The 288358-nt window shown below is 42.2% G+C and overlaps 2 protein-coding genes across 3 annotated transcripts in view; both read left to right on the top strand.

Annotated features, from left to right (window-relative positions):
• Positions 1–266, top strand: part of LOC132575523 (anti-apoptotic protein NR13-like) — a 537-nt gene extending 271 nt beyond the window's left edge. Inside the window, exon 1 of the mRNA XM_060244337.1 lies at positions 1–266. This exon is cut by the window's left edge and continues 271 nt beyond it. Coding sequence (XP_060100320.1) covers positions 1–266 — 266 coding nt within the window.
• Positions 267–58269: 58003 nt separating this feature from the next.
• PREX2 (phosphatidylinositol-3,4,5-trisphosphate dependent Rac exchange factor 2) lies at positions 58270–260664 on the top strand. Of its 2 annotated transcripts, none has more exons than XM_060243668.1 (40): positions 58270–58514; positions 98880–98951; positions 99030–99152; positions 102809–102913; positions 106838–106939; positions 110488–110649; positions 121235–121368; positions 121564–121667; positions 124202–124351; positions 129101–129245; positions 132194–132294; positions 138130–138233; positions 140811–140860; positions 142512–142587; positions 143467–143539; positions 153197–153339; positions 154231–154323; positions 157003–157151; positions 157708–157793; positions 165440–165576; positions 174099–174216; positions 176045–176226; positions 189984–190145; positions 200178–200400; positions 201613–201820; positions 209339–209518; positions 211038–211132; positions 213322–213404; positions 215224–215314; positions 216480–216608; positions 220575–220616; positions 224126–224343; positions 227986–228088; positions 229349–229492; positions 231681–231795; positions 246056–246122; positions 247542–247732; positions 250549–250651; positions 257742–257809; positions 260254–260664. In XM_060243668.1, exons 1-40 carry the CDS (start codon positions 58374–58376, stop codon positions 260297–260299), a joined length of 4818 nt encoding a protein of 1605 aa, XP_060099651.1. In that variant the 5' UTR covers positions 58270–58373; the 3' UTR covers positions 260300–260664. The 2 variants fall into 2 exon arrangements, with proteins under 2 accessions (XP_060099651.1, XP_060099650.1); XM_060243667.1 differs by having other exon boundaries at positions 176042–176226; positions 260254–260663.
• The last annotated feature ends 27694 nt before the right edge of the window (positions 260665–288358 follow it).

The following is a 288358-nucleotide window of genomic DNA, read 5'->3' as shown; positions in this document are numbered from 1 at the left end:
TTGTGTTCACCGGCACCTTGGCAACAGCTCTGCTGAGCGGGGGGGCCCACGAGGAGATCGGCGGCCTGACAGAGGCATTGGTCATCTATCTGTCTGTGGAGAAGCGCGAGTGGCTGGAGGCGCATGGTGGCTGGGAAGGGTTCTACCGCTACTTCAACAAACACGGTTCTGATTCAATCAGCCGGTGCGATACCAAAAGCAACACTATCATAGCAACCGCCGGATTTGTCCTAGCAGGATTAGCTTTCCTCATGGCCGTGAGATAAAAGTACATCGTGAACTCGAAACTATGAACAAGCGCTATGAAACTATGAACAAGTACCCGTGATGAGTCCGCTCTATATTTTTACAATTTTAATAACGTTGCTTAAATCGGTGTCTAGGCCTGAATGTTTAAATGAAGCACAACCCACCTTGGCAACGTCAAAAAACCAAACAAATGGAAACAAAGATTGTTCAGGTCCTAAGTTTGTATGTTTTGTTAGTTCCATTCTAGAGAACTGAGGCGTTATGCTAAAATACGTTAGATGACCTTGCGGTGCAACCGGCGTAACGATGTGTGTTTGGATTTTTACGGTGGGAATTCTAAGCTTATTTCAGTCGAGCACACCACGTGTTTCATACCGTCATATCTAATAGAAAAGCATTTTATTAAAGCGAGAATATACAAAGCGTAGCTTTTTTTAATTAACAACAATCTGCATCCCGACCCACGTGTCTACAGTTCCCCGCGAATGAGGCGTCTTCCACTTTGGTGTCGAATAGGAGGGAAGGGGGGATTGCCGGGAAATCCTGCAAGGGGGGGGGCAGGGTAAGAAATACACGGCGTACATCTTTGTCGTGTTGCGATTCACAAGGATTAGACACGTGTGTATGTACAGAAAGTGTAGCAACGATACATCCGCTTTATCAACGTGAGAAAACAAAAACAAGCGTGCTATTTCCCCCACCCTACTGAAAAAATACAGTTCTTACTATCCGCTTCAGGATACGGGTCTTATATACAAACAGACGTGTGTGTTTTCTCATCTACATGTGGTTGGGACATTCTCGATTCTAATCTGTATGTTTTTCCTTCTTTGCAACCTCTTCTTCTTCCTCCATGAGGGAATCAACCTCCTTTGGAGACTCCGGTGTTTGCGCTTCATCAACCGGGGGTTCCCTCGCCTTTTCCACAGCTTCATCCTTCGTGTCTGCTTCAGAATCTCCAGAGGTATCCTCCATGTCCGCTCCGGAATCACCGGCTGTATCGTGCTCGGCATCTGCTAGGGAATCTTCCTCATCTGAATCTTGAAAGTGTGCTAGACCCCCGCAGTATGGGCAGTGACAGGTGTCCGGCCTCCCTGAGTTGACCGCTGCCACATTCTCTACCTAAAAGTTTGAAGAACAACAACAACAAAAAATTAGTATCCGGTCTCATGAGCGTCCCCCCCCACCCCCAATTCCATACACCTCTGTGTTGTTTTTTTAGGCCTTACATTCGGAAAGAGCGCTTTCAAATAGACCGTTTCCTCCACAATCTCCATATTTTCTTGTGCCTTCCCTCCACGTTCTGACTCCTTGATAGAGACGCCATTCTCAGTGAGCTCTGCCTTTTCCCAAGCCTTCTTTGTGGAACTCTCCCTCAAAGGGGATTCATTATTCTCCACCTGTGTTGAGTTCTTGAGATTAGAACCACGCTTTCTTAAAGATTTGAGCAACACCAGGGTTAGCATCCCACACATGATCAAATCCTCTAAATCAGCGACTTTGGTCTCTGATCCCTCCGCCGCCTAATTTAAAAAAAAAGAAAGGGCATAACGCTACATGACCCGCCATCGCAATCCTCCCAGCTTTCCTCTTTTCTCACAACTTACCTGTGCATCTGTTTCTGCTTCCTGGTTCTCCAAACTCTCCTCTTCCATGTTTTCGGGTACAGATTCTAGAGGGGTCTTCTCGGGGGCGGTGTTCTCCGCTTCTATCTCATCACCGTTGCCTTTTCCTGAATGTTTGTGAGGCTTGATGCCTAGGGGTCCCTCCATGTTAGAAAATTTCTCCATGGTGGTACGGAGCCGTCAGAACGGCGCTCGGGTTTCCCGTATTTAAAGAGAATCCTGCGCCGACCCCCCCCCCCCCCGCACCCTCTGGCGCGTTTGAACAACGGCGACTCCCCTATTGGTGACGGGCCGCTGAGCCGAATTCGCAGAAGGGGGCCTATCTCGGGGTTGTCAAAAGTCAGAGTAACAAGGTTGTCTAACGTTATACATCGCGATCGCGTATTATATTTTATTCGATTATATACAACGACCGTCTAAGACACGCGTAATCAAAACATCGAATTGCGCGGATGCTTTAGAAACTACCGCCGAGGGCCCCGATTTGCGTGCCTTTGTATTAAAACCGAAGCGCGCAAAACACGATCAAATAGCAATCTATGACAAAGGAACGGTCGTAACATTTCTCTATCCTCAGTGCCTGCGGAAGTAATAAGGATAACGGCGGAGATGGGAGAGGGAAAAAGGGTGTCGTATAAACTAAAAATACAAAGCTGTAAAATAGAATTGAAAACTGCCGAAGAGTTGAATAATAAATATGATTGTTTCAAACGCAACAAATAAAAAGTTTGGTGGAAAGCGATGTTAAAACTGAAGGAATAAGATGAGAACAAACAGAAATGGGAAAAGTTCTGCTTGGAGACAATGAAAAATTAATTTCAAAAATCTATATGTTACTTTTAAAATGAAGTAGTGACATCTCAAATGATTAAGTGGGCAATTAATGTAAATAAAGAAATATATATGGAAACTTGGGGATATCTGTGGAAGAACTTTATGAAACTCTCAACGTGTCAGAGTATTAAAGAAAATTGTTTTAAGATGATGTACAGGTGGTATATGACTCCTAAGAAATTGGCAAAAGATGAATAATAAGATGCCGGACAGATGTTGGAAATGTAAAAAACATGAAGGTTCTTTCTACCGTATGCGGTGGACTTGTGAAAGAGCGAAAAAGTATTGGCGGATGATTCAACAAGAAATTTCTAGGATCTTGGGATATGAATTTAAGAAAGTCGCAGAGACTTTTCTGTTGGGATTACAAATGGAAAAATTTCCAAAAGAAAATAGAACTATAATTTGGTGCATGCTTTCAGCCGCTAGGACATTATATGCGTAGTTGTGGAAGCATGAAAAAATACCAGAGAAATGGGGTTGGATTGTAAAAGTTATGACATTGTGTGAAATGAACGAGTTAACAAGAATTTTAAGAGGTTATGATTTAGAAGTTTTTAAGATGGAGTGGAAAATAAAAGGACATTGAACAATTTTTGATAATGATGAAGTCTTAGAAAAAAAAGAAGAATGTTAATTTTCATTTTTTATTAGTTAAGGGTACCTTTAAACATTAGTATTTTAAGTAAATAACACCGGCGGGGGTCAAGTAATGGGGGAGGGATGGCTAGAAAGTAATATGTGGGATAGTTAAAAGAAGTTATTAATGATGCAGGACATATAATTTGTTACCAAATAAAATTGTTTTAACCGTGAAACTCAGGTCGTTAGCAGAGGTTAGAACCGCTGTGCTGCGGCTTTACCACTCTGCACCACTGGGGCTCTTATTTCTCTAATTATCCGCATGTAAATGTTTCATGGGAAGCCTGAATATAACCGACTAGCCCAATTTTGTCAGAGCTTGGACGTCAGTAGGGTTAGCCGTGTAACAGTAGCCTCTGCGGTCTCTTACAACTGTCCAGCCTCCACATTTCATTGAAACCATTGTGGTGTAGTGCTTAGTTTTTACATCCTGTTTCCCTCCCTAATCATGATACCAAGCAGCTTATCAATTGTTTTTCTCCTTTTCCATTTTATCTTCGCAACAGCAACCTTGTGAGGTAGGCTAAGGCAAGAGAGCGTGATAGGCTCAAAGTCACCAGCAATCTTGCGTGGCAGAGTCAGGATTTGAACTTGATGGTTCCGGATCCTAGTGTGGTCCTCTAATGCCTATCCTAGTTGAGAACATTGTTCTTACATTTCAGTCTCAGCAAAAAAACAAAAACAAAAAAGGGGGGGCTACAGTAAAGTAAGTAAAATACTCCGCTGGCTCTAGCGGGTTAAGTGCTAAACAAGAACCTAGGAGACTCGTGTTCAAATGCAACTCACTGGGTGATATTGGCAAAGATGAATAATAAGATGCCAGACCGGTGTTGGAAATGTAAAAAAAAAACATGAAGGTTCTTTCTACCGTATGTGGTGGGTTTGTGAAAGGGCAAAAAAAGTATTGGCGGATGATTCAACAAGAAATTTCTAGGATCTCGGGATATGAATTTAAGAAAGTTGCAGAGACTTTCCTGTTGGGATTACAAATGGAAAAAAAAATCCAAAAGAAGATAGAACTATAATTTGATACTTGCTTTCAGCTGCTAGGACATAATATGCGTAGTTGTGGAAGCAAGAAAAAATACCAGAGAAATGGGGTAGGATTGTAAAAGTTATGACACATGGTGAAATGGGCAAGTTAACATGAACCTTAAGAGACTATGATTTAGAAGTAATTAAGATGGAGTGGAAAAAGTTAGGACGTTGTATGCGCGGTTGTGGAAGCAAGAAAAAATACCAGAAAAATGGGATTGGATTTTAAAAGTTATGACACTGGGGTGAAATGGGCAAGTTAACATGAACCTTAAGAGACTATGATTTAGAAGTAATTAAGATGAAGTGGAAAAAGTTCAGAAGATACGTAGAAAAAGAGTGGAAAATAAAAGGACATTGGACAATTTTTGATAATGACTAAGTACAAGAGGGAGGAGGATATTAATTTTGGTTCTTATTAATTAAGGGTACCTTTAATATTAAGATTTTAAGTATATAACACCGGCGGGTGTCAAGTAACGGGGGAGGAGTGGGTAGAAAGTAATATATGGGATAGATAAAAAGTAATTATTAATGATGTAAGAAATTGAAATTTATTGCCATATGTTACTAATAAGACTGTTTGAAACAAAAACATTTTTCCACCCTCAGATCACAATCGTGCCAGGTTTTTTTGTTTTGGTTTTTTTAATCTTAAGAACATAAGAACATAAGAGAAGCCATGTTGGATCAGGCCAACGGCCCATCAAGTCCAACACTCTGTGTCACACAGTGGCAAAAAAATTTATATACACACATACACTGTGGCTAATAGCCACCGATGGACCCGTGCTCCATATTTCTATCTAAACCCCTCTTGAAGGTGGCCATACTTGTGGCCGCCACCACCTCCTGTGGCAGTGAATTCCACCTACTCTTCACCTACATGGCTTCTGCAAAGGGAAGTCCTGCCTCACCAACCTTTTAGAGTTCATTGAGAAAGACTCGCCAGAGATTCCTGAGTAAACTTAGCAGTCATGGGATAAGAGGATGGGTTCTCTTTCTGATTAAAAAACTGGTTCAATGACTGTTAGTAAAGAGTGGGGATCTGTGGACAATTCTCACAATGTAGGGAAGTATGCTACGGGGTCCGATAAGGATTGGTACGGGGGCAAGACTATTTCATTTATTCATAAATGATTAGGAACTAGGGGTGAGGTGCTGGTAAGTGTAAGGTGATGGCATAGTGGGTCAAAAAAAATCCCCACTTCACGTATAAGCTAATAGGGATAGAACTTGCTGTGACTGAGAGGGGGGAAAATCCCAAGTGTGTTGAGGATAGTTTGGTGAAAGTGTCAACCCTGTGTGCTGCAGCGGTGAAAAAGGCAAAGTCTGTGGTAGGTATTCTTGGGAACGGGATTGAGAATAAAACAGCCTATATTGTAATGCCCCCATATAGATCTATATCGCAGCCTTGTTTGGAATAGTGTGTACAATTCTGGTCACCGTATCTCCAAAAGGACATTGCAGAGCTAGAAAAAGTACAGAGAAGGGCAGCAAAGTTGATTGGGAGGGGGTTGGGGGGGGGGAGCACCTTCTCTACGAGGAAAGGCTGATGAGTGACTTTTCAGTTTAGAAAAGAGATGGCTAAGTGGGGGAGGGGGGTCAAGATAGAGGTTTATAAAATTATGCACGGGGTGGAGAGAGTTGACAAACAGAACTTTTTCTCCCTTTCAAAATACTAGAACTCAATACAACGAGGCTGATAGCATATTCAGGGTGGACAAAAGGAAATACTATTTTACACAGAGAGTGATTAAAATGTGGAATTCGCTCCTCTGTCTGCACCCTTGGTTCATCAAGGAGATCAGTTCCTAGGCTGCCCGTGACCCACAACCCCCTCTTCTCCCTAAAGCAGCAACGATAAGCTCTTCTTTTTCTTATAGAATCCTAGGCAACCTCCTACTGCCGGGGCCCTGTTCATTGCTCAAGTAACCCCCCAGACAGCTCCTTGGAGTGCTAACAGGTGGAGGATGCTGACGATGGAAAAAAGTTGTATTGTGTGCCAAGATATTAAGTGAGCTGCATGGCTCAGAACTAAGCCCCAGATCTTCTGATGTTAAGAGTTCCATCAAAAGCAAATGAATGCCTACTTGAATACAATTAAAGGCTCAGATCCTGATCTTGGTGGAACCATATCAAAAATCACCAAAGTTGGCAGTAAATATTTGTGTTGTCAACAATACTTGGGGAACATGGGGTGAATGCACATTTAACAGGGCATGTAGAACTAAAATCATTTAAAACACTGCTTACTGTTGCTTGTTTTTATTTAAAATTTTATTTTATCTACATATTGGACACAGTCAGAGTATATCCACAAAAAAACCAATGGGGCATTCTGTAACCTGTGTGTTTCTATACATGTCAGAAAATCCTATCTTTGTTTATATTTAAAATAACCTAAATTGTATATCTCTGTCCTGCTTTTGCATTTTTCTTAAGTCTACATTTTTCTGCACTTCACAGCCATAAAACCCCTTGACCTCTTAGGACCATTTTTGGGGGTCAAACACTATTCTCACAATTAGCCCATACATAAATTTGATGGAAAAGCTATTTTAAATCACAGACCATAAGAACAGGAAATTTATTGCGTGAGAACCTAATTTCATCTGTTTATTTTGTCCAGGTCTAAACTGTGTCAGCATTAAATAATTTGCTAAGATTCTTGCTCTCTCTCACAGGGTGAATATCCTCCCACGTCTGCGAGATATACATTTCAGCACTTGACCTTTTAAGGTCAAATACTTTTGTCTCACTCTGAGAACAGGCACTGAAGATGATAGAAAAATGTTAGGATTTAATGTGTAAGAAAATGCTATATGTTTACAATTAATGTATTAGAATAGGCATCTAAAATGCTGTTAGGTGGCTAGGTAAATGTTAGGATTTAATGTGTAAGAAAATGCTGGGATGGTTACAATTAATGTATTAGAAGGGGCAGCAAAAAAGTACAATCCCACTACGTCAGGCATTCATTTTTACTGATCAGGAGGTGGGGGCTGGTGTGGGGGAGGGGCAGCTGTTTAATGAGGAAATTGTGGGGGAGGGGCAGCTGTCACTTTTTGATTTCTGTTTGATGAGGAGAGCCATGTACTTTATTCTTCTCCCGTCTTCCCACACTGGTGGCAGACGGTGTCCTGGAATCGGCAGGAGCGGCGCTCGTGGTTTTCCCTACAACTTGCATTCTTTCGAGCTGGTGTGTTTTCAATTGCACGTGGCAGCTGGTGCTTTGTGGCGGCATTCTGGAGCTTGAGAGTGTCGTCTCCCCCTGAGTTGTCCGCTTCTGAGGAGAATGAGGAGCTTGGTGAGCTGCTGCCATCATGCGCTCTCCCCGCGATTTCTCATAGGCGGTAGCTGCTTTGATCACCTTGGGGAGGTCCATCTCATCTTTCCCAAGCAGCTTCCTCCTCAGCGGCTTGTCCCGCAGCCCAAAAATAAACCAGTCCCTCAGTCTTTCCTCCAATTGGTAAAACTTGCAACAGAGTGACAGCTGGCAGAGGGCTGCAATGTAGTCAACAGCAGACTTGTTGGGCTGCCGCCTGCGCTCAGAAAAGTCAAAGTGATGGGTCAGGACTGATGACTGTGGTGTGAAATGGATCATCAGGGCGGTGGTGATGTCCGTGTAGGAGGCATCCTTGAGGAGGGTGGGCACCATTAGCCCCTTGGCTAGCTCCTGGGTGTTCATCCCACATGAGCTGGGGAATAGTGATCTCTTTTTATCCCCCAAAACTCCGTGGTAGTGGATGAAGTTCTCCAGTCGATCCAACCAGGTCTCCCATTGCTCTGGGCTGGTCATATCAAACTCGGGAATCATTCCTGGCGTAGTGGCCATTGTCAGCACTGGTGGTGCATGCGTGGTATGGAACACCCATAGCTGCTGGCCTTGCTTACCAGGATCCCATCCTCATCGCCACTATAATATAGTGGGTTCTATACATTAATGAGGTGAGGTGGTAGTGAACATAGCTCTTTTATTGAATACAGCATATATAGCACTGTCTACAAAGACTGAAAACTAGGGCTGCAGGGCCCCCTATATATACACACCCAAAGTTCCCATGCTGCCTGTGACTGGACCATTCAAACCAGTCAAGGGCTCTTGATTGGAGCAGGGCAGCAGGATTTGGATCCTGCTGCCTATTGTTCCCGAATCCCCCAAGCTCTGTCCTTCAGGCCCCAGTGAGCTAGGCAAGAACTCCAGTTTATAGATACAATTCTAAGCACATATACAACAATTATGCTTGTCACACCCTTGCTCTTGTCTCCACCTCTAATGTCTCCTGGCTCCACCCCATAGTCTCCTGGTTCCACTCCCAGAGTCCCCAGATATTTCTTGAATTCGACCTGGCAATCCTACTAATGATCCAGATCTCCAAAGCAATAAACAATGGGCCAATTCCAGCAAATTCCTCCATATCTTAATGTTTGGACAGGAAGGTTTCTGCCCTTCCCTGATCATGACAAGTACCCAACCATAGTTTTTGTCAACAACACCTAGTCCAATGGATTGTTGGGAGGGGCCTGCAGAACACAGATTTATAAAACCTGGGAATACAAGTCCACACACACAAGTGTTAGTAGCTGCCATCAGCCCCTTTTGACTATCCTAACAGCCAGAAGTCAAGGGGCAAGCTTCTACCCCCTCTGGGACTAAACAAGAAAGTCAGTCTTCCCAGCACAGTAGAATTCAGACACAGTTATTTTCTATTTTGAACTGTGCAATCTAAATTCAGGCCTAACAATTAAAATGGAGCCTGACCCAATGTGTAGAAAAAAGCCAAGAACTGAACAGAGACCCATTTTCTTGGCAGTTCTCACTGAGAGAATGTTTTTGATATGTTTAATGCAAACAGGGAAGACTCCCCTCATTATTGCAAATGAAGAATTTATTTTCAGGCTTGGTCATCTTTGGAAATATTGGATTTTTATGACTTTTGCATTCTGATGTTAATACCGCTACTCCTCCCTCCTGGCAAAAATGTATAAAGAGTTACCACTCAACCCCAATTTTTGTAGCTGGTTTGGAGTCATCCAGTTAATCCAACTTCACAGTTGGCCTCTCTGCCTCTTTGCTCCATGGACTCACTTTGCTGCAGATTCTTCCCCTGCTTGGGCAGTTTCAAGTTCCTGAAGCTGCTTCATTGCTGTCATGGAATCCCTCCCCCTTCTCTCTAAGATCAGGCTCATCAAAGGTGGTAAATTTAAAGCAATATCTTCCTGTTTCACTGCATAGGATGTCAGAAACTAGATGGTTTTCAAGGATTGATGGAGTAAAACCAATTGCACATCATGTGGGTGAAGTAACAAAGGCTTAAAGTAAACTCGAATATCTCAGTCTCACTGCACAGGCTCAAACTGAACTTCTATCCAGAAATACGTGTTAAAATTTGAATTTATTCTAATGACATTCCTGTGGACTGAATTATTTACAATGATCCCCGACTAATCTGGTGATTGAAGCACATAATGCTACGCGATGTTGAAAGGGGTAACATTGAAAGCCTCATTGCTGACATTCAGCAGGTTCGTGATGCAGTCTTGAATGAGGCCAAACTGATAGTATGGAGTCAGAATATTGGTACATAATCTCAGTTTACCTGCAGCCGCAAACTTTGTAATGATTCTGATACTGAGCAGCATTATACAATCAATGTATTCTTTGTTATTATTGATTCAATAATATCAGGTCTTAGAAGGTGGTTTGAGTCACTCGATATAATATGTAACCGGTATTAGTTACTCTGGAAATGTAATGACCTCAGTATTGAAGATCTATGTTCAGCAACAGAAAAATTCCAAAAGAAATATCACTGGATCTGTTTGATGAGATTATTTTCCTCAAGTGAATACATTCTGTAAACTTTAAGCTGCATTTTAAGCCAAATGAATTACTTCAAGAAATACTCCAATTTGGGCTTTCTGTTGTGCTGATTTTTCTGAGTTTACCCGCATCAGTAGCTTTGAGTGAACAGTCGTTCAATGTGCTGAAACAGGTCAAGAATTACTGCTGTTCAACTTTGTTTGAAAGTCCTTGACAAAATCTGTGACACTGCAAGAAAACTAGATTTTTCATGTTTAAGTGGTGAATTTTCACAAGAAAAGCTAGAAAAATCACATGTTAAATAAAAATGTGAACATGTATTACGGTATTACAATGTTCTTTTTCTTATTGTATTAAATGTAAGCATTTAAAATATAATACTACTAGTTTCATATCATTGTTTTCTCACTTCATTTTTTGATTTATTGGGGGGCCTCAAAAATGGAAGTGGCCTGGGCCTCTCTTGACCTCTGTGAGAGCCTGGGTATGATAAATGTGAAGATTATTATATATGAACTGTATATTTTATTAATTCACTTAAGTGGAAAAGCCATCTCTCAAGAATTTATGGAATAATCCAAGATTATAATAAATAAACAATACTAATACACTTTTATTTATACTTTAATTTATATTTTTTGTGAATAGTTTGGGTGCTTAAACTGTGCTTGAGGTTCAAAAATAAGAAGAAAGCCAATATATTGATGATTCAGATGGAAAATATCACAGATCTGAAGCCAAAAATAAAATTTAGGTAGTGATTTTGGTGGAATTTTAAATCTAGAATTTAAATCAGAGCCAACATCACAAAGTAACAATTCCATCCTAAGCAGGTCTGCTCGGAATCCTACTCAAGTCTATTTAGTGGTGCTTGTTCCAAGAAAAATAGTACTGTATAATAGAACTGCAAATTTAGGAAACACAATCTGTTTATGAGGATCTGCAATATAACATAAGTCAGTGAAATATCCTATCTTACAAAGTATCTTTCTATAAAAAGATTATCTATCTATCTATCTATCTATCTATCTATCTATCTATCTATCTATCTATCTATCTATCATCTATCTATCTATCTATCTATCTATCTATCTATCTATCTATCTATCTATCATCTATCATCATCTATCTCTGACTAAATATAAAAGAAAAAAAAACTTCATTACATAAACCATCCATCCCTCTTTTCCAGTACCTCTGCAAAGATGGTATGATAAAAGTTATGCATTATATTTGATAGAAAAAAACCACATTAAAGTAATAAAATGTAATTAAGGTAAACAAACAACTATGAAGACAAAGGGTTGATGAGCTTATCTTGGGGAAATAATTAGTTCTAAACTACCAAGATAACCACAACTCTAGTTCAAGTCCAAAATAATGCAGAATATTAGCCATTACATTTTATCTGGGGAAAATGCTAAATTATTGTCAGAAACATATTGGAAAGAAAATGACACAGATTTCCCAAATGAGTCTCCAGATAACTGAAACATTTCAGTGATATTGCCTAGATGTATTTATGGAGACCAAAGGACTAGAACATATTCTTCAGTAAGGTACTTCTTTTTTCTCCAATTAAGTCCTTTTTGCTTGCTATAAATCTTCTGCTGGTATACTTGTTTTGGAATAAGAATTTGACCACCAACTACTTATTCTTAGGCTAACACAAAGGTTGGTCTTATCCAATGGGCAACAGGGGCAGCTGCACTGGAAGCAACTTGCACTTTTGCCCAGGGTTCTAAAATCACCAAGACTGCCCCTGCTAACTCATTGTAGTTATGTAAGACTTGCATTTGCTTTCTTTTAAACAAAATATATACCAGTAGGAGACAGTCTTGATTAAATATAGATAGATTCAGATGGGTAGTCATGTTGGTCTGAAGCAGCAGAACAAAGTTTCAGTCCAATGGTTAGTTTCTGAGATCTGATGACAATGGGTCTAGTCTGAGCCAAGGGGTAGCCCAGGTCAGGTATTATGATGTATTGGGAGAATGGAAATATTTATTTTATAAATTATAAAAAGACATTGTTGTACACATTTTAGAAAACAATTTTTAAAATATTATACCTGATTATCTCCATCTTTCGCTATCATTTTTGCGTACACATAGTCCAACACGTAATAGAAAAGCATGCCCCTACTATGTCAAAATTACAATAAAAAAGTAAAAGGTATTATTACTTGATGGTAGATATTATTTTGCAGTTACTTAATCTGCCTTGATAGTCAAGCTTCAGAGTTTCCTTGGACAAGTCAATTTCATACCTTGTCAGTGATATATCACAGAAATGCATCACATCAATATATTGCAGAAATGATAAATCACTTGTTTTACCAGAACAGAACATATTACACTAAAGCTTGTTTCAGCCCATGCATGCCAGATTGATTGCTATCAATAGCCAGAATGAGTTTGGAACAAAGATCTCTCTCTCTCTCTCTCCTATTCTCCCTCTTTTTCTTTTCTAGTCTCCCCCCCAGTTAGGCTGTGATAATACAAAGCACTAAGCAATGCCCAGAGGACAGGGAGCATCTCTCCTATATAATAATTCCCTTAGCAGACTGGTCATGAATTCTCCCATTGGCTGAACTGCCTGTTGCTGTTTCAGAGAGGAGAGAAAGCCTTCCCTTGATTGGCTGAAGGAGAGAGGAGGTAGAAAAGAGCCAGCAAAAGCCTTCCCTTAATTGGCTGAGGGAGGAGGTGTAAGCCAAAATGCCCTCAAAACGAGGTTAGGGAATTAGTCAGGTGGGCACCTGGCTCACTCAGGATCTTTTTACCTATGTACACAAGATACATGTCCAGAAAGTAATGCTTAAAATAATAGGGACTCTAATTTAGTAAAATCAATTGTAATTTATTAGGAAAATATAGGCTTCCATACAAGATAAAATACTCATCAAAACACACATTAAGTCCTAGGAAACATAGATAGAGAGATAGGGGAACACATGGGTAGACAAACAGGGTGATATTTACCTATCATAGTCTTCAAGGAAGGTGCCAATGGCGACAAGCGAGGAAGTGGGAGAAGGGACCCGGAACTGATCAGGAATCCGGGATGGATCTATGCAGCAGAAGTTGGGATACTGATAGAAGCACACCTTTGGGTAGCTAGTCCACAGATTATAAGGACTCTCTTGAGCCCTTAGGGGATGGGAGGTACGAGGGAGGAGAAAAGGGAGGCTCTGCAGTGACCATAAGGGCTGGACTACTGCAGTAGCCAATAGAAAGTTCATTGGTGGCACCTAATTGGGTGCCTGTTCTTGACCAATGGACTTGTCTGGATCCTGGATACCTGAGAGAACTTTCAGGTTGAAACGGACCAGGGGGAGGCTCCAAAGTGACAGTTGGAAAGAAGGTGTTGGTCATTACCTTTAAAGCCCTATATGGCCTAGGACCTGTCTACCTTAGGGACCGTCTTTCCCCACACGTTCCCCAGAGAGTACTACGCTCGGGTTCACAAAACCTGTTGGTAGTCCCCGGGCCAAAGGAGGCCCGTCTAAAATCCACCAGGGATCGGGCCTTCTCAATAACGGCACCTTATTGGTGGAACCAGCTGCCGGAGGAGGTGCGGGCCCTGCGGGACCTAGGGCAGTTCCGCAGGGCCTGTAAGACAGCCCTCTTCCGGCAGGCCTATAATACTGACTGACAAGGAAATCTTTTGGATGGAACGAAATGCATCTGTAGACCGCCGGTTTTATCTATCTTGTTTTTATTAATTTATGGTTTTAATTCTACTTGTAAGTGTTTTAAATTGTAGTATTAAATTATTATGTTGTAAGCCGCCCTGAGACACTTCGGTGTGAAGGGCGGGGTATAAATTCCAATATAAATAAATAAATAAATAAATAAATAAATAAATAAGAATGGAAATGACTACTGGGTGGGGACCATTCAAGATTAGGGAACTTATCTGAAAGGGTGACAATAGAGAGTCTAATTGTGGCCTAGGTAACACCCAGCATGTACAAAGGAACTTGGCTCTGGCTGAAGATGGTCTTCCTCTTCTGTCTTCTTCTGGGCACCAGTCTTTGTCTAGAGTTCCATTAAACAAAGAAAGTGGCAGTTGGACAATTAACCACTCCTGGGGTGGGTCAGTTGCTTGTGGGCCAAAGGTGACATCTGGTGTGTATGTGAGCCTTCTGCTGGGATGAACTGGAGTCAAGCCTGGCGGGAAGATGGCTACGTGGTGTTAGCCCTCCACGGTGGATTCCATAGTCAGCGCTCCATAACCATTCGCATGGATAGCTCCTGGCGGCGCAGTCTCTTCCACTCCATGGCTGGTACACGAAACGATGGGAAGACGTTCGTGCTGCTGTTAGGCACTCTTATATCGGTCTAAAGTGCCTTTGTAGCGTTATGGCTGCTTGTACTGCATAAGTCCCTTTTGCCCCTGGATAGGTTTACCCACACTCTCTGGCCAGATGTGTGTGAGTTACTTCTCCAGGTGCCCTGGCAACTGGGCTGGTAACTACAATGTTTGGAAAGGGGGCTTTTCCTCACAAGAGGGAAAGAGCCAGAGAAAGCCTTTCCTTGATTGGCTGAGGGCTCCTCCCTCTCCTCCTTTGGAAGAGAAACAGCCAGAGATGAGGGGGGATGGCATCCCATGGCTGCAAAGCAGATACAAAGAGAGAGAGGGAGGGAGGGAAAGCCAGAGAGAGACACAGAGAGAGAGGATGAACTCCTGTGCTTAAGACCAACAACTTTATTTGAGAGGCAGTGTTGGTCTGAAAAGTATCACAAAAGGCCTTTGAGGGCGAACTCATTGGGCTCAGTCCTGACTACATGAATAAACATGAATAGCCTTTTCTGTGTCAACAAAGCACCATAATTGAAGTTGCTTTTTCTGTCCCCCACTCTGCTTAGCTCTTTAAATATCTAGTTAATTAATACCATTTTATATTTACTTTAGAAGTATTTATAATTATATGAAAGTATTTAAATAATAAGTATTATAATATTTTTAAAAAGCTGCCCATTTAAAGAGGGGGGGGGGAAATTGACTGCTTGGAGGCTTGGACCCAGGACCTTTTAGTTGTTAGACCAATGTGCCACCCACCATGCCACAGAGGCTTTGGTATTCCTTTGTGAATAAATTTGCCTGTGTACTGCAAGTGAACCAGTCTGGTTGCCCCCCTCCCAAGGACTGCATTGTTTTATTGACACTGGGTTGTTATCTGATAACTAGGATTTGTAGAATCTTTCGGGCTCAAGTGCCGTGTTCTACTGGAGAAAGTTTTTCTTCCAGACGTTTCGTTCTCAGCTGCGGAGAACATCCTCAGTGGCGTTGTAGCCGGAGCAGGCGCTCTGACCTTCTTGGCTGCTGTGCATTGAGTGATGCACAGCAGCCAAGAAGGTCAGAGCGCCTGCTCCGGCTGCAACGCCACTGAGGATGTTCTCCGCAGCTGAGAACGAAACGTCTGGAAGGAAAACTTTCTCCAGTAGAACACGGCACTTGAGCCCGAAAGATTCTACAAACCCTAATGATGTTATCAGCCGTGAAAACCTGAAATCTTTGATATCTGATAACTATTTATTTTTCTAAAAAGGGAGTCTTTTATGGCAGCACTTTTTATAGTGAAGGACTGAAGTGGGGGGGATGTAAGCTGTCTGGTGCATCTTCTAGCTTCATAACTTGTGTTTACAATAGCATTCTGCTCTGCTCAAGCAACTTCTTGAAACTTGGAGTTCTAACATCAACATGCATGCATTAAAACTTTTTTTTAGTCATTGGGAAGGACTACTTGCTAGCGCTGGAACTGTGGAACTCAATGTGGAGCAAGACATGGCAAAATAATCTATTGTGGAATTGGTGAATCAGGTTCGACGCTCTTTGAAGCACCAGAAATGAGAGGCAAGTGCCAAGTGCAGAAAGAGCCTTATATTTTCCTCAGTCATCATCTGAAGTTTGGAGGGTGACTGGGAAATATAGGTCTGCAGTAAAATTTGCATTGATTGTAGCCTATGTGTAAAAGAAAGGTCACCTGGAGTCCTGTAGGCCACTCCACTCTTTAATCTCAGTCATTGGATCATGATAGATACAAACAGGGAAGATTTATTCTGTTGTTTTATGTGGCTTGTTGCAGTCTCATTCTAGTTTTAAGTACATAGGTTTGACCTCCTAGTAGATGAAAAGACTTTAGAAGTATGAGTGACCCATTCTTAGGACTATCCCAATATCCTGCCTCATTACACTATTTTTTCTCCACAGTATTTTTTTCTCCACAGTAACTCTACAGTTGTATCTACAATAAATTTGAGTCTTGTGCAGAGTTGACATAATTTTTCTCACCTCCATCTATAAGGCAAATAGTTACTTTGTTTTTGTGTCTGTTGAATGCTTGATATCTTGTGAAATGAATTATGTGCAGACCTTACAGAAGGCCCAGTCCTGAAGAGATTGGATTAGGGGGCGGAGGAAAAAATTGTTAGCAGGGGAATATGATTACTTGAATTCATCTTCAGGTTTGTTGGGGGCATAAGTGATAAGAGTAAGATATGCAATATTCAAGCTGTGTATACGGAGTATGCATGTCCCCTCCCCCCAAAAACATGGCCTGGCTCTAAATATGGCATGAAAACAAAAAGTATCCTTTTTTATGAATCAGATATTAGTGTGAATTTAATGGCACAGTGCTTCTGAGAACAGGTGCAAATGATTACAGAGACTAGTACATAGATCTTAAACTTGCACATCTCTTTTGGGAGACATTTTCCAAAAGCATATCAATGAGCTCTTGTTCTTTGAGTTCTGTTTTGTGAGATGACTCACTGGGTACTTGATCCACTCAAATGTTCCTTTGGAACAGAGACTGTATTTTTAGTCTTGGAACTGCCTGGTGATCACAACAACTTTTTTTTTTAAACTTTCCAAGTCTTCCACACTCTCTGGTGCCACACTGAATGTTTTCTGCTTCAAGGTTTTCTGGGATGACACCTTGCAACCTGGGAATCATTTGAATCTTCTGCTGAGCATAACAATAATTTCATTTTCCAGTGCAAATGGTGTTTGTGAGTCAGCTGCATAGCAAATGGCTAGGAAACAAATAAAGGTTGACAATATGACTCCCTGGAGATACTGTCATATTTATCTATGGTCTGATCCTCGAATGTTGTAGTGCTGCTGAACCCACTCATTGCAGTGGCATTGCTGTCATAGGGCACCTCAAGGATCAGTTTTCAGATGTATACAAATGAACAGGACATTCTGTGAATAGGATATGTTTACAAAATAATCAGCTTCACATACATTGCTGCTGTGAAACTTTTCAACAGTAAACCTCTAAGCATTAGATTGGAGAGCAATACATCGTGGAATGAGTTCAATGAAGCAGTTTAATCCCCCCCCCCCCGGTTTTAAAAAAAGTCCTAAAATGAGCATGCAGTAGGAACTTGTTTTAAGGGGTTTTTTTCCTTCACTGTGAAAACCTTTTAGCTTTCTCTCCACTTTTCCCATTTTTGGATTTGGGGGTGACTCTGGCTGCATTTTGAAGCCTTTATAAATCAGCCTGTGGCTCTGCTCTGAGATTTGTGTTCACATTGGATAGTAGCCACATTCCTTCTTTTTAAAAAACAGAACCCAAAAGCCACCTCAGGAGACTCTGCATTTATGTTAAGAAATGGTAGGAGGAAGGAATCCTTAATCTCTTTTCCTTGCTGTGTTTATACTCTTATTCTTCCCTGCAACATCTTTTTTCAACCATCGGAGAAAGGATACACATAGCTATGTTTTATTTTTTTTCTCTGTGGGAGAAAAGCAGCTGAGAGGAGGGAAGTGATTTTAGTACAAAAACAGCTAGAGAACAACTGTTAAAGTAGTATCTTCCCCATGGGGTATTAAAGTTATACACTTATCTGCCTTTTAATCTAGGATGGTAAACAGCTTCTTTCCAGCCATTTCCCCCCTAATATCTTTAAATATAGAAATGTTGCCTCAACACTGCCTTATTAAGATCACATGGATCAAGACAACTCTGTAGTGAACCATTTTTCTTTTATGTGATCACTAGGCTAATCACCCAAGAAGTGGGCTTTGTAATTGTTGTAATGATGCCTTGTGCTTCCAATTGGTGAACTATGTCCTTCAATTTGTCCTAAATGAGTACAATGCCTTTCTACACCTGCGGACTACAGGAGAAATCACCGTGTCCAGAAAGATGTGGTGAGTGCCAGGAAATAGACCCAAACTTTCAAAAACATCCCAGTAGTGCCCAAGGAGGTTATCTCTTGGTCCAGGTTACTATATGAGGTGTAGTGTATTGAGAGCTTCAAGTGAAGACCCTTTGTTTGCAGCTGCAGTCAGATTGGCCACTCTTGTGGAGTCAGTCAATCAGGTAACCTCTGTGGACTAACGCTCTAGTGAATGAGCTTTCCACAGTGCCTGATGTTCTGTTGGTGGCTTTGTATTCTATTGGTGACTTTGTATTGGTGGGTTGTATTCTGGGGGTGTGTTTTGGTGGCAGGTTATGTGTATATAGTATATAGTTATGGCTTGCCATGTGTGTTTTTTCAGTGGTGTTTTTCACTAATAATACTGAAATCACTCTAGTGTCCGAACCCACTACATTATATGGGGTACCAAGTGGGCTCAGCTGAATAGATCCAGACTAATGCAGGTATCTCTTCCAAGCAATGGAAGATCCTATCAATCACATAAAAAGTCAGCTGGGCTTTACAGGGACCTGCTCTGCAATGAGCCACAATTGTATTTAATGGTTCTACCTCCAAAAGCAATGAGTGTGACTAATGTTTGCATAATGTGCACTTTCCTCATCAAAGCTTTAGCCACTGCAGCAGGGATGGTGTTTGCTTCAGCTCCACTGTCCAGTTTAAAAGTGACTGGGAGACCTATCGCTACTGTGCTGTGCCATGCCTTAGCGTGATCAAGATTAGGCAGAAAGTCCAAGAACAGCATTGTCATGTCCTTTTCTAGTTCATCATGTTCTTCCTTCCTTTTGCATACTTCAGCAAATTTTCCCTTGAGCATTTGTAACATTCAACTCCAAAAGCTGGCCCCTGTTTAGACTTCTCTTTGTTTTCACGTGTATTGCAAATCTTCAGTAGTTCAGCATTTGTGGTGGGAGGTCTACTGGAGGCTTCTACACTTGTTGCAAGGAGCTGGAAAAGTTTTGCTTTTGCTCCACAGCATGCAGTGTTTCTTCCATTGTCATAGCTCTGGCCTGGGCACTTCTAAGATCCTTTGTTCTGCAGATATTGATTGGGATTGTTATGTCCTGCATTCAAATCTCTAGGGACAGCACAGCACACGCTACAGAGGCGACCAGTGGAACCCCACTGGTCCCCGGATATAGCTTGCTAAGACACACCGCCAATCAAGATCTGTGGCGGGAAGTTTAACTGACCAGGATTGGACCTGGCCTGACGGAGGATTGTTCCGGGGCATGTATATAATAGGGACCCGGCCCGCCATTCTCCCTCTTGTGATGTACTTGCTAATAAAGTATGTTGCCTTCAACACGTCTCGTCACTCAGTACATTACAATGGCAACGAAGGTGGGATACTAGCCAGGTAACTTACGCAGCGAACTTCGCTGACCTGGCTGGAGACGAGGAAGGCACGCAGTCCAGGGAGACTGAAGAGCCCGCTGCCGCCACCATGGAGAACCTGAGCGTGACGACGGGCCATCTTGCAGAGTTCGACCTGGCCAACCCCGATAGGTGAGAGACCTACACGGAGCGGGTCGACTGCTACCTTAGAGCGAACCTGATCACGGACGACAGCCGTAAGAGAGACATGCTTCTGAGTGTCTGCGGGGAGGCCACCTTCGAGATTGCCAAGGGTCTCTCGGTTCCCGTGAGGAGATAGTCAGACTCCTGACCGGGCACTTCTTGCCCCAACCATCCCTCATCGCCCGCCGATTTCTCTTCCACAGGAGAAATCAAGGGCCAGGAGAGATGGCCACAGTCTACCTAGCCGCCCTTTGCCAAATCGCGGGAAACTGCAGCTTCGATAAGCTGGACAAAGCATTGAGGGATTGATGTCATAGGTGCTGGGGACCCTGCAGAGGAAGTTGAGCCTGCAGAAGAAACTGTGCCCCTGCCACCTGCACCAGTGCCCCTGCCTCCTGCTGGAGAAGATCCCAGCCCCCCTGCCTCGCCCTCTCGGGTGGCGTGTGTGCGTGACCGCCTCCGTCAGGACCTCAGGGATTGGAGGAGGGCGGCACGCTCACAAGCAAGACGCTCCCTGAGCCCTGAGTTTTGAGAGGATTCTGGCCCTTCTAAGAGCAAGGATGCTTGAGTTGCAACAGGATCCTGGCTGCCTCTCTAAGCCAGCAATTAGCCCAATTGGGCAACAGCCAGCAGAGGGCTATATAGCTGTAGGCTTTGGGAGGAGGCTTTGTGGAGGCAACTAGTTATCTCCCTGACTTTCTAGCATCCACTCCGGCTTGACTTTGGTTGCTGGACTCCCTGACTTTGGCTTGTGACTTCTGGACTCCCTGACCTTGGCTTCTGGACCTCGGACCTGCGATACTTGTACAGTGATTCGGATTTGGCGCCTCGGACCCTCCTGCTTACTGGCTACAGACCTCGGACTGCCCCTGGACTTTGCCTGAGCCGGCCCCAGCCGTGACAATTGGTTTGGGGCCTCCAAGATGAAAGGCTACAGCAAAAGCTTTTTGTGAAAGAGGAGCTCACTCTACAGAGCTCCTTCAACAAAGCCATCGCATTTGAGAGAGCCACCAAAGGCTACAACAACCCGCGAGCAGAAGCCGTCCACCAGGAAGAAACGGCACCGACCAACCCAGAGGAGGAGGAGGCAAGCCAGCTCCGTCACCAACTGGGAACGGGACCAAGGGCGGCCGCGAGACCATGAGCAAAGGAGAGACCAGCCAACACCAAGTGCGCCAGCTGTGGGGATCCACATGAGAGACGGGGCTGCCCCTATTGGAACGTGGACTGCAGGAACTGTGGGAGAGTGGGCCACATAGCGTGAGCTTGCTGTGCCAAAGTGACCCGCAGGCGCCAGTCCACCAACCACAACTCGACGGAAGCATACTTGACTGCATCAACGAGCCTGCAGGTAATGAACTTGTCTCTCACCACCCTCGACAAGGTCAGGGTGTCAGTCTCTATAGAGGGCGCTCCATGCCTAATGGAGCTGGACTCGGGCTCCTCCATCTCCATAATCTCGGAGGAGTCGTTTAGAAAACTTTGCCCCAGGGGTTGTTTCAGGCTGCGGCCAGCCGATTTCATACTGCGGGACTTCCAAAAAAACCCCGTACAGGTTTTGGGTTGGGCCACGGTAAAGGTGGTATATAAGAGCTTCCAGGGCAAGCTGGAAATCCTAGTAGTCAAACACCAGCTCACCACCTTGCTGGGGCTGGCCTGGTTTTGGCATTCACATAGTGGGGGTGCAGAAAATGCGAACGCAGGATTTTGAGCATGTGTGCCGGGAATTCCCAGAAGTGTTTGATGGGTCCCTGGGGTGCTACAAGGGACCTCCCATTACCTTACCCCTCGATCCCCACGTGAGACTGATAAGGCTCAAGGCCAGGCGGGTCCCCCTCGCTCTTAAACCTAAAATTGAAGCGGTGCTGAACCGCCTCACGGCACAAGGGGTGCTTGAACTGGTGTCCTATGCCGCCTGGGAAACACCGATAATCACCCCAGTGAAGCCAAATGGGAATGTGCGCATATGCGCCGATTACAAGTGCACCATAAACAAGGCACTGCAAGAAACCCATACCCCGTCCCTGTGGTCAGCCACGTGCTGGCAGCCCTAGCGGGCTCTAAGATTTTTGGGAAGTTGGACTTGGCTCAGGCATACCAGCAACTTCCGGTAGACGCCGAGACGGCAGAAGCCCAAACCATTGTGACCCACAGGGGAGCTTTTCGGGTGCGGCGATTACAATTCGGGGTAAGCGTGGTTCCGGGGATTTTTCAGAGCATAATGGATTCTCTCCTTAAAGGGATCCCCGGAGTGCAACTGTTTTTTGACGATGTTCTGATCACCGCCCTGGACACTGAGGAGTTCAGCAGCCGTCTGCACGAGGTACTCCACCATTTCCAGGCGGCGGGACTCAAAGTCAAGTGGGAAAAGTGTTCCCTCGGGGTGTTGAGGGTTGAGTTCTTGGGGTTTGCTATAGATGCCGCGGGGATCCACCCGACGGCCGACAAGACTAAGGCAATTGTCCACGCCCTGGCCCCCACGTACAAGGCGGAGCTACAAAGTTTCTCGGGGTTATTGAATTTTTATCATTCATTTTTGCCACACAAAGCAGCCATTGCGGAACCCCTTCATAGGCTCCTGGATAAAAATGCCCCGTGGGTCTGGGGAAAGCAGCAGGCCGCCACTTTTCAGGCAGTCAAGGGCCTCCTAGTTTCTAACAACGTGCTCCACCACTTTGACGAATCCCTTCCAGGGATTCTGGCGTGCGACGCCTCCCCCTACAGGGTGGGCACCGTCCTGGGGCACCAACTCCCAGATGGGAGGGAGGTTCCAGTGGCCTATTACTCAAGGACCCTGACCCCCGCTGAGCGCAGCTACGCCCAGATTGACAAAGAGGCTTAAGCAATCATGGCGGGGGTGCATAAATTTAATGACTACCTGTACAGTAGGCGTTTCACGATCGCCACAGACCACAAGCCGCTCCTGGGCCTCCTCGCCCCAGACCACCAGACGCCGCAAATTCTGTCGCAGCGCGTCCTGTGGTGGAATTAGTTCCTCAATTCATACACATATGCCCTGGTCCACCGCCCGGGTTACGCAGACGCCCTCAGCCGCCTGCCGCTGCCCTCGATGGACCCGGCCCCAACCCCGGCCCACTATGTGATGCTGATTGAGATGCTACTGGAGAGGCCCCTCCACGCCGCTGAGGTGGCTAAAGCCACGGGTCAAGACCACATCCTCGCCCGTGTTTTAGACTGGGTGGAAAGGGGATGGCCTGAGGAGAAACAGGTTGCAGAATTCAGGGCCTTTGCAGTGCGCAGGGAAGAATTGTCCACATACAAGGGGTGCCTTCTCTGGGGAAGCAGGGTGGTGGTTCCCCCCCATTGTGGAAACAAGTGTTGGAAGCCCTACATGAAACACATCCGGGAATAGTGCGGATGAAGGCCCTCACACATAGCTATGTCTGGTGGCCAGGAATGGACAAAGAGATTGAGGGGTGGGTTCGAAGGTGTTCACCCTGCCAAGAGTCCCGGCCTGATCCACCTAGCACCCCTGTCCACCGCTGGGAGTCTAATAGGAGGCCGTGGTCCCGGTTACACCTCGACTTTGCAGGGCCATACCAGGGCCAAATATTCTTTATTCTGGTGGACACATATACCAAGTGGTTGGAAGTTATTCCAGTAGCTTCAACCTCCACAGCGGCAGCGGTCAGAGCCCTGCATAGGGTCTTTTGCACGCATGGTATCCCTGATACCCTAGTCCCAGACAATGGGACCACTTTCACCTCCTGGGAATTCCAGGAGTTCATAAACAGATATCTAATACACCACATCAGGTCCGCCCCCTTCCATCCGGCCACCAATAGCCAAGCAGAGCACATGGTGCACACTACGAAAGAGCTCTGGGGCGCATCGTACAAGGGGATTGGGACCACTGCCTAGCAGCCTTCCTATTCGATAACCGAGTCACCCCCAACCCAGTCACCGGGTTGAGCCCTGCAGAGTTGCTAATGGGAAGGAAGCTAATCACGAGGCTAGACCGGTTGCACCCCGACCAGGCCACAGACCTCCGCAGTTCCCCCGAAACCAGAGAAGCCACTAGGAGGTTCTATCCAGGGGATCCGGTGTATGCTAAAAACTTTGCGAGCAGCCCGGAATGGTTGGCCACCCAGGTGCTGCGGGTGACCGGGTCCCGCTCCTACGAGGTCTCGACAGAGGGGGACAGGTTCTCAGGAAGCATATCGATCAGTTGTGCCGCTACACTTTGCCAGAGGAACCAACTGCCACAGGGGGCGGGAGGAGCGGGGAAGAACTGACAGCAACACCCCCGGAAAATACCCTGCCCATGCCGGCTGCACCGACTGCACGGGTGGAAGAGCACCACAGCGGCGGAAGTGACACCACCAGAGAAGAGACTCCGGACGAGCAACAAGCGACGGCCAGTCAGTGTCCGGTGACACCTCAACAAGGGGAAACCATCGCCCTGCCAGCCGCGACGGCTGCACCAACTCCCCAATCAACCTCGAGGAGGTCAACCCGGGAACACTGGGCACTGGCCTACTTGAAAGACTTTGTGTCCTGAACTAGGGGGGAGGAGTGTTATGTCCTGCATTCAAATCTCTAGGGACAGCACAGCGCACGCTACAGAGGCAACCAGTGGAACCCCACTGGTCCCCGGATGTAGCTTGCTAAGACGCACCAGCAATCAAGATCTGTGGCGGGAAGTTTAACTGACCAGGATTGGACCTGGCCTGACGGAGGATTGTTCCGGGGCATGTATATAATAGGGACCCGGCCCGCCATTCTCCCTCTTGTGATGTACTTGCTAATAAAGTATGTTGCCTTCAACACGTCTCGTCACTCAGTACATTACAGGATGGTGAGATCGAGCTTTACTAGGAGTTTCTCCAGGGAAGTAGCAGACTGTTCTATTATATACATACATGTATATGGGGCTTTTTTTCTGGAGGAACACAGTAGAATGGAGTTCTGGAACTTCTGTGGAAACAAAATTATTTTAACAAGTTTAAAAATTAATGAGGGGCACCAGGGAGCATGATATCACTTGTGTGACATCACAAAAATTAAAATACAATTTTTAAAAGAAGATTTTAACAAGGGGATGCCTGGTAGTGGCTGTGGGTGAGTTTGGAAGCAGCCAGACAGCACAGGGAATTTGTTGGTCTAGCCAAGCGCAAGGCATGGGCTGCAAGACCAGGGAGAGTCTGTCACACTCTCAATACCATATCTATTTCCTCTAGTGAGTGTGAAAGGGGATTTTTCCATATGAAACTGTCACTCCAGAAAGGTCCTTGTCAGTCAAACCATATCTTTATTGTCTATAAAAATTGTAGGACCTCCTTTAAAAGTCTTTGATCCAGAAAAGTATGTTAAAACATGGTCACTTCAAGTTCATCATTTAGCTTTAGGCACAAAAAATAAGACCTGAAAAAAAACCTGAGGAAGTTGGTGATATGTCTAAAATTGGAAACTGCTTTAAAGAAGAGGTAAATCCATAGCACATGGAAATAATATTGTTTCAAAGCAGGGATGGCCAAACTTGCTTAACTTAAGAGCCACGTAGAATAAATGTCAGATGTTTGAGAACTGCAAGACATGAACATCAGATGTTGAGAGCCACAAGGAAGAAATGAAGATAGATGGCAGGAAGGAGGGAGAGGTGGAAAGAAAGCAATTTTAACTCTAAATGCATTCTCCTAGCCAGCTGATGGCGCAGTGGGGGCTTCGAGAAACACACAATACATGTCAAAGAGTCACATGTAGCTCCCGAGCTGCAGTTTGGCCACCCCTGTTTCAAATAATCCCATGTGTTTCACCTTCATTTCCCTCTTGAGAGTTCAGGCACTTTTTTTTCCAGAAAAAAGTCCTGCATGCATACAATAAATATACCACAGTGGGGAATCTATAAGGTCTTGAGGGAGGCACCTCACTTTCCTCTGAATCACTCCCCACATTATTTCCTCTTTCTCTCCTCCTGGCAACTGCCATATTCTCACTCCCTATTTCCTTCTCTCCTTCCTATCAATTTCCCTTTTACCTGCCCCTCAGCTTTCATCTATGTTTATTCTTTACTTCATTTATACCCTTCCTTTCTCCATAATGGAGATCCAAAGCATCTTACATCATCATTCCACCATCAATTTTATCTTCAGAACAATCCTGTGAGGTAGATTAGGCTGATTGCGATTGATCCAAAGTCACCCAGCGAGTGGCAGAACGGGTATTTGAATCCCATGGCAGAAAGGGTATTTGAATCTGGATCTCCCAGACCCTAGTCTGAAACAATAGCTGCTATACCACACTGGGAATTTTTTCAGGTTTGTAGAATCTGTCTTGTCCATTCACAACTTCAGTCTCTAAGTATCCTCAGATTTGGCCAGGCTGAGAATTAGATATACTGATAGTAAAAAATACTACTTGCATTGTTTATTCATAGATCCAGAGGAGTTAGCCATGTTAGTCTGTTGCTGCAAAACAGTAGAGTTTAGTAGCACCTTTAAGACTCTTTTATTGCAACATAAGCTTTTGAGAAACACAGCTCTCTTTCATCATGTCTGCTCCAAAAGCATGTCTAAAAATGTGCCAAGGTACAAGAAAGATTTTTTTTCTATGAGCAGGGGTCATTTTGTAGAAAAATAGGTGGTGGAGCTCATCCAGGAATTGTTATGCATCTGCTCCTACTATTGAATGGACAAGGTGGGAAAGAGGAAGTGGAACTCTCAGAAAGGTTCAGGAACTGAGCTCCTGTGAGCTCCCGCTGAATCTGAGGCCTGCCTATAAGTAATTAGAAACATCAACACAATGAATTGTTAAAGTTATCATAAATCTTGAAAGAATTAAAGTCTCAAGTTAATTATTTTTAAATGGTCATTTAATTTTGTTTTTGTGACATCTGAATACTCTGTGACACTAACCACGGTGGATATATTTACCTGGGGAAAGCACATGATTAAATATTTGCACAGTAAGCTTTGCAACAAAGATAAACTATTGACCTAAAGGTCCAAATAAAAGTGATTTACAATTTAAAGTGGTTGCTGACGAATGTGCTTCATTTATTTTCAATCTGAATGAAATGAAAGCCACATGGCTCTATTATTGAAATCAACATGAAAGCAAATACTGTTCATAGTCTTATAAATCACAAAAGAATTCTATGTGAGACCCATAGTGCAAAGAGGTAATGGCAAAATAACAATGATAACAGTAATAATAACAGTAACAACAACAACAATGTATAGTATAAAACAAGTACATCCCCCCAGACAAAAATGGCTTTAAAAGTTCAGTACTTCATAATGAACGTTTATTTTAATTTATGGGTTATTTTAGCTTAAGATATGAGTGCTTCTTAGCACTCAGTTGAAGGAAAACCTACATGCCTACAATGCTGTTAATTATATTGGATGGCTTGACCTTGTGACTCACAGACATATGTAGTAGGTACTGTTAACAGAGCTAAACTGCTGCCTTGTAGCTTCCATTTGAGATCTCTTTTCTATATGCCACATTTATTTATAGTCCACTTTTTCTACTTGGACTCAAGGTGGATTACACAGAATGAATCAATACAGTTGTTGGATGGGACTTTCAATAAACACTGCAATAGGATTAGGATTGTAAAACCAACCAGAAGGACTTTCAATAAACATTGCAATAGGATTAGGATTGTAGAACCAACCAGAAGTGTAAAAACAGGAGTGAAGCAAAGCATAAATATTAACATGACACATTGTGATGCAAAATTCCATAGCAGAATCCTAGTTTCAACAAGCTGTACACAGTAGTATAGACCATAGTCCCTAATATTTTTTCCAAGTAACTTTGTAAATCATGTAATCAAGCGTGACTTTATTGCCTGGGTAGTAAAGCTCTCTTGGATAATTCAATTTTGCATAGCTTGCAGAAAGCCAGGAGAGTGGGAGCCTTCCTGACCTCCTTAGGCAGGCTGTTCCACGAGGTGAGGGTTGCAATAGAGAAGACACATGTATGAGCACTTGTTGATTTTGCCTATTTGCAGGTTGGCACCTGCAGAATACCCTGCTCCAATGACTGGAGCTGTCATGCTGGAACTTAGGGGGACAGGCAGTCTTTCAGATATGAGGTTCCAAGGACATGAAGGGCTTTGTATGTGATAACTAATCTTAAATTGAGCCTGGTAACTGATGAGCAGCCAGGGAAGTGCTTGCAGAATGGGAGTGATATGCATGCTCCATCCAGCTCTCAATGATAGTCAAGCTGCGGCAATCTGCGCCAACTGGAATTTCTTAATTGATTTTGAGGGGAGAGATTAATGTACAGTGCATAAAGTAGTCTAGTCGTAATGTTACTGTGGCATGCAGGGACGGCCCTGCCACCAGCCCCAGCACTAGAGGTTCTACTGTTCAAGACAGACCCTCCCTCCATGCCACGCCCCCTCCCCCTGCAAGCTCTCTTAAGCAAAATCCTCTCACGTGCATGCAAAATGCACATACAGCACGATAATGTCACTGAAAGTGATGTCATCACACAGGGCGGGGAGAGGGAGCGACGGGCATTGCACAAGAGTGCTGCTGCGCTGCCGCTTTTCCTACAGTGTGCTCTTTGGAGGCTTCTAATACTATACAGTTCATATTTTAAAGTGTCAGTTTTTCCAAGGAAGCCTCCAAAGAGCACACTGTTTTAGTTATGCCCGGCCACTTTCAGGTTGAAAGCAGCCGAGCGGCGCCTTTTGATTTAAGGTAGGGTTTGTTATTGGCTTCCCTCATTCAAATGAAAGGATTTTCCACTGGAGGATCAGGAGGACCTGAGCTTCCCTTAGTCAGTGTGTGGTTCCATTTTCCTTTCAGGCTTTCCTTTTTCTGAGGACTTGTTAGGAGAGAGGCATTAAGTTTGGCTCTGCCTCCTGTGATAGTCATTTTGACTTGGCACTCATGACCTCTTCTCAAAATTCCAGAGGTTCAAAAAGGCTGTGGGTCCCTGATTTGAACACTTTAATTGCATTCTACTGTTCATTTGTGGGTTTTTTTTTAAGTCTCATTCACATCTGCAACTTATCTGAATTTAGGATTTCTTTAAAATTAAAAGGTATAAGTATTTCATACAAGTACATATCATAAGCAGCTTGTTTATAGGAGCATACACTTTCCTTAAAAGAGCTTTCACACATGTTCTTCAAAAGCATTTTGAGTGCTTAATTGAATCTTCCCTAGTATCTGATTTAGGCACAAAAACAAGAGATACAAAAGGAATATTTATGAACACCTGGAGAAACATCAAGAAATTAAAATTATGATGAAGCATACTGTGGTTTAGCTGCTAACAAATGAAAATGTTTTCCAGAGGCAAATAATATTTTTCATAGGCAGTGAAGTTGTTAAATATCTCAAGCATAAAAAAATTGTAGGTAGTCTTAGTTGTAGGTGGCAAAGAGGAAAGTCAGGATAAATATAGACATTAAACTCATTGGAGAAGAGATGCCAATATCTCCAATCACTGGTGTGATTTTGAATGCATCACTGCTGATTACTCCTATTACTACTTCAGCTTCTTAGCATGAAAATAACCGAGAAGTAAGTTCTCACCCCAAAAGTTCCATTGTTGTGCAGCAGACCTTCCCCCAGTATTGAATGTTGACTTATGTAGCTGCATACCCTGAGAACAACCTTAAGAGTACATGAAACCTAGAGCACTTTAGGACTACCCAGTCTCCAGTATCCATTCTGCTGTCAAATTCACATGACCCCCCTAGTGGGAGCTGATCTACCATTTGGGATTCGATTTGTTTCACAAAAATAAGCCTGTGTAAACATATCCACTGCTTTGCAACTTGCTTCCAGAGAAGTTAATATTATTTAAGCTTCTATTATTTTTTTAACTTTTTCTGATAGAGATATAGGTCTGAAAGAATGTGTATCAACTGACTGTGATGGTTTCCAAATGGAAGCAAACTTGTGTGGTGTCCTGATTGCTGGAACAGATGCCAATGTAGTACTTTATTACAGTATGTTATAATTCTGTAATCAAGGTGGACCATCAGTTCTGTCAAAAACTAAAAGCATGTCTCTTTTTCGCATTTATACACTTTAATAAATTCCTTAAATTTGGTTGTTGTGGATGAGAGATGGATGGGCAAGATATGCTATGACAGTTATAGTGAAGAAAGGGTGCATTAGTTGGACATAGTATGGGGAAAATGCACACATTTGAATAGAGATAATTGTTTACCACTTAAAGGGAAAACATATAGGCTTTTTGATGTGTTCGCACTCTTAACTGGAGGGTCCATGTTCCAATGGGCTTGAGCCCTAGGACCTGGCACCCAGATTGGCTAAGGCCCTAGGAATCCATGTGGGGAGGGATCTGAAAAGGGGAGTTGTTCTCTTATTTGTGGGTTTTTTGTGTTCACTGTTGCTGAGGGAAGCATATCCACTCATGCATGCATTGTGATTAGGGATGATAGAGGAGAATAATACTGGGGGATGCTTGAAGATGTATCTGGGTGGACACACCATGCAACCAGCAAAAACCAGATGTTCTAAGGATTGTCAATTGACTAGCCAGTAACTTTTCTTTATTTCACTAGTTGTACTTAGAAGTTGTCCTATCACTATTCCAAGTCTGTGCCTGTCAAGCATCGATATTTCCCAAGAATCAGTCTTTTGTTGTTGAATCAAAAGTTGCTTTATTTAAGAAACTCAGAAGCTTTGCCAAGGACACAAGCCTTGCAAGTAATGACATACATAGAGTTACACAGTTGCTATATAGGATAACTTCAAAGGGTACCATACAGATCCAGCTTGAGACACAGTTTCAAAGGTTACTACATACTATCTCTTTTATTACTAAGGGATTAAGGTTATTAAAAACATCTCCCTTTCTCACACTTCTTTCAGCTCAGATAAGAATGTCTGTGTGAACCTGGGGGAGAGGCAGCATGAGAGCAGTAACAGCCAGGGCTGTTGCGTAAACATCCTTAGGCCAGATGGATTTATTACTTGCCCAAAGGTTGTAAAGGAAGGGGGAGCAGTAAATGAGGGTTGACCTGTTCCCTGTTGAAGGAACCATTATGTTACAGAAATATGCATGCTTGACATACTGCTCCCCCTTAGCCCCTCTCTGGGGTTTTGTAGGGTGTTTAGCATAGAATTGTTTAATCAGCTCTGGCGCTCCTATATTTGAGCTAACTACCCATTTGTCGTGGGCTACAGAAAAATGTTTCTAATTAGAAAATGGAATACACCCCTTTTCAGCTTAGCATCTAAAATCTCTTTTACTTCATGGTGATTCTGTTCCCCCACCAGAATAGGCTTTGGAGCTTGAGGTCGGGGGTGCCAAGACGTGGCTCCAGGATCCCTCCGGAGTAAACTGCAATGAAAGATGGGATGTATCTTACTAAACAATTTAGGTAATTCAAGTTCTATAGTCACTTTATTGATTACATGTTTAATACGTAATGGTCCCAAGAACATGTAGGCCAGTTTTTTAGAAGATTGCGATAGAGGCAAGTTCTTGGTAGACAGGAACGCTGTATCTCCTACCTTAAAATCCCAAGTGGGCGAATGATGCTTATTGTAATGTTTTTTGTAAGTCTCTTTGGCTAATTCCAAATTTTCCTGGATATTAGTCCAAGCCTTTCCCAGCTTTCCCCACCATTGTTCAAAAGTTGAGGGTACTTCTGGCACCACTCCCCCTGGTAGTTGTGGGAAGGGTTTTCCTTCGTACCCATTCACTACCAAGAAGGGGAGTGATTTGGTGGAGCTATGTATGCTGTTATTGTATCCATACTTGGCAAAGGGGAGTAGGTCTACCCAATTTGATTGCTGATAGTTTACAAAGCACCTCAAATGCTGCTCCAAGAGGGCATTCACCCATTCCATCTGTCCATCAGTCTGGGGGTGATATGCCAAACATAGTCCCTGCTCAATTCCAGTTAATTTGCAAAACTTCCGCCAGAAGTTGGCAATGAACTGCACGCCTCGGTCACTAATTAACTTGTTCAGGAGTGCATGTAGTTTGACCACATGTAGAAAAAACAACTGAGCCAGTTTTTTAGCCATGGGCATTTGCAAGCAAGGAATGAAGTGGGCTTGTTTAGAGAAGGTGTCCACTACTACAAGAATTACGGTCTTCCCTTGCGAAGGGGGAAGCTCGACAATAAAAATCCATTGAGACTACTGCCCACGGCCTGGTTGCTGTTTCCAAAGGCTGTAATAACCCTAGGGATTTCCCCCCTCTTCTCTAAGCCATTAGATATATTGGGCACAAGGCAACAAAGTTAGAAATGTCCTTTTTCATAAACGGCCACCAAAATTGCCTATTTACTAAATGCAGGGTTTTCACATAACCAAAGTGACTTGACAGTTTGCTGTTGTGACAAAATTGGAGCACTTCTTTTTGGAGGCTCTCTGGCACATAAAGTTTACTGTCTTTGTACCAGAAGCCCCCTTCAGCTTTCTTTACCCCCTCAGGTATGGCATATCCTTCCTTTTCTACCTCAGCAATCAACCTCTCTCCCCCCCATTTTTCCTCTAATTTTTCTCTTTTAGCTTGTGAGCTCATGGTTACTGCCCCACCCAGTTGACTGGGGGGAATGAGTGAATCGATCACCTCCTCCTTTTGACTATTATGTTGAGGGAGTGAGACAGGGCATCCTGGGATGTGCTTTAACTTGAAATCGAACTTGGCAAAGAATCCCGCCCACCAAATCTGTTTTTGGTCAATTTTCAATGCCCAGTGAGGGCTTCTAGGCTCTTGTGGTCAGTCCATATTTTGAAGGGGACCCTCGCCCCTTCCAACCAAGACCTGCAAGTCTTTAGGGCAAAAGTAACCGCAAACATCTCTTTGTCCCACACCGACCAATTCCTCTGCTCTTGGGAGAATTTCTTTGAGATGTAGGTGCATGGTTTTAGGGCCCCCCCTCGTCTGGTTGCATAAGAATTGCCCCACAGTGACGTCGCTAGCATCACATTGAACCACAAAGGGTTTTAATTCATTGGGATGAATTAATATGTGTTCACTAGTAAACAATCTTTTAAGTTTGTTGAATGCGTTTTGGCAATCCGTTGTCCAATTTAACTTGGCTCCTGGCCGCTTAGCCTCAGGACCTTTCCCTTTCATCTTGAGGAGGTCAGTTAAAGGAAGCATAGTGTGGGTGAACCCCTGTATAAAATTGCATAAGAATTTGTGAACCTGATGGACGATTAGAGTTGTCTACGTGTCCTCAGGGGTTCCCAATCTAGAACGGTTTGTACCTTTGCGGGGTCCATTGCTAATCCCCTCCCAGATACTCGGTAGCCTAGATAGTCCAATTCCATTTGGTGGAACTCACACTTAGATAATTTTGCATACAATTGATTTTCGTAGAGGGTCGTCAACACTTTTCTCACTAACTTCACGTGGGAGGAGAGGTCATTTGAATAAATAATTATATCGTCCAGGTACACCACTACCCCTCGGTACAAGTACTTTCGTAACACCTCGTTGACAAAGTTCATGAAAACGCCCAGGGCCCCCTGTAGGCTGAATGGCATGATTAAATATTCGAATTGTCCCATCAGCATATTAAATGCTGTTTTCCATTCATCCCCCTCCTTTATGCACACCCGGAAGTAAGCATGTCTCAGATCCAGTTTGGTGAAAATTTTTCCCTCTGACATGGTGCTTAATAGAGCCTTTATTAAGGGAATGGGATATGCATTTGATGTTGAAATTGCATTGATCCCCCTAAAATCTATACAAAGTCTAAGCCCCCCGTCTTTCTTCTTTCTAAAAAGTATGGGGGCGGCATGGGGGGCCGTGGCCGGTGTTATGAATCCCCGCTTTAAGTTCTTGTCTAGGAACTTGCATAATTCAGCTTTTTCCGCCCACCCCATGTAGTATAGTTTAGCTCGCAGAAGACTCTGCCCTGGAATCAATTCTATTGCACAGTCAGTATTTCGGTGGGGAGGAGCTCATTAGCTTCCTCTTCACTGAACACTTGTTTTAAGTCTCTATATTCATGGGGGATTGATTTCACCTCTTCTATGATGAGGCATAGCTTTTCATTTAAAGGTGGTGGTTCTGGTTTCCACTCCATGATCCAGTGATGGGGCTTACACCTTTCATCTCTAAAGTCTATAATTTGATCTCCCCATTTGATATTGGGCTCATGTTTTGCCAACCATCCTACTCCCAAAACAATGTCAAATGACGAAAACGGGGCCACCACAAAAATCTCTGTATCCCAGTGATCTTCTATTCCCATTGGCACCCCTTGGGTCTGCTCCGTATATGGCTTCCTTCTCATTACAGTCCCATCCATCTGCTCAAATTGTATGGGGTGTGGTAGCAGACTCGTAGGGAGTCCAAGAGCTTCTACTAGTTTAGGTGTGATTATGTCTCTGGTACACCCAGAATCTAGTAGTGCTCAGGCATGTATGAATCACTTTAGATTGGGGTTCAATTAAAGTCAATGGGATGAAAAACAAAGTCCCAGTAATTCTCACCCTCAGCGGCGCCATTAGTTCCACGACCTGCTGCTCGGCACCTCTCAGTGCAGGTTGCTCTCGTTTCCCACCGGCTCGTCTTCCCAGGCGTCCTCACCCAACTTGTCGAGCACGATAATCTCCTCCTCCCGGGAAGCTGCAGACGCTGCGCTGCCTTTCACTGACTCCATCGCTCGTCCTTCTGCCTTTTTTGCCTTGGGTGCACTGGTCTTCAGGGTAAAGGGGGGCCTTGAGGCCGCTCCAGGCAGTTGGCCGCCATGTGGTTGGGGTAGCCGCACCGAAAGCAACGTCGAGGGGTCGTCATTTTGGCGGTTCCCCCTGCTTGGTTGGCTTTCCGCCCATCTGGTTTTGCCCCTGGCCAAGACTCACGTCCCCCCTTACTCTTGGCCGCCCCTTTTAACTTCGATCCTAAGTAATCCACTCTGCTAAATTCATCAGAGAAAGTGTGCCCCCAGTAGAACATAAAGCTATTGGCTTGTATTAAAAAATACTCCACCTCTTCGGGATCCCCGAAGGTAGCATCCAGTTCCCGACTTTGCCCATAGTCTCGCGGCGGCGGTAACAATGGCTGAGGTTGCCGCGGCAACTGCGGCTGTGGGGGTGTGTGTGGTGGTTGCCCCCCTCTGGGCGCCAGCAGTTGTAGCGCCCGATCCAGTTGCTTTGTCACTTCTTGGGCCATGGCTCGCATTTCTTCCCTTAAGCCCTTGGCCATCTCTGCCATCTCTACTCTCATCGTGTGGAGAAAGTCCCGGGGGTAGGGATTTTGCTCTTCCTACTCCTCCTCATCTGGGCCTGCGTCGAGGCATCGTTCCTCTCACTCCTCTTGACCATCCCCGCCACTCGCCTCCGAGGTGCCCTGGTCACTTTCATCCCCCATCTATGTGCGCATGGAGGGCAGCACCAGGATCGCTTCTCTTCGAGCTGGTGCTTCATCCATTAGGCTGGTAGACCTTCTTGGATTCCAAACTTTTGAGGTTATAAGGAGTCGCTGTATGTGCAGCGGAGATCCTTGCCCTGCCGCTCTCCAAGCGTCGAGTATGTGCCACGGAGGTTGTAGTCGGGCGGCGTCGGGTCCTTGATCCTCACTGAGTGGGGTTTCGAGGGCTTCTCCAGTATCTGGTGCTCTCTCTGCCATGAGGTTAGAAAGTTTCCAGTTTGGTTACGTCCCCGAGTAAGATTACTTTCAAAATGTCAAGCATCTATATTTCCCAAGAATCAGTCTTTTGTTGTCGAATCAAAACTTGCTTTCTTTAAGAAACGCAGAAGCTTTGCCAAGGACACAAGCCTTGCAAGTAATGACATACATAGAGTTACACAGTTGCTATATAGGATAACTTCAAAGGGTACCATACAGATAATAATAATAATAATAATAATAATAATAATAATAATAATAATAATAATAATAATAATAATAATAATAATAATAATAAATTTTATTTCTATCCCGCCCTCCCCACCTCGGCAGGCTCAGGGCGGCTAACAACATTTTATAAAAACATACAATAACAATAAAAGCCTTTAAATTTAACAATATAAACATCAACAGTAACTTAATAACATTAAAAACCAGTTCAATAAATACAATAAATAGATGCAGCTTGAGTCATGGGTTCAAAGGTTACTACATACTATCTCTTTTATTACTAAGGAATTAAGGTTATTAAAGACATCTCCCTTTCTCACACTTCTTTCAACTCACATAAGAATGTCTGTGTGAACCTGGGGGAGAGGCAGCATAAGAGTAGTAACAGCCAGGCTGTAGCATAAACATCCTTGGTCCAGGTGGACTTATTACTTGCCCAAAGATTGTAAACGAAGGGGGAGCAGTAAATGAGGGTTGACCTGTTCCCTGTCGAAGGAACCATTATGTTACAGAAATATGCATGCTTGACAGTGCCTTGTAGTAATAAAGTTGTTTAATGGAAGAGTCACATTTCTTTCTCACTGCCTTGCCACTTGGTGTGGTACCACTGTATTGTCAACCTTGGGTTGACAGTACAGGGAGCAAATTTTTATCCAATGTTGTAGCATACTTCCTGACTGGACTTTGAGCTGGCTGGGGAAGTCTGGGGAGAAAGTATCCTTGTATTGCATTGTTTTATAATTTTGTAATTCATCCTGAGTCTCAACAAGAAAACTGGACAATGAAATAAATAAAAGCATTTCTCCTTTCTAGCATTTTCAAACTTTAATAAACTCCCTAAATCCAGTATATCTGGGGGCCGGCTCTGATGTCACAAGATAGCAGACAAGCCAAGTTTTCACTGTAAATGACTTCTGAAGAGTTGTAGTTCAGAATTTATTTAAGGGTATTCATTGTCATGTGTTCATTTATCAGGCATCAGTAGCACACTTTTGCAAAGTGGCAGTGTTACACCTCAAACAACTTTTTATTGGGGAATATTAATATTTCTTAGCTCAAAATGGTAGGCCTACGAGAGGTGAGGTGTATAGGATCTATGTCTTTGTCTACGGAGATAGACCACTGAAAATCCTTTGGCTAATAATGGATTTTATTATAGCATAGGGTTTCAAATAGTTACATCTCAATCAAACAATTTCAAGCATACAAGAGGAATACAAGAGGTTAACTGAATAAGCAGGATGGGGGAGGGTGATACAATACCTAGATCTTGCAGGGTAGGCTCAGTCAGAGGAAATGCAAGGCTTCTGGAGGGAGATTTCTCTTGAGAGGAAGGGGGGGTGAGGGTAGGAAGGGGGTGGAGGAAGGAGAGGATGAAGGGATTCCCTTTTTCCTTCCTTTTCTTCTTCTGCAACCAGCTTTCCTGAACCCGCTCCTCGCTGCGCTGCCCTGCCCTAAACCTGACAGGTTGGGTTGTCTGTTTTCTAGGGAAAATTACGTCACATCACTCAATTAACCTACCCAATGAGGGGGCAGAGTGTCACACCAATGGAAAGTCGGGGTGTCATATGTGTAATATCCAATCAGAGATCATTTGTATCATAGATCCATACCCCAACATAGGCATTTTAATTACACTGGCCAAATGACTTTATGGCCTTGTTTTTCCCAAAACTGGTTCCTTTGAAGCTCCCCAAAAGTGATAGATTTCTCTTAGTGTCAACCATGGATCAAGTGGTCAGGGGACTGGCTGACTTTGATGGCCTTAGCAATTGATTAAAGAAAAATAGAAACTTTGTTAGATCAGTTTACAGGTTATACAGTTTACAGTTTACAATTTACAATTGTGAGATCAGTTTACAGGTTATAACACACATTCACAACAAGAGGAGTACCTAACCTTTAACCTTCGTGTTTCTGCCATCTTGTCCTGAGGATTACCAGATACAAGCCATTTATTTGTGTTGGAGGTTTCTTGGGTCATTCTTATTTCCTTATGCTTTGATAACAGGACTTCTAAAGGTTGCCAAAAGTGAAGGAATTTTTATGGCACTGCCCACCAGTCTCTCTGAGCCTGAAACTTTTTCATTCCCAGGAGCAGAAAGATGGACGCTTCTCAACCTTTCAGCTGGCATCATGTTGTTCTGGTTTGTGAACCAGAATCACATTACAGACCTGCTTTGGGGTCAAGAAGGAACTGGATTTGTCTCCCTTATGTGCAAGAAAGACCATTCCAATTCAAATGGGCATTGCTGTATCCAATTAATATTCTAGGGTTACATTGCAATATCACATTCCAGGGGTGCATGGCTTGGGAATAAGTACAGGGGTGTCTTCCTGGGTAAGAAAACTGGACAATGAAATAAATAAAAGCATTTCTCCTTTCTAGCATTCTCAAACTTTAATAAACTCCCTAAATCCAGTATATCTGGGGGCCGGCTCTGATGTCACAAGATAGCAGACAAGCCAAGTTTTCACTGTAAATGACTTCTGAAGAGTTGTAGTTCAGAATTTATTTAAGGGTATTCATTGTCATGTGTTCATTTATCAGGCATCAGTAGCACACTTTTGCAAAATGGCTGTATTAGAAGGGCTTTTTATCATGTTATGATGTAATGACATTCTAAAGTGCATATGTAAAAATAAGAATGAAACAAACACATTTTCACAAATACATGCCATCCTTGCCAAAGCTTTATGTCTAGCTCACCTCTCTGATGTGTATATGGTCAGTGGCAAACCTAGTTAGTGAAATATCATGGTTTGTGGATCACTGTGGCTTAAAATTTCCTGTTCATTCTATGAGACAGTGCCACTCTAAAAGCCAGCCTCATTTCTTAGGAAATTTTCTGAACCCACAGCATGACAGTTTATAGTCCCTACCCAGGGAAGCAATAGCATTCACACAACCCTGTTTTTTAGCCAGATGTGATTGGTGAGAGAGAAAGAATTAGAAATGTTTATTCATAACAGAAATGTGGAAGCCCTGTTCACGTTATATTATTATTGTTGTTGTTATATTAATTGCTTCATTCCAACTTGTGCTGGGCTCTGTGTGATGTACAACATACTTTAAAATAATACACAAATTAAAAACAACACAATAAATTAAATTAAAAATTCCAGATGGCACCCTATAGTGAACACATGTACATCATGCATCTGTTTGTAAATACTAAGAAACAGCCAAAATGTATTCACTTTACAACTGAAATCAGGTACCAGTACCTAGATAATATGTGATTTCAATCACATGTTCAGTTAAATGTGTATTGAATGTAATATGAGAATTATTAAATGCATTGGGAAACAAAAGTATTTTAAAGTGGGCTCAGTCAGCTCTTTATCAACAATAACATATTTATTCAGAAGAAATAATCACAAACAAACTGGCACAATGAGTGAATATATACAGTTGGAACAAGAAAAACCATGCTCCCATAGGCAGGCACTCACCAATCCTGTTTTGCTCTCCAGGATCCTTCGTTTGCATTTCCTTGTGAAATGCCTCGCGTCCTGATTGGCTGATCCTAGTAAAATGGCCACTCAGAATGTAGTCATCAGGATCCTGGCCTGCAATGGACACCAGCTTCAAGTCCAGTCATAAATCTCAGTACATGACAAAAAGGGTGGACTGGGACGAAAAAGAGATCTTGTCTTTTTTAGTAGACATCAAAGTAATAATGTTAAGTAATGTTAATGCATTCTTCCCATTTATAAGTAACTTTGAGAACACTTTAAAGTTGAATAGCAACCAATCAATGTATAAAACAGCAAGCATATAATGTTTCTATGAGTTGTGATTGAAGGGGCACAAGGCACATTCCTTCCCTAATATGATGTTTGGTATGATGGAAAACAAATTCGACAGTAAATGTGGAAAGGGTTAATAAATGATAGCTGTTGGTGAAATGCAAGAAAGAAAGACAAATTACAAATTATTTTTTAAAATAACATTTATTTAAATATTTGATTGGAATACATAACTGTTAATAATAATAACTCAATACAATAATGTTGTCCAGTCAGTACAGCTTTGTAAGTACCAGAAATAAACCCTGTCAAGGAAAAAGAATTATAATGTATAAAGAGTGCTCTAACCAGGAAAACTCATTATACAATGATAGAGTTCAGGTCAGAACAGCAATGTAGTGAGTATCAAGGGAGAAAGAAAATGTGCATATTTTACTAGCTCATATTGGACAAATAAATGCACTGATATGATCTTATGCACAAATGTTACAGCCTAAGCAGATCCACAGATCGTTGTAAACAGTCTCAACACCCCAATTCAAGGTTCAAGGGTCACATTTTTAGTCACTATAATAATTCCTGAGGAGACAGCTTGGGCCTAACACCGTCTTCAAGTCTATCACAAACACCCTCCTGATAATCTTTGAACTGTCTGAATCATAAGAGATCGGACTCAGTATTAGCACAGCATTAATCTTGAAATCTACTTTTTAAAAATTGAATTCTTACATCATGTGCACATGTGCAGTTTGGCTGTTCTGGGGAAAGCTGAGGCATTAGTATTCACTCTCATTCATGAAAATGTTCTGCAATGTCTAAAAGCTCACAGCATTCTTACAATTTGTAGTATTTTTTCCCAAATATTTACTTATTTGGAATGTGCCATTATGTGGTATAGGTCAGTTTTCCAGACCTCAAAAGCTAAGCAGGGCCATTACTTGGATGGGAGACTACAATGGCAAACACTGCAAAAGAAGGCAATGGTGAACCACCTCTGCTTCTCACTTGATTTGAAAGCCCCTTGCTGGGAGTTAGCTGCGACTTGATGAGACTTACATAAGTATTTACTAAATGAGGGAAAGTTGCCTAATTCACTACATATTGTAGTGATGCTGTTATATTTAATATGTGATACCTTATTGTCTAGAATAATTTAGATGGTATTGCACAAATAATTTCCAAGAGCCAATACAATCTTATTTTTACTTCAGCTAAAATTCTACACACATCTTTTTATAGATTAATTTACATCCTTTCTAGAGCTTGCCATTTCCAAAGTATTCAGAGAAGCATTTGCAATTTGTGTTAAACCACCATCCTATATCCTTAAAGATTTCATTGAGTTCAATTTTGTCTATTATGAATCATAGTTATTTTAAATAGTAGTATTTTTCATATGGTCCATGAACGAGAGGTCTGTAAGAATACTCCAGAGAGGCCTACAGAACAAAGTTTGAGTCCAGTGGCACCTTTAAGGCCAACAAAGTTTTATTCAGGGTACAAGTTTTCATATGCATGCACACTTCTTCAGCTTTGGCTACCCACCTGAATCTATCCAGAATGGCCTGTGAGTAATTTCTAAGAAAGCCTTTTTGTAGAAAAAGCCCGGCAGGAACTCATTTTCATATTAGGCCACGCCCCCTGACATCACCATTGTTTAACAGAGCTTTTTGCAGAAAAAGCCCAGCAGAAGTCATTTGCATATTAGGCCACACACCCCGATGCCAAGTCAGCTGGAACTGCATTCCTGTGTATTCCTGCCAAAAAAAAAGCCGTGCTCTTCATGCTCATCCAACTAACACAAGCAATGGATTGATCTCCATTTCCTTGGAATGGTAACCCATAAAGCTACTGCCAACTGCATTCACTTAGCTTCCATATAGGGTTACCAGGTTCAAATTAGGAAATATCTGGGGGTGGAGCTAGGAAATGTTGAGTGTGCAGCCAGGAACAAGGTTGTGACAAGTCTCAATTGAACTCCAAATGAAGTCCTGCCCATCACATTTAAAGGGACTGTGTTCCTTTTAAATGGCTTCCCTTCATTGGAAATAATGGAGGATGGAGGCATCTACTTTTGGGGCTCATACAATTGGACCCCTGGTCCAATCTTCTTGGAAATTGGGAGAGGTTTTGAGGAAAGTCACAAACAGCTATGCTGAAAATTTTGTGCCTTTACCTCAAAAAACAGCTCTCTCAGAGCTGCAGATACCCATGGATCAATTCTCCATGATATCCTATGGGGACCAATCTTCATAGGTATAATGGAGTGCCACCCACTGCTTTCTGTTAACCTTGAAGTGGGGGGGAGGGCCTCTAAACCAGGTGATCCCCTGCCCCCAACTGGGGATTGGAAATCCTACTTCCACATAACCTGACAATACTAATCAGAAAACACACTGATTGATCACCAGAAACCAGTAGCTCAGTCTAGGATCTTTAATTGGCTGAGTGGCACCAAGGAGATAGTTCAAATTGATTTCTTTAGATCTGTACACAGCTACTCCAGATCTGCTTAAGGCAACTCGCCTCTAGAACAGTAAAACAGAATTAAGCAAACAACAGTAAAAGGCAATACAAACGAATTATGCCAATAAAAACGCTAATAAAAACTAGCCAATAAACAGTTTGAGTCTACCTGAATCTATCCAATAAACATAATCCACGGCATAAAAGAACATAAAATAACAATGTAGAGCTGCTACAATCTACAATGTAGATAGATACAAGTGGGCAGCCATTTAATAGAATTAAAGTTCTATTAAAGGTCATTAAAGTTAGGTACTTCCGATATAAAACTGAATTGGGTTTCACTCTGTTTTACAATGCAACGGATTTCACCATAGAGATACTATTCTACATTCATATACCAGTATGTTCATATACCAGTTCATATACTCTGTGTTCATAAAAGTTATCCCCAACATGGCACTGATGTATTTCCTGACACTTCCTTATTTTTCTCTCCATAGCAAAAAGCCAGTACTGGCTTTCCTTTTCCTCACTGGAACAGCAAGTGCTCATAAGCCCTCAAGAAGTACCAACTTTGTGTCTGTAAAAGGCACCCATTCAGAAATAGTTGCTTCTGTTTTAGGATGACACTTGGTTTTCCTGAAGTTTTGTAATTGTCCCCTGCTCCCATAGCAGTCACTTTGTGGTGACCACCAATAGGTGTTTTCAAAATCCTCAAGTCCCCATAGACCCTACAAGATAGATGACCTCTGCCATAGACAATGATAGCCAACAGTGGTTTTTAATTAAATATTGAAAGTTCAGGTTCTGTGTCCTTTTTGTAAAAGTTTTTTCATACTCTTTCCTGTCCTATTCATCTGGCTTCTTGTGAGAATTTATTAACTAGTCTTGCTATCTCTGCTGTGAGGAACCTACCTTTTGAGTTGTGGCCTTATCGAATCAATTAACCTCTGAGACCCAGCCCTTGTTTTCATGTATAAATAATACAACTTTTCACTTTAATTTACTTTTAAACTAAGTTTTATTCTAGGTATAAGCTGAGCAGGAATGCACAGGAACACAGTTCCAGCTGACTTGGCATCAGGGGTGTGGTTTAATATACAAAAGAGTTCCTGATGGGCTTTTTCTACAAAAAAAAAGCCCTGTGTGAAACAATGTGATGTCAGGGAGTATGGCCTAATATGCAAATGAAGAAGAAGAAAAAGATATTGGATTTATATCCCGCCCTCCACTCTGAATCTCACAATCTCCTTTATCTTCCTCCCCCACAACAGACGCCCTGTGAGGTGGGTGGGGCTGAGAGGACTTTCACAGCAGCTGCCCTTTCAAGCCCTTTCATAGCTGCCCGAGCTATGGCTGACCCAAGGCCATTCCAGTAGGTGCAAATGGAGGAGTGGGGAATCAAACCCGGTTCTCCCAGATAAGAGTCCGCACACTTAACCGCTACACCAAACTGGCTCTCAAATGAGTTTTTACTGGGCTTTTTCTACCCCAAAAAAGCCCTGTATAAGCGCATAGAGTATAAGCTTAGTTCACTACCTGTCCTGAGTTGCATATAAAGGAAAACTAGAAGGAGATCCTTTGATCAGGCATATACCAAAATCCACTGACAAGATGTTAAACTGGTGTTTGATATATCATTTTGAGAAAGGTATAATTTGATGGTGAAACATCAGCTTTGTATGACCAAAATGCCAGAATAAATCCCTCACATCTTCAGTTAACAGATCTTAAATAGCAGAACAAGCAAAAAAAAATTCTTCCTGAGATCTTGGAGGGCTGACATTAGATGAAAAGGAGATAGTGGGTAAAATAGATGCATTTTTTCATATGTTTGCTTGACTGAGTGGCAGAAGATTAATTGGAGATCTCCCAAGTAGTTAATATAAATTATACAGAATAGGAAGAAATATGTGGATAAAATGCAGCCTGTTAATAAAATGATTATTTTTCTTCAAGGAATTTCTCTGCATTGGTATAATATAATTAATGTTACTTGTCTTTTACGATATCAGACTGAACAGCTGGCAGTTAAACATGACTATAAGGTTATCAGTAGCCTTCATAGTTTCAGTCATTGCTTTACCTACATATGTGTTGACACAATATCTCTTCTAATACAAGCATTTTAACATGCATTTGGGTGGCAGAGTCCTATTGTATAAGCTTCCATTACAAAAAGAGTATAAGATTTGGAATCTTGGCAGGAATTTGTTGCTGAATGCCAATTTCATACACCACTATGGCAATCCCATCTCATTCACTGGCAAATTAGCAATGATCCCCCCATTATTTTCTATCATGACAATTTTACACAGATTTTTTTTAAAAAGACTAACTTCTCACTTTATTTCTGATATTGTCTCATTTCACTACTGCAGTTATGCCTTATATTTGTTAATGAATGTACTCAGAGGAGAAAAAACATCCTTTTCATTAACTTGACAGAGTCTAATATAACTGGGACTTTTCCAATAGCATTCTTTTTTGTTACTATAGTTACTCCTTAGTACTTTATCTTGCCTCTGTGTAGTAATCTGCCAGAATTTCCTTTTACTGGAACATTAAGAAAAAACAACCTATATCCTGCAGAAGGTTCTGATCTCTAGGCACTACTCTATTTAAAATACTTTCTAGGAAGAGAACTTTTGCCATTGTTTAATCTTCTGGGGTTGTTTGGTGTGTTTGAAACTGATTACAGTAATAAAATTAGTATATTTGCTGTAGTTTTGTACTGTACAACTTTGTTCAGTGCTGGAGATGAAATACCTTGTTCAAATACCATCAGCTACTTAAGGATTCTTAAAAATAGAAAAGGAAAGGAAAGTCGTTTCTGACTCTGGGGTGATATTGCTTTCACAACGTTTTCACGGCAGACTTTTTACGGGGTGGTTTGCCATTGCCTCCCCCAGTCTTAAAAATAAGATATATACAAATTAATGAGAACAATCTAAAGAAATTGCATTGTCTATAAATAAAATTGTCATCTTTTTCTTACTTTGTTGTTTGTTTCTTTGTTCCTGGTTTTTGTGGGATACATCTCTGCCATGACCCCAAAGATGGATCTGGTTCTCAGCTAGGGTTGCCAATCCCCAGTTTAGGGCCCCTGGATTGGAGCTCCTCCCTCTGCTGCAGGGCTTTCAAAAAGCAGGGGGGAGATGGCTGCTGGATGCTCCATTATACCCTATGGAGACCAGTCCCCATAAGGTATAATGGAGTATTGATCTGAGGCTATCTGGGGCTCTGGGGGGGGGCTGTTTTTTGAGGTAGAGGCATCCAATTTTCCACATAGCTGTTGGTGCCTCTCCTCAAAAGAACCTCAAAGTTTCAAAAAGATTGGACAAGGGGGTCCAATTCTATGAGCCCCAAAAGAAAGTGTTCCCATCCTCCATTAGAGAGAAAGCATTTAAAAGCAACACAGTCCTTTTAAATGAGATAGCAGCTCACCTGGAATTCGCTCCAGAGTTCCCTCTCCTGCAGCCCTTTTCTCCTCTCCTGGGATCTCCATCTGCTTCACCTGGCTACCCTATAAGGTACACACAGCTTTTCAGTTTTACAAGCACTCTGGGTGACTTTGCATTTGATATGTCTCTTTGTAACATAAGAGCAGAGTGGTAAAGATGCAGTACTGCAGTTGGAGCCCTCTGCTCATGACCTGAGTTCGATTCCAGAGAAAGCTGGTTCAGGTAGCTGACTCGAGGTTGACTCAGCCTTCCATCCTTCCGGGGTCGGTGAAATGAGTACTCAGCTTGCTGGGGGGAAAGGGTAGATGACTGGGGAAGGCAATGGCAAACCACCCCGTAAAAAGTCTGCCATGAAAACGTTGTGAAAGCAACGTCACCCCAGAGTCGAAAACTACTGGTGCTTGCACAGGGGACTGACTACCTTTACCTTTACTTTAAGTACATTCTACTTGATAACTTAGAAGTAAAAAGGGGATATAGAGGGAGAAGCAAAAAGGGGGTATAGAAGGAGACTAGCAGGTGACCTTGGTAATGTGAGAAATCAGGACTGAATCCATCATCCTTCATTCCATTCTTGAAGTTGCCCTGATCAAGGCAAATGTAAAGGAGAAATGGGTGTAGAGTATGCAGATTTCACAATAGCACAAGATTCTAGATATCATTATGTTTTGACTTGCATAATGTATTATTGTGGAGACAAAATAGTTATCAGGCCATGCTTCTGATAGTATGGCATTTTTGTGGCAGAAGAGGAGTTAGTGATTTGTGCCAATTCCCCTCCCCACTACAGACCCCGCCCCCCCAATATTTTCCCCTGTGCAGTTCTTGATTGTCTGATGACACCCTGGAACAAACTTTTGATGACCTAAGTAAGCTGCAGCAGGAGGGTATGAAGCCCCTGATTCCTCCCAAGGGTTAATGCGAATAGCAACTGGGCGTATTCCATTTTGCAGGGATTGCTAATTGGGCTTCTCTGCCTACATGGCCCTTATCATCCTCAAGGCCAGCATTAGGAATATAATAATTAGCTCTTCATGAGCACCTGCATCCCACAGGATGGGAGGGAGAAATCAGGAATTATGAGGTAACTTTCTAGATGTGTCCAGCAAGAATGTGTCGTGATTGGATTGTCATCATCACCTGAGGCTGATTGTCCAAAAAAAACTATAATTGGGCTAAAAGCCTGGAGAGGGAAAACTAGCTTGGATTCTGATGGACTAAAGGCCTGGACTATGATATGCTTATATTGCAATGGACAGCAACATAGAGGACGCTTAAGTCTTTGACTCTGTGACTTTAAGATTGTACCATTTAATACAGGTTTCAAATGTGTTAGATTGTTTAAGATAGGTTTTTTTGCTGTATTATTTCAGTGTAGTGTGTAGCCTAGAGATAAAACTATTTCTGAAAATTATTCAAATAAATTCCATATATTTGTACAAGGATTGTTTTCTTGTGTGCACTAGCTCTGAGAACCTGTTGGGTTCAGGCTTGCTCAGTGACAGAGGGGTAGGCAGGAAAGTCTTGCTCTGAAGATTCTGAAATTGTTGAATACATTTAAGATGCTCCATGATAGATTATGTGCATATTTTGACATTTCCAGTATATAACTTTATTTCTCTAACCCCTGTCTCACAATCATGTGCAAGAATATACTTATTTAATCATGTAATACCACTGTAACACACCAAAATAAATAAATGAATGAGTTCACAGAATACAATTGGATTCTGTTTTAAAATATCATAGTGAAAAAGCAGTGCAAGATACTTTCCTCCTCTATGGAGAAAGTATCTTGCATGACACCTGATTATGACCTCTGTACAACTGAAGTTTAGAGACCAGTTCAAATTGGGGATTAACTGAATGGTATATTGGAAGATTTGTTCTGAATGTACAAGCTGTTAACTTCAGCTTCTAGATAGGTTTCTTCCATGTCCATGCCTTGCAAAGATGGTCACAAAGAATACCATGACTGATGGTATTAAAAGCCTATGAGAGGTCCAAGATAATCAACAGAATTGGATTCTCTCTTTCCATCTCCAGGCACAGGTCACCAGGACAACTAGTCCAGAACTAGTCCAGAAGCCAGATTTAAGAGGATTCAAACAATCTGCTTCATCCAGAAATGCTTGAAGTTGACAATAATTATATTGCCATGCTCTTCCTAATGGGAATCACCATTCTTATGATGTACTGATACATGAGAATGAGGAAAATAGCACCAAACCAGCTTCATCTAAGTGGCCAGATCTTGGGGAAATTGGATAAGATGTCTCAGCAAGTTCAGCAAAACTCATCCCAAATATTCTTTATGGACAAAAGAGATAGAATTTTTACATTATTAATTTTTTGTAAATAATGTTCTTCTTTTATGGGATATTTCCCAGATTTGACATCAGGATTGTTTTAAAAAGATTATGGGTAAGCCCACCAAATTTTGTTTTAGTAACAGCAATGGTAAATCTGTACAGTTAAAAAAAAAAAAAGTTCTGGATATAGCTCTGTTTGACTAAAAAAGTGAGTTATAAAATATACTCTCTATTCAAAATGTGAATCTGTTTTCTCCTTTGTAATTTTATTATTGAATCTAGCATGGGGATATACAGGTTCTAACAGGTCCCTGTGCCGCCAGAACAAAAAGTACTGTTGATCAGATTTCTGCTGCTTCTATAATCATCTCTCTCAATGGCAGGAAGGGGTGATGCATCCTTCAGACCAGCAGGATTAGATGACACAAAGAGCTCATAAACTCTTGGTCATATATTAATCACTGCTGTCAATATCCTGGCTCTTTACTTGGAGTGCCTAGTTGCTCAATGTAAGCCACTACCAGCCTGCTTTAGCCTGCTTTTCAGCCACATTATCAGTATTATGTAAACAGGATCCCATGAATAGGCTCCAGGTTTTTTTTTCCCTGAATGCAAATATTACTTTTAAAGAGAACTGTGGGAAAATTCTGTTTTCCACATATGAACGGACTAACATTGTATGATGCCAGACTATTTAGAATACATGAATAATTTAAGAGCCACATTGCTGTGCTTGGATATCTCTGTTAAAAATCTCTGAACAATTTACAGGAATATAATGTCACACAAAACTATCTTGCCTAAAGTCATGAATTACTGTCAGAACTTAAATCCTTACACAGAATTCTAGAATAGCTCTGAAACTTAAGAAGTCTATATTCCAGATCAATCCACATATTTCCCCGATTTTAATACTGTTTCAGTTTGGAGCTCTTCAAAAATTTCCCTGCTGTTCCACCGTAGCCTTGAAGCAGCACCTGTACAGGAAATAAAAGCTCACGAACACAATTGTGGTAACCAGATGGGAATGATTCCTCATTCTTAGCAAAAGACTCAGGGCTTCCACAGGAAATCCCCATCCTATAGTCTTATAGTTGTACTGTAACATTCCAAAGAGATCTTGATATTCTTTAAAACCATCTGAAACATTGTGTCAGCATATCAATTCAAATATTCAGTATGTTTATTCACACACTTTTCTGCATCAACTGTAATGTTTTATTGCTTTAATATTGTTGGCGAAGAACTGAAACTGTTAAAGATTTTCTATTCCCTGGCTCAATTATCAACCAAAAGGAGATTAAGAAATCAGAAAGAGACTGAGAGGGAAGGGCAGCCATGAAGGACCTAGAAGAGATCCTTAAGTGTAAGCATATGTCACTGGCAGTGTTCCCTCTAAGCTGAGTTAGTGTGAACTAGCTCACAGTTTTTTAGCTTCCAGCTCACACATTTTTGTCTTAGCTCAGGAAAAATGGCCCCAGAGCAAACTAATTAATGTAGTAACTCACATCTTTAATGCCAGGAGCTCACAAAGTAGAATTTTTGCTCACAGGGCTCCATAGCTTAGAGGGAATAATTCATACTATAGTATTTCCCACTACTCTGTATGAGTATGAAAGTTGGTCAATGAGAAAAGCTGAAAGAAAGCTGATTAATTTTGAAGTGTGGTGTTAAAGGAGAGTTTTACAGATACCTTGGACCACCAAAAAGACAAAAATCAAATCAAGTATGATCTCTCTCTAGAAGCTAAAATGACTAAACAAGGGTGTCGTACTATGGTCTTATTATGGGAAGACAATCGTCATTAGAAAATACAGTAATGCTAGGAAAAGTTAAAGGCAGTGGAAAAGAGGAAGACCCGACTGATTCCATCTAGGAAGCCATGGCTCTCAGTTTGTAAGACTTCAGCAAAGCAGTTAACAATAGGATGTTTAGGAGATAATTAATTCATAGGGTCACCTTAAGTCAGAGGGGACTTGACAGTACTTAACACACATTCATATATTGCTTAAGTGCTTCAGAGCAGTCAGTGCATATTTTTCACTAAAATGACATTTAAAAATCAAATCTGTGTGAAAACAGGCAAATTCTGTGTTAAGAAAAGATGAACTCAGTGAACTGTGTAAATTATGAACAGCACTTTTAACTATATAACTCTTTCTTTCTTTCTCCTCTTATTCTGACAGTGATGTACTTCGTCTTAGTTCACTCTGTATGCTATTAAAGGTCTGATTGAGTGAAACAGTAATTAAATATTCATATATTTGTGCAGATTTTTTCTTGGTTCTGATCATGGAAAGAGTCTTGCCCCAGACACTGGTGATAGTTCAGTCCCTACTTCTAGCTTCTGAAATTTCTTTGGCAATTTTCCCAATCCTAAAAACCATTATCTGAGAGTCTTGGGGTAGCAAATTCCAAGCCAATATTGCAAGATCATGTTGATCACTGATAGTTTAGACATCCTGAACCAGAATATTGGCCCAATTCTGACACAGAACAGAATTATACTTTAAAATATAATGATCAATGCTACTCATTTTTGTTCAGCAGAATGCACAGCTTCAAGGTTGCTATTGTCAATGCTGTGGCAGAAACAGATTCTATGGAAATAATATTTTTCTGTTGCAGCTCCTAAGGAATAATAGAATGACACACATACGAAGCACCATGAAAATTGCTCTCTCAGAACATATAAAATTGGATTGTAGCCCCCAAAAACGTGACCCAAGTGGCTACAATTTTGTTTTTTAGCTTTAGGGTTCCCCTTGTATGAATCACATTTCCTGTAAACACATTTTTAATGCTAATGGAAAAATATAGTGTTGTGAGCATGTTTGGGATGGAAAATATTGTTGGTTGTAGGGAAGTGTGCCTTGCTTCAGCATGATGAGCAAAGTTGGTATGTTCTTTGTGCAGTATTAAGATATGAGGCCCTAGGAAACCTAAATGCTTTACCCATAAAGTCCCTGGATGTCCTTGGCAACTCACTCGTTTAGTCTTATATCTCATCAGCAAGAGGGATTAATAAATGACCTGCATTAAAAAGCTGTTGTGAGGACTAAGAAAAGTCATTGTAAAATATTTATTAAAATGTCATATAAATGATTCATAGGAACATAATGTTCACTGTTATGGTATAATGAACAATTATAGTCTGATTTGTTGAATGAATGAATTCAATTTAATGTTTAAACTGGGGATCCTAAGAGACTTCTTTTAAGGAACGTCTTGGAAGGCTAGCTAGGAATCCAACGATGTAATTTCAGTCTTTCTCTTATTATCTAAGTGCATATAATAAACATTTATAGGGAAGAAAGATGGCCAAGGCTAGCCCTATCGGATAATACATGGCTGCTAAACCGGGTCAGACCTAGTTAGTATTTGAATGGGAGGCCACCAAAAAAGTCTAAGATCACTATGCAGAGGCAGTTGATAGCAAACCACCCTGTTAGTCTCTTGCTTTGAAAACCATACAGGGCTGCCATAAATTGGTTGCAACTTGATGGCACTTTCCACCACTGTAAGGAAGAAATGGGCTGTAGTGGCATCGCCCCACTTCTAATCTACTCAATTTACTAGGTTTTGTGTGTGGCTCCTACACACTTATAAATTAGATGTGCAACTAGGAAGTCTACAAAAAGCAAGTTTACCAATTCTCACACAAAGTCATATGTTTATATGTGTGTATGGTTTACACAGTCTTCTGAGTGCTTGTAGATTGGGATAATGGCTTTTAACTGAAATCCTGCTCTAGCCCCATGCAGATTTACTATATGTGCTCAGATAGGGTGTGGTCAGATGGGCAGGCTGCTGTGGCAGGATCTTGGCTTTAAATAAGCCACTTGAATTTGCAGTGGTTTATGGGGCATTGTCTGTCCATCAGACAGTGCCCTGTATGCTGGCATCATAGTGCTACAGACCTGTCATTGGTCATCTATATCGCTAATGCACCACAATCATGGACCCATGGCTAAGTTGTCCCCCCCCCCCCCAAATTGTTGCTGTGCATGCACAGAAGCAAACAAGTGGACACATCCTCTGTGCAGTGTTCTATGTTGGCACTTAAGTACACGTCGGAATGGGGGTGGGGGGGGGGGGAAGGACATGCTGGAAATGGAATGGGGCAATCACACCACTCATGTTGATCAGACATCCAGAAACCCACCTTGGAAGCACTTTGCTGAGGAAGGCACCGGAATTTGCTGGTGACTATTTCATCCATATGTCATTTTAGCATGAGTTAAGGACAAGAGCGTGTGTGATTGTGCCCATTTAATCCAGAAGGGAGGGGTGGCTGTGTCGAGCCAAACTGCTTGTGTGATCACACTCGTAGTCTATAATGAAACTGAGGAATTCACTCTTCTTTCCAGTTTTCTCATTTCTAGCACAGAATAAGAAAATAACTTGTTATTCATCCCTGAATACATTGCTAAATGGAATCTTCCAAGTGTAATGAATATGAAACATGCTGATTACTACTGCAGATGGGCAATTAGCATTGTTGACATCAGTATATAATTTTATCTTACTCCAAAAGCAGAATGATATTGTCAGGAAGACATTATTTACTGAAGTAACAAAAGCATGACACTCCATAAATCGGTGCAAATATTGCTACATTTAATTGAAAAGTTTCATTCACTTCAAAAATATTCTGAAAACTTGATTAGCTTGGCTTTCTGGGCATGAACTGCAGCAAAGAGTTTGCCAATAAAATATAAAGGGCTATTTGTGGATCTTGTGGCTGGTTATATTATGTTGTTATATCCATGAGAATGTGATCTGACTAAAAACAAATGCCTTTAACTGTCAAAGAAGATAATTCCAAAAAAATGTAATCCTTCCCTTGAATTTTCTTTGCATAATGAAGGAGGATTGGAAGATAATTCTGCAGGATCCAGTAGCTTATCTAAGAAGCTGGAAGGTGAAAAACCAAGAGTCACTACAGCAAGATGCTGTAATAATATCTTCATGCTTTGCCCCCCTTCAGCTTTATGCTGCAGTAGGTTCTTGAGCAAACTGCTGGAGTTAGTGGTGCTGGATTTGCTGAAGGTTGTAACAATAGCATAGAATGAGAGACTGTAGTAGGATGATGGAATCTCTTTCTCTCTTGAATTATTTGTTTATTTAATTTATACCCCATGCCCTATCCTCACAGGGTTCTCGAGGCAGTTTACAACATTTAAATTACAATAGATAGAAATATAATACAATTAAATGAAATAAATATAAATTGATAAAACCAAGTAATTAACTGCTCTGCAAACACCTGTGTGTGGAAGAGCTTGCACATAAGTAATATGGGAGGAATGTGTATCTTACCCCTGAAGTTCTAACTCACTGTGCTTCATTTCACACTATTCTCATTGGTCCCTGAAACAGCTTGTGGGGTGGGGGAAGGCTGTAGGGGACTGTAGTGGGAAGGGAAAGGTAACAAATACCCTTCCTGTGATTTCCTCTCTGTCTGCATGTTCTTGAGATCCAAGCAACTGCAATCCAAATCTCATATATGATTATGAGATATGGCAAAGGCCATATTGTTTGAAACTACCTAGGTTGAATTTACTTCCAAGTAAGTGTATCTAGGCTGCAATCCTGAGAACACCTTCCTAGGAGAAAGCTCCAGCAAAAAAAAAAAAAAATGGACTTCAGGATTTACACCCAAGGATATTGCAAACAACTAGAACGTGCATGCATTTTGACTCTCAAGTTGCTATGATAGTCACTTTTAGAAGCTTTTGTCTTGAAGTACCAAGACTCTCACATGGTTCAAATACTACAAAAACATCTCACCATGCCTTTATTCTATGGACCTGAAGAATTAAATCTCTTTTGCAAACACAGTGATCTAGCAAGAGTGGATAAGTATTGCCTAAAGCATTTACTTACCCTTGTAGGTGTACAGACATTAACTGAGTATCTTTCCCTGTTAAATCCTCTTCTCCACAGGAGACAGTAGTTTCTCTGTACTCTAGCTCATGATACAATTTGTGATGGGGCATTCTAAATCATACACATTAAAGGAAGGAAAACAGAGAACCCACTGTTCTTGTTTCACTGTCTATTCCCCCCCCTCCCAATCTTGGTAGCTCTTAATCTGTCTTTGAATAGACCTTCCCTCGCTTGTTATTGAGAAAGGCACTAGTGCTTTGGTTCTCCAGAGTGCCTGAAAGATTATATAACAATTCTGTAAAACAGCCAACTCAAGTACCTCAACATAACACAAATCTAATAGGCAGAGTGTTCCAGGCACTATTAATGGCAAACTCTTATTCTGTATGTTAAATAAAGGCACAGTTAACGGTCTTATGTTTAAAATCCTGTGATTTGATACCATTCAAAGTCCCAAGCCTAACTGTAGATTTGATGGGTTACATAATCAACACATTGAAATAGCGCATTTTCTGGAATTTGACAACTGACATAGAATTCAGAAATTGTACATGCTGTTCCTGTAGACCTCCTGCATAATTTTATCATTGTCAAGCAGCCATACCAGCATCGATGCAGCGTTGCTGGTCACCCATCACTTGTGGCTATGCCAAAACCTCCAGTTTGCAAATGTTCTCAATAGCATTGGTGAAAAGTTTCCTAGTAATGTGTGGGGAAATTACTGTGATATTCTTCCCACACATACCATGCTGAGTTTAAACTGCTCACTTCATCAGGACAGTATTCCATATTTAGGAAATTGGCTATCAACACCAGTGATCTAGTGTGATATGACTTGAAGGCACGTAGTCTTTAATCTCAGGAAAGCTTCTTGCCCATGTTTCTTCATCTTTTTAAGGACACCCTGATTGTAATAGCTATTTGAGCTCTTTCAGCTCTAAAATACCTTGCATCTGCATTTTTGAAGCAAAGTTACACTCTTCTGAGTCCCCTGACATCAAGAACTTTTGTGCTAGACAGTATTGTGTATCTACTTACCTAACACTTTTCTCTGCACTCTTGTAGGATTATATTACTTCCTTTGTTCCCTTTGAGAAGGTAGAGTTAGTACTTTTGAAATACATCAGATTCTAGCCATGTTTATTTATATATATATATATATATATATATATATATATATATATATATATAAAAAAATAAAGAGAAAGAGAGAGTAAACTTCAATGGATTTAGGAGATGTAACTTTAGTATGACATACAGCAGGGGTGTCAAACTCATTTGTTATGAGGGCTGGATTTGAATAAATGAGACCTTGTCAGGCCGAGTCATGTGTATCATAAAATGTAATGCCAGCAGACATATAAACTTTATAAGGGGCACAGACACACAATTAAAGATTTTTTAAAATTTAAAATAAAACATGCTTAAAATACTAGCACGCTTGCAATATTTTGTTTTACAGTCTCTGATAAATGTCACCTCTTGCTATGAATTATTGCATCAAAAACTGCAGACAATGTCTGGGCTGTACCAGTCTTGAATATGTGCTGTTCAGATGTGCACATCTGTAAGTTGCAAACCTACTTTTGATTCATTGACATTCATTGCAGACATCTCATGGTCAATGCTTTGAGCCTAAGACCCAGAGGAACATGAAGCAGCTGGGCATTGTGAGCTTTTGTACAGAAGTTGCTTCACATACTAGTCAAGAACATGTGAAGGCACCATGGCACAGACTGAGGGCTATGTGCTTGTCTACAAAACTATCATTTCCCCCAGAAAAATGACTACAACTAAAAAAAAAAATACAGCTTCTTCCCAAAAAACAACTACAAAAACAGAGAGACAGCCATGTACAGTGGTCAGTGTCAGGCTACGGTCTGGGAAGTCGAAATTCAAGACCCCAAATCAAAGGAAAAATGTGAAAAAAATTAAGGAAAATTTGCTGGGTAAACTTGGGGTGGAACACACTCTCAGCCTAATGCTGATATTTCTCTTCTAAATAGTTCACATGCTTTCCTATTGAGAAAGGCTGGAGGGCATGAGTACAGTGAAAAAGAGGAGGGGAACCCAGTTACAACCATAACAAACCCAACAAAACTATCTCTCTTTCTCTCTCTCTCTGTAGCAAGGCAAAATGTTCATACCTTCTCTAAAACGTTGCTAGTCTTAAAAGCACTCTTTGTAGCTCTCCTGATGGTGGGAACCGGCAAAGGAAGCTCTGGGTCTTTCTTTCCTTCTCCGGGGCATGAGGAGGGGGAGGAGCCTCAGCCATTCCTTAGAAGGAAGAGAGGCTTATCTCAGTAGCTCTGCAGAGTGATTAATTGAGCCTAGCAAACTTAATCATCCAGCAGAGTTATAGAGCCAAGTTCCCTCATTGGCTGGGGCTGTTCCTCCCTCCTTCTCCCTTTGGGAAAAAGGAGGGGGGAGAGGGAAAGGCTGCATTGCTGCTCTGGCTTATCTGGGAAGAAACACAAAATGGTGACTGAAAAAAGCAGGCAAGGGAAAATGAAGCAGACGACAGCCAGTTGCTGGAAGGCCTGATTGGAGCGCCCTGCGGGCCTCATCCGGCCCACGGGCCGTATGTTCGACACACCTGACATGCAGTGTCTTGCAGTCCTGGTGCTGATCCAGATGTTATAATTTCTTTCCTGTAGATTAACTTTTAAATATGTGATATAGTTCTCTTTGTATAATTTTTCCACCCACACACTCAGCTGGTGTTGGTAGTCTTGGGTAGAAATCTCTCTGACAACATGTATGTGATAAAGTGACTTCTAACTCATGATAACTTATGCCACAACAAATAAATATTAAGCTATATTGTGGCATATTGTAATTTATGAAGTCTGTCACAGTTTTTTTCACATTTTGTGTTCATAGACTGGATAGTCAATCAACACTATAATCTTTGTACAAGAAATGATAATGACAATGTATGAAAAGGTCTAATGCTATTGATTCTGATTTGGATAACTCAGGCTAGCTTGATCTTGTCAAATCTTGGAAGTTAAGCAGGGTGACCCCTGGTTGGTATTTCCATGAGAGACCACCTGGGAATACCAGGGTTGTGACACAGAGGCAGGCAATGGTAAACCACCTTGGAATGTCTTTTGCCTAATGGTGGCGACCCCATTAGTCAGCTGTGATTTGACAGTAAAAAACAAAAAGGGAAAACAAACAACAACACACTAGCTTCCTCAAGGCCTGTTTCTAATCTTTCTAGAACGGTCATCTGATGATGTTGGAATAAAGGCATTTATTTATTTTTTATTTATAGTCCACCTTTCTCACAGGGATTCAAGGTTGATTACACAAAGTGAATAAGTACACTCAATAAAACTTTATTATGTATGTTTATATGCCCTCCCAGCCTAGTGTGGAATAATAAAGCTACTGTATAAGAAGAAGAAGATATTGGATTTATATCCAGCCCTCCACTCCGAAGAGTCTCAGAGCGGCTCACAATCTCCTTTACCTTCCTCCCCCACAACAGGCACCCTGTGAGGTGGGTGGGGCTGGAGAGGGCTCTCACAGCAGCTGCCCTTTCAAGGACAACCCCTGCCAGAGCTATGACTGACCCAAGGCCATGCCAGTAGGTGCAAGTGGAGGAGTGGGGAATCAAACCCGGTTCTCCCAGATAAGAGTCCACGCACTTAACCACTACACCAAACTCGCTCTGTATACATAGGGCAGTGTTGGCCCTGCTGCCCCAGCATGCCCATGACCCATGTTTTTGAATGCAGCTGAAGCTACATGGGTACCAGACATGAACAACATGTGTTCAGGTATGTGAGACCTATTCACATGCAACTTTGAACTTTGGGAGATCAGGTACAGTGGCAGGGCCAACCAACATGATCCACAGGCCCTCCACCAGGTGAATACAACTGTTCGCCTGCAGTGGGCTGCTGTCACTCTGACAGATGTGTATGCAACCTTTCTGAGGTTAAATTCTTGTTGTTCTATGGTTTGTCAAATAAGAAATACACCTACATTTTGGTAAGAAAATTGTTAAGAACATTGTATACATGGACAATGATGCATACTTGGTAGATACTAATGCATACACAACCAATTAATAATTGTTTCTCTGAGAGACTCTTGGTACATGTAGAAATCTGTGAGTAGGAGGCTGGACTCAAAGAATAATAAAACCTGGGCCAGAATCCCAGCAGTCTAGCTCGTTTGGGGACATTTTAAAGCCGCAGCCTCTCAACTGGGAGATCTCCAATTAGCCCCGAACAAAGTAAAACCGTACAGGCTTGTGTGTGAAACAAGCAGTTGCTGGCACGCAAGCGTTCCCAAGGTTGTGCTTCCTTTGCTTTTTCCTGAGTTTTTGCGCAGGGGAGGGAAAGGGGTCGGAGTCACATGGGTACAAAGCTTTTGATTAATGGCCAAGTGCTGCTGTTGCTGGAAGCGTCCAAATCCCTCAGTTACACAAAGCGAGCAAGGAGCCGGTGACCACTCATTTCCTTCAGGCTGGGTCTCCCTTCCTTTCTGGAAAAGGACAGTCGGGCGGAAAAAAAATTCACCGCTTTTCTTACTGTTTGAGCGGTGGGAGCTTGAGGGGAGTCAGTCCGTTTAACAGTCTGCGAGTCTCAGAATTGCAACTTCTACTACGGAACTTAGAGGGCTCTTTTGTTGTCCTCCCTGAACTTTTGTATGTGTGCGTGGAGGAAACCCTGAGGCATTTCCCAACCTTTCTCCTGCGTGTCGTCTCACAAACAGGAGGGGAGCTGAGGAAAAGCGAGAAGCTTCTTTCTGGGGACTGGGGTGGGACAATGACGGAAGAAAGCAAAGGTGAAGGAAAAGGAGAAAGCGGGAAGGACCTGGAGAAGCAGCTGCGCCTCAGGGTGTGCGTTTTGAATGAGCTGCTGAAGACAGAACGCGACTATGTGGGCACTCTGGAGTTTTTGGTGTCGGTGAGTTTACCCCCCCCCCCCCCCTTTGCCTCAGATGCCTTTGCTGACTTTGTTGTGCACAAGCAGCCACCCCCGCTACTCTCCGTCCCCTCCCTTGCCAAGTTTGCCAGCAAAGAGGGGGAGGGGAATGCCATGGAGGAACTCAATAAATAGGGACCCGTGGAAGAAACAGCATGAACTCCCCCCCCCCCCCTTCTAAAGAAGTAAGTTGCAGCATCAGGAGAACTTGAAAAGTACTGAGGTAACTTAGAGGATGCCTGGTTTTTCGTGATAGGAGCTTTCCATATGCTGCACAGATGATAAAGCGATCACTTAAGCGGTTTTAAAAATATCTGCCAAGGTGCTTCCCTGAGAACTTCCCACAGGCCAGATAATTTCCCTGGGCATTGAAAAGTGCTGAATGGACTTTGCTTCAGGTACATTTGGATTGAAGAGTGTTTGGGGTATTGTGAAGTTTTGAGTTGCAGCTCCTAAGGCGCCACAGTCTCTATATTTACAGTAATCACTGAAGCACAGTATTCTGGCAGGGGGTTGCAGAGCCTGGAGGGGAGAGGGTCGCCTGATCTATAGCAGCTGTTCAATATTAAAGCCACATGTAGCATTTGCCACTTCCTCCCTTTCTAACCCCTGCATCCTCCAATTCAGAAATCCTCTTTGGGTAATAAGTTGTTTGATAACTGAACCAGTTGCTTATAAAATAATGGCACACCTGGCTCTAAAGCTAATGAAGTGAGTTGAAGCAATGAGTTATCCTGACTATGCATTTTTTTTAATGTCTGAGTTTCCTAGAATTTAGTGGGGTTAGGTAGGAGAAATTTTTTTATTTAGATAAAGCAGTCTTCTGGAAGGCCTGAAGGTGGAACTTCCTGTGAAGCATGATAACACAAACATCACTGCATTACTGTCCTGGCCCATTTTATCTTTTATCGGTAGCATCACTTAAGAAGCATTTGGGATAAACACATCTCAAGTTGTCTGCTTAATTTTGTGGAGTGCCTGTCATAACAGCCTTCACATTTTAGCTCTTCTCCCCCCCCCCCCCCCGCCATCCTGTCTGTGAGGAAAATCTGTCAAGCAGCAAACTTCCTGCTTACTTTTCTGAGATCTGTGAACTTTCTGCTTCTTATCATGCAAGAAAAAAAATTCTCAGCTTGGCTTCTGGTAGGAAGAGGAACTGACGTAAAATATAATTCTGAAAGTAATCTTGTCATCACTTCTATTGAGTTTTATAACCATGGAAAAGTTATAAATGGACCAAATTATTATTTTTAAAAGATTAATTTTAATATGCTGTATTACTTTGTAATTCAACTTCTGTTTCGCACAGAATCTGGTTGCAGAATAAGCTTTCCGCTGCAAATGTGGTATACCTGAAAACCTTTAAATAATGTCAAAAATTGCATAAAACTTTAAGAAAAATGATTTTGCTTAAAGAACATGTGATTTAAGTATTTATGAACTGTGAGATTTAGTGATTACTGATGCATAGTGTTGCAAAGATTGCTTATTGGCTGTGTTTTATGGAAAAGAGTCTGTAATGAAGGAAAGAAAATGTTTAATACCTATTACAATGTTGACTGATTTATTATGTATGTTATAACATTATGTGTTGCAGACTGACATGAGATACATGTCAACAAAGTCTTAAGCTGTTAATTTAAGTAGGATTTGCATGCATGTAAGCATGTTTAGTGTTGGAGCCTGAATGTCAGTAATGTAAAAAAGGTAAAGGCCTGTTCAAGCACCAGTCATTTTCAACTCTGGAGTGATGTTGATTTCACAACATTTTCATGGCAGACTTTTTACGGGGTGGGTTGCCATTGCCTTCCCCAGTCATCTACATTTTGCCCCCAGCAAGCTGGGTAGTCATATTACTGACCTTGGAAGGATGGAAGGCTGAGTCAATCTTGAGCCAGCTGCCTGAACCCAGCTTCCACCGGAATCGAATTCAGGTTGTGAGCAGAGAGCTCGGACTACAGTACTACAGCTTTAGCACTCTGCACCATGGGACTCTTAGGATTGGTTACAAATATGCTAACCTCTTAATAAGAGTATGTGGTTAATCAATCCTTCACTGGTTCTCTTCACTACAGAAAACTACCTTCTTCTGACTGACATTAAAGTCTGTATTGGTTGGAAAGGAAGGTAGTCACCTCCTTTACTGAAATCAAGTGGTAGAACCAATCCATAGTTGAGGCCACTGATTGTTTGAATGCTTGAACTGTCTCCTTGTAAATTGGATTTGTAGGAGCAGTAATTACTTCTGGACCTCATATTCCCACTTGAGGAAAGGCAGGTCCTTGAAACAACCCATGTAGCACTAAGGTGCTGTTGGGTAGTGATGTAGCCTAACTAGGGCTTTTTTTTGGAGAAAAAGCCCAGCAGGAACTGATTTACATATTAGGCCACACCCCCTGATGTCACCAGAAGTGACATCATCCATTCAGTAGGTTACTTTCTACATAGCAACACAGAACAGGACAGTGCCATCAGCTGCATTTCATGGATGTGTGTTCTCACACAGCCCAATGAAAAACCTTGTTTTGCCCCTTCCAAAACATGGCTGGAGAAAGAGAGCCATATGTGGCAGAGCAGGCAGTGGCAGGACCAGCTTCTCCTGGAGGGTGCGCTTGTGGGTAGCTCTGCATCTCTTGTTCTTTTCGCTAGCCTGTTGAAGGCTGGAGGTGGCAGAGAGGATAGAGTGCATAGTCTGGGAGTGTGTGGTTGCTAGTGCCTTCCCTCTGCTGAAGACCGTTTTTTTGGATCCAGAGCCCTGGCCAAGCCAACTGGAACTGTGTTCTTGTGTGTTCATGCTAAAAAAAGCCCTGAGTCTATCAAGGTATTAGGATTCAGCCTGACATGAGGCTGCACTCCACCTAAAGGACCAGGTTTGTAGCCTGGAAGAGATACTAGATTCAGTTATGTAGACATCTGTGGCATGAAACAACTTTGACCAACCAGTTGGCTTTCTAGCTGTGGCCCTTCCAAGAAACACATGATCTGCCCATGCTTTGATCACATCCGGGTTAGATTTACTGTGATATGCTTTGTGTGAGATTGAATCTGAAGAGTGTTTAGAGATTACAATTGATTAAAAATACAGCAGCAGGAGTACGAAAGGAAGAAGGAACACATCTCACTAGTATTTAAAGAGTTTTACTGGCCTGCAGTTTGTTTCCTGACACAAATAAAAGCAATGATTCTTCCCTTTAAAGCCCTAGTATGGGGCCAGGGAATCTGAAGGACTGACTGTTTGCATTAGAACTTTTGGAAGGTTCTGCTCAGTATGGGCAGCTAACAGAGTCAGGTCATTCTAACTCTATTCTAACCTTCTAGGGCATTCAGTTTCTGACCTAAGAGTAGCAGTTGTCTTGCAAAGGAATTCAAAGGGACAGTTAGAAAGAGACTGCTGAATTGCAACTGATAAGGAAGCGCAAGAAAATGCACCCACCTGGATTGAATCTAGAGCTAGGTCTCCTGACTCATTACCAATGATGATTTCTCCATGCCTGCTACCTCTCTGCATATCACACCTAATCCAATCACATTTTCTATTGTCATTTGCCTGCTTATGTCATTTGACTTCTGAAATCACTCCACGTTCCAGTATATAGGACAGATGGATACACATTCTTGTATCTGAACAAGTGAGCAGTGAATCACAAAAACTCATACCCTACCACAAACGTTATTAATCTTTATGGTACTACTGGACTTTTACTCTTTTCTGCTGCTACATAAAAACTAACACAGATACCCATCTTGATCTATTCTGACCACTCATCTATGGAACTCACTCCTTGAACCCTTGAACTCTTGAGATTTAGCCACAAAATGAAATACTTTCCCTCAGTGTCCCCTCCCCACCGTCCTGTTTTATGTGCTGTCTCTGGGCGGGATCACACTGGGGATTTGGCTTGGCAGTATCCTGGCTATGAAAAAGCTGGTGCTCTTTGATGCTTGCTGCGGCAATCACACAGCTTCTGCCCTGCTGTTGGGAGAGGCAGAGGCCGCACATGTGCAAGAGGAGCATTCAGACTGCTCCTACACATGTGGGGCATGTGCATTATGTGCCCCAGCCATTCAAACCCATCCTAAGATAAGATAAGTATGGGCAGGACTTGGGAGCGGGGGAAGATGTGCCTGTGTGATTGCACATTAAATCTGGAGGGGAGTCATGACTAGGTTGGATCAAATCTCTTGTGTGATCGCACCCTCTGTCTATGCATATGTATTTTAATTTTTGGTTTAATCCCCCTCTCCTTTTTATAATGGTCTTGGTAAGCATGATTGCACAGAAAGGCAGGATATCCATTTGGTAAATGAAATAATCAATAACAAAGGTGAGCAGGGCAGCAGCACCCAGTCAGTTCCTGCCTCATCTCAGTTTTTGCAAGGTGAGGAGACAGAAAAGGTTGGAGCAGAAGCAGCAGTGTGTCTCTCAGAACTGAGTAACCACAGTGTGCCACCTTCTATTTCTCTCTCTCCCAGCCCTCCTTACCCCCTTCACTGGCCTTGGCCCAATATGTGGGGGGGGGCATATGCCCCAACATATAATCGAGGCCACTGGTAAAATTTCTCTCAGGATCATCTAGATTTGAACTTGCCAAGAGGTGTGCAAAAAGTTTCATAGTGGTTTAGCAGAGCAGGAGATTAAGATCATGATAGCTGTAGAACAAAAGTTTGAGTCCAGTGGCACTTTTAAGACCTACAAAATTTAATTCTGCGTATAAGCTTTCTTGGGTATAAGCTTTCTGGGTGAGCTTTTGCATGCACAGGAAAGCTTATATCCAAAATTAAACTTTGTGGGTCTTAATGGTGCCACTGGACTCAGACTTTGTTCTGTTGCTTCAGACGAACATGACTACCAACCTGAATCAGCTGTTTATGATAGCTGTTTATGCTTAAAAGGTAAAATTATTTGTGGATATTATTTGGGAATTATTTGCTGGAGCATGTGTAGGTTGTTGAACTGGAACCTTTTTCAGCCATCTGATTTACCTTGTTAAGGATTACAGGATAACAACCTGTTGTTAAGGATAACGATCTTTTCTTTTCTCAGTATAGGAAAATTTATCCATGAAGATGAACATGTTGTCATGACCCCATCCATGAGATATTGTGTGCAAGAAATGGGCAGTGATGTTTGCCATTGCCTTCCTCTGCATGGCAACCCAAGTCTTTCTTGGTGGTCTCCCATCCAAATTCTAACTATGGCCAACCCCACTTAACTTCCAGATTCTAACAAGGTTAGACTAAGCTTGGTCTATTCAGGTTGCTTGTCAAACATGAAGTGGCTACCAAATCGTTCTTGTTTTGGATTGGGAATTGTTCTAAATGCTGAATAGAAATAGGAATTATTCCTTCATATTGTCCATTCCAAGTTTTAGAATACTCACAAGTTAAATCTGGCTTCTTGCCAGAGGAACTATACTCATGACACCTACGTCTTTCCTTGCTTCTATGCATCTGTCTCACCTTTCCCTTCTAGGTTGGCTATGTGTAGGGATGGGCAAGAATTGATGCATGAATTCATGCCTAAAATAGCCAATTCGTGTTTTGTTCCAAATGGGTTCAGGTATTTGCACTATTCATGACTCACAAAACAAAGTTGCTTGATTTTTAGGCAGTTTGTCTGTGTTGTTATGGGCAGGGGGATCCTTCTTGCACCCCATGACATGCCCAGCATGATGTCATCACCTGGAAGTGACGTTATCGTGCCGGGCATGTCACCAGGGGGATGGTCTATCACTTGGGTTAACTCTATGGTTATCATACATGCCTGACATGATAATGGCACGTACAGGTGACATCATCATGCTGGGTACGTAGCAGCACTCTGGTGCTTTCTAGCCCTCTTGAGGGCCGTTCCACACCTTTTCTAACCAAATGTACTAAAAATTATGATTCATGCAGGAAAAAAAATGAAACAAAATAAACCACTGAATCAGGCAAACAAAAGAACCATGAAATGAAACGAGCCACAATTTTCACATTCCGTGCTCATCCCTAGTTACGTCTCTTTCAAGCATCTCTGATTCCTCAGGGTTTTGGGGTTTTTTTTGGCTTCCTACTCCCTTTTCCTTCTTTTTTTGTAGAAGGATATCTAGCTTCAATCTTGACTCAGCTCTGACAAGAAAATAGTGTTTTGGCTACTGTCTTTAATGCTGGCAGACCATGCTGCAAAACTAAAGCCAGGACTGGTGCTAGTACTTCACTGGGTGCAATTAAGGTTTCTCAAAACAAACTCTTATTTACTTTGAAAAAAAAGCACATTAAACCATGAACACATTCCATCTTCTGTTCCTAGTAAACAGGAAATAAAAATGTAAATTTGGGGGAGTCTTAGCCCTAACAGATTAAAATGCTTACTCAGAATTTACAATTATATTTACAATATATATCTATGGGGTAGCCATGTTAGTGTGTTGTAACAAAGAGTTTTGTGATGCTTTAAAGATTGGTTGACTTATCCAGTTGAAGCTTTGTGGATTTAATGCAAATACTACAGCCAAGAGGCCAGCTATTTCATTTCATGGGATATTTGCCCCAGTGTTTACATCTTTGCTCTTTAAAATGCTATATAATTGTTTAAACTGTTGTTAGTGGTTTTGAATAAAAATGTCTTTTTAAAAACATGAGCCACAGAGAAGGAAGACTGCCCTAATTTACTGAAATCAATCGGGGCTTGAAGTGTTAAATACCTTCTTTTCATCCGTGGGAAGGGCGGGATATAAATTCTAAATTAATTAATTAATTAATTAATTAATTAATCTTGGCATCATACTTGTCCCACTTTATTCATTATTTACTATTATTTTGATATTTAGTTATATGTATAGCTCACCCTTCTCCCAAAGGCCTCTAGTTTCTGATAATTTAATGCAAAAATCTTTATTTCTCATTAAGTATTTTTAAAGAAAAATATTCCCTTTAAGGTTTAGATTCTAATTAGCAGCCTTTTGAGGGTGAAGTGAAGATAAGCTATTCCGTTTTGTAGCAGCTCAGTTATCATTAAAACAAGAACTTTCTGCCTTGAACCAAATTACATCTTTCCTGCTGATTCATGCAGAGACAATTCAAATGTTTCTTGGCTGCTATGGTGCGGTTCTCTCACAGAGCTATATCACTCAGACTTTATGTGAAGAGTTGCCTGTCAAAACATACTTATGGGGCATTTTCAATCATGTAATTCCCAGCACATAAACTGAAGTGGCACAGCTTTGTGAGAACTTTCTATCAGTTAATTAAAGCTTGCATGGGCTCTTATCTCCCCAGTTGTAGCTGTAAAATGATTACATGAATATATCGTTGGGGGAAAAACCTCTTACCAAATTCTGTCTACCCACCTGCTTCTCAGTAGTCCCCCCATGAAGCATTATCCTTACTTAGAGGTACTCAGAGTCAGAGAAAAAGATCCGCTTCAAAGAAACTTCTCCATTTTGACTGCTGCCAGTACAAACATCTCAAAGTCTTCTTAGTTCTATTTCTGCTTCTTTGGTCTGAATGTCTGGTTTGGGGAAATAATTCTGCTTCTTTGGTCTGAATGTCTGGTTTGGGGGAATACAATAGGACTATACACACACAAGCTGTGTGTAGTGAACATGCATATGACAGGATTGGGATGGTACCTGCAACTCAGTCCACTATGATGTGTATTACTTCTGAAATAATATAATGCATAGGGGTTGAGTGTTCCCAGGGTTTTTTACAAATTGCTTTGAACACGTATACAGAGGCTGTGGAATGAGCAAGCTTGACCCCCATATCTATATTTACCACAGCAGGAATTCATTTGCATATTAGGCCACACCATGTGATGCAAAGCCAGGCAGAACTGGGTTCCTGTGCATTCCTGCTCAAAAAAGCCATGATTCATTGTCTGTACATATAGCGTGTGTGCAGTCTCTGCTAAGTCATGTGATCAGGCTGGAGATAAGACCAATTTGTGTAGCATTTTTGTTTATTTAAAATATACCTGGCATTTTTGCAAGACTTTTATCCAATGTGGGAGCAGGGCAGTGCTAGGATACCTTTTCTCATGTTGTTGCTTCCTGTCTTCTGTCTTGGATAATATATTTGGCATTCACACCAATATTTCATGATAGCCGTAGAACAAAAGTTTGAGTCCACCAATATTTCTTTAAATTTAAAAATAACAGTATAAAGAATTCTTTAAAAAAAAGATTTACAAAGTCAATTTTTATTTCAATTGGCTTTCAATGGATTTAGTAATGTTCAAGATTCAGTACTAGTTGAACTCCAGTACTTTGATTTGGAAAGCCACCCATTAAACCTTGGAATATTAGCAAATCTCCTTAGAAAAGAGTTATTGAATTTCAAGTATCTTATCCCTAGGGCCAGTGCGTCTGCTAGGCAACCTCAGGCCCTGCTTGTCTCTCCATCCTGAATACCAGAACTTTTTTTTTTTTTTGCTCTGCCCAGGCTCTTTCATTGACCAAACTACTCAAATGCCTGCTTGAAGCAGCATAACAACGAAGCTCCATTGCTCAGAATAGTAGGCCCAGAAACTCTCAGACTTTAAAATAGGCAGAAGATCTACCTATGGTTGCCAACTCCAGATTGGGAAATGTCTGGATATCTGGAAGTGGGGCCTGTAAAAGGCAGGATATGAGGAGGGGAGAAGCATCAATGGAATATAATGCCATAAAATACACTCTCCTATGGAGCCGTTTTCTCCAGGAGAGCTAGGGCTGCCAAGTTCTTAGTGGGGTGAACGATCCTGATCACTGGCCTGCTGCCTGCCTCTGCTGGGTGCAGAAGCGGGAGAAAAGTTTTTTTTCTTGTATACAAGTTTTCTCCTTTGTATACTTGCTGGAAGTTCTTACCGAAAGTGACAAAGGGCAGCTTTAGGAATCACTTGAAACTCTGGGATTTCGTTTCCAGTAGTACTTAGAGTTCCCCTTTGTCACTTCCTTTTAAGAATTTCCAGTAAGTACATTAGGCTGCTTTCAATGCTGTGCAGAGGCTGTGTGTATCTGTGCCAGTAAGCTGGGGACCCCCAAAACAAGGGAAAACCCATCCCCAATGAGAGCTTAGCAGTCCTAAAACCCTGCTCTCCTCAGGCTTCACCCTCAAAATCTCCAGGTACTTCTAGGGTTACCAAGTCTGTGTTGGAAAATTCCTGGAGACTTTGGGGGTGAATCTGGGAGAGGGAGGAGGGAAGGTGCCTCAGCATGGTACAGTGCCATGGTGTCCACCATTCAAAACAACCATTTTCTCCAGGGGAGCTGATCTCTGCCAGAGGGAGATAGTTGTAATAGCTGGAGTTCTTCAGGCCCCACCTGGAGTCTGGCAACCCTAGGTACTTCCCATCTCAGACCTGGCTACCCTACCTGCAGGCTTTTCAAGGCAAGACATTAAAAAGTAGTTTGCCATTGCCTGCCTGTGTGCATCGACCCTGATATTCCCTGAAGGACTCCTCTCTAAGTACTAATCAGGGCTTAGTTTTTGAGATGGGATGAGATTTGGCTGGCCTGGATTATCTAGGACCAGGTAAAGTTCACATAGGGCACAAAAAATCTTGGACCATCTCTGCATGGGTCACCATACCAACAGGGCTGGCGCTGGGTTTTCTGCCGCTGGAGGCAGACCTCAGCTCAGCGCCCCCCACCCCCCTATCTTCTTTTAGGAAAAATCATTTGTGCATGCGCAAAGCACATGGCACAATGACATCACAAAAAGTGTCATCATCAAGCAGCCTCCTCCCCCCTCAGGCTTCCTGATCAGGGTGGGGGGTGAGGGGAGCTGACAGTTGTCCTCCGCTTAGGCTTCCTGCATTTTAGAAAGGCTGATCGGAGGGAGAGGCAGGGAAGTTGGCAGTCACCTCCCGCATGCCTTGCAAGGCGCATGGGATGCAAGCCCCTTCCCCTGCTCATGGGTGGTCGCCTCCTGTGTGCCTTACAAGGTGCACGGGACGCAAGCACCTTCCCCCACCCCTTCTCAGTCTTCCTGCCTTGCAGAAAGGCTGATCCGGGTGGGGGAGCCGATGGGGGAGCTCCGGCCCAGCTCATGGGGGGAGGCTGTTGGAGAAGGGTGGGGAGCCTTGCAGGAAGGCTGATGGGGGGGAGCTGGCGGTCGCCTCCTGTGTGCCTTGCAAGGTGCACAGGATGCAAGCCCCTTCCCCCACTCAACCTTCCTGCCCTGCAGGAAGGCTTATGGGGCGGGGGAGCTGACAGTCGCGTCCTGCGTGCCTTGCCCTGGCCCGGCTCATCTTTGTTTTAAAGTTTACTTCTAAATGAAGGCATTTTCTGCTTATGAAAGGGCTGTGTTTACTCTTTACACTAAAGCATTGTGTGAGACAAGTAATACTAATCCATATAGATTCTTCCATTTGTGCTACAGAATTTATCGGTTATATAAACATATGGACTCTTGTGAAATCAGTCTCTTGTAGAATAAGTTGCAGAATACTGCTACAGCTATTTTTCCTAAGGTCATGATTCTTGAATTTCAACCCAAATGAAAAGCATGAGATTATATGGATTGTATAGTTACCTTGGCCTGGATAGCTTAGGGTTGACCCTGGTCCAGGGTCACTACACAGAGGCAAGCAATGGCAACCATCTCTGTTTGTCTCTTGCCTTGAAAACCCTATGAAATAGCCATACGTCAGCTGTGAGTTGACAGCACTTCCCACCACCATGGTTGTTGTCTCTAGTGTAGAAAAATACTAATTGAAAAACATAATAACCTGTGAGTGACCCACGATAGATAAGAAGGGTTCCTGGGATTTCTTTTTCATTTTGACAGGAGTTATCACAAGATGTTGATTCAAGTGATGTTTACTGTTCTGTGTAATCCTGTTCTGTGTGGTAAATGAAATGGATAGTATTCTTAGAACCATATACAACAAATAGTTACAGTTTCCTATAAACTGTTTGTTTGTGGTATTGGGATATATTGTGAATTGAATGCACTTATCATTTCTGTAACTGTGTTATTAAATATTTTACTTTCTAAGTGTAGGTATACTGTGATCCAGTGATTTTTAGATTGTAGTGTGTCCTGCATTGCGAATGTGTGAAATTTTTGAGAGTTCGATATGAAATACCAGAGTGGTATAGATCGAAGAAAGGGAATCCATGTATCCTCTTCATCATCCACCAGCCATAACCTAAGTAGACTGACTGAGCAATCTAGGGTTGCCAGGTCTGTGCTGGAGGCTGACAACCCTAGAGCAATCCTAAACGAAGTACATCCTTATAACACCATGAAATTCAGGAGACTTGGATGTAATTGTGTTTAGGACTGCACTGTGAATATCCAAAGGCAGTGATTCATATTGAATTAGTCAGAGTATTTGGATGGTTATTTCCCACTATAATGTTATTTGAGTTACTGTCAGGGCTGGATTAACAATTAGGCTAAGTAGGCACTGGCCTATGGGCCCCCACGCCCTTAGGGGTCCTGGCTTGGCTTCCTCTCCCAGTTTTCCTCCAGTTTGTAGCCCTTGGAGCCTGCACATGCAGCCAGCAACTGAGCCACTTTTTGCCTGATTTGCCTGGTGAGACCGCTGCTAGCATCATCACCAAGTGCCTCTCCCCCACAGCTTTGTTAAAGGGGCTTTTGAGAAGGTGCCCTCAGGCTGCAGCAGGGGCAACGAGCGGTGGGGCAGGCACTCCAGCTCTGAGATAATTTGCAAAGGGACCCAAGATTTTGACTGCCTAGGGATCTCCACAGGGTTTAATCCGGCACTGGCTACTGCTTGTTCTGTTGATAAATTTCATTGTAAGTCATTTTCAGAGAAGGTCAGAGAGATCTTGTTTTATTTCCTCTAAAGGCAAGTTTGGGGATTAATATTCAAAGCTGCCTGTCTTTGCATAAAATATGCACATGACTGCATACAAAGGAACTGCATGATCACCTGTGTAACTCATGGCTTGGGCCAGGTTAGTGGAATCTTCTAGGGTTTGCCAACCTTCAGGTGGCATCAAGAGTTCTCTCAGAATTACAACTGATATCCAGATTACGGACATCCATTCCCCTGGAGAGAAAGGTAGCTTTGTAGGGTAGACTCTACCCAGCCCTGCTGAACTCCTTTTTTACCCCAAATTCCATTTCCAAATCTTCATGAATTTCCTAACCCAAAGTTGGCCACCCTAGAATCTCCAGAACTTTAGAAGGAAAGATGCACTTGTTCTAAAAATACTGCAACTATAAGTTTCTCTGTCCCTAAGTAATTAAGCAAGACCAATGTTCCTCTGGGCTTCTGTGCAGCTTTCTTGGAGCTATTAGTTTTTGTTTTTAGCAGAGATGGAGCCCTGAATTGAAGTCTCTCTCTTGGCTTGACTTCGCGAACGAAGATTTAAGAAGGGTGCAGTAGTCCACGTAGGGTTGCCAATCCCCAGGTGGGGGCAGGGGATCCCCCGGTTTGGAGGCCCTCCCCCCGCTTCAGGGTCATCAGAAAGCGGGGGGAGGGGAGGGAAATGTCTGCTGGGAACTCTATTGTTCCCTATGGAGACTTATTCCCATAGAAAATCACAGAGAATTGATCCATAGGTATCTGGGGCTCTGGGGGGGGGGGTGTTTTTTGGGATAGAGGCACCAAATTTTCAGTATAGCATCTAGTGCCTCTCTCCAAAATACCCTCCAAGTTTCAAAATGACTGGACCAGGGGGTCCAATTCTATGAGCCCCCCAAAAAGGTGCCCTTATCCTTCATGATTGCCTATGGAAGGAAGGAATTGAAAAGGTGTGCCGTCCCTTTAAATGTGATGGCCTGAACTCCCTTTGGAGTTCAATGATGCTTGTCACAGCCTTGCTCCTGGCTCCGCCCCAGTGTCTCCTGGCTCCACCCCCAAAGTCTCCTGGCTCCACCCCCAAAGCCCCCAGATATTTCTTGAATTGGACTTGGCAACCCTAAGTCCACGTCTGCTGCAGGCTCGCTGGTGGCTGACAAAACCAATGCGGGACAGGCAGATCCGGCCACAGTGGCTGCAGGGAAAAGTCTGATTTGGGGTTGCTGCTGTAGCAGTGCGATTCTTCCTCAATCTCCTTTTGTCCTCAAGACCAGCTATGCGTGCGTTCTCAAAGGAAGAGACAGCCTGGTGGATGGTGTGCCTCCATGCTTTGCGATCTGAGGCTAGGTCAGACCACTGGTGATGGTTGAGTAATGAAGTAATTGAAGTAATGCAATATGTTTCTTGACCTCTCAATATTTCCCCCTTTATATGCCATCAGAAGACTTGGGACTAAGTTTAGATTTCTTAACGTGTTGGTTTTCTTAGCATCTGTTCCATATCTTAGCACTCCAAATAGCTTGAAATTTATTCATAGGAACAGAATTAATCATCTGCTATAGTAATTTATAACTGAATAATGAGGTGCAAACTTCATGGTATTTTGTAAAATGTTTTAAACAGTAGAGGAAGGACCTCAGATGCCTGTGCTTTCTGATAAGGTGGTGTGATTTCCTTTCCTCTTCCTCTGTAACAGACCAGTTGTATTACTGATACAAAATATAAAGTCAAAAGGAAGTTGAGGTACAATTACCATAGAAAATCAAAATCTCTTTCATTCACTTTGGTATTTTTCATTTATAACTTGTCTGCCGTGTTACAAAGTGAGGAAAAACTTGAATGGTCACTCATTAACTCAGAATTAAATATCAATAGCACCACCTGTGTCCTTTATCAAAGTAGACTGATTTGTTCTCCTCTACATAAAGAAAATCAAATAAACTATCTGCAAGAATAATTTTGTCACGGCAGGCATAAGGCAGAAGCTGAAAAATATCAACATTGGCCAGAATCTTAAGGAAGCTAACGTTTTTTTAAAATTGTCATAATCTAGATTGTCAGAGCAGTAAATCTGTGTTTCCTAAGCAAAAATTAATTGGAACAAGTTCTTTTATCACCCATCTTTAAAGGAAGGATTGATTGACTGTTTTTTTTTAAAATATAGGATCAGACTAAGTTTTTTTTAAATAGTCTGATCTTATATTTTTCTGTACAGATAATTTGGGCTTCATACTGCAGCAGAAGTTTGGCCCTCATCAACTGCCTCATCAACTGCCTGGGGGTCAGGTTGGTGCCAGGCTTGCTGATGCCCCTCCCTCCCAGGTGATTTAAATCACATGGGAGGGTGCTCAGAACCAGCTGCTGCTCTCCTGTGCCTGGGAAAGGTCCTGCCAGTCAGCTTTAAATTGCCAGGAGGCCAGCAACTGCTCCCAGTCCTAGGTGCTCTCCTGATCATGCAGGAGCGCCAGCAGAAACAGCTGGGCCAGCCTCCTCCTCCATTTAAAAAGCCTGCCAACCAGCTGGTCAGCAAGGTCTTTAAATTGCCTGGGAAGGGCAGTGGCTGATCCTGCTGCTCTTCCTGTGTGATTTGAATCACTGGCAGGGGCAGCCTTCAAGCTGCCATGAGGGGCTTGAAGACCATGCCTGCTGGTGATTTTGGAGAAAATAAAACTAAATCCAAAGATATATTTGTGCAAGAATGTATGCAATCATTTGCAGAAGTTCAAGCATAAGAACAGCCATAGACTCTTCCAGTTATTGCACCATGAGAACTTTAGCACAAGCATTGTGGAATGCTAGCTGCTGTTTTCATTGCATTCATTTGGATCCAGTTCATCATGTATGAATAGGGTTTCTTGTCCCAGTGCTGTGGCATACCATGTTCATATCCCTGTTATCCGCCAACTCTGAAAATGAATTTTGTCTGCTGCTGCTGTCTAGAAATCTTAAAACTGCAAATGTTTGCATCAAAGGCAAAGACTTCTATAAACCTGTTAGTTTTTGTTCAAAGTAGTAACAATAAGAGTATTAGAATAATAAAAAGAAAGGGGAATAATACTTGTTTTTAAATGTACTGAATATCCTTAAAAGGAGCTCTGTATTAATTTCCTTTTAATTATTTCTTCACTGTTTATGTTCTTTCATAAGAATAATACCTGGAAATAGGTAATTTCAGTGTATTCTTTCTACAAACTATAATGCTGTCTGAACAGGAAATAGATCTTTTGTTTAACATACAACTGTGACTGTAGTCAGATTAACCCAGAAGCAAGGGGAAGAATTGTGTCTTTTTCATTCTTCAAGTATCCTGCATGTTCAAAGCTACTATGAAGTAGGGTTGCCAAGTCCAATTTAAGAAATATCTGGGGACTTTGGGCGTGGAGCCAGGAGACTTTGGGGGTGGAGCCAGGAGACATTAGGGGTGGATCAAGGCTGTGACAAGCATAATTGAACTCCAAAGGGAGTTCTGGACATCACATTTAAAGGGACGGCACACCTTTTTAATGCCTTGCTTCCATAGGAAATAATGAAGGATAAGGGCACCTTCTTTTGGGACTCGTAGAATTGGACCCCCTGGCCAATCTTTTTGAAACTTGGGGACTATTTTGGAAAGAGGCACTAGATGCTGTATTGAAAATTTGGTTCCTCTACCTCAAAAGACAGCCCCCCCGCAGAGCCCCAGATACCCGCGGATCAATTCTCCATTATTTTCTATGGGAATAAATCTCCCTAGGGAATAATAGAGTTCCCAGCAGACATTTCCCTCCCTTCTCCCCGCTTTTTGACAACCCTGAAGCGGGGGGAAGGCCTCCAAACCGGGGGATCCCCTGCCCCCACCTGGGGATTGGCAACCCTACTATGAAGCTACTTAATTCAAACAGATAATGATAAACAAAGAACAAGGATTTATTTCTTGTTTGTGTTTGTGTGCTGGGAGTTTCTCCTGAAAATACAAAAAGGTTCATCAGTATTTCTTGTTGGTGTTTTTTTGGGCAAGTTATTTATTTACCAAGTTACTGGTATTGTGAGATTTTAAAATAAGGCTATTAATGTAATAGGTTTTTCAGAAATACCATGTGAAACTCACATGATCTCTGTATAGATGGCAAAGAGGGAGAATTCTGCTTACAACAAAAGAAAGTTAGAGTCCAGTGGCATCTTTAAGACCAACAAAGTTTTATTCTGTATTTACTGCCCACCTTCTACATGTAAGATTGTTATTTCTGTTCCCATTTCATTCTGCCTGAGGAAGTGTGTGTGTACATATCAACATATGAAGCTGCCTTATGCTGAATCAGACCTTTGGTCCATCAAAGTCAGTATTGTCTTCTCAGACTGGCAGCGGCTCTCCAGGGTCTCAAGCTGAGGCTTTTCACACCTATTTGCCTGGACCCTTTTTTGGAGATGCCAGGGATTGAACCTGGGACCTTCTGCTTCCCAAGCAGATGCTCTACCACTGAGCCACCGTCCCTCCCTGTGTACAACAACAGGATAAAACTTTGTTGGTCTTAAAGGTGATATTGGACTCTAACTTTGTCCTGTTGCTTCAGACCAACATGGCTACCCACCTAGATCTATCTGCTTTCATCAGTTAAGACTATGGTAATTGTTCTGAAATGCTGTATAGTTTATAGATGAATGCTGTATAAAAATATAAGTTCACAGGTGTCACATTGCCATTAATAAAATGATATCTTGTGCCCCAAAGGTCTGGGAAATAGATATTTGAGTTAATGTATTAGTAGCTAGGCCAGTGCATTTTTCAAACACCAGTGAATAATTAAAACAGTCTGGATCCCAATTCATACTGTGTAGAACTGGGTCCTTGCTCACCTGCAATATAAAAGATTCACACTGACTAACTGCCCTCATCAGAGCCTCCTCCCACTAGCTGAGGAAGGGCTGTATTCTTGTTATACAAACAGAATTGCATTGTATCCCTTCCTGTAGATCACTTTCAGCAGACATCAGATAGCAATCCTTCACTTCCAGCATTGGTCAGGCTGTCTCTTAAAGACAATTGAATTGCACATTGGTTTGCCTCTCCTCTTTATAACAAGTCCAACATGAAAGCGCATAAATATGGTCATAATATGGTCTAGAGGAGACTCTAAAGTGATAATCCTCTGTATAGCTCCTTCTAATATCCTGGTGTCTTGGGGATAAAATACAAAGGATCTTAATTGAAGCAGAAACATAGAAGAAATTTGGGATTCTCTTTACTATCTGACTGGTCAGCAAAATGCTGACCTTATCCTGGACAGGAGTATCACAGCTGTGTATTAGGCCATAAACCAAGACTTTATTATGTCTCTGGGCTTGGAAACATTTTCTTGTAGCCTACTCAGGGAGCACAGCATTAGGCTTCCCAATCCCCAGGTCCCAGCGGGGGATCCCCTGGTTTTACAGGCTTCTCCCCTCCCCCAGCCAGCTGGCCAGCGGGGGAAGCTTCACCCCCACAGCCGTTATGCACCTCCAGGAACGATTCCCATAGGGAATGATGGGGAATTGATCCGCAGGTGTCAGAGGCTCTGGGGGGGGGCTGTTTTTTGAGGTAGAGGTGCCAAATTTTCTGTATAGCATCTAGTGCCTCTCCCCAAAATACCTCCCAAGTTTCAAAAGGTTTGGACCAGGGGGTCCAATTCTATGAGCCCCAAAAGAAGGTGCCCCTATGCTTCATTATTTTCTATGGAAGGAAGGCATTCTAAAAGGTGTGCTGTCCCTTTAAATGTGATGGCCAGAACTCCCTTGGAGTTCAATTATGCTTGTCACACCCTTGCTCCTGGCTCCGCCCCCAAAGTCTCCTGGCTCCACCCCCAAAGTCTCCTGGCTCCACCCCCAAAGTCCCCAGATATTTCTTGAATTGGACTTGGCAACCCTACACAGCATTGAGGTGATTGTATTTAAGACAACTTGAAAAGAGTTTGCCTTTAATAGTGTGGTGCAGTGATTTGAGCACAAATCCCCAACCTTTTTTGAGTCTGCAGGCACATTTTGAATTCTGACACAGGTAGGAATGCCAGCTGGGAGATCCCTCAGAATTACAGTTCATATCCAGAATACAAAGATATTTTCCTCTGGAGAAAATGGATGCTTTGGAGGGAGGACTCTATTGGCATTGTAGCCCACTGAGGTCCCTGTCTGTCCCAGGCTCCACCCCAGATCTCCAGGAGTTTCCTGTTCTGTAGTTGGATATCCTACCCCTTATCCCCTGTGGCCAGGGGGGACCTGGCAACCTAGACACAGGGTACTGGGAACAACCACAAAATGGTTGCTGCAGGAGGTTGAGCCAACCACAAAATCTTAAGGAATGTGGTTATGCATAACTCTAACAGAATCTTCAACATTTTAGCCAGAAGATTGTTTTAATTGCCTGCTTTTAAAATGAACATATATTTCTTTTCTGTTTTGGCTGCACATGGTTTACTTTCAGTCACACATTAAAGATCTTTGCGCTGTTTTGCCTCCAAAAGTGTTTTTCTTTAAAAACATCTGATCTCCAGTGGCAAATCAGAAGCTCTGCCAGCCAAAAGCACCACTTTCTAAAAACACTTACCTGGTGCCATGATACCTCTTGGCACCATGTTGGGGACCCATGGAACACAGTGGCAGACAAGCTGCATGTTCAGTTTCTGACTCAGCCACAAAGCTCACTAGATTAATTTTATGCTGGAGACTCAGGGCGTTTTCGCACTGACCTTAATCGGCAGCGACACCCCTCTTCACCGCGCAGGATCTGCGCGGATTTCGCGCCAATTGCCGCGGAGCACCCGGAGGAGCCGCAAAGTCCCGCGGCTTTTGCGGCGCAAATGGAAACCGCCAAAACCCAGTTTTCATTTGCGCCGCAAAAGTCGCGGGGCTTTGCGGCTCTTCCGGGTGCTCTGCGGCAATTGGTGCGAAATCCGCGCAGATCCTGCGCGGTGAAGAGGGGCGTCGCTGCCGATTAAGGTCAGTGCGAAAACGCCCTCAGTTTCATCTTAACCTACCTCACAGTTTGTTTGTTTGTTCATTTGTTTATTTTTATTGGATTTATATGAGGAAGACAACATAAACTGCCCTGAGCTCCTTAGAAAGAAGATGGGATTACAACATGATAAAACAGATGTATATGACTGCAGTAATATCAAACACAAGTCAAAAATGCAGGTGGTTAAGTTTTCTTCATATAGTCAGTGAAGGAAGGCTGAATTTCAAAGTGGTATAGGAAACAGGTGTTGATGCATCAGTGGAAAACTGGTGCAGGTGATCATGTGAAAGATGCTGAATGCCTTTCTTGTGGATAATGGAGAAAGCTGATTCTTCTGTTAAGCAAAGGAAGCCATAAAAGACCTTAGCAATATCTTGGGAGAGGGGGATGGGATGGGTGCATGCCATTTTATTCACGAACACAAGCATGGCAATCAGCCCAGACTCCTCAAAGAAGTCCCTGTATAACAGTTTTTATGCTGTGATTAAATGCAAAAGTTCTCTTAATTTATTGCAGCCAAATGTTTTAAGCAACCAGAGAACCATAATGTGGAACACAGAAAGCACATCTAACAATGGGGGCAGATTAATTTTTGTTGTTATCATTCTTGAAATATTATTCCCCTGTAGATTGATCATATTCTATTGGTGGTTTGCTATTTGAACTAGATACAGAGCTATAATAAGGATTTGGTATAATCAAAAACTTTTATTTTAGGCTAATTAATGTAATTTCTAATGTGGAGAAGATAAAAAAGAATCGGTTTGGTTATGCAGATTTTTTGCATAGTTTTCTAATTAGAAGCCCATGTTTCTTTCCTTTGTTTTTCTAACTTATTAATGATTGAATGTTTTTTTAAAAATATATGTAATCAAAATTGTTTTCCTTCAGAGTAAAAAGATTTGAGCTGTGAGGGGAATGAAATCCATCTATATTGTGCTCAGCAAACATGTTGCAATTGGTACATTTTTAGAAATCGTACTATACTTTATGCTTATAATGTTAATGTAAGTGACATTTTTAAGCGTTATTGTACCATACAAGTTCTCTGAAGGTCATAGAATCAGGTTTTATGTTTTTTTTAAAATGTATGTGCTAGTTTTTCAAATAGTGACATTGAGTACATGACACAAGGCAGGTGGTAAGTACCAATTAGACCACACACCCCTGATGTAGCCAATCCTTCTGGAGCTTACAGTGGGCCCTGTACTGAGAGCCCTGTAAGCTCTTGGAGGATTGGCTACATCAGGGGTGTGTGGCCTAATATGCAAAGGAGTTCCTGCTACAAAAAAAGCCCTGGAGTGATGCATTACTCAGCAGTACTTAATGAGCCTGCTTTATTTTTATGCCATTAGAATTATTTTGTATTGGTAGAATTTGACCTTAGGATATGTGTGTGTGTTCGTTTGATAATGCTTATCCAAGGAGGAAGTTATACCAGGGACAATTATTGTATAGAATAGAATTGTTTATTCAATGAGAGAACACTATCTGGAGGCAGAAGTGTAAAATGTTCCAGCTCGTGCTACTGTTGATTTCAGGAGAAAGAATGGCAATCCCCCAACACTGTCAGGGATTATTACTACAGTTTAAGTATAGAAACCCCATACAAACTGGTAAGAAATACCATCCAATGATAGAAATAGTGGACAATAGTGTTTGACCGGCAGCAGAACCTGGCCTGGAGTCATGGACTTCCTTTCCTGACAGACAATTGGGCAGAGAAGAAAAGAATAGTTCTTGTCAAAGTCTAAAAAGCGCCATAGAGCCTACTTGTTCTTCATAATAGCACCCCCTTTGAGAATTGATTGACTAGTGAAAGGAGAACTTGTACCTCTACTTTAGTGTAATGTAGGAAGCACAGCACAGTGTTCTTTTAAATCCTGAGCACAGCAATGTGGAGCAATCTGCCAGCATTTTTAGCAATGGTGGTTAAAAACTGAGGCCAAAACATAGGGAGGAGCCCCCCCTCATACATTAACAAAGTAAATATGGTTTCTATTGTAGGCAATTACAGAACATTTTTTAAAAGGAATGGCGTTTGATAAATAAGACTGAATGGAATAAGAATGTGGTCACTGATGGGCAATAGGGTTGCCAAGTCCAATTCAAGAAATATCTGGGGACTTTGGGGGTGGAGCCAGGAGACTTTGGGGGTGGAGCCTGAAGACAGTAGGGGTGGAGCCAAGATCAAGGCTGTGACAAGCATACTTGAACTCCAAAGGGAGTTCTGGCAATCACATTTAAAGGGACAGCACACCTTTTCAATTTCTTCCTTCCATAGGAAATAATGAAGGTTAGGGGCACCTTCTTTTGGGGCTCATAGAATTGGACCCCCTGGTCCAATCTTTTTGAAACTTGGGGGTATTTGGGGAAGAGCACTAGATACTTTACTGAAATTTTGGTTCCTCTACCCCAAAAAACAGCCCCCCGAGAATCTCAGATACCCGTGGATCAATTGTCCATGATTTTCTATGGGAATAAATCTCCATAGGGAATAATAGAGTTCCCAGCAGACATTTTCCTCCCCTCCCCCCGCTTTCTGACAACCCTGAGCGGGGGGAGGGTCTCCAAACTGGGGGATCCCCTGCCCCCAACTGGGGATTGGCAACCCTAATGGGCAAATAATGGATAATTTATTTATTTATTTATTACTTTACATTTATATCCCGCCCTCTCCGCAAGCGGACTCAGGGCGGCTCACAACATCATAAAAACAATCAATTCAATAAAACATATAAAACCATAATTTACTTATCAATTTAAAACTATTAGCGCTGTCTCAGTCCAATCTAGGCGGTGTTGACTTCTTTCTATGCTCGCCAGCATTCTGTGGGATGTCCGGTGTTATTTCCGGTGTAACAAAGTCTTGCATTTAAGAGAGGAATGGTTTTATAAATTATTAGATCATGTACAGATCATCTATATAATATCTCCTATAGAAATTGTAATAGAAATAAAACTTTTTAGAAATAAAGCAAAGTGATACTGAAAATGTACATATTGTTCTACTGTTATTGGCAGTCACCAGTCTTTTAAATAAATTTGTAAAGTTTGGCAAAAACTCAGTATTTAGATGTTATATAGCATGTAAAGGCTGAAATGTAACAATTACATTTGAAGGGGAAAACAATGCAAAGTCAGTATGTGGCTTGCCACCAGTCTTTCCTGACTTGTCCATTCCTGTGCGTTCACATTGTAGCAGCTCATCAGGATGTACAGAGACATTTTATTCAGGTATGGATTTGGTTTGTTAATAATAATGTTTGCATTAATTAATATTGTAAAAACACTTTTTTTTAATAGTTCAGTGGTTCTCAGGACTTCTTTTGAGCCAGAATGCACAGAAACACAGTTCCAGTTGGGTTGGTGGCATGGGTGTGGGTGGCCTAATATGCAAATAAGTTCCTGCTTGGCTTTTTCTACAAAAAGAGCCCTGGTGGTTCTCCAACTTTTTGAAGTGGCATCTACTTCTAACTTAGTGTACTTCTTACTTGCAAAGAAGTTCCATGTTATTTTCTCCATTATTTTGTTGTTACATTTTTAGCAGTCTGTTTTGGAACACAGTGATCAAATGTACAGTTTTTTCCAGTGTGGCCCCACTCTAATCCAGTTTTTTTGGTGAGAGTTTTGATCAGACATTCCCCCTTAACCCACTTCAATGCACTTTCACTCCATAGTTAATTGATCAGATGCAGCAGCCATGAAATGGGGCAATGGGCATTTAAAAAAATCATTTGCCGAGCATGCACATAAGCACTTATGGAAGCAGTGCCTTAAACTCCTGGCAGAATGGCAGCACCTGGTGTCCAATGAGATTGCTGGAGGAAGCTGCTGAGATATGTGGGGGAAGGGTTTTTGAAACTGTGCTTTTGATAAATTCAGTGATTTAAATGTTTCAAAGCTGGGAAGACAGAGTAGATTTTTGAGAAGCTCCAAAGAGCAAGAGAGAGGCACAAAAATATGCATTTGTGTGTATCTTGCTAACTTCCTCTCGTACATAGTTGCCTTAGTTCAGGGAAGGTGCAGGCAAAGTGGTGGATCTGGAAGAAGAAGGGGACTGTCTCTGGTTCAGCTTGGGGAAAAAGGAATGAGTGGAGCAGGTGAGGGGCAGGGGTGATAAAATGCACAAGTAGTGCTTGGAGGGAGAATGGCAGGGAAACAGGAAGTGAGTGATCTGACTTCCCAAAAGGCTTCAACCCACAAGAGAGTGATCACTGTCAGACATCTGCAGAATGATCACTGTCAGAAATCTGTGAAACTGGTAGGATCTGTAACACAGGACTGGACTTCCTGTGGTGTAGTGAAAATTGTAGATGAGCATGGGAGGCTGGTGTCTGCAGAATGGGAGCCAGATGTTGCTGTCTGATCAAGCACTTCAAATCTGTTAGGGGGAAGCAATGACAGTGTATCAAAGTGCTCATCAGATTGTATTATTTCTCGTGATCTCACAGTACAATTCTATCCGTCTTACTTGGAAGCAGGGCTTTTTTTGTAGCAGGAACTCATTGCATATTAGGCTACACTCCCCTGATGTAGCCACTCCAAGAACTTACAGTAGACTCTGTAAGAAAAGCTCTTGGAAGATTGGCTATATCAGAGGGGTGCAGCCTAATATGCAAAGGAGTTCCTGCTACAAACAAAGTCCTGCTTGGAAGTAAATATAATTTCAATTTACTCTTAAGAATGTATAGGAGTATAGTTTTGATAACCTCCCACTGCCCTGTGCTGAATAGTTATGCCATTTGAAAAAAATGTTTAGTGTCTCATTTACTTCTAAAGTTATACTTATCAGTAACCTCCAAAGTGACTATAGTTTAGCAAGGTAAAGTTCCTTAAGGCTCTTTGTTTAGCTACTGTAAATTCACTTAACTAGATGTGAAGTGACCAGTCGTTCTCAAATAACTTAAGATGGGATATCTTAAACTTGAAATTTTTGCATAAAAGGAATTGTTGTCACATCATGTGAATTGTAGATATCTTTATGCTGGCAAAGTCATTGGCATTTCAGTGCACTCTGCTTCAAGAAATTGTTGGCTTTGTAAAGCATTGTTTACATCCAAGTGGGCAGCCGTGTTGGTCTGAAGCAGTAGAACAAAGGAGGAATCAAGTCGCACGAGGGGATCAGATATTGTATACCTGATCCCCTCTTCTGATGAAGTGTGCTTAAGAGAGCTCACAAAAGCTTACGTTCTGAATAAAAATTGGTTGGTCTTAAAGGTGCAACTTGATTCCTCCTTTGTTCTAAAGCATTGTTTTTTCCATTACGACCCAGATTTACATGTTCTTGGGGGGGGGGAATGAAAAAATGATGCTCCCCTATGGGTCCATTCTATCTTATGGGCGCATAGAATAGAATGGACTCCATACCCAATTTGGCGCCCCTCCCACGGTACCTGGGGCAAGTGACCCCTCTGCTGCCCCCTTGATCCGGCCCTGTATTGCATTGTCATTCTTTATTAGATTACAGTATTTTTAACCAAATAAAATAGATATAAATATTTTGAAGTGATGCATTCACTCATCTTTGAATTAGATGTATATTTATGTTATGTGAACAAAACCTAACAGAAATTCAGGATCTAATACAATCAGCTTGATAAAAATATAAGTGGAAACCAAGAATAATTGCCTTATGGCTATAGTTACTATATGTTTAAAAGAATTGCACGAACACCAAGGAATATATCAGAAGAGGACGTATACTTCGCTTGTTACATGCCTAGTAGCTCCATTAGGTTCATTTTGTTCATTTAGCTGTTATAACTGAAACATGGGCTTCCTTCATAATGCTAATTTGAAAGATGCAGGGCACTTGAAAATATGTGTAAGAAGGGGCTGCTTAATCTACCTCTCTTCTCCTAGATCCGTCACACATTTTTTCTCTATGGATCTTAAGTTGATAAAATTATATTTAGGATATACTGGACACTACAGTAACTCTTCAGCAAAGGTTTGAGTACAGTGTCTAGCTGCTGGTCTTGTAAATCACAGGATATGTCCCTTAAACATACGATTTCAGCGTGTCTAGCAATTTAGTATTTTTGGGATGAAGGTATTACTCGTATCAATTTTGTATTAGAATGTTCATTGAGGATGCTCATAAAATTTTAAACTATCTACCAATATCTTGGAAACTAACTGATGATTGACAAAAATGGACCCTCTGTGCCCTAAAACTAAAAGACTCATATTACAACATTGGAGAGATAAATGACCACCTCCAGTAAATCAGTAAACTGAGACCTTAGAATTTCATCAGTATTTGAACTCATGGCATATAGATGACAACTGTATATGCATTTTAGATATTTGGAAACCTTTTATAGAAACTTATGTATAGATCTGCCACTACTGTTGTTGTCTGTCTCTACTGCATATAACTTTTTTTTCTTTCTAAACTTTTAAAAATTTTTTTGAGGATTTTAAAAGTTTTTACCTCCTGTTTCTGTTTTTGTTTTTTTTAAGAAAGAAAAAGTGTTGCCCTAATGTCTGGACGCAGGGTTCTTGGCAAATTGGAGTTTACTTCCCAGAAACCAGGATTCTGAATTGAAATTTAATCCTATGAAAGTGTGAGCACATCAGCAAACTGTGTATGTGCCTAACCTTAGTTTTATCAAGCATGTTGTGAGATCTGAAGTCAGTGTCCCTTCTAAATACCACCTTTCAGCAGAATGTCTTTTTCGGTGAAAGACTTGTAGTTTTATGCTTACATACCCAAGCTGTGTTCTTTTGAAGATATATTTTGGCCTTATTTCTGTATCTCCACATGACACTTCTATATTTTATTTTTCTACTAAGATTGCTATCTCATGGTGATAAAATAAATATTCAGTTCTTACAGGCAGAACACTGTATGCTCTGGTGCTTTATAGCCATTTAAATCTGTCCAATAGGACCAAAGAGTGCAGAGGTCTTTCCTTTGTGCCCAAGGTAAACTCAATTTATTTCTCCAGTGCAAAGGAATTATGTTTGCTTTTGTGGTGGAACAGTCCTGCTCTGACCTACAGGTTCTATTCCACAACTGCTGTCCAAGGTTTTTCCACCTCCTGGAGGACCTTTTCTCTCTCTTTGTTCACCTACCACTGTGACTTGGCTTTTGTGGGAATCTCCCACTGAGAGGACCAGGCCTTCCAGCTTTCATCCCAAGTTCTATGGCCTTGCTACTGTGTCTCCTGCTTTCCAGTATCTGGTTATCACTGGGACAGCTTACTGCTTTGTGCACCACTGAGAGAGTAGCCACTTGCCAGCTGACTCCCCCTTGTCCTTCCTCCTGGTGCTCCTTTTAAAATAGCGTGTCCAAGATGATGGATGTCTTTGTGGTACGGAGAACCACTATCAGTATTAAGAGTTGTAAATTATGTATTAAAAAAATGTTCAAAAGCATAGCACAGCAGCAGACTGAGCAATTCTTCTATTCTTCCTTCTATATGAGCCCTATCAGATACTAAATATAAGGCATGCTCCTTCATTTAGAATGTTACCAGATGTTCTACAGGGTTATCATCAGGGTTTTATTGTTTTGTTTTTTTAGAAGTAGGAACACACAGGAACGCAGTTCCGGCTGGCTTGGCATCAGGGAGTGTGGCCTAATATGCAAATAGGTTCCTGCTGGGCTTTTTCTACCAAAAAAGCCCTGGTAACCATTACTCTGAAGCTTCTTTCAGGCATGCAGGCCAGCACATAGCATTGACTGACTCTCACAGACCTCAAGTAAGAGTTCTGTCTGCCTCAGTGGAATCAGCGCAAAAGAGACCTCTTTCCGTGCTCCCATCAGTTTTATCATTTCTCTTTCTCCTCCCACTGACCAGGTCAGCCAGGTCAAAGAAACTTTTCCTGAAGCCTCCAGGGGTTTCTTCCTGAAGTCCCCCCCCCCCTAGTACTTAATTCCTCCAAGTTTTTGTTCCCTTCTAGATATCACCTGTCTAGCTGGGGGTGGGGAGACTGGACTTTTCCATTGTCTCTAGCTAGACCTATTCACATTGCTAAAAGGGTAGCAGAGGTGAGACAAGAAAGCAATTGAATTGACTTCCCCCCACCCCGCCTCATGCTTGTTCTCCATCCAGAGAGAAAGACTTTAAAAAACTCATTGTGAAAGTTTTGTTCAGTTCAAACCTCCAAAGGAAATATGCATTTATTTACAAGTTCCATTTGTCTGTTCTTTAACAAAGAATAAGAAGCATCTTTACAGTTTGCAGTTAGCAGCTAGCAAGTACAGTGGATAATAGAGTTCTCTTTATAATGTTGGACAAGTCTTGCAGTGTCCTTAAAAAGGATCTACCCAAATAGGCTTCCAATCCCCAGGTCCCAGCGGGGGATCCCCCGGTTTTACAGGCTTCCCTTCGCCCCCAGCCAGCTGGTCGGCAGGGGGAAGCCCCGCCCCACAGTCACCATGTACCTCTAGAGCTCCTGCAGGTTTAGAAACCTGCAAATAGGTCCATTTTTAAAATGTGTGTCTTTAAAGTTGAACAGGAAACAGGAAGCACTTCATGGGGAAGGGTCAACAGCAGTTTTGTCAGAGCACAGACCCTCTGTTTGTTTTGCTTTTTGTAGTGTATCGCAAGGTCGGCATAACGTAATAACATAACAGCGAAAAGACGACACACCGCCTCGCGCGGCCAAGTGCGGTACGGGCAGGGGCTGTCCCTCAGCGGCACCGCAGAGCGCGCGAACGCTCCACCAATCACCTGCTAGGGCGGGAAGCCTGAATAGTCGGGATAGGGCTGGCCTGACTGAGAGGCCGTTCCGGGTGTTGTATATATAGCGGGACCCGGCCCGCGTGTTCTCTCTCTTACCTCTTATAATGTACCTGTAATAAAGCATGTTGCCCTACTACCGTCTCACGTCTTGGTACATTATACTTTTGTTTTCAGAGCAAGTAAAGTTGCGGAGGAACCAAACCCAATAAGTGTGTGTTTGTGTGAGAGAGAGGGATTCCCCAGTTTGGAGGCCTTCCCTCCACTTTAGAAAGCGGTGGGGGGGGGGGGGAAGAAATGTCTACTGGGCATTCTATTATTCCTTGTGGAGAATGATTCCCATAGGGAATAATGGGGAATTGATCTGTGGGTATCTGGGGCTAATCTGTGTGTTTGGCCTTTTTTGACAATGTGACATGTTATCAAATACTGATTTTATGAAAGCATTAACTAGTTAGAAGTATATTTTAAAATATTTCTAAGTATAGCTTCTTTTAATGTATATGTGTGTCCCTTAAATACATTCATGGCTGGCATGTGGTAGTAGGCCAAGTAGGTGGCCACCTAGGCCACCACCTGGCTTATTGTGTGCCACAAGGCACACCCTCTCCCTACACGTGGCAAAAAGCAGGCTCCATGGAGTGCAGATACTGCCTGGCTATTTTCACATTCCCCAGGTCTGTTACAGACTCAAGGAACATGAAAATGGGTGGTGCCTGTGCAGTGCACTCCTCAGAACCTGGCAGGCTCCTCGGACCACACTCCTCGGACCGCCCGGAGGCTTTCGCATTCCCTGGGTCTGTAGCACAGAATGTGAAAGTGGGCAGTGCCTGCACAGTGTGCTCCTTGGAGCCTGGTAGGCTCCTCAGACCGCACTGCAAAGGCGCTGCTCAGCTGCTTTCACATTCCCTGGGTCAGACCCAGGGAAGGCAACCAACCATGCCCAGTCTTCCCAGGCCCTGGGAAGGCTGAGTGGGGTCAGTGGAGCACCTCAGCATTGAGCACACTTGGAGCCCAGCTCTGAGCATGCCCGCTGCTACCCCAACCTGGCACAGTCTTCCTGAGTCTCAGGAAGCCTGGATGAGGTGGGGGGGAGGCATGGCAGCGAGCGTGCTTGAAGCCTGGCTCTGAGTTTGCCTGCTGCTGCCCTGACCTTGTGCAGTCTTCCTTGGCCCTGAGAAGGCTGCATGTGGGGTCTGTGGAGCGCATCAGCACCAAGTGTGCTTGGAGCCAAGCTCTGAGCATGCCACTGCCGCCTTGACCCTGCCCAGTCTTCCTGAGACTCAGGAAGCCTGGTCTAGGTTGGGTACAACTGCCTCACCAGTTGACTTTTTGTGGCACATGGCCATCCAGCATCTTGACAGGGTAGTTGTCCTGTAGCTTGAGTCACTGTATCCAAGAAACATACTAAGTAGGATCTGTAGTTCCTGTCATAGTGGCCTTTTACCTGTTTGCAGAGTGGCACCTTCAGAGCTGTCATAGTGGAACATAGCAGTAGAGGAAGTTCTGCAGGTATGTGAGTCCAATGCCTTTAAGGGTTTTAAGGGCTTTGCAGGTGATAGCTAGAACCTTGAAATGAACCTGATAACTCATTGGTAACCAATTAAGTGTCTGGACACAGTGTCAAGAAATGTGCAAAATTCCTCTAATGTGAACTGGACCCTATTACTAAAAATGATAATATCTGGTATTCCATGTCTTGTAAAGAGCTTTGGTAACAACTTGGGATTTTATTAATGGAACAGGAATCTCTTACAAGTATTTGGCGTACAAGTCAACCACTTTCAGGAAGGCCTATGAAACCATGACCATGGAGTTTTGTTGACTCTTGTGGCATGTGACAAGTTTAGCCTTGACACTCATTGCATCAAAAACAATCCAGACTAGCACTGTAAAATAAGAACAACTTAGCTGGCAAAAAACTAAAAAATATTATATTAACAGAGAAAGCTCAATAAGGATATAAAAATGGAAATGTTTTGTACTAATCCATGAGATCTACTTGGTGAATCTGTATCTCTAGGGGTCCCAATCCTCCCGCCCTAGCGGGGGAACCCAGGTTTTCCAGCCTCTTCCCCCGCTCCCCAAAGAAACGGAAGCGGGGGAAGAAACGGCGCGAAGGAGCGTGGCGAGCCGCCCCTTCTCCGCTTCACCATGGCTGCTCCTCCGAGATGGGCTCAGGCTGGGCCCATCTCGGAGGAGCAGCTGGAATGGGGCGGGGAGGGGGCGGCGGCGGCGCAGCGGCATTGCCCGCTCTGCCTCTGAGTGGAATGGGGGGGGCGCGGGGGGGGCGGCCGCATGCGCAGTGGCTCCGTTCGAGAGCGCGTGCTGTGCAGTTGAGGTGCAGGCTGAGGGAAGGCGGGCCAGCCGGCTCGCGGCTGTCTGGCCTCGGTCATGAACATATGAACATATGAAGCTGCCTTATACTGAATCAGACCCTTGGTCCATCAAAGTCAGTATTGTCTTCTCAGACTGGCAGCAGCTCTCCAGGGTCTCCAGCTGAGGTTTTTAACACCTATTTGCCTGGATCCTTTTTTGGAGATGCCGGGGATTGAACCTGGGACCTTCTGCTTCCCAAGCAGATGCTCTACCACTGAGCCACCGTCTGTGGCGGTGGTGGCGCCCGCAGGACGTTCCAAAGCCCCCGGGGCTATGACCTGCCTCCATGGCTTCCTCAGCAGCGGCTCTCCCTGCGCCGCCCTCCGCTCCCTGTTCAAATCCTCGCGGCGGCGCCAGCAGCATCATCACCATCAATGGCGCTTCACCGCCCGGCGGAGGCGAGGAAGAGAAGCTTAGACGTTAAGGTGAAGCGCTGTTGATGGTGATGATGCTGCTGGCGCCACCGCGAGGATTTGAACAGGGAGCGGAGGGTGGCGCAGAGAGAGCCGCCGCTGAGGAAGCCACGGCACCTCAGTGCGGATGCTTCCTCCGAGCTCCCCTTGAAAGCCGCCGGCAGGGGGCTCTGCCCCTCTCGGGTGGTGGTGGTGGCGGCCAAGAGTTCGAGCAGCAGCGGTACCGCTTCGCCGGCCTCTCGGAGGAGGACCTTAAGCAGCTGGTGAGCGGCATTCCTTGGGTTGAGCCAGTGCAGGGGTGGCCAAACTGTAGCTCAGGAGCCCCATGTGGCTCTTTCACACATATTGTGTGACTCTCGAAGCCCCCACAGCCTCATTAAAACTAAGGTTACTTTCTTTCCACCTCCCTCCCCCTCCATCTATTTGCATCCCTTCCTTGTCTTGCAGCTCTCAGACATCTGACGTTCATGGCTTGCAGCTCCCAAACATCTGATGTTTATTCTATGTGGCTCTTGCATTAAACAAGTTTGGCCACCCCTGACCCAGTGCGTGGGGGTGGTGGTAGAGTCCTCAGGTGCCTTGTGGGGAGGGCTGTACCACCTCAGAGAACAGGTGCATGATAGCAGTTGGGGGATGATAGCCTAGACAAAAAGTGGAGGGGGTTCTTTACACAAAAAAAAATCTGGACTGGAGGGTTTCAGTCTCTTCTCCCTGGGCTGCTGGTATTGTGTTTGCAGAAAGTCCCTTTTTCTATGCAAGGAGGAGGATTCAGAAACAATACCATCTCATTGGACTACTGTGTGGTCCCTTTAATTGTGATGGACAGAACTCCCTTTGGAGTTCAATTGTGCTTGTCACACCCTTGCTCCTAGCTCCACCCCAATGTCTCCTGGCTTCACCCCCAAAGTCTCCTGGCTCCACCCCCAAAGTCCCCAGATATTTCTGAAATTGGACTTGGCAACCCTATGTATCTCAGGGAATTTGAAGAAATGCTGTCGCCACTGAAATAGCATTAAATTAATATTTTGTTTTAACTGTTGAATGTGTAATTTTAATATTTATTGATTTTAATTGTCTGTTGTGATTTGGTGTTGTGAGCTGCCCTGAGCCTGCTTCGGCGGGGAGGGCAGAATATAAAATAAATAAATAAATAAATAAATAAATCTTGGCCCAATCACTATCTCCCAACCTAATTTACTAATGAAATTACTGAGACAAGTGAAAGAAGTCATACATCCTATCTTGAGCTCCTGGAGGGATAAAAATATATGATAATTGTATTCCTGGTTGATGTCTTTCCATTATGGCAAAATAGATTCTGATGAATAATTGTGATCTTGTAATATTTAACATGGAATATTAATATCAATTCAGCTAGCTTTAAATAGGAAGCTATAAAATACTGTTTTATATTGTTTGCCTCCTAAAGTATATTAAAAGGTGAAATGTGGAAGAATACAGAAAAAAACAGAACTCTATCAGTATTCTGCATAATCTGTGAAGAGTGTGATAGAAACTTTAATTAATTACATGCATGTGGTGGAATTACCGCATATATTACAAATGGATGGTAGTTTAAAGATTAATAATAAATTGTACAAACAGGTCATTCACAAATATGGGAAATTTATTTCTAGTGTTCATGTTTTATTTACTCTAGAAACAGATGAGTCATAATGAGCATGTGGTAGTACAGTATTATTAGATGCCAAGCGGATAAACAGCTGAAGCTTCCCATTACAGAGCTTGTTTTGTTCACAGAATACATTGAATGGTAGTTTTGACTGTAGGATTTTCAAAGAGAGAAGTGAGACCAAATCAAGCCTTGGATTGCATGTTACTCAAAGATTTCTCAAATCTTATGTTTTGGCAGTGTCAAGAACACTAATGTTAGGACAATTTTTTTAAAAAAATGTTTAAATGGGAAACCTAATTCCTTTTTACAAACAGTACCTCCTAGGGTTTGTTTTGATTCAGATAACATATTTAATACTACAAGGTGTGCTGATTGAAAGGACAATTTTATCACAGTTTCAATAGCTGCCTCTTATCTAGCAAAACTCCTTGATTGCCATCGTTAATGCGCATCTCTTTTAGAGACAAATCATCAACACAAGCAGACGGCTGAAAATGTATAAACTATTGCAAAGCAATGATCAGATTCAGCAGGCATTTTTACAAAAGACTCTCTCAAAGAATATTAGGCACAGAAGTCTTACCTCTTCCAGAAAGCCTTTTAGCTTTGTGCATTGGAGTTGAGAGGTTACATTGGAGTTGATTATTTATGGAAAGTTTTTATTTTTATGTTGCTTATATCATCTCTGTATTGTTATATTGTTTTGTCCTAAGACTTTATATCGATGAGTGCTTATATTTTCAGCCAGCTTTTTAGAACTTGGTTAACATGTGTCCGGTGCTTTTACTGAGAGTTTTTAAACAGGAATTATTTAATTTATCATTTCTATAGGGCAGGGGTGGCCAATGGTAGCTCTCCAGATGTGTTTTGCCTACAACTCCCATCAGCCCCAGCGATTGACCATGCTGGCTGGGGCTGATGGGAGTTGTAGGCAAAAAACATCTGGAGAACTACTGTTGGCCACCCCTGCTATAGGGCATGTATTTTATGTATATGCTGCCATGGGTACATTTTATAATAGAAGTATATTTTAACAGTTTCTTAAATGAATAAAACTTTCCCTTGACTATGATTTAACAGCAGAACAGGGTGTGACAATTATTTATAATGGTTCATCCAACACTTGAAATCCAGACACGGGACTCACGGTTAAACCTAATCCACTTTGAATTATTTCTACTATAAGTAGGGTTGCCAAGTCTTACCGGGCTCCAGATGGGTGATTATTTTCGTGAGTGCAAAGCAATGACATCACCCGGAAGTGATGGTATTGTGCCAGGCACATTGCGTGTGTGACCGTGTGTGATGCTCTGGCAATTGCATAGTTATTGCCTGATTGCTAAAGCGTCGCAGATATGATGTGCTCCCATGCAATACTGTCACTTCCGGGCATGTTGCGGTGTGCCAGAGTTTTTTGAGACAGAGCTCCTCCCACTGGCCTGTTATGGAGTGGCAGGTTGGAGGCCCCAAAATTAGGAGAAACCTCACCCTGACGGGAATTTTGGAATCCTAACTATAAGGAAAAAAGAGTGGCAAAAGAGCTGTATTTGTAGATGGAATAATGTATCTAGGGATGGAAAGGGCTTAATCAGTATAAATAAAATCAGTATAAATAAAATCAGAATAAAAATGTGGGAGCTTTTTGTGAAGGAAGAATAAGTTTATACGTCTTACTGGATATGTACTTCAGAATTTACACTAATAGGCTAGATTAGAATCTTTACCTTAAAAGTGTTACTGTCCTTGGATAGAGGGTTGTGTGTTCTTTTTTGTATCATCAGTGTTCCAGCCAAGTGGGGGAAACAGGTGGTCATCCAGCTGGTGAATTACAGAATGAAGAGACTTTTTGTTTAGTATCAGAGCAGCAGCATGACTGGATGCCTCTCCCTGTACTGCTGGCAAAGGTTGATGAACAGAAGAGAGCTACAGGAGCTTGGCCACTGCTTCTAAAATGTTGTGGGTAAACAAAATAAGTTTCATTGTAAGGCTAGGGAAAGTACATTTCCTCCTATAAATAATATTGAATTGTTATGCTCTGAATTTAACACAAATCTATTATGCACAAATTGGGACACTATATATGTATTCTGTCTCTAGTATGATATATGCCATTGGGGGCCATCAATGCCAAACAGCCTCATCTCTTAATAGAATAACTTGTTACAAATCAGACCTGTGGCAACTGGTGCCCAATGGGGCTGGTAAGGTAGAGACCAGGGCAGCAAATGGTGGCTTCTTCCACTCTTCCAACTTCTTCCAATCAACACCCAGTCTTCTGACCAGTAGATCATAAATAATAGTAACAGATTATGATTGTTTCATAAATATATTTATTGATATGATGTGCACAGGGGAGGGTGGTCTAAAAACCAATCAATTAATTAAAAAAAATAAGCTTTGTTAATTAACGCCCCGCCCCCCTGCAGACTGCTTACTTAGTTACGAGGTGTCAAACTCATTTGTTAGGAGAGCTGAATCTGACACTAATAGGATTTAGTGTCCAGGCCATGTGTGTCTTAAAATGTAATGTGAGGTACTGGAGATATAAACGACACAGATAAACACAATTAAAGATATTGTGTTTTAACTTAAAATACAAACATGCTTAAAACTCTTGCAGTATTTTGTTTAAAATGGAAAGTTAGGGGAATAGTGGGATTTGGCAATGCAATTTTACAAATAAAACATCAAGAAAAAGCACAAGGATCTCAGCAGAAACTAAAATTATAAAATACTTTGAGCCTGGGAAAACAATGAAACAGCATTGCAAGCTCCCCCTTCCGGGGTCTACTTAGATTGGCAATGACTCACCAGTGTAATATCCCCCTTTGGCTGTGGGTTCCCACATTAGAGTACTCACTAGGTCAGGTCCATTGAGCAGAGACAGGCTGGCTCAAAGCATCAACCCTTTATTTGCAAGGATACAACTCATGGAAGCCTGAGCTTCAGCTGTCTATATAGGAATGCTGAAACTGATATCCACTGAAACACATTGCAGCACAGAAAAAGTTGCAAGGAAAACATGGAATGGATTTTCTGTTAAGGTCTCTGGGCCCTATCTATCTGGGCCCAGAGACCTTAATGGAAATTCCATTCCACATTTTCCTTGCAGCTTTGCTTCCTGCTGCAGCCTGCAGACAAGGCAGGGAACTGAGAGAGTAGGGAACTTTGTCAGCTTCAGAGCTTGGTGAGGACAGGAGGGGGAGGAAGGGGGAGAAAAGAGCCCCATGGACCTGATTAAAGTCCCAGGCAGGCTGCGTGTGACTTGTGGCCCAGACTTTTGACACTGCTGCACTAGTAAGCATGCTTAGTTTTTCTGTCCTACTCAAATGTAAGCATGCTTAGTTTTCGTGTCCTACATCTGGAGAGAAACTAATTCTATAATGGGACACACACAGATTCTTATTTTGCTTAAGTCATCAAAAATCAGAAGTGGTCCACATCCACTCTGAATGAACTTTTACATGTTTGCTCTTTTTGTTTTAATTTGTGTGGTGCAGTGTAGCTTACCCATCATCTTAGGAAAATGGTCTTCCTAGTCTTTGTTTCTTATAATCTCCCTCCCTTCTGCTCTTTGTGGCTTTGGATATCTACATATCTGTGCCAATTCCACCTTAGATCTGTACCAGTCCGGCTTCCGCCCGGGCCACAGGATGGAGACAGTTTTGGTCGCCTTCATGGATGACCTCCTGTGACATCTGGATCGAGGCGGCTCGGTGGTATTGCTGTTGTTATTCCTTTCGGCTGCATTCGATATGGTTGACCATCGGCTGCTGACCCGCTGCCTTGCCGACACAGGAATCCGGGGGCTAGCCTTACAGTGGCTTTCCTCCTTCCTTGAAGGTCGGGACAAAGGGTGGCGATTGAAGAAGAGCTGTCCCAGAGACACCTACTTAATTGTGGGGTGCCTCAGGGGGCAGTTCTCTCCCCAATGTTGTTTAACATCTACATGCGCCCCCTTACCCAGATCGCCCGGAGGCATGGGCTGGGTTGCCACCAGTACGCTGATGACACCCAGCTCTATCTATTGATTGACGGCCGGACTGACGATGTCCCTATAAACCTGGACCGGGCGCTGCAAGCCGTGGCGGGTTGGCTCAAGATGAGCGGGCTGAAGCTGAATCCAGCGAAGACAGAGGTCCTTTGCGTGGGTCGCGGTGGGCCAGGAGGGGAGATCTCCCTACCAACCTTTGACGGTGCGTCGCTGATACCAGTGCGCAGGGTCAAGAGCCTGGGAGTGCTACTGGAGCCTTCCTTGACAATGGAGGCCCAGATAGCTGCCACTGCTAAATCTACCTTTTTTCCTCCTTAGAAGGGCAAGGCAGTTGGCCCCCTTCCTGGAACGTAGCGACCTGGCAACTGTGATCCATGCAACAGTCACCTCGAGGTTGAACTACTGTAATGCCCTCTACATGGGGTTGCCCTTGTACCGAATGCGGAAAATGCAGCTAGTGCAGAATGCAGCAGCCAGGCTGTTAGTGGGACTACCTCGGTGGGAACTTGTACAGCCTAGGCTGCGGGGACTGCACTGGCTGCCAATTGTGTACTGAGTTCGTTACAAGGTGCTGGTTATTACCTTTAAAGCCCTATATGGCCGAGGACCTGCCTATCTCAGGGACCGCCTCTCTCCATATGTTCCTCAGAGAGCACTGAGATCTAGTTCTCAAAATCTTTTAAAAATCCCTGGACCAAGGGAGGCCAGACTAAAAACAACAAGGGAGCAGGCCTTCTTGACAATGGCTCCCCAGTGGTGGAATCAGCTACCAGAGGAGGTGCGAGCCCTTAATCAGTTTCGCAGGGCTTGTAAAACCGTTCTCTTTCAACTTGCTTTTTAAGATGGAACCCTGGTAATGACATCTAGCCACCCTTATATATGTATTGAACTGTAGCACCTTTAATCTATAATGGTTTTATTAGGGTTTGTAGAATCTTTCGGGATCAAGTGCCGTGTTCTACTGGAGAAAGTTTTCCTTCCAGACGTTTCGTTCTCAGCTGTGGAGAACATCCTCAGTAGCGTTGCAGCCGGAGCAGGCGCTCAGACCTTCTTGGCTGCTGTGCATTGAGTGGGGCCAGGGCTGCTGGAGAGCTGCTATTTCTAGGCTGGAGGGGGTGTGATGAAAGGGCAATTGGTTTGTGGATGAGCCCATTGTTTGGTGGGGCTTCCTGGAAGGGTAGTGATAAGGAAACTGGCTGTTGAATGTGACCATTGTTCTGTGTTAATTGCTGGGAGGGTTGGAAGGGGTTTGAAGATAAGGAAGATCTTATCGGCTCACCTACCTACGCCATAGCCAAACACTTGACCGGCCTTCTTCAACCCCTTGTGGGCAACACCACCTCTTACATTAGGGACTCATCACATTTTTGGGAAAAAAATCAAACCCCTAAAACTCCAACCCAGCGATCTTTTAGTAAGCTTCGATGTCGTCTCGTTGTTCACCATGGTTCCCGTTAAAGAAACCCTTGTTCAACTACGACACATCTTTCCTGATGACATCACTGCCCTATTCCACCATGTGCTCACCACTACCTACTTCCAATGGAACAATAACTTTTATGAACAGATCGATGGAGTTGCCATGGGAAGCCCCCTTAGCCCTGTCATCGCTAACTTTGACATGGAAACCTTCGAAGATACAGCACTAAGATCTGCCCTCCTAAAACCACGTTGCTGGCTCCGATATGTGGATGATGTTCTTGCCATCTGGAGTCATGGAGAGGCTGCTTTGAATAACTTTCTCCTTCATCTGAATTCAGTCCATCCTCGTATCCAGTTCACCGTGGAGAAAGAAAACAATGGTCAACTTGCATTTCTTGACGTTCTCATTACCAGGAAAGATGACGGTAAACTCGGCCACACTGTATTCAGGAAACCCACATACACCGATTGCTATCTAAATAAGAATTCCAATCATCATCCTCGTCAAAAACGTACAGTTGTAAAAACCCTCATTCACCGTGCATCACGCATCTGTGAACCAAGCCAACTCCAACAGGAACTACACCACCTCAAACAGTCACTGCAGGCCAATGGATACTCCCAACAAGAAATTAGAAGAGCCCTCCATCCCAGGAGACCATCCACACCAAATCCTGAGCCACACACAAATGTGGGTACAGCCTTCCTGCCCTACATAAAATCTGTCACCGACCGCATTGGCAAAATTCTCAAACGCCATAATGTTGACACAGTCTTCAAGCCCACACAACAGATCCGCCACATGCTGCGCTCGGCCAAAGATATGAGAGATCCACTTTCAACCCCTGGAGTCTACAAAATACCCTGCTCCTGTGGTGCAGTCTACATTGGCACTACCCAACGCAGTATCAACACCCGTCTCACCGAACACAAGAGACACTGTCGCTTGTTTCAGCCAGAAAAATCAGCTGTAGCTGAACATGCATTTCAAGAAGGAGACCATGTCATCCACTTTGAAAGAACTGAAGTCCTTTCTACGGTCTCACATTATCATACCCGCCTGAACAGAGAAGCTATTGAGATTTACAAACACCAGCACAATTTTAACAGAAAGGAAGAAGGCATTTTCAGCCACCAATCTTGGTACCCAGCTCTGCAAAACACCCTACAGACTATAAATTGCAGAAAGTCTCAGAACAACCAGCAAATTCCACAGAACAATCAGCACAGTCAACAACCATCTTCCTTATCTTCAAACCCCTTCCAACCCTCCCAGCAATTAACACAGAACAATGGTCACATTCAACAGCCAGTTTCCTTATCACTACCCTTCCAGGAAGCCCCACCAAACAATGGGCTCATCCACAAACCAATTGCCCTTTCATCACACCCCCTCCAGCCTACAAATGGCAGCTCTTCAGCAGCCCTGGCCCCACTCAATGCACAGCAGCCAAGAAGGCCTGAGCGCCTGCTCCGGCTGCAACGCCACTGAGGATGTTCTCCGCAGCTGAGAACGAAATGTCTGGAAGGAAAACTTTCTCCAGTAGAACACGACACTTGATCCCGAAAGATTCTACAAACCCTAATGATGTTACCAGCCGTGAAAACCTGAAATCTTTTATAATGGTTTTAACTGATTTATTTAATTTAATTTATGAATTGTAATTTAATTGTATTTTAACTGTGTTTTATTGTAGTGTTTTATTGTATTTTAACTGTATTTTATTGTAATCATGGTATATACCATGTCTTGTGAGCCACCCTGAGCCTGCCTTGGCGGGGGAGGGCGGGATATAAAATAAAATTTATTATTTATTGTTATTAATTCGCTGTAATATATCACAGGTATAACAAAGTGAGCTTTGACTCATTAGGGGAGGGCAGGATATAAATTTGATAAAATAAAAAAATATATATATCATAATAGTTTTTTTTAGTCTTTAAACTGCCACAAGACTATTTTTACTGCAGCAGATAAAGATGGATATTCCTAGGCAACTTGATGGATATCCCTAGGCAACTGAAACCTAAATTCTTCAGGAAATATGTTTGTGTGCGTATATATATTTGCATATAATATAAAGTTATATATATATATTTGAGTATAAAGTTGTATTGATTCTTCTAGGTTCTCTGTTTTTAAGGCTTTGGGCTGCTCTTCCCCAGGCGGTGCTCCTGTCTCCTCCCTCATGCTTCCTCCCTCCTCTTTTCCACCACCCATGGGCGGGGCAGGCCTGGCCCTTCTCTGCTGTGCCTTGCCTGACTGGGGATGTGTGTGAGGAAGTAGGCATTGGCTTCATGCTGCAGTGTATGGGTGAGGAAGGTGGGCACAATGCCTCTCTGTGATAACTGACAATCACAAACCCCTTGCTCGCTATACTGAAGCATGGAACGAATGCCATATTGAGGAACTGTGGCATGCTTATAAACCATGCTCAGAAGAGACATGGGTGGCAGCCTGTCAACAAACTTGTCATTCCCAAGCCACTGAACTGCCACGCTATACAAAAATTCCTGCCCCGTTTGTGTTCAGACTACACAGCAGAAAATGAACAATTGCCAGGAAGCCTATGTCTGTATTACACCTTTCTATCATTGGTGTTCGGGGACCATAATAAAACTAGTGTAGTTTCTATAAAGAAGAGCCCCGTGGTGCAGAGTCCTAAGTTCTGAGTTCAATCCCGGTGGAAGCTGGGTTCAGATAGCCGGCTCCAGGTTGACTCAGCCTTCCATCCTTCCGAGGTCGGTAAAATGAGTAGCCAGCTTGCTTGGGGGGGGGGGGAGTGTAGATGACTGGGGAAGGCAATGGCAAACCACCCTGTAAAACGTCTGCCGTGAAAATGTTGTGAAAGCAATGTCACCTCAGAGTCCGAAATGACTGGTGCTTGCATAGGGGAATACCTTTACCTTTTTCTATAAACTATTCCATATTTGTTATGCTGTTAAAGCTGTCTTATTTATTCTGTTCTCTATGTAATTTCTGATACATGGGTGCAGGGCTTGATGAGGTAAATTGCCTGGGTTAACACATCCTATACTTTTGCTGCTATAGGCTTATTGTGAGTATTCATTTGTTTATTTTTATATTATTTTCCAGGCATTTTTTCACAGGATGATGCAGTGGGCTGCTTCAAAAGTTGATAAAAATGTTACAGAGGAAACAGTTAAGGTTAGTACTGATTATTCTTGCTTCCCTTTTATTGTTGTTTGCTTTTGTTTATTTATATTCTGCATTTCTTAATTACAGATGTTGTTCTCAAATATTGAAGATATTCTTGAACTGCACAAGAATTTTCTATCCAGTATTGAAGAATGTCTGCACCCTGAACCTAATGCTCAACAAGAAGTGGGAACCTGCTTTCTTCACTTTGTATGCCAATTTCAATCATTTAAGCTTAGTATTTAATTGATGCTTCTCTCTTCAAGTTTTTACTGGCACAATAGTGCTTTGAGAACAAAAACGGATTTGATTGCATAATTTTAGGTCTTTTAAGGACACTTGGAAGCTGAAATCACTGTTAAAAGGAGAACTTTACAATGCAACCCTAAGCAGAACTACATCCTTCTAATTCTATTGATATCAGTGGGCTTAGAATGGGGTAACTCTCTTCTGGATTGCACTTTATTGTGTAACAGTGTCCATTCTGTAGGCATTGTATTTTTACTAAGGTAGTATTTAGTACGCTTTGCAGGATTGAGTAGTAATGAAATTTGCAAGCTCTACTGAATTGATTTCATATTTTCAGACTGGTGCAGAGAACGTTGATTTTATATTAGTTACATATTTAGCATGGAGGTGTGCAGCAGTGTGTGACCTGTGCTACTTGTGTATACATAAGTATTAACTAGTTATCCCCAAGTACACAATTTTGCAGTGTTAAATTTTGTAACTGCGCTGCAGTAGGTTAAGTGAGACCCCATCATCAGGAATCTTGAGACTGAATACCAGGTTGAATATCAGGATGCTGTTTTAACATGAGACCTTTTATATGCAGGGAATGGAGCTTTCTTGCTTGTGTCATGCTGGATTATTTATTTAAAACATTGGGTCAGACCAATGGTCCATCTAGTCTAGCATCCTATCTCAAACAGTGGCCAACCAGTTCCTCTGGAGGGCTAACAACAGGAATAGAGGCCAGGGCCTTCCCCTGATGTTGCCTCCTGGCTCTAGGATTCAGAGATTTAGTGCCTCTGAATGTGGAGGTGTCGCTCAGTCACCATGGCTAGAAGCCATGGATAGATTTATCCTACATGAATTTATCTAAACTCTTTTAAACTGTTTATTCCTGTGGCCATCACTACATCCCCTAGCAGCGAATTCCACATTTTAATCACTCTGTGTAAAGTAGCATTCCTTATTCTGTCCTGAACCTAGTGCCCATCAACTTCATTGGATGCCCTTTAGTTCTAGTATTATCCACTCCATGTATAATTTTATAAACCTCTATCATGTCCCCCCCTTAGTCATCTTTTTTTCTAAACTGCCTTTCTTTATAGGGAAGGTGCTCCAACCCCCTAATCATCTTAGTCATCCTCCTCCTCTGTATTTTTTCCAGCTCTGCAATGCTCTTTTTGTGATACAGTGACCAGAACTGTACACAGTATTCCAAATGAGGCTGCACCTTTCCTAATAGTCCCTAACTTAAGAGTTTGACTTTTTCACTGCTGTAGTGCACTGGGTTGACACTTTCATTGAGCTATCCACCATGACCCCAAGATTTCTCTCCCTCTCATTCTCAGAAAGTTCATTGGCCTATACTGATAGCTGTCCCAACATGCATCAGCTTACACTTACCAACACTGAACTTCATTTGCTACATTATTATCCACTCACCCAGTTTGTGGAGGTCCTCTTGCAGCTCTTCACAGTCATCCTTGGTTTTCACTATCCTGAATAATTTTGTGTCATCTGCAGACTTGGCCATGACAGTATTCACCCCTAGTTTCAGATCATTTAAAGACATTTATTACCTGCCTTTCTATTTTATGGAACTCAAGGTGGTTACAATAGAAACAACCTCCCCCCCCCAAAAAAAACACCCCCCTATGAGTTAAAATCATAATTTACAGACAAGAAATAGAGGAAACTAGTCAAATGCCATGCTGAATAAAACTGTCTTCAGCTTTCTTTTAAATACTGAAAGTGAGGGGGCTGGTGCACCTCTCTGGGGAGGTTGTTTCTTAACTGTGGGGCTGCCACAAAAAGGGCTCTCATGTGCCCACCAAACAAGCTTCTTGGTTGATGGGACAGTCAGGAGGGCTTCTCCCTGTGATCTTAATTCCTGGGCAGGAACATATGGAGAACATGGTCCTTTAGATACCATGTTTTTCTTATATGGAGATAGACCATAATGGTTTCATAAAGCCATTACTTATAGTGGTGCACACATGTGCCTTTCTAGTGCTAGAATATCTTTTGATTCCTGAAAATTAGGGAGTCTCTCTTGCCAGGATAAAACATTTGGACATATATTGTTGAACTGTAGGAAAGTTTCAAAAGCCTCTGCAAATGTCCCATGTCAGGAGATGGAAATACATCATTATTCCTGTTGCTTTCCCTTTTCCCAGGCTCCTACAATTATGAAAGTTCATCTTGTCTCTGACTATAACAATGTCACACATTCTTCTTTTCTACCTGATACAGCCTTTAAAAAAGAGATTTGTCAGGGGAACCAGTGTGCTAGGAGTTTCATTGACTACAGACTGTAGGGGCCAAACTATTTCAGTTAAGATGGTACTCCAGCTCACCTGAAGAGAATTCTGAGAATGCAGTTGGAAAGACTACACATCACCAGAGGTGCTGGACCTTAGTCCTCTTTTGATGGAGTTGTTTCACATGTGTTAGATTCCCTGTTGAAATACTCTCTTTCAGGGCTTTTTTTGTAGCAGGAATTCCTTTGCATATTAGGCCACACACCCCTGATGTAGCCAATCCCGCAAGAGCTTATGTAGACCCTGTAATAAGAGCTACATAATTGGCTACATCAGGGGTGTGTGGCCAAATATGCAAAGGAGTTCCTGCTCCAACCCCCCCCCCCTGCTCTCTTTAAGCCAATATATTGCCTTAAACAGGGCTGAAGATACAAACATTACAGGCAAGAATGAAAATGATAAAAAATAAATGGTTTTTCTTACGTTATTATTTTTTCTTCTTCATGATGCCTTGGTGGCATGGAAATATAGGGTGGAATGGGGAGGGGATATGATCCTTAATTATAAGATAAACAATGGCATTAGCTGCCTGTTATAAATGGGTTCACTCAGCTTTTTCAAACAAGAACATATTTATTGAGGAACAGTCACACAGCAAACAACAAACTAGCAGTGAACAAATATATACAGTCAGAACATGGAAAACCAGTCCCCTTCAGGCAGGCACTAACTAATCCTGCTGCGCCCTCTAGGATCCTTCATTTGCATTTCCCTCCAAAATACCTCACTTCCTGATTGGCTGATTCTAGCAGAATGGCCAATGAGAATGTGGGCATCAGGATCTTGGCTGCAATGGATGTTTGCTTCAGCATAAGCATTAACTTAGTACATACCACTGCCATTGTATTTAACTGCTGCTCATGTCTGGATTTGGGAAGTTTGAGTGTAGTAAGTTACATAAGAGTAATGGAACACATTTTGGTTTGGTCAGTGGGCACCCAGGGACATTATTGGGGGTCAAAGTGAAAGTGGCAGTGAGAGGGGAAATCAGCTAAAATTGCCTTTTGCAAGCAGAAGTGCCTACTGCAAGCAGAAGAGGGCTTAGAAATTGAGTCGTCATTGTAAGTTTTCAGTTCACTCATGAGTTTCTATTGTACTCATATAGGTCAACTGCTAAAAACTAACAACTGTGGTAGCTGCCTTTCCTTCATATTTCTAAAAAGGCAGTAACTGAGTTCATAATTATCCTCTTTATTTTCATAATTTGCATAATGGTTTTCTTTGGTAGTTTATATTTTGTTATTTGTTTTCAATTTCTAATAGGCTTTAAAATTCTTAGAACAAAATGTCTAATACAACATCTGTTTTCCCCAGAAAGACAGATTTCATATCTATGACGAATACTGCAGTAACCATGAGAAGGCACAGAAACTTCTGCTTGAACTCAACAAAATAAGAACAGTGCGGACTTTTCTATTGGTAAACTGATATTGATTTGTAGTTTGCACTCAAGACTTGTGATTGGTGTATTGGTTGGTACCACTTATTTTCTAAGTAACACACAAGACAATCATGGCTATAGATCATATGAACACCAAAGTAGTGTTTTCAGAGATCTGTCTGCATCATACAGTCAGTGCCATCTCCTGACAAGTTACAGAACAACAGTATAAGCCTGCCTAGCTTGGAAGCACAAAATAATGTACCTAACAAGAGAAAAAAAGGAATAATCCAGATCTTGCTCAATGCTTTTCACTTCTGTGGGTGCATTACATTTGTCCCTAACTGAATGCTGAACAGCATACCTGTACCATAATACATTATCAAGAGCTGATAGCTATTCTTCATTTTAAATGTGATTTCTCCTTATAAATGTTATCTATGCCCTGGGGAAATTGGTAAAGATAAGAAGGTTCCCAGTCATATCCTCTGAAATGTAAAATACCCAGCTTCTTATGTACACTTCTTGAAAAATGCAGGGAATACAGAATTCAGACATAATGCGATGATTTATTTTAACCGTGGTGGGTTTGAAATCTCAGTCATTCATATTTTCATTTGCCTTGAAAAAGTTGGTTCCTTTGCCTTTGTTGTTTCTCCGCAGCCCAGGTAGGAATCTTGCATTGTAAGACAGGTAGTGTTGGGGAACAAGCGAGGATGTGTTTGTACATCTTGTGAAACCATACTTAAGAGAAACTGTTGTTAATCAACCAGTTAAACCATGGTTTTGTGTGACGCCTAAAGCAAGCCACTATTTCTTTCCTCAAGACATTTGCATAGTGAGAAACGGGCTTTTGGAATTTTGCCATGGTAATTTCCTGGTTTGTCTTTATTGATAGGTGCTGAATCATTATTCCATTGAAACTGGAGTGTGTGAAGTGACACAAGTCTCTAAACATTTAACTGCAGAAACTATCTTTAAAGTGTTGGAAGGATATACATGCAACCCACACTCTTATTTAAAGAACAGATAATATTCTTAATGTTATGTATGTGAAGCCATGCTAGGCTTAAGGGTTGTTAGTTCCTGCCTGACTCATTGAACCTTTAGGACGGAGCTTGGGGACACTGAAACAATGGGAAGCAGGATCCCTGGACCAATCACCAGCTCCCTGCTGGTTTAAATGAGCCAATGAAATTCTAGCGTGGGAATGAGTTCTGTATAGAGTTGGCCCTGTTGGGCCAGTTCTCCAGTCTTAGTTTTACTAGTAACATGTTGTATCACTAATAAAGAGCTTTGATCACTATGCAACAAGACTCCTCATGCATCGAAGCCAGTATTTAACATTAAGTTTGCAGCCCAATACACATTTACTTTAGAATAAGTCCACTGAATTCAGTAAGACTTGCTTAGTGCTGCAGAGTAATACATTTTTTATTTTATTTATTTATATCCCACCTTTCTCCCGAAAGGAACTTACATCATTCTCCTCTTCTCTGTTTTATCCTCAGAACAACCTTGTGAGGTAGGTTAGGCTGAGAGTGTGTGATTGGCACAAGGACACCCAGCAAATTTTCAGGGTAGAGTGGGGACTTGAACCTGGGTCTCCCAGATCCTAGTCTGAAACTTTAACCACTACACCACACTGGCTTTCTGTAATACAAAATGAATAGCTTAGTTAAATATTCTTGTTATGAAATGTATTGCATAGTTTAACTCAAGTGAAATACTGATTTTTCTCCATCAGACCTAAATTAAATCATATTGTTTGCTTTGTAAATTCAACAATGACAATGATTTGACTTAGATGCTATGATGGCCCTGTCCAATTCCTTCCTTCAGAGCAAGCTTTTCCCTGTTTTTCTTTCCCTTCTGTGACTGACATGCTCTAGTTATCTGTGTTCTTCTTTCTTGAAGAGTTCTGGCTGTTTAATCCTGTCACAGTATAATATTTTGGCTGTTTGTTGAGCCCAGGAACCAGAGGAAGGAATGGGAGACCTCTTTAAATTATATGAACTAGAGGAAGGAATGGGAGACCTCTTTAAATTATATTACTTAAATATTTATTCAACATAGAGGGGAAAGGTGAATTCAGGAGTAAAATTTCTGAGATAACTTAGATTGATTCCCCACTGGCCTTGTCCCAGTCTCACGCTCCTCTTCTCCGCGGAGCTTCCTTTCGATTTTGCACAAGCTGCCCTGGGGCTGTAACTTGCTCTGCCTCTTTTATGGAGCAAACAAGATCCTCTAAAAACCAGTTTCTGTTTAGTGTGTGAAAGAGGCTGAGCGAATTGCAGCCTCGGGGTTGCTTGTGCAAAATTAGAAGGAAGCACTGTGGAGAAGAGGAGAGTGAGACCAGAACAAGACTAGTGGGGAATCAGTCTCAATAAAGATAACTCGGAGGTAAAACCAGTACACAGCACAGACTTCAGTTCTTATGTTTTCAGCTAATGAGAGTTTTGTAAGCTTTTCACAGTGACTTAAATATTATGTTGAAAGGATTTTGTTCCAGTGTTTTTCCCCAAACGCTCTAACTCCTTTGTTTCCAGAAGGCTGGTACACTCTTTCCAGTACCCAAACCACTTCTCTTGAAACACCAGTATTCATATTGAGTTTTTAGCTGGTTCTTAAGCTCTCTAAAGGCAGTTTCTGACTACACCATACCAGGGATCTCTGCAGTCTTCAGAACTATCACCCTATTTAGGTAGGGAAATTACTTCTCACTCTAGAAGATCTATCCCCTTTCTTTGGCCTGAATGGAGTCTACATCTAATTACCCATTCATCCTTGCCAACTTTCCCCAGTTTTCCCACCTGTGTTAAATGGTTCTCAGTACTGTCAGTACTCAACTCTTCTCAGCTAGGGCTGAAATCAGACTGATTTCTCCTCAATATTCAGTTCAGAAGTCTTTATTTATTTAGCTGATGCTAATCAATCAGATCTCTTGGAACAGCCTGTCACTTAGGGCTCTCTAGCTCTGTGAAGAATTAACCCTTCACTGTCCTTTATCTGTTTATACAGCACTTGTAAGCTTTTAAAAGTGCAATATGTCACAGATGCCTTATTCTGTTTAGACAAAACATGCATTTACAAGTTGATTAAATTAAGCCAGTAATAAACAAAATATTGAGATTTGGTATTTTTCTATTCTTGTATATAAATGGGATTTGCTTATCCTTTCGTTACCGTTTTCTAGTAAGGTGAGCAAATATAGAATATGTCATATTTAAAGTTTCAGTTAGTTGTTTTCATATAATTTTTTTACATTATATGTGTATAACCTAAATCAAAGAAGCTTTTTAAACACAGGAAAGCAGCAGAATTATTTATTTTATTTAAATTGTTTATTTATTGTATTTTTAAAATTTCTAAATGAAATCATTAAAAGATTTACGTACTTCATTTTCCTTTTGTACCCATAGAAATTCATTGATTCATGAATCTTGAGCAGCAAAACATTTAATTCATTTACAGACTCCCTTTCTTTCTGAGATTCAAAACTGATTACAAAACATGTATGTTTATGTGCAACAGGGAAAAAGTTGTCCCAAAATTGTGCAGGTCCATGGCCACTTAGGGCTTTAAAAATAATAACTAACAACTTGAATTTAACAGGGATGAACATTGGAAGCTATTATAGATGTAATATGGTCTTTGGAGGCATGCCCCTTTTTATAGGCAGAGTTTTGTACCTGATGAAATTGCCAATGGTTGCTCTATTTAAAACCGATTATAGTAGTCCTTTGGGAGGTTACCAAAACGTGGGTTGCAGTGGCTGGGTCATGTAGTTTCAGTCAGCTAATAAAATGAAGTTGGCAAAAGGCACTCCTGGCACCCTGTGAAAACTTAGTAGCAAAGCATGATTCATGAACATCCTTATGTCAGTTTGTTCAGGAACTTACATAGCACCTCTGGGAAAAGATACATTCAAAATGATTTTTAATTATTTTCCCCATTTCTAGAACTGCATGCTGCTAGGAGGACGCAAGAATACTGATATGCCGTTAGAAGGATACATAGTATCACCAATCCAGAGAATATGCAAGTATCCACTTCTTTTGAAGGTATGCATTTTTTTTAATGTTTAGTGTTATACTCAGAGTAAGGTTGATACATGGGGACATCCTGAGTCTGCCATGAACTGGTAGTAAAGCTAGAGGTACCAGAAGGTCCCAAAGAATGTGGAATGGTATGATATAGCTGATCTCATCAGATCTTAGAAGCTAAGCAAGGCTGGTACATGGATGAGGGGTCGCCAAAGAAGACTTTGCAGAGTGAGGCAATGGCAAACCACCTCCACTTCTCATTTGTCTTGAAAGCCCCTTGTTGCTGTCAGGATAAATTGGTTATGACTCAACAGCATATACATGCATGCTGGAGGATTAGTGCAAAGTGTATTCATTGATAACAGGCAGGGGAACAACTGCCCTTGTCCAGTTTACTATCATCACTGAGGTCAGACTTCTTCCATTAGCCTCCTGTGATATTCCATGCAACTGCTGACCTTTTGGTATATTCTGTTTCATGGGTCTGTTGGCTTTATTGCAAAGGGATAGCTATCCTAGGCCCTTTCTGTTTACTATGGCTCTCACATCCCACTTCCGTCACTTCAGAAACCTGCTTCCATATTAACTCACACATCACCTCACTCTCTGATCAGATTTTTTAATTCCTTCCACATCTTTTCCCCAGTATTCTGCTGTCACTCCACTGTTTCCAAGAGTGATTTTTCAGAGGAGTATTTCCCCCTCACTCTCTTAATTAGCTTCCAAGCCTTTAAAAGCAGAAACATTTCCTCAGACTTTTCCCCTTCCTTCCCCTGGAAGGCTAATTGGTCTGTTCTTATTGGTCAGTTTCACACTATGCATGAAATAGGAGATTAGGAATTGCCTTTGTCTGACTCATTTGCAGGAACATCAAGTTATCTTGGTTAGTTAAGATGATGAGTAATTGCATCCAAGGTTCCTCTTTCGGGCAATTTTGCATTTGAAAACAAAAAGGTTTCCTTTTGAATTGACTCTGACCACAAACATTTCAAATGTGAGAATAATGCTGCAGAACCTACTTTAAAAAAACCCTGGTCCCTCTCAGCATCTCGTCTTCCCCTTTCGTCACCTCATTCCTAAATAACAATGGGGGGAGGGGGACTCAGGTGGCAAAGCACTGATGACTCCACCTCCCCCCTCATGAACTGCTTCCTCTCCAGCCAAGTGGTTATCATTGACTCTCACTAAATTTTTTAAGCAATGCCTGCCAGTGTTTTTTTTCCTCCAGCAAACTCCTTGACTACTTGTAAAAAGGAGGGGGACACTAATGATGACCCAACATTAAACTCAGCTGGAAGAATCGCCTGTTTCAAAAGGCACACCCAGTATGAAACTAACCAATCAGGAGAAACCAACCCCAGAACACTACCCGGGTTTTCTCATTGGTATATAGAATATATACACTTCAGTTCTCAATAGAAATCAGAAAGAGAGAAAAAGGTGTAGAATGCAGGGACAGCATTCAAAATAAACCCCAACTGATTTGACTTCAGTTATATTCAGAAGTAAGCTGTGTATGCAGAATGGACCCTAGTCTGTCATAGCAAAATAAAACAAGATTCCAGTGGCACCTTTAAGACTAACATTTTATTTCAATATGAGTTTCTGAGAATCACAGCTCACTTCTTCAGGTAGATATATGAAGGGGAAATCATACTGGGAATTAAGAAAGCTCATATTGAAGTGAATGTTTTAACTTTAAGGTGTTGGAGGAGTTTTACGGATCCCATTGACTTCCGAATTGGGTTCCAGACCAAATCATGCCAGCTAGGAGCTAAAATGATGAAACTGAGGGCGTTTTCGCACTGACCTTAATCGGCAGCGACGTCCCTCTTCACCGTGCAGGATCTGCACGGATTTCGCACCAATTGCCGCGGAGCACCCGGAAGAGCCGCAAAGTCCCGCGGCTTTTACAGCGCAAATGGAAACTGGGTTTTGGCGGTTTCCATTTGCGCCGCAAAAGCCGTGGGACTTTGCGGCTCTTCCGGGTGCTCCGCAGCAATTGGTGCGAAAGGGACGTCGCTGCCGATTAAGGTCAGTGCGAAAACGCCCTGAGGCTTTTGTGTTTTGGTCATGTCGTGATGAGACAATGAGAAAGACAATAATAGTAGGAAGAGCTTAAGGCAGTAGGAAAATATTTGATAACACATAACATAGATGCCACAGGACTTCTCTTGGTATGGCCATTGTTGGGGCTGAGAGTAATGTGGCTTCTGGTGTTTTAGGCTGTGATTGTGCTGCTGGCACTCACGATGCCTTCATACAGGGAATTATGGCAGGTCAGTGATGCCATCCAGTGGCTTGGTGCCTTGTGTTGAGATATGTATCTGTTTGACCTGTCAGTGTCTTTACAGGACAGGACTGGCCTGTCCTCTTGACAGTAGCACTTCCATGGACTGCATTTGATTTGCTCAGGATGGAGATTTGTGTAAGATCAAGATTACCTCATATTCATCTGTTGCTTGCAGGTCATGAGCTCATGCACAATGATTTTCATGCTTAGGCGTTTCACTCATCTTTCCAGTCAGCATGATGGCTTGACCTTATGCATGCTTATTTTAATTTGTGGAGTTGTCACACCAGCAGGGGACCAGGGAGGGCTTCTACAGGCTGTCACCACTCTGGTATGGGTCTGTCTGGGAGGGCTCAGAGTACCCACCCAAACCCCTTTATTTTCCTTCCCAGCAAGCATCTTTGATCTGTGACTGAAGAGGCATGCAGAACCAGGCAGCATAACAATAGCAAGTTTATTGTAAGTGCTCACAAACAAACAAGTGGGTTGTAACTTTTTAGTGCAATAGTGAACAAGGAAAAACAAGACAGTTAAGGTGATTCAAAGAAATAAAAGCCCTGATGCAACTAGCTACATGTTCCCTTCTTCTGCTTTCAACTCACTCACCCTTCCCTTGATGAGGGAAGCCTCATGACTGCAACCTCTCCCCCAGCTCAACCACAGCTCAGAAGACAGTCCCCTCTCTAGCTGGCCTTTTTTTTGTTTCCTTCCAGGTCCCACTGCTCTGGGCAAGTTTTCCCTTCAAAACTGCTGCCCACCCAATCAGAGGGACAGAAGTGATCCTTGGAAATATAGGCCTGGTTACTGCTCTAACACAGGCTTCCCTGGAACCTGTAGGTTGCACTAGGTGTAGGATCATGACAAGAGTGTATTTTCAAGTAACGGTGCATGGAAATGTCACCAGAGTATGCTGCCTTTCTTTCCTTCAGCAACACTTTGCGACCCTTTGTCAATGGTGCATAAAATGACATGTGGCATGGGAAGTGCAGTCTTGAAGGGGAATCAATTAAATATCTCCCTTGCTCTTGCAAGAGTGAAAAGTTTGTTCCTGCAAGTTTGTTCCTCTAGTGGAAGAATTAGGGTGTGATTTCCTCTGGCCATTGTAGACCCTTTGTGGCCTTTTGCCCTTGAACATCTCCCAACCATCTACATCCGCATTTGGGTAGCTCACATGGAATTGCTGGGGGAAAAGAAAACAGAGAAAGAGACACCTATACAAATGTGTCACATGATTCTTGTTGAGAAAATAAAATAAAATTGATTTTTTTTACAGGAGCTGTTAAAACGTACTCCCAAAAAACACAGTGACTACTCTGAGTTAATGGAAGCTCTCCAAGCAATGAAATCTGTCTGTTCCAACATAAATGAGGCAAAGAGGCAGATGGAAAAATTAGAGGTTTTAGAAGAATGGCAGTCTCACATTGAAGGATGGGAGGTAATGGCACAAATTTTGTCATTGTATTTGATGCATAAGGCATTTAGAAGTCTGCCCATTGTATTTCCCTTATATTCATTACAGTACATTATGTAACACTGGGAACAATCTAAGAATAGAATTTCTTCATCCTGCCTTTTGCTAGGTGGTAGTAATATTCTGTTCAGGATCTTGGTCTGTTCATATCAAGATAACAGATGATGGAAATTGCAAATTGTATGAGGCAGGAAAAGTCTCCAGTGGTTGCTGCTTCAAACTCATTGCTATACTGATAACTCTTGGCACTTACATGCCCCCCCCCCATGGAAACTGATCTGTCTACTCAGCCACCTTGCGTATTGCCTATTCTCTAGTGATAAAATGAATATCCCTTCCCCTTTTTTCTTCCCATTTTCCTGTTCAAAATTTTAAAAAGTATTTGTCCTGTTAAAATTTTTGGTTCCTTTAATTTACTTTAATATTAACTGGCAAATTAATCTTTTTTTTTTAAAAAAATGATTAAAATAATATATTAGGGGTCTCCCTTTACAATACCATCCGTATTTCCCAATGGGCAATGTGAAGGGGGAAAATAAGACAAAACCCCCTCCTTTGCTGGATGAGTGGAGAAAAAGACAGTTGGTGGGCAAGACCAGTTCTAGTGCTTGGAGAGGTCCTCAGGATGATGCTTGTGTCCTGACATTCATCTGAGGAGCACCCTATCCAGGTGTGAGGGCACTGAGCAGTCAGGTGTTGAAGGCAGCACCTACATGGTCAAAACTAGCTGAAATGGTGCTAAGCAGTAACTGCTGGTCAGTCACTCACTTTCCTTCCCCTGGAAGGCTATCTCAGCCTGTTTGTGTTTGCAGCTGCTTGTTACCACTTGCTTAATTTTTTAAAAACAAATTTAGCTAAAATGATCAGAGAGGAAAAATGCTGGCAAAGGTTGGTGACATCATCATCAAAGCTGTTCTGCAGGTTGCAAACAGGGAATGGCCATTTCAGTAAATATATGGTGGACCAAGAATCTACCATATATATGGCGGACTGGAATCAGGCTAGTACAGCCTTTGAGTATGTTCAAAGACAGGCATGGATTATATGAACAGATACAGAAGTATATTAATAGGGAAATTAAATGCAAGGAAGCGTAATGTCAGGAAAATAATGAGTTTTGCCTCCAGACAAAGATGGAAGAAATGTATGTTTGGGGATATGGTCTGTTGGTTAACGGTCAGCCAATAATTATGTACCTGCAGAGTATTTATATATAGTAAGTTATGATTAAAGGTAGCAAAAATGTGTTAACAAGGTATGTACAGTAATTTAACGTATGCTAAAATATATAGATGAAAGTAATTTTGTGAGTACTGTGTTTTATAAGACATAAATTAATTAAGGATTATGAGCCCAATTGTGGGACAGCTATTATGGTAAAAGTGATTGTAATACAAGGTAACCTCTTGAAACTATATAAATGAGATAGCTTCGGAATTAAAAATCAATTTTCATGATACCAGAACTCACCTTGCCTGTGTACTGGAGAAGGGGGGGGGGTAATTAATATAATGAACTCAGCAAGCTCTCCTGTACCTTACATGGAAGTAAGTGCTGATGCTTTATATACTTTTAAGTTGCTTGATATATATAGATATGAATAAAGGAAAAATGGATATAAAGATATTGTTGTTCTACTCCAGAAATGAATGTGGGATCATTGTAATGATGCACCTTTTGCTGGGGAATTAATAATCAGGAAGGAGGTAGCAAGAAGCTGCTACTGGAACCAGGCACTGGTGCATTGTTTGATTGTCTCACTCTTGAGAGGGTGAGTGAGCATGAGTGGTAATAGCTGTTTAGTACCATTGTTCTTAGGAGTAGCTGAGCTAGTGTACTGCATCTGTCTCTGTATGAGGAGGGGGCGTATACATGTGTATGAGGGATGTCTCTGGGCAGGGCCTCTTAAGCCTAAAGGCTATAGAAAATGCCCAAAAGCCACCTTCTTCCAATACTAGGATTAGTGGTAGGGAAATAGGTTTTGAGGGAATGCCTCCTTTGCATATATGTCCTATACTCTTTCTACTATATTTTCTCAGGGGTCCCCACTTGTGACTGATTTTTGTGGCTTACTTAGCATGGAAATAACTCAGCAAGGCTAACAAGAGAATACATGGCTCCCACTGAAAGTATCTCAACATCCCATTATCTTGTCACATACTGAGATTGTTACGCTAGAGAAGAGGAGAAGAGAGGACACAATGAGCTTGTGATGCACTCAGCAGCTGCAATGCAGTTTCTGGATCATCTCATTCAATGCGCCTTCTACAGAATCACATGATTAAATCAAAACATAAGTCAGCCAGTGATGTAAATTAAAATAATGAAAATATCAGGGTAAAGCTTTCTGAATTATAGTCTTGGTCTTCTGCTGTACATTTTTGCATGCTGATCTGTCTTTTCAGTTGGAAAAATAAATGGGATTGGTGTGATTGATAACTGGTTAGGAAAATATAAGCGCCTGTCTTCAGTCAATGCATAATTCTGTAGGTGACAAATAGCCTACGTCTGTTAAGCTGCATAAATTTAACAATTTCTAGATCTGTATAGTATAGCATCTGAGTTTGAAGCTGTTCCATATTCATAGAAAAGTGAGCAGTATAGCAAAGCATAGACGATATGATAAATAATATTAGTTTTCCATTTTTTTAAAAAAACCTCACTGATATTCAAAGGGGAAAAGCCTGCAATAAACGCACATTTGGTTGTTATCTGCCTGGTCATTGAACAGCTCAAAAACAAGAAAGAACACAGTAATGGATAATTCAGATCAACTCTGAAACATGTGAAGCTGTATGGCTAAGAAAGGTTGTTAATTGGGATCCCAAGAGGAAATGTATATTGTAGCTTATGAATATAAGCATCATATAAGTGTGCTAGAATCATTACAGAGAATTACCCTTGGGTGAAATATAAGCATCATAGGAAGAGGCATGCCCTGAAATGCGCTCTACATCCGGAATTCACGTAGTGATGTCTTATTTGGATTTGGAGACTACTATACAATGCACCTGCTTCATTAGAAAACCCATTCATTTGGAAAGTATTTGAAAAGCAAGACTCATTTGATTGGACTGCATTGCCAATAGATTATTTTTTGGACTTTGTACATTATTAAATTTCTGATATTATTAGATATCTGCATAATTTGTTATAGAGTTATAGCATTGTTTATGCACAGTTTTTTATTTTTTTATTTGGTAATTGAACAATAGGGTTGTCAAGTCCCCTGCATCCTCCACGCGATGCGATTATGTCACCTGCAAGTTTAGAGCCAGCAGCTCTAGGAGTTTTTGGGGAAACTCTTTAATTTTCCTGGATGCTCTAGTAATTTAGGAGGGAAAAACTTTATGGTACTTATTGTACCATAGAGTTTTCCCTCCCAAAATGCCTAGAGCTGCCAGCGTGCGATGTCACCGGTGCGATGACATCACCCACAAGTGATGTCATCATGCCAGCGACATCGGGGAAGGTTCCCCCTGCTGGCCCAATGTGCGAACCTTCAAGGCGAAGAATTCCTGCCTGGCCCAGGGGCTTGGCAGCCCTAATTGAAGAAACCAAGCACCTATTATACCTATTGTACCAGAGTTTTCCCTCCCAAATTGCTAGAGCGTACGGGAAAACCATTGAGTTTGTCCAGAAATGCCTAGAGTTGCTGGTGCATGATGTTGCCAGGATGATGATGTCACCCACAAGTGATGTCATCATGCCGGTGGCATCAGGGAAGGTTCCCCCGGCAGCCCAATGTGGGCCAGTGGGTTGGGAACCTCCAGGGCAGAAGAACCCCTGCCTGGCCCAGGGGCTTGGCAGCCTTAATTGAACAAGCCATTGTGATCTCAAAGAGCAATGGAATGGGAATAGAAAGAAAGAGGTGAGGACTGGGGAAAATGACTTGAAAATAAGAAGGAAATGGCTTGATTTTTATTTATTTTTATTTATGCTGATTATAAACTCATAGGGTTTTCAAGGCAAGATACATTCAGAGATTATTTGCTATTACCAACCTTGGACTTCCTTCATGGTCACCCATCCAAATGCTAACAAGGGCCAACCCTACTTAGCTTCCAAGATCTGATGAGATTGGGCTAGCCTGGACTATCCAGGTCAGGGTGAAAGCCTCTCCCTTTTCCTGCTTCCTTCTTGCTTTCTGACCCATCAGTCAATCTAGCTTTATCTGCCCCTGCCCTTCTGCTTTCCCCCCTCCCTCTGCCCTGGCAGCCTGTACCCAGGAAAGGCATCCCCATCTTCATAAATACTTATTATTTATTTACTTTTTGTTTATTTAATTTAATTAAAGTTCTGGGATTTCAATCCTGCCCATCCCGTCAAGGCAGGCTCAGGCAGGTTACAACATATGAGGTAGGCTCAGGGTGGGTTACTTTATTTATATCCTGCCTTTCTCCACAGTGGGGGCCAAAAACAGCTTACACCATTCCTTCCCTCCATTTTATCCTCACAATAAGTCTAACTTAGCCAGATGAGTTTCCACAGCAGAATGGTGATTTTAACCTGGGTCTCCTAGTTTGAAACTCTTAACTACTGCACCACACTGTCTTTCATGGTGTGGTAGATATTGAACAACAGCAAGCAGCTGGAGCTAAGTGAGACATGCAAGTTGTGTGTGGTAAGTAACTTATTTATTTTATTTATATTTATTTATATATTCAATTTATGAATTGCCTGTGCTCTATGATGTAAGGCTCTAGGCCAGGAGTGTCAAACATGTGGCTGGAGGCCAAATAAGGCCCTGCAGGGCTCCTATCAGGCTCCTGAGCAACTGGCTGTCATCTGCTTCCTTCTCCCTCTCTCTTGCTTTCTTCAGCTTACTTTGCAAGGCCTGCTCAATTGTACAGGAGCTCCAGAACAAAACCTCTATTTTTTCTATTGGCTGAGGTCCCTCCCTTGGGGAGGAAGGGGGGAATGAGGCAGAGTTCACTTTGCCAGGCTCTTTCAATCACACAGCAGAGCAACTGAGCCAAGCTTTTCTTCCTTCTGTTGGCTGAGGCTCTTCCCCCCTCCTTGTCCCCTGGAGAAGGAAGGAAAGAGCCAGAGCTTTCTTTGCCCAGTTCCCTGGATCCCATGGGAGAAATACAAAGAAAGCACCTTTAAAAAGCACCTTTTTACCTTTAAAAAGAAAATCTTTAATTGTGTTTGTGTCCTTTAAAAAGTTTATATCTCTGCTACCTAATCTTAAATAGGTACACATATGGCCTGGCCCAACATGACCCGGCCCAACATGGTCTCGAATGAGTTCGACACCCCTACTCTAGACAATATACAATCAGTTAAAAAAAAGTTAAAACCAAAATAGACAACTGCATCATTTCAAATATTTCTTGCTACCCTGCTCTGGACTGCGCCATAAACTCTCAGGTGGGTGACGAGAGGTCTGAAGCAAAGATTGAGGGAAAAAAGAGAAGGGAAGTGGAGGGTGCCAGTTATGATGGAACCACTGCTGTCCGCGACCAAAGGCCTGGCGGAACATCTCTGCCTTACAGACCCTGTGGAATTGTATGAAGTCAGGGCCCTGGGGGTATTTGGCAGATATTTCCACCAGGCTGAAGCCAGGGCTGAAAAACCCCTGGCTCTAGTTGAGGACAGCCAGATGTCCTTAGGGTCAGGGACCAGCAGTAGATTTTTCTAAGTCAAGTGTAATGTACTGAGTGACGAGGCAGCATGCTTTATTAGCGAGTACATCACAAGAGAGAGAACGTGGGCCAGGTCCCCAATTATATACACAACCCAGAACAACCCTCTGACTGGCCAGGTCCAATCCTGGCCAGTTAAACTTCCTGCCACAGATCTTGATTGGCGGAGCATATTTGCGGGCTACATCCGGTGACCAGTGGACTCCCACTGGTCACCTCTGTAGCGTTCGCAGTGTTGTAATTTCAGGACTGAAATGCAAGACACAACATTCCTCCCCCCTTGGTGGGGTGGTTGAAAAGAGCAGGTTGAGACTGAATCCGGTAAAGTTGGAGTCAAAACTGCAGTTCCCCGCAATTTGGCGGAGGGCGGCCAGGTAAATGGCGGCCCACCCCTTGATCCCTCTTGTGGAAGAGAAATCCGTGGGTGATGATGGATGGCTGGGGTAAGAAATGCCCAGTCAGGAGTCTGACCATCTCTTCGCACGTTTTCTCGGTGATCTTTGCGGGGGCCGAGAGACCCTTGGCTATCTCGAAAGTGGCCTCCCCACAGCGACATCTGATTATATTGTGCGTCTCAACAGGGTCGAACTGTGATCTCAGGTTGTTTTTGTTGTTGTTAGATCTCACAACAGCATTCAACACAGTCAACTATGATCTTCTGACTCATCACCTTGCTGATGTGGGAGTTTGTGGGGTGGCCTTACATTTCTCCATGGTCAGGAACAAAGAGTGGTGATGGGAGATAGTGTGTTGCCTGGGTACCGCCTGGTGAGTGGGGCTCCCGAAGAACCAATCCTCTTTCCAATGTTTATTTAACTTCTACATGCACCCCCTTGCCCAGCTGGTGTGGGGCTTCAGGCTGGGGTGTCACCAGTATGTTAATGACACCCAGCTATAATTGCTATCAAACAGCTGCCCAGATACCGCCTCCCCACAGACGCTCAGGAGCATGTCTCTCTTATGGCTGTCATCTGTAATCATGTTCACTCGTAGGTAGCAGTTGACCTGCTCCATGTAGGTCTCCCACCTCTCGGGGTTGGCGGGGTCACACTCAGCCAGGTGGCCCGTCATCCAGGCCAGGTGGAGAGCCAGTTTGGTGTAGTGGTTAAGTGTATGGACTCTTATCTGGGAGAACCGGGTTTGATTCCCCACTCCTCCACTTGCACCTGCTAGCATGGCCATTTTTTTTTGCTACTTAGCGATATGCATACAACCACATAAAGTTTTAATGTATACGAATGCACGCATGCACATAATGCGTGCATGTACATAATAGTGGGGGGGAAAAAGAACTGGGTGGTGCCGTTGTGTGGACGGCAGAAGACGGTTTCACCACAGAGTGATTCGAATTGCATTATGGCAGTCTGATCGATAATATCTGGAACAAAGATATTCAGAACAGAACCGGGTCAGTTTAACACAGACTCAACACGCTGTGTGAACAGGGCTTTCATGTTAAAGGAAATACAAACAAACACTGTGATATGCTGGCTAACACATTTAGTAAAATTTTTGTCAGGAATCATATAAACCTTTTGTCACATTATAAAGTACAACCCTATAATATTACAAAGAAAATTCCATCCAATGAGTGCGCATTTCGTTGTCTTCCTCAGAAGTATTCCTATTTTCTTGAAAGTTATCAGCCTCTTGTTACAATTCAGTGTTTATACTGGGAGCAAACTAGTTCTTAACCTCTTCTCTAAACGGATGCAAAAACCTTCTGAATTTGGCTGGCAAAATGCTCTCTACAACCTCTTTATTTTCTTCAAAATTATCATCCTCTCAATACACTCAAGTGTTTATATTTAGAGCAAGCCAGTCTGGAATTTATTCTTTAACAAGATACAAAAGCCTTTTGAATTTTGCTGGCAAAATGCTCATTCAATACCACTCAAGTATTTATATTAAGAACAAACCAGTCCTGAATATCTTCTCTAATCAGATGCAAAAGGCTTTTGACTTTTGTGGGCAAAATGCTTTCTCAATGCCACTTGAGTGTTTAATTTACGAGCAAGCCAGTCCTGAGCCTCTTCTCTAACCAGATGCAAAAGCCTGTGGCAAAATTCTGTGTTTCAAAGCAAAGAGCCTTTGGTACAGGCAGTCCTTCCTGCTGCTGCTCAGCTGGATAGTAGGAGAAAAATGAGAGGCAAATTGTGTGTGTGGTGGTGGGGGGGGGGCAGCTGGCTTCCCAGTGTTCTATGTCAGTTCTGGCACAACTGGAAGTGAGGCCAGTGTGTGTGGCATTCAATGTTTAAATCGTACAGGTTGGACTGAATGCTAGAGGTACTGATGTAATCTTTGGTCATACTGGAAAAGCCATCATGGTGTCATTGGCTATGCCATTATGTCACAGGTGAAGCTCTCTCTTGCAGTGCTGATTCTCCATTTGATTGCCAGCCTTGCAGCCCTAAATGTTAGTAGTGAAATTTGAATAAATGTTCTGGTTACAACTTAGTATCCATTTACTAAATGCATAAGAACAGACATTTTCTTCATATGATAGTTTCCCCACTTCTAACTGACTAAATTTGAATTATTTTTGCAAGAGTAAGCCAAGTTTTATGAGGGTTCTTGGCGATAAATCTTTCTGTATCACTAGTTTAATTAACTAAACATCTGGTTTGCGATAGAGCTTAAGAACAGAGGAGCATACATGTTAGAGATTTTCTCCCAGGAAAAATTGTTTAGTACATTGCTTAGCTAGCAACATTTTTTGTTTAGTTAGGCATTTGGCTGAGCTGCTTTGTTTCTTGACTTTTGCATTCAATTTTGATCCATTATGTTTTGCTATGTTTTTAGTGTAATAAATAAATTTAAAATTTATTATTTATATTATTATTATTATTATTATTTATTTAATTTAAATAGAAATGTATATAATATGTTAATAATAATAACAATACAGTTCAATTTGATTGACTTATATTGAGCTTGATTCTTGCTAGCTGCTTTGAGCATGTTCTCACTGTAATCATTTTGCCAAGAACTTGGTGGATAAAATCTTTTGGATCTGTTCCAACTTAGACTTTGCATTAGCAGTAACAGGACTGAATGGTTGCAGGGTGCCAAATTGTCCAGTTATGTGGGCTACCTTTCAGCTTGTCCAGTATGAGGATGTGGACAGGATCTTTGGAAGTCTCTTGTTTGCCTCTTGCTTCTTGCTTCTCCTGGCTGCTTAAATCTGCCAGGTTGTTGTTGGTGGACTGGATCTGGGAGATAGTTAAAGCTTCCCTGAGAGGCATGGTGGTTACTCCTGCCTTGAAGCAGTGGTGCGTTCACTCTTAAAGAAACCTACTCTGGACCAAGGAGAGTTGAATAACTACTATGAAGACACTCTGGATGCTATAGTTGGTACAGAATGCCACAGCCAGAGTGCTGACTGGAGTGGGTCGCAGGGGCCATATCACTATAGCCTTGTTCTACCTATACTGACTTCCATATTGTTTGAATCTGTTCTTTAGAGTGTCTTCTAAACAAATGATTCTGGTAACCCAATCAATGAATAATGTTAGAAGTCCATAATGTAGCATAATATAGTCCTTTATTCAGCAAAATTTTGATTTGTATGGATAGTATAGCTCTTCAGAGTTGTAAATTTGCAACTGTGGTTTGAAAGCTGTTGTTCACTATGCAGCGAATCTCAGTGATTTCAGGATTGCAGCCCAAGTTTTTTATATTTACAAATGAATTTGGCTCAAATCCAGAAGGATGCATCTAATTCCACCCCCAAGAACATTCCTCTGAGAAAGTCTCTATAAAGACCTATGATTAAGATTAAAGTATTTCTTTGTGGAGTTGGCACAAGAACAATTTAAAAGGGAGGAAATGCCAAGAGAGAAACTTTTGAAAATATTCAGCTGCATGCATGGATGGTTCCCAGGCATGTGAACCACTAACGGAAAGTTAGCTAAATCTGACAGCTGATAATACCTATGAAGAGATCTGGTCAAGTATAATTTTTCCAATAAAATGTGGTGTGTCTCTATAATTTTTTTTTTTGGGGGGGGAACTCTGTGCTCACCATAGAGCTTTTACCCAAATGCTAGAATGTCCCCATGCGACATGCCCAGGTGATGACATCTTCAGAGGATGTTGCTGTGCCAGGCACATTGCATGCACCAGAGCTCTTCAGGGGTGGGACTCCACCGGCCAGCCAGCTCCATGGTGGCGGATTGCAGGCCTTAAAATTGGGAGGAAACCCCACCCCTCTCCGTGGGATGGGACCCCTATTAAGTACATTTATATTTTTGAGAATGCAGAGTGCTGGTGTTGTTGAGCTCTGAATGCAGATGTAATGCATATACTCATTTTTGAGAAAAGTATATTATAGGCATGAATCCAGCAATATACAAGTGGAAACATAAACTGACAGTGCAGTTACACTCATGCCGGATCTTGTGCAACACCTAATTCTTTGCTCCCTATATTCTAGGGCCCAGAACTTTGGTTGCACAAGATCTTGCACAAGGGTTTCAATAAGTTTGACTTAGAACAAGTAGCTAACATAGTCTTTTTATTGTATCTCTGCTTGCTCAAGAGTTCTAGGAAAAGAAATGATGCATGTGATCTAACCCATTGATTAGAGATATCATAGGATATTAATTGCTAATGGAACCTAAAGTGCTCTTGTTGGTTATTTTGAATGATTATGTTGGACTTGATAATATGGAATTACAATGCAATCCTTAATAGAATTACACGCTTCTAAGACTACTGAACTAAATGAGTTTGTCACAGTTCTGGTCACAGTAACAAGAATGCTTGTCAGTGTAGCTTGGAAATGAGAGAGTCTACCATCATTACAGACTCATAAAAGCATTTGGACTGTGGCACTTCCAAAATTAATTTTTTGATTTGCAGACATCAATTATTTAGGGTTTTTTTCCCTGTTTCTATAGGGTTCTAACATCACTGACACATGCACAGAAATGCTGATATATGGAGTCTTGTTGAAAATCTCTGCAGGGAATATTCAGGAACGGGTGTTTTTTCTATTTGATAATCTTTTAGTCTATTGCAAAAGAAAACATAGGTAAGACATTATTAACTGATGCTTTGAAAACTGACTTCATAAAACGTGGATTTTATTGTTAAAATATTCCTGATACTTTGAGGAAACTACTATATTGCAATGTCATTTACTTAATTTCTGAAATAAGAATTATTACTTAATTCAAGAGCCATTGGATCTAACCCAATGCCATTGTGGTTCTTCACTCCTCCGCAGACGATTGAAGAACAGCAAAGCATCCACAGATGGACATCGATATCTCTTTCGAGGCAGAATAAATACAGAAGTGATGGAGGTGGAAAATGTAGATGATGGTACAGGTATGTGCATCTTAACCAATCCAAAAATACTTTTTTTTCTGATACATAGGGTTTTGTAAAATGTAACTGAGTTATGTTTATCTAGTTGAATTTTTTTCTTTGGCAGTTATTGGATCATGTTGTTACAATACATTTGTAGGTCAGTTGGTCACATTTATTGTACATGGGCAAAGGCTATTATAGTATAACAAAAACACTCACCTGAGCAGTGATAACACAACAATAAAAGCACAATAAAATTGAAAGTAATATAAAACTTCTGTGACCAAAACATAACATAAATTGTAGTGCATTAAATGTCAAGCAAAACTTTTGGGCAGATTTTCTTAGTAGCCTGTGCATACAGAGATATCATATAGGTAATATGCTAGTCATTGTTATAAAGAAGGTATATTATTATATCTACTTCTGAATATGAAGTTAGCCTGGCTAAAATGAGTGCAAGCAAATTGGAACTGGGGCCAAGTAAATAACAGGACATAGTGGGGGAAGTATGTTTGTAGAACTCAGTAGGTATGTGCAGCATACCAGGTATGTGCAGCAGAAGAGATAACACTGTACTTAAGAACCTTTAATGTACCTTGCTGAAATGGATCAAAGTCAATCCTGTCCAGCATACTAGTGTCCTGTTCAAGGCTAAAGTTCAGGAGTCTAGGCAAGGTGCTGATGCCTCAACAATATGCAGAAGGTTCCAGCAAAAGACTGAGGGTGAACTAAGACCTTAAATACTCTTGTATGGAGCCTCCAGGAGCAGGCTACCAGTACTTAAAGGTGCCATGTGCAGTTATGGCAGTCAGTACTGTATCTGGGCTGAGGTGTTCCAGCTGCCTCCTCCTCTCAATCTTGGGCCTGTTCATTTGGCAAGGAGGAGTCTGTACCCTGGCCCATGGCAACTAAGGTATCAACTATGTATGATGCTAGAAGTTTGTAAAAAGAGTTCCAAGCATCTTTCCCTTTAGATATTATAAGCAGGGACAAAAACACAGAAAGTTTCATCAATACATTTATGTTTGTCTCAGTAGAGCAAGTATAGACTCCATAGAGCTGTTTTGAATAGGAGAAGAAAGCTTTAATCCCCTTCATGTGCTGAGTCCTGGTTGAATTAGAAGCTTTCCACTCATGATTGTTAAAGAATAAAACACTGGGGAACATCATTCACAGAGTTCCCAACTTCACATATAGATCTGTCCTAATGAACCATGCCATAAGCTACCAGTGTTCTTCTGGAAAGCTTATAAACAAGGCATAATGATACTAGCTATATCTTCTTGTTTGACTCCAGTAACTGGTATTCAGAAGTTTAATGAATCCCCAGGTTGTACTTTGTTAACATTGCAGAAGTTACATCAGCTGCTTCCACATGAAGACATGAAAAGGTAGCCTCAACTGCTAAAGCAGAAGCAAGCAGAGTGGAAATGGGTGGGGTTGTCCACATGCCGCAGTTCCACATTGCTTGCTGTTGATGCTGCCCCCACCTTCCCTCTATCTGTTCATTGTGTCAGTGCAGTGGTACAGATATCTCACGGGTCTTACTGATTAACCCTATGTATTCAGAGTAATCCACCTTCTCCTGTCAACTAGTTGTGGTCTAACCGGTTACAACCGGGCTATTTGATGGGAAAAAAATCCAGCCCATGGAAAAGTATGGAACAGGTGAGAATAGAGCCCCTAGCACAGCCAATTACCCAGAATCCACCCAAATTCCTGCTTGGCCCTATATGCAGCAACCAGCTAATCGTGCTACCACTAGAGAAGGTCAGTTACAGCTGGGCTTTTTCATAGAAAATGGAGCTCATTTGCATATTAGGCCACACCCCCTGGCATCACCATTGTTTCACACAGGGCTTTTTATGTGGAAAAGCCCAGTAGGAACTCACTTGCATATTAGGCCACACCTCCCGACACCAAGCCAGCTGGAACTGCATTCCTGTGCATTCCTGCTAAAAGAACCCCCTGAGTTGTAGCAAAAAAGGCACAAAAAAGCTGAAGGTGAGAGGGAGCAGCAGGACAAAACAACTACTCTGTTTTGCCCTTAGTCCATTGTGCCTTCTTTGTCATGCCTCATTTGAAACAAGCTGGGACCAGTCATATTTCCTCTGAATCTTGTGTATATCAGTACCAAACTAGATGTCAACCAGGAGATCCATGGTGTTTTTTTTTTAAGGCTACAAGCAACTCAAGTACGAGGTTAATATCTGAGCCATAATGATAGAAGAGGGAAGTTTAAGCCTTTCTCTCACAACCATGTAGTTGGCACTAGAATCTGTAGGCTCACAGATAAAACATGTATTTTCAGGCAGTAGCTCTTGGTGACTGGTGGTGGCTTAGACTGGAAGAATGATGTATGGGAAGGTTTAGCATCCTCTACTAGTGCCACAGCCCTGGTTTGTATTAGGTCATTCTATGACAGCCTTTTAAAAATGGTGGTTGGTTCTAATCATGGGTCACTGGGGCACATCTAGTTGGGCCTTTTGTATGGTATAGATAATAACTTTTTTTGATCTGAAGTGACCTTTCTACTGCCGCTTTTCCAGCTGACTACCACAGCAGTGGCCATATTGTTATAAATGGTTGGAAGATACACAATACTGCAAAGAACAAATGGTTTGTGTGCATGGCAAAAACATCTGAAGAAAAGCAGGAGTGGCTTGAAGCTATTCTGAAAGAAAGAGAGAGAAGAAAAGGTGAGTACATAAACTTTACACTGGATTTTTCCTAAGTAGATAATGTTGCGCTTGGAATTAACTTGGCTGTGTGCTTTTTGCCATTGTTCCCAGCACTAGAAGGCATATAGAGACCCTTTCAAAACTTCTTGCTCTGTTGCCTACATTCATACTTTCCTACTCCTTGTTCTGCTTGTCTGAGCTGCAGCTCTAGATTCTTTAGAATCTGTTCATTCAAGTAGAAAAATAATGGGAATAAGGGCTCAAGATATTTATTTACCTTCGATTTGTATCCTGCCCATTCCAAAATGGACTCAGGGCGGCTAAAAATCAAAGGTAAATAAGATGTGATGTGGCAGTGCTGTATGGCAGAGGGTCTGATAGTTTGCTGTCAAAATGAAGAAAACTCCAAAATTAAGGAGGAATTGTCAAAATACTTTAAATGTTTCTGTGAGGTGCTGAAATGTGCCGATACTCACTAAATATATCAATAAATAATAATCAGTTGGGGGTTGGATGAACATCACACTAGTCATAGAAATAAAAGAGATGTTAGCTGGAGGAACAATTATGTCTTTCCATCAGTGGGTTGTTTGCAATTTATATCAGTATTTTCTATGAACAGGGATACTTTTAGATGGAAAGATACTTGGGTATCTCAAAAATAGTTGCTTTGTGTGAGAGAATGGATTCCCCACCTGGACTGTGTGAGGACCATAAGTTTTTGTGCACCTAGGACCTATTGGGTGGGATTCTGCAAGCTGTGAGTAAAAGGCACTGCCTCTCTATTCCCTTAGCAGCTTAAGACCTCTGAAGAAGTATTGGAGGAGATTTATGAATAAATTGCAGCAAGACACCAGAGAAGGGGGTTTCAGTAAGTAGTCATGTTGGGTTAAGGCAACCTTATAAGAGCCAATCTACTGTCTCGAAAGGCCCTGCTAAATGTATAGCTAGAAGTTAGAAGGAAACAAGAGTATCTGTCACACCTCTCATGTTCTATTTCAACAATCTATACATTTCTACCCCTTCCTACAACATATCTTTGTAGACACCTCTTTTACAAAGCAGGATGAACTGACATAAGCAGAATAACAGATGACTCATCAACATAGCTTTTCCAAATTCAAATACCATAGCTAAAAGTTATGAACAGCATTTCTTTCACCATGAATAAAACAATACTTTCATTCTTTTATTTGTTTCACAAGATATTAACCAAAATTCTGCTTATTTACATGAATGCAGGCTAATTCAAAAGTTTTAAGCTAGTATATTTGAAAAGAGATTTCAGCTGTCTGTCTGATGCACAGATCTAGTGATCTTAAAAGTTGTTATTTGAGGAAAAAATGAAAGAAGGAAAGGGCGTGTTTATTCACACCTCCTCCTTATAATTAAACATTGTGGATATTGCCCACATTCATATATTAATACTTATAATGCAAAGTTAATATATTAATAACTCATCAACTTTATATATTAATACTCATCATCAGGGCTTTTTTTTTTAGCAGGAACGCAGTTCCAGCTGGCTTGGTGTCAGGGTGTGTGGCCTAATATGCAAATAAGTTCATGCTGGGCTTTTTCTACAAAAAGCCCCATGTGAAACATTGGTGATGTCAGAGGGTGTGACCTAGTATGCAAATGAGTTCCTGCTGGACTTTTTCTATCAAAAAAGCCCTGCTCATCATGAGTACAGAGGAATTCAACCAAGAGAATGTTTAACTTTAATGTTTAATGTGATTTACCAAAGCACTCTTTCCTAGGTGTTGTTACCAATTTATGTGGTCCTGTTTAATTTTCTAGTCACTAATTTAGGGTAAACTTGGATAATATGGTAGAAAAATCTGTGACTGGATCTCTCATTTTTTTAAGCAGCTGTGTAGCTACCTAATTGGATAGGGGTGAGGTTTTAAACTTTATCTCTATTCTGTTTAATCTCTTCTCTAGTTATTATTTGGGTAGTGGTTTAAATTGAGATAAACAGTGCTGAGGGAAAGGAATAAAACTTCCCTGGCAGTGCCATAGACCTACTCTAATTTGCCCGATTGCCCATGGCTGCCTTTAAGTTAAGAAAAGATTGGAGATCTGCTAACAACTCAGTGCTGTCTAATCTAGCTTGGTTACAAGGAGGAGGGCAATATTCTTTTAAATTGTCTATCTTCAGTTTAGTCTTCCAGATAAATATAATTTTTTTGGATTGCTGGATAGAAGCTACTGTGGCATAAGAGAACTAGATGCTAGCATTTGTGTGTGCTTCCTTTTATTTATCCTTCTTTAAAATAAAAGTTTATTATTATTACCTGCCTTTACCAGCCTTTATTAACTAACTTGGTTCCACAGCTGTGTTTCTGGTTTCCTTGGTAACCCAACATGTAGGTTAAAAATCAGTCCATTCAGACTTTTCAAATCATTATGGTCTGAGATTCCTATTGAGTGGTGATGTTTGAAAAGCTTCAATATACAATGAGCTATGTAGTCACTATACATTTGGCAATTTGCAGACATGATGGATATGTTCTCATTTTTGTGCATAAAATATCAGCATTGTTTGAATCTATTTTACAGTTCCTAGCAAGTGTGATTATCTGATCCAGGATAGTAAACAGCTTTTTTTTTGGTGATTTGTAGATGGGAAGAGAGGGATGGTATATGTTACATTTAAGACATATTACCTGGGTGTTTGTTTCTCTAGTAATTTTAATAGTTGATTTAATAGTGTTAACTGGGAAACAGTTTCATTTCACTTCCTTTTTTCTTTTCTTTCTTTCTTTCATTCTAAGAGGCAATTTACATTTTAAATGCTTATGTTATTTCAAAGTAGTCAATCTAGATTACTTAACTATAGATTACTTTGGAAGGCATTTGAGTTGCCAGGTTTGGCAATTGGGTGTACGAAACTTTGGGAGTACTTTGTTTTGGATATATTGGCTGATACTATTGTAACTGTTAAAAAATTTGGTCCGCATTCGTTATTAAATGGTTGCCCTTCTTGAATTATGCATTGGGCAAGGAGTTTGTGTCTGGGCATGATGTACACTTAGATACTATATTATCATTATTTCTGTTTCATTAATTGTCAGTACTTGGTAGCTTTTTTCTGTACGCTGTTCCATATGTGTTAATTCTATAACTATTTATTTTTCAATAAAACTGTTGAACTGGAAAAACCCCCCTATAGATTACTTAACTGAAAAGGCCTTACTTGCACAATAATTTCCTCGTATTTATGCAGATAAGGATATTTCTCTCTCTCTCTCTCTTTGCTGATGGGCAGTATGAATCCTAAGATAACAAAGGAAGTGTAAGATAACTAGACAATCATGTCCAATGTGTGTTTGCCCTGAAGGGAATGATGCTATAATGAATAGTTTGTTTTTTATTGTTCCCGAGTGAAGGTTTCCAGATTTTATTTAGGAGTTACCCTGTTCACAGGAATTTTAAGTGATATAAATTTAGATAACTCACTTTAATATTAACTTAAACTGAAGAAATTGTATTACAAAACCACTCCTAGCATAATGAGCAAACAACTGCAATATAGAAACACTTTAAAAAGACTATAAACTTCCCCATAAGCACTAATTATAGGCTGTGCATTTTTCAAAATACAGTTGTAAGTTACAGTTACTGAGGAGGCAATTGTTAGTGTTTTCTTGTGAATGACTGACTGTCCTGCACTCAGAGTCAGTCAGGTTTTCTTAAAGTGGTGCAAGTCCGTTGCAACTGGAGCACAAAGCATAGTGGACATGTTGATCCAGGTTGTCTTCCTAGGCTTCCCAATCCCCAGGTCCCAGAGGGGGATCCCCCGGTTTTACAGGCTTCCCCCCTCACCCAGCTAGCTGGCCGGCGGGGGAAGCCCCGCCCCCACAACCATCATGCACCTCCATGAATGATTCCCATAGGGAATGATGGGTAATTGATCCGCGGGTATCAGGGGCTCTGGGGGTGCTGTTTTTTGAGACAGAGGCACCAAAGTTTCAGTATAGCATCTAGTGCCTCTCCCCAAAATACCTCCCAAGTTTCAAAAAGATTGGACAAGGGGGTCCAATTCTATGAACCCCAAAAGAAGGTGCCCTTATCCTTCATTGTTTCCTATGGAAGGAAGGCATTTAAAAAGATGTGCAGTCCCTTTAAATGTGATGGCCAGAACTCCCTTGAAGTTCAATTATGCTTGTCACACCCTTGCTTTTGGCTCCACCCCAATGTCTCCTGGCTCCACCCCCAAAGTCCCCAGATATTTCTTGAATTGGACTTGGCAACCCTATGTCTTCCTAGGGCTCAGCTTAGGCTGGGAGGATCTTGGGCCCAGCTCACTACTGACATGTACAAGAGTTACTAACGCTGTGTTATGCCTTGTCCAGGATCCTGCAAGGAAGTGTAATCCTCAGCATTGTGCTCAGGTTAACAGCCCATAAACTGTACACCAAAAAAACATTTAGGAATACATGAGTGATGTTTGCTTGTTTACTTAATATGCATATATATGCAGCCTTTCCTCCCATGCAGTTCTCGAAGTCCACTACATTCAGTGGGTTTTATTCTCCTTAATCATTATTATTAGCTTAAAGTGAAAAATTTGTATCACAAAACTATTCACAACACACAATGTATATATTGCTTTGTTGGAAGGAGACCAACTTGAATTCTCAAGCTATTTCATTTTTGTTACGAAGGCCTTTGAGTGTAAAGAAATGTAGATATTTATATCAGTAAAGTGATAGGTACCATTTTCTGAAAATACTTTTGAAATTATTTCATTTTGTTTGACAGGTCTAAAACTAGGCATGGAACAAGATACTTGGGCAATGATCTCTGAACAAGGAGAGAAACTTTACAAAATGATGTGCAGGCAAGGGAACCTGATCAAAGACAGAAAGAGAAAATTAACTACCTTCCCCAAGTGTTTCCTAGGGAGGTATGTGCCATTCTTATTTCATTTGAATCTTATTTCAGCTATTATTATGATACCTTTATTCCAAAACATCTTAACTGCTATATTAAATTATTAAAATTGCTGATATTTGACCATTTTAATACTAGGATTTAAATGTTTAGACTTCTATTTGACATTTATCAATATTTTTTATCTTTATTGTTGCTTATTTTTATTGACACTTTTATTGAGAGTTTCTTGCTGACAACTAAATATGCTAAACTAGCATTTAAGCAGTAAGTATGCAACAAACAGCAGTTGAAGCACCCAAACTTGAACTTTACAGCAGGTAAACAAAAAAGTCTTCAAAAGTCTACACAGGAGCAGAGGACAGAATGCAAGAGATTGATCAGTGTTATCACAAATAAACTGGAATTTGTTTATGATGCCTTAAAATTGGCTTATTACTTTTCTGGATTCATGAGTGTAACCATAAAATCAAAATAACCTTATTAAGCTTAAGGCAATTTGTACATTTATTCAATTATATTTAATTCCAGAAACTTTAAAGGGATTATATTTATATTAAATATATAAATATATGAAAGGGACTATATTTAACCCCAGAAATTTTAAAGAGGTAGAAAAGAGTCATGATGAATGAAGAGTTAAATATCTCTACAAATGAACATAGTTTTAAGAATGTATTCATCTTTCTCCAGATAGTCTCAGATGCCTTAATGCAAATAAATACTCCTCTTAAATAGAGAAGAGGGAGACAACAGTTCATAGGAAACTGCCTCTAGTGACACTGCTTGTGGACTGTGTAGCTATATACAGGTTCAGAGTGTCATACTTTTCTAAAGTGCACCTGAATGTCACAAGGCCTAAAACAAATAGAGGACCAAGATTTTGGATGTGTGACATGCATCACTATATTGTAAATTAAAACCTAAACTCTGTCCGTAGCAACCACAGCTTTGCTGCTACAGCTGTTGCCACAATTCTTCCAGTATTGGGAATTGGCTCTGGCTGTGGTCGGGTGAGCTGTTTGATCTGATATAATTGTTGTTGCCCTCTGGAACTAAAATGCACAATTAGACAGAATCATCCCTATCTGGTCTCACAGTTGTCTCCCCCCCACCACCAGGTGTCATTCCTCTCTGATTATATGTTTTCTGACATCACAGAAAGTCCTGTCTTTAAAAATGAAGGTTTCATCCTGCATTTCTGGATGTCTGAACTCTCCATTGCGATCTCAAGCCATCTAGGAAGTATGGCCCTTCCCTTCCATTTTCGCTCCTTTTTTTTGTCAGTTAGTGATGAGTGCATAACCGCATATTCACACCCAGGTTGTGTACCACTTCTTGCTCATTTCAGCACCCAAATATTATGTTAGGATTGGGAGCCCCCTTCCCTGGGGGTTGTTTTAGTGTGACAAATCCAAGAAAAAATTACCCTTTCTGCCGTTTCTTGGGGTGGGACAACACTGGAAATAGTCCCTATTTAGGTTCCCATATTGGTGGCCACAGTTCCACCCCCAGAACTTTACTCGAAGTGACTTCATAATATTGCTTTAGCAAGAAAGCTCTATGGGAAGAGAAAAAGGAAAAACTTCCCTATGAAATGAGAGGGAAAGGGAGTAAGATCAGGTGGGAAAGGGAGTGATTTCTGGCAGGGAAATACAGTTGTATACACACCAGTGATCACAGTACTTGGCGAAGGGATAGTAGAACTGCCAAAAAGGAGCTGGTGTTTTGGTTATGCGCAGGGGTGGAATTCTAGCAAGAGCTCCTTTGCATATTAGGCCACTCACCCCTGATGTAGCCAATCTTTCAAGAGCTCAAAGGGCTCTTAGTACAGGGCCTACTGTAAGCTCCAGGAGGATTGGCTATATCGGTGTGTGTGGCTTAATATGCAAAGGAGCTCCTGCTAGAATTCCATCCCTGGTTATGCAGTTATGTACATTGTGAAAGACAAACCAAAATGGATGCTGCCTGCACACTCCATCGTTATGCGTAACAATAATCTGGATGGTCAACCACAGGGTGAGCTCATGGTGAAGCAAGTTAAAGGTGGGATGTCTGAACAAAACTGTCCTTTAAAAAACCACATTGGAATTAGAAACGCATCCAGACCACGCTAAGACTGTTTCCTGACAGCAGCCTCAGTGGTAGAGCATCTACTAGCTTGCAGAAGGTACAAGAATCTCTTGTTCAAAGCGTCAGGTACTGGTGATATGCAGGACATTTGCCTGAGACCCTGGAGAGCCACTGCCAGTCTGACTAGACAATAGTACTCTAATGCAGGGGTCCCCAACCCCTGGGCCCTGGACCAGTCCCAGTCCGTGGCCCATCAGCAACCAGGCCGCCAGTCTTGCTGCCCCCCGCGGTGCCTCCTCCCCCGTCTGTTTTTACAATGTTAAGCTGGGGAAAGCATCTTCTGGGCTCTTTAAAAGCTCACCCCCCCGCGGTGCCTCCTCCCTCCATTTTTACAATGTTAAGCTGAGGAAAGCATCTTCTGGGTTCTTTAGGAGCTCACCCCCCCCCCCACTGCAGCAGCGGCAAGCGACCGCTGAACAAGTGGCTCTGGAGGCAAGGGCAGTGTCGCTTGTTCAGCGAGTCACTAGCCACCATGGTTTCTCCCGCGCATCAGCTGATCAGCAGCAGGGGGTGGTGGTGAGCTTTTGAGGAGCCCAAAAGGTGCTTTCCCTGGCTTAACATCGTAGAATCAGAGGGAGAAGGAGGCATTGCGGGGGGGGGGGGTACAGGGGCGGCCAAATTCAGTTCCTCCATGCTGCTGGCCCCAGGGCTGTGGTGGGTGGGTCGGCCGGTCCCTGGTGCCAGAAAGGTTGGGGACCACTGCTCTAATGAACCAGTGGTCTGGTTTAGCATAAGGCTGTTCCATTTGTCCATTGTTCCCTTTCTTTTTAGACATTCTAAAATTAATATTCTCTAAAAATAATATTCTTTTTAACTTTTTCTAATTAGTGAATTTGTATCCTGGTTGCTGGAGATTGGAGAGATTCACAAACCTGAAGAAGGTGTTCATCTTGGTCAGGCTTTGCTAGAGAATGGCATTATCCACCATGGTAATTTATTTCATACAACATTTCATTTCAAATACTTCTTTAAGATTCCTTATTATCTCTAGATGTCTCATATGTTTGAGTTCTCATCTTATCACATTTTCTTCAATTATTTTGTTTTTGAAGTGTGGAGACATGGACAAGACCCTTGGACCAGTGCAGTTCTTCCACTAGACCTTTGTTCTTCCTGGCTGGTTTCATCCTGGTTGGAGAGATTGATTCCATCTGTTTACACTTCCTTAAGGGAAGGAGTGACCATTGGCCTGTTAAAAGAAGCCATGGCAAGACTTTTTAAAAGCATCTTGAATCCTATAGGCCCTGGGAATTATCAGCTAATTTCAATTCTGCCATCCTTGATCAAAGTTACAGAGAACATGGTGGTAGATCATCTCCAGGGTATCATAGATGAAACCAATTATCTTTAGATTTTCAGACTTAAAAACTGAGGTTTAGAATTGGAAATACCTTTGTCTATTAGTGGATAAATTAGGGTTGCCAGCCTACAGTTGGGGCCTGGATATCTCCTGCTTTTACAACTGATCTCCAGCTGGCAGAGTTCAGCTGCCCTGTAGAAAATGCCACAAGTTGCCAGGACCACAGAGGAACAACTATGAGGAAAAACACTGACTCCTCTCCATGCAAACACAAAATATAACAAACAAATATCTGTGTTTACCAGCAAATACAAATCGTAGTGTTTTCAGTGACATACATTAATCCTGAAACATTTTGAAAAGCTGACATGGAGGTAATTTGCAGAAACGTTCCGTTATTATTTGTGAATATATTTGAGAAAGCAAAAAGAAATGAGACATATTGAAATATAGCAATTGATTTTTGGCACTACTTACGTACTGCACTTCATTATTTGAGAAGATGGTCCCTGGAAGAAGGGCTATTGGACCCAAAACGATTTTGGTCCGGTTCTCCAGTCATTGGACTTTCATTATTATATATAATTATTTTGGACATGGATCATAAAAAGAACAGTAGGAATAGTGTGTGCTGTGGATGGATATTTTATTGTATGATCTCCTGATTAATGTATGTTACTGAAAACAGTACGATTTGTATTTGCTAGTAAACACAGATATTTGTTATATTTTGTGTTTGCACGGAGAGGAGTCCGTGTTTGCCCTGGAGAAAATGGCTGCTTTGAAGGGTGGATTCTGTGGCATTGTAACATGCTAAGGCTCCTTCTCTCCCCAAACCCTGCCCTCTCCTGAGTCCACCCTCAAAGTCTCCAGTTATTTTCCAGCACCAACACCAACCTGGCAACCCTCATAATCTTTCCTGGGGGAGTGTGGCTTTGTTGATTCTCCTGGACTTCTCAGTAGATCTGTTCCTATCTTGAAAGGTATGCTCTGAAAGGTTTTGCAGGGAACTGCGCTTAATTACACAGAATTAATTTCTAAGGTGCTATGAAGTTCTTTCTTATGTCAATGGTAAATAATATTTATTAAAATCATTGGGAGAGATTGCATGAGGATTTGAAACAGCTACATGCTGTTTTCGCCTTTAAGTGGATGCTTTAAAATGATTATATATTTTGATGTCTATGCTGATGGTTTGATGTCCATTTTGATGTCTATGCTTAATGGTTTTCTTTGCAATATCTGTGTTGTTTTAGGTTCTGTGATTCTAAGCCACTTCAGCACAGTTTTCTTTGTTAGGAAGCAGGATATAAATGAAAAATAGCTATATGTGTGTGTGTGAGTAAATGTTTATACATGCATCTTTTCTAGCAGTGCAGTCTTAAATGGAAATACACCCTTTTAAGCTTATTGGCTTTAATATAACTCTGCTTAGAACTAACTGCAAGGCAAGTCTAGTGTCATAGATAAATTCTAGCCACTTATTAGTAGGCGCAGCTGTCTTTTCAGATATTGTGCCCTGCTAATAAGAAATGCAAGTTAATAAATGCCAGTTTCCTATGAGTACAATAGAGCGTTTCATACCATAAAGCCAGTTAATTTATTTTAATAGGTGAGATGAATAAATAATCTAAATTTCTGAAAAGGCAATAGATAAAGGATTGGCAGCATGCAATTTCTTGCTTCCTCTTTTGCAGCCCACCCATTTAAACATCTCCAGATGCCACATGCAATTATTTTTCCTGTTGATGCTACTTCCTTCTTCTGTTCTATCTGTGCTATTTACTAGCTCTGTAGTCAGTAAAACAGTTTCTGTAGATCATTCAGTTCTTTTATAGTAACTATTTGGCTATAAGTCTTTTTTTCATCCTGTCAAGTTGCAGCTGACCTATGGTGCCCTGTAGATATTTCAAGGCAAGAGATGTTCTGAGATAGTAATTGCCTGCCTCTGCATAGCAACTCTAGATTTCCTTGGTGGTTTCCCATCCAAGTACTATCCAGGGCTGACCCTGTTTAGCTTCTAAGACCTGACATGATTGGGCTAGCCTAGGCCATCCAGGTCAGGGCAAAAGGTCTGTATCTTACTGAAAAGAGCTGCTCTGGTGGCAGAATATGCCTATTCACCAATTATAAAGAAAGCCAGTGTGGTGTAGTGGTTAAGTGTGCGGACTCTTATCTGGGAGAACCGGGTTTGATTCCCCACTCCTCCACTTGTACCTGCTGGAATGGCCTTAGGTCAGCCATAGCTCTGGCAGAGGTTGCCCTTGAAAGGGCAGCTACTGTGAGAGCCCTCTCAACCCCACCCACCTCATAGGGTGTCTGTTGTGGGGGAGGAAGATAAAGGAGATTGTGAGCTGCTCTGAGACTCTGAGATTCAGAGTGGAGGGCGGGCTATAAATCCAATATCTTCTTCTTCTAAAGCCAAGTAACCAGATCTCTATCATACAGACTCAGAGACACAGTAGCTGGTTTCTGCTGTAGGCTGAAAGCAGTAGTGAGATGAAACATGAATCTTATGAACCATATGTAAACTATGCCATGCATAAAGTACGAGAGGACAGATAATAGAATTGTTAAAATGGACCAAAATGTGACAAGGAGGAAGGGTTGGTGTAAAAAAAAAAAAAGTAGCAGTTCCTAAATGTCCCTTCCCATATGATTTAGATCAGATTCCTTCATAACTACATTTTAAGCCTAGGAAAGCAAAAGTGGGAGATCTGTTTAAAGGCAACAGAATGTCATGAGTAGTTTTGATTGCCAATGGAAGAAACCAATTTAAACATTATAAATTCGGAGATTTGTTCAGTTAAATACGCTTTGTTTCTCCTTTCAAATACCATTATGCAGGGCTTTTTTTTTGAGCAGGAATGCAGTTCCGGCTGGCTTAGTGTCAAGGGGTATGGCCTAATATGCAAATGAATTCCTGCTGATTTTTCTACAAAAAGCCCTGTGTGAAACAATGGTGATGTCAGAGGGTGTGGCTTAATATGCAAATGAGTTCCTGCTGGGCCTTTTCTACATAAAAAACCCTGCCATCATGTATTTACTATACTAATTATTATAGAACATATTTTCCCTTAATTTTTTTATTTAAAATTTTAAAGAAATCTGTAATCTCTGTGTTAATCCTATGCTATTTTGTAGCATTTTTGTGTGGATGTCAAAGTACATGGCAGAATTTAGGAGATATTGTACACAGGTAGCTAGTACTAAAATGACACATGTAGTCCAGAGGTACTCCAGGAATTATTTTAATAGCCAACATAATACTATATTCATGAGACCCAACCAAATAATACTCTAATTAGAGGTATTGTGACCAGTGATGGGCATGAACTAGGAAAATTGTGGTTCATCTTGGTTCTTCATGGACCTCCCCTTTTACTGAACCAGTTTGTTAAGATTGTAATGTGGTAGAACAGCCCCACTGTGGACTAGAGATGCTTCAGGAGAAGAACTGCGTGCAGATACCCGAGTCAACTTCTCATCCTATGGCACACTTTAAAGTGAGCTGTGGGAGGAGAAGCCATCACAGCCAGGATCTGCCTGTGAGCGGGAGAGCCGTTCCTGCCACTTGCACATTCTGGGGTCATCTTTCTCCTGGCCATGGTGAGCCAAGGCCAGGAGAAAGTGGGAAGGAGACCTCCCAGGAAGGGTCCCCCTTTCTCCTGGCTGTGTGAGCCTCAACCAAGAGAAAGTGGGAGGGATCTCCTGAGAAGGGGTTTAAACCAGAGGGTTTAAATGGCTCTGCCATGACAGCCAGAATCTACCTGTGACCATGAAAGCCCTCCCTACTGCACACGGATCTTGGGGTAACCTTCTCCTCCTGCAGTGTGGTTTCAAGTGCATCACGAGAGGAGACAGCCAGGATCCACCTGTGATCAGGAGAGCCCTCCCTGCTGTAAGTAGATCCATTTCTGCCTAACAGTGGGGCTAGTGCACCAGTCAGCTGTTAGGTTTAAATGACAGCCAGCCATTAAACTCCCCATTTTGCCCTCCCCTGCTGTTTGGAAGCAGGGAGAACTAGATGGAACAGTGAATTGGCTTGCATCTATTTGAGCCTAACAGTTGACAGGGGTACCAGCCCCACTGTTAGGCTGAAATAGCTACAAGCCATTTCAGTCCCTCTCACTCCCCCCACTTTCCATCAGATTGCATGAACCTCCTGAAAAACTCCATGGAAGGGTGTGGGAGGGTCATTGATAGAGATGGGTACACACCTCGGTTCACAAACCATGATTCAGCAATTTTTGTGAGTTGAGTTCTTAATGAGGTTCGTGCCCACCCCTAGTTGTGACAGTTTGTTGTTTTTCCTTGTCTACCTTTGATGAAACATAAAATATGCATTCTGATTTGTAACTTTTGGAATACTTTTACCAAGGTAATTATTAGTTTAGTTCAAAAGATAAGAAACAAAGCTAAATATGTAGTTGTTCTAGTGGAGATTTCACATGGCTATCTTTCACATTAAGGACCACCTTATGAACCTATTTGACTGCTGTGGTTGTCTTCAGGGGCCCCGTGTCAGTTGCCCTTGCCATTTGAGGCTAGAATGGGGGGGGGGGTGGGCAACTGGAGAAAAGGCCTTCTTGGTAATTGCATCAAAACTATGGAATTCATTTCCCAGGGAGATTTGCCTGTTTTAGGGCTGTCAAGCCCGTGATCCGGGCAGGGTATCCCCCGCCCAAGAGGATCCAAGGGACCTACCCCTACATCGCTCAAAGTGACATCATCAAAATGGTGGCGCCCGTGCAGGGCCACTGTTGGCGTTTCCGGGAAGCCTATATGGTTTTCCTGGACGCTCTAGCCATTTGGGAGGGAAAATTCTATGGTACAAGTCCCTGGGAAGCTGAGGACTTGGCAACCCTAGCCTGTCTGCTTGTTATTGTGTTCCAACAGAGATTCAAAACATTTTTTGTTCCATCATTCCCTCTCTGATCCTTATGGACCTCATTTATTCACATGTTTTGTTGTAATTGCTTTTATATTTATATGTTTTAAAATTTGTTTTTATTTTTTGCTGCCTTCAAAATATAAATTGGGTATAAAAACATTTTAAAACGTGTAAAATAAAATCCATAAATTATGTGAAAATCTAGTTGAATTCAGAGGATTGGAAAATTTATAAATTGACATCAAAATAAAATACAGGGTACGTGGAAGAGATCCAGAAGGATCTTTCCATTATTGATGCATTTAGTAAATTAATAAAATACAAGATTAAAAGCAAATTGATGTATATTGTGACAAATAGTCCCAATTTAATACAAATAGTGATGGATTCTGAGTGGGAAGAGATTATGGGATATTGGCAGACAATACTCTAAGATGTAAAATTAATAAGCTGCTAGAAATATAAATTCAAAGCACTTAGAACACATATGTTGGAGTTGCCGAGATCATGAACTATTTTGCTTGATGTGCTAGAATATTAGAATTTTTCAATTTATTTTTGCTTTTTTAGTAACTGATAAGCATCAGTTCAAACCTGAACACATGTTGTACAGATTTCGTTATGATGATGGAACATACTATCCAAGAAGTGAAATGCAAGATGTAATTTCCAAGGTATAAGTATTTTGTTGTTTTAGTATTAATTTTTCAGATATAGAAATTCTGATTAAAAACCAGATGGCAGCCTTGATCAATTTCAGATGGTAGCTGTGTTGGTCTGCAGTAGAATACTAGTTATTTTATATGTTGTAATCTGCCCTGAGCCCACTTGCAGGGAGGGTGGAATATAAATTAGCTAAAATAAATAAAATAAATAGCAAGATTTTTGTCCAGTAGTACCTCAAGACCAAAAAGATTTCCAGGGTATAAATTTTTGAGAATCAGAGCTCCCTTTGTCAGCTGTTTTGCCTTGGTCAAACACTCTAGTATTTATGTTTAGCTTCTGTTAATGTGAATCAGATTAAATGTTGCAAATCATGCTTGATTCTAATCCTTCTCAAGCAAATGATCCTCTGTATATATGCTAAGGAAATGATAAAATTACTATATCCAATGAAGTTTATATGAACATTATAGACTGGCATGAAACATACAAAATGGTTTGTGGACTGAGAGAGGAAGTGCAATTTACTGCAATGCCTCAGTCTATTTTTATTTCATGTAAGAAATGTCAAGAACATTTGGAATATAGCAAGAAGTTTTTAGGTCTGATTGGTGGCTGATCTTTAAAGGAGTAAATTATGATACTTATTCTTGAAGTACTAGAAGACAAGTTATGATTGGAGTTGCATTTCAGATGTTCATAACATTTAAATGAAATGGAAAAAAGCACCATAATACTTTATAGGACTTTAGTCCTCTGGGGTACTACTGGGGAAAGAACAGGGCAAGGCAAGAGACTCACAGTGCATATGCCTTAGTGTCTGATGAGAGCTGGTTATGCCACTGTCTCAAAGTCCATGTTGAGTGTTATTGGTTACTCCTCAGACAACACAATATACCAAATAGTTTTAGCTATCCCTGTAGTCCAGTTTTGGCCAGCAGTGTCTTTCAGTAAGTACTCACCCCCTTCTTTCCTCTGGTTGCTAGTCAGTGACTCAGCAGTGATCACTTCCTCCAATTGCTTATTCAACTATTTTGCTTGTATATTTTGAATTGGATGGAATGGTGTAGTTTGCTTGTTCTCAGTGAACGGTTGCAGAATTTCTAGTGCCATCAAAAGCAGGTCCTACTTAGGTCTATTCGATGGGGTTTACTTTCAGAACTTGTTCTTAGGATTTCACTGTTCATATTCTTCAGGTGCTAAAATATTTAAAAACCAATTAGAGTAAAAACTATTCTTCAAAGATTTTCAGTCACTTCAACATGAAACTTAGGGCGTTTTCGCACTGACCTTACTCCGGAGTGATGTCCCTCTTCACCGCGCAGCGTCTGCGCGGATTTCACACCAATTGCTCTGCAGAACCCGGAAGAGCCGCAAAGTCCCGCGGCTTTCGCATCGCAAATGTAAACCACCAAAAACCAGTTTACATTTGTGAAGCAAAAGCCACGGGACTTTGTGGCTCTTCCGGGTTCTGCGGAGCAATTAGTGCGAAATCTGCGCAGACACTGTGCAGTGAAGAGGGACGTCGCTCCGGAGTAAGATCAGTGCGAAAACGCCCTTAATTTGTTGAAAATGTCTGGACAAGATTATTTTTCAAATGGACACAGGCAAAAGCAGGCTTCAGTTTCTGTGAGCATGAGTGCAAACAAAACACTTCTTCTTCATCATGTTACCTTTTATTGGCATACTAACAAAACACAGTAACTGTTGCATTTACAGGGATGGCCAAACTTGCCACATAGGATAAACGTTAGATCGTTAAGAACTACAAGACCTGAATGTCATATGTTTGAGAGCCACAAGGAAGGAAGAGAAAGAGATGGGGGAGGGAGGAGAGAGATAGCAGTGGAAAGAAAGCAACTGTAGTTTTACATGCATTCTCCAAGCTGCTTGGCCAACAGAGTGGTGGGACTTCAGGAGCCACACAATATGTGTGAAAGAGCCACATGTGGCTCTGCAGTTTGGCCACCCTTGCATTAAAAATACTGTATACATGAATGCTCACTCATGATTCAGCTTGCTTGTGTGAAACTGTAGTACAATGAGAAAACTCAGAAGGACCATGTGACAAGGAGGGAGGAGCTGTGGCTCAGTGGTAGACCATCTGCTTTGTACCCCAGGTTCAATTCATTTGAGAATGGAAGTGATCTGAAAGACCTGTATTTAACACTGGAGATCCACAGCTGGTCAGAGCAGACAGCATAGGCCTTGAAAGATCAAAGGTCTGATTCACTAAAATGCAGCTTCATGTAACAGGACAATTGAAAAATCTTGTTGTAGGATGAAAGAAAAGCCTGTGTACTAGTCAACTGATCAGTTAGTGTGAGTGTGTTCTGCTTTGCTTTTATGTCACTCTATATTGTTTTTATTATTTGTTTTAAATTCGATAATTTTATGGTTAGTTTTTATGATTTATTGTTTTTCTTGTAAGTTATATTGAGGCATGTCTCAGGAGATGTTCAAGAAAATATTTAAAATAAACAATTCAAAATAATATTGTAAATAAATGTTTTGAGGTTTTTTTTCAGTTATGTGCACTGATTTTACTTGAGTATGTTTAGTGTTAAGTTTACCTGTATTTCTAACAGGGTGTAAGATTGTACTGTCGTCTTCACAGTCTGTTTACTCTGGTGATAAGGTAAGATTGGCTTTTGGAGCTTCTTTTTGGAAAATTGGGCTTTAATTGCTACCCATGTTATGTTGGGCTAAATATTAGTGTACTGGTAATAAAATTATGAAGAATGGACTGGAGTTGTTACAAATAGATAATTATAGAAAGCTTGAACAGAACAAGATTCATGCACAGACATACTATGAACAGTATCCTGATTTACTACTCATCTCCCACCATATTTACTATTTAAAACTGAATTTTGTCCATTATAGCATAGTTTACCAACACATGCTGGTTTCTTTACCTGTTTCATAGTGGCTTTAACTCTTTTGAAATCTCTTGCCTTCATTCTGTATTTGTGAGGTGCTAGTGTGAGTATGATTATCAATCAAAGAAATACGCCTTGGTTTGGATATTGTGGTTCACCCAGGATTGAGAAGAGTAAATGAAGGGTAATAAAGAGTTTGTCTAAGCCACAGAAAGCCTGATGCCCCCATCAATATCTTCTTAAGGAGATTCAGAAGAAATATTATCCAAACAAGATCCTAGTGGAAAGGACTATGTGTCATGGTTCCTTTGAAAAATACAGCTCCTGGAGTCATTGGCACTAAACAGATTTTACATAAATATATCTAAGTATTAATCTGCCCTCCATTGGCCAGGCAATTGGAAGCTTTGTAAGAGAGTGAAACAAGTAGGTGCCCCAAAGAGGTAAGAAATAAAAAAAGATGGAATTTCCTCCACAAGTCTTGTGGGTCCCCTCTAGTCCTAGAGCTAATACTGAACTTGGCACCCATGGTAATTGATAGATCCGGAGAATGGGGCCAGAGAGGAGGCATTCTTCTGTAGACCTAGGGTGCCCTGAAAATGAGGGGTCAGTTAAATCTTCCCCGACATAGGCAGATTTTCTGAATTTGTGCAGATAATTTTAACTGACTGTGTGTGGGGAAAGGGAGAGAAACTGCTGGAGACTTTGCCACTGACATCCACACCACAGCCTCTCCTTGGTAGGTGCATGGTGGGCAGGTAGGTGGGCAAGGGAGATGAAGTGGGAGCTGCTGCTGCTCCACAACACCAAGGCCAGCCCCTCCACTGCTACTTCTCTTTTGTGAGTGGGTGAGGAAGACAGGGGGCCATCCTGCTCCTCTTTGTCATTGAGGCAGATAAATCCAAACATTTTTAAAATGGAGGGGATAGTTACATCTTCCAAAACAGGAGATACAAGTCTTCTGAGGGAGAGGAAGGAGGAGAGAACTGCCATTGTCACAAGAACTAGTAGTTGTAAAGTTTAGTGCAGGTGGGTATGGGAAAGGGAATGAGCAGGGCCCACTGCCACCCTACACTCTGCTGTCTCCAGAATGACACGTGGGGGGATGGGGAGCAGGTGAGCACGTGGACAGATATATGGTGGGGGCATCCAGGAAGGTGGTGGTGGTGGGGAGGCAGGGAGCAAAATTCACCCTTCAAATCTTACGGGTTCTCCACTGGTATGATTGGCATACACTTTATATTTATAATTAGGTTTCTTTACATAATCTAATAGAAGCAGAAATGTTTTTAAAATGGAGAGTATAATGAGTTCAGATTAATTACAGATCATATTAAATGGCATGTTCAACAAATGTTAAATAGGTCTATTTGAGAGCAAAATATGTTTGGCTTTTTTCCTCAATAGAGATAAAGATTATCATCTAAGGACCTACAAATCTGTAGTGATGGCGAATAAATTGATAGACTGGCTAATTGCTCAGGTATGACTGTTTTCTAATAGATATGTACTAGCATAGAAAATGTATACTATGATAAATGTAGGGCTTTTTCCACTTTGGATCTCAGCAGAGTATATGTTGTGACCTTATCATCCTTCTTAAATAAGTATTCTATGGATGTGGAAAGCTTTTTAAAGTTTTTTTTTCAGTTTCATACCAAACTAATAAGTTACTTTGTATCTTCTAGAAAAACATCTTCTAGAAGAAATCTTCTCACTTTTTAGTGAATATGGCTACTAAACAGTATATATTGAATAGTATTGAAAATTAACTGAGGCAACATCAAAAATGACATAACATTGAAAGAAAAACAGAGATGTGTCATTCAAAGAAAAACATGTTTTAAAGACATAGAACATAATTTCATAATTTCTTAATTTGATTTTAACAGTAGGCCATAGATACAGGTTTTAGTGGAGACTGAGGTAAGCAGTGTAAGGCATACAGTCTGTGTCTGGTTTAAAAACAGCTCTTGTGGCACTAAGCTGCCATCATTCAGTGATTAATTTACATGCAATAATTCCTCTAGATATATTAACCTGAAGGCAAGTAATTCTAAGGAAATTCATTCATGGTCTTAATTATAAGTGTTTTATGATACTGAAGAACTAGCCAGTATTTATGTGAACAACTGGAGAGTATGTTTTTTTAAAAGGAGATATTAATTAGATATAGAAATACAGAAATATCTTTTATTGGTTCAATGATAAGCAATCAGATTCTGGCAAATTCAACAGTTTTGTATATTAGGCTTCAAAAATAGCAAATATTTATGTGCAATCCAATTTCTACATACTCTGCAGTCTCTTTTTTTTAAATTGCAGTCTATAATGTCTGAATTGATAATTCTGCTATTTATAGGGGGATTGCAGGACAAGAGAAGAAGCAATGATCTTTGGAACAGCACTTTGTGACAATGGATTTATGCACCATGGTAAGCAATTTCCACCCAACAGCTTTAGACTGAATGCATTTGTACTATGCTATTTAAATGGCTTTTCAGCCCCTCTCCAGCTGTTGGTGTGCACATCTGAAAAACAGAAACACACTTTTAAAAGCACTAATTTTGGATTGCTGAATCAGTTGATGACTAAGCATGAAAGGTGATTTACAATCCTATAATGCACTGTACAGTGATTTGGGCTTTAATTTGGAGATCTTCTTCGTGGTCTCTGTGCAGTCCCACACATGGGTCTTGCCGCAGGCAATGGATCCATACCTCGGAGCTCCAATAGCTCGCCTATAGCGTCTTTTGGCGCGCTTTCCTCCCGCCCTGGGGAGCAGGCAGCGACTGCGCATGCCTGGAGCGGGGGGAGAGCGCCCATTCCACTCAGTTTCTTCCCTACCGCCGCCCGGACAACACCCTCCTCGCTGCGTTCCTCCTTAGCTCGTCAGTTACCTCATCCTCTGCGTTTCTCTTTCTCCTCATTTCCGCTTGGTATTGTATTCCTCTCCTTCTTTATTATATTTCCTATTTTTTGTCCCGAAAAATTTTTTTAAAAAAAGAAAAAAGGCCCGTCTCTGCGCTATCTTTTCCCCTCTTCTTCCCTCCCTCCCCTCCCCTGTCCGGAGCGCATGGAAGGGAAAGTTACCTTTAAAAAGTGCACGCGCTGTGGGACCAAAATCCCCACCTCGGACGGCCACAGCCACTGCCTATTTTGCCTGGGGGAAGCTCATCGAGTGGACTCCTGCCCTCACTGTGCTAACTTCGGCAAGCAGGCCCGTAAGAACCGTGCAGCCAGGCTCCAGAGCTTCCTGCTTGAACGGTCCCTGAGGGCTATGCCCGCGTCGGACTCGCCGCCTCCCCAACAACGAGCGGGAGATTCGGCCTCTACGGACGTGGTTCTCTCAAAACAGAAGCCGCACAAGTCCGAAAAGAAACCCTCGAAGCACGCCGATACCGGCCATAAGACTTCAAAGAAATCACGCCATTTTGAATCCACGGATTCGGCGCCCAAAAAAGCTCGTCATTCCGAATCGGCTGATTCGGCTTCGAGAAAACTCCACGAGTAACATTCAATTCCCAAGAAGCCTCGGACACCTACCTCGACTTCGACATTCATGGATCCCACGCCTCCAGCACAGCCGTCACTTCCGCCCGAACTGTCGGCCCCGTCGGACGTCATCACCGACATGCCGCAACTGACGCCTCACTCATCCACAGCAGTGGAGGTGATACCAATTCAATCCCGTTCACCTTCTGTGCATAGCGTGGTTCCTTCGGAGTTCCTAGAGCCCGATCCGACTGCCGACCCGACTCAAGCATACCTTAGACCACCTCTTCGGATCGGATCCTTCCGAGATATCGGGATTTCTCCCCTGTACAAGGACTCTGCAACTCAGGCTCCCACTAATCGAGCCCGCTCTCGTTCGCCTGCTTATCCTCCTGCACATCGAATCCGATCCTGGTCGCCGACATTCCGAGGTCGCTCCAGATCTCCACGTAGGCGCCGCGATTCCGGCTCTTCTAGCTACTATCAACACGACTACTATGCCCCTGGAAGGTACGACCGCCTTTACTCTCGGTCTCCCTCGCCCAGACACCGGTCTTACCACCACCCCTCTCGCTCTCCATCTGTAGAGGGATCGCGTTACTCCCCGTACTCAGCACCATTCTTCGGCCGTGAGGTTCTCACACCTCGGATCCGGTACGAGGACTCCCCTCGACCCCGTGGACGCGATCGACTTCGGGATTCTCCACGACCCCGTGACCATGATCGAACCCGAGAACTTGATTATTCTCGTGATTCTCCCCGACCCCGTGACCACCGTTGGATTCGAGAGCACGAATACCACTCCCATGCGGAGCCGCCCCGAGTCCAGGACCATTATCGTCATCACGATGTCCCTAGGCCGCGCACTCCATCAGCCTCGGCTTCGATCGCTCCCCCGGTCTCCGCTCCTACGGACCAGCGTGATCAGATCATAAAGCCTAAGACTGGCACTTTGGACCCGATCCCGTCACCACATCCTCCTTCGGGTGAGGACTTCCACTCCGAAGGTGACTCGTCAGCATCATCAGACTCTGAAGACCACCCTGACTCTGTAGTCTCCGACTCGGCGCCACAGCCCCGGCTTTCCCCATCGGACGCGTCCAAGGCCTATCTGCATCTGATCACCACCATGGCCGAGGCCTTAAAGATTACTCTTCCGTCGGACTCACCAAAGGTGTCTGACATTGTACATGACTTGGTGCAAGCAGACTTCCCACCGGGTTCACTACTTCCAATGCTACCTGTGCACCTCGAAGGCCTCCATAAGGCCTGGGACAAGCCTGCTTCAGTTCCACCCACCTCTAAACGTTTTGAATCTCTCTACAGAGTTCACGCCCCCGAGGCCAAATTCCTTGCTTCCCATCCATCGCCTAATTCTATCATTGTGCATGCAGCCACTAAGGCTAAGCCCTCCAGACATCCGACACCTCCAGACCGAGAGGGCAGGAAGTTGGACACTTTGGCCAGGAAGATGTTCAACCTCGCTTCCACAAATTCCAAGTTAAATAACTATCTAGCCTACTTTTCGGCTTACATCTTCAACTTGGCTAACCAATTTACGCCTCTCATCCCTTCCCTTCCCGAACCTTCCCAGAGAACGGCTTCTAATTTGGTATCCGAACTGTCTAGAGTGTCGAAACAACAGATTAACACCATACGCCACGCTGTTTCCTGCTCATCCAGGGTCTTTGCTTCATCTGTTGCCCTGCGTCGCCACGCCTGGCTAAGATCCACCAACTTACAGCCGGACATTAGGCAGAAAATTGAGGACCTCCCTTTTGATGGTCTGGGCCTCTTCCATGCTTCTACCGACGAGGTTCTCACCTCAGTGGATGATGGACGCAAGCGTGCTAAACGCTTGGGAGTTTCCCAACCGTTCTCCCAACAGTTCAACCGTGCAAAACCCTGGAGACCATCATTCCAGAAGCGCCAACGGTCACCCAAGCGAAACGACTTCTGGAAGAGGAAGAATGTGCAGCAGAAGCCTCAGTTTCAACAAAGACCTGGGTCACAACAGATCAAGAAGTCTTCCCTCCCTCCCAAGCAGTCTCTTTGACTCTCTCCAAACCCCACCTGCTTACCGCACACGTCTCTCCCCATTCCTTCCCACTTGGAACTCGATCACAACCGACTCCTGGGTGCTGACCATCGTGCGCCTAGGTTACGCAATCGAGTTCATTTCTCCACCTCGCCACCACTACTTCATTGCTACCCCTCCGTCTTCACTCCTCCATCAGGAAATCCTGGACTTGCTCCAGAAAAACGCCATAGAACCCATCCCTCCTCAACATCGAGGGACAGGCTTCTATTCGAGATACTTTCTGGTCCCCAAAAGGGATGGAGGCAAGCGTCCCATTCTAGATCTGCGGAAGCTCAACAGGCACATCGAATACAGGAAGTTCAGAATGATCTCCCTGCAGTCCATCTTGCCCCTTATTCCCAGAAATTCCTGGATGGCTTCTCTAGATCTTCAGGACGCTTACTTCCATGTGACCATTCGACCTCAACATCGGAGGTATCTGCGGTTCGCCATGGGCCAGGACCACTTCCAATATGTGTCCCTGCCATTCGGCCTCTCCACTGCACCCCGCGTTTTCACCAAGTGCATGGCAGTGGTGGCAGCTGCGCTTCGCATTCGGAACATCCCAGTCTTCCCATATATCGACGACTGGCTTTTCATAGCTCCGACTCAACATCAGCTGCAGCACAACCTCAACACAGCTCTCACCCTTCTGAAATCCCTGGGCCTTCGTGTGAATGCTTCAAAATCTCACCTCACACCTACCCAGGACCTCAAGTTCATAGGGGCTCTTCTACGCACTTCTCTCCATCGTGCTTTCCTCCCCGAGGATCGGGCACTATCATTGCCTTAGCCAAGTCAGTTCAACAACAGCCTCATCAGTCTGCATTCACAATCCAACGCCTGCTGGGCCTCATGGCCGCCACAACATCTGTCCTTTACTTTGCCAGGCTACGGATGCGACAACTACAGCTCTGGTTTGTACGAGCCTACCATCCCCAGGCGCAACCGCAGAGCGTTTTACTCACTGTTCCGCAGAGAGCACTTCTATCTCTCACATGGTGGACTGTACCCAACAATCTCCTCGCAGGCATGCCGTTTCTACCGACTCCTCCGATGGCCATCGTGACAACAGACGCCTCCAAGTGGGGATGGGGAGCCCACTTAGAGGACAAGACCGTCAGGGGGCTTTGGACTCCCCCCGAGAGGGCCATGCACATAAACTGCTTAGAACTGATTGCTGTGCACAGGGCCCTTCAATCGTTCCTCCCACTGATAAGGGGTCGGCACGTTCAGATCTCCACGGACAATATGGCAACAGTTTACTACATAAACAAGCAGGGAGGCACCAGATCCCTCCGCCTGTGCCGTATAGCCGTACTGCTCTGGGAATGGTGTGTCAAGCACAACATCTACATGACTGCCATTCACCTCCCAGGTGTGGAGAATGTTCTGGCCGACTCCCTCAGCAGGGTTCGCATAGACGACCACGAATGGTCCATCAATCCGACCTACCTTCGTCGTATCTTCCGATGCTTCGGAACGCCCAAGGTGGACGTCTTTGCTTCCAGGGAAAATGCCAAATGTCCTCAATTTTATTCCAGGAGGGGCAACGACGCCTTCCTACACAGCTGGACAGGTCCTCTTCACTACTTCTTCCCACCAACCCCCCTTCTGACACGGGTGTTGGTAAAGATAGCACGAGATGGCACGGACTGCATCCTCATTGCTCCATGGTGGCCTCGGCAACCATGGTTCACGAGGCTTCTACAAATGTCCCGCCACACTTACCGCCGTCTTCCTCCTGTGGGCGACCTTTTATCCCAGGCCAGTGGTCAGGTTCTACATCACAACCCTCGGGTTCTGGCCTTGGCAGCCTGGAGAATACATCCGCCTGCCTCTCCACAGAGGTAGCCAACATCATCCTTAACACAAGGAAGCCTTCCACTAGACTTTCGTACCAACGCAAATGGAAGCGCTTCTGCTCATTTGCGACATCTAATCATCTGCAGCCAGAATCAGCACCCCTTAACCTGATCCTTGATTATCTACTTTCTCTACAGAAATCAGGACTCTGCTATTCCTCCTTAAAAGTTCACTTATCTGCAGTTTCTGCGTTCCATAACCCTGTTGATGGCAAAACGGTGTTCTCCCATCCCTTGTCTAAGTCCTTTCTTAAGGGCATGTTGCACCTCAATCCACCTGTTAAGCCCTTCGTCCCGTCTTGGAGTTTGTCACTAGTCCTTTCCTGCTTGATGAAAGTTCCCTTTGAACCTATGGCTACCATAGACCTTAACCTTCTTTCCTGGAAGACAGCATTGCTGGTAGCCCTTACCTCAGGCAAACAGGCAAGTGACTTATGCGCCTTCCGCCACGATCCTCCCTACACTATTTTCCACAAGGACAAAGTTGTTCTGCGACCGGACCCTGCGTTCCTTCCTAAGGTTGTCTCCCAGTTCCACTTATCGACTTCAACTTCTCTACCAACGTTTTTCTCCAACCCATCCGACCAGGGACAACGAGCCCTGCATCCTCTGGACGTTAGAAGGGCTTTATCTTTCTACCTTGATCGTACACAACCTTTCCGTAAGGACCCAAATCTGTTTGTGGCCTACGGAAATCCTCACAGAGGACACAAAATCTCTACCCAGAGACTATCTAAATGGGTAGTTAGTGCCATCAGGTTGTGTTACGAACTGGCTAAACAGCCTCTGCCCGAAGGTCTTAAGGCCCACTCTACTAGAGCGGTCTCGACGTCTTCGGCTTTCCTGCAAGGCGTCTCCCTAGAGGACATTTGTGCGGCTGCATCGTGGTCCTCACCATTCACGTTCGTCTCCCATTATGCTTTAGACGTTCGTGCGAGACGTGACGCCTCCTTCGGTCAAGCGGTCCTCAGATCCATCTTCCACTGAAGTCAGGGGTGAGTGCATCCGCTTCCATCTCTATGTTGCATAATATGATGTGATTTGGTTACGTGACTAACTCTCTTCTTTTACCAGCACCCTCCTCCAGGACATTTAGCTGGCTAGTCACCCATGTGTGGGACTGCACAGAGACCACGAAGAAGATAAACAGGTTGCTTACCTGTAACTGATGATCTTCGAGTGGTCATCTGTGCAGTCACACACGCCCACCCAGCCTTCCCCGCTGCTGGCCTCTTGTAATTGTTGCTTAATCTTGTATAGTGTCAGTTGCAACAGCGGCTGGAAGAAACTGAGTGGAATGGGCGCTCTCCCCCCGCTCCAGGCATGCGCAGTCGCTGCCTGCTCCCCAGGGCGGGAGGAAAGCACGCCAAAAGACGCTATAGGCGAGCTATTGGAGCTCCGAGGTATGGATCCGTTGCCTGCGGCAAGACCCATGTGTGTGACTGCACAGACGACCACTCGAAGATCATCAGTTACAGGTAAGCAACCTGTTTTTCTTGAATTAGATGCCAGATATTAAAAAAGGAAATTTGTAAAGTATTAATGTCCTAATGTAAGAGGTGATTTTGTGCCACGGTATATCAGTAATAGACAAGGATGATGCATAGACTTGGTTGTTTCAGAGGTACAATCAGGGCTTTTTTGTAGAAAAAGCCCAGCAGGAACTTATTTGCATATTAGGCCACAACCCCTGATGCCACCATTGTTTAGCACATGGCTTTTTTTTTGTAGAAAAAGCCCAGTAGGATTGCATTTGCTTATTAGGGCCAGTCTCCTGATGCCAAACCATCCAGAACTGCATTCCTGCTAAAAAAAAAAGCCCTGTGTACAATGTTCCTTGATGTTTACAAGTGGGTGGCTTGGAAAGACTTGTGGAGGGCATCTCATTTTCCCCTTCTCTAATATTTCCTCCATCCCTTTCCTGAAAGCTCTCATACCCTTTCCTCCTTTCCTGCTTCCTTCTCTGATTTCCATTCACCATCCAACCTATCTGCCCTATCTTAAGTTTTTGTTCCTTCCCTACCCCGGTAGGCTCACCCTAGGAAAACTCTGACTCAATTGTGCAGTAGGGATGGGCATGAATTGCATTTTTGCAGTTCAGTTCATTGTTTGTGACTGAACCATAAACTGAATCAATGGCTATGTCAGTTCCTGAACTGAACCATTCTTATAGGTTCATGGGCCTATAAGTAAAACCCGGCTTTCCGCTCCCTATGAAAGAGAGTTTTGCTCTCCTTGGCCTCGAAGCTGGGGGAGCAAAACCAGAAGGTTAAATATGGGGGTAAAGTGCCTCTCAGGGGCATTTCACTGCCTTTTTTCTGCTGGCTGCATCTTTCTCCAGCCAACAAAAAGGAAGGGATAAATTGGCTGTTAGGGGGCACCTCACCTCCTCCCACAGCTAGCAAAAAGGAGTGAAATCTGGCAAATCTGATCCCAAATCTGGAATTGAAGTGCCTTCCTGCAAAGCATTCTTTGCCTTCCTGCAAAGCATTCAAAGCCACAGCCAGCAAAAAGGTGGCAATGAAGTGCCTCCAGGAAGGCACTTCACCCCTTACTTTCTACTGGCCAAGTTTTCTGGGACTCACTTGTTCAGCCTGTTTAAAGGGGCTTCGCTAGGTATCCCAAGGCAGCTGAGCCAGCATGGAGAGACTTCACACCAGCCCAGCTTTCTTGGGCTGCTTGCACAATACGTTTAAAAGGTCTGCACTAGAACGCTGGGGCAGCTGAACCAGTGGGGAGATTTCTCTGCATTGGCTCAGCTGTCTTGGGCTTGCTTGTGCAGCCTGTTTAAAGGTGATTTATCTGTGCTAGCTGAGCTGCCTCAGGGTGCATGGTGTTGCCCCTTTAAACAGGCTGTGTGAGCAAGCCCAAGACAGCTGAGCCTGTGGGAAGAAGTTTCTGTTGGCCATGGTGGGCCATGGCCAACAGAAAGGGGGGATCTCCAGGGAGGGACTTCCCTTCCACCTTTCTGCTGGTCGCAGATCACTAAGGGCAGCAGAAGGGTGTGGGTGAAGTGCCCCCAAGAAATGCCTTACATTTGGCTTTAACAGGAAGCAGAAAGCAGGGCTATTTAAATGTGCCCCTGGGAAGATCATTTAAATCCTCCTTTCCTCTCCCCATGACTTTTTCCGGGTAGCAGAAAGCATTTAAACTGTCAGTGTTTAAATAGCTCTGAATCATTTATATCTGACAGCTGAGTGGTGGGGAGCTCCCAGCCACTCAGTTGTTTCTTGTTAGCAGTCATTTCAACTCTGCTTTCTGGTCTTCACAAACTGTCATGAACCACCATGAATTGTGCCAATATTTGTGGTAGTTTGTCCTGGTTCATGAATCCCGAACAGACCAAAATTTGTGATGAACTTTGATTCATCAACCAGTTCATGGCCATCCCTATTGTGCAGTGCTGGCCAGGGATGGAATTCTAGCAGGAGCTCCTTTGCATATTGGATCACACACCACTGATGTAGCCAATCCTCCAAGAGTTTACAAGACTCTTTTTTGTAAACTCTTGGAGGATTGGCTACATCAGGGTCATGTGGTCTAATATACATAAGAGCTCCTGTTAGAATTTCACCCCTGGTGCTTAGGATAGTCCAGGCCCACTTGTGCAGTTAAGAACCTACAAATACTTGAGAGGGGCACCTCACTTTTCCCAGTTTTCCTTCCCCTCATTTAATTTAATGTAATTTTTAAATTTATATTCCGCCCTTTCCCACAAGTGGGCTCAGGGTGGCTTTCAACAGAAATTTAGACACCTGTTACAGATTAAAAATAAAACATCATAAAAACATAACTGTATAAAAACAAAGGCAAAACAGCATAACAGACACAGATGGCAAGCCAAACAACAGTGTATAGGATATTATCTATTAACACAGCACAGTCACCATCATGGTAAGGTGATGGGGAACCCAGTTAATACCAGAGGGACACTCACTGGATCAATTAAAAGCCTGGTGGTGGAAGAGCTCCGTTTTGCAAGTCCCGCAAAACCTCGATAAATCCCGCAGGGCCCGAATCTCATTATATCCTCTTTACCTCCTCTGGCAGTACCCATATCCTCAGTTTGCTTGCTTCCTTCTTCCCAACAACCAAGCAACTTGCTTTTTATCTGCCCCTCATCTTCAGTTATATTGTATTTTTAAAATTTATACTGCACCTTTTGCGCTCCAGATAGAGGGTGCATGCTGATGCCACTTCTGTCTGGGGCTAGGGATACCAGCCCTGGGTTGGGAAATACCATGAGATTTTGGGGAAGAGCCTGATGAGAGTGGGGTTTGGGCTGGGGGACCTCAGCACAGCATAATGCCATATAATTCACCTACCAAAACAGCAATTTTCTCCAGGTGAACTGATATTGATCATATGAAGATCAGTTGTAGAAATGGGGGATCCCAAATCTGGCAGTCCTAACTGGGATTGGAGGCAGGATAAGATTCTTCTGTAACTCAAAATGCAATGTGAGATGGGGAAGAGCTCTTGAGCCTGTAAGGCCTTAGTTTGCTAGGAAGCATTGCAAGCATCCATTAATATTTCAAACCTAGGAATAAAGACATAGATGGAATCATTACTAGAATTCTACAATATCTGAAGTAAAAGACATATGTCATATGAGACAGAATAAATTAATATTTTATTTGTGTATTGAGCAGTACTGGAAAAAAGTGAATTCAAAGATGAACCTCTGCTGTTTCGTTTTTTCGCTGATGAAGAAATGGAAGGTTCAAACATGAAGCACAGACTTATGAAACATGATTTAAAAGTAGTGGAAAATGTAATAGCAAAATCATTGCTGGTAAGTTTTTAAAAATGTATATTTGTGTTTTTGTATTTTGCCAATATACCCGGTACATTTGTGATGTCTGTAATATATTGTTTTTATCACAATAGTTAGTGTAATTGTATTCCTGAGGTGTGAGTCAATAAAGCTTTATAACCTAATTAGTGCAGGACAGTGTAACTCAAAACACAAGTGGTTGAATAGCTAGACTGGCAGATAAGTAGGTGGATAAGTGATGAAGCTTAAGCAGGTGGGTACGCAGCTTGACCTTCTGACTGTATGACTTGCACAACCTGAAGATTTAGGCCTGTGTATTAGAATGGGGTTCTATTGATCTTTTTTTTGGAGCAGGAATGCAGTTCCAGCTGGCTTGGCATCAGGAGACTGGGCCTAATAAGCAAATGGCTTTTCCTGCAGCCATTGTCTCTATCATGACACTGTAAGATTTTTGGAGGGAAAAAAATGGTAATTGCTATTATGCTCTAGTATTGTATCTATATATTTCCACAACCACTGAATCCCCAGCTCTCATTTTAAATGAATTTGTCTCCTCCTTTTTATGGTGTTATAGGAGAAAACATGCTGCCCCCTTTTTTTTAAAAGGAAAGCTTCTGCCTTCAGCAGTTGTAGCAATACATTGTTGGAATATTAGATTGCTTTTAAAGATTTCAAAAACTCCAGAAGGCTTCCAGTGGTAGTAATCCTAGCACTTGATTGTTCATAGGAAAACAATATATCAGGTAGTCACACTTGAACACATGTATAATGTTGTGTTACATGTATAATATTGTGTTACATGTATAATATTGTGTTACAATATGGTGATGGCAATATGGTGATGGCATAATTTATTTGTAGTTCATTAAAATATTTTTATAAAAATTATAATCTTTCCTCCCTTTCCAGATTAAATCAACTGATGGAAGCTATGGTTTTGGCTTAGAAGACAAAAACAAAGTGCCAATAATTAAAGCAGTAGAAAAGGGATCAAATGCTGAGGTGATAAGTACATTGGTATCATTTATCATTAGTGTAACTAGTATATATCATTTGTCATTAGTATTTCTCATAAGCTTGTGTGACGGTAAGGTATGGGTTAACAGAAAACCAAGGAAAACCAAAGACGCACAGAGCCTGCGTCAGGTGACCTGAGGGTGGGGGCCAGAGTGCTCGGAACTCTCAGTGTGATGGACAGCTAACGGTGGAGGCAGTCGGTTAGTGCCTGACAGAGCTGGAGAGAGTTAGTGCCTGACAGAGCCAGAGAGAGTTGGTGTCTGACAGAATCTGAGAGAGTTGGTCTTTGAGGGAGCTGGGGCAGTAGCTGTGGAGAGTCTTCGTGAGAAGAAAAGCTGACTGCTAGCGCTATGAAAACAGCAAGGGGCTGTGTGTGACTAAGAAGGAGCATCTCTGTGAAGACCTGAACGGTCACAGACACTTATATACATCTCTTAAGATCTAGAGTGGTGGTTGAGGGAATATACGTGGGTCTGGAAGTCAGAAGGGCTGGGAGTAGAGGCTCCAGTCGACTTGAGAGACTTGGCACAGTATACCCAAGAGGCCAACCTATACTAGTGGTGGAGAGTGTATTATATATAAACTGTGAACCTGAGAGACCTAAGAAGAGAAAGATATTTTAAAAGCCTGAAGTAACTGAGCAACTTGTTAACTGTGTGAGATACACTATAGCCCATGTATATATCGCCCATATCCCCAGTTTAAGTCTTTGTGTTATAATAAATATCTGTGGTTTATGTTAAAGTTCTCTGGTGCCTATAATTTGGGAAAACTCAAAACTGCTGTGGTCCCCTACAAATTAGAATTATACACCCATCTGAAAGCAAAACCCCAAAAGAGACTAGAACAGAGAAATCAATCATACCCACCCCTTGAGTTCTATAGTCCTGAGGTGGAAGTTTTAAAAGGAAGAACTGAAAAGAAAGAGGGGCTGGGGTAGCTATAAACAGCACATAGAAGCGATCCAGTGGGACCGTGAGGCAAGTGCTGTCATAGCTTGATATTTAATTTCAAAGGAATATGGTTTGAAAAGGCGGCTATAGAGTGTTGCTATTAACTTCAGATTGGAAAATAGTTCTGCATGTGTAGAAACATGCATGACACTGCTCAAGTATTGAATATATTGTAAAAGTCTTTCTGACACAATCTTCAGGAGTACGCTGGAGCTATCTGTACATGGTAGCTCTAAATTATCATTGCAACATTTAACATATTTAAATTTATGGTAGCCTGCAGCAGACGTGGACTACTGCACCCTTCTTAAATCTTCGTTCGCGAAGTCAAGCCGAGAGAGAGAGCATTGTTTAAAATTGTTCTTGTGTGCATTAAAACTATACTTTAGACCTTGTCCAGACAGGCTTGGAGATTGGATCATTTCTGCCTGTTTCGTGTTAGTGATATAAACAGGCCTGGTCTTGAGACTGGTTAGGGCTTAACTAGAGATGGCATGTGTAGTCAAGTTGCTAGAACGTAAGTAGAGCTAATTGGCAAGTACCCTCAGTCACTTAAGGGCCATTCCTAGAACACACCTTCATTGGTTTGAATAGCCAGGTGAGATGGCAGCCTTGGTGCTGAGCATCATATTGGTTTAGTTTAGCACCTCTCAGCATAGTTAATGAGTATGTTAGGTTATAATGGTGGTAATGTTAGGCAGTTCTACAGCCAGGGTGGAGTTGCATCCAAATGGAGGTAGCCAGTAAACTGCCAGTAAACCATGCTTAAAAATAATGCCAGATTAACTCACACTTAAAAGTTCAAATGAAAAATGTGATTATGCAGATTAGCTATTTATTAAAATCTAGTTTGAACTATGTGTAAGTGTTTTGTGATGGTTATAAATGAAACAGGATTATTATTGGCAAATAGGTGATTATATCCAGCCTTTGTTTTGTTATTAAACACATTATGAATATTCCTTGAGAAATATTCCCATTTCAGAGAGCCAGTTTGGCATAGTGGAGAGCCAGTTTGGTGTAGTGGTTAAGTGTGTGGACTCTTATCTGGGAGAACCGGGTTTGATTCCCCACTCCTCCACTTGCACCTGCTAGCATGGCCTTGGGTCAGCCATAGCTCTGGCAGAGGTTGTTCTTGAAAGGGCAGCTGCTGTGAGAGCCCTCTCCAGCCCCACCCACCTCACAGGGTGTCTGTTGTGGGGGAGGAAGGGAAAGGAGATTATGAGCCGCTCTGAGACTCTTCGGAGTGGAGGGCGGGATATAAATCCAATATCTTCTTCTTCATCTTCTTCATCCAAAATCCCAGAGCTGTTGGCAATTGCATTGTCACACTAACCTGGATGTGATGATTTCTGTAACTTTAGATACCTATTGACAAGCCTTAAACATTCAGCAAATTCTGCAGTTTTCAAATGCATCTCTTCCTCTGAATTAATAAGGAAAGAAGGTGAGTTAAAATAATCCAGCATAAATTTTAATTTCTTAATCTACAGCTGCTGAGGGTTACATAAATAGAAATAAAGAACAAAGCCATGCTCTACTATGCTTTTTTAGTAGAGTGTTTTGGTCTTTTATGAGACGTATGTGAATTTCACAATAATGGGTATAAAACATATTTTTTCATTGCCTTCCTCTGTGCAATCAAAGGAAACCAGTGCATCACTGGCCTCTTTAAAGTAATTTATTGTGTTCGCCTTGTTTTCTTACTTAGATGGCAGGCCTGGAAGTTGGAAAAAAGATCTTTGCCATTAATGGTGACCTAATTTTTTTGAGACCCTTCAATGAAGTGGATAGCTTTCTGAAAGCATGTTTAATCAGCAGAAAACCCCTCAGGGTGCTTGTGAGCACAAAGCCCAGGGAGTAAGTCATTCCTTTGATTTAGGAAATTGCAAAGATGATCAGAATGCATTTATGAAGGCATATATATTATGCTGGTTGGACAGAAGCAGATCCTTTAGTACTAAACATCAAATACCTGGAAAAGAATATACGACATTCTGGTTGAAGAGCGTGATTGCTGAAAGGGGCTTTACATAATTTAAGTCCTTGGTAATGAGTGTTTTTGAATAACTTTATTAAGTATTAAATTTATCTGTCTGTTCATTTTGATATTTTGTCAGTAATATAAGAAAATTTTAAACACACAAAATGCACAAATATACAATTATTAAATGCATTTATAAACCCTATAAGCAGTTTTTGAAGATTATGAAATAACCTGTAAACAATTTAGTAAACAATTATGTAGATAGTACTTATATTTTTTCCAAATGTTAAGCTTTGTGAAAAAACAATGTGTAAGGTATTTTTGAAGCTTTAGAATATTTTGAATAGATACAAATATTTATTAATTTGAAAAATGACAATAAACATGTTAACTTAGGATCATTTATGATGAGGTTTCTTTTGCTGTCAGGACAGTGAAGATCCCTGACTCTGTGGATGGTCTTGGATTCCAAATACGAGGTTTTGGTCCTTCTGTTGTCCATGCTGTTGGAAGAGGTAGGAATTGGGATTTAAATGGTTTTAAGTATTAATGTCTTTTAGGAACATTAAAGCCATAAAGGAAGTTTTCAATAATATCTTACAACATGGAATTATGCCCTGTTCTTGGGCTTTTGAAAAATTAATAGTAATACCAAAGGAGGGCAGAGACAAATCCAACCCAAGCCATAAAGGAAGTTTTTAATAATATCTTACAACATGGAATTATGCCCCCTTCTTGGGCTTTTGCAAAATTAATAGTAATACTAAAAGAGGGCCGAGAGAAATCCAACCCTACCTCATATTGGCTGATTTCATTGCTTAATAGCAATTACAAAATTTTTGCTGCAGTCCTTACAATTTGCCTCTGCCATATCATTAAAGACTATATTGACAAGGATCAGACTGGTTTCATCATTAATCGAGATCTGGCCGATAATATCTGGAAAATGATAGAAGTTATCCACTATTGCAAGCTCCATCAGGTACAATCTTTGTTAATTTTACCCTTCAACATGGTAGAATTTGATTACCTGCATACTCTTCTGGAAAAAAAATGAACTTTGTCAGTAACTTTAAAGACCTACACGAACAATTTATTCCTCTCCTACTGCAAACCTCTATATTAATGACTTGTATTTCTCTCCTATATTGTTGCGTAGAGGTACATGTCAAGGGTGTCCCTTATCATCATTACTTTTTGTTCTACCTTTAGAGCCACTAGCCCAAATAATTAGTCAGGATTCTGCTATTAATGGAATTCAGATAGGATACTCAAATATCAGAACTAATCTATTTGCGATGACATGGCAATTTATATGTCAGACCCTTGGAAATCACTTCCTAAACTAGTACGCTACAGGACTTTGGAGAAATAGCAGGTCTATTGATTAATCAGGAAAAAACTGTGTTGTAGCCAATTAACCTTGCTCAAGATGTTACACAGCATATTAAACAACGATATACCTTTCAATGGGTTTGTCATTTCTGGTTGTACCTGGGAGTAAAATACCCTTAAAACTAACTGAGTTGGCAAAGCATAATCATCTTAGAAGCCAACAGGAACACCTTGGAATCACTTTGAAAGTGGAACACCACTTTTGCCCCCCCAGGTCGGAATAAAGAGGCGGACACAATTAAATTGGTAAAAACTACGGGCCACTTTATTAAATAACATAGCAACGGCAAGGGCAACCAAAATGCGCCCAGATCAGGGCCAGGGGTCTCCACGGACCGCTCCCCTGCCTTTTTCAGCGGGCGAGAGACCCAGCCCCCCAGCCGGAGCTGTGTGCCACAGCTCCTGTCAGGCAGGCCCAGCAGGGAGGCTCGCACCAGAGGGCCCAGACGCCAGACGCGAGTCTCAGCGAAAGGCACCCATCCAATCAAGTCTCCAGGACAGTCTGCATTCACACACCTCAGGCCACACCCAAAGGTTGATCCTGCCAGACCCCTAACTCCCCAAAAGGGGAAGGCTAACCGGTCCTCCCCAGGCCGCATGGCAGCATAAACCCTGTAAAACCTGCCCTAAAAAGTGACCAATCTATAATAAGGCACCATCCTGAAGCCAATTCCTCAATCCACTGATATGCTATGCAGGGTAGGCAAAAAACACACCCCAGCCATAAGCCAAACAGCCGAGGAATAAAAAATTCCTACCCGGCCCCTCCAAAAAAGAGGCGACCAGCAAATCCCTACATAAAAAACAGGGCGGGCGGGAGGGCCGAGAAACTCCGGAGGACTGTGAGGAGGGAAGCAGAGGCTTCTGAAGGCTCGCGAAAGCCCCACCCCCTCAAAACGCACCAAAAGCGTGTTAGCTCGCCCGCTCTCTCCTCTGTAGGGGGCAAAAACTCCTGGCAGCCACGCCGCAATGTGGCGGGCCGCCGGAGGCTCCATTGCCCCCCCAGGTTGGAATAAAGAGGCGGACACAATTAGATTGGTAAAAACTATGGGCCACTTTATTAAATAACATACAAATGGCAAGGGCAACTGAACTGCGGTCAGGTCAGGGCCATGGGTCTCCACAGACTGCTCCCCTGCCTTTTTCAGTGCCACAGCTCCTGTCAGGCAGGCCCAGCAGGGAGGCTCGCACCGGAGGGCCCAGACACCAGACGCGAGTCTCAGCGAAAGGCACCCATCCAATCGAGTCTCCAGGACAGTCTGCATTCACACACCTCGGGCCACACCCAAAGGTTGATCCTGCCAGACCCCTAACTCCCAAAAAGGGGGAAGCTAACCGGTCCCAACCTAAAACCATTCAACAAATATAAGCCGGCAGCCCTGCATGGGTACCTACAAAGCCACCGCTCAAGCGGTCCCACCTTTATCGGGCTGAGGCCCTTTTCCAGCTTTGGAAGGGGGGTCCGCCCCCGTCCTGTCTCTTCTGGCCCTTACGCGGCCAAACTCTTGGACAGTCATTAAACGAGTGTGGGCCAGCACACAGGGGGCACTCGTGCTTAGACTGGCAAGCTTTCTGACTACATGCCCCCTGTGACCCAAACTTCCAGCAAAGCAAGCGGGGTTGAACCACCTGCCCCGCAGAACTGCAGGAAGATGAAGAAGAAGTGGAGGAAGCAGAGGAACCCCTAGAAACTAAGTGACCGCTGTCAGAGCGGTCCCCCAAATTCGAGCGCGCCGGTGACATCATCTGCAGCCACAGCTGCTGGTGAATCCGGTCCCAAGGAAGGGAAGGATATAAAGCAGCCCTCATCCTAAATTCCTGGTCATATTGAATCCAGGCAGGACCGCTGAACATCGTATACCCCTTGTATATGATGTCCATGTACTGAATCAGCGCCACTGCCCACCAGGGTTGAGCACGCTCAATCACTCCTGCATATATAAAGAACCCCGGAAGCCAATTGACCCAGGTCCTATCAACCTTCCTCTTCCTAAGCTTCTCCTTTTCTTTATCATCCAGCTCCTCATTATCTTTTTTTTTAATTCCCTAAACAAAAGGGAGAATATATTAAGAATTTTTTCCCTCGTGGCGGGCAGCAGGTGATTGCCCCAAGGTAAGGCAACCTCCCCAAAGGACATAGCACGAAAAGGAACCACTGCATAATGAGATCGGAAACCCCAACCTCCAGCTAAAGGAGCAGCTGCCCCCTGCTGCCCTACCCCAGGCCAGTTGCCTACAGGGCCAAACTGACCATATGGCCACAATCCACTACTCTGCTGTCCCACACCTGAAACTAAAGGTGTCCCGGAAACCCCAGAAGCAGCACCGGCTCCATTGGGTGCAGCAGATCCCCAAGGCTCCTAGGGCCACACAGGCCCAGAATAAGGTAAAGAACCATCCCCTGACTTACCAGGAGGAACAGCAGGCACTAATGCTGCTCCCGCACCAACCACACCAGACAACGGGCCAGATCCAGTATCTGAGCCAACGAGCCCCACGGCTCCTCCATTAGCAGTCGCAGCTGACCTGCCCTCCAAAATAGACAAACGGGTCAATATATCAGCCTGCAAAGCTCGCTTAGGAACTCGCCCAACTCCTGGAATCTGAGAAGGTGGAAGTCCAGATACCCGCTCCAAGGCCTGCAGCCTCTGAAAATGACCGCGTTAACCTCATCCTCACCCTCCTCATCTGAAGACAAGGGGGGCAGAGGATGCTTCTGGGGCGGTTTAGGAACCTTGCATGCTGGCTGCTTCCCCTTCAGTCTTCCACCACCTTTTCGCCGTGACATAATTGCAACCCTAGGGGATTAAGGTGCCCAACTAAAATAACGAACAGCTTGAACTGCAGTAAAGCAGCTTAGCCCTCCGCCAAAGGCAGGATTTTTTTTTTTATTATGCATCCAAAATGGTTGAACCCCACAAAATGGCTGCCGCCTCAGGGAAAGTTAAAATGGCCGCCAAGCACAACTGACAAAGAAGAAGCACAACACCTTCAAAATGGCCGACTCTAACTCTCCCACTGGCGCCTGTCTGAAAACCCCACCTAAAATGGCCACCAAGACCACGAGGCTATGCAAAGTAAGCTTACACCCTTTAAATTTGGGGGGGGGGAAGGGGAGGTGAGACCCACTATTTCAAAGTGCCCCCTATTATTCACCCCCAAGAACCAGGACAACTAAACAGAAAAAAATAGCAGCCCATGCTCTTAGAAAACAAACTAAGGCTGCAACACAGCCCGTGAAGGGAGAACACTCCACTAGAAGCGGCTCCCTCAAGGGCCCAAAACAGCAGACGAGCAAGCCTGGGTCCATGACACGATCCCTGACGAGCTGAACGGTGACAAGCGTCCTCCCTCAGCCACGCAGGAGGCCTAATCCACCCCCGCTGCTGGCGACGAGCATCGCAAGAACGCTCCCTCTGTCCCGAGAAACTCTGGTGAACTGTGAGGAGGGAAGCGGAGGCTTCTGAAGGCTCGCAGAAGCCCCGCCCCCTCAAAATGCACCAAAAGCGCGTTAGCTCACCCTCTCTCTCCTCTGGAGAGGGCAAAAACTCCCCGGCAGCCACGCCGTGATGTGGTGGGCTGCCGGAGGCTCCATTCTATTGTGGCCAGAAAGGATCACTGTTTTCCGGCGGACATAGTAGCCTTTTTCCACCACTGTATGACAGCCAGTTACTTCCAATGGGATAACGAATTCTATGAACAAATGGATTGTGTTAACATGGGAAGCTCTCTCAGCCCAGTTATAGCAAACTTCTACATGGAATATTTTGAAAAAATAGCTTTAGAATCTGTACCCCACAAACCTACAGTCTGGTTTCAGTTCTTAGACGATACCTTTATTATTTGGAACCATGGTGAGGTAGAATTGAAGGCATTTTTAGACCACCTCAATAATATCCACCTGAACGTACAATTCACCGTGGAAAAAGAAATTGGGGGTAAAAAAGAAAAAGAAATTGGGGGTGGAAAAAGAAATTGGGGGTAAACTCTCATTTCTAGATATCATGGTTATCCACAAAGCTAACATTCAATTAGGTCAACAGAAAACCAACTCACACAGATCGTTATTTATATAAAACTCCAGTCACTACTTTCGACAAAAAAGAGGCATAATCAAAACATTAGTAGACCATGCAAAGCAGATATGTGAACTGCATTTTCTAAGTGATGAACTAAATCATCTAAACCATGAACTTCAGGCAAATGACTACTCCAAGAATGAAATCAAAAGAGCGATTAAACCAAGGGTTAAATGCACAACAGAAGAGAAACAGTCTCCCACAAAAAAGGTGTTTTTGCCTTATATCAAAGGAATTATTGATCAGATGGGAAAATTTATGAAGAAAACAACCTACAAAAAGTATTCAGATCCATCATAAAAATACAACAGGTCCTACAATCAGCAAAAGACAGAAGAGACCCCCTCCCTTCTGCAGGCGTATACCGCATGCCCCACAGTTATGGACAGGTTTACATCAGGACCACACAACATAGCATCCAGACAAGAATAAAAAAACATGAAAAACACTGCAGACTTGGTCAGCCTGATAAATCAGCAGTGGCTGAACACAGCCTAACTCAAACAGGACACAGTATCTTATTCCAAGACACTCTAATGTTGGACAACACATCCAATTACCATGTTATACAAAGGGAAGCCATTGAAATCCATAAACATAAACACAATTTCAACAGGAAGGAAGGGAGTTTAAAAATGAATAGGTTTTGGTTTTCAGTCCTGGAAAACACAAAATCCTCTACAGATTACAACATCACTACAGATAAGATTAGAATTTCAATTGCCAATCCATATACAAAAGAACCTCCACAGGAAAGCTCCTCCATTAGCATGTCACAGCCTGGGAAACTCCTACAAGATAATGACTAAGCCTTATGCCACCTTCCTGAGTAGATATAAATTACCTGCCTACCATTTTCTTCTCACGTTCACCCAGAGAGAACTCCAGTTTTCTGGGTTATACCTCTGAGGATGCCAGTCACAGTTGCTGACAAAATGTCAGGTCTCACAATGATAAGACCATGGCTATATAGCCTGGAAGATCTACAACAGCTTCCAGATAACTTGTGCTTTCTCTTAGCCAGGATATCTCTAGACTGGGCTACTTTGACTTTCTTTCTAGAAGTGCAGTGTGTGGAGGGGGCAAAAGCTTGAGCAGAAAATCCATGGAAATCATGTAACTTCCCTTATGCAAACAGGGCACTTTAGATCTTATCCTATATAGGTTTGCCATATTAGTTATCCTCCTGGTGGTTCAGACTTCCCACTTGCCCTTGCCTCTGGGCCAACAGTAGAAATGGGGGGGGATTGCATTGCATGATGTGTTGACATGTTGTGAAACATGCAATGCCTTCAAAGCTCTTATAGGATTTAACTGGGTTTCAGTTGCCAGTTTCTTCTGAATTAACCAGCTAAAATGTAACAAATAGGTTGTTTGTATTTGGTAAGAAGTTTTTAAGGACAGAAAGCAAAGAGAAAATAAAAGGGCCACACTACTCACTAAGAGATTTAAAAAAAAATAAGACCAAGGAGAAAAGAGCTGACCAGTCACCAAGAAGTAAAGGCCAATGGTGCAAAATTACATTAATATATATTTTTAAAGTGCTCATAGCCAAATCAAGCCAAGTCATTTTAAAATGATGTGTGCTGATGTTAATATTATGCTAAAATGTATTTTTGAATAAAACATTTAATGCTATGATGATAATTTTATTGAATATAATTCTATATAGTCAGAACTGCCAGACAAAATGTATGTCTGGCAGTTCTGACTATATATGTGATTCTAATGTGATTCTAATCCTATTTGTTTGCAAAATGCTCATGTCCCAATCCAGCAGTCTGTTTTACATGCAGGTCAGCCCCATGGCACAGAGTGTTAAAGCTGCAATACTGCAGTCCTAAGCTCTGCTCACAACCTGAGTTCAATCCCCGGTGGAAGCTGGGTTTTCAGGTAGCTGGCTTGAGGTTGACTCAGCCTTCCATCCTTCCGAGGTTGGTAAAATGAGTACCCAGCCTGCTGAGGGGAAAGTGTAGATGACTGGGGAAGGCAATGGCAAACCACCCTGTAAAAAGTCTGCTGTGAAAACGTTGTGAAAGCAATGTCACCCCAGAGTTGGAAACGACTGGTGCTTGCACAGGGGACTTTTCCTTTCCAGCCCTCTTGATTGTGTCACATGCAGGGCTTTTTATTGTAGCAGGAATTCCTTTGCATATTAGGCCACACACATCTGATGTAGCCAATCCTCCTGGAGCTTACAGTAGGCCCTATACTAAGAGCCCTGTAAGCTCTTGGAGGATTGGCTACATCAGAGGTGTGTGGCCTAACATGGAAAGGAGTTCCTGCTAAAAAAAAGCCCTGGTCACATGTATAGAAAGGAATGAAGTGGTCATGGATGGAATTTATATCTAGCACCCAGGATACGTATATAGTTATGTTTTGAGGGCTCACTTCTGTAAATATGTGGTTAGCATTGTTTGCTTTGACAATGCTGTCGATCTGTTTAAAGGGAATGATATTGATTTCCTTGCTGCTTCCCAAATGAATTTTCAGCACTAGCAAATTGAATAGCATCAACTGTTGAACAGAAGAGATCAACGCAGTCTGGTGATGTTTCTATGTTAAAACCGCCATTTTGTTCAGTATAGTATAACTGTGATTATGAGTGGACTGGTAGCTACCAGTCAAATATTTTAGGCTTTTTTTAAAAAGGAAACTTCTAACTTAGTCACTTTTCTATTTTTAAGGAACTGTGGCTGCTGCTGCTGGTCTCCAACCTGGACAGTGCATAATCAAAGTGAATGGAATTAATGTCAGCAAAGAAACCCACGCAAGCGTTATTGCACATCTCACAGCCTGCAGGAAATACAGACGTCCAATGCATGTAAAGTTGCTGCTTAGTTTGTTTATCATTGACAGTGTTACTCTCTTCTCTTTTTGAAACACATCACATCAGTTTGGGGAATTAATGTGAATAAGAATAATTAAGATAACATTTCACAGTGAATTATATCAAAGCCTTCTGTCTGATCTAAAGCTGTAATTCGAAGCACACATATTGAAACTAAATTAAACCAAAGGGGATACTTCCATTTCAAGTAAATCTCATTCAGAGCAGGAGACAGAGATACCATCCTGAGTTTCTACTCCTTTCTGTCATTTGGAGAAGATTATCTATAATTGAAGGAACTTCTAGGTGAAAAGAAAGGGAGAGAGAAAAAGGGTAAAGAATATTGAGAGATTTAACTTTGTATTCAAAAGATGTCCTTCAACAACTTCTTCAGTTAGTTCTCCTAAGAAGGATTTTAGAGGCAAGACAAAGGCTAGATAGAAAGCTTTTAGAAGGGGCCTCAAATTATGATTAAATCAAAATCATAATTTACAGGTCAGCTCTGGAATCATTCTAATGATCTTTTGGATCTATTATGGACTTATAGGGTTGTCAGTAAGTTTGTGTGAAAACAGTCAGGCTTTGCAACATCACCCTTTATCCTAAAGACCCAGCAAAATTATCAGCATCAATATTTGAAATCCTAAATGCATGGAGTTCAGAGTACCTTCTGTTTTACAAATATCAGAAATTCACAAGAGAAGATGCCAGCATTTGCCCCCACAGATGGAAGGAAGAGACGGACACAAGGGTTTGGGTAACTAAGCACCACTATCTTTATTATTAAATTAACAACAAGGGCTATAAACATAACAGGCAGCACGGCAGGGCCAGGGGACAAAATACCCCTCCTCTGCTGCATGACGGGTAAGCCACCCTGCCCCTAGATATAGCCAAAATGCATGGCTTGTACCCGGCCAGCCTAGCAAAGGTTATGCCCTGGAGTTCCAGCCCCCATCTGCACGGCTGAAGGGCAGATCAATCCATGCAAACCCGAGGCAGTCCGCTTCATCACTCAACTAGTCCGCACGGGCCAGGAATGATTTAGCTTGACCCCTTGCCCCAAAACTGGGGTGCTATTGGTGCTCACTGAACTGCATAACGGAAGTTAGGCAAAAAACCCAGCCAATCTGAAAGTGACCAGCCTACTTAAACCAGCCATACCCAAACCAATTCCACAATCCCTTCTACAAGCAGTGTGAGGTAGGTGAAAAACACCACTTCCAACAGCCAAACAGGAAGAGATGAAAAAATTCCTACCTGGTCCCCTATAAATTAAGAGCAACCAGCTATCGCCCACAGTGCCTCAAGAGCGGGAGGGTGGGCCGAGCACGAGGCGAAAACTGGGAGGCAGAAGTGGAGACAGCCTTTAAGGCGTGACTGCTTGCCCTCACCTCCCATAATGCCCTGCCCGCTCCTCCTCCTTACAAAGGGGCAAAACGGCCCCTGGAAACAAGGCTGTGCAGCCTGCCTCTGGTTGGGAGCTGCATTGCCCCCACAGACGGAAGGAAGAGACGGACACAAGGGTTTGGGTAACTAAGGGCCACTTTCTTTATTATTAAACTAACAAGGGCTATAAACATAACAGGCAGCACGGCAGGGCCAGGAGATGAAATACCCCTCCTCTGCCACATGATGGGCGAGCCACCCTCCCCCTAGGTGTAGCCAAAATGCATGGCTCCTACCCGGCCAGCCTAGCAAAGGTTATGCCCTGGAATTCCAACCCCCATCCGCAAGGCTGAAGGGCGGATCAATCCATGCAAACCCAAGGCAGTCCGCTGCATCACTCAACTAGTCTGCATGGGCCAGGAATGATTTAGCTAGACCCCTTGCCCCAAAACTGGGGTGCTATTGGTGTTCACCGAGTTGCATAATGGAAGTTAGGCAAAAAAACCCCAGCCATCGCGAGGCCAAGCCTCTGCTTAGGCAGCTTCGCCCACTAAATGCCTAGCACTTCCTGAAGCTCAAGTTTTAAGTCATCCAAAAAAACGTCGTTTCCCTTATTGGAAAGATAGACGCCATCGATCCTGTGTAAATTCATGCAGTCAGCACATATCCCAGGATGAGGGAGAAAGTGGCCCAACCCCCCCTCAAGGGCTTTTTTAATTTCTAAATTGACTTTGCGGCGAGCTTTCTCAATCGCCCGTGGATCCCATGCCTCATGCCATACCTGGCACGGGATCATGGCCAACCACACTGGTCGGTCTTAAAACGACGCACTGTGATATATGCCACTCTATCAGCAATGCGAATGTCTTGGGCCAATAAGGCCCTTCCAGAAACATCCCCTCTGGACTGAGCTACCAGCTCACTCACCTGGAGAGCCCCAAAAAATGCCACCAGGGAGGCAGCATGAAAGAGAAGTGTTTCATACGCCGACCGACACACCTGGCTCCAGACTGACCGTAACCCCTAAGAATTACGGGTGAAATCGGCTGCCTTGCATCCGACCTAACCTCGGCCTCTCTGGCCCACCCTTCGAGCATCTTTTGAATGTGGAAATCGCTAGTTAGTTCCTGTAACCCCATGGCTTTACTGGGAAAAGCCAAAGCAGACAACCGGCCCCAAATGGATCGAACTGCCAGGCCCCTGCGCTGCAGTGATACGCAATAGTGGAGTAAATGCTCCACTGGAAGAGGCCATTCCATACTGTAACCTACGGTGCTCCTAAACTTCTCAAACTGGCTCACTGCCCTTGTATATGATTTTCTAGTGCTAGGAGCAATAGCGACACTTATCGCTCTGCCGACCTCGACCCACCAATCATCCAAATCTCCAGGGGCATCCTTGTAGGAAGAAGGTCTGGGGTGAGCTGACGAAACCTCTGCATCTGTTTGTGAGAGAGAGCGTCAGCCACTCCATTATCCACCCCAGGCACATGCCTGGCAAAAATTAAAATATTCCGCTGCAGGCATTGTAGTGTGAAAGCCCAAACTAACCTCATAACCCTGGGTGATTTAGAAGTGAGGGAACTGATGACATGCACCACAGCTAAATTGCCACACCAAATGTGGACCGCCAACTCATTTCCCCACAACCAAATGGCCACCAAGATCGGGAAGAACTCTTAAGAAGGTCAAGTCCCTGGTCCACCCAGCATCTACCCATTCCATAGGCCAGTCCTCCACGCACCAGTGTCCGCGAAAATAGACGCCAAATTCCAAGGACCCTGCAGCATCGGATGTAATTTGAAGCTCAACTTCCAACCTCAGACCTTCCTCCAAAAGGAGACACCTTTAAATGATATCAAAAACTCCTGCCACAAGAAAAGGTCCTCCCGTATGCATCCAGAAACCCTAATTCTGTGATGCAGCTGGCGTAGATCAGCCATTGCATCACACAGCCTCCTCAAGAAAGGACAACCAGGAGTGACCACCTTACAAGCAAGGTTTAGGTGTCCCATTAACTGTTGCAAATCCTTCAAGGTTACCTTCCGTCGCAACAAAAACTGGGCAACCAGCCCCTGGAGCCTCAAAATTTTTTCCCTTGAAGGCAAGAGGTTTTCTGCAAGGAATCTAGTTCAACACCTAGGAATGTCAATTGCTGAGTAGGGCCCTCTGTATTCTCATGGGCTCGCATTTTGGCAACTCAGCACCCACCCCACAGCATCTCACTATGTGAACCGCTGCATCAAAAGATATGTAGCACACGGTACACAATACCTCAGGTATGGCATTATTCACCAACCCCCCACGAGGGTAAGATAAATGATGGGTCAATCTAAACTCCCCTAGGGTCTTTTTAGGCACAATGCCCAAAGGAGAGACTCGCAGAGAACTCACAGGAGGTGCAGGAAATGGACCAATCACCGTGCCCTCAGCCAATTCTTTCCCTATTTTTTGTCGAACTATATGCTCTATACTTGTAACTGAGTTCAGGTTATTGCCATAAATGGCCTTCTGGGTCCCTGACAAGGAATTCTGAAACCGAACTTAAAACTGTTGAACAAGTAAACTCTATCCTCAACCTTAGGATAATCACGGAGCCAGGCCTCAAGCACTGTCACCCTTATTGGGCTGGCGCCCTTTTCCGAAAGGCTTATTTGTCCCACCAGAGCCCTGCTTGCACAGCCCCCTCCTGGGTTTACCCCGGGAACAATTCGTAAAGGAGTGAGACCCTCCACACAGAGGGCACTCGTGCTTAAATGGGCAGTTTTTCCTTCCACACACCCCCTGCAACCCAAACTCCCAGCAGAGCAAGCGGGGTTGAACTGCCTGCCCCGCATTACCGTGGGAACCAGAAGCAGCAGGTTTGCGCTGTACAACATGGCCGCTGTTTGACCTATCTCCGAGATTAGGTCTTGCTGGAGACATAACCTGCAGCCACAACTGTGGCTGAATTTGATCCCATTGAAGGGATGGGTTCAAGGCGGCCCTCATTCTGAATTCCTCGTTGTACTGAAGCCAGGCAGGGCCAGTAAAGCTGGTGTAGCTCTTGTATATGATATCAAAATTCTGGAAAAGGGAAGTGGCCCTCCATGGATGAAACCTGGAAATTATTCCGGTGTAAATAATGAAACTGGGCACCCGATTTGCCCAGGTCCTATCAACTTTACACCATTTGATTTTCTCTTTTTCCCTATCATCAAGGTCCTCCTTATCCTTTTTCTCCAGCTCCCTGTAGAGCAGAGAAAAAAGGTCCACAAATTCACCCTTTAATATTTTATCCTTGGTGGCTGGCAACAAGTGATTTCCTACGGGAAGGGCTAGATCACCAAAAGGTAAGGCCTTAGCAGGCACCAAAGTATATGATGGGCCCCAAGGATAAGGGAAACCCCAGCCATCGCAAGGGGCTGAGGATAGTCCAGGAAACTGGCCAGGCAGGCCACCCCAAGATGCTAGAGCCACTGGCTATTAGCCACAGGCCCAAATGTATCTGATTGCCCCCACGGCCCCCAGGGCCAAGCTACATTAGTGCACTCACCCTTACCAAACTGCACACCTTGCTGGGCTTCCACATCAGGAACTTCCACCGGAAGAGGGGACACTCCATCCATCTCAACAGGGCCGGACCTGCTCTCAAGAGAAGACAAGTGGTTAAGAATCTCTTCTTGCAACCGTTTCCTATCAGCAGCCTTGACAGCTTTGGATGAAATGTCCTTCTTATCCCCAACATCCGCAGTAGGGGGCTTGCCACTAGAACCCTCCAAAACAGCCAACCTAGCTAATACAGACTGTTCAAAGGAGTCATCCTAGTCATCAGACAACATAGGCTTAGGCACCGGGCGCTTATAAACTGGCTGACGAGGCTGGGATTTTGGTGCGGGAACTTGCCCTTAGATTTTCCTTGCCCCTTAGGCATGGCTAGCGTGCCCAATATCTAGCCTGTAAAACGGGGGGGGGGGGGGGGGGCTTTCTGCAGAGACTACGAAAAAATGGTCGCAGAGAAAGATGGCCGCCCCCCTGCCCAGCAACAGGGGAGTTAAGAGTAGAGAAAAAATGGCCACTGCCCTGCCCAGCAACAGGAGAGTAATAAGCAGAGAAAAAATGGCCACCACCCTGCCCACCAACATGGGAGTAATAAGCAGAGAAAATGGCTGCCACTCTGCCTAGCAACAGGGAAGTAATAAACAGAGAAACAGCCCTTAAAATGGCTGCCCAAAGACAGCCACAAAATGGTCTACGCCCCACCCCAGCAACAAGGGGGGGAGGCAAAAAGCCTCCTTTAAAATGGCCACCCAAAACAGCCGTGTAATGGCCGACCTAAGAGCATTGCAGACTTCCCCCTCAACCAAGGACAAGGATGGGGGGATGAAGAGAACCCAAAGCTAGACTCCCCAAAACAGCCAGGACAGCTGCACTACAAAAGAGAATATTGGTGGGGAGTGAGGGGTAGCAGAACCCAGGTTGGCCTTAAAGTAAAAAAGTGCCACATGAACTGGCGAACCGCCAAGCCAAGTGCCAACGTCCGATGGCAGGCCCGCCCCTGCTAATCCCCAGGGAGAGAGGGGGAATATGTAAACCAAACACGGGCTGCGCTACAAGTCCAGCCAGAAGCAAACTGATGTGCCAAAAGGCACTCCCACCGAAAGGCCCAATGCCGGGAAAGACAGGAGGAAGCTCTCCACTCCCTGAGCACGAGGCAAAGACTCGCTGCTCTGCCACCTTTTTTAAGCGCCAGCAGCCTGGTTCCATCTGGAGACAAGTGGAGACCGTCTCTTTTGCACAGCTCCCGCGTGTTCCAGAAAGCATCCCAATGCCTAACAAACTTAAACCCTTCCTTCTTACACCATCGTCTTATCCACACATTGAGACTTCTAATTTGTGCCCCTCTCCCCAGCCCTGCACATGAAACAGGTAGCACTTCTGAGAAGGCTACCTTGGAGGTCCTGGCCTTAAGTCTCCCACCTAGCAGCCTAAATTTTTCCTCCAGGACCTCACGACTGCATTTCCCCACATGGTTGGTGCCAACATGCACCACAACCACTGGCTCTTCCCCAGCACTGTCTGTTAATCTATCTACTACACGCGTAATGTCCACTACCTTCGCACCAGGCTGGCAAGTCACCATACAGTCAGTACACGGTTTTGCCACCCAGCTGTTGACTTGCCTAAGGATTGAATCACCAACTACCAAGCCCCCCCCCTCTCTCCCTGCCCAGGGATGGTTCCTTGGCATGAAAGGATTCCCGCTCACCAACTGAAGAAGAGGTCCTTTCTGAGGGTGCATTCCCCTTATCCTCAGCCCGGTGCCCTGTTCCCTCTTGACCCTCATGCTCCCTGGCAGCAACGGGGATGCCACGTTCAGAGCGGGGCTCATCTAACACTTTCCCGAGAGTCTTCTCTGAGTGCCTGAGTTTCTCTGCTTCTCCAGGTCAGTCACCTCGGCCTCAAGGGTACGAACTCGTTCCCTGAGGAGCAGATGCTCCTTGCATCGAGCACACTCCCAAGACTTCTGTCCTGTGGGCAGATATCATACATGTGACATTCAGTGCAAAACACTGGAAAGCCCCCACCCCCTGCTGGCATTCTACCTTCAGGATAGCTTTTTAAAAAAATATACAGTCCCCTTCTAAACCCTGTTTGTTTATGTGGCTCCCCGTCTGGAGAGTCTACTTACCTTATTGGGAACACAAGGAAAATAGGAATCTGGATTCCTTGTCCTTTCACAGCCCCCAGGCGAAGAGCCATAGGCCAAGAGTCCTTTGGCTTTCTGGCAAGGCGCAGTTTAATAATGCAAAGAGGGTGGGGAACACAGCCACTCCTAATCATTCAGCAACAATCACCTTCAGCCCTTCACACAAACTTAGAAGTTTTCAGCAACTTCCTCAGCTGCTGAGCCACAAACCTCACCCTTGTAGCACTTCTCTGCTCTATCCCAGAGCTCTCTGAAATGTGTTCAGTCTCTGGCAAGGTGCAGCTTAATAATGCAAGACCATTGAATACAAGCTTGTTTTGGGAAGAACATATGTTTAGGATCTTTCAGGAATATATTTGCAGTGATATGAAAGGGAAGTAAATTTTAAACCTAGTTTAATGTTTCACGTGGAAGCAACATACCAATGCTCTGATTCTTAGTATTCTTGCTCAAATTTTATTTCATCCCACACATTTCTTTTTACAGACTGTGTGTTCGATTCTGTTAGAACATAGGTTATTTCTGTAGTTCATGCAGCTGCAATAAAGTAGGGGTTGATAGAAAATTCTGCGTGGGAGAAAATACATCTGTGTGTCAATATGACTGTTTACCAAACTTCACAGCATTGAGGGAAGGGTAGTATTCTTCAGCCACTGTTGTCTGTTTCAAAATAGTTACCGGTACATCAATTTCAAGAGGGTTTTCTCTTCTTTTTGTGAGTGTTCCTTTGTGTTCACTACCCATTTTCTCACACACATCTTGCAAAATTCACCTACCCATTTTCTCTTCTTTTTGTGAGTGTTCCTTTGTGTTCACTACCCATTTTCTCACACACATCTTGCAAAATTCCAAGCAAATCCTTTTGCTTGGATTTGTGACTGTGCTTTGAGATCAGTCCTTTTAAGCATAGCTTTTTTTAGAAAAAGCCTAGCAGGAACTTATTTGCATATTAGGCCATACCCATGACATCACCAGTGTTTCACACAGGGCTTTTTTTGGAAAAAACTCTGTAGAAACTTATTTGCATATTAGGCCACACCCCCTGACAGCAAGTTTGTTTAGCCCCTAAAAGTTCATGATGGTTCATGGTTCGGAAACTGGGCATGCCATGGACCGTGAATTGAACTGAACTACATTTTCCCAGTTTGTGCCCATCCCTATTGAGGAGAGGACGGTCTTAGTTGGTTTGCAATACAGGAATTCATTTTCCATGCTGCCAGGTAACACTATGGCAGTTGTTTACCTGCCTCAAGTAATTCTATGCCCTTTCAAGCACAGCAAATCTGTGAAGCGGAGAGTCCGCCAAAATATTAATTAAAATCTAACCCGATTTCAGCTCAACTCAAATAAAAAGCCAGCTGTTTTCTCCTGCAAAACTGTTATGTTATACAATTTTTATAAAGTATATACATTTTAAAATTACTGTTATTTTCCTTCAGCAAGATTCTATTCAATGGGTGTATAACAGCATTGAGAGTGCCCAGGAAGAACTTCAGAAAACAAATTCCAAACCCTTGGGGGATGAAGGAGAAGATGCATTGGACTGTAAAGTAGAAGGTAGGAAAGCATCTTGCTTCTCCATGCTAGCAGGTTAAATGAAAGGCAGTTCAGATGTTACACTGAAGTAAAGAAAAAATGTCTGAGGCATACTCTTTTCATGCTTTCAGTATAATGTCTGACGAAGAGATGCATGCCTCTTCTGCAGTGAGATGCAAGGGCAGAACATGAAGGGAAAGTCGATTTACCTCCTTGCAGTGCAAGAGGCATTGTTTTCCTTTACTGAGAAATACCATGTATGTGAGAAGACCCTATGTGAACCACCAACATGTCCGTTTACTGAACATCCGAAGTTATTTTAAAATGATTTCTAATTGATTTTTAATTTTTTTATTTGTAAAATTTTCAGCTGGTTTATAGGTACTTGAATGAAGAGATGAAGTATAAATACGTTAAATAAACAATAAAAGGTTAAATTCCAGTCTAAAATACATGCTAGGTGGAATTACCTCTGTCTGTCTCCAAAATTAGCAAGTGAGTGAGAAAGCAGTAGAGTTGCCAGGTCCAACTGAGAATATATCTGGGGATTTTGGGGGTGGAGCCAGGAGCAAGGTTGTGATAAGCACGATTGAACTCGAAAGGGAATTCTGGCCATCACATTTAAACGTGGATGGGGGCACTTTTTGGGGGGCTCATAAAATTGGACTCCCTGGTCCAATGTTTCTGAAATTTGGGAGGGGTTTTTTTGAGGAGAGGCACTAGATACTATGTTGAAAATTTGATCTCTCTCAAAAAACAGCCCCCTGAGCCCCAGATAGCCACAGATTGATTCTCCATTATACCCTATAGAGACCAGTCACCCTGGGGTATAATGGAGTGCCCAGAAGACATACAACCCCCACCGCTTTCTGATAAAGCGGGGAAGGGCCACTAAACCAGGGGATCCCCTGCCCCCAACTGGGGATTGCAACCCTAGAAAGCAAAGCCACTGAGCAAAGCAGATTCTTCCATTCTGGGATGTCCAATGAAAAGGTCTTTTTCTGGTGGATGCCAATCTTTTATGTACTGAATTGGAATTCTGAGCAGGCCCCTCTAGCTGATCTTAAACTGTGTAAAACATCATATAGGAGTAGATTCCCCCAAAGGTACTCTAACAGGGTTTCAAGCTTTCAAAAGCACCACCTTAAATTGTGCCCAAAGCACAGAGGCTTGTCGGCTGCTAGTGGACCCAAGAGCCTTAAAAAACACAAAACAGTATAAGCTTCAAGTGTGACATTCCAATTTTGGTAAAAGGCGTGTCTAACTTGTTTTTTTGTCATCAAGAGGTCACCTTGAAAAAGAAAGGTGGGGAAGATTTAAGATATGGTGTTACACCTTGAATGAACTTGCAGATTCTACTTTGAACAGGATTCTGGAGTAGAACACATAGGAGAGGAAAATTTGATCAAAGGGGCTTTGGCTACCTTTGCATTTCCATTCTTTTGAACTTTTAACCATACTATCCTAACAGAATTCCTCTATCTCTGATGTAAATGAGGAATTTGGGTTACTTTTGGATTAAGAAGATTGCTAGAAGTCCCATGATTAAGTCAAATGCATGACAGCCAGAAGTGAACTTGTCATTTAGTCATCAGGTGTTCTGTCAAGAATAATATCGAGGTTTCAACATCACCCCAGAGTCGGAAACGACTGGTGCTTGCACAGGGGACCTTTCCTTTCCTTCAACCTCATCACTTGAATGTTACAGTGATAATTACATTATAACTGGTTTCTTCACATTTACTTATCTGGTAAAATCATTAATTTAATTATTTTGGTTGGAAAATATAATGAACGTTGTTAAAACAACTAAGAAGTTAAAAAGATTATTTTAATTTTTTTAAAGAAGTAATTGACAAATTCAACACCTTGGCAATTATTGATGGACGGAAGGATCATGTCAGCCTAACTGTGGATAATGTTCATCTGGAATATGGTGTGGTTTATGAGTATGACAGTACTGCTGGAATAAAATGCCATGTTTTGGAGAAGATGATTGAACCAAAGGGCTTTTTTACCTTGACAGCAAAAGTAAGAAACATAAAACATTTTTTATTTCTTTATATCATTTATATCCTATTTTTTCCTTTGAAAGGTATTCTTGGGATCATTTATACATTTTTTAAAAACTGCATATGGTAATAACCTCCCTCCCCACAAAAACGCAGAAGAATATAATATTATTTCAGCAAACTAAATTACTATGAACAAAGTTTGAGTTCAGTGGCACCTTTAAGACCAGAAAAGTTTAATTCTGGGTATATGCTTTTGTGCGCACACACACTTCATCAGATGCCCACAAACTTATACCCAGAATTAAACTTTTTTGGTCTTAAAGGTGCCACTGGACTCAAACTTTGTTCTGTTGCTTCAGACCAACATGGCTACCCCCCTGAATCTAAGTGTGAGTAGCATTTCACTTTCCAAAATTCAGCACTGAGGGAATGAAGTTGTCTTCCCTCTGCAAACAAGGTTTTCTTCCATAGCAGACCAAAGATGTGAAACTTTCTTATGAAAGTAACCTGAACGCTTCTGATGTGTTCAGGTAGCTTGCCTTTGTCACTAAACGGGCATATTTTGGCTACCAATCAAGAGGATTATAATACTTTCATTTAAAGTATTTGTTTATAATTGGCTTGGTTATTATCAATGGTTATGTATCATGATTATCCACTCAGGAAAAACTAAAGCCAAGGCATAGCAATCAAACTTTTGAGCTTAAAACAACAAATGCCAAAGAGATAAAACATCTACTAACCTCATCTCCTGTGCTCTTCTCATCTAAACTTTTTTATAAGGTAATTTTTGGGGTAGTGTGGTATTTTTTCTATGTACTGAGGAGGAAAATCTGATATGAAATTTCTACAAACTGGATTGATAATTTACTTGTGAGAGTTTTATGAAATTAAGGAAATAAGCAAGGCTTACATATAATCACTAGTTTTTAGTATGTCTTATAGTAGCTTTTCAGAAGACTCTAGAAAGGACCTTTTGATGTAAGTAGGAGAAAAAACCTTAGTGACGCCTGACACGCATAATAGAGTCAAGATAACAAGGTAAAAGAATGTTGAAGAAAAACAGTGAGTTGTGTAATACCAGGCTGGAATATAAAAAAAGCTGCAATAAATTAAAATATGTGAACCAGAAGACAAAAACAAGGATGCTTGGAAGTAGAGGACAGGGTTAGCATTGACCCGTTGTTACCCAGTATAGCTAAGAAACAGATTTTTTTTTATCAGTATGTAAACTTTCAGGTAGATGGGCAAAGTGTTATTGAAGTGTGGTGATTTCTAGAAATCTACTGTCTGTGAGCACTGAGCTATCAATAAGAGTATTTACACAACTACAGAAACTCATTTTATATTCAGGAACAATGTTTTGGGGTACTCAGTGCCAATCTTTACAAATCTTACCTGCTTTCAGAGTTGATAAGAATTCCCTTTTCCTTGCAGTGCTCTTGTGTTTTAAGCAGGTTCGTCAGATATTCTGTTTGTTACGTAGGTCCAGGAGAACTAGTGTGGTGTTGTAGTTAGAACACTGGACTGGGATCTAGGAGACCCAGTCTCAAATCCCTACTTTGCTAGAAAGTTCTCTGGGTGACCCCTATGCCAGTTATTCCTTTTCAAAAACAATAACAGACACAACAGGTTTTTTATGAGAGCAGCAAAAGGGAGGAGAGGAACTCTGTATGCCACCCTCTCAGCTCTTTCAAAGAAGGATAGGATAAAAATGAGAAAGATAGATAAGATCATTTTCAAGAGAAAGATGGCATTCCTAGATCTCTCCCCTGCCCAAAGATTATATTCTGTTCAAGGATGATTGGGTGTTTTTCTTGTTTTTTGTATTTGTGTGTGTGTGTTTGCATGTGTGCATGTGTGAATGTGTATATGTGTGTACACACCTGGAAGTCATGGCGACCTCTGGTGACTGACCCCTACTGGGGACCCGCAGGATATTCAGGGAGCTGGCTGAATAAAGTCTGCCCTGCTTCTCGACTGTTGGTATTCCAAGGAGGTCTCCCATTCAAGTATTTGCCAGAGTCAACCCTGTTTAGCTTCCAAGATTTTATGAGATCAGGCTTGACTGTGCTATCTAGATCAGGACAGGACTGATCGTTGGTGTACATTTGAGAAACAGAGGACCGTTGGGTGCTCATTTTTGTCTGTACAGATTAATTGGAACTGTTTTGAAATATTTTTGAAAGACAGGAGAAGGAAAGTGCAAAAGCAGATGGGGGAACTGCCATCTGGGTGAACTCTAAATTAAGGTTTTGGAAGCACTTTTTCAGTTTAGAACCAGTTATGTTTGGGACTTCTGGGGGAGGAAAATGTCGAGCTGAGCTGCTTCTCACAACGGGAGCAGGCTGGAACTTCTGTTCGGGATAGTGGAAGGCAAATTAATGCCTACTGCCTACTTTTCTCAGTCAGAGATTAGTCCAAGATATGCACAGGAAACTTTAAGGAGATTTACCTTGGCTTAAAGGAAGTCCCGGGGGGGGGGGCTTCTTTGAGGGGTCTCCGGGAGGAGTTGCATTTTCATCATCTGCGGAAGTTCTCAGAGTCATTTATCTGACATAAGCTCAACAGGATCCTAACCTCCTTGGACATTTCTAAACATCTAAAGCTTTGCAAGACCAGTGGAAACTTGGATAATTGGAAGAAAAGGTACAGATGACTATCTTTCATTCTGAAACTATTTACAATTTAAAGAAACATTTAAAAAGTGGAAAAGGAAAATTTAGAGAGTTGGGAAGAAGAGGGGAGGAAGAGGTGAAATTTGGACTTTATAAATATAAAGGACAGTGTTAAAAACTGTTAAAAAGTGGAAAGGAATTTATTGTTTAGTCTATTTGTGGTTTTGGAAGAAAAAGCACCACCGTCATATTGGCACAGACCTGCATTACATCTGAGCAAGACAGGAAATACGTCAAGTATCGTGAGATCTCCTTACCAGTGTGAATGAGACTTCGTGGCAACAAAAGCAGGAAGTAGCGGAAGGAAAACCTACTCTAGGAATATATACCATTGAGAAACATTGGCGGCCATTGCTGGGAGGCCAAAATAAAAAACAATATTTTTAAAGAATTCGGGACATTAAAAACTGTTGGAATGAATTGAGAAGAGGGTAAGAAGATAAATTCTATTGGTCATATTATTTGTGTGGTCCTCGGAAGTTTTTAAAAAGGGAAAAAAATTGCAAGGAGCAGTAAAAAATTGCGACTGCCATTTTGGAAGATTTAGAAACTTTAAAAATAAATACTTGACTTTGGGAGCTCCGAGGAAGGCGAAATTGGGCTTGTTATAGAGGGCAAGTCCTACTCTATTGAACCTGATAGTTGAATTTGAAATTGGTGAGGTCCAAAATTTCGTGGTTTTTTGAAGGGTTTAAAAGTTTTGAAAATTAATATCTTGGTCTAGGAAGCTCCGAGGATGGTGAAATTAGGCTTGTTATAAAAAGCAAGCTCTAATCTTTTGAATCTGATAGTTAAATTTGAATTCTGTGAGATTAAAATTTTTGGTGTTTTTAAATGTCTGAACACAAATAGCCCCTAACAAGGGCTACTTCATTGGAAAAAATGCAGGACCAATTAGAGGCAATGGAGGCCAGAATGATGAAAGGGGTGAGAGAGATGATAAATGAATCGAAAAAAGAAATTATTGCAGAGATTTAAAAAGATATGGAAGATCTCAGAAAGGAAACTGAGGAAACATCTAAGAAAGTGCAGGAGGTAGAAGGCAAAATGAAAGTATATGATTCCACCTTGTTGAAAATGCAAGAAAAAGTGATGATCCATGACTACAAATTGATGGAGACCCAGATATGTCTGAGAGGAGTACCTGAAGGGAAGGATGGTGATTTAAAAGGATATATAATAAAAATAATTGCAGAATTTTTAGATGAAGACACTGAAGAGACTAAAAGCATGTATGACTATGTATAGAGTGAATTCACTTTTTGCCAAGAAAAATAACCTTCCAAGAGATGTTGTTATAAGATATATGACAAAGGAAATGGTGGGAAGGATCATGAATAAAAACTTTGAGAGACAATGGAATAAGGTTTAGATGGATAATACCTGAAGGCTTGAGTTTTGAACTCCAGGGGAAGAGAATCACAATTACAAATGCTCAGGAGCTGCGTAGATTTCCCAGTTTATTTGCTCCTTCAAAGGATTTCTGCTGAAGTCTTTTCAAACTCCATTCCACTTCTTTATTTAACAAATGTCTCAATTGAGTTTGTAATATTGTAATTTCCCTTAAAATTTTCTTTTTCCCTGGTCGTTTTCTCAACTCCCTTTCCTTTTTCTTTATTTCATTTTGAATGTCCGACTGTTTTTCTTTCATTTTCTTATCTTTATTATTCAAAGAAATCAACACTCCTCTCATTACTGCTTTATAAGCATCCCAAACCGTCTGAAAGTCAATATCTTCTTTGTCATTCACTTGGAAAAAAGCTTTAGTTTCATTTTCTAGGTATGTCACTGTTTCTTTATTCTGTAACAAATCTTCATTCAATCTCCATCTTCTCAATTTCTCAGACAGTTTTGTAATCCACATTATTGAGTTATGATCAGCCCCAATTTTAGGTAAAATCTCTATCTTTCTTGTTATAAGACCTAAATCTTTAGTTCCCCACAGCATGTCAATTCTAGAAAACGTTTTGTGTCTTGCTGAAAAAAAAGTATAGTCCCAAACTTCAGGGTTAAATTTCCTCCATATATCTTCCAAATTTTCTTGTTTAACCAATTCAAAAAAAGACTTTGGCAATTTTCCTTCTTTACAATTATTTTTTTCCCTACAGATCTATCTAGTGAGTTTTTAACTGTTCCATTAAAATCTCCCATTATCAAAACTTGGTCATAGGTCAGTTCATCAAGCTGTTGTGTAATATCTTTTTAAAAAGCATCCTTTGCACCATTAGGCGCATACAATCCCAATAACGACTTTTTTTTCCATTTAATGTTGTCTCTACTGCTACAAATCTTCCATCTTTATCTTTAAACACTAATTTTGGCTCCAATTCTTGTTTAATATACAAAACCACTCGCCTTTTCTTCTGTTCAGCCAATGAAAAAAATTCTAACCCCAATTGTTTATTCCATACAAATTTGTAAATCCTTTTGTTTAATATGCACTTCTTGTAAACAAACTATATTACAATTTTGCTTTTTAATCCAATGAAATGTTGCCCTTCTTTTTTGTGGTGAATTTAGTCCATTTACATTCCAAGACAATAATTTGTAATCCATCATGGTGCAAATTCTTTATGATCTTCATAAAATCTACGCAGTTCCTGTGCATTTGTAATTGTGATTCTTTTCCCCTGAAGTTCAAAGCTCAATCCTTCAGGTATTATATATGTTCTTCTAATTTATCACTTGCCTTGGCAACTCCTTCATAATTCTTACCCTGCTGCCTCCCACTATCAATATCTTTTCAAAGTTTTTATTCATGATCTTTCTCACCATTTCTTTTGTCATATATCTTATGGCAACATCTCTTGGTAAATTATTTTTCTTGGCATAAAGTGAGTTCACTCTATACATATAGTCATACATATTTTTAGTTCTTCAGGATCTTCCTCTAAAAATTATTTTTATTATATATTCTTTCAATCACCATCTTCCTTTTCAGGTACTCCTCTCAGACGTATCTGAGTCTCCATCAATTTGCAGTCCCATACCATAGACCTTTATTGGCATTAATACAAGAATACAGTATACTTTAAAACCAACAGTGACACTATAGAATATAATAAAACCTTAAAAAACCAGCAAAAGTTAAATGACATAAAATAGCAGTAGGCTATGCATGAGTAAAAGCCTCTCTGATTTGGATTGCAATCTGTAAAAAGCAAGCAACGTGAGTAGTGACAAAGTTGTGTTTCCCGTGGAGTAAAAAACGAACCTTTGCATTGTCAGAAAGGCCTTGATGGTCAGAAAGCAGTGCATCTAGGTATCTTGCACGTGGACTGCTATAGAAAGGGCAGTCCAAAAGAACGTAAGGGACCATTTTGATGACTCCTTGACTACAAGGGCATCGTCTAAGATTGCGGGGGATTCTGTGGTATCTTCCAAAAAGGATGGCCGATGGTAATGCATTAAATCTAGCCAGCATGAATGCTCCTCTTTGGTGAGGATCAGTTAAAAAGAGGAAATAGGGAGCTAAAAGCCCAGGAATCTGGGATAAACCCAGATAGCTTGGGGAGCAAGTTTTCCGAGCTGCCTCAGTTAGACGTTCCAACTGGATATCTAGTAGTCTACGTTTGATGGATTGTAATACCGCAGAAGCAGAGGATAGATAAAATGCATCCAAGGAAATTCCTATGGATGTGATTTTCTTTTGGATCAGGGTCAACCATTTGGATGCATGATGGTCCATCAGCATCAAAAAGGTGAAAGAATTCTGATCAGAATTAAATAAAAGGCGCAGCCAAAAGTTAAAGGTCAAAAGCCAGGCGCGAGTTTCCAGCAGCAACAGTCCAGTTTCCATGCAAATTGCAGCATAAGGAACACAGTTGGGTAGTCCCAGAATTTTCCTCAAAAAGAAGGATTGTAGGCCTTCAGTGGTGTGATCGAAGGCACTGATCCATATGGGGGCTCTATATAAAAGTTGGGTCTAGATTTCGCATTAAAAGCTCTTAGGGCCAAAGGGACATATCGGTTCCCTTTCAGATAAAAGAAACGGGCAATAGCCAAGACACTAGTTCTTGCCACTGTTAGAGCGCACTTGCGATGGGTTGCCCAGCTCCCATTATAGGAAAAATTAATCCCCAGATATTTGGTAGTTTTGACCTGTTCAATAGGGTTTCCCTGGACTGACCGTAATAGTTGCTTCCAAGATTTAGAGAAAACTAAAATCTTTGTTTTCCCATAATTCAGGGTTAACTCATTGTTATTGAGATAGGTCATAACTTGGTATAATAGATGCCTCAATCCAATTTGGGAACATGACAATAAGACAGCATCATCCGCATATAAAAGGATGGGAACGTGACGGTGAGCAATTTTAGGGGCATGCCCATCGATTGCATATAAAACAGGAGCTAGATCATTTTAAAAAAGATTAAAAAGTGCTGGGGCAAGGATACAGCCCTGTTTCACACCCTTACAAATTGGAATTTCCGAAGTTAGATTTCCCTGGAGGTTGTACTTAACTTGACAGCTGGTGCGTGTATACAGTTTTTTAATCAAGGTAAGCAATCTGGGGTCCATGTTCATCCTGGCCAACTTAACCCAGAGCAACTCTCTAGGAACTGAGTCAAACGCCGCCTTGAGGTCTAAAAAGGCAGCGAAGAGTTTGTTGCCAGATTTCCCACTGTATTTGGAAACTAGGTGTGATAAAACGACACAGTCTCCATCAATTTGTAGTCATGGATTGTCACTTTTTCTTGCATTTTCAACAAGGTGGAATCATGTACTTTCATTCTTCCTTCTACCTCCTGCACTTTCTTAAATGTTTCCTCTGTTTCCTTTCTGAGATCTTCCATATCTTTTTTAATCTCTTCAATAATTTCTTTTTTTGATGCAGTTATCATCTCTCTCATGCCTTTCATCAATCTGGCCTCCATTGCCTCTAAATGATCCTGCGTTTTCTCCAATGAAGCAGCCCTTGTACGGGTTTGCTTGTGTTCTGACGTTTAAAAACACCGAAAATTTTGATCTCACCAATTTCAAATTTAACTATCAGATTCAAAAGATTAGAGCTTCCTTTTTATAACAAGCCTAATTTCACCGTCCTCAGAGCTTCCCAGGACTAGATACTAATTTTTAAAATTTTGAAATCCTTCAAAATGGCAGTCGTGACTTTTTGCTTCTTTCTGCAACTTTTTCCCCTTTTTCTTTTAAAGGCTTTTAAAGTCCATTACAAACAATATGTCCAATAGTATTTATCTTCTTGTCATCATCTCAATTAATTCCAACAATTTTTAATGTCCCGAACACTTTAAACACATTATTTTAATTTTGACTTCCAAGCAATGGCTGCCGATGTTTCTCAATGGTATTATAGTCCTAGAGTAGGCTTTTCATCCGCTACGTCCTGCTTTACTTGCCACCAAATCTCGTTTTCACTGGTAAAGAGATCTCACGATGCTTGATGTACTTCCTGTGTTGATTGTATATGCTGCGGACAATGGTGCTCATTTTTCAAAACTGCAAGTAGACCAAACAATAAATTCCTTTCCACTTTTTAGCACTGTCCTTTAATTTTACAAAGTCCAAATTTCACCTCTTCCTCCCTTCTTCTTCCAAGCTTTCTAGATTTCCATTTCCCATCTTCTGAATTTATTCTGTTTAACTGTAAATAGTCCAGGAATGAAAAATAGTTATCTGTACCTTTTCTGCCAATTATCCAGATCCACACTGGTCTTGTGTAGCTTTAGATGTTTAGCAAAGTCCAAGAAGGTTAGGATTTTGTCGAGCTTATGTCAAATAAATGACTCTGAGAATTTCTGCAGATGATGAAAATGCAACTCTTCTCCGGAGACCCCTCAAAGGAGCCCCCCCCCCCCCGGGACTCCCATTTAGCCAAGGTAAATCTCCTCAAAGTTTCCTGTGCATATCTTGGACTAATCTCTAACTGAGAAAAGTAGGCAGTAGGCATTAATTTGCCTTTCACTACCCCGAACAGAAGCTGCTGTTTTAAAATGATGTATAGGTGGTATATGACTCCGAAGAAGTTGGTAAAGATGAGTAAAAAGATGTCGGACAGATGTTGGAAATGTAAACATCATGAGGGTTCTTTTTTTCATATGTGGTGGACTTGTGAAAAAGCGAAAAAGTTTTGGCGGATGATACAACAAGAAATCTCTAAAATTCTGGGTTATGACTTTAAGAAAGTTGCAGAGACTTTTCTGTTAGGATTACAAATAGAAAAATTTCCAAAAAAAGATAGGACTTTAATTTGGCATTTGCTCTCAGCTGCTAGGACATTGTATGCGCAGTTGTGGAAACAAGAAAAGATACCAGAGAAATGGGATTGGATTGTGAAAGTTTTATCGTGGAGTGAGATGGATAAATTAACAAGAACTTTGAGAGACTATGATTTGGAAGTGTTTACAAAGGAGTGGAAGAAATTTAAAAGATATATAGAGTGGAACGTAAAAAGACATTGGACAATTTTTTAATATGAATGAGAAGAAAAAGATATTGAACTTCGATGGGTTAGGGATACCTTTATAATTGGACTTAAATATATAACTTCGGGGTAAGTCTAGTAATGGAGGGAGGGGGGATAGAAAACATCATATGGGTTAGAGATAGAAATGATATAATTAAACATTGTAACCATATGTTATTAATAAATTGCTAAAACACTACCCCGAACAGAAGTTCCAGCCTGCTCCCATTATGAGAAGCAGCTCTGCTCGGCATTTTCCTCCCCCGGAAGTCCTGATCAACCTTCCTCTTCTTAAGCTTCTCCTTCTCCTTATCATCAAGCTCCTCCTTGTCTTTCTTTTCTAATTCCCTAAATAAAAGGGAGAATATGTCAACATATTCCCCCTTACGAATCTTGTCTCTTGTGCAGGCAGCAGCTGATCGCCCAAAGGTAAGGCAACCTCACCAAAAGGTATAGCACCAAAAGGGACCACCCCATAAGGAGATGGAAAACCCCATCCACCAGTTAAAGCCATAGAGGCCCCCTGCTGCCCCGCCCCAGGCCAATTACCGAATGGGCCAAACTGACCATGAGGCCAAATCCAGTTATTCTGCTGCCCCCTGCCCAAAGTTGAAGGAGTCCCAGAACCCCCTGAAGCCGCACCAGCCCGACTAGGTTCAGCAGGTCCCCAAGACCCCCAGGGCCACACAGGCCCAGTATAGAGCAAAGAACTATCCCCCGACTTACCAGGAAGTACAGCAGGCACCAATGCTGTACCCACACCAACCACACCAGAAGATGAGCGAGATCCAGCATCCGAGCCGCTCAGCCCAACAGCTCCTCCATTTGCAGTCGCAGCAGACCTGCCCTCCAAAGTAGACAATCGGGTCAGTATATCAGCCTGCAAAGCCAGCTTCGAAACCTGCCCTTTCTTAGAAATCTGAGAAGGTGGAAACCCAGATGCCTGTTCCAGGGCCCGCAGCGTCTGAAAGATGACTGCGTTCACTTCATCCTCTCCCTCCTTATCTGAAGATGAGGGGAGCGGAGAACACTTCTGTGGTGGCTTAGGAGCCTTACGTGCAGGCTGCTTCCCCTTTGATTTTCCACCACCTTTATGCCCCGACATATTCACAACCCCAAGGGATTACAGCACCAGACAAAAATTAAAGAGAGTTTGAACTGCAGTAATGCAGCTTTACTACTGTGCGCCAGGGGCCAAGTCCCAAACCCCTCCACAAAATCCACTCAGTTTTCTCACCCAAAATGGCTGAAACCCACCACTAAAATGACTGCTGCCTCAACAGCACTTAAAATGGCCACCAAGGACAAGAGGCAAGGAAGGAAGAACAAGCAATACCAGTGCCTCCCAAAATGGCTGCAGCTAAACCACCAAATGGTTGCCACCTCAAACCAACTTAAAATGGCCGCCAAGGCCACAAGGCCATGAAGAGAGAGGGTTGAGGAGTGAAAAGGGGGCCTTGGAAAATCAAGGCCTTCAAAAGAGGCAGCCCCCCGCCACCCTTAGAAAATGGCCCTGCAATCCCCCCCTTAAAGCCAGCAACAACGAGGGGAAAATGGAGGACATCCCACCACCCAATACGCAGCACACGCTGCACAGGACGATAAAGGGACCGCAAATAAGGAGGGAAGGGAAAAAGCCCTGCCATGCCGCTAATGTACTCCCTGAAACACAAGTCCCACAACGTGATCTTAGCCCTCAACGCTGTGACATGCTCCACGCCAGACCAACGGCTGATACATGCCTAATCCCCCCAATGCCGGCTAAGAGTGTGAAAGAACGCTTCCGCTTCGCCGAGCACCGCAGAAGGACTGCGGTGAGGGGCGTGGAGGCTTCTGGAGGCACGCTGAAGCCCCGCCCCCTAAAGACACGCCTAAACGCCCGCAAATTGCCCTCTCTTTCTTCAGGGAGGCAAAATCTCCCCGGCAGCCAAGCCGCAAGGCGGCAGGCTACCGGAGATTCCATTGGGGTTAGTTAGCAATTTTTCTCCAGGCCAGTTAGGCAAAAGATCCATTTTCTGGATATGGAGCTGGAGTCATTGGGGATATATGTGTGTGTGGGAGGCATTTGTGAATTTTTTGCATTGTGCAGGGGGTTGGACTAGATAACCCTGGAGGTCCCTTCCAACTCTATGATTCTATTATTCTACTTCTAAATAAATTAATGTTGTGCAGCTCATACCTTGAATTTGTTGGTCTTAAAGATGCCACTGGACTGTAACTTTATTGTGTAGGAGACCGGGTATTGTTAACTATATAGTTTGCAACTATAGCCAAATACAGCCACTTTGAAGAAATGTGTTGCCTTATTAATTAAATCTGAGGAACACTAAACCTGTAAGAATAATTGGAACTATTTAGTTAATATGCTGATTCAGTTGGAAAACTTAAAACAAATCTGGCTGTTATTAAATGAAATATATCACAGTTTTCTTCAGCTTTAGGCTGAGTATAATTAGATCTGTGCAAAAAATGAATCTCTGCTATAAAATGCTTTGCATATTTTTAAAAAATAAATTACCATCATAATATTTAACGTAGGATAAACTAATTTAAATCCAATAAATAAAAATACATTTTCCATTATAAATTTGGTCTTTTGATATTTGATTCTCTCTATATTTTTTGCTAAAAAAAATGGAAAGTATGTTCAGATGTTTTTACATTTGTTTCAGTTCTTGTGATTAGTTTGAAACGGTTTTGGCAGAAACTGTTAAGGAAACAAAGTAAAAAAGGGATTTTTTGGTTTTACTTTTCATTCTGAATTGATAGGCATTGATATGCATAATAGCTGATTTGTTACAACATATAAGTTTTTTGTAATATTCATATGTTAAGTGATATGTTAAATGGACACTTGCCAAACGGTTTCACCATGTGCAGCTGAGCAGACCCCTTCCCTTCCAAATTACAGACACTCTGTGCTCTGCCAAAGGTAGAAACCAGGCAAATGGGAGATCATTCTCCTCTTCAAATCTCCAGGGAAACTTCCTGGGGAACTTTTGCCATGGCATATCAGTGGCCATGGCACTGCGTGGTCACAGCTTGTGCCATCCCATGCCTGTACTCAGTCCTGGGCTTGCATGCAGGAGCTTCTATGCTGGTAAAAAAAGGTAAAGGTAGTCCCCTGTGCAAGCACCAGTCATTTTTGACTCTGGAGTGATGTTGCTTTCACAGCATTTTCACGGCAGACTTTTTACAGGGTGGTTTGCCATTGCCTTCCCCAGTCATCTACACTTTCCCCCCAGCAAGCTGGATACTCATTTTACCGACCTCGGAAGGATGGAAGACTGAGTTAACTTCGAGCCGGCTACCTGAACCAGCTTTCGCTGAGATCGAACTCAGGTCGTGAGCAGAGGGCTCTGACTGCAGTACTGCAGCTTTACCACTCTGAGCCACGGGGCTCTTTCTATGTTGGTACCCAGTCTCAACTGACAGAAGCTGGGAAGGCAGGTTTGGGATCCTTGCTTATCTGGTAGTGCATGGTTGCCCCTGTGGGTCGAGTCTCCAAAGGTGGTGTGCTTATTAGGATTCTGAAGTGAAGTCAGTCACAGAGTACAGACTTTGCACTCTTCCTTGAGTGTCAGTGCAAAGTGCTCAGCCTGCAGCGCTAAGTGTCCTCTCCATGCTTCTGCCACCATCAAAGTGCCCAGCCATCTCCTCTAAGTCAGCATGGCAGGCAGCTCCAAGACTGCAAAGGGCCACCCTGCAAAGGGATGAGATTGGGCTGAGCTTGTAGTCAGCATCCTGAGCTCCTTCAAGCCTAATGGACATGTTTGCTGCAGGATGGGAGACTAGATTTTTGAGTTCAATGATACCTATCGGCTACACTTTGCTTTTTGTTGGCGTAACTTTCTGCCTCTGGCTGGGGGTTTTCCCAGGCTAAAAGTGTTCAGAGAGCAGACTAACTGGTTGTGTCCCCAACACCACCCACAACCATACTGATACAGAGACCTGTGCCTCAGTTGTGTTAACAGCCGGTTGATGAGCAATGGGTCAGCGCAACATATCTGTATTGTCGTGCCATATATGCCAGCACTCCATAGCAAAAAGGCTACCAAGAAAATGTCATGATGTGACATCACCCCGTGGGTCAATAATGCTTGCACAGGGGACTACCTTTACCTTTTTTTGAACTGGGATTTACACTGGTATAGGGGAAAGTTAGCTCCCAGAGCACTTTTACCCCCTTCCTCCAGGACTGCTCTGCCCATGAATTCTGTTTTTTTTAGTGTTTGTCCTTGATTTTTCCCATTATCATATAGAACAGATAATTTCCAAAGGTTGTAGTTTTTAAAAGTTTGTACTAGGCAGCAACATAAACTATATTTTTGTATATACTTTCCTTTCATTATTATTTTCATGTTGTTTATTAACATTTTAGTAAACATTGCTTTATCATTACTTTGTAAGATATATGTTGTGTGGGCATAAAACTCTTCTAGCAGAAAATGTTTTTTTTTTTTAAAATAATCTGCTTCATATATCCTGTTATGCACATGCTGCTATAAATTAGAAAGAGGTGATTAATGGGGGGGGGGGGGAAATCCTCTCCACAGAAACAGCCTTGTTTGTTTGTATTTCATGGATACTCAAATTTTTAGAAAGTTTATAGTGAAAATAATCTTTGAAACATATTGACATAATATATAACTGTTGTTTTATTTACAGATTCTTGAAGCACTAGCAAAAAGTGATGAGCAATTTGTGCAGAACTGTAATAGCCTAAATAGTCTAAATGAAGTGATCCCTACTGATCTTCAAAGTAAATTCAGTACAATCTGCAGTGAGAAAATTGAGCACATCTGCAGAAGAATCACTAGCTATAAAAAGGTAAGGGTAATCAGTTTCCCCCCATGAAAGAATAAAAATTTATTGTTTGAATTTCTGTTTGTTTGTTGTGGTACCTTAAAACAGATAACAGAAAATAGTTAAGCCATCTATATACCAGAATTATGTGTCCCAGATGACATCTCTTGTGCTGTTGTTAAAAAAAACAACATACAAAGGCTGCGATCACACACACTAAATAATGTGCTTTCAATCCATTTTCAGTTCACTTTCCAACTGTGTTTTGCCAGTTCACACAGTAAAATCCAGTTGGAAAGTGCACTGAAAGTGGATTGAAAATGCATTATTTAGTGTGTGTGATTGCAGCCAAAGTTGACTTTATCCTAGGGAAGATTTGCACAAAAATTGGGGAATATTCCAAACTTTGAGAGTCAAGTGGGGGCACTCAGTGGAGGAGAATATTTTTAAATTACCCTCAGAATCAATTCCCAGATACTGGATCTCCCTCCTCCAGTCCTTAAAGAGACATATAGCAAGTAGAAATCAAACATAACTATAAGGTTTGGGATGGGGGCCATGAGGCACAAAGCTTTCACCGAATGGATAGCAAAGAGCTGTGTATCATATACAGTATGTCACAGAAGTGAGTACACCCCCTTACATTTTGTAAATATTTAAGTATATCTTTTCATGTGACAACACTGAAGAAATGACACTTGGTTACAATGTAAAGTAGTAAGTCTACAGCTTGTGTAACTGTGTAAATGTGCTGTCCCCTCAAAATTACGCAACACACAGCTATTAATGTCTAAAGTGCTGGCAACAAAAGTGAGTACACCCGTAAGTGATAATGTCCAAATGGGGCCCAAGTAGCCATTTTCCCTCCCTGGTGTCTTGTGACTCGTTAGTGGTACAAGGTATCAGGTGTGAAGGGGGAGCAGGTTATCGCTCTCACTCCCTCATACTGGTCACGGGAAGTTCCACATGGCACCTCATGGCAATGAACTCTCTGAGGATCTGAAAAAATGAACTGTTGCTCTACATAAAGATGGCCTAGGCTATAAGAAGATTGGCTGGACCCTGAAACTGAGCTGCAGCACGGTGGCCAAAACCATACAGCAGTTTAACAGGACACGTTCCACTCAGAAAAGGGCTTGCCATGGTCGACCAAAGAAGTTGAGTGCCCGTGCTCAGCCTCGTATCCAGAGGTTGGCTTTGGGAAATAGACATGCTGCCAGCATTGCTACAGAGGCTGAAGGGGTGGGGGTCAGCCTGTCAGTGCTCAGACCATACACCGCACGCTTCATCAAATTGGTCTGCAGGGCTGTCATCCCAGAAGGAAGCCTCTTCTAAAGATGCACAAGAAAGCCCACAAGCAGTTTGCTGCAGACAAGCAGACTAAGGACATGGATTTCTGGATCCATGTCCTGTGGTCCGATGAGACCAAGAAAAACTTATTTGGTTCAGATGATGTCAAGCGTGTGTGGCAGCAACCAGGGGAGGAGTACAAAGACAAGTGTGTCCTGCCTACAGTCAAGCATGGTGGTGGGAGTGTCATTATCTGGGGCTGCATGAGTGCTGCCAGCACTGAGGAACTACAGTTCATTGAGGGAACCATGAATGCCAACATGTACTGTGACATACTGAAGCAGAGCATGATCCACTCCCTTCGGAGACTGGGCCGCAGGGCAGTATTCCAACATGATAATGACCCCAAACACACATCCAAAATGACCACTGCCTTGCTAAAGAAGCTAAGGGTAAAAGTGATGGACTGGCTAAGCATGTCACCAGACCTAAACCCTATTGAGCATCTGTGGGGCATCCTGAAACTGAAGGTGGAGGTGCGCAAGGTCTCTAACATCCACCAGATACGTGACGTCATCATGGAGGAGTGGAAGAGGACTCCAGTGGCAACCTGTGAAGCTCTGGTGAACTCTATGCCCAAGAGTGTTAAGGCAGTGCTGGAAAGTAATGGTGGCCACATAAAATATTGGCATATTTGGACATTATCACTTAGCGGCGTACTCACTTTTGTTGCCAGCAGTTTAGACATTAATGGCTGTGTGTTGTGTAATTTAGAGGGGACAGCACATTTACACAGTTATACAAGCTGTAGACTCACTACTTTACATTGTAGCCAAGTGTCATTCCTTCAGTGTTGTCACATGAAAAGATATACTTAAATATTTACAAAATGTGAGGGGGTGTACTCACTTCTGTGACATACTGTATGTATCATAAATACAATGATATAAAGTTGCTTACCTGAAGTGCTATTTTTATGTCCTAGTTTGTTGTTTGACTGTGTTGGATACCTAATGAACAGTTGGACATTAACGTTAAAGAAATGTTGATCTAGAAGTGTTGATCTATCCCAACATGTGCTACCTAAGATCCTTTAAGAGATAACAGAGATCTTCTACATCAGTGTTTCCCATTTGCAGGGTCGTGACCCGGTACCGGGCCACGGAAGCCTCACTACTGGGTCATAAGAAAAGCCAAAGCTAGTGCTGCCCCCAGCAAAGCTAGCCCCACCCCGTCTCTTTGTTGTGCAGAGAGGAGCTGGGCTGCCGCTCCTTCCTTCTCCCCCGTTCCCAGTGTTTGAGAGAAATGCTGGCATCCACTGGCACTTTTGACTCATGAAGTGTTCTTCAAGGTATGAGCTTTCATGTGTCTTGCAGTTATGTTCTTTTGGGGAAATTTCCCTGAAAGGCCTGGGTGGCAAAGAAGGGTGTGTGTGTTTTTTTCAGCTGGGAGGGGTGGGGAGTGGGCATTCTAGTAGCTATTTTTTTTACCAAACAACCCCTGGGCAGAATTTTTGCTGGCTCGGGTCATCTGATGATGAGGAAGGCTTTTTTTTTTTATCCTTGCCCCCCCCCCCCCGCCTTCTTTCTTTCTTTCCCTGCAAGTGATGCTCTTTCTGTATTCTTGGTGCTAGGAGGGGGAGAAGCAACAATGGGAGGGCTTCTAGTGCCCTGGCCCCACTGGTGGACATTCTGGTGCTTTTGGGGCATTGTATGAGGGAATTTTGGACTAGATAGTTCACTGGCCTGATCCAACTTGACTCCTCTTATGTTCATGTTTTTTCTTTCCATGTCTTTCTTTTCCTTTCCTTCCATTTCATTCTTTCCCTTTCTTTCTTTTCTTCCATTTTTACTGGATGAAACTTTTCTGTTCATCATAGTGTTGTTGCAGACATAGGAGCTCTGCCAATTAAAAGTTGGCACTCCCAGTTGTAGCCAGGTGGCGTTCTGTGAGATTTCTGTGTGAGTGAGTGAGAGTAAGAGGCGTGGGGCAGAAAGAGATTATTGGAGATTACTGCGGTATATTTCAATAGCACTGGAAGAGATGGTACTATGAACTTGGCACCATTTTACTGGTCCTGCTTTTAATAGCTGTCTGACACCAAAACTAAACTCCTCTTGAAGATATTAAAAAGGATGAAAGCAGTTCACTGGCTAAGTATCTGCACAACAGGTTGTTTTTAAAGGCATGGGAAACACAGCCAGTAAAAAAGCTGCAAGCCCCTCATAAATATCCTTTTTGGGATAACTGCAGAAAAGGTTGTATGAACTTCATATAATTTGAAATTAATTCATTAATTGCAGTACAATTCTCTGCTATCTTTCCCAGTGTTTTAACCAAAGAAAAGTATGAAAAATAGCTGTCGAATGATTTTCTTGAAACCAAGCAAGCTTGCTTGTAGCTTGAGGTAGGGTTTCAGTAGTAGCAACTGAAGGAAGGGCCTTCTAAATGTGTCAGCATATTTTGAGGTAGAGCAGCTGCCAGGGCCCAGTGTGAGTGGTACACAGTGGTGGCATTCCTGATGGCAATGGCAACAGCACTCCCAACTGCATACACTGGCCAGTGCTGTTAAGGGAGGGATGTGTAGGTGGTGCAGGCAATTGAACATGGGCATTAGGAGTGCTTGCAAGCTGGAGAAGAATACACAGATAGGTGCATGCAGGTGTGGGGGTGAAAAGAGAGGACCGCCCACTTTCCACCCCCATTTTGGCTCAGCATGAATTTCAGAGAGATTTTTCTGAAAATGAATTTACTTCTGAAGAAGAGGCATGTTTGGGGGAGTGCCCTGGAAATGACATCACAGGAAAAGGTGGAGTTTTGGTTCAGTGTGCTGTGGAAGTGACATATTTTGGTTATTGACACCACAGGAAATGACATAATTCCTGGCTCCACCCCCAAAGTCTCCTGGCTCCACCCCCAAATTTTAGTGGGCCACGAAGGACAAATGTAAAAATAACCGGGCCATGGGAAAGAAAAGTTTGGGAAACCCTGTTCTGCATGAAAGATATGTTCTGTATCACTCAACCACCTCTTTTCTCCCTTGAGGAACGTGAATGATTTCCCAGAGTAATTTCTTTATTCCCAGAGTAAGGCCCTATATGGCTAGAGACTAACATATAAGCGGGATCATATGTGTCCTGGAGAGCTTTACACTTGGTAAAGCAACATCGATTGGCAATCCCTGACCCAAAAGATGACTGCCTGGCCTTGATTAGGGCCAGGGCCTTCTCAATCCTGGCCCCAGTCTGGTGGAACATGCTCCCAATTGAGATCAGATCACTGCAGTATTTATTACAGTTGAGCAATTTCCCCCCTATTTTGTTTCTTTTTGCTTTTTTGTTTTCAGTTCTGTCTGAGTGTGTGTGTGTATATTTGCAGTGTGTATTTATGTTATGCAGTTTTATATATGAATTATATTGTATTTATTACATATAGAATGTCACAATGTGTAATGTCCTGATCTGCTGAAATATAAGTTGTTTTGAAGATACACATTTTCTGTGATAAAAATCTGGTTTGATGAAACAGGAAGTGGTACAAAATAATCATGTTTTTAAGTCATCCAGATGAAATTGAAGCAAAAAATTTTCAGGTCAATATAGGAGTGATAAGAAATTCAAAATCACTCGCAGTTGAATTTCAACCAATTGATAAAACAATTGATAAAAAGAACAAACAAATTTATTTAAACATATATTTTAGCCATGTTTGATCAGAAACTGTATCAGCAGCTAGTTTCTCTTCCTTCTTTCCTTCCCTGCATATTGGCTGGGTCATTAAGAAGCTTATGGTACAGGAGTGGAAGATTAGTCAGGGGAAACAGATAAGCCAAGATCTCATGCAGAAATTGTATTTAGTCTATAGGATGGCGTGCTAGATGGCAGTAAGTGATCCCTAGTTATTCTACATTTAGTTTCATTTCACAGAAATGATGTTTCCACTTGTGAAGGGCTACAAAACTGCTGCATACATTTATTAGATGAAATGACTAAAATCGTTCTCATAAACCAAATAAATATTTTTCACAGTCCACGCATTTAAAGAATCTCTTAGTTCAAGTTTGACAAAAGTACGCCTCAAGTTTATTTTTTTAAAAGATGGGTATTTTTAACTATTCTGTCAGAAATTCTACATAGTTGGACAGCTTTTCATACATTAACTGCCTGTTGTTGTAGAACTGATGTGCAGTGTCCAGGACAAAAATAGCAAGATCATATTGAGTCAAGACCAAGTACATTGACACAACCACATGGGGAAGGAATATATAATCTCTGTACCTGACATTATCTTATTATAAGCCCCCACATTAATTAAAATTCTCAGATAAGAACATTTCAGAACCCATAATCGTGATGCAGATTTGTCATTTTAAAATGTTTATTGTTCCTGATGGCTGTTAGTAACATGTTCTATTCCAAGAATAGCTGTGCTTTTCTTTTAGGAAGGTAAATGTAACCATAGAAACAAAAGCGCTTGAGAATGCCATAGCTGTGCTATTCGTCTAACTGTGAAAGTTCGAGACCTATAAATAGAAACCTAGAGGCTTCCTGCAGTGTTTATTAACATATTTAAAACATAAATAAGTACAGTAGTCCTCATGTTTTTCTAACATATGCAAAAAAAATCTGAGTTTGTAACTTGATTAAATTGTAACAGGCATTCTGGACTTCATGAGACAGGACGTGAGAGTACTAAAATGTAGAATATATATATACAGTCCTAAGAAAAATGGAGATATAGAGACAACACATGGATAGACAAACAGGTTGATAATTACCAATCGTAGTCTTCAAGGAAGGCTCCAATGGAGACGAAGGAGGACGGGGGAAATGGGACCCTCAACTGTGGCCAGAATCGGGGATGGATCTAGACAGCAGAACTGGGGTACTGCTAGATGCACACATGTGTGGAACTGGGTCAGAGGTTAAATAGACTACCTTGGACCCTCGGGATGGGAGGTACAGGGGTGGATGACAGGTGGTCAGCTGGTACATGACCTCAGAAAAGGGGAGGCTCTGCAGTGACCATAAGGGCTGGACTAGTGCAGTAGCCAATAGCCAGTTAATTGGTAACCCCTGATTGGACGCTCATAGCTAGCCAATGAGTGGACTTGGCCTTAGTTACCTGATTGGCTGTCCAGGTAGCAATGGGCCAAGGGGGAGGCTCCAGGATGACTGTTGAGGAAAAGAATGGGGGAAATTACTGGGTGGAGGTGTGCTTAAGACTATTAAACTTATCTAAAAAGGTGACGATAGATGGCCAAATTGCTACCTAAGGTAACACCCAGTTTACACAAAGGAACTTGGCTCTGGCTGAAGATGGTCTTCCTCTTCTTCAGTCTTCTCTTGCACCAGTCTCTGTCGAGTTCTGTTAGACAAAGGCTTAGGCAGTCTGACAGGGTCCACACCTAAGATAAGCTTGATAGCTCTTATGCAGAAGTTGAAGCAGCTGTTGGATACGTGAGTCTCTTGCTTTGCTGTAATGGAGTCAGGAAAACAAGATGGATTCTGGTGGTGTTAGCCTTTGGTTCGTGGAAACAGGCTGGAAACTGTTGGCCTGTACAGTTCATGGCGGTGTGGCTTCTTCCACTGCAGCGGCCAAGACTGGGCACGCAAGGAGCAGCTGAAAGCTCGTCTGTAGTTCTGGCTAACACCCATCCAGAAATGTAGAATGCTGCTGCAAAGCTGAGGCTTATAATATCCACATAAGCCTTAGAAACCATGGGCAAAGTCCACTTCTTAGAGCAGATGTATGCGAGTCAAAACTCCAGGCACCCTGGCAACCATACTGGTGATCACAATGTCCATGTGTACGAAAAGTAGGGGGCTTTTTTTTTTACAAGACCACAAAGGAAGTCCAAGGTTGCTAAGTAGAGCATGGCCAGATCTACATATTTTTTTCAGTGGGAGCAAAACCAAAAAATAGCACCCCCACTCAAAAAATGGGAAGCAGGCGATATGCCTCCCCCTCCCATGATTGTCATTCTGGGTTGTTTAAGTGGAGTGTTTAAGTAGGGAGGGAAGCTGCGGGGCTGCCTTTCCTCCCCCCTGCCTTGTAGGGAGACAGAAAAGGCAGGCGATTTGCCTCCCCACCCCATTTATAGACTCTGCTGGCCAGTGAGGTCTTTAAATGGGGCGGAACCACAGGGCTGCTTTTGCTGCCTCCCTGCAACTTGAGTTCTGCTGCAACAACCGTTACAGTGTCATGGCAGCATACCAAGTGCCAAGAACCCTAGGAAATGTAATTTCAGATAGATATTAGAAAACTCAGGGAAACTATATTTTTCAGATTCTATGTTCCATGTGATACTGCTTTGTTTGGCATTGAAAAGCAGTAGTAACTTCTTTCCACTGCTGTGGCGGAATGACAATCATGGGAAGAGTATGTGAACTGATAAGGCTGAATGAGGGGACATTTGAAAACTCATTTAGGCACCTATTAAGAGCACAATGGGGTTTCCAAATTTTGGAATTTAGTTCATAAGTAAATGAAGTCTTTTTTATTGATTTTAAAAGAAATGTCTTGTAATATGAGCTAATTGTCAACCTTAACTCTGTTAAAATGTGTAATTGGATTTAACATTGTCTCACACAGGGGTTTTTTTGTAGGAAAAAACCCAGCAGGAACTCATTTGCATATTAGGCCATACCCCCTGACACCAAGCCATCTGGAACTACATTCCTGTGCATTCCTGCTTTACAAAAAAAAAAGCCCTGCCCATTTGGCTCTAAGAGAACTCATGTTCAACTTAGCTTAAGTTGCCACAGGCATTTTTGGATTGATACAGAAGGAATTCCAGATTATCCTTTTGTTCTTCATACTAATTTTTGATGGGCTGGTAGGTTCTCCTTCACTGTAAGTCTTAACCAGTTGTGGATAAACACCCCTTGGATCATTATAAATAAACATGACTAATGAAAACAAAAAAAGTATTTGTTTTCCTGAACCATTTTGCATTCTTTATGAATTTATAGAGAATACAGTTGGGTATGAATGCCTGTTCTTGTCCCCTCTGGCTGGAACACCAAAATCTATGAGACTTTCTTTTACTCAAAATTAAATTGGTGGCAACAGTGGTGGCTGTGATCAATATCATTTTTGTGAGGACTCCATTCTTCCCTTGTGTGTGGAATATGGCAACAGCAGTCTTGCAGTTACCAGACATCTTGGAAAGTGTGGTTTTCCAGAGGGCCTGAGAATTGCCTGAAAAGTGCATGTTCCAGTGCTCCTTGTATCTGGGACACTGCTGAGTGTGCTCATGTCAGTGTTGCAGGATAATAAGAATGCCACATCTATCATATTGATGGAGTCCTCTACTGGCAGTTTCTGCTGTCACTTCCAGTCAGAGCAGAAGTAACATCATCACTTTGTTAATGATATCACAATGTCACCTGAGAGCACCTCCCACTGGTGAGCCTCCCAATGGTTGCCTATGCAGGGACAAGGAGAGTTAGGCAGATAATTTATGTGCCCCACCAGGATTGTAGCCAGGATTTCAAATATGGTGAGACCACAGGCAGGATTTTTTCTGTAGGGGAGCCAGGGGGTTGGGCTGTCAGCACTGAAGCTGGATCCCCTTCGGTTCCCCCATGGGATCAGCTGCTTTGTGGTTCTGCTGCACTGCCCGGTTTCAACTGGGCACCCCAGCAGGGAGAGGTCTCCCTGATATTTCTTCGCTCCCGAGCCCACCTGCCAGAAGGACCAGCTGTCCTCCAGGCTCTACTGGGGTGCCTGGTTGAAACTGGGCAGTGTAGCAGAGCTGTCAAAGCAGCTGATCCTGCGGGAAGAGCTCTTCCCACAGGATCGGCTTTTCTACAGGCACCTCCTTGCTCTCTCCACTGATTGGAAGGGCTATAAAGGTAGAACAGGTGTTTGATTGGAGGGGTCTAAACCTGCCAGCCCCCCTTGTAGCTACAGGCCTGTGTCCTGGAAAACTTTTTATCCTAAGACAGTTTGCTGATTTACTCAATTTTCTGTGATTTCAGTGAAATAACCCTCCATTTGTATGTTTTAGAACATTATAAGCTGGAGTAATAACACATTTCAGCAGTGTAATAAATATAAATGAGAAAGAGTTTTCCTTTTTCCTTTCCAACATAAGTAACTCCAGTGTGTTATGCCCAGCCCAAAAGATGATCAAATGAAGAGCCACTTTGGAAGACTCTAGAATAGTGAAAGCAAATGAATGGTGACAGGCTTATCCATTGTTTACATTTCCCCCATAATATCTGGAAAAGGAAGCTGTGTACCTCTCATGTGGTGAGATAAATGAGCTACAAGTATTGGTAGAACTAATTTTTCACACTGTAGGTGAGAAGCACAAATTGCCTCTACAGTTGTTACATGAATCTGCAAAAAACACATAACCAAATTATCCATGCACCCATAATTACTGGTTATAATGCTCAAAGCTTTCTTTTAACTTTCCATAGAGGTAAAAAAACTGACTAGGTGTGGAGCTTCTCATGGTTAGGGCCAATAAAAAGATGCTGTTAAGTTGAAGCAGAAATATAAGGATCCTGGAAGCTGAATTTTGTGTTGTTTTGTTTTGGGCCACTGTCATATTTGTAATGCTAGAGAGAGAGTGCTTAACAAGAAGGAAAAAATCCTTTCACTTTGAGTACCAAGTACAATCATACTAACAAAAAGAAACTTTCTCTAATCTGATAAATACATTAGTAAAACTATGTGTGTGTATTTAAAAACTTATAGCTCAGGTTGTAAGTTGTGATGCTATTAAGCTTCCCTTTATCTCCTCATCTGCAGTTTTCACGAGTTTTAAAAAACCGAGCTTGGCCTACTTTTAAGCAAGCTAAATCAAAGATCTCACCATTGCACAGCAGTGATTTTTGTCCAACTAATTGCCACATTAACGTGATGGAAGTCTCATACCCTAAAACCTCAACTTCAGTTGGTAGTGCCTTTGGTGTTCAATTAGACAGCAGAAAACATTCTTCGTATGAAAAAGAAAACAGACATACTGACCAAGGTAAGCTTCAAGATATCCATCTTTTTGTCTGCTAGTTCACAACTTTCAATTCCACTCTAACATGATGAAGATATGGATCCCAGGAAGGAATAATTTGACAAATTGTTGTGTTTGCCTGGGACAAAAAACAGATTTAGGTCCCACCTCAATTAATTTCTGCAAAACTGAAAAGCTATCATTCCTTTGTATGAGGTGACTGAAGCATTTCATCTAGTGGTAGCATTGTTATAAGGGAAAAACTGACTTCTGACAATAGGCATCGTAGTCTATGAAATATTCAAGGACAGCCATCCTTCTGTGATCACATCCCCAAGTATCTCCCGTGCTGAATTTATATCCAGTGTTGATACTCAAGTAAAAAATATTTGAAGAAGAGGAATTTTTTTTTTCTAATGCACCATAAGTAAAGGAATGTTAAGCTTTTAAAATCCTTTTATGTCCATTTGTTTAACCTGTTTGCAGCTGCTTTCTACTGTTATTTTTCCTGCTTAGGACTGCTTTCTTTCTAGCCAACCAGTGATGCTTTTGTGAATGTGATGACATCATAATTACATGGTGACTTCATAAGAACGTAAGAGAAGCTATGTTGGATCAGGCCAATGGCCCATCCAGTCCAACACTCTGTGTCACACAGTGGCCAAAAATAAACCAAAAAACCCCCTAGGTCCATCAGTAGATCAAGACACTAGAAGCCTTCACTGAATACAAGGGAAAGCTTTTAAAATTATAACATATCATTCCTGAATAGACAAAGCATTTATTACTAAGCCCATGCCTAAAAGAGAGATGAGCAGCACCAGTTTTTAAGGCTGATAAAAATGTTCTCGAAAGTCACTTTCTCTTTTAGCTCACAGTAGCAGGCATTTTATCAATGTCTATTAACAACCCTTGAGTCTCTGGTAGTTTTTGACAAGAACTGTGTGTGAATTTTTTATTCTTGATTGCTTATTCAGACTTATTACAGTGTTTTACCTTCTTAAGTAATGTAAGAATTGTCGTAGTAGCAGGCAGACTATTTTATTTGCAGAAATAAAACCTCTAACCATCCTTGATTTTCTGTACATGCTTAGTTTTAATTCCAAATTTAGAATGATTATTCATTTGATTTATGACTTTTGGTTTATCAGTTTTCAGCTTGTGGATCTATAACTACAGAGATCAGCATACCTGTAATATATTTTATGCGTTTTATTTTATTTCCATCACATCCAGGTAAACTGAGTCCCATGGTTTATATACAACATACAATTACTACAATGGCAGCTCCATCAGGACATTCCTTAGGTCAACAGGATGGCCATGGTTTGAGATATCTGTTAAAAGAAGAGGATCTGGAAACACAAGATGTCTATCAGAAATTGTTGTACAAATTGCAAGCTGCATTGAAAGAGGTGGAAAGTTGTGTTTCTCAAATAGATGAGTAAGTAATCCCTGGAAATGTACTCAGAAGGCCTTTGGATGTTAACATATTCACTTGCCGTAAGAGAAAGCTTTTCATGTGTTGTCACATAGTCCCTGTGCTGTTAAAAAAATTGACTGGAGTGGTGTGGTTCCTACTACTGCTCCAGTCAACATCCTTGGAACAGTGTTCGAAAATCATAGAGTTGGAAGGGATATCCAGGGTCATCTAGTCCAACCTTTGCACAATGCAGAACATTCACAAATACCTCACCCCACACACCTCCATTGACACCTGTTCCATGGCCAGAAGATAGCAAAAAAAACAACAAAACCCAGAATAAAAACAAAACTTCCAGGATCCCTGGCAAAACTGACCTGAAAAAAAATTGCTGTCTGACCCCAGAGCGGCAAACAGCATTACCCTGGGTTTGTAAGAAGGGACCACAAGAACTAAGCACTGAAACAGCCCTTCCTGCCCTCCTTCTCATGATCTGCTTAAGTTCACAGAACCAGGAGAGCCCACCACCTCCTGAGGAAGCCTGTTCTCCTAACCTAGATGTTACCAGGACACATACTACAGTGGCAAGATCTTTTTTTGCCAAGCTGGTTCATCAGAGGAGTTACTGGTTTTTGCCGAGCTGGTTCAACCAGAGGAGTTACTGATGACTGCTGCCACCTGCTTATCCAACAGGAAGCCTCAGGCCTGCAGTACTCCCCAGCTGTGACCTTGCTCGTATGTGACCCTCTTCATATCCCATTATTTCTGAAAATTATTGTAAAGTACTGGGGTCGACGCAGTAAGAGACCAGAGTCGGAGAGTGATTTCAGCAAGCTTTACTTCAGGAACACAACACAGACTGAGCTCTATTCAAACCTCCCGCTCCTTTATACAATTCTTGCCCCCTTCTGATTGGACCTTAACTATGTACATGGATTGGCTATTTACAGAGGCCTAAGGGCCTATCAGGGTACAGTATGAGCCTAGATGTTGATTGGCTACTTATGTTTCAATCCTTCCCCTGATTGGGCACGCTTAGGCCTTCTCTGGAACCCTGGTGTGGAGTACAAGCTTGGCTTGTTCAGCTTCCCTCCAAAAGTAACAGTTCCCTCCAAAAGTAACAGTTCTCCATTTGAACCTAGGACACAACACCCCTCCCCCCATAGTTCCAGCTATCAGGTGACATAGTCCTGGAGATATGCCGGAGGGCGGCGGTCTCGTGTCGAGCGTCGGAGCTCCGAGGGGACTGGGCGTTCTGACTCGGTTGGTGGTTCCGTGGCTGCAGAGCTGGAGACATCTGGGACGGCGGCCCCGGGAGACCTGGGTTCAGCTGCGCGGTCGGGGGTCTCCTCCTGCTGGGCCGAAGCGGGCTCCACGGAACCCTGTTCTGTGTCAGGCTCACGGGGACTTACGTTGTCCGGATCTGGAGCCTCTGACCTTGGCTCCCCGGCAGGCAGGCGACCACGGAGTTGGTCGATGTGTCGCCTCAGGAGATGTCCACCCTCCAAAATCACTGCATAGGAGACCGGTCCGGTGACGTGGTCCACCTTTCCAGGGAGCCAGGCAGGGCCAGTGGTGGCATAGTTCCGTGCCCACACTGTCTCACCTCAGTAGAACCCTCTGGGGGCTTTAAGGTGTTCCGGCACCGATCGCCTGTCTGGGGCTCGGTCAGGGTGCAGCTTGTCCAGCAGGGTGGTGATGCGGCGGCCCATGAGGAGTTCGGCTGGACTGGGACCTGTGGAGGCGGTGGGTGTGGTCCGGTAGGCCATTAGGAAACACGCCAAGTCTTTTGGCCAGTCTGAGGGGCCCAGACGGTTCAAGGCCTCCTTTGCTGTGCGCACCTTTTAACCCAAGCCTCAATTTCTGCATCGAGGCCGGGCCACCAGACATAGCTCCGTGCGAGAGCCTTCATGCGGACTATGCCCGGGTGTGCCTCGTGCAGGGCTCTAAGCATTTGGTCTTGCAAGGGTTTGGGGATGACGACTCTGTTGCCCCATAGTAGGCAGCCTTTGTGGGTGGATAGTTCGTCTTTCCGGGCTGCAAACGGAGTAAATTCCGGCCCAGTCGAGCCCTTGGGCCACCCCCTCCCCACCCAGTCCAAGACACGGGAGAGGACTGGGTCACGAGCGGAGCGGGCAGCAACGTCGCGGGCGAGCAATGGCCTGTCCGGAAGCATGTCCATCAGTAGGATCTGATGAGCCGGGGCTGGATCGGGATCCACGTCAGGCAAGGGCAAGCGGCTCAGGGCATCAGCATGGCCCATTGCCTTGCCCGGGCGATGCACTAGGGTGTAAGTGTAGCCGGCTAGAAAAATGGACCAACGGAGGACCCGTGGGGACAACACCTGAGGGGTCTGCCGGCCTGATGCAAAGAGGCCCAAGAGGGGTTTGTGGTCCGTATAGAGGGTAAAGGGCTGGCCGTAGATGTAATCATGAAATTTTTTGACGCTGGCCACAACTGTCAACCCTTCTTTGTCGATTTGGGCGTAGTTCCGCTCCGCCGACGAGAGGGTCCGCGAGTAGTACGCGATAGGGACTTCGGTCCCATCAGGGAGTCGGTGGCCCAGAACTGCCCCCACGCCATAAGGGGATGCGTCGCATGCAAGGACCAAGGGCAGGGTCTCGTCGAAATGGTTAAGGACGGAGTTGGATATCAGGAGGCCCTTGATATCCTGGAAGGCTTTAGCGTGCTGGTGGCCCCACGCCCAGGGTCGGTTCTTGTCTAGAAGCCGGTGCAGGGGTTCGGCCACCGCTGCCTTGTGGGGGAGAAAAGCATGATAAAAGTTTAGGAGGCCGAGGAAGGCCTGGAGTTCTTGCTTGATGGTGGGCGCTGGAGCATCTCTGATGGCACGCAGCTTGGCGTCGGAGGGGTGGACCCCCTGGGCATCGATGGAGAACCCCAGGAATTCCACCCGATCCACGCCCAGGAGGCACTTCTCCCGTTTGACCTTGAGGCCGGCTTTTTCAAAACGTTGTAGGACTCCTCTAAGGCGGGCGGCGAATTCTTCAGGCAAGGCTGCAGCGATCAGCACATCATCGAAGAATGGAGTGACTCCGGGAAGTCCTTTTAAAAGAGAGTCCATGAGTTCCTGGAACAACCCGGAGCCACACTCACGCCAAATTGCAACCGCTTTACTCTAAAGGCCCCCCGGTGGGTCACAATTGTTTGGGTGTTGGCCGTGGCCTCATCCACCGGCAGCTGTTGGTAAGCTTGGGCCAAGTCCAACTTGCCAAAAAATTTTGCGCCGGCTAGGGTGGCTAAAACGTGGCTGACGATGGGCACAGGGTATGCGTGGGCCTGAAGAGCCTTGTTGAGGGTGCACTTATAGTCTGCACAAATCCGCACTTCCCCACTGGGCTTGACTGGAGTCACGATGGGAGTTTCCCAGGTTGCGTGGGTGACAGGCTCTAGTATTCCCTGTGCAATCAGTTTATCCAGTTCCTCTTCAATTTTAGGCTTGAGTGCGAATGGAACTCGCCGCGCTTTAAGCCTAATAGGCCGCACTGTGGGGTCAAGGTGTAGTGTAACCGGGGGACCCGTGTAGCAGCCCAAGGTGCCATCGAAAACGGCCGGGAACTCTTCGCAAACCTTGTTAAAGTCCACTCCGACAGTCTTATTGACCCCCCCTGATCTCTATTCCCAGGGACTTGAACCAGTCGAGACCCAAAAGGTTTGTAAGGTGGTTCTTGACCACTAGCACTTGTAGCTGGCCCTTGAACCCCTTGTATTGGACTGGGACCGGGCCCACTCCCAAGATAGGCACCTTATTCTTCTGGAAGTCCACTAAGGTAAACCCCGGGTCCCTGAGACGAGGCCTCAGCCTGGTGGGGATTTTAAAAAATGTCTCTGCCGCTATAATAGATGATGCTGACCCAGAGTCCACCTCCATTTGGCAGGGCACCCCCCCGATCCCTACATTGACCCGGATTTTGGAGGGCCTGACCGGCGAGGGTAGGTACTGTACCGGGTATAGGTGGGCGTGGAGAGCGTCGGTCTCGAAGTCTGGCTGGCCTTCGGAGTGCGCAGATCTTTGCGGGACGTGTGCTTGGTATGTGGATCTGCAGGCACAGGCGATGTGGCCTTCCTTGTTGCAGAGTCGACAGGTGGCCTTCCGGAATCGGCAGGTCTTTCGCTCGTGCTGGCCCCCGCAGCTTGCACATGCAGGTGGTGTCTTGTGTCTCATGCCCTGTGGGGCATGGGTGGTCTTCCTTCCTGCTGAACGATAGCCGGTTTGTAGAGCTTTGTCCTCGTCTGAGTCCTCTGTAGATGGTTCAGGGTTGATCTGGTGTGCCGCAGCCTGTCTTGTCAGCCGTGGCCCTGCTGATCTGCCCTTCTCCCAGCTGGTGGCCACATCGATTGCCTTTGTTAGGTCGCACTCGGAGAGGGACAGGAGTTTCTGTACTAGTTTTTCGTCCCTCAAGCCCCATACAAACTGGTCGAGAAGGGCTTCGTTGAGGTCTGCGAAACTGCATCGGCTTGCCACCCGGTGCAGGCTTGTCAAGAACGCCATCGTGGTTTCGCCTGCCTTCTGTGTCCTTTGTCGGAAGTCCCAGTGCCGGGTGAGCTTGGTTGGCTGGGGCTGGAAATACTTCTCCAGAGCGCTGATGATGTCGTCCACCGGCGTCTCTGAGAACTTCCTGGGTTGGAGAAGAGCCCTGGCTAAGTCCACGGTCTCCGTGCCACACGTACTGATAAGCAGAGCTCTCTGCATGGTAGTCTCTGTAATCTTCCGGAAGGTCAGGTATGACTGGAAGCCTTCGACCCACGAGTCCCACAGCTCGGGGCGATCGATGCTAAAGGGCTGCAGGAGGTTGGCTGGAGCCTCCATTCTTGGCAGCGTGTCTGGGCGGCTTGCGAGCTGGGGTGTGCGCAGAGCGGAGGTGCGGACCCAGATGGCTTGGATTTAGCCACCTTTCCGTGTTCCTGGTTCTGTTGCTGGTTCTTACTGGCATCCCATCCTCGTCGCCAGTGTAAAGTACTGGGGTCGACGCAGTAAGAGACCAGAGTCGGAGAGTGATTTCAGCAAGCTTTACTTCAGGAACACAACACAGACTGAGCTCTATTCAAACCTCCCGCTCCTTTATACAATTCTTGCCCCCTTCTGATTGGACCTTAACTATGTACATGGATTGGCTATTTACAGAGGCCTAAGGGCCTATCAGGGTACAGTATGAGCCTAGATGTTGATTGGCTACTTATGTTTCAATCCTTCCCCTGATTGGGCACGCTTAGGCCTTCTCTGGAACCCTGGTGTGGAGTACAAGCTTGGCTTGTTCAGCTTCCCTCCAAAAGTAACAGTTCCCTCCAAAAGTAACAGTTCTCCATTTGAACCTAGGACACAACAATTATGTATTTTTTACACAGCTTTATGTGTAAAGAAACACATTTTTAAAAAAATTTCTAGAAACACATTTTTAAAAAAAACAAAATTAAACCGTTGTGATTCAGACACATTAAAATATAGCAGACCAGATTAGTTAAACAAGCCCATGTAAGGGTGCCATTTTGTGTGTGTGTGGGGGGGGGGGGGGGGAGGATATCGTACAAGGTAGGCAACTCTGCTCTTTCCTGGCCAAGATACTACTTTGGCACTTATGGTACAATCAGGTAAAGCAGAAGATAGGATCAAATTGTAGACTGAGACAAAGTTTTCACTTGGCCATTGTGGTTTTAGAATACTCCTTAAAGGAGAAGACAATGCCCTTAGTGAAACAAGCATAGAGTAAAGCATATAATAAATATTTAAGGAGAGCAAAGAGTTTATGATAGGAGTTTTCTCTTCATACAGTGGCATAGTGAAATATGCAGTAAAAAGTGAAATACTAAAACTTGCTCTACTGAAAAAAGTTTGGCTTTAAATAAACTCAAAGACAAAAGTTTCTCAGAATTCTGCACAGACATAAATATTTTATGTCAGTGTAATTACTCTTAAGGACAGTAGTGATAAAAACAGAGTGTATACCTGCTCTGAAATGGTATGAAAACTGCATATGTATGTTTTATTTTTTATGAATTATAGTGTTATACTTCAAAGCCTTTGTAAAAAAATTTAAACTACAGCAGAATTATAAATCTGAAATATTCTTAACCACAGGATAAACCAAGAAAATATTATAAATTATACAAAATCATCAATCTCTTTTGATCAATACTTTCATTTTGTAGGCTCAGTTAATATTTCAGAAGCTTCTACTTACCAAGCTGTCACTGTTGCTGCTTTTCTGTTCCCTAGTGTGGGTGATGAAAACTTTCAGTAACATCTTCCTATTTTTTTCATGCACAAGTGAATATACTATAATCAAGAATAAATACTGTGAGTCATAAACTGCAAATGTTAACAATACACAAAGGAATCTTACATTAAGTGTTTATATAACATTCTTGTTGGCAAACAAAGTGATCTAATGGGAGAATCTATGAACAATACACAGATTTATTTCTGAAATAGTATATTCATTTGAAAGCCTAGAATCACCAAGCTTTTTATTCTTATTCCTTGTGAACTTTGAGTGGACTTTTAATTGGTGTGGAAGAAAGCAGGTGGTGGGTTTTTTTAAATGAGAAAGAGGCTACACAGATGGTTATTTTTAATTTTTTAAACAGGGGTAACAGGGAAAATGAGGATGAGCTCTCTCTCTCCCCTCTCCCTCTCCCTCTCTCTTCTTCCCTCTTCCTCTCCCTCTCTCCCTCCTTCTTTGGGGTTAACATATGGCAGTAGGGTAGGGTTGCCAACTCAAGGTTTGGAAATACCTGGAGATTTTGGTGGGGGAGCCTGCAGAGGGTGGGGAGGGGGAAGGACTTGAATGGGCTATAATACCATAGAGTCCACCTTCTAAAGTGGCCATTTTCTCCAGGTGAATTGCTCTCTGTTGCCTGGAGATCAGTTGTAATCAGTTGTGTGCTAGTTTGGCACCCTAGCATAGGATGACAGGATTTGGTTGCCAACTCCAGGTAGGGCCTGGAGATCTCTTGGAATTAGAATGGATCTCCAGACTACAGAGCAGTTCCCCTGGATGAAATCGCAGCTTTAGAGGGTAGAGTGTATAGATTCAAATCTCTTTTGAGCTTCTTCCAAAACTTTGCCTTCTGCAAGCTCCACCCCAAATCTTCAAGCATTTTCCAAGCTAGAGCTGGCAACAATACATAGCAGTGATCTATTCAGGGTTCTAGATCATCCAACACCTTGTTTTAAGAGATCTTAATTTATGTCTGCCTCATTTACATGTATCATTTGATCCCAAGTGATCTGTGATCTGCAAGAAAACCATAGAGGCATGCAAACGCTGCAAGTAAAGGTTGTAGGCCTGTTGCTCAGAACAACATCCATATTGTTTGTGCATAATATTCAAGATTGAGTACATGGTATTTCTTCATAAGTATATATTGGTAATATATTTCTTCATAAGTATATATTGGTAATATATTTCTTCATAAGTATATATTGGTAATATATTGGTAGTATTTACCATCTTTGTAGACTACTCTTGAAAATAAAAATAATGTAGTTGAATATTATTATTGAATATTATTGTATTTCAGCCTTCTCTCTTCAATAACATGTTCTCCAAAATCACAACGTAAAATGCGTGAGTCCTTACCGCCGACAGACAGTGATAATGAAAAAGGAGAACGAAATGGTAAAAAGGTCTGCTTCAGTGTAGCTGGTGATGAGCAGGAAGATTCTGGTCATGATACTATTAGCAACCGGGATTCATATAGGTAACTATGTCTTATCTCCATCAGTAGTAAAACGATAACACATACCATTGCTAGAAGTTCTTAAAGTTCAACATTTTAGATAATATTTATTTATTTAGTGAATTTATATTCCACCCTTTCCCATAACAGGCTCAGGACAGATCACACGATAAATTAGACAATAAAACATACAATTCAAATTTAAAACAATACAATAAAACCAAAACAGTAAAACGATAAAATGAAATAAGGTGCATCACCAGCAAAAAGGGCACATTTCACAAAGTACAGTTTTTGGCCCAAGAAGAAGTGATGGTATTAAGGATCAGATTCAGCACCTCAACGAGGCTATAAAGCATGACGTCACAACAAGGGAGGCTGACTAATGGAATAGTTGGTGGAATAGGATGCTCGCTGCCTCAACCAAAAACCTGGTGGAACAGCTCCGTCTTACAGGCCCTACAAAATGGCAGTAGCTCAGGTAGGGCTCGGTTCCACATAGGGAGCTGATTCCACCAGGCAGAGTCAGAGCCAAAAAAGTCCTGGCCCTTGTTGAGGTGAGACGGACATCCTTTGGTCCAGGGGTGATCAAGAGGTACTGTGTAGCAGACCGCAACACCCTCCAGGGTGTATATGGGAAAAAGCAGTCCCTCAAGTATATTGGTCCCAGGCTGTGTAAGGCTTTGAATGTCAGTACCAAAACCTTGAAGTGGATCTGGTACTCAATTGGTAGCCAGTGCAATTGGCGAAGCACCAGCCGAATGCTTGCCCATAAAGGCAATTCAGTTAACAGCTGTGCTGCTGCATTTTGCACCAGCTGGAGTTTCTGGATCAGCCCCAAGGGCAAGTCTGTGTAGAGAGAGTTACAGTAATCCAGCCTGGAAGTGACTTTTGCATGGATCACTGTAGCTAAATTCTGGGGGGATGGATAGGGCGCCAGCTGTCTGTCCTGTTGTCCTTCATTGTATTTAATCTATATGGAATATTAGATTTAATACCTCAGCACTATATTTTATATGCTGCTAATTTCTTTTAGAAATTCTTGAAGTCCAAATTTTTGATAGGATTGTTTCTGAGTGTACTCAGTCCATATGGAATCTTAGACCTTAACTTCTATGGTATAATGTTCTATATGTGTATGACTGTCGATATGCCAATAAAGGTCTATGAATGAATGAACATAGCTTTGCTGATATTAAACATGAATGAATTGTGTATTTCATCTTTAGTACATATAAATATGTACTGCTCAAATATGCTTTTTGCTACACTTATCAACCATTTAATTTCAAAAAACAACTCTCTTTGCGACATTATTTTATTTAGTTTTAAATGATAGTGCCACTAAATTTTCTACCATTTCTTCATGGGAAGATGAATAAAATTACTGTATGGTTCGTTTAATGGCAAAAATAGTTTTGGCAAAATATCACATAGAGATACTTCGGTAAGAAATAAAATTAAAAGGATGTGAAAATTCCTATTTATATAAAGGTTTTGAAAAAGATCTATATTTGTGTGTTATCTTTTCCCTATTCAGTGATTGCAACAGCAACAGGAATTCCATAGCTTCTTTTACCAGTATTTGCAGTAGCCAATGCAGTTCTTATTTTCACAGTGATGAAATGGATTCAGGTAATTTTTATCCCCCCCCCACCCATTTTTGCAGAACAAAAGGTAGTGTCAAAGATTTTTTCTATTTTAATGGCAAAAATAGTTTTGGCAAAATATTTTTAAAAACTTTTTATTTATGATTTTGCTTAACATGAATAACATTACAGAACCAGAAATATTCAACCAGTTAAAACCAGTTAGCCCATTAAAACCAGTTAATCCAATTGTTACCGATCATAAGAATTGTTACTATGACTTATTAACTAACTTGTTTTTATAGCCTTGCCACAAATTGTAAGTTCAAAATTATGGCATGCAGGTTGGGAGGGGGTAATGATTTAAAAATCCCACTTCCCTAAATCTCCTCCATGATTCTCTAGCCTTCTAGGCTTGAGGAGGTTGATTTTTCCTTCCTTCCTTCCTTCCTTCCTTCCTTCCTTCCTTCCTTCCTTCCTTCCTTCCTTCCTTCCTTCCTTCCTTCCTTCCGGCCATTTTTTTCCAGGATTTGTTTTTGGTTAATTTACAGTCCTATTTTTCTACTCACCTAGGCAGTACCCCAGGTAAGTAGAAACCCCTACCTTTCTTGCCTGTGGATTATTTGATTATGCTGGTTTCAAAGGAATTGGCCAATTTACTACTAGAATAAATGAAAGAATCACCTTCATTTTCCTCAACAGTCCACCATAGCAATATGGAGAAAGAATAAATCTGAACTGCCAGCATAAAGTGCTTGACTAAGGAATGTCTATTGTGCCATTCATTACTGGGCTCTGGTGCCTGCTGTTTTGCAGGGTGAATGTATGTGAGGAAACGTGTGAAATGTGATTCATTTGTAGGAGTGATAAAGCCTGGTTCTTAGAGAACAAGCATATTGTTTATGTTACATCCAGCCATGATGCAGGGACTGAGGAGCTTTATATACTTTTTTTTTTTTGGAGGGGGGGGGGATGAGTTAGTAGTTTGGTTGTTTTGGAGAATCCAGATAATGCTCCCTGAGCTAGCACCACCAGTGTAGGGAGGTCATGTTCTCTGTCATTTACTCAATTTACAATTTTGAATTTCATGAAAGAAGCTTTCAGCTGTTCAACTTGAATGGTGATGTTTTTGAGTGCTGAGTACTGCAACAATGGTTGCAATAGTATTAAAAGCAGCTGTTGAATGCTGCTTTTTAACACCTGGAAGTAGTGTATTGCCATTTCAGAAGAGTGTTTCTCTTTCCTTCATCCCATCATTTCACAGTGTGTCTTGCACTGTAGGGACACACAGCAGTGCCAGTGTTCTCTTGTCATAACTAGTTTTTTTTTTTAATATTGAGAAGTACCATATTATTATTTACTAAAATTTTGAGAATCTGTGTGGGAAAAGCTAGGGATAAAATTGCAAGTCCAGTAAATTTTGAAAATAAAAGAAGCCATAGTGAGCATGGAGGATTTTTAAAGCTTTTAGAATCCTTTTCTAGGAAACAACAAAAGTTGGATCCTGTAACTGTATGAGAGCAAGACCTGTATGAGGAGCCATTGGGATATGCTGGGCGAGGTCCAGCAACCAATCAGTGGAAAGTTGCTAACAGTTGTGAATATTCCCAGCTTTATCCTGCCTCCAGTACCATCCCCTTTTGACTCCAGGAAATTTTATTTCTGGGGTTGTGAGAGGGACCCATGTGGAGTAATAGTTATGTGGGTCAGGAGGCTGTGGGGAAAGGGACAAAATTACCCTTTCTGCATCTTCTTTCAGTAGAGCTTCAATGACAACAGAGGAGGAATGGAAGACTTTGCCCCCTTTTGCCTCCCACTGCAGCTTTTTGGTCTGGCAGCAATTCTTGTACTGAATGCAACCCATAGTCCTTTCCTTCCTCTTCTCTGTAAAGTGTCTTCTGTCAGTAGAAGCCTGCTGGCAGAAAAGTAAGGTATGGTGATTTCACCTGATTCCCTTTTCACTGCATGATCCAAAAACAGGTGGCATTTTGTTCATGGCTAGTGATTTTTCAGGGGTCACGTGACTGCTGTAGGAAGGTAGGGGAAGATCAGCTTCCATGAGAAATGTATTGAATCCAATGCTTGGAGAACTATTCAACAAAATTATCTTAAAATCCATATAGCAGCATGTATGCATAGTACTCTCCCTGTGTAATTTCCATCAAGTCTAGTCCACATATGTAATTAGAATAGCCCATTAAAACCAGTAATGTTGTTAACTATTTTAACCTCCAGGTGATGAACTTCCATTAAGTATTCGAATCTCTCATGATAAACAAGACAAACTCCATGGTTGTTTGGAGCATCTGTTTAGTCAGGTAGGGGATTCTATTTTTTGTTGCCTCTTGAATCAGGCCTATTCAGGTTAAGTTACTCCATATGCATAGGATATTATGCATTGCTACTTTTATATGCTATAGTTGCAAAAAAAAAAAAAGAACACTGTTCGGTTTTGGGACTTCTGTGCGCTGTGGTCATCCCTGACCTTGAGATTTTGGTTGCACAATACAGTGTTTATTTACAAATCAGTAAGATATGTTAATTATTTCATATTTAAAAATTGAGCACACCATTGCTTTCTGCATTTTACAGTACTATTATGTTTTTAATCAGTAATCAGAACTAAAATTTGGGGCAGGAGGTTTGGGGATAAAATGGGCTCCTATCTAGTCCATCAGAGTTTATGCTAGAATACAGATTTGGTCATTTTCAAAATGTTTATATCTCCTGTTTACTTCTGCTGCAACAGACTAAACATAAATACTTTTCTGGAATACTGTCGTAACAAGTCAACAGAAGCTGAGAACACAGCATTTGGAAAATGTACATTTTTGAATTAGGGTTGCCAGTCTCCAGTTGGGGCAGGGGATCCCCTGGTTTGGAAGCTCCTCCCCTGCTTAGGGGAAAGGGAAGGAAATGTCTGCTGGGCACTCCATTATACCCTATGGAGACTGGCTTCCAGCTCTGGAAAAGTCCCCTGAGTTGGAACAGGTAACCTTATATTTATATGAGTTTCCTATAAGAGATGAGTACCTCTGGAACTGAATCTCTGTGTGGCTGAGGATGTCCTTCCCATAAGGCCTTGTTTAAGCTCAGGCAATCCATTAAAAAACAGAGCCTTGATGTCCCCTCACTGCTGCACAAATACCTGCCACACTCAAAATAACACACTTTGAACTAGCAGGAAAGCTGGCTCTGTGTCTGTTACTATGACTGCTGAGAAAGGTAGTCTTAGGGTTGCTAGATCTGGGTTGAAAAATTCTTGGAGCTAGGGAAGATGGGATTTAGGGAGGGGAGGACCTCAGCAGGATATAATGCCATACAGTGCATCTTCTAAAGCTACCATTTTCCCACAGTGCAACCTACAAAGCAGTGCAATCTACAAATTTTCTCTGTCATCTGGAGATTAGCTGCAGTTCTAGACACCTTTAGGCCCCACCTGGAGCTTGGCAATCCTAGTAGTAATGCTTCTCTCATCAGAGGCAGTTCTAGTGATTTATGTGGTCTCTTATTTCAGTGGGAATTACTTCCAGGTAAATCAGGTTCTGGCTGCAGCCTTAGACACAGATTCTCTCCACTGTTGCTCTGGACTAGTCTGGAGCTGCCAGAGAAGTCTGGAGCAACAGTGGAGGAATATGTCATCGAAGGAGGTCCTGGGCAGCTCTACCCCTCCAGGGCAGGGTCACCTCTCACAGCTCTTCCTCTTGCTGGCCTCTTTATCTCTCATTGCACTCTATTTCTTTGTGGATGCCCTTTTATCCTTCCCACCAGTCTGCCCTTGGAATGCAGATTGAATGCATTTATATACATAGAACAAATATATTTATGCCAAATATAATTCTGCTCAATAATTATAATATTGAAATTCATGCCAAAGAAAATAATATATTTCAATTTTATAATTGTTTGAGTTCCCCCTCCCCTATTAACTCAAATGCTGTGCCTTTGCTTTTCACTTTCTCAGGGCTGCATGTTCAAAATTACCTCCGGTGGTATTTTTGAGACTCAGTTTAACAATGCCTTGATTTTTTTTCCTTTGGCTATGGCTGATATATATTATTTTCAAGCATTTTCAAGTTAATGTTAAGTTACAGCTCCTTTCCCCAAACACTAATTAGCTACTTTTGAACCACACAGGTAGACTCAATTATTAATCTTCTGAAAGGACCAGCTGTAGCAAGAGCTTTTGAGCAGACTAAGTTCTTCACTCCTAGTCGAAGTTTACAAGGTATTATTAAAGTAGAAACAAGGCATTAATATCAATATTAGCACAGTATTTGGATGCTACAGTACAAAAATATTAGCATATGTATTAAAAGGGATGTGTATCCAGAGTTTGTATGAATATATTTTGCAGAATATGTGTATTTTTACAAAGGAAATTGTCTTATTTGTGCTGGCTTCTTTTGTGTTGCAATCCATATTGGAAGAATTTTGGGATATTTTTTTTTTGCCTCTGAAGAAGATTTTTTAAAAAAATTAATGTGTTGGGTGTTTCTTATTATTAGAATAAATCTCACAACATATCGGACTTGCTTATTGTTTCTTTCTTGTCTGATCCCCTTTCTATCTTTACTACTGTAGGTTACAGCAGCACTGGTAAACAGGCACTCACTTGGTCACCTGTGATGAGTAAATTTGGTTCCATCTAACAAGTCAGGAGCAATTTTAAACTGAAAAGAGTGTCCTTTTAAATAAACAGTCTATATGCTGCTAATGATTAACATAGGAATGTCTGGGCAGGAGAGCCAGTTAACGTTCATCTTTCTAAGAGGGGCTAGTAACTGGAATTATTCGCAAGGTTGTTTATGTTTTAATGAGATATCCAAGAAATTCTGTAGTGTTGGGTATTGTCACGTGAACAGATGAATGGTAACAATAAAGCTTGTAAACCAGTTTGGAGACACTTTGGTGTAGTGCTTAAGAGCAGCAGACTGTAATTTGGAGAACCGGATTTGATTCCTCACTCCTCCACATACAGCTGCTGGGTGACCAGTTCTCTCAAAGCTCTTTCAGCCCCACCTACCTCACAAGGCGTTTGTTGTGGGGAGAGGAAGGGAAGGAGATTGTAAACTGTTCTGAGACTCCATGAATTACTGCATTTTACAAGTCTGAGTAAATAAGGTGGGATATAGATTTTTTTTTCTTTCAAAGGCAAAATCAATCCTAATTCTATTGGTCCAATGCCTTGGGTGCATCTGAAGAACTGCTTGGATAAATATTTTAATAATTAAATAAAAATAAAGTAGTGTTTGTGCCCTGTTGATTTGATATACCCCTCCCTCTCGATTAAGGCAATGTTATCAAACTAAAGGCTCACCTTTCAATGTAAAGGGTACTGATATAATTCAGTAATAGTAAGTGGCAATAAATCAAATAATTCTTTTGACTAGAGTTTCAGCAGGACATGGAACCTAAACTCAGCTGTCCCAAGAGGCTGCGACTACACATTAAGCAAGATCCTTGGAACCTTCCCAGCAGTGTTCGAAATCTTGCACAAAACATCAAAAAATTTGTTGAAGGTCAGTGATGGGAATGTAATCCTGAATATTATTCTTATATAATAAATTGCATTGCTGTACTCCTGAGCGAAGTTTGCAAAGTCTGTGAATAATGTAGATTCTAGAAGAGCAACCTAGTCCAATTTTGTGTTCCAATATAAGAGTCATCATTTTCTCTCCATTAAACTTCAAAAGTATAAAAAGATGCAGTATTGAGATGAATAGGAGTGTATTTCAGCAGGTGTATTTGTGTGGGCATTTAAAATAACTCATAGCTTGCTTAAGACTTGTTTTGAAAATATGTCTCCATGTTTTCCTTCAGATTCTTTGTATACAATAATGCACATGATGTTCCATTATCAATCTGTTTAATTTCAGACAACTGCAAAGCAGTGTAGTGCTGCACTTTATAAATAGAAATATTTAAATCTCCTTTATGAAATGTACAAGAGAAAAAACAAATTGATAAATAAATTATATTAAATAAACTCAGCTACCTATATAATTTCCCTGTTTCTTTCATCAGAAGACATATTTGGAGGGGAAGTAGAAATTAGGTGCAGAGGAATGAAAGAAATCTTAAAAGAGCAGTGATGAGAAGATGAGGAATATGGTATATGATGAATTAAGAAAGAAGATATGGCATAAATTCAGAGACTTTCAATAGGTGCCTGGAGAATGTAGTGGGATGGATAAAGGCCATTAAACTGAAGCTCAATCCAAGTAAGGCTCAGGTTTTGTTGGTCAATAAAGAAGCTGCTTAGGGACTACAGAGTCATCCTATCATGGAGGGGGCTGCACTCCCACTGAAGTTATTAATAGCTTGGGGATGCTAATAAACCTGGCCTTTATTACATTAGCAAAATGTATTTATTACATGAGCAGAAAAAGAGCCATAGCTCTTTAATTAAAATGGAAATGTCCAAAAAGATAAAAAATTAAAAAATAATAAAATATAAAGGATTGGACATTTTCACAGAAAATATTAAAATACAAAAATAATCATTAAAATATGTATTTTAATAAGAAGAAAGGAAGATTATACAGTCCAGAGATAAATTACAAATGACAGGTGATCCAGAGTTAGGCAGTCACAGATCAGACACACTTTGGTCAGTGCACTCCATCATCATTTTATCTTTTATGGCAGCAAATCTTGCCGTTTGGAAAGTAAGGCATTTCTGCCTGTATGCCAATAATATGACTAATTTCTCCTGCTCTGACCTTCCTGGGAATTAGGGTATTGTGGTCTGCAAAAATCTACTACATTCAGCCTCATATCTTGGATGTGAATGGGACAAATCCTCAGAAAACTTTTGATCATAGGAACTTTTCCTATATAAGATCTCATTAAAATGGCCTTCGAAGACTGCAAGCAGTAAAATATCTGTGGTTTGGTAAAGGTATTTTTGTACTTTTAATTCCTTAAATTGGTAAAGTGTACTGGAACAGTCAGGGGAGTGGGATATAGCTGTCTGTAAAGTGTAGATGTTCTCAAACTGCTTACTAGACCTACATCACTTAGAGCACTCTGGTCTAACAGTCTTTGTTTTATGAGTAGTTTAGCTGCATATAATCCAAGAGTCCTCAAGTATTCTACTGAGAAGCCAAGGCTAGCCACTGATCTCAAGACAAAACTGTGCCATGAGTTACTCTTCAGCTCTCAATACACCAAAGTCAAAAGGCCTCGGAAAGTACAGAAGATAATTTTCAGTAATCATCTTCCTTTTATAAGCCAAAGTTGTTACAGATAATTCTATTCTGATCACAGGAGTTGATGGCAGAGCAATTAACAGCTGTTGTGCAAATTGCCGATTCATGATTCGCAGACTGGAGATTCATGGCCATCCCTATCCATGACCCTCCATGTGGTTTCAGGGAGGTTCATGGGGTTCATGTTGAGAACCGGGGGAGGGGGGGAGGGAGGAAAAGGGATCCTGAAAATTGCTTGCATCCATTTCAGCTATCCTAGTATGTCAAACAGTATGTTAAACAGAATGGAATAAAAACTATTTTTCTCTTTAGATGCTGAAAAAGCATTTGACCACATAGGTGGCCAACGGTAATTCTCCAGATATATTTTGCCTACAACTCCCATCAGCCATTGGCCATGCTGGCTGGAGCTGATGGGAGTTGTAGGCAAAAAACATCTGGAGAACTACCGTTGGCCACCCCTGACATAGAATATAGATTTGTCTTATGCTGCCTATTAGCATTTGGTTAAATTAACATATTCTAGATCAGCGGTATGATTATCACCATATAGCATTTATCATCTCAAATCACATTGAACAGGGTGTCAAGCAATGTTGCCTGCTCTCTGCCTCAATATTTAATCTCTCTTTGGAACCATTAACAATCATGATTAGAGAATCTATGCAGTTAAAAAGTCTTAAAATTGATCACCAACAAGCCAAATTAAGCTTCCGTGCAGATGACATTTTCATCTTTATGGTGGAACAAGATAGCTTGAGTGAGGAATTATAGAGGATTATTGACATTTACTCCAAGGTTACCAGTTACAAATTTAATGTAGAGAAAACAAGCTTTATTGCTTCATTTAAGTTCTTCTGATACAGCCTCATCAAATTGGCTGTGAAATATATAGTTAAATAATTACTACTGACTTAGTAGTCAAAATTGGTAGAGATAATTCTGAATCTGGAAAATTAATTATAAACCAGAAATTACAGACATTAAAAATATGTTCCACACTTAGGAGTCCCTTAATCTCTCTATCATGGGCTGCATAAATGCACTTAAAATGAAGATGATCATGAAATTAAATTACTTGCTGGCTAACATTCCTGTAATAATACCCAAGGCTGTTAAGAATGCAAGCAGTGATTAACACATTTATCTGTGGAGGTAAGATGCCTATAATTAGGTGGCAAATTGCACAGGTGGTTGGTTTTTGATCCCCAGTTTATCACAGTGGCACATGGTTGGTTTTTGATCCCCAATTTATCACAGTTCCGCAAGACTGATTGGTTTGTGAGGTGGACATCAGAAGCTTCAGATTTAGTTGATTGTGCTAGAGAGCAAAAATATGTGAGAATGTCCTTTATAACTTTTTAAAGATATAAATAAAAATGATAGGAAAATAATATATGAGTCCAACAACACAAGATAAAGTATCTTCATCAGAAATGGGATTTATATTCTAAAAAATTATATCCTGGACTATTGCCCTTGATGTCAGCAGTCATGGATTTGAATAAACTTCCAAGGATTTCAGCTAAGCTCAATGAAGAAATGGGAAACTTATTGCTTAGATACATATAAGATTATCTTTGTAAATAATGTCGATTAATTTTGATACAGTTGTAAATTGCAGTAATGTTTTGCTTACCTTCTTGAAGTATATCTATATTAAAAGCTATATCATGCAGAAATTTTCTAGAGGTAAGATTCTAAGGAATGTCTTGGACTTTGGAACACCGGTTTGTGATTTAGCTTTTGTAGTTTTGCTTTTGAGGGGAACTGCAACCTAGTATTAGATGGACTGGGTGAAATAGTAAACTGATGCATACTACCAGGCAAAGTGTGAGGAAGGAGAACACACACTATTTGAGGCTCATTCACATTACTTCAAACTGAGGTTTGATGATACATCTGAAAGATGCTAATGTGACAGAAAAGGCATTTGAGAATGTCTGTCTGTGCAGTAAAGTGGAAGGGGGAAGACCAAGACCATCCAGGAGCTCCGAATTACTCACAACCTGCATAGTTCAAGCAGTTGATGGCCTACTTAACGAATTCTCACCTTGAAAGCTTACTAGGAATGTTGTGGTAAGTTCAGCTATGTAATATATATTGGTACTTCATTTATGAACTGAATATACTAATAATAAGCATGATACAGTCTTAAAGGGTATGAATGAGAAGACTGGTTAACATTAATAGAAATATGCACCAGGAAAGGTCTGGTTCAAATTCATTACAGAAGATTGTTTTCTTCTTCAATTTTTCTTTTCTTTTTTCCAGAAGTGAAAGCAAGGATCCTTTTAGCAGTCCTTGAATATACAGGTATTTCCCATTAATTCATTGCAATGTTTAAACCAAAATTTATCGTTCTCCTAATGTCAAGTTGTTATAACCTCAAGTAATACCCATAAGGTATTTAAAAAATCGAAATAGGCTGCATTTATTAAATATGTGCATTTTAGCTCTACCAAACTGATACAAAATGTGAAGAAGTAGCAGCTCATCTTTACAAATGGGAGATTAGGCAAGTTATATAACTCAGGGGAAATTAGAAGGAAGAAAAGCAAGATAAATATATAATTAAATAAAACATGTTGGTTATTGTAATTTTGTGGATATAGGTAACAGAAAAGAATACAAAGTACTAGAGGCCAAAAGTTAAAAGTAATGTATAAGATGGTTGCTTAAAACATTACATATGTAAATTTTCATGTTAGTGAATGAATATAGAATACCCAATCTAAATAATTAGAATAAACATCACAACATAATGATAAATGTGTGAATAAAGAAATATACAGTACCAGATATTAATTATGAGAAACAACATCAAGAGCAATTGTAGAGAACCAATAGCACAGCTGCAAATAATAATCCTATGTCGTCTAGGATTATTATGAGGATGAAAATGCACCATAAACAGTTCATGGAAATCTAGCCCAAGCTGCATCTGAATGACTGTTTACTGATAAAGTTGTAAAGATTCATTATCTATACCATGTGTTGAATACACTTGCTTGCAACTCTTGTTTGTATTTCTGGCCATCCCATTGTATATTACTGCTTAATAGTAGTGCTTGCCAACATTTGTGTCTGTTGGCAAAGCACTGCTGATAGTCAAGACATTGTTAAGGCTGTTTTCCATTTAGAGACATACTGAGCTAGTCTTGCTGATCCATGTATGCATGTATTTCTTCACTTTAATTCTTTAGGCACGAAAGGATTGCTGTCTGTGGATCCAACAGGGTATACTTTGGAAAGCAAAAGGCATCTATCATACAAAAAAGATAACTATCATGCCAGACAGTGGTTTAGAAGTCCACATTTGCTTGTGCAGAGCAAAACAAAACATTATTTGTAAAAATGAGTAGAGATGGGCACGAACCAGGAAAATGGTGGTTCATGTTGGTTCATGGTTCATTTAATTCCCAGAACCGGTGTTTCATTTTGGATTGTGGTTCATTTGATTGCCCAAACTGTTTTGTGGTTCATCGGTTTATCCAGTTCATCTGGTCCCCAGTAAGTTCTGAAGGCATTTAAATGCCTTCAGAGCACACGTTCCTTGGGCATGGTCAGTTTCAGCGGACAGAAACTGACCAACTCTCCCTTCCCTTTCTTTCCCAAGCTGGCTTTCTTCAGCCACTGGCTGCAGAAGCAAAGGGGAGGAGGGGAGAGTAGTTCAGTTTCACCTCCCTCAGCTTGGAAACCCAAGGGATTGAAACTGATCCACTCTACCTCCTGTCCTTTTCCCAATCTGGCCTGCTGCAGCAGGTGGGTTGGGGACACTAGACAGCAATAGCATGGCTGGGGTAGGGAGGGGGAGGCATTTAAATACCACTCTTCCTTCTTCAGCTGGTCTGCAGTGGCCACATGGCTGAATGAGGGAATGGGGAGGCATTTAAATGTCATCCCCTCCCTTCTCCAGCCCACAGTCTCTCCATTATACCCTATGGACCCACAGGATACAATCAAGAGAATGTGCTACTGCTGCAGTGCAACTCTAGAAAGAAGGGATTTAAAGTTTAAACCCCTTGTCTGGAGTCATAACACAGCTTCAGCACGATCTTTCCATTGGATCCTATGGGCCCATAGGATACAATGGAGAGATCTGTTTCCTTCCCTCTTCCCTTCCCCAACCAGTCAGCTGGGGAAGTGAAGAAAGATCAGAGAGAGGTTTCCCCATGGGCTCAGTTAGGGTTCTGTTGGGCTGCCTGGTTCAAACTGCCTCCCCTGGGCTTCCCCAAGGATCCCATGGCTGCAGGATACCTAGGAATGCCAAGGCATTGGCGGGGTGGCGGGGTGTTAAACTGCATCCAGTTGGCTTTTCAAAGCACCCTGAAGCAATGGGACATCTAGGGAAGCAAATCCCAGAAGGAAAGGCAGTTTAAATTGCTTCCCCAAGCTGTGGGGTGCTTAGGGAAGCCGAGGCACGGAGGGACAGTTTACACTGTGTCCACTTAGCTTCCCCAAGCATCCTGTGGCCATTGAGTTCCTAGGGAAGACAAGACACGGAGGGGGGCAGTTTAAACCGTCTCCTCTTGGCTTTCCCAAGCTCCCTGCAGCCACAGGGCACCTAGGGAAGCTAAGGCTTGGATGGGGACAGTTTAAATTGGGACATTTGAGAGATTCATGGGAAGCACTTTCTCCCAAACTCCGAAATGAACCATGAACCTGGCTGATTCATGCACAATTTGCAGTTCATAGTTCATTTTGTGCCTTTCCCCATTACTGAGTAATCATATTAAAATACTTTCATTTCACATTTGTTTTGATACCTTACCATGTATCTTCAAAAGATTCACTGATACAATTTTAGGGATGTTATGAGTTTATTACGGTAAAAAAAATATAATTGTATATAAATATTATGGGTGGAATAGCCATCGTTCATGAGTTAAGTGCTGTGGTAAGATAACTGGCATCTGTTTTGGAAAATGGCACTCACAGATTAATGTGAGCCTTCTCGTCTACTAAATTTTTATCATTCCAAACCTTTGCTTCTGTCTCCCACAAACAGAAATTGCTGTCTATCATGAAATTCATACAAAGCTATATTATAGGACAAAAATACTTGCATGATCACATCAAGGAATTTAGAAGCCCTTTGTCTTGCAATATGCTAATAATGACAAAATTCGTGTAGTAGTAAAAGGCCTGATTACATGGAACCCTTTTGCATATACACCAGCTTTTTGAGCCATTCTTTGCCAAACAGAAGCCTCCCATCATGTTGAGAAACATTGTCAGGCTGCATATAGAATACTATGAACAGTGTCTACCAGCAGTTTCTGCAATTATGCTTCCCCAGCACCCCATAGCCTTGTATTTGCTGCTGTACACTGGTGTCTGAATCTATATACTGCCTAGCTCATGCTTTTGTTTCTATGCCTGTGTTTCTGAGCATAACCAAGACAGCTGATATATAGACCCTGAAGTTCTTATTGAACCCAGAATCTGAAGTCAGATAATATAGCTGGATGTTCTTCGTTTCAGTGATTCATGAAATGGCTTTTATTTTTTATCCATTTTGGAATGAGTAAATTTGTAATAGATAAAATATTTTTACCATAATTTATTATTTGTTATTTTTTCTGTAATCTACTAACAAATTAAATATTCATGTCATATAGTAAAAGTGGATACATATTCTGCACCACCAACAAGAATGGCATGCACACATATTACTTGGTGATTAGCAGTGGCTCTTTTGTATAGGACATTTTCCTCATAATATGATGGCATGACATTAAAGTAAAGGTACAATTTCTGTTCATTTACTATTCAATGAATGTATTATGCCTTATTTGTCTTCTTTGTTGTGCCCTTTGCAGATAGTGAGATTCAGCTCAGGCGAGACATGGTCTTCTGCCAGAGTCTAGTGGCCACAGTTTGTGCCTTTTCAGAGCAACTCATGACTGCATTAAATCAGATGTTTGACAATTGCAAAGAATGTGAAATGGAAACACAAGAAGCCAGCAAAAGGTGGTTGGAACAGATATCCATTGCAGGTGTCCTTCTTAACTTCCAGTCACTATTATCACTCAGCTTGGTGAGAATTCCAGTTTTTTGTCTGTTTCATTCTGTATAAAGTTCATATTGTCCTTACCATAAAATTTCTGGAATCAACCTCTGCTGAAAAAAGGAAGTAATTTTCTATAGACATCCAGATTAATTCATTTTGCTTAATTAATTAAATATGTTCTCTGTTGTATGTCTAGAACACTGATAAATTGACCTAAGAAGCAAGCTGAAATAATTTACTTTTCCTTTTCTGCTGTAAATTAATAATATTTATGTTAGAAATTTGGAACCAAAAAAATAACTGATTGATTCAAATTAATATACACATACCCTTCCATATACAAACTTTTTTTTGGCCTTGTTGCCTCCTTGGAGTTGTCAGATGATAATTCTTTAATGACAGTAAAATACATAACTGGCAGAATTTCCCTGTTAGATTCTAGATGATGTAAACCTTCTTCTCCCATCTTATCTCAGCCCACAATCCCTAGCTTTCCAAACACTCCTTGTACTCCACTGTCTTCCTACTGATTTGTACTGTCCTGCTTTATAGATGCCCTTGTGTGTAGTTTACCCCTTTCCCCCTACTTTTTCCTTCTTTCTTCAGTTCCAGATGTATGCCTCCAATGATCTCTTAAGGATCTTGCTGTTCAGACCACTGCCCACCATTTCCCACTTCCCTTAGCCAACTTGTTTCTTGACCAACCTCTCTACCATTGCTCTCACCCCCTATAGCAAGGGTCCACAACCTTGTTCAGCCTGTGGGCACTTTTGAGAAAAGATAGTGGGCACCATTACTATAATATAGTGGGTTTAATGCAAGGAGGAAACGAGGTTGCAGTGATCATAGCTCTCTTTATTAGTTACAGCATGGTAACAGTTGAACTTGAAGACTGCAGAACTGGGCCAATGGGCCAACTATATACACATCAAAGTTCCCGTGCAAGGACGCCATTGGATCATTCAAACCAGTAGGGGGCCCATGATTGGAGCAGGGCAGCAAGGATTTGGATCTTACTGCCCATTGTTCCCATGTCCCCAAGCTCAGTCCTAAAGACTCCAATGAACCAGGCAGGAACACCATTCTACTACGTAGCTTTAGTTCATATACACAACAATTACAAAATAGTTGCCATGGGGAGCAATAACATAATGTTAGGAGTCTTCGAAGCCAAGAATTCTCCTGGGATGGAGCATCTATTTCCAATGAGTGCTTCCTGTAGATCCAAAGGTGATGCCTCCTGAGGTCTTCTGAACCACTTCCTGTTCCAGGGAGGAAGAGAAAAGCCAGGATTGGCTTTTTGATTTGGGGAAAAGAAACTTTGGGGGAAAGGGCAAATGGGTACCAGGAAGGGGACTGGACACTATGTTGAGAATTGCTGTTTTATAGTATACATCCACTCCTAATCAAACTGCTGTGAAGTTTCTTCATAGTCTTCTCTTTCATGAGCTCCTCTTGACCTTAGTTCTTTGTATACAGCTTTCACATTAACATGAAGATGCATGGGTAAATTGGGTTAGTAGGGTATTTTGAAATAGAGATATGGATTAAGCTTCTGCTTTCTTTCTTAGCCACTGATCTTATATTCTAATAAATCAAGTTTGGGCTGATCTCCACATACATACGACATTGACAGAATGGGGATTTTCCTCTAAACTGGGTAACTCCTCCCTGGTCTTCAGAAAAACATTAAACCATCAGGGCCAGCTCGCCCACTAGGCAAACTAGGCATTTGCCTAGGGTGCTGGTAGGGTGGGAGTGCCAAAATCAGCCCTCCCCCACCCGCCCCCTAGGCCAATCCCCCTCCCTCTCTGGGTGCCACGCTTCTGGGGCTGCACTTCTGGGGCTCTTTCAAGGCTTCTCCCCGCCAGTCAGCTGATTAGTGGGTAAAGCAGCACAGAGGCCGGTGGCTCTTATGCTGGCCTTCCAGATGCTCACCAGGATCAGCGCTTGGGCAGAAGTGACGAGAAGGACAAGGAGCCGCTGAAAAAGCAGCCACTGCCTCCTCCCACTTCCTTCCCACGCAATTCAGGGAGGAAGCGGGGAGGAGGCAGTGGCAGTAGCCACTTTTTTAGTGGGTCCTCATCTTTCCCTCCGCTGCTGCCCCAGCGCTGATCCTGGGGAGTGCGCAGAAGGCTGGCATAGGAGCTCCCAGCCTCTGCGCTGCTTTAGGAAAGGCAGCCTTAAAAAGAGCCCCAGGAGTGCAGCAGTTCACTGCGCTTCACCTGGGCATTAAAATTGGGTGGGAGGGAGAAAGGGGGAGATGCTGCGGAGGCGCATGGGGGGGCGGTGGGCAGCAAGGCTGCCTGGGGCGTCAAGTGTGCTAGGATTGGCCTTGTAAAACATTAATAAAAGATTAAAAGATTAAAAACTTCAAAATGCACCACTGCTGCAATGGGAGAGGGGGAAAGGTCTGGGAGCAGCACCATGGAGATGTGCAGCTGGGTGAGAAGAACCCTCCTTGCTCTACTTGTCACTTTGGTCTGTCTAGGTAGAAACTGAAGGGAAAGTTTAGGGAGGGCAACTCAGGTAGCAGCTATGGATGTGGGTGGGTGACGAGGAGCTTTCTCAGTTACCTGCTCACCTACAGCACTGTTTTCTCAGCTGCCCTCCTTAAACTTTTCTGTTGGTGGCATGGGGGATAGGAGGCTTCTTCTTCACACCATGCCTGGCAGTGGAGGTCAGGAGCAGTAGAAATGGTGATGGGGCAGGAAGTCATGCTAGATGCAGAGCAATGTGGAAAGACCTAGGGAGCTACACCGCGAGGTGGGGAACTGTGGCAGTGATAGCAGTGGATGGCACTGCTCTACACCTTTTCTTTGGTCTCTTTGATTTTAGACTCCTTGTCCCTTAGCTTCTGTGCATCTCAACCTCTTACAAGTCCTCAGTCTGTCCCAAGTAAGGTATTAACCCCACAAAAGGTCAAACAGGCAGTTATGTCTGCCGTCACGGAAACACAACTTTAGTGTTTAGTTCCTTGAACAACTACACATGCTGTATCACCACCAATAAATGCACATGCACACACATCTATTTTCTTATTTTCATTTATTTACTTTCTTGTTTTGAATAGTGGATAAGTAATAGTATAGTTTTTTATTTGTTTTCTCAATTTGCTAATAAGATAAAGTTTTAGAAAATATAACATGGCATCAATTACTTTGATTTCTGATGTAGCTTCTGTAGACTTTTTACATTCTGGGCAAATGTAATTCTAGATGAATGCTTCTTTTTTAGTGAGCGTTCAATTAAGTGAACTGAGAATATTGTAATTCATTTTTATAATCCTTAGTAATATACAGAAATATATTTTCAGAGTTCTAAAGATTAATGCACAAAACTCACGTTTAAAATTTAATCTCACTTCACTGTACAGCATTTCTAAACTATTTCAATTGCATGAGCAACACGAAATAAAATGCCACAGTCAACATGACAAACTGTAAATTAACTTACTGCATGCAACATATTTCATCATTGCTAATAATCATCTTTTGACAGCAGAAGATGGATTGGAAGCTCAATAGAAATAGATCCATCTTCAGTTACTCATGAGATTTAATTGGGTTACTTCAGTGAAGCAGGATGTGACCATTTGCAGTTAATGTTAACAATTATATGCATCAATTTAGACCGATTACTAGAGTCAAGATATGGTTTTTTTCCTAGACTGATGAACAATCTATGCTAGAAGACACATTGGTTGCATTGTTTGACCTAGAGAAAGTTACATTTTATTTTAAACTATCTGAACAGCAGCCTGCGGTTGCAAGTGAGTATGGCTTATGCTAAATATATTTCTGTTGTCCATTGTTTCATCAAAGTATTGTATTGTATATATGCAACATATTTAAATACTTTCCATTTTGAGCCGTGTTAACTGCATATGAATCTACTGGAAATTATATAACTCATGGTTTGTAGTAAGTATGCTTTTATTTTTAAGGTACTTTTAAGATTCCTACAATGCAATCCTAAGTGTACTTCCCTGGATCTAAGCACCAATGAACAGAGGCAATTCTGAGTATGCCTGTTTTGAATTGCTCTCAGAGACAGTAATTGTAAATAGGTTTATTCAGAAGTAAGTCCCATTTTATTCAACTGGGTTTATTTTCAGGAGAGAGTTCTTAGGATTGTAGCCATACTTTCTAGGAGATTGGGAATGCAGTTGGTTCTTTACATTCCTCGTAATATGTGTTGAGGAAAGAGCAAAGCCACAAGTGTTTCAAGTTTTAAAATTTGCCCACTATTTTTTTGCCTAAAATAAAATAATTTTCTGTTGGTAGAAATAACTTCCTGTTACACATGCAACTTGGAAATACAGCCTAAATCACATTTGTTGTGGTATGACAGAAATATCTGGAATAATATTTAAGCGAGCCACATCTGTTTTTCCTAACGCTTCACATAGGGTTGCCAATCCCCAGGTGGGGGCAGGGGATCCCCCGGTTTGGAGGCCCTCCCCCCGCTTCAGAGTCGTCAGAAAGCGGGGGGAGGGGAGGGAAATGTCTGCTGGAAACTCTGTTATTCCCTAAGGAGATTTATTCCCATAGAAAATCATGGAGAATTGATCTGCGGGGCTCTGGGGGGGCTGTTTTTTGGGATAGATGCACCAAATTTTCAGTATAGCATCTAGTGCCTCTCCCCAAAATACTCACCAAGTTTCAAAAAGATTGGACCAGGGGGTCCAATTCTATGAGTGTCAAAAGAAGGTGCCCCTATCCTTCATTATTTCCTATGGAAGGAAGGCATTTAAAAGGTGTGCCGTCCCTTTAAATGTGATGGCCAGAACTCCCTTTGGAGTTCAATTATGCTTGTCACAGCCTTGATCTTGACTCCACCCCTAATGTTTCCTGGCTCCACCCCCAAAGTCCCCAGATAGTTCTTGAATTGGGCTTGGCAACCCTAGCTTCACAGCAATTCTACTACTACTCTACTGTTCTCTGTTTGTTAAAATATGAGTGTGTATTGGGCAGGTTGTAGTGAGGTATAGTTATGGCCTTTAGTAAAATTGTATTATGACTGTTCTTAGATATGCCAATCCTATATCAAGCAGAAGGAAGTCGGCAAGCTTTGAAAGTTTACTTTTATCTCGATAGTTACAATTTTGAACAACTTCCTCAAAGGCTGAAGAATGGTGGAGGTTTTAAAATCTACCCAGTACTATTTGCTCAAGGTAAATACATTTTTTCTTATTTTGAAAATTGGTATTTAGGAGGAATAAAACATAACTTTGAGCATGTTTGTATTCTTAAACATATAAGGCATTCTGTAAAAAAAATGATTTTAGTATGAAAGTTCATGTATTGATCTGAACACTTTGCTTAAGAACAGTGTGGTGTGAGTTATAAGTTTTATAAATTCATTTAATTGTTTGCTTCAGCCCATTCATAAACTCCTTTGAAAGTTTAAATGTGTCATTTGTACAGATTACAAAACAAAAAAAGCCCCTAAAGGTTGAGGGGGAAAAGGACATATCTACTATTTAAAAAGCAATGAATTAAATTTTACTAAACAAATGACAGAATAATGGGGTAAATATGATTTGCAAAACATTTGTTGCATCAAAATAAAATGAACAATTGTCTTTCTTCATCAGGGTCCATTATCTCAAATGAAAATTTCAATTATATTCCTTTGCCAAAGAATGTGAAATGGGTAACAGAACAATCATAAGCAGATGGAGGGAAAGTGTATGCTGTGCCTTTTATCAAGTGTGTGGCTATTGATGCCAGGGTGGTTGCTTCAAGGATCTGGCTGGATGCAACTTTCAGTGCACTTGAGGGTGCACAGCTCCATCAAGGAACACTAGTTTCTACACACAACTAAATGTTGCCAATAGAGTTGAATTGAGCCATTATGTGTTATGATTTTCTAACAGGTTTAAATATCAAAGGACCTTTATAATGACACTTCCTGATTTTATAGGCACATGTTCCTTACTGATCTGATTCTATACCACTATCTTTTTACTTAGATCTTAGTATCCCATACAATTCTATCTATGATTTATGAATCTAATGTTAGGAGCTGGACCTGAAATCTTACCCACCTTCTTTCCTATCTCTTGTACAGAAGCAAAGCTATAGACTTTGAAACTCAAGAGGGTTTCACAATGAATTATTTATTAACTGGTCATTTTAATAAACTTCCAGCAGAATTACTATTCATCATACATATAGTGGTACAGGCTGTTTTCACAAAAGCCTTATTTATTGGGTATATCTTCTAATTATTTTGTAAGGAGATAAAAACTTAACATTTATATTTATTATAAAATTGGCAGTGTTCCTAATTGCAAAATCTTTTAGTAATGTTGTTCTTAGAATAACAGCTACCAAATTCTCATTTAAATGTAAGAATGAGATTAGGTCAAATAATACCTAATTTATTTCAATTTCAGATTTGCATGAAATCTTAATAGTAAAGGTTTAGCAATTGATACTGATTGATTTTCTGTTTCTACAGTAAGGGATATAAATCTGCTGGTTAATAGCTGCTTCCTCTTGAGTCATTCTTGGAGTTGTTTACAATAAAGTTTGTAAGCTCAGTGAACAATAAGATAGGAGTAGAATAATTAGACAGTAAATACATTGGTTTGGAGCCTATATCTTGTTTTCTCTTAATCCACTGTGGGTCTGGTCTTCTGTTGTGGAGTGTGCATTTCTATGGCACTAGATACTTTGCTCTTGTAAGTACATTGTCTTCCAAGAAGCTGAACAGTTTCTAGCATAAGGAAAATATGCTCTATAGCATAAAACCACCTCCTCTGGGGTGGATTGGGAGGAAAAAATGGCCCTGGAAAGGGCCTTCTCCCTGCCCAAGCCCAACCTGACCCCCCAAAGGAAGGAGAGGTTGCCTGCTTATCCTTCCTTTGTGTCCACTCTGGCCCTGCCCACCCAAAGGAGGGGAAAATATCCTGCCTCCCCAGCAGGCCACATGTAGCTTCCTCCTCTCTACATGCCACCCTTCTGCCACTGGGCTGGCAGGCCATTGGATCACCAGTGGCCATAATGGGAGGTCTACCCCTGGACTCCAGATGGGTAAAGAAGAAAGCAGAAAGAATACATAAGATCTAAGACAGTACTGGATATTAACAGTGCAATCCTAAAGAGAGTTACACCAGTCTAAGCCTATTCATTTTAATGGGCTTAGACTGGAGTAAGTCTCTTTAGGATTGTACTGTAAGTGTCCTTCTGCTCATGACAGTGTGGGAGCTCTTCATGATATCATCCTCATAGTCACACTGCAATATGAATGTACAGCAAAAGTCAATGTGGGAATTGCAATTATTAACTGAATTTTAAAATAATTGAAACATAATAGGTGAATAATTTACAAGGATTTATTTAATTTTCTTGTAGCACTAGAAAGCATGGAAGGCTATTATTATAGAGACAATGTGTCAGCAGAAGAATTTCAAGCCCAGATTAATGCAGCTTCACTAGAAAAAGTAAAACAGTATAACCAAAAACTCAGGTAAGTAATCAGCTACCTACCTTTGTTCTGTCCAATAACAAAAATTTTGTCTACTGTCCAGAAATAACTTGGCCAAGTAGATCCATATGCTTTGAATCACTAAGTAACAGTCTCATTATAAATAAGGTACCTGATTTTCATATCATTTTAAATGCAACCATGGGGTTGATTTATTAATCACTTCCCCATGTATTCACAACTCTTCATATGTATTATTTCACAACAGTCCTGTTAAATGGGTAGCAGTATTGTTTCTGTATTGCAGATGGAGGACTCTGGCCAAGATGACAATAGTTTGTAGTTCGCACTCTTATCCCCTGCATCAGAGGTCCCTACCGTTTTTCACCTGGGAGACACCTTTGGAATTCTGACACAGGATGTCTGACACAATTACAAAATAGCTACCTCAGGAGGTGGAGTCAATAACAAAATGTCAGGGAATGAGATTAAACATAACTCTAATAGCAGCTGTTCAGCATTTCAGGCAGAAGCTCAGTTCAACAGGATGCCTTTTAAAACGAATATACTGTCTTAAAATATTGTCTTCCACACAGTGAAGTTCTTTGAGCTGTGTTGATTGCTGCTGCCAAAGCAACAGTTTTTTTAAAAATCTGCACATTCAATCAGATCTGTAATGGCCAATCAAAAGCCATGCAGGTCAAAAGCCCCATTTGGCCCTGTCTATTTTCTAGAAACACTTGGTGGGTGCCAAGAAAAGTGTTGGTGGGTTCCACACAATGCCGATAGAGAAGTATCTGAACTACATTAAAATATACTAAGAGATACAAACATCTTCTGGCCACTGCTTCCTCTCCTCTTATTCTGCCTAATTCTGCCTAATTCTGGCCACTGCTTCCTCTCCTCTTATTCTGCCTCTCCTCTTATTCTGCCCCCCCACACACTTTGTTTCCAGAAACATCGTAAACCCTGCATGCTCCTCCCTTGTAGATTGTTTTTATTTGCACAGTGGGCTTTTAGCCCATTGCATGTCTGCCTGGTCTCAGTCATTTTCAAGAGTTTGGAATGGTGACATATAATATAGGAAGTTAAAGATGTAACTTTTAAATATACATACATAAATTTTAAAATACATAAAATACACACACACACATGCATATACATAGAAATACATACATACATAGTCAAGTAAAACAGGGTCTGGAGTGTGGGAGAGAGGGATAAAAATAGGGGTAATTTTCAGCAACGAATTTAATTATGAGACCTTTGAACGAATTATGAGAAACTATTTAATAATGATAGTATAATGATAGTATCTATCTACAGTTTGTGAAGCTGTTATAAAAGTAAAGAACAAAAAACCTTTCACAATAAAATATAAACAATCAGAAAGATGTAGTAAGTACTAAATGTTTGAGCTCTATAAATCTTGACTTGAACAACAAAAGCCTTTTCTGGTTTCATTGGGCTGTATCCAACAATGATCCTTTGCTAGCATAAACAGCTTTGAGCGGGGGGTGGGGGGGGGTGGCACAAAGCTCAAACATCAGCAGAACTGAGTCATTGGCTACAACCCAGTAGTTTAAGATGAGAAACTTTGTTGTCAGCGGATTTAGAGCTGAATATTTAAGACTATGAAAAACCACTTACCAGTGATAAGTGGTTTATTGTCAAGCCATTATTAGTTTATTAAAATTAGTTTATTAAAATAAAAACAGGGCCAACAGGGCCAAACCTACCTATGTATGTTATTGTACTGTCTGCTGTTCCCCTCCTATCATCTGAAGTGCCCCTTCCACCACATTCCAGCAATCCTTCTCTCCCAGCTAGCAGAAAGCAGGCACAGTGGCTGCATTTGCAACCATTCATTGTTGTTCATCTGCCATCGGCCTGCTATAGTGAGTATTGCTAGGGTCAGTATATGACTCAAGGCAAGGAGGAGAACTATAAACACCAACAGCAGCAGGAGTAGAAGCTGGTTTTTATACTCCTCTTTTCTCTACCACAAGGAGTCTTGAAGTGGCTTACAATCGCTTTCCCTTCCTCTCCAGAGTCACCTTGTGAGGTAGATGGGACTGAGAGAATTCTGAGAGAACTGTGGTTGGCCCAAGGTCACCCAGAAGGCTTCATGTGGAGGAGTAAGAAATCAAAACCAGTTATCCAGATGAGAGCCTGCTGCTCTTAACCAGTACACCATGGCATTCTTAACTACTACACCATGCTGCTTCTTTGTCCCTGTGGCTTAGGCAAAATTGTGGACATGTGGCAAGCTCATTTCTCCTTCAGGTGACTGTTCCTACTAGTGATCCACTGACATGAGCAGCTGAGCATGAAATAGTGACAAGGATAGTTATTGTACTTACTATCAGCTGAGTGGCAGAGGAGGAGAACCATCTGCTACTTTCTTCAGATACAGTGTCACCCAAAGCAGTTACTTCCATCAAAGTTAATAAGCTTGGTGTGACAGGACTTTTCTTCCAGCTGTGGGGACCCACATAGCCTCTTATGATTTTGTGGGACCAGGTTACTACTCTTAGTTACAAAATGATCTTAGGGTAGCTAATGTAAAGGCTTTGGGTTCACTGCTGTAAGGTAAGTTCTGTGGTGAGCAAGACAAACATGATCATTGATGCAGAAGTTATTATAAAGCCAGGACTCAGACCCACCTTTTTGCAGAACCGTGAAGAGGGACGAGAGCAGGGGCATCCAGGGCAGCCCCTTGCTGGGTAGAAGAGGCAAGTGAGTGCCAGGTGCAGGAAATTAGGCCGCCCAGCACAACACCAGCCCTGTCAGTCCTATCTGCTGACTCTGAATGGTCAGACAGGCAGGGCCACCCAATAGTTACTTAGGGTGCTATGCAAGTCCTGATCACTGTCTTTGGCATTGGACACCCTCCCTGCCTTCTATTTAGGTGTTTTAAAGGGCTTTGCATGCAGTTCTGTCAATTTTATTTCCTTCTGTCACAACTTGACAGTATCAGCATGTAAATTAGACTAGTATCTTGGATATAGATGAACTTTGTTGGGGTGTGCCTGCTGCGATCCCTTTCCTTGCTGCTGGAGCCACAAACAAATAGTCACAGGAGAAATTTAAGCTATTTGTGGCTTTCAGGTGTGGTTTGAATTCCTTGTAATGCTTTTAGTACATATATGCTTTCACTGATTAGCTAATAAGTTGGATCCTTTCACACACATAGAATTTCATCCACACCACCCTGCCTTTTCCCAAGAGTCAGGCTAAATGGTTTGAGGTTTAGTCATCACCAAAGAAAAGCGGGTACTCTGTCAAAAGCAGGATTTCAACAGTTTGGTAGGAGAAGTGTAGGACAGAATGAAGAAGCACTAATCTCTTTAGAGATTCTGTCACCAGTGCTGCTGTCCAGAGGAAGAGACTGTATGGCAATGACTGCTGCTATGGCAGGTCAGAGGTCTGTGGTAGCCTCAGCTGTTCAGTGATGATGGCTCCTGATGCTGGCCCCTGAATCAAATCTTTCAAAAGTTGCAACCTATGTGTGTTAATCTGAGAGAGCTATTATAAGATACTGTACAAGTGGCATCTAATGCCACATATGATGAATGATCAGTAAGAAAGATCAACTTAAGTGCTAGAGATATCATTTATCTTTGTCTAGGGTTTTTCCCCCCCAGCATATACAATAAATTAACCCTGTAATTCAGGAACTGTCACCCAAAAGATTTTTCTGCATTTTTCACATCATGTTTCATGAGATATATATTAAGTCTACAATTTACATTCAAATATCATAAAGTAACCGAGCAACAATCTTATTACAGGTAGTTACCACTAGCATAATATTTCATATAAAATGATATAATATTTTAAAAGGTTCATGACTGCAATTATACTTTCAACTATAATCTACTTTCAAATAATTTAAAAATAAATCAGATCGGAGTAATATGGATTGATTGGCGGTATATCATGCTCAACAAGGTAAGTAACTATTGGAAGCCACATCTCCACAAATGTATCACAATATATCCTATGATTAGATGAGAAATATTGATCTATCATTTACCTAATATAAAGTGATCCCATAAGCTATTAAACCACATCTTAACTGTAGGGGGCTCTTTGCATTTCCATTTAGAGGCTTTGAGGATTTAGAACACTTTTGGAATTGGGGGTTGTAATGACCCCAAGGGAAAGCAGTCTTTGCAGCCTGAATTGTTGAGTACATAGGAGGAGCAGGTAAAAGCTTTGTGTTTGTCAATTTTACATATTGGGACTGTGCTTTCTTTAAAAAAAACAGTTTTATAAATTTCCAACTGTGTCTTCTGCTTAAAAATGGTGGGGTCAATTTGACCCCATTTACAGTTTTGTGTAGTTTTGATGTTTTCATTGAGGGGTATTTTTGACCCCAATTCCAAATATTTCTCTCCTTTGTCCTGCATTTCTGAAGAAAGTTATTCTTGAGGCCTGATTTTTTTTTCTTAGTGGCTAATGCCATAACTGAGAGAGCTATCAGGTCTCCATTGCTTTTTGCTGTAACATGTGGTCATTTTGACCCTTATGCCAAAGTAGTATAGCTGGGGTTTTTTTTCCTTGGGAGGAGTAAGGTAGCTTACACAATATAAGTCTAATACAGTCAACAGGATGAGACATCCAATAAACAAAGCAATAAGGTTTGTATTACAAAAATATGGAAATGGAACTTACACAAACATGACACATTAAATGATGCAGAAATTACATAGGAGGATCATACTTATAGCAACAGAGAGTATGGCACCATCCACAGTCCCTGTACCTTCACCAAAACATCTTTCTGAAACTTGAAGATTTCATTCTTTGTCAACCTATTTAATTTCAGAATAAAATTCCTATAGGCTTGAGCAGGCCAGGAGAGGTGGCATACAAATCTTCTAAATAAATAAATACATTTTAATTTAATATAGTAGGAATAGAAATTATTTGTTGTAATAGTAGAGATGAAACCAATTTTTGTCAATTAAAATGTCACTTATCTGTACTTTAATTTCTAAAGAAATATTAAGTTTAAATAGCAACAGTTATAAGTCACAGTCCAATAGGAGCTGTTGCAGACATGCTTTTCCTGATAGTGTATCTATGGAGATCACTTCAGAGCTAAACATAATGCAAAGTGACATCTGTACAAACGTTAATGTTAACAACATTTGATTTCCATCCGATTTAATCTAATTTGGTTGCAAGCTTTGATTCTTAATGAACTGGTTATATCCCCAAATATAAAATAATCATCCCAAGATTAATATTTTGGTATATAATTCAAAATGCATAAAATCCTGTACTAAAAAACAACATAACTTTGAAATAAAATTTGAAATAAAGATATAAGATCAAATGAAATGTAGTAAAATATCAAAAGTAATGATACAGTTCTAAATGCAGACAAATTCTTAGTAATTTGACATTTGTATTCTTTAATACCAGTTTGGTGAGCCCGTTTGGTGTAATAGTTAAGTCTGCGGACTCTTATCTGGGACAACCGGGTTTGATCCCCCACTCCTCCACTTGCACCTGCTGGAATGGCCTTTGGTTAGCCATAGCTCTGGCAGAGGTTGTCCTTGAAAAGGGCAGCTGCTGTGAGAGCTCTCTCAGCTCCACCCACCTCACAGGGTGTCTGTTGTGGGGGAGGAAGATAAAGGAGATTGTGAGCTGCTCTGAGACTCAGATTCAGAGTGGAGGGCGGGATATAAATCCAATATCATCTTAACAAGAAGACAGAAATAATGATATGTTTTCTCTTGTCTTGGTTACATGTTCCATCCAAAAACCTTGATTAAGCCATTTTTTAAAGTTTGATCTTGTTTTCTATGGCTTATGAATGAGGCTTGTATTACTAACCTAGTCAAATTACATGGGCAGCCCTATTCTGAGTCCTGTTGAAGTCTCTAGCAGCTATACCATCACAGCCAGATGACATGATTAGAGCCTTGACTGCATTGGCAAGTGCACCCTAAAGGTATACTTCCCACCTGCTCCCTATTCCTACCCCTCATGGGAGTCTTTAATGGGGAGACTGGGGCTGCTTTTGCCAACTCCCTGCTAGGTGGTCAGGTGGCAGAAGGCCAGTCTGCTTCCCCAACCCCCCCTTTTAAAGACTCCTCTGGTAGTTTGGTGTAGTGGTTAAGTGTGCAGACTCTTATCTGGGAGAACGGGGTTTGATTCCCCACTCCTCCACTTGCACCTGCTGGGATGGCCTTGGGTCAGCCATAGTCTGGCAGAGGTTGTCCTTGAAAGGGCAGCTGCTGTGAGAGTCCTTTCAGCCCCACCCACCTCACAGGGTGTCTGTTGTGGGGGAGGAAGATAAAGGAGATTGTGAGCCACTCTGAGGGTGTTTTCGCACTTACGTTTTACTGGCGCGACGACCCTCCTCACGCCGGCGGATCTGCAGTGATTTCGCACTAGAAGCGCCGGCGCAGCCCATTGCGCCGGCTACTTCCGTCGCTAAGCCAGCGCAAACGTTTTCCTGCTTCTTGGCGGTTTCCGTTTGCGCTGGCTTAGCGACGGAAGTAGCCGGCGCAATGGGCTGCGCCGGCGCTTCTAGTGCGAAATCACTGCAGATCCGCCGGCGTGAGGAGGGTCGTCGCGCCAGTAAAAGGTAAGTGCGAAAATACCCTGAGATTCGGAGTGGATGGCAGGATATAAATCCAATTTCTTCTTCTTCTTCCTGCCCGAGGCTGCACTGCCTCTTTGTCTGCCCAGGATCCTGAGTGGGTGGGGGCAGTATGGTACTTCTGCCTTGCTCTGAGGTCTGTTTGCTAGCAGGCCATGGACTGGTACCGGTCCACAGTCCAGTGGTTGGGGACCCCTGCTTTAGGCAATCTCAGTGCCCATTGACGATAAAGAAGGAGCAGTCATGGGACAAGGCTAATGAGAGGCAGTGTGCCAGATACTACCCTCCATGCATCAGCACTCTGCATTTCTCTTATAACATCTTCCTGGACAGGGTCACCATCCTGGATTCTGCCTGGACAGGGTCACCATCCAAGGCCTATGTGAGGCTCATGATCCAGCCCTGGAGGACTAGGAGCCTACCCCTAGCCCATCTGTATGCTGAAAAAGATGCTCTCGTCCCTCAGGTACCTTGTTATGGTGTCATTCGAGACAGCAGTGGCTGAGGTTCTGGAGGTGTCCCAACCCTCACTGAGTTGATGCCTCCACAGCTTTCTGGGTGACATCCTGCAGTACTAACACTTCCATGTGGAGGACAAGCAGACCCACATCCATACAGGGTTCACCATGTATCCAGAGTTCCTGAACATCAACAGTGTAATTTACTGCATCTACATTGCCCATTTCCCCCTGCATCTGTACTGAGCTGCAGGTGTACTACAACTGTTACCACTTCTACAGCCTGAACATATAGGTCAACAGTGACCACCAGGATATCTTAACAGACCTTGGAGCCAAGTTCCTGGGCAACATACATGATGCCCATATCTCTGCAGTGTGCAACTGAACCATCTACTGGTTGTCTGGTTGGAGAGCAGGGGCTGGCTTCTGGGTACCAACACCAAAGGCTAGTGGGGTGTTTAGGTTGAGCATTACATGGGTGACAGAAGAGAACTGACTGCTGTTCCTCCCATTCTCACATATAACTGCAGTTATACCCTGCTCCCTTACCTGCTTATGCCATATGCCAGGAATATATTCTCTTGGCAGCCATGGTAGGGTTGCACCGTGTGGATGGCATTGCATCTTTCATGCCACTGTGTCTGGATGCTGCTCAGGGGGTCACTATCATTGCTACCCTGTGATCCTTCAGTTTGCTTAGTCTGTTATCTTAGCTGGTTCTAATCAGCATGCAAAAGTCAGCTGCAAAAGTGGTTTGAGGGTGCCCCTGCAGCTGCCTGGAGTGTCCTCGACAACACTGATGGCTCCTAGCTGTACTGAATTCTTCTGCCTAAGTGAGAAAGGCACACAATTGCTATAGAAATGTGTACCTGACCATGGCTGTGTATTCTCAAGAATGAGACTTTTGATAAATGTCCTTGCCTTTAGTCACAGACATATTTATCAGAATAACTTCATTCTGGCAGTTTATGATAAATGGACATTATATTATTATGTCAGGACAGGAGCCATGTTGTAATGTTATTAGTTTGACCACTGAGAAAGGCTAATTGGGCTGAAACACATCTGGTCAGGGTCAATATTTGTTACTTTTATATGTCATTGTACATCAACAATGATAATTGAGGCTATTGTGAGAACCAGTATCTGTTTTTAATCCACTGTGAAATAAATACATGTATACTTTTGTATGATTGTTAATATTTATTAATATTTAAATTTACCAGCAGTATTATTGGACCTATACATTTATATTTTCTTAACCTTCAGGTACTTAGTTCAGTTTGGTTTAAGTTTGCTTTCCTCTCTTTTTTGTTTTCACTTTGAGGGCATAGCACCTGCTTTGGGGGAGGGGGTCACTGCTTAATACAATGGGAACCTATGTGCTAAGTCATGGGTTTCGGTGGCATATTATCTTGACACTGATGCTGCAAACTGCCCCCACCACAGGAATGTCCCTTCCTGTGGCAGTGTGGAAGGTAGAATGGCAGGCCTGTAACGATAAGCCATTATAAACTTCTGCATTTAAAAATGTTAAAACAAATAATGTTCTCTGCATAAGGACTAAGTATTTAACATTTGATACTTGTCACTTTCAGTAGATTCAAAAATACTGTGGTGTTTTGGGCATCCTGCCATTTTTTCCATTAGCTTTTCTAATAAAATTTGATTAAAGTCCTAAGCAAGGATTTAGCAATTAAGAAAAGTGCTTTGGGAATTTGTATGCTGTCCTCAGCCTTCTGTGTTCTGAGAAATATAAAAAATAATTTTGTGAAAAGCTGAACAAGTGTGCATTCAGATTTTTTGGATCAGCTAACTATTTCATTTTTTTTAGACGGCTTACTGGTGAAAAACAAATTGGTGTTGCAAATTATGCTATTCAGTTTCAATGGTTAATGAATAATGATTTCATTAATGCAGCAATTAGCTTAATTGCATGTTCTCTCCTAAGAGCCATGTAGCTTTTCTTTCTTTCTTTCTTTCTTTCTTTCTTTCTTTCTTTCTTTCTTTCTTTCTTTCTTTCTTTCTTTCTTTCTTTCTTTCTTTCTTTCTTTCTTTCTTTCTTCCTTCCTTCCTTCCTTCCTTCCTTCCTTCCTTCCTTCCTTCCTTCCTTCCTTCCTTCCTTCCTTCCTTCCTTCCTTCCTTCCTTCCTTCCTTCCTTCCTTCCTTCCTTCCTTCCTTCCAACATTATCACATGCAGTTGAACATTTAAATTTTTACTATTAGAATGTTGTGACCAATTATAAGGCCCTTAACATCCTACCTCTCTTGGTTAAAGTATATCTGGGGGTGGCAACCCCACTCCTGCATTTACCTACTTTGGAAGGCCATCAGGAGAGTTGGTAGGGCTCTGGTAATGTCTGGGACAGCTCAAGTACCCCTAGGATTTGTGCACCAGCCTCGAGTCAAGGATAGAAGGGCAGGAGAGAAGCATGCCTATGTATTTGGTGCGACCAGCCTCAAAGCTGCATGGTTCTGCCAGATGTGTTGGAGGGGAGGCAGGGCTTGGGTGGTGGGCTATGCCTGTTGACAGCCCAGAAGAAGAGACCAGTGGCAACTGTGGCCTCCTGGGACCAGTATAGGGTTGCCAAGTCCAATTCAAGAAATATTTGGGGACTTTGGGGATGGAGCCAGGAGACTTTGGGGATGGAGCTAGGAGACATATTTTTTCATCAAAGCCCTACCCATGGATGGGGCATTGGTGGACTCCAGGGTTATCCTCTTGGGTGAGCCTTTATTAGGTGAACTTGGCCTAACTTCCCAAGCCTACTGTTATTCTTTTGGACCCACTGCCTTGCTGAATGAGACCAGTGGTCCATATAGTCCTGTGTCCTGTTTCATAGTAGCCAGACAGTTGTGCTGGAAGGCAAACAAACAGAGCATAGAGGCCAAAGCCCTCCTCTGATGTCTCCTAGCACTGGGTTTCAGAAGCTTCTGCCTCCAAATAAGGTTCCCTCAGTGCGGTCGCTAGAAGCACCACTTTACCAATTAAACATTTTCCATGGGTCTTCCCTTAAAGATAACTAGGAAACTTGAAAAACCAAGTTTGTCCCATGACACCTTTAAGACCAATAAAGCTTTATTTAAGATACAAGCTTTTGTGCACATGCACAAAAGAAGTGTGCTTACACATGAAAGCTTATACCACTTCATATCTACATTTAAAATAGCTACATTAGTTGTCAGTTTGTTTCTGGACTCATTTTAAGGTTCTTAGCTTTGAAGCCTTTCATGGCCCAGGACTAATATATCTGAAGGATTGTTTCTTCCTAAACCAGCTCATGCAGCAGTGATGGTCTTCAGATCAGTTACTCCTTGCCTGCCAAGAATTGTCTGTTCTTCCCCCACTAGAACCTATGTTTTCAGTCATGGCACCTACCCTGTAAAACAGATTGCTGGAACAGATAAGAAGGGCCACCTGCCTGTAGTTTTTCAGATAGGTGTGTCAAGTAGTGATGTTTTCCAGGAATTTAAATATTTGTTTTGACAGGGTGGATGTATATTATATGGTATATTAGTCTGTATATCTTTCAGGAGGTGGAGTTGTTTGGTTTTAAACTCATAATTGATTTATTAATAGTACTGGCCTCTGTTATTGTAAGCTGTCTTGAGCCCATTTGAAAAAGGTGCAATGTAAATATTTAAAATAAATTGTTACAGTCAGTTGATAATTCCTCTTTAGGTACAGAAAAAAATTGTTATAAACAGTGGAGGCAGTAAAATACAGGAGGTACAATTTCATATCCTTTCACAGTTTTTCTTTACCTGTACATGTATATATGTTGTGTGTGGTGTATAATCTACCAACTAAAAACAACATTTAAGTAGTCTCTAGTCCATAAAAGATGCTACAACAAATTTGTCAATCTTCAAAGTATACCAGAAATGTTTGGTTTTGCTACAACAGACTAACTTGACTATTTTCTTGGTTTAACTGAATTGTATTTCCTAAAATAGTGGTTTAAAAGGGAACACATTTCGTATGAAGTAAGAATGCCTATGGCCTTTCAGTGGAAAATTTGTTTCTTTTTAAATTTTATTAATGTCCAGTTCACCATGACATGACCACTCTTGCTACATTTATAGTAGCACATAAAACATCTATTGATTGATACTGAATGACCATTTAATATGCTGCATGTTTAGCATATGTTTTCCTTTGCAAATTACTGTTTTACTATCCAGCTTGCTCTTTAGCTTTCTTTTGGCATCTGAATATGCTCAAAGATTGAAAATGCAAAATTAAGTGAAAGTAGCAGAATTTGCTATAAAGTGAAATCTTCCATCACTTTGGTGGGGAAGGAGCTCAGAATCTTCAAATGAAGCTCTGAAATATTTTTAAAACATGGAAAGTATGCTTTATTAGTAATAGATTGCTAGAGACAAAAAGTGTTAAGCCTACTGCATGGAACTTCTCCTATATGATCATATATATAATATATAATTACTAAATAAAAATAGTAATCTTCTGCTCTACTGAAATGAAAATATTAGATACACAGGTTTTCCAAACACTTACAACCTATTTTTTCAAATTATTCCTAATGTAACAGCATCCACAGGAGTTACTATACACAGAACAGGGCTTATGTGAAGTTTGTATATTTTAAACATAATAAGATGTATAATCTTCTACAACTCACCACTAAGTCTGTGTCCAAAGTTTGGCATCTTATTTTAGTTTTATAAGGAAAAGGTACTTTTTTTTGTTTATACTGCATGCTGGAATATTAAACTCTGGCTCATAATTCAGCATGTCTCAGCATCATCTATAATAATAATTCTCCAGCAGCATGGCCAGATCCAGTGCTGCCAATTGATAATATCTGCGGGAACAACTAATTGGCCCAGTCAGAGTCTCTGGCCTCCCATTGGCTGACTCCCTTGCCCCTGCCTACTCAGACCGAGGAATGTTGAACAAACTGTTGAAAGCAGCCTTACCTCAAAGAGGGACACATCTCTGGTGCTTCTCTGTGTCCTCTCTGTCAACTGGCCTCAGAAAGGGCTGCAGAGCTACTACAGCCTCATGAAAGACCCCCCAGCACATGCAGCCACAGAAATAGCCAGAAAGGCTGGGCCCCGCTGGGAGTGTTTCCTTAGTCTCTTAGAGACCATGGCTGCCACCTGGGAAGTGCTAGCAAGAGGTTGTTGCTAGGCAACCCAGGCTCCTTTTCTCAGTACAGAGAAAGGCCTCAGGTGATTAGAATGCCATAGAGTCCACCCTCGAAATCAGCTATTTTGTCCAGGATGGGGAGAGAGATCTGTTGTCTAGAGCTCAGTTCAGGCTCCACCTGGGGGTTAGCTACTGTATGCCTGGCTGCTTGCTACTGTTCAGCCGCAGCACCCCTGTGATAGCCATTGTGGCATAGGATTTAGGGTTTCAGAGCAGGGTCTGCCAGGCCCAGGTTCTTGCTGTGGAAGCTGACAGGGTGATTTTTGGACCACTTACAGACTTCCAGCCTAACCCACCTCATGGGGTTGTGAGAGGAGATTGATGTATGTTGCTTTGGCCCCTGCTCCCCCAACTGTGGAGAAAGACTGTCCCTTTCCTATGTAAAGGCTGCGGGGAGGGGGAAGGCAATGGAAAGCTGAAGTCAGAGGGGCAGATAAAGGGAAGGAGATAGGGTTACCAACTCCAGGTTAGGAAATTACTGGAGATTTAAGGGGTGGGGCCTGGAGAGAGTGGGGTTTGAGGAACGTGGTACCTCAGACAGGTACAATGTCATTTTCTCCTGGGGAACCACTTTTGCCAATTTCCAGGTGAGGACTGGAGTTTACTTAGAATTACAACTGCTCTCCAGATGCTGAGACCAGCTGCCCTTGAGGTGGGGGGTGGAGTGAATGCCTTCACTTGGGTGGCTGGGAAGACAGCAAGGGGGGGGCACTCACCCAGAGCCTCTTTCTAGAGCCTGTTGTATTTTTCTTCACAACAGGTCTTATTACTAGTAGATAATTCCCTAATGGTGGTGGCCAAATGGAGTGCTCCCATTGGCTGATGAGTGCACTCAACAAACCATTGGTTCATCATGTGTCAGTCACCACCTCTGGGTTCCATTGGCTGATTCCTCTGTCTTCTGCCTACTACAGGCCAGGGAACACTGAAAAACCACCAAAACTGTATTATTTCAGAAACAAGACACATCTCCGATGCTTCTCTGTGTCCTCTCCCATCAGCCATCCTCAGAGAGGGCTGCTACTTTACTGCAGTATCACAAAGTGTTTCCTCAGAGGCCATGGCAGCTGCCTCTTTCCTATCACTTCCTCCCTCTCTCCTTCCCTCAGCTTTGCCCCAGGACAGACGATTGGGCTACTGGAGATGCTACTAGCCAAAGGCCGTTGCTAGGCAATCAATAAAGGGAGTCAGTAAAGGGAGAGCCCTCAGCTGAATATAATGCCAAACCAGCCATTTCCTCCTGGAGAATCGCTGTTGCCAATCTCCAGGTGTGGGCTGGAGATCACTCAGAATTACAACTGCTCTCCAGATGGCAGAGATTAGCTCCCTTTCAGGTGGGAGGGGAGTGAATGCATTCACTTGGGTGGCTGGGAAGATGGACAGGGTGGGGCTGCATGCACCCAGAGCCTCTTTCTAGAGCCAGTTGTATTTTTCTTCACAACGGGCCTTATTCCTAGTTAGTAATATTGTCACAATGGTTTAGATCAGGGATCTTGCTTAACTTGCTTAATATAAGAGCTGCAGAATAAACACCAGGAGTTTGAGAGCTGCAAGATATGAACATATATTTAAGAGCTGGGGGTGGGGAGGGAGAGGTGGAAAGAAAGCAGTTTTAAATGTATTCTTCAAGTCAGCTGATGGGGCGATGGGGGCTTTGAGAACCACATAATATGCATGAAAGAGCCACATGTAGCTCCTGAGCAGTTTGGCTGCCCCTGGTTTAGATCTCATCAGTGAGATCTGCTGGTACTGGCATGTTCGCTGAGACAAGATGCATCTACCAATGCTTGATGGAAGAGCCTCTTGCATAAGTGGAAAGCTCTTTGTGACAGAAAAATGTATCAGGATGGACTGGTACAAAAACCAAGCATGAAATATCAAGAGGAGACTGCATTAAATTGTATACATTTCCCCTGCATGGGTTTTCACTGTTATTTGTTTTGTTTTGCATGCTGTGATCATAATTATGTAAAATAGCTTGTCTTTATTTTAAAAGTGCATCATTGAAAGTCTTGAATAATTAATTGTGGATACTTATTTTCTCAGGGCATTTTACCTGGACAAGTCAAATCTTCCACCTAATTCAACCTCAAAAGCTGCTTACATAGATAAGGTAAACCAAAATGTGTTATATGTAATTATACTTGTAAGATCCAGATCAGCTTTGCCTTGAGCAGTATTTTAATGCATGCTGCCCACAAGAAAGCATTTATTCTTCATAGGAGGCAGGAGGTTAAAGGGCTTGATTAAAATAATTGACTCTTACAGCACCATAAGTGCTGTAGTTTTGGAAGGCAGAAGGTATTACTGTCCTCCAGTCTGTGTTTCAGAGGTTAGAGGATTTAGGGATGTAGTACTGCTGCTGCCATTTACTCTCCTTATGTCTACTTAAAACAAGGATGCAAATGCCTATACATATACTTATTGGAAAAAATGTATTAGCTGATACTGGAAATCTGCATGTTGCATCTTTAAAACAAAATGATGATTGCACATATTGAGAGATATATGTAGTATAGTGTCCTTGTAAAATGTGTTGCTAATTGTATGAACTTGTGAAATATGTTGCTAATCGTATGAACTGAAGTTTCCGAACTGTTTTCTGATGTGGTGCATATTTTAACATGGCCCTATCTGCAGATACTACTGCAGTCATGAAGCTGTAGGTTTTCAGAAATATAAACAAACAACCTGCCCCCAATAGCATAAATAGCATATGTACCTTTAAGATGTGGATGCACTCTGAAATCTCAGGAGTCACTATGAGATTGCTAGGCAACCACAACAGTATTCCCAGCCTTCAAACTTTGGTTTCAGTCAGTAAAATGCAGTGACAGGGACAGGGCACTCTCTAGGGCTATTCTGACCATCCCATCCCATCCATCCCCCCTCCCCTTTCTCCTGCTCTGGACGGAATACTTATTGGGACCAGGCCCAGCAGCAGCCATTGGGCAGCCTACTATTGTGAAATTTATGCAACCCACACAGGTGTGGCTACCAGGTGATTTGATTCCACACAATTTGATGCCACACTGGGCTAGATTTTTCCCAGGAAGAGGCTAACAGGGGAAGGGAAGGAGGGAAAGTTGAGACCCAGTGTAATGTAGTGATTAGAATGACAGACTTAAGATCTGGGAAAGTTCGGTTTAAATCCTCACTCTGTCATAGAAACTTAGGCCAATCACTTTCTCTTAGGGTTCTTGTGAGGATAAAATGGGGGAGAGGAGAATATTATAAGCTCTTTTGGGACCCTGCTTGGTGGTGGAGAAGTAGGGTATAAATGAAATTAATAAGTAAAGCTGGTGGCTGAGGGGGCAGATAAAAGAAGGGTAGGCTGGGAAGTGGGAAGTAGAAAAAAGGAGAGGACAGCCAAGAGAGAAAAAGGAAATAGTGAAAGGAAGGGGATATGAAGTAGAGCAAATTGACTTCTGCAAGTATGTGTGGGTTCCATGCTTTTAGTAATCTAATATAAATACTCTCACTCTGCAAGAGAAATTGTCTTAGTAACAAGAGCTTTGCCCCTTTTTTTCAGCTGATGCGCCCCATCAATTCATTAGATGAACTTTATCGACTAATGGTGTCTTTCATAAGATCGAAGCGCACTGCAAGTTGTGCCAACATAGCCTGCAGCGCCTCTGGGGTTGGACTGCTGTCCGTTGCTTCAGAACTTTGCAGCAGACTTGGAGCTTGCCACATTATCTTGTGCAATAGTGGAGTTCACCGGTATGATTATTTAGTCATTATCTTAATTGCAATTTATTGCTACGTTTATACTGTTAGTGACATGTGACACACACACATGCACGTCTGGTGATATCTACTTGGGCCACATGGATGCTAAAGAGATTTTCCTGAGAACATGGGGTGCCAAAAATTCCCCCCAAAGTAAAACAGCGCTCTCTGCACAACAGCAGCAGCAGCGCACCCCGAGGCTCCATTCTGGGCCACATTATCTTGGCTGGTGGCTGCTGAAGACTCCATGCTTGACCTGGGGGTGGCTGCCCAGGGGTGAGTGCCCAGGGGCCATACTGGGCTCAGCAAGAGAGTGGGAGGGAGATGGGATCCCCCACCATTAGTCTAATGGTTCCTCACTTGTCCAGTTCTAATAATAATTTATTCAGTGTTTAGCTATATTTACTATTAATATGTATGCAGAGCTGGTATATTATTATGATTAAGAACATGTGGTATGGGGTAGAATTTTTTGATTCAGCCATGAATCTCATTTTGTAACTTGAAGAAAGCCTCTGGGCTTTAGTCACCCACCTCCCTCAATATGTTATGGGTGGATAGTAACATTGGCATAGTGCTGGCTGTTACAGGTATCAATGAGGTGCTTTGTGTATAGGGTTAGGGTTACACTAGGAAAAAACTAGGATCATTCCAACCAAGATTGTGTATTTATTTTATTTTCATTTTATTTATCTAATTTATACTTTGCCCTACCCCAAAATGGACTTAGGACAACTTACAGCATAAGACCATCAACAATAAAACAGTAAATTATGTCAATGAATAATAGCAGAAAAAAAACATGCCTCGTGTCAGGCAAGGATGGATACCTGAAAGACTCCAGTGCCCAGATAATATTCAAAAACAGCAAAGGCACTGAAAAGGGGGAACTGTAGACAGGAGAGGTTAGAATGAATGAATGAATTTATAACTCTCATAGACGAGTAAACAATTCATAAAAAGGAAGGCTAAAATAGTTGAATGTCTGCTGGCTCAGTCAAAAAGCCTGTCAAAACAGCTCCATTTTACAAGCCCTGTGGAACTGCAATAAGTCCTGCAAGACTGTGATCTTGAGTGGGAGCATGTTCCACAAGGCTGAGGTGAAGGCTGAAAAAGCCTTCACCCTGGTTGAGGCTAAGAGGATGTCCCTTGGGCTGGAGACCACCAGGAGGTGTTGGTCAGATGAGTGTAAGGCTGTCCAGGTCTCATATGGGGAGCAGCAGTCCTGCAGATATGATGGTCCCAGGCCATGTAGGGCTTTAAAGATCAAAACCATAACCTTAAACCAGATCTGGTATTTGACTGGCAGCCAGTGTGGTTGTCACAACACCAACTGGATGTGTGCCCGCATAGGCATCACCATCATTAGGCATGCTCCCGCATTCTGCACTAGCTGCAATTTCTGGACCAGGCTCAAGGGCAGTTTCTGGATCAGGCTCAAGCCCTGCGTAGAGCGAGTTACAGTAATCCAGCCTGGAAGTGACCATTGCATGGATCACTGTAGCTAAGTCCTGGGTGATGAGATAGGGAACCAGTTGCCTGATCTGCCAAAGATGATAAAAGGCCTATTGCTTCAGACCAACATGGCTACCCACCTGAATTTATGGGCAACTATTTGTTCAATATATAATCAATTTTAAGCCTGTTCCTTATAAAACAAATAAATTTCCTTAATTTTAACTAAAGCTGTTGACTGTTTGTTATTTTGTAATTTATTTGATTCCTCATCCCTCAGAATACAACACCATTTTTAAACCTCTTCAGAGGTTATTCACTTTCCATTTAATTCCAAAGTGCAAATTTTGTGGCTGTTTTTCCCAAATGGTGACTAACAGCTGGATAGCTGTTCCTCCTATAACAAAAGATCTTGTCCCTTGTGCTGATGGAGTACACAGCTATGAGGGACTCTTGGGAACATCACTCAAAGGCTAAAACACCTTCTGAAATGCTTTGCCTCATTATATGAAAAAAACCTCCATTGTCACTGGTTTGAAATTGACCTGTAAAACTGCATTTGGAAGAAGGCAGAAACTTTTCATAAGCATCAGACCCAGACTCACCTGGGGCTGCATTTGCAGCCATGGGACTGGGAGCAAGCTCAGAGAGGCTGCATCCTTGGCTCTGAGCCTGCTTCAGGAGTCTGGAAGTGATGGGGACCTTATGCTACCCCTGGCCAGCCAACCAGCTCTCCTGTAGGCCAGCTGGAGGGGTGGAACCTGGAGGTGGTCCTAGATCTTGACCCCTATTTGGCCATCTGCCACAGAGCATTTCACCTCAGTTCTTTGCTGGATCTCCTTGAGTTTGGGTTGTTACGGGTTTGCATTTGGTTTACTTGGTTGTTTTCACTGCATTTTGTGGGTGGTTCAGCTTCAGTGGGCGGTTTGGGCACTGAGATGGATTCAGGGGGGGGAGGCTGTACCTGTGTGCCCACCTTCCCTGTTTGAGGACTCCTATATGGGGTCTTGGGGTCAGCTGCATGACCAGGAAGGGGCTGGTGGCAGGGAACCACACAGAGATACCCAAGTGGCATCCTGGTACTTGCTAATCCTTGGATCCCCCCTCTCCTCCCAAACGGGATGAGGTGATATTGGGTGTGAGGTAGGTTACCTAGTGCTGGATCCATCCCCATACTGCAACAATGCTTCTTCTGCTATTTTCAGTAAAAGTTGTGGCCTATTTACCCCCAAATCTGTCTGTATGGTGTCTTTGCCTTTTTGCCCTCCCTTGGACTACTGTCACCTATATTTTATTTTTACTCCATAAAAGAAATTGCACTCTTACTTGATTTATTTTATTTTCTAATACAGCTGTACTCTTAGTGTCACTCTTGAGCAGGCTATAATTCTTGCTCGGAGTCATGGCCTACCTCCTCGATATATCCTGCAAGCCACAGATGTGATGCGCAAACAAGTAAGTTTTAGATAAATATATATGTATATATTAATAATATATTAATTTTTCTCCACACAAAACTGTTTCCTTAATGGAATTATTTATTTTAATTTTTATTGCTACATTTGTACTCTTCTCTTCTGCTACTGAAAAAATCAACAGCAGACCCGGCCGAATTGGCGAATTGTACTCTTCTGAAAAAATCAACAGCAGACCCGGCCGAATTGGCGAACTACCGACCGGTGTCTAATTTACCATTTTTAGGTAAAATCATCGAGAGGGCAGTGGCGTTGCAGCTACAGAGATTTCTAGATGACGCTTCTGTCCTAGACCCGTGCCAGTCTGGCTTCCGACCGGGCCACGGGACGGAGACGGTCTTGGTCGCCTTGGCAGATGACCTCCAACGGCAACTGGATCGAGGCGGTGTAGCAGTGCTGATGTTATTAGATCTGTCGGCTGCATTTGATACGGTCGACCATCGGCTACTGATTCACCGCCTCGCCGACATTGGGGTTAAGGGGTCTGCTTTACAATGGCTCTCCTCTTTCCTCAGGGGTCGGGGACAAAGGGTGGCGATCGGGGGTGAACGATCCCAGAGGCGCACACTAGATTGTGGGGTGCCTCAGGGAGCAGTCCTCTCCCCGATGTTATTTAACATCTATATGCGCCCCCTTGCCCAGATTGCCAGGAGGTTTGGGCTGGGTTGCCACCAATATGCAGATGACACCCAGCTCTATCTGCTAATGGACGGCCGGCCCGCCTCCCCCCCGGAAGACCTGGATCGGGCGTTACAGGCTATCGCAACGTGGCTTAGACTGAGTGGGCTGAAGCTGAATCCGGCAAAGACAGAGGTTCTCTGTGTGGGTCGCGGCGCTCCAGGGGAGGAAATATCTCTCCCGACCTTCGATGGTGTGCAGCTAAAGGCGGCGCAGCAGGTGAAGAGTCTGGGTGTTTTACTGGAGCCTTCATTATCAATGGAGGCCCAGATAACAGCCACTGCCAAGTCAGCTTTCTTCCATCTGAGGCGGGCAAAGCAGTTGGCCCCTTTCCTGGAGCGTCGGGACCTAGCAACGGTGATCCATGCGACGGTCACCTCACGATTGGACTACTGTAACGCCCTCTACATGGGGCTGCCTCTGTGCCGGACCCGGAAGTTACAGCTAGTGCAGAACGCGGCGGCCAGGCTGTTACTTGGTCTCCCAAGATGGGAACATGTGCGGCCGGGGCTACGCGAACTGCACTGGTTACCGATTGTATACCGGGTCCAGTACAAAGTGCTGGTTATCACCTTTAAAGCCCTATATGGCCGAGGACCAGCCTACCTGAAGGACCGTCTCTCCTCGTATGAACCCCAGAGAGCACTGAGGTCAGTAGGAAAGAACAGACTGACTACCCCTGGGCCAAGACAAATTAAACTACAGAATACTCGCTCTCGGGCCTTTTCGGCCGCAGCCCCACATCTCTGGAACCAACTCCCAGAGGAGGTGCGGGCCCTGCGGAACCTTGATCAGTTCCGCAGGGCCTGCAAGACCACCCTTTTTAAATTAGCTTATGAATAACTGAAATCCGCCATCAACATCAACTAGAAGAGTGTCAAGGATAGCGTCAAAAATGTTTTAGTTAATTGTTTTAATTCTGGTTTTTAAGGTTAATTTAATGTTTAATTTAATGTTTTTAATGTAATTGTTTTATTGTTGGTGTACCATTGGTCACCGTATTGTTAGCCGCCCTGAGCCTGCTTCGGCAGGGGAGGGCGGGGTATAAATAAAATTTATTATTATTATTATTATTATTACTATTTATTTATTTAAATCATCTTCAAGCTGCCTTTCTATCCAACCCAGGGTCCCCAGGATGGCAAAGAATGGTGGTAGTGGAAACTGCCATCAAGTTGCAGCTGACTTCTGGTGACCTCCATTGGAGTTTGCAATCCAAATAAACAATTAGAAACAATTGAACAAAACACATAAAAAATCAAACCAGAGCATTCAGGATAGAAATAGACAATGCTGTCATAAGTGCAAACAAATATGGAATGTGCAGATTTGGAAGGTGTGGGCCTAAGAATCTAGGCCAGGAGGGCAAAGCTGAACATTACAAGGTGTCAGTTGAGGTAGAAGACTAAAGGTAGGACACACTACAGAAGCATAATGGACCTGTTGAATTCTATTATTATCATCATCTTTAATTTATATCCCACCCTCTCCGCAAATGGACTCAGAGCGGCTAACAATCTGTTCAAAACTTCAAACAATAAATACAATTAAACAGTTCAAAACTTCAAACAGTAAATACAATTAAAACACAATAAAATACAATTCTAGCATACAACTGGAGATGAAGAGGGAGCTAGAGTAATAGGCAGGGTTGAGTATGTGTGTTAATTCATTTTGTGTGAAGCACAAGCTAAAAAAAAAAGGTAGTCCCCTGTGCAAGCACCAGTCGTTTCTGACTCTGGGGTGACGTTGCTTTCACAACGTTTTCATGGCAGCCTTTTTATGGGGTGGTTTGCCATTGCCTTCCCCAGTCATCTACGCTTTCCCCCCAGCAAGCTGGGTACTCATTTTACCGACCTCAGGAAGATGGAAAGCTGAGTCAACCTGGAGCCGCCTACCTGAACCCAGCTTCTGCTGGGATTGAACTCAAGTCGTGAGCAGGGAGCTCAGACTGCAGTACTGCAGCTTTACCACTGCAATAAATTGAAACAAATTTAATTTGTTTAAATTAATCTGTAGTTAAAATTTAGTTGACCAAGTGTGTAAAGGCAATCCAATGAAGTGGCAATTTAATCCCTTTGGGGTAGGACAACTCTTGTGTGTTTCAGACTTGTCATATTCAAAAGGCTGGATTGGGGTATATTTAATGTGGATGCAGAAGATTTTTTGAAAAAAATATTCCCTCAATTGTCATATGCTGTTTATATATTACCTCAGTTTTGTGGTGTTTCGATCTCATATTTTCAAGAACAAGTTAGTCTGTAAATGTATTAGTAATATAATAAAAACAGTAAATTAGTAGAATGAATCAAAATATAAGTGCAGTTGAACAGTAGAACTTTTAAACTTTCCCACAATTTATTGTTTTCTTTGGGATGGGTGGGTGGGCAAAAGTCTGCCCCATTTCCTGGTATTTCAGAGGCTGGTGGGAGAAAAAAAGGGGGATCCCACCAGTGTTGTATGGATGTACTATATCACTTCCAGTGAAAAAATGGAAGTGGCATTATGACATCAGGACAACACTCTAGAACTCACCCAAAATTTTATGGCTTAACCTGTCATGTTGCCAGTTTTGGGTTTCACCAGAAGTGATGTTGCATGCCTGTTCCCCCTCCTCATATTTTGTATGTATTTAAAGTTATAATTTATTGCCTGTTTTGTCACTATGTTCTTCACTGCATTAAAAACTAAATTTTAATTTAGATATATATTGCTATTTTTATGTGTGTAAAAGCTAATACACAAAAAAAGCTTGAGTCGTTTGAAAATTGTAGGGCTGGTACTTGCTTCTCTCATTTCATTAATTCTGATTAATTTATGTGCATGTGTTTTTGTATAGACTTATTCAGTTTCCATATCTGAATTGTGCTTAATACAAGCCATGAATTAAATTTTGTGATGGAAAAATTTTCTCAAGGTTGTTCAGTCCAAATATGTAGGGATTCTCAGAAATTAAAACTTTAATGTGATTTAAATATGGTACAGCATTGAACAATGGAGTTTCACCTAACTCTAATCATATAGGCTTATAGGCACAGGGAAGCAGAAACATACAGAAAGATATATAAAGAAAAAAGGAAACAGAAAGAGAAGTGCAAGTTTTCATTCTTTGTTTTCTCCACCTTGGAATTTTTCCTATAAATATGGTATATCTTTTGAATTTTTGAAAAATTCATGAAGAAACCTGCTTTGAGCGGGGAGAAAAACTGAAGGGTTAAATGAAGCCCCTTCCTGGGCAATTCCTGCCCTCTTTCTTCCAGCCACAGCAAGCTGCAGCTGGGAGAAAGGGGGAACCAAGCTTTTCAGTTCAGGTGGGGCCCATATGGTTCGTGGTTTGGTTTAAACCAAACTGCCTTTTTTAGGATCATGACCTTCCCTATTGATGATTTCTATTGATTATTATCAAATAATTATGATAATATTTAAAAAGAAAACTATAACTGCTGCATTATTAAGAAGAATCCACTTTAATAGCCTTGTCAATATAGTGAAAAGCTTTCTTCCATTGAGATTCACAGCACAGGTGAGTACACTGAAGAAATAAAAGCAATACATCTTTTTGTATTATTCAAATTGCTGCAAGAATGAGTTGGAATCAAAGTCTGTTAGAAGAGTTTTGCATATAGTGTGAGTTTTTATAGATTTTTGTACTATTGTATTTTGACAACTTGATTCATGGGTGCGATCTGGCTCTCGAAATCTGCTTGTAATCCCCGGGCCAAGGGAGGCCCGGTTGAAGTCAACCAGGGACAGGGCCTTCTAAATTACTGCCCCTTGCTGGTGGAACCAGTTACCGGAAGAAGTCAGGGCCCTGCGGGATATTGGACAGTTCCGCAGGGCCTGTAAGACAGTCCTCTTCCGGTTGGCTTATAACTGACCGGCACCGAAATACTGAAGGAAGTTTATAGATAGCATACCGATATGGACTGATGTATCAATATTAATGTTTTAACTATGTAATTACTATTGTATTTTAATTCTGAATTTTATTGTTAGAATTTTTATGCTGTGAGCCACCCTGAGCCCGCTTCGGTGGGGTAGGGCGGGATATAAATAAAATTAAAATAAAATAAAGAGGTACCAGGCTTCTTAAGCCTGAGGACAGCCTATGAAAATGACCGCCATGGAGTGCCTGGGGCCAATTTCAAAATGTGACATTACAAGCTAAGCATTCTCCTACAACATTGGCAGCTGTTTCTGAGTGGGTACATACACAAAGGTGATGCCTACTTGTTTTTCTTCTCCACTGAAGGGTCAAATGGGCACCAGCATACCCATTATGGTGAGATCACTGGACCAGTGTCTTCAGCCACAAATCTTCATCTCCTTTTATTTTATTTTCAGCTTGCTTAGATCTGTACTTTTTTCTGTCCCTCAGATTTGGAGCTATGAATTGTGATAGTACATAAAAGAATGAGACCTCTTGTCCTGAATTCAATACTGACAAGGGACAAGAAGAAAAAAGAACAATGGAGGAGAGAAACAGAGAGAAGTTTAAAAAAATTAAGAAACATATCATTAGAAAAAACCTGTGGGAAAACCTTTGAGGAAAGTACATGCTACACACTAACATGTTACAAACATTGGGCAATTTTTTTGTAAACATCTTCTGAAGAGTAAGAATTTTTGAGAGGAGAAACAATGGTGAGAACGAAAGGTTAACTTTTCCTGCCTGCTGTTTTTCCATTCCAACACCTGCCATGAAGCTGTTTTGCTCTGGTGGTGTTCCAATTGCATGTTTGCAGGGGCAGTCATGCAACAAGAGTTCTGGAGGCCGCTGGGGTAAGGCAATAAAACTGCAATGGAAAAGCAGTGATCAGAGAAAGGTTTAGCTACCTCTTCAGCAGCTGCTTCACATTCACTTTAAAAGTGCTCTTGAAAAACAAAAATCACTTATCAGGACTTTGCTGCACTCCTTTGTGTTTAAAGTTGGCCCCTCCATTTTTTATAAAACAAATTTGTCCTGTTGGCTGCAATGCAATGTATTCTGACTAACCCAGTTCAGTAACTGATGTTAGGGAGAGAGCTTGCTATAGCCCTAACGAAGACTGAGAATAATGAACAGTCTTTTGTACTGAATGTTCCATTTAGGATTTTTTATATGTGTCTCTCAAAGGTCAATTTTCTCCTCTACAGGAAAATCACTCCTATAGATATCAGGTAGTTTGATCCTAAGCCCCATCATAGTTAGTCATAACAAATGAATGAAATGCTCTCCAAAGGTGCAATTTCCTAGAGCTGAGAGTATAGCAGCTGGAGACCCTAAACAGGAAAACCCTGAAAACATTTTGGCAGGCATTTTGAGTTTGTCAGAAGAGGAAAAATGAGAAAGGAATTCTGTCCATGGAAATGCTCAGTTGGATCCAAGCCATTGTTTTTACAGATTCAGTTTTAAGATTGTAATCCTTTGTAAAAAATATAAAACAAAACAAAAAAGAAGACAGTAATCCTAATATTTTATAGGATTCATTGTTTTATCATTTTATAGAATTCATTGTTTTATCTGATTCTGAGCAGTAGGCCTAGAATGCAGAATGAAAAATATGCAAAATAAGGCTGTGTTCTGATAAGTGGGATACTACTGCACACCCAGTTTCGCAGAAAAAATTAAAAGCTGGAAATACATGTGGCAGGGATTTTTAATTCCTGAAATATTAAGAGGGGGGAATCTCACACTGGTATGTAGTAACATCTCACCCACTGTCACTGGAGTTGTCAAATGACTTCCAAGAGGATTGTGGGGGTGGGGATGCTACTGGGAAGGAAAATGCAAAGTAGGCAGGGGAAGATGCATGATCATTGCTGGTGGTGTTAGGTCTGTCACAGTCCTCCCTTTCCCCAGGGTTGCCAGGTCCTACTTGGCAGCCAGCAGGTGGATTGTTGATCCTCTCTGGGAAGCTATCCCACATGTGAAGTGTGCACAGCATGATGACATCACCTGTTCCTTGCTACTTCTTCTCCCTCCTAGCTGCCTGAAAGAAAAGAAGAGCTTGCCCAGAGATGGTGGATACTGATAACCAGCATCATTTGTTCTAGGTATTTGTAGTCAGCCCCATGTCCCCAAAGTTCCCCTCTCCTCCTGCATTGCAAAATGATCTTGGGGCAGTTGAGCACTGTGAGCATTTGGGCTGGCTGGGACCCTGCATTCTCATGTGCTTTCTCCCAGCCCAGCTCACTCAGCTGCCCTCCTGGAAGCATATGATGAATTTTCCTCTTAGTATCTTGTGCACTTTTCTTGTGCAATTATATTCCCTGAAAGAACAAATAACTTTTCAGTTACAAGTTTTGAATTATTGTTATTGATTAGATGGTATTTGCCACATTGCAAGTAAAATGGTCACTTACGTATGCTAATTTTGATTCTTTTTAATGGGCTTCTTCCTACCTTATAGGGAGCAAGAGTGCAGAATACTGCCAAAAATTTAGGAGTGAGGGACCGAACCCCACAGTCTGCTCCAAGGTAACTAAACATTACAATCAACTGCCTGTGACCAGGACCATTGTGTATCTAACTCTGATATTCTAGCTTTCATTCAGATAAAACAAAACAACAAGTTTATGATACCATCAAGAGATGGCTAGAAAAGATTAGAGAATGGGGCAAGATTCAGACTGTTCTGCAGATCTTGGTTACCTCCTAGCTTTGCAGAAAAATATGAAGAGCCCCCAAAAGAGTAATGTGGTCTGCACTTCTACAAATATATGGGAATATTCCCTTTTGAGTGGCTGTGGAGCAGGTGGAAGAGCAGGAGTAGGAGCTGCTGCTTCCTATGTCAAGTGTAAAAATATTTAAGGATTACAGCATGAAAGACCAAATTGAACCAACATACTGTTAGCTGTAATAGCACACAAAAAACAATTTCCATTAATGTCAATGATGACAGAATCTCGTTATATTTTTACACAATATTATTGCCTCTTAACATGGAGCATTAAAGCAATAGGCAGAGTTCATAAAGTCCAATAAACAAACTAATTCACAAAGTCCATTATAAGTTCTCAAATGGAAACCATCAAGTCCATGAGAAGTCCAATATACAGTCCTAGTCCACACAAGGATTCTAGATAATCCCTCATTCCGATGACTTCTTCCTCAGTGAACCCTAGATAGTAATGGCATGTACCAAACTATGCCATCATAGTGATTTTTATGTCCACCCTGTATATTTTGTGGGTCCAATTAATTAATTGTGTGATTAAGTCCAAGTTTTCAAGTAATTATTTTAGACAAGGCACTCTATTTGATTTCAAAGCACTTAAGGCAAATATTTCTAAGACTACAGTGTCAACAACAGTCAGTAGTGTGATGCGGTGGCTAAAAAGGCAAATGCAATTTTGGGCTGTATCAACAGAAGTATAATGTCCAGATCACATGAAGTGATGGTATCGCTTTACTCTGCTCTGGTAAAACTTCACCTAGAGTATTGTATTCAGTTTTGGACACCACATTTTAAGAAGGACAGAGACAAGCTGGAACGGGTCCAGAGGGAGGGCAGCAAAGATAGTGAGGGGTCTGGAGACCAAGTCCTATGAAGAAGGTTGAAGGAGTTGGGGATGTTTAGCCTGGAGAGGAGGTGGCTGAGAGGTGATATGATCACCATCTTCAAGTACTTGAAGAGCTGTCATATAGGATGGTGCAGAAGGTAGGACCAGAACCATTGGGTTAAAATTAAATCAGAAGAGTTTCTTGCTCATCATTGGGAAGAACTTCCTAACAGTTAGAGTGGAACAGGCTTCCTCGGGATGTGGCGGACTCTTCTTCTCTGGAGGTTTTTAAACAGAAGCTAGATGCCCATCTGACAGCAATGCTGATCCTGTGAATTTAGGAGGATGTATCTGTGAAGTTCCTGCATTGTGCAGGGGCTTGGACTTGGACTAGATGACCCTGGGGGTTCCTTCCAACTATATGATTCTGTGATTCTATGATTCCTTCATACGTAGTAGGGTTGCCAATCCCCAGTTGGGGACAAGGGATCCCCTGGTTTGGAGGCCCTCCCCCACTTCAGGTTTATCAGAAACCACGTTCGGGGGGATATCTGCTGGGTATTCCTTTGTACCCTATGGAGATTGATCCCCATAGGGTATAATGGAGAATTGATCTGTGGTATCTAGGGTTTGGGGGGCTGTTTTTTGAGGTAGAGGCACCAAATTTTCAGCATAGCATTCAGTACCTCTCCCCAAATAACCCCCAAGTCCAATTTTATGAGTCTCAAAATAAGATGACCCCATCTTCCATTATTTCCAATGAAGGAAAGACATTTAAAAGGAGTGCTGTCCCTTTAAATATGATGGCCAGAACGCCCTTTGGAGTTTAATCATGCTTGTCACAGCCTTGCTTCTGGCCCCGCCTCCAATGTCTCCTGACTCTACCCCCAGAGTCTTCAGATATTTGTTGAATCAGATCTGGCAACCCTATAAGTAGTGATAGTGTCATGCCATCTGTGTTCTATGTCAAGAATTTCATAGTTTATGGAAATAACCATGCAATACTTAAAAAGGTAAAGGTAGTCCCCTGTGCAAGCACCAGTCATTTCTGACTCTGGGGTGACGTTGCATCACGTTTTCACGGCAGACTTTTTTACAGGGTGGTTTGCCATTGCCTTCCCCAGTCATCTACACTTTCCCCCCAGCAAGCTGGGTACTCATTTTACTGACCTCAGGAGGATGGAAGAATGAGTCAACCTTGAGCCTGCTACTGAACCCAGCTTCCGCTGGGATTGAACTCAGGTCATGAGCAGAGAGGTTTAGACTGCAGTTTTGCCATTCTGCACCATTGAGCTGCTATGTAATACTTTAAAAGCACTTAAACAAGATAGTTTATGGAAATAACCATGTAATATTTAAACACCACTTAAATAAGATAAAGCTAGGATTTAGTGTAATAATTGTCTTTGTTTTTTATAGATTGTACAAGCTGTGTGAGCCACCACCTCCTGGTGGAGAGGAATAAAGATTCATGTTCAAAGAGTAATCAAAATGCCAACTACTGTGACATCGAAGTAAAATCTGAACAGTTTTCCGCAAAACATGCCTTAAGTACTGATAAATTGCAGCACTTTGCTCTGGGTACAGCAGTGTTTCTTCTTAAATATGACTGTGCAAATGAGGAACAATTATTTTTGTGGAGAAAATATAGATGGACTTTTTGTGCTTCTCTGTAGTTTATATCTAGTAATTTTACACTGGAATAGAGCTACAATTTTAGTAGTTACTTCAACAGTGCTGGTTATTCAGTAATGCTCTAGTAGCAACATGAACACAAAGATATAGTATTTCATGAAAATGTCATACAGACAATCCTTATACAAAAGCAGTGCCTTGATTTTGTGGCAGATAAAAGGATAGCTTAAAATCATGCTACACTTTTGTTGTCCCTTGCATACATAATCCCCTTACCAGTTTCCGTCTTAGTTTTGTAGACTGTAGCTATATATGAAATCAGTTAGCATACAAAGATACAAATGTTGATAGAAAAAATGGAAGTGTTTCTAGTACAGTGGGATGCTAAGAAATCACTAAAGGTAATTTCACTTTACAATTCTAGGAGAACCATCATAATTTCTGCTCTCAAGTGAGCTGATGGTGGTAACTGCTTCCATGTGGATTGATCATTTGAAAAATCTTATTCCAAATGCTTTGATCAGAACACACCAGTGAGTCACAAGAGTTTTCATATGAGTTCCATGACTTTTTGTATTCAGCACAATATGTTCAATTTTGTTCATGCTGAAATTAGGCATTGGAAATGACAGATGGATTCTGATGACTCAAAATTCCATTAGTTAGTCCTATTAATTGGTAGTTCAGGAATTACTAAAATGTATAGCTTTGATATAGCAATCTCTGTGTCATAATTCTGATCACACTGAGTTTGAAGAAATCTCACCTGAACAGAAAATATGCATTCTATAAGTAAGAAATATTAATTAAAAGGTAGTAAAATATGTACTGAAGGAGAGATGTTGTATGTTGTAGTTCAAATCTGGCAAAAATGGACCCATTTAACTGAAAATGAGAATTTGTAGTTTTTATTACTTTTTTACGTCTTATGACATAATTTTGAGATGTAATATTTTCTACTCACGTACACTCTAGGCATAAAATTAAATTCATGTTACCAACAGCCATTTGTCATAGTAGCAAAGATAAGAGTATTGCAGTAAAATATTCAAAATGTACGATACACAAATAATTTTGTAGTTTTAGAAAATTAACAATTACCAGCTATCAAAATTAACATTAACACAAATGAATGAACAAAAATTGATCTGGCTGACCACTGGCATTTCACTCTCCAGTATCCTGGACTCCTCCCTGATCCAAAATAAGTCTTCTTATGTTGTACTAACTAAAAATTAATGATACAAACACATTCCTTGGACTAATTTTTGTTTCTTTTTTGCTGAAGCAATGTGGCAACAAATCCAGCTTTAAAAAAAACTTTTTAGAAGCTAAGGAAACTACAGTTGCAATCTGTCTTGTATCTTATACAAAATGCAAAAGTAATTGTCTAAAAACATATTACAACAGATAATTAGGAAGATTATCAGTAATAATTGCTCCACAAACAAAGTTGTATCAGAATATGCAAAGGCAAAACATTCAAAAGAGTGGGAACTCTCACAGTGTCTCTAGATCAAGCTGTTTCTGTAATTGGAATGTGCAGTATTTCAGAAAGTACATGAAGTGGAACAGAACTGTTTAAAACCACATTCCTCTCCAACTTTTTCTTTACCCCATCATCATGGAGCTTTTGCTCTGCTTTTACTTTCAAACTGCAGTGTTTTGGGGGAAGCGTCCATGCAACAGCTTCCCTTAATTGTTCAATTTCTAGATTTTCTCCATCTTCAATACATTTTTTCTCAGACCTAGTTTGGTATGATTCCCCCCCCACCCCGAAACAATATAGTTCATGAGCATCAGGAAGCTGTCTGTATAGAAGCTGTGCCTTTTGAAGGTCCTGCCCTCATTTGCCCTCATCTGCCCAACACTTCCTGCCCCCCAAAAGGTAATTACTGTTGCACCTTAACATAATAGTCTATAATGATTTATTGTCATGAGGAACTAGTAGAATGTGAAATAGTTTGTTAAAACTATATTGTGCTATAGTGCAATAGCAATCACCACATGGCGGCACACAGTGTTGGGGGGAAGATGCAGCAAATATGGCAGCTGATGGAGGAAAACACAAGTTCTTCTATATCTGTGGCATCAATAAGGAAAGAGAATCCTTGTAGTAGTCTCAAATGCCAGAAACTCTGGATTTTCCTGAAGGGCATTAAGAGAATGACAGGGTTTTAATTAATTTGTGTGATGTAAATGAAAAGGAATTTCCTGATCCTGCATAATATGACCTATAAGGGGCTATGACAAAAAATCAGCCTGTTATGGATATTCACTTCAGGGAAGCAGCAGGGCAGCTTTTGTTGTAAAATTAATACTTTCGATTAACACTTGTCCCATGACAATGAGAGACATTTTTAAATTTGTTGTATTGAAATAAAATAGTAACTGTAAATGATATATAAATACATGCCAGGCTCAGGATATTTATGTTTCACTACCTAGACCTTCATGTATAAAAACAATGAAAAATTAGTTCAATTTATGACTATATAGACTCCAGTCTAGTTGTGGTAGGTGCACGGTAAGTAGGCCTGAATAGAGATTATGCCATCTGCATCAAAAGATAAATGCAGTTCAGTGGGACTTGAGTGAAAATTGCAGTGTAGTTACCAAGGCACAGCTGTATCTGTGCAGCTAAGTAGCCAGAAACCCCCTTCTGTGTATGGACTCCCATTGTTCAATCAGGTAGATATGCTACATAACTTTCAGTATTTTGAACTTTGTTTCTGTTTAAATATATCCATTTGAAGCATTCATGTTCAAAAACCTAAAAACAATTTCAAATTGAACACCATGTAATCTATGGTTGCCAGCTCTGGGTTGGGAAATGCTTGGGGATTTGAGGATGTGGCCTGGGGAGGGTGTGATTTGGGGAGATAAGGGACCTCACAAAGGTATAATGCTAGAATTAGAATACTGTCTTTTAGCCATAAGGGCCACTGTAGTTCAAAAGCAAAATTTAATATACTTCAGTAGTGCTGGAAATATATTTAAATAATGCATTAATTGATATTGTTTGCTATGGTTACTATCACATTGTATTGTATTTCCACAATGCATAGCAACATTCCAATTTAAAAATATTACAACAGTTCTAGTTAGTCTGTAGTATCTTGTATATAGTGCAAGAAGTCCAGTAAATGTATGTGCCCCTTGAGGGAAAAAAATGCAGGTAGGATTTTTATTTCTGTTTTAGCTGGATTAGATTTTACAGAGGGAGAATATATTTTTGTACTTACTCAAGTAAAGTCTAGAACATTGCTGCTTTAAAAATATATAAATATATGTGAAGACATCTACAAAGTATATCAGTAGTTTCTTCTAAATCTTCCTTAGCTATAGTCTTTATAGTTCAACTTGTATTACAATTAACATCTCTTCAAAGTATGGATTTGTATCAAATTATTTTTCTATGTAATGTGTGTGTATGTTTATTACTTATAGTTTAATAAAATACGTTCTATTTTTATTAGATATATACTTATTGTAACTATATATAAAATTATGCAATTGTACTGAATCATAATAAACTTTTCATGTATGTTCTGAGCTGGTTTTTAATTATTATTACCATTAGGGTTCATCACTCTCCATAGGACAATTCAAAAGGATGATGCCTAAATTTTAACACTGAGGAAAAAGTAAAGGGAGGGAAAACAAAGGAAGAAACAGGTTTATAGCAGATTTTGAAAGTCAGGGTAAGAAGGGACAAATGCCAGAAAATGCTATTTTAGTCAATTAAGCCTAATTTCTAACTAATTTCTAATTCAGGGTTTAAACTATACATATACTATATGACAAATTATTAATAGCTTGAATAATGGTCAGCCTAATAACTAATTTTATACTGAGTGAACATTGAGGAAGATATTCTTGACATTCAATAGTAGATAGTCAAGGTCACTTAACTGCCAAAGGGAAGCCACCAAGGTTGGTATTTCCAGTGCTTAGAATATGTACCTTACTGTTGTGTAATGTTTGCCTTCAGTCTAAAGATGAGCATGAGATGAGTACTTGGTTCAGGCTGTATATCCAAGTGGAAGATGAAGTTTTATTTCCCCAACCAACTGTATTTATTTGGGGCTGTGGTAGGGGTAGTATGAGATGGAAGAAGGAGAGTCGCTCAGCCTGCCCCCTCCTGGTGCGTTTAATGCTGCTTTGGTAGTTATCTGAGGTATGCCTTGGGAGTGCCACTGGCTCTGAATTTTTATGGGATTCTTATGGGAATTTTTATGGGAGCTCAGAGAACACTGATAACTTGGGGGGGGGGACTTTGTTTTTAATTCCCTCAAGGCTATAGGGGTGGTGATGACCAATATTAGAATGGCTTTGTAATTTCCTGGCATGCTATCTACTCTTTCATACCCACAATCATTGTGGTGAAAATATTACAGAAGGGCATCCTTTACTCACCTTTCTATGTTTATGAAAAGGATTAAATCTAAAATGAAAGCACAGGATCTATTTAATTACCACTAATGTCATTGCTCATAATGCCATCCTGCATGCAATCATCTCCAAGGAATATTGCTATAGGTAATGCTTGATGTGTATAGAATTTCCTTTGGAGTTTCAAGTGGCTGCTCCCTTAAGCAGCAGCCTACAGTCAGCCAGAAGACTTTTTTTGTGCAGCTCTGACATAAAACTTGATGATAAATTTCCTATTCCAATGTATCCATCTGCTAAGTAACAAACAAGTATATTGTGGTGGACTACTGGGGAAACCATGGATGTGGAACTGCTTATCCCTTTACTCTCCAGTCATTTCTTTTCATATTCTCCAAGCTGCTTGGCTTGTTTGGAGGGTGGACTCTATGGCATTATACCCCACTGAGATTGGGTCTCAGTGGGGTATATTGCCATAGAGTCCACCCTCCAAACAAGTATAATGCCAAAATTTAAGGAATTTTCCAGCCCAGAATGGGCAACCCTATTGCAAACACATAAAACAGCACAACAATTAGCAAGGTAAGAACAGTATATAGGGTAAAAACAGTACAGCCGTACCTTATATTAAAAAATTACCTTCCACTTAATAAAGAATGTCCACAAAGAAGAGAGGCTAATTATTTTAACAAGGCTAAAAACTGGATTAAAAACAGGTTGTAAAATTATTAAATTGAGATATGTTTGCAATTTGTCCAAGAAATGCTGCTTATAATTTAAGATTTTGTATGATCTCTTATAGTTACTTTATTACTTGAACTATCTGTTGACACTTGTAATGAAACAATTGTTGTGATATCACAGTGAAAATCACTGCTGACTGACACACAATTTGAATGCACTCTCAACACTATAGTAGAATTTTCAATCCAGTTGTATGTTGCATTCTCTGTTGTTTAATGTGAACAACTGTATAGCTGGGTCTTTATGATGTACAATTCTTGTGCAGGGCAAGCTATATTTAAATCTGTATTGGCAACAAAGAGGCAGCTGTTCAGTCTTTGTTTGATCTGACATCTTACACAAAGCTTACCAACATTTTATTCTAAATGCCTTGAATACCCATTCAACTAGTCTGAAGGCTACATTTGCCCTTTGCCAGCTTTATGATTTATTCAGTTTGTCCCTCCACAAGGTATCTAAATGATCAAACTTTCATTCTGTATATGATAAGAACAAAAGATATATGCTACAACAAGAATACAAATTCCAATCCTCTTCCTCATTGCATCACTTTCTTATGTGGTTTTTGTCCATGTGGATCTCACGATATCTGTCATATGATTTTGGAGAGCTCCTTATACACACACCAGCGAAAAAGCTGGTAGGATCCAACCCTCTGCTTTGTTCTAAATTACATCACTAGCAAATGCTCATTGTCTTGGTGTATGATGACAAGATTTATGGGAAGCCCAACCCATAAATTAGGCAAACTGCAGTATTTTAAACTGGTTTAACATAAGGATTGCAATGGTAGAAAATCCATCAAGACCCAAGTAGTCTAGTACATGGTTGTGGATCATGCTGTAGATAGATGCTTTACTTACCAATACTACTGTAGTACCATTTGTTTATAGAGATGGGCATGAACCTAAAAATTCCAGTTTGTTTGGGGTTCAAGCAGTCTCCAAACTGAGGCAAAAATGCTCAATACAGAACCAGATAGTTCACATCTCCCTTTCTCCTGGCCATGGCATGCCTTAGCTGGAAGAAGGGATAAAATTGCCTGGGAAGGGTTAAATGGCTGTCGGCAATTTAACCTGCCCATTTTGCTTCCCCTGCTTCAAAGAGGGGGAACAAAACAGTCATTTAAGCCTGACAGGTAGATCTGCCCCGCTGGTAGGTTTAAATTGCTGGCAGCCATTTCAACCTAACAGCATAGTGGGTGAACCCAAGTCCATTTTGCTTTCCTCGGCTTGGAAAGGGGGGAAGTGAAACCGACCAGTGAAATGGCTCACTGTCATTTCATCCTTAACAGGGGGGCAGATGTGCCTGTCAGCTGTTAGGTTGAAATGGCTGAAAGCAATTCAAACCTAATAGGTCAGCTGCAGACCAACACTGCTCAGCTGTTTGGTTTAAATAGTCTGAACAGCTGAACTGAACTGGACAAAAGTCCTGTAAATGTTTATGAGCAAACACTGGTTGGGGGCTTCAAACCAGGCCAAGTGCCAAATTTTGGCTTGTGATTTATTCATGCTCATCCTTACACAGCATGCCTCCTCTTTGGGTGCAATCAAATTGGAGATTAGGAGTGACATTATTCCAGCTCTGAAAAAGCCAGTTCTCTTTTATCTGTGCCCCGGCATTCACACAGCCCCTGTACTGTTGCTGGAAGAGGCATGGGCCACATACATGCAAGAGGAGTCTTCAGGCTGCTCATGTTTGGTGGGTGCGGGGTTCGTGCAGCACAGACCTGGCCCTTCAGACAGCCGTAGGGTTGCCAATCCCCAGGTGGGGGCAGGGGATCCCCCGGTTTTGAGACCCTCCCCCCACTTCAGGGTCATCAGAAAGCGAGGGGAGGGGAGGGAAATGTCTGCTGGGAACTCTATTATTCCCTATGGAGATTTATTCCCATAGAAAATAATGGATAATTGATCTGTGGGTATCTGGTGCTCTGGGGGGGCTGTTCTTTGGGGTAGAAGCACCAAATTTTCAGTATAGCATCTAGTGCCTCTCCCCAAAATACCCCCCCAAGTTTCAAAAAGATTGGACCAGGGGGTCCAATTCTCTGAGCCCCAAAAGAAGGTGCCCCTAACCTTCATTATTTCCTATGGAAGGAAGGCATTGAAAAGGTGTGCTGTCCCTTTAAATGTGATGGCCAGAACTCCCTTTGGAGTTCAATTATGCTTGTCACAGCCTTGAACTTGGCTCCACCCCTAATGTCTCCTAGCTCGATCCCCAAAGTCCCCAGATATTTCTTGAATTGGACTTGGCAACCCTAGACAGCCGGGAAACACACCTACGTATGATTTATAGGTTTGCTAGCTGGAAGTTCCCCATAGTTATTTAATCTGGTCCCAACCCATCCTCAGATCAGGTAGGTACAGGCAGGATTCGGGAGGAAGATGTGCTCTTGTGATCGAGCACATTAAATCCAGATTGGAGTCATGGCTAGGTTGGGCCAAATCTCTCATGTGATCATACCCTTTATGCTCCATAAGCTTTTTGTTTAAGTCATCAAAGATGTTTGCAATGCTGCAATTAACTAGGAACAATGCACAAAACTTTACTCTGTCTGCAGTTTATTATGATATAGCCAATTAGTGGAACTTGCTTCTAGACAGGACAGTCACAAATCTTGTAATTGTACCCACTATGCAAGCAAATACAACAAAGCTAATGTACAGACTGGATTTCGTTACTAGTGTGTAAGTATAGTAGTTATTACCAAAATTAAGTACTATAAGCAACTGCATTGTGTACTGTTCAATATTAGGAGCATATACGTAAAGGACTCACAAGGACCTGTGGGGGAAGCTCATTTTCCCTCCCCCACTATTTTTTCTTTTCCTTCTCTGGCAGCCCCCATAGACTTTCCTCTTTCTTCTGCTTCCCTCTCTCCTTCCCAACAACTAGTCAGCTTTATCTGCTCCTCTGTCTAAAGCAATCTCCACTTCCATCCCTCTGGCAGCATCTACCTGGAAATGTTATCGCCTGGTTTCCTGGTGCTGGCCAAGGGGTCAGACCCAGCTGTGCAATGCCAGGCCCAGTTCTATGGTGCTGGCTGCTCAGTTAGGCCCAGTTGCACAGATTTGAAGGAGTACCTCATTCCTCCTGTACCCCTCTGTGCACATTATTTTCTCTTTCTCTCCTCCTGCAAACTCCCATATTTTCTCCTTTCACTGCTTCCTTCTCTTCTTCCCACCCCCCAACCAAACTACCTTCTATGTGCCATCACATCTTTAGCTATAGGTGACATGTCTTTTTTTCACAATAGGGACCCCAAATTGGTTGCATCATTCTCCTCTCCTCCGTTTTATCCTCATAACAACTAGGGTTGCCAAGTCCAATAATATCTGGGGACTTTGGGGGTGGAGCCAGGAGACTTTGGGGGTGGAGCCAGGAGACACTGGGGTGGAGTTAGGGGGGAGAGGGAGAAATGGCGCCAAGGAGCGGGGCGAGCTGCCCCATCTCAGAGTGGGCGGCCGCTGCGCTGCTACTGCCTCTTCTCCATTCACCATAGCTGCTCCTCAGGCTGAGCCCATCTCGGAGGAGCAGCTAAGATGAAGCCGAGAAGAGGCAGCAGCAGCGCAGCGCCATCACCCGCTCCGCCTCTGAGGTGACATCAGAGAAGGGGAGGGTGGAGGCAGGCCAGGAGCGTGGCAAGCCGCGAGTCCAGGTCCTAGAAGGCTGGCTTGCCTCCATCATGCTCTAATTGATCCCGCAGACAAGCTTCTAGCAGCAGCTGCAGTTGCCAGCCAGCCAGCCACCATGGACGACCCCGACCAATCCCCCCAGGTCTCTTCCTCCACCCCCGCTGCAGCCGAGCAGGACCGGTGGTAGCCGCCTCAGAAGCCCCTTTTCCAGTATCAGTTCGTGAGGGACCCTGAAGAGGAGGTGGAGGAGGGCGACGAGGAGGAAGAGGAAGAAGAAGTGTTTGACGAGCGGCTGGAAGTGAGGGAGAGGAAGCCAGCAGCAGCCCCGATGGCCATAGCCGCAGCGCCTGTGGCCAGCCCCGCCCCTGCTGGACCTGGGCGCCTCCAGGGAGCGGCCCCTGCCTGTGCCCCCGCCGGCTTGGACCAGCCACTCCTTTGGCGGCCCCTCGTTGTCGTCCTCCTCGCCTCTTGCCTCGGCCACTGAAGCTCCCCAGCCTACGAAGAAGCCCAAGGAGCCTCCTCCGCCCTCCCCCCCACACCGAGATGAGCCGCCCGCCATCCCCCCCGCACAGCGCCCCTCTGCCGCCCAAGAGAGAGGAGCCCCCCGCACCGCCCAGGAAGGCCGCCTCAGCCTCTCCTGTTGTTGATCTCCTTTACTGGCGAGACATTAAGAAGACTGGTGTGTTTGGTGCCAGCTTGTTCCTGCTGCTTTCTTTAACGGCCTGCCTCCACCCTCCCCTTCTCTGATGTCACCTCAGAGGCGGAGCGGGCGATGGTGTTGCGCGGCTGCCGCCTCTTCTCGGCTTCATCTTAGCTGCTCCTCCGAGATGGGCTCAGCCTGAGCCCATCTCGGAGGAGCAGCTACGGTGAGCGGAGAAGAGGCAGCAGCCGCGCAGCGGCGTTGCCTGCTCCGAGATGGGGTGGCTCGCCGCGCTCCTTGGCGCCGTTTCCTCCCCTCCCCCTGCTTCCATTTTTTTGGGGAGCGGGGGAAGAGGCTGGAAATCCTGGGGTCCCCCGCCAGAGCGGGAGGGTTGAGAAGCCTAATAACAACCCTTTGATGTAGATAAGGCTGTCACCCAGTGAGTTTCCATGGCAAAGTAAGGATTTGAACTTGGGTCTCCCAGATCCTAGTTTGACATTCTAACTAGTAGCCAAAACTCTCTGCGTGGTTTAAAATAAGTATAAACAGTAAAATACAATACTAGGAAGAAGCTAGTCCTGAGGGAGTCAGGCAGATTGGGTGGGGAGGCAAAAGAGGCCTAGAAATTGTTATGCCCCTGCCTTTGCTGACAGAAACCAAGATTTGAAGGCCATATTGTGTAGTTGGCTAGTAATGACCACTGAGGGTATTCATTTCTTAAAGACAGTTGTTCTTTTCTATTATTTTGGGCGATTTTAAACTCTTCCATTTTAAAAGATTCAGATGTCCAATTTGCGGCATTTTTCAGGTTTGAAAAAGATCTGGCTTTATATTCAGGACTCCATTTTTTGGCTTTAAGTATCTAAAGAATTTAGAATATTGACAATTAGATATGTCAAAAGAATTTCAAGTGTATCTACAATTGTTTGTTCTTCAAGGATTTTTTTTGGTTTTAGTACAACTGGCTGGATTTTCAGTCTGTCTAGGCCATACTATTACCGAGATGTAGCATCCATTTTCATTTGCTCTGTTTCCTGGCAGAATGATTTTATTTTCCTTTAGAAGTACCTATCCATACAGTTCTGGATATATATCTATATATCTTTATAACTATCTTAACCACACCCCCCCCCAGACACCCATTAAAGTATATGTATGTTTTTCTATTTTTTTCACTGCTATCAATAAAAGATAACTGCTGGGTTTGCATGCGGCACTTTAAAGCCATTTCTGAAAACATCCAAATCTCTTATCATTAAAAACTCCAAAATAATAAACCAAATACTCTTTTGCATGTCACTGAAGTTTATTTTTTTCCTGTGAAACTGCACTGAATCATGCCCTCAACACAGCAAGTGGTTTTCCATTGACTAACTCAGGTCTAGGAATTATCTGCATTGCTGGTTTTCCTTTTGCTAAATCGCATTGACAACTCAGCTTTTGCACAGCCTTTCTGACACCTGCTTTTTAGTAGTTAGATTCTTTCTTGTCTTCCAGATGAACTTGAAGTAAGTCTTGAAGGAAGACTCTGGAGAAGAGAAGGCGGAGGGATATAATTATTGTCTTTAAGTATCTGAAGGGCTGTCATTTATGTTCAATTCACTAGTATGGTAAGCCAGGAACCTATATCAATTTAGCAGAGTGCACAAACAGGATACATGCAGCAGAGCTTTGTTCTGTATGTGCTAGCAAAGTTTCACAGAGCCACTTCAGTTTCAAACTAATAGGCCGTTTTCGCATTAGCGTTTACTCCGGGGTGGCATCCCGTTTACCTCCGGATCTTTTCCTGGATTTCGCACATGTTGCTCTGCGGTCGCGGTTTGCTCCGGGGCTTCAGGGGTTTCACCCCGGAGTTTCTTGATCCACAGGCTTCCAGAGTTTCCGAAAACCTGCGGATCCACACCGGATCCACTCCGCGGAGTTTCCTGTGGGAAATTCATCCACCCCGCATCGACTGCTTTGTGGGCAGCACCCTCTGCCTTTCCGTCCTCCCACTGCATCCACCCCCTTGGCCAATCATCAGCCGTTTGTGGTGCTTCCGAAACGTGCCTGCCCGGCCATTTTTTTTTCTTCATTTCAGTTCCTTGCGTAATAGCGATATTTCACAGCTACGAAATTTCGATTCCTGTGGACATAAGTGTTGGGGGGGGGAATCTAGTGCCGGCGCGGGCCAAAGCGAAGCGGCGGCTTGGTTCGCCAGGGCCAGGAGAACCTGCCAGCTTGGGAAGCCTCGTCTGCACTCCGAATTCACGCTGGGCCGGCCAGCTCCCCAGCCAGGCGTGGTGGAGACGCAGCCGGGAGCACACGTGCCAGGCGGGCCCCGGAGTGCACTTGCGGCGGCCGCCACACCCCACTCATGCCTCCCACGGGCTTGGCATGCCCCTCGGGACAGCAGCAGCGCCCGAGCGGACTCGCCCCTCAAGAGCTACGCCTCGGCTTCATGGAGAGACGGGACGGGACAAGACGAGAGAGCCCCGGGAGCGCCTGGCCTCCTTCCTCGCCTGCTCCGCGGTCGCGCAGCTCGAGGCGGACCCTGGCCCCCTGCTCGCTCGCCTGGGCTCCGCTGCCGCCGCCGCTCCTGCTGCCCAGCTCCTAATCGCTGGCTCACAGCACACACTGCCTCTCTCTCCTCCTCTGCCTTGAAATTTTATAACTCCCTCCCATGACGTCTCTGAGACCAGGACGGGGAAAGGGGGAGCCAAAGAGGGTTCTCCAAGCCCAACCTTCGCATCCAGCACAGTTTTAATGTGTTCAACAGGTGCGTCTTGTGGAAAGGCCGGGAGGGAGCGAGGCTGGGAAGGGAAGAAGCTGCCACACACACACGCACAAACACCCTCTCTCTCTTGATTACCCCTCGATTTCTCTCTCTCTCTTCAGGCTGTCAGCGTTATTGCGATATTTCGCAACTCCGGAATTTGGGCATACGGAACTACGGAATCAGGGTCGATCCCTGTGGACATAAGTGTTGGGGGGGAATCTAGTGCTGGGAGGCTTCTCATGGAAGTGAGACTCCTTGCATATGCATTAATCAGTTGGCGTCCAGCGTACAGACACAAAAGCAAAACCTCCACTCTGGAATAAAGACACGCCACAGTCTCGTTATCCAGATTCTCCACTGTGAATGCTTCTGTCAATACATAAAGGGCTGTGGAGGATGCTACAGCTGCAGCCAATCTATAAGCAGAAGCGGCACACGTGATGCGGTTTGCCCACGAAAAGAAGGGGAAGGAACAGCTGTGACCGCTCATTGTTACGTAGTAACGCAACCAGACTTGCGCTTAAAAAAAAAATGATTGACAGGGCATCGAACTCAAGTCGATGCTAGTGCGAAAACGATTTGAGCTGGGACTTCATGGAAAGCGACTGCGCAAAAGAGGCAATGTGCGAAAACGAGGAAAATGATCCGGACATATTTCCTCCGCGGAATACCGGTAGCAAACGCTAAGTGCGAAAACGCCCATAGAGTTCTTCATTTAGTGAACTCCATTCTAGATAGGATAGAGGAGAGATAGGAATAGAATCTATGCTAAATACCTGAATAGATGCAGATGGAAACTTCATCCATGGTGCCAAAGATAGAGAGTAAGGTGCTCCTTCTTTGTGTGTGTGTGAAAGAGAGAAAAGCGTAAAGGGAAGGAAGAAATTTCCTGAGAGTATCATTCTACACATCAAAGGGACAGAGGCAGAAGAGTAAACAGGAAGGAAACTCAGTTTGCCTGTCTGATCTATCTAACTCTCTTAGCTGAAGCTAAGAAACAGCATCTGGCCCCTCTCTTCCAACAATTTAGAGGAGACCAGGGTGCTATTTCAGTTGGAAGTAGAGACAGGACTTGTAATAATGGGTTTAAATTATAGTTGGGGAGATATCAGTGGGCTATTACGAAAAACTTCTTAGCAATAGGGACAGTTCAGTGGTGGAATCCCCTCCCCCCAGTGCTTTGTTTCCACAGTTTGGGCAGTTACTAGCCAGGAAAGGTTAAAAAAGGCAGCTGAGCTGGCAGTGGGAGAGCCTTGTGTGTGGGAAATAAGGTTTCTTCTCACCCTAGCAACTGTAGCCCCTGGCTCAGCTGCCCTTTTAAAACTTTCCTGCCAGCTATTAACCAGCCAGACTGTAGGGACAATCAGCACAGGAGGATGAGAAAGAAGGAAATAGTGTCTTCAGCACTGCCTTCTCCCATCTTCTTCCTCTCCTTCTCTGCAGTAGTGCTGTATTTTATAGGGTTGGGTTTTTTTGCAACCTTGGGAGGGTAGGTCTGCCAATTTTTTTGGGGGGGGGCAGAGGGATATCTCTTCTCCCCATGTGGGCTTTATCAGTGAATATAAGTATCCCCAGATAAGGAGGTAAACTTGGAAAAGAGTATATAGATGCTTATGTAAGATATATTTATAATGTGCTCATCTATAGATGAGGTCTAGGTTATACAGTGCTCTTCTGCATAGTCTGCAGGCTGAAAGCGCTCTTTGAAAGATATTCATATGCTACAACTGATTAAACTGCAGCACTATAAATGTTAACGGGATCTACTCATAAAAACCATAGTGAGAAACCATAGGGGTGTACTACAAATACACTGGGTAAAACTCTTCCGTAAAGAAGCCAGCTAGAAAACAAGTTCCCCAATGCAATTGAATCCTACTGGATTCCTATCAATGCCTGATCCTATTTACATATCTCTTCAAAGCCAGTCTCACTCAGGCACACCCACTAGGCAAACTAGGCAGTTGCCTAGGGCGCCAGGAAGGAGGGCGTGCCAAATTGGGCTCCCCCCTCCTGGTGCCCAAGACAACCACCTAATTTGCCTCCTCCCCCCACCCAAGCTCATCCTTCTGCAGCTGCCAGCTCCCACCCACCCCGCTCGTCCTGCTGCTGCCCAATCACACTCGCCCTGCCGCCACTGCCGCCAGCTCCCGCCTTCCATTCGTCTTCCCTCTCCACTCACCCTGCCGCCGTCAGATCCTGCTCGCCCATGCCCCCACTTACCCTGCTGCCTCCAGCTCCCGCCTCCCACTTGCCCTCCCCCTTGCCCTGCTGCCACCAGATCCTGCTTGCCCTCCCCCCCCTGCTCGCCCTGCTGCCACCAGTTCCCGCTCGCCCTCCCTTTGGGCCAGCAGGTGCGGGGCTACTCAAGTAGCCCCGCGCCTGCTGCCTACTCATGAGTGAGCAGCAGACATGAAGCTACTCACGAGTAAGCGGCAGGCATGGGGGCGGAACTGTGCTGCCCTGCCTAGGGTGCCAGAAAGGCTCGGGCCAGTCCTGGCCTCACTGCAGTCCAGCTTTAGGGAACAAAGAACTTTAGTCCCTGTGCAGGGACTTATATGATCTTTCTCTAAGATCTGTATATTCAGTAGTGATAGGATCCTATTTTTCCCTCCATTTTCTGCAATCCAACTGCATGATGCCTGGGAGGAAAATGCCTGCAGAAATGTTGCAGCACAGTGGGCTCAGGGCAGTTAACAACAAATGCCTACAACAACATCAGAAAACAGATAAATTAATCATTACACATTAAAAACTGTTTTACAACAGAAGTTTAAAGCTAAACAATTAGAAGGCAGTCAATAATTTGACATAGTTTCTCTCAAACAATAAAAATTTCTTCAAATATACTAACAATCTGACCCAACTCGTTCTTATGTCTTTTAGATATTTCTTTAGTGCTATAAAGTAGGATATACATTTTTAAAATAAATGAGTAACTCTTAATAAAAACTCACGGCCTTTTAATGCTATTATAATGGTTCCCTGCTTCCCTTTATCTTTTTGTTGGCTCAGCAGCCTCTTTTCTTTCTTCTTTGTTTCTCTGTTCAAATGCATTCAGGTATGTGCTGACCCAGCCTAGGGAACTGAGTGAATGACTAAAATCCTTCTTTTGTCTTCATCTGATTAATAGCACAAGAGAGACTGATGGTGATTCAAAACTAACAAACTGCTTTATTTCAATTTTGAGGAGAAATGGTCAGGTAGGTATCAGGTTTAGGACTTAGAAGATAAAAAAGCAACAGGAATGAGGTAACTTTGTATAAATATAAATAAAAGGTAGTTTGTCACAATCAAGCTGTTTTGTTACAGACAGGTTTTTAAAACTGTTGAGAGAGATCTTTTGGCAGTCACTAATTTATAATCAAGCATAATATTCTTGTCTCAAAAATACTTAAGTCTGTGAAGGCAGAAATATTCACATGTTCCAATCTTTCTGCTTAATCACTGGATAAGGATCTCCCTCCCTTTAGTAGGAGCTATTTGTTTCCCTCAGTAAGTACTACTTGTACTACTTTCCTATTCCATGGATCCTCTTTGATTCTCTCATTCAGCTTTACTCTCCTTCACTGTTCTCACTCTGCTCTTAACTACCACTCTCAACTGTAAAATTCCATTTGAATCCCCTGTCACTCAAGGTTCCCAATGGTTGAGTGACCATCTACTGTCCATTACAGCTGTATTAAAGTACCAGGTTCCCACCATATGTCAGATGAACTGACCTGAAAGACACAGGCATTGCTTATTTCATTTATTTCAAACAGGTATTAGACCTAAAGTATAAAACTTATATTCCTTTAGGTTCATTAAGTGAACTCATCCATTCTTTTCTCATTTATGAATACAGCCCAGTTGACTGAGTATACCTACTTCATGTTGATTGAGTTTTGCACAATGCTCCCCACAATAATTTTATTACAAAGTTACACTGTTTATTACAAAGTTATTACTCTGTTACACTGTGTGATTCCTACATGTTCACCCATTATAATGTTATACCTAAGCCAGTAATCCATGCTTCTCCTAACTTGATTTTTTTGTACTTTTACTTCAAACATTTTATCACTTTGTTCATTTTGATGGTTTTAATCTCCTTACACTTGTTTCTCTAGCTCTCTGATGTTACAACACCCAGAAGTTCACCTACAGTCTCTGTTCTAATGCACTATACAGCATAACTACTACCATTTGACATATTCTAAATGATTTATCTCTGTCAATATTAACTATACATTTTTCTAATATATATAGTGTGATAATAGATATGGTCATACATTGTGCCCCAGGTCCTCAAAACATTTCAATATATTTCATACCAGGATAATACAACTGCACAAAGTGTGGTGCTCTTATCTTCTCTAGTGATTGAATGAAGATCATAAGAATTCCCTCAAGCAACAAATTGCTTAAATGCCAAATGTCCAAGTTTTGGTCCCCCGGAAGAACCATTAAGTATGTATTTTTATTTTATTTATTTAGTAAATTTATATTCCGCCCTTTCCCAGGACTGGCTCAGGGCAGATTACAGACACAGCAAAACAGTTAAAACCTACAGTATAGGCTATACTGTATAGCTGCGCTATTCCTGTTATATGCTTTTGTAGTTAGACTGAATTGCTAACATACTGTTAAATCAGGAACATGCTAATAATAAAGACACCATCTTTATCAGATTGGCCCTGCTAAAGCTTCCATGTATGAGCAAAATGGATTTTAGCCTGCATAGTGTGTCATCAGAACCTTTTACGTCTGCTGAAACTACAGTGGTATAATACTGGGCCATAGTGGCAATAGGGTTGCCAGGTCCGACTCAAGAAATATCTGGGGACTTTGGGGGTGGAGCCAGGAGCAAGGGCATGACAAACATGACTGAACTCTGATGGGAGTTCTGACAATCACATTTAAAGGGACTGCAGACCTTTTAAATGCTCCTTCATTTGGAAATAATGAAGGATAGGGGCATCTTCTTTGGGAGCTCACAGAGTCGGTCTCCCTCTTTCAATCTTTTTGAAACTTGGGGGGTGTTTTGAAAAGAGGCACCATATGTTGAAAATTTGGTGCCTCTATCTCAAAAAATAGCACTCCCCCCAGCCCTAGAAACCCATGGATGAATTCTCCATTATACCCAATGGGAATTGGCAACCCTAAGCAGCAATCACTTGAGACATACGTCTTAACAATGAAAGAAAAGTTCTGTTCAAAAGGCGGCGACTTCCTGTTTGGCTGGAAGACAGTCTGCAGCTCCCTAACAGAGGGGGATTTTATTGTCACTGTTCAGGGTATTAAAGACCCCTGATAAGGTCTATGCTCATTAACCCTAGGCAAGGGTTAACCCAAGACGACTTATCTTCCTTTAATGCTGTTGATATCGAACTGGAGCAGTCAGGGAGCTGACTCCTTCATTTCTTGATGTCCGGCAATGGAATGTCAACCATCGTCTGCAGTGACTCTAAAGTGACTTCGGTCACTTAAGGCTGTCGGAATCCAAGCACGCTAGAAGGACTGATTTTAATTGCAAGAAAATAGCAGCCGGGGGAGTTGAGAACATCTAAAAGGTAGACTCATCATTCTTATCTTCACTCTGAGAGACTTTGAATATAGTTTAAACACTGAGTGGATTAATAACAGACGAAGGCAAAACATAATTGAATGAAAAAAAACTTTTACCTTGTTAAGCTGAGCTCTGTGGCTTTGGATGTGAACAACAGCAAAAAAAAAAAAAACCTTTCAAGATAAGAGTGAAAGTTGGCAATGGGAGGCTGGTGACGCAGAAGAAAGAAAAGAGAGTTGCCGTGTATATATGCCCATAAACTGCAGAACCTAGAATGAACTGAGCTGAGTGGGGGCACAGCAGGAAAAGAATTCAGCTTGGGAAAACTGAACGCCGTAAAAACAATTGCCTTCAAAGATATTTTGGAGAAAGGACATATTGTTGTGAATTTTTGTGGTTGCGGTTTCTTCATGCAGCTCAAAAAACTGCGAGATTAGACACGAGATCAGTCTAAGCTGTGACAGGAAGTGAAACTAAAAGGGGCTGGACAATAAATCAGAGCCTATAAGGACAACAAGAGCTGTGACATCCGACCTTTGAACTAGGAAGGAATTGAGTCCAAGACTCAGATCAAGAAAGACGAAGAGAGACCTCTCTAGGCTGGAACTGTACCATAGAGAAATAACGATTGCCATTTTAAAAGGGAGAAAAACTGTCAAAATTGTTAAAATTCAATATCTTTGCTCAGGAAGAAGGGAGAAAAACGAAACTAGTCTCATCTGAAAGAACTGGCTCTAAGCTATTGGATTGGATGCTAAATTTTATGTGGGGATTTTTTTAAGGTTTGGTGATTTTTTATATGTCAGTAGAAAGAACAACACGTGCAAGAGCCCAATCATTTGACAAGATGCAGGCTCAATTTGACGCTCTGGAGGCAAAAATGTTAAAAGCTATGGACAAATTGCATTTGGCAATAAAAAAAGATATTAAAAAAGAAGTTGGAGACCTTAAGAAGGAGATAGAGAATTTTAAGGAAGAGACTCAAAATAAAGTGAAAGAGGTAGAGATGAAAGTGGATACACAGGCCTCTGCCTTGCTAAAAATTCAAGAAAAGGTCATAATACACGACTGTAAGTTGCTGGAGTCACAAGTGCGTCTAAGAGGGGTACCTGAAAAAGAAGACACAGACTTAAAAGGCTATATGGTGGATATCATCACTGAGTACATAGAAGAAGACCCTGACAGATTTAAGAGTATGTTGGAGGGTGCCTACAGAGTTAACTCAGTTTATGCGAAAAATAAAGGTCTGCCAAGAGACATCGTCATAAGATTAAGATCAAAAGAAGTGGCAGAGAAAATTTTGAGGAAAGGGTACCAAAAAGCCTGGGCAATAGAAGGGAGCAGAGTTAAAATAATGAAAGAGCTACCAAGAGAAGTGATCAGCGATAGGAAAAAGTACAAGAAGCTAACCGATCAGTTGCGTGCAGAGGGCACAAGATATAGATGGATAATACCAGAGGGTCTTGGATTTGAACAAAATGGCAAAAGGATTACAATAAGAAGCGAACAAGAGATGCATAGCTTTTTTGAAGAAAATAAAGAACCAACATCATAATGGAGTACAAATTACTATCTTGGAATATAAATGGACTAAATTCACCACAGAAAAGAAGGAGAACATTTCATTGGATTAAAAAGCAAAAATGTAATATAATTTGTTTACAGGAAGTTCATATACAACGCAAGGACAGTAAATTTTTGTGGAATAGAAATTTGGGGTTGGAATTTTTTTCACTAGCAGAGCAAAAGAAAAGAGGGGTGGTTTTTTACATTAAAGAACAACTTGACCCAAAATTAATCTTTAAAGACAAAGAAGGAAGATACATTGCTGTTGAGGTGACGATAGAGGCGAAAAAAACGTTACTACTAGGACTCTATGCACCCAATGGAGCGAAAGACAAATTCTTTAAAGACATAAATAGACAAATGGACGAAGAGACTTATGACCAGGTATTGATGATGGGCGATTTTAATGGGACAATACAAAATAACCTTGACAGATCAAGTCCAAAGAAGAATGATAAAGAAGGGAAGCTGCCCAATTCTTTCTTTGAGTTGATTAAACAGGAAAATCTAGAAGACATTTGGAGAAAGTTCAACCCTGAGGTAAGAGACTATACATTTTTCTCAGCAAGGCATAATTCTTTTTCCAGAATTGACATGTTGTGGGGTTCCCAAGGCTTGGGCCTCATAACAAAAAAAATTGAGATTCTTCCAAAGGTTTGGGCGGACCATAATCCAATATGCTGGTCAACAAAATTGCAAAGAAAATCAAGAAGATGGAGAATTAATGAGGATTTACTACAAAATAAAGACACTGTATCATTCTTAGAAAAGGAGACTGCAGCATTCTTCCAAATAAATGAAACGGATGATATGGAATATCCAACAGTATGGGACACTTATAAAGCAGTAATGAGGGGTATATTAATTACATTGAATAATAAAGACAAAAGAGCAAGAGAAGAAAGGCTGTCAGCACTGCAAAATGAAATAGATAAAAAAGAAAAGGACTTAAAAAAAAGACCAGGGAAGAAAAAATTAATAAAAGAAATTACGATATTACAATCCCAAGTTAAACATTTGCTGAATAAAGAATTAGAATGGAATTTAAAAAATTTGAAACAGAAATCGTTTGAAAGTGCAAACAAACCTGGTAAATACCTGGCCTGGCAATTAAAAAAAAGGAAAGAAAATAAGACTATAAATAAAATCATGGCAAATGGGAAAACAGTAGTGGATCAAGAAGGAATTAAAAGAGAATTCTTTAAATACTATGCAAATTTATTCAAGGGTGTGAATGTAAGTAAAGAAAAAGTGGAAGAGTATCTACGAAACATTCAGGTGGCACCTTTGACGGAACATATGAAAAAGATATTAAATGACCCAATAGAGAAAATTGAAATAGAAGCAGCAATAAAAGCAATGCAAGAGGGTAAAGCTCCAGGGCCAGATGGATTCACGTCAAAATTTTACAAATCTCTCAAGGATGAATTAACACCCAAACTGTTGAAGTTGTTAAACACGATAAGAGAAGAAGGGAAAATCCCAAAGACTTGGAGGGAAGCTGTAGTCTCTCTGATTCCTAAGGAAGATAAAGATAGCACAAACGTAAAAAATTATAGACCAATCTCATTGTTGAATAATGACTATAAGATCTATACAAGAATTTTAGCAGAGCGACTGAAACAATACCTGACCAACTTTATAAATAAAGACCAAGCGGGATTTCTTCCTAAAAGACAAATAAGGGACAATGTAAGAGCTGTTATTAATGTTGTGGAATACTATGAAAAGCACCCGGAAAAAGAAGTGGCCTTATTTTTTGTTGACGCAGAGAAAGCCTTCGACAACTTAAATTGGGACTTTATGTTTGCGGTAATGGAAAAAATTAATTTAGGGGAACAATTTATAAAAATGACAAGAGCAATATATACAGATCAGCATGCAAAATTGTGTATAAATGCAGACCTTACCAAAGAATTGAAAGTGAGTAAAGGAACAAGGCAAGGATGCCCGCTATCACCATTGTTGTTTATAATGACTCTTGAAATTTTGTTACAACAAATTCAAAAAGATGAAAAAATAGAAGGTCTAAAAATTAGAAGATTCTCTTATAAATATAAAGCTTTTGCAGATGATATAGTGTTCATAATGGAGAATCCGGTTCAAGTGTCACCACTGCTGTTAGCTAAGATAAAAGAATACGGAGAACTAGCAGGATTATACATAAATAAGGAGAAATCGAAATTCCTCTGTAAAAACATGCAACCAAATAAAACAAACGAACTACAAAAGGTGACAGGTTGTGAAGTCACAACCAAAGTTAGGTACCTTGGAATAGAGATAACAATGAAGAACATTGATTTATACAAAAACAATTATGAAAAACTGTGGTGTAAGATGGACAAAGATTTGATGAAATGGAATAAACTCAACTTGTCCTTACTGGGCAGGATAGCTGCAATCAAAATGAATATTTTGCCAAGGATAATGTATTTGTTTCAAACCATCCCGATTGTAAAAGAAGCAAAACAATTCAACAAATGGCAAAGGAAAATCTCTGATTTCATTTGGGCCGGAAAGAAACCAAGGATAAAGATGAAGATCTTAACGGATGCCAAAGAGAGAGGAGGTTTTCAACTTCCCGATCTAAGACTATACCACGATGCAGTTTGTTTGACATGGATAAAAGATTGGATAATGCTGTTAGATAAAAAACCTTTGTGGTTAGAAGCTCACGGAAATAGATTCGGCTGGCATGCATACATGTACTATGGGAAGAATAAAATGGATGGTTTTTTCTCTCACCACTATGTCAGAAATACATTACTAAATACTTGGATAAAATACAAGAAATACGGGGACGAGAGAAAACCATTATGGATAGTGCCAGCAGAAGTAATAAAAATAACAGCTGATTCTGAAGAAAAAAGAGAAATGTCATATAACCAACTGCTTAAGATTCAAGGAGACAAAATTGAATTAAAAACCTCAGAAGAGCTAAATAACAATTATGATTGGTTTCAAATGCAACAAATTAAAAGTTTGATGGAAAATGACATAAAATCAGAGGGGATTAGACGAGAACAAACAGAACTGGAAAGAGTCCTGATAGGTGACAATGAAAAATTGATATCAAAAGTATATAAGTTATTATTGAAATGGTCTACAGAAGAAGAAGTAGTAAAGTCTCAAATGGTCAAATGGGCAATTAATGTGAATAGAGAAATACAAATGGAAACATGGGAGCACCTCTGGAAGAACTCAATGAAGATATCAACTTGTCAAAGCATTAAGGAGAACTGTTTTAAAATGATGTATAGGTGGTATATGACTCCGAAAAAATTGGCTAAGATAAGTAAGAAAATGTCGGATAGATGTTGGAAATGTAAAAAACATGAAGGTTCTTTCTTCCATATGTGGTGGACATGTGAAAGAGCGAAAGAATTCTGGAAGATGATACAACAAGAAATCACCAAAATTTTGGGCTATGATTTTAAGAAAATTGCAGAGACGTTTTTACTTGGATTACAATTAGAAAAATACCCAAAAGAAGACAGGACTTTAATTTGGTACCTGTTATCAGCTGCTAGGACTTTGTACGCGCAGCTTTGGAAGCAAGAAAAAATACCAGAGAAATGGGAATGGACCATGAAAGTTTTATCGTGGTGTGAAATGGACAAATTAACCAGAACACTAAGAGACTATGATTTAGAGATATTCAAAAGGGAGTGGAGAAAATTTAAAGGATATATGGAGAAAACTTGGAAAGTAAAGAAATATTGGACATTTTTTTAGTTGTAAGAATATATATACGGAACTTTGAGCAATCAGAAGTGCCTTTAGTATGGATTTGAACTTATAACCTCGGGGAAGTCAACATTGGAGGGAGGGGGGATGGAAATGTCATATGGGTTAATGTGAAAAAAAAAGAAAAAATTAAGAAATAGATAAGCTTTGTAACCATATGCTACCAATAAATTGTTTAAAACTCAAAAGGCATTTAGGACTGTCAAGCCTCTTCCTTACAGCTCTAGTTTACAGTCTGCCATTCTGAAAAGCAGCTGGAGAACTTTTTTCAAAAAAGGTGACATCATCTGCACCAGTATGTTGTCTCTGGAGAAACTCCAGAAATTACATAGGATAGCTCTAGGAATCATGAAAACTCTTACTATTGAGTTTCTGGGAATTCCTGGAGTTCCCCTACAATAATCACCTTCTGGGTTTTCCCCAGAAGAGGCAAAGCAGTGCAGATGATATTGCACCCCCAACCATCCTGCTGTTTGCCAGTCATGGCCTGGCAAACCTGAGGGAGCTCATGCAAATAGAGTTTTACAACAAAAGACTGCTTCCTATGTTACACTGTGACCCCTTGCCAGGAAGATAAATGAGACATAAATGAAAGCCAAGACCGAAACATTTTTATTGGGAAAGAAAACTCAATGATTTATCAATAGCTATAATAAGAGGCTGAGGATCTCTCACTCTCTCTAGTGACTACTTGTAAATTTTTAAAAGAACAAGGAGTTCAAGGCAGTGTACATGGGCCCTTCATCACAAACCTGTGAGGCAGGTTAAGCTGAGAGATAGTGACTGGCCCAAGATCATCCAGGGAATTTCATGACAAAATGGGAATCTGAATCCAGGGTTTCCTGGTCATAGTTCCAGGTCACCTACTATAATGAAGCACTCCAGGAGTATTGCCTCATCTAGTTGGTTGGGTTCATTTCATTGACTGATAAATATAAATCAGTGGAAGTCTTACATTATCTTTATTGGCATCATATCTGAAAACTTTTAACAGACCCACGTTTTCGTGCTGTCTGACCTGGATAGTGATAAAAATAAATTCTAGTAGTCAAACCATTTGTCTTACCTATGCTTTGGCAAGCTCTGATATTTTTGTAATCTGAGACATTATGAACAGAGGTATTCCATACTTAGAAAGAACTGTCTTTGACTAAGGTTTCTATTTTGAGCATTCCTTGGTACCAGCTTTTCTAAAGCAAAGAAATTCAGGACTCAGCTTGAAGATAGTATTGTATTAATCTTATTACAAGTTTGTACCAACCCATACCTTGAAGTAATTCAAGAGATATTAAAAACTACAGTACAGAACATCCATCTTGAAGATAAAGAATGGGCAAACCGGAAAACTTCTGTAAGAAGAACACAGAAAGTTTAATTTGTTTTCAAGACAGGGAATCTGACCCAGACATCCACTCTTAGAAGGATAGTAACTGAAAAACCAGATAACTTTTAAAGTCAAGAATCACTACATCACTGTTACTGAAAGCATAACACAGTTCAATATTCCATTGTGACATGTGGAAGACATTATCAAATGTATTTTAAAAGAACTTCTTAATGACCTACTTTAGGATGGACAGACTTCTGTGTGTTCTAGATAAACAAGAGGAAAGATGGACTTACTCTTTCAGGAAGTTGGATTATGACAATGGAATCTCCGGCAGCTGGCCGCAATGCGGCTTGCCTGCCAGGGAGAGTTTTGCCGCCTGGGAGGAAGAGCGGACGTTGTGTGCCGTTTGGGCGCTTGTTTTGGGGGCGGGGCTTGTGCAGGCTTTGACAAGCCTCCTCCTGTCAGTCCCTCGACATCTCTTGGAGAAGAGGAGCATGTTTCGGGCTCCCCCGAGTAGCAAGGGATTAGGCCTGGTGGAGGGCTGTTGGGGCGTTAGTGCCTGCGTCAGGTTTGTCTGGGGCTGTTAGCCTGTTCTCGTTGGCATCGAGGGGGGTGCCAGGGGCCAGCTCTGGACCGGCAGTACTTCGGGAGGCCAGCATCGGACAGGGACGGATCAGAGCGTCACGGGATGCACAGTTTGTAAAAAAAAGAAAAGAAAAAGAAAAGAGGGGATTCGGTGTTTTAGCGTGTGGCGAGGTGCCCAGATCAGGGGGGTTAGGTTGCTGCTGTGGGCTGTGGCCTTAAGTGGTTCATGTTATTAATTCCCTTTCATCCAAATTGCAACAGGTTATGAGGTTGGTGAGGGCCTTTACTCTGCGTTGCCTGTGGCTTAACATTGTTTTTGGCCAAGCATGTTCCTGGGGTGAATAACGGGGTGGCTGACACTCTCTCTTGTAAACAGATGGAGAGGGTTCGTCAGCTGGCCCCGGATGCCAATCAAGAGGCAGCGCTGATGCCCCAGGAGCTATGGCTGATTGGAGAGCCGAGGCCTACAGAGCGATAGGCTTAGCCATTGCGCCTAGCACCAGGAAGTCTTACGAATGTGCTGTGCGGCAGTTTGAAGACTTTAGGGCCAAGGTAGGGTATCGCATTGTTTGGCCCCTCCTGGTGGAGCAGTTGCTCCATTATTGTGTTTCCTTAAAAGGTAAGGGATTGGCCGTGTGATCATTTGGAGGATGCCTGTCTGCTGGCTTTTGCTAGCAAGGCGTTAGCGTATAAGGAGGAAACAGCAGATTTTTGTATTCGAAAGATGCTGGAAGAGTGGTCCAGAGAGGTCGGGCCTAATCCTGACATAAGGAACTCTATGTCCCCCGAGATTCTTAGTGGTTTGAAGGGGGTTTGGAGTGCAGTTTGTGCATCTCACTTTGAGGCTGTTTTGTTTCATGCAGCCTCTTTGGTGGCCTTTTTGGGGGCACTTTGGATCAGTGAGTTAGTGGCAAGCTCCAGGAAGGATGTTTCTGGTAGGGCATTGTCACTGAGGGATGTTAGATTAATTGGGGGTAAGGCGGCTGTTACCGTTCGCCGTTCTAAGACGGACCAGCAGGGCATTGGGACTGTAGTGGAGCTGGGTCCGTGTTCTGAGGTGGAGCTTTGCCCTGTTTTCGCATTGGCTGATTATTTGGCAGTGCGGTGAGGCTGCGAAGGGTTGTTGTTTTGTCATTCTGGAGGCAGCCCTCTGACAAAACATCAGTTTTGGGCAGTGACGTCTAGGGCCTTAGCTCTTCTGGGGTTCTCAGGAGTGAAGTTTGGTACCCACTCCTTTAGAATTGGGGTGGCCTCTACGGCCGCGGCTTTGGGACATTCGTCTTCATCCATCCAGTGCCTTGGCCGTTGGGGGTCTCAGGCTTATAAGGGTTATATTCACCCTTTGCTCCACTCTTAGCTTTGTTCGGTGGAGTGTGGGTAGTTCTGGTTAGGTTTTATAACTTGTTTGTTTTTTCTCTTTAGATGCTGTTGTTCCTGGCCGGAGGAGCCGAGTTTTCATCTGCAGGCACAGTTATGTGTTTTGGGCGGCACATCAGGCTCGGAGAACTGCTGTTGGCTCTCAGCTGGGACTCAGCCAATATGTTCCTGTGGAATGGCGGGGGCGCCGAGGTCTTCAGTGGCCTGGTTTGCTTCCACTTTTATTTCATGGGAGTGTTGTCTCGCCTTCTTTTTAATTATTCACCTGGGGGGAAATGATCTCAGCCTGATTAAGGGCAAGGCTTTGATCATGCAGGCTCAAGATGATTTCAAGTACATTAGGAAGAGATGGCCCAGTACCATTATAGTTTGGTTGGCCATGATTCCGCGCTTGGTGTGGCGCAGTGCTTGGAATCCAGCTGGGCTAGAGAGGGCTCATTACAGAGTGAATAAGGAGATTTGTAAGGCATTGGAGAGTGGTTTGGGCCACTATTTGCCCCATCTGGATATTTCTACAAAGTATCCTGACCTCTACAGAGGGGATCGGGTGCATTTCTTGAAATAGGGTAATATGCTTTTCCTGAGGGATCTTCAGCAAGGGCTTGGGTTGGCGTTGGGCCTTCTGGTGGATGCTAAGCCCTAAGTAGAGACTTGGCCTTAGTTGTGGCAGGTTTTAATGGGTTTATGGTGCTATGCGGCCTGGGGAGGACCGGTTAGCCTCCCCCTTTTGGGGAGTTAGGGGTCTGGCAGGATCAACCTTTGGGTATTGGTGACCCGAGGTGTGTGAATGCAGACTGTCCTGGAGACTCAATCGGATGGGTGCCTTTCACTGAGTGTCTGGGCCCTCCGGTGCGTGCCTCCCTACTGGGCCTGCCTGACGGGAGCTGTGATGGAGGGCCAGGTCTCTCGCCCTTTAAAGGCAGGGGAGTGGTCTGTTGAGACCCCTGGCCCTGACCTGGCCGCAGTTCTGGTTCCCCTTGCCATTTATGTGTTCATTTAATAAAGTGGCCCATAGTTTTACCAACTCATTTGTGTCTGCCTCTTTATTCCGACTTGGGTGGCGAAACCAAACAAGTAGAATCTGTGAGACATACTCTTTTGAAAACAACATTTGTATTTTAAAGTAATAATATCACAATTTAAACTGTTTATTCTATTTCTAGTATTTTCTATATTTTGTGTGTGTATGCAAAATTGTGTGAAACATGATGGAATTTAAAAAGTAAGGAAGTTCTTAGCAATAATTGTTAGAATTATACTTGTAATCAGAGTGAGATAATATTTATTCAGGAATCACAAAATATTTTTGTTTTTGAACAAAATTAAAGATACCTTTATAATTCCAAAACACATTTACTTGAAAGTTCCATGGAGTTTACTTATGAGTAAGTTAAGAATTATAGTCAAAGTATGATGTGTTCACTTAGAAACATTTTAATTTCCCCCCAAATAGTTAAATCTTTGTAATGTTTTCCAAATTTCATCAAATATATTCCATCTCTAACACATGCATCAATTTATAGTCAGCAAAGATTCAGAAAAGAAAATGACTTGGCATTATGTATTT

This window comes from Heteronotia binoei, chromosome 7 (genome assembly GCF_032191835.1).
Source record: "Heteronotia binoei isolate CCM8104 ecotype False Entrance Well chromosome 7, APGP_CSIRO_Hbin_v1, whole genome shotgun sequence".
Classification (NCBI taxonomy): domain Eukaryota; kingdom Metazoa; phylum Chordata; class Lepidosauria; order Squamata; family Gekkonidae; genus Heteronotia; species Heteronotia binoei.
This window is presented reverse-complemented; position numbering and strand designations above follow the sequence as displayed.

Bases quoted from the DNA above. Each gene is read 5' to 3' on its own strand.
- PREX2 (XM_060243667.1), top strand. From the start codon at position 58,374: ATGACGGAAGAAAGCAAAGGTGAAGGAAAAGGAGAAAGCGGGAAGGAC. The intron at 190,146-200,177 runs GTAAGGGTAATC...CCTCATCTGCAG, and splicing joins GAATCACTAGCTATAAAAAG to TTTTCACGAGTTTTAAAAAA. The intron at 201,821-209,338 runs GTAAGTAATCCC...ATTGTATTTCAG, and splicing joins TGTGTTTCTCAAATAGATGA to CCTTCTCTCTTCAATAACAT.